General features: G+C 46.3%; 5 protein-coding genes, 1 long non-coding RNA gene and 1 pseudogene across 17 annotated transcripts; 4 read left to right on the forward strand and 3 right to left on the reverse strand.

Annotated features, from left to right (window-relative positions):
- Nucleotides 1–208: 208 nt before the first annotated feature.
- CYP4F22 (cytochrome P450 family 4 subfamily F member 22) lies at nucleotides 209–38,221 on the reverse strand. Of its 4 annotated transcripts, XM_083719222.1 has the most exons (14): nucleotides 38,085–38,193; nucleotides 32,144–32,855; nucleotides 30,246–32,083; nucleotides 29,189–29,852; nucleotides 20,167–20,220; nucleotides 15,996–16,123; nucleotides 13,928–14,049; nucleotides 12,504–12,771; nucleotides 10,983–11,049; nucleotides 9,632–9,761; nucleotides 7,514–7,647; nucleotides 5,514–5,578; nucleotides 4,406–4,488; nucleotides 209–607 (listed from the first exon to the last, which is right to left on the reverse strand). In XM_083719222.1, the coding sequence occupies exons 4-14, from the start codon at nucleotides 29,256–29,258 to the stop codon at nucleotides 430–432; spliced, it is 1,299 nt and encodes a 432-aa protein (XP_083575348.1). In that variant the 5' UTR covers nucleotides 29,259–29,852; nucleotides 30,246–32,083; nucleotides 32,144–32,855; nucleotides 38,085–38,193; the 3' UTR covers nucleotides 209–429. The 4 variants fall into 4 exon arrangements, with proteins under 4 accessions (XP_083575348.1, XP_083575347.1, XP_083575345.1 ...); XM_083719221.1 differs by lacking the exons at nucleotides 29,189–29,852; nucleotides 30,246–32,083 and adding an exon at nucleotides 24,356–24,500 and having other exon boundaries at nucleotides 32,633–32,855; nucleotides 38,085–38,221; XM_083719219.1 differs by lacking the exon at nucleotides 30,246–32,083 and having other exon boundaries at nucleotides 29,189–29,333; nucleotides 32,633–32,855; nucleotides 38,085–38,221.
- Nucleotides 38,222–40,542: 2,321 nt separating this feature from the next.
- Nucleotides 40,543–46,323, reverse strand: LOC310835066 (uncharacterized protein). The gene is made up of 2 exons (XM_083719772.1): nucleotides 46,178–46,323; nucleotides 40,543–41,640 (listed from the first exon to the last, which is right to left on the reverse strand). Exon 2 carries the CDS (start codon nucleotides 41,450–41,452, stop codon nucleotides 40,607–40,609), a length of 846 nt encoding a protein of 281 aa, XP_083575898.1. The 5' UTR covers nucleotides 41,453–41,640; nucleotides 46,178–46,323; the 3' UTR covers nucleotides 40,543–40,606.
- Nucleotides 46,324–56,669: 10,346 nt separating this feature from the next.
- On the forward strand, nucleotides 56,670–69,866 carry PGLYRP2 (peptidoglycan recognition protein 2). Of its 2 annotated transcripts, none has more exons than XM_083719302.1 (5): nucleotides 56,670–56,817; nucleotides 62,411–62,520; nucleotides 63,408–64,304; nucleotides 66,292–66,502; nucleotides 69,347–69,866. In XM_083719302.1, the coding sequence occupies exons 2-5, from the start codon at nucleotides 62,460–62,462 to the stop codon at nucleotides 69,681–69,683; spliced, it is 1,506 nt and encodes a 501-aa protein (XP_083575428.1). In that variant the 5' UTR covers nucleotides 56,670–56,817; nucleotides 62,411–62,459; the 3' UTR covers nucleotides 69,684–69,866. The 2 variants fall into 2 exon arrangements, with proteins under 2 accessions (XP_083575428.1, XP_083575429.1); XM_083719303.1 differs by having other exon boundaries at nucleotides 56,674–56,817; nucleotides 63,408–64,300.
- Nucleotides 69,867–75,350: 5,484 nt separating this feature from the next.
- Nucleotides 75,351–135,318, forward strand: RASAL3 (RAS protein activator like 3). Of its 6 annotated transcripts, none has more exons than XM_083718532.1 (20): nucleotides 75,351–75,483; nucleotides 78,248–78,393; nucleotides 97,891–98,308; nucleotides 107,613–107,737; nucleotides 109,896–109,977; nucleotides 111,069–111,166; nucleotides 112,614–112,702; nucleotides 113,742–113,847; nucleotides 114,389–114,487; nucleotides 116,083–116,628; nucleotides 118,018–118,162; nucleotides 119,815–119,959; nucleotides 122,897–123,133; nucleotides 123,625–123,826; nucleotides 124,774–124,877; nucleotides 127,033–127,333; nucleotides 128,186–128,308; nucleotides 129,298–129,497; nucleotides 130,304–130,379; nucleotides 133,300–135,318. In XM_083718532.1, exons 3-20 carry the CDS (start codon nucleotides 97,891–97,893, stop codon nucleotides 133,453–133,455), a joined length of 3,252 nt encoding a protein of 1,083 aa, XP_083574658.1. In that variant the 5' UTR covers nucleotides 75,351–75,483; nucleotides 78,248–78,393; the 3' UTR covers nucleotides 133,456–135,318. The 6 variants fall into 6 exon arrangements, 5 of the variants coding, with proteins under 5 accessions (XP_083574658.1, XP_083574657.1, XP_083574654.1 ...); XM_083718531.1 differs by lacking the exon at nucleotides 75,351–75,483 and adding an exon at nucleotides 75,865–76,032; XR_014559323.1 differs by lacking the exons at nucleotides 75,351–75,483; nucleotides 78,248–78,393 and adding an exon at nucleotides 85,334–86,122 and having other exon boundaries at nucleotides 133,300–135,076; nucleotides 135,179–135,318.
- Nucleotides 135,319–155,470: 20,152 nt separating this feature from the next.
- LOC310834475 (TATA box-binding protein-like 1 pseudogene) lies at nucleotides 155,471–156,145 on the forward strand (annotated as a pseudogene). The gene has a single exon. The product of its transcript is annotated as a TATA box-binding protein-like 1 pseudogene (transcript).
- A 24,743-nt stretch (nucleotides 156,146–180,888) lies between these two features.
- LDLR (low density lipoprotein receptor) lies at nucleotides 180,889–214,876 on the forward strand. The gene is made up of 18 exons (XM_083718743.1): nucleotides 180,889–181,201; nucleotides 190,924–191,046; nucleotides 193,703–193,825; nucleotides 195,161–195,529; nucleotides 196,243–196,365; nucleotides 197,599–197,721; nucleotides 199,850–199,969; nucleotides 200,783–200,908; nucleotides 201,993–202,164; nucleotides 202,381–202,608; nucleotides 203,628–203,746; nucleotides 204,879–205,018; nucleotides 205,301–205,442; nucleotides 206,550–206,702; nucleotides 207,337–207,549; nucleotides 207,751–207,828; nucleotides 208,757–208,914; nucleotides 210,237–214,876. The coding sequence occupies exons 1-18, from the start codon at nucleotides 181,129–181,131 to the stop codon at nucleotides 210,273–210,275; spliced, it is 2,622 nt and encodes an 873-aa protein (XP_083574869.1). The 5' UTR covers nucleotides 180,889–181,128; the 3' UTR covers nucleotides 210,276–214,876.
- Nucleotides 183,524–190,891, reverse strand: LOC310835404. Of its 2 annotated transcripts, none has more exons than XR_014559642.1 (2): nucleotides 190,507–190,891; nucleotides 183,524–183,990 (listed from the first exon to the last, which is right to left on the reverse strand). It is a non-coding gene; the product is annotated as an uncharacterized lncRNA (long non-coding RNA). The 2 variants fall into 2 exon arrangements; XR_014559643.1 differs by lacking the exon at nucleotides 190,507–190,891 and adding an exon at nucleotides 185,815–186,267.
- Nucleotides 214,877–215,119: the final 243 nt, after the last annotated feature.

Here is a 215,119-nt window from a genome sequence, read left to right on the forward strand (position 1 = left end):
TAAACAAGGGAGCCTCTTCCAACCGAAGCCAAAGTTTGTTTGCAATGCCTGCCTTCAGATGTGCTCCTTTACAACTCAGGAAGTAGATTCTCTTATTGATACCAGACAGGCCCTACGGCCAGAGTTGTGCAGCAAACCGCTAGGGAGATGGCGGATCTTCTGTGCATGCCATTATCTGTCAGGGATCTACAGCAAAATCAAAACTGCATTTTATGGTCAAGACACTTCAGATTTATTGTAGCACAAAACTATTGCTAGCGCCTTCACAAAGGCAAGACGGGAACGAGGGCTCGGAGGCAAAGACAATTGAGTCATGCCTTCCGTGTTGTTTGAGGCAGAGGGCTCTCTGGCCACCATAAATCTCTTTGCACATTACAGTGCAGGCTGAAACGCTGGAACAGAGACTTCAAATCTTCTGCATCTCCCCGATCATTGCCGGGCACGCACTGGCTCCACCTGTAGCCACAGTCCATTTTCTGCCCGTAGAATTAATGCTGGCAAACGACGCACAGCTTGGCTCTCATCCAGCCTCACCACAAACCTCAGCAGGGTCAAGGCCAGGGCCACCTTCAACTCCGACATAGCAAAGTTCTGCCCGATGCAGTTCCTGCAAACGTAAAAGAGGTCAGTGTTGTGGAAGGCACCCCAACATTCCTTCCCCCACCACACTGCCAAGAGGAAATACAGTGGTACCTCGGGTTACAGACGCTTCAGGTTACATATGCTTCAGGTTACAGACTCCACTAACCCAGAAATAGTACCTCGGGTTAAGAACCTTGTATAAAAATGTGTCAAGCATATGTTGGAAATGTAAGCAGATACATGAGTCTGTTATAAGAATTTTAAGGCCTCAAATATAGAATAAATATTCTTAAATCACACATATCTAAGTATATGAACCATGTGTCTGAAATAATATGGGAGAGCAATCTTGAAGCCATTTTGACTCTCACAATGACTTAAAATATTCCTCTGAAGTAAGGGAGGCAAATGGGGAAAGCCTTCCCATTGTCTTTTTGCTTGCAAGTCCTGTCTTAAGGGCGTATTTGTGTATGAATAGGGTGAGCGTATTCAAAAGAATAGCCATACAAAGGAATGGCCAGGCTGCCCAGGTAATGCAATCAGTGACAATTATCAGGTATCCTGGCAGGCAGGATTTCTGCCTTAGGCCGCCTCCTTCTGTGATGTATGTATAATGTTTTGGGGGTGGTCTTGGGCTACAGGGTGGGCAATTTCAAAAGTTTATATAAGGGCTTGCACACTATTGCTCTGGGTTCTCCCTCCTACATGTGGTGAGTGGGGAACAGGCTTACTAGCTGCTTTGCTTCTCAATATACTCTGGTTGGCCTCTGTTATTTTCTCCTACCGATAGGGAACCCATTTAAGGACTCCATACGGGCTCTGGAATACCTCATAAAGCAAAGGGAGCAGATTTTCTTACAATAGGTCATTCTTCCATATATGGTGGACATGGAAAAAAGCTAAAGGCTTTTGGGAAATGATATATAAGGAAATGAAATTTAAATGGGCTATTCCAAAAAGATGAGAAGCTTTCCTTATAGGCATAACAGGGACAGAGGTTCCAAATACGATGACTAAACCATTTATGTACGTGACAATGGCAGCTAGAATATCATATGCACAGAAATGGAAAGGAGAGCAGGTTACAATGAAGGAAGAATAGTTTTTGAAAGTAATGGGCTATGCAGAAATGGCAAAGCTGACAGTGAGATTAAGAAATCGAAAGGACGAACTTTTCATAGAAGAATGGAGGCCTTCTGTGGACTATTTTTTAAAAAATACTATACAGTGGTACCTCTGGTTATGAACTTAATTCGTTCCGGAGGTCCGTTCTTAAGCTGAAACCGTTCTTAACATGAGATGTGCTTTTGCTAATGGGGCCTCCTGCTGTGCGCGCACCAGAGGCGCATGATTTCCATTCACATCCCTGAGCAAAGTTCGCAACCAGGAACACCTACTTCTGGGTTAGCGGAGCTCGTAAACTGAAGCCTTCGTAACCTGAAGCCTTCGTAACCAGAGGTACCACTGTAGTCAATTTATGAAACAATGTAATTCTTTGATATGAATATGATTGTGAAAATGTTTGAAAATGTTACTAAAAGATTATACAGTGAGAATGTAAGAAGAGCCTGCTGAATCAAGCCAATGGCCCATCCTCTTCTCACAACTGTGGAGGCAGAGCATAGTGATCATGTAGGGTTGCCATATTTCAAAAAATAAAAACCAGGACACTCCAAAGTGGTTGACAAAACTTGGTTTACCAAAAACGCCCCCCGAAAAACCATGATTGACTTGCCTAAGATCCAGGACAAAGCGCCGCCTTTTGAAAATCCCCCTCGGATGTCAATTCCGCCTTTGAAATACAGTGGTACCTCAGGTTACAGACGCTTCAGGTTACAGACTCCGCTAACCCAGAAATAGTACCTCAGCTTAAGAACTTTGCTTCAGGATGAGAACAGAAATTGGGCAGCGGCAATGGCAGTGGGAGGCCCCATTAGCTAAAGTGGTACCTCAGGTTAAGAACAGTTTCAGGTTAAGAACGGACCTCCAGAATGAATCAAGTTCTTAACCCGAGGTACCACTGTACCAATAATGTCCAGGGAAGTCTGGACGTATGACAGCCCTATCATCATAGCTAGTAGCCACTGACATCAGTCTCCTTCATGGTTTGATGTTATGTGCCCATAGATAAGCTGTTTACATTTTTACTGATTAGCACTGGAAACTTCTATCCCTTTCACACAGGGACCAAAATAAATTCAGATGTCCCTGACCGCGAGCTCTTTCTGGGGGAATAACTGCGGAAGGAGAGGGCTTTTCATAGAATCAGAGCTGGAAGGCACCATGAGGGTCATGGCATGTGGGAATCTTTACATCCTACATGGGGGCTCAAAACCACAACCCTGAGATGAAGAGTCTCGTGCTCTACCAACTGAGCTATTTCGCCTGCAGCAGTCTCCTCCATGAATTTGTCTAATATTCTTTTAAAGGCCTCCAGGGGGAGGGAGTTCGATAGACTGACTGTGCACAGCATGAAGAAGGACTTTCTTCTTCCAAGAGGAAGTGGCCACTGTCAGTATTATCTAGGCCAGAATATCTCACGATACCCTGCAGTAGCCAACACTCAAGAAAATTACCGTATTTTTTGCTCTATAACACGCACCTGACCATAACACGCACATCGTTTTTAGAGGAGGAAAACAAGGGAAAAAACATTCTGAATGAAACAGTGGATGTATCATTTTTGTGCTTCATGCTGTGGCCACAGACATGTGATCTGATGGTGAATTTGGGGTGACCCAATGCAAAAATCCTGAGAATCCCTGTGGATCCATGCTTTGTAACCACGTTTTTGCACCATTGCAGCCCCAGGCAACAGTGGGTGTATGGTTTTTGGGGGGCAGGCTGTAGCCATGGACATGCTATGTGCTCTAATGGTGAATTTGGGCTGACCCAATGCAAAGATCCTGAGGATCCATGTGGATCCATGCTTTGTAACCACATTTTTGCACCATTGCAGCCCCAGGCAACAGTGGGTGCGTGATTTGGGGGGGGCAGGCTGTAGCCATGGACATGCTATGTGCTCTGATGGTGAATTTGGGCTGACCCAATGCAAAGATCCTGAGGATCCATGTGGATCCATGCTTTGTAACCACGTTTTTGCACCATTGCAGCCCTGTTTTTGCATCAGATCATTGCTATGTGATCTGATGGTGAATTTGTGGTGACCCAATGCAAAGATCCTGAGGATCCATGTGGATCCGTGCTTTGTAACCACGTTTTAAGTGGGGGAGGGAAGGAAAAATATAGAAGGGACAAGGAGCACGAGAGGGGTGTGCGGAGAAGCAGCTGGCTAAGAATGCAGGAGAGGGGTTTAAAGGGGGGGGGGAGGAAGGCAAAAGTCCACCCACCCACCCAAGCCAGCCCTCTCTCCCTCCCTCCCTCCCTCCCTCTCTCTCTCTCTCTCTCTCTCTCTCTCTCTCTCTCTCATCTGCATGTTTTCCGCTGCCTGCCGAGTCCCCAGACGCAGCAGCAGCAGCAGCAGCACCGGAGCAGGGACGCTCTGCTTTCCTCTCTACTTGCCTGGAGGGGAGGGGATTTCACTGCTCTTTGTTCCGTCTGAGAAACAGCAACCGAAACAGAACAGGGTGGGCAGTAAGACCCTGAGGCAGAATGCAGGAAAGCAGCAGCCTCCTCTCCTCTGTGATGGCGCAATATGATTTTTGCCTGATTTTTGCCATGCACTTGGGACAAACGACTCCAGGGACCACACATTCGCTCTATAACACGCACAGACATTTCCCCTTACTTTTTAGGAGAAAAAATCTGCGTGTTATAGAGGGGAAAATACGGTAAGACCTGGCTCCAAGAGGCTCTCTGTTACCTGGGTCCCGCTGAGAAGGGCACGAAGGCCAGCGGCGACTGGTTCTGCAAGGCCTCTGGTTCAAAGCGGTGTGGGTTATAGACCTATAAGAACAAAAACAGACTGAGCTTATGGGTGACAGGAAAGAAGGTAGGTAGCCATGTTGGTCTGATGCAGTCAAAATATATATAAAAATTGTCCACTAGCACCTTAGAGAGGGATGCAGGTGGCGCTGTGGTCTAAACCACAGAGCCTAGGACTTGCCGATCAGAAGGTCGGTGGTTCGAATTCCCATGACAGGGTGAGCTCCCGTTGTTCAGTCCCAGCTCCTGCCCACCTAGCAGTTAGAAAGCACGTCAAAGTGCAAGTAGATGAATAGGTAGCACTCTGGTGGGAAGGTAAACGGTGTTTTTGTGCGCTGCTCTGGTTCACCAGAAGCGGCTTAGTCATGCTGGCCACATGACCCGGAAGCTGTCTGCGGACAAACGCTGGCTCCCTCGGCCTATAGAGTGAGATGAGCGCGCAACCCCAGAGTCGTCTGCGACTGGACTGAACGATCAGGGGTACCTTTACCTTTAGCACCTTAGAGACTAACTTTGTTCTTTGTATAAGCCAGGGGTCTGCAACCTTTAAGACAAAAAGAGCCACTTGAACCCGTTTCCGAAGAAAAAAAACCTGGGAGCCGCAAAACCATTGCGACATTTAAAACAAATATATCCCCGGAGCCGCGATCTGACAGCAGGCGGGAAGGTGACGTCGGGACGGTGCATGACTAACGCACGCACCGCCCCCATGTGACGTCACAGCCAGTACAGCGCCCGCCACAGTGGGGAGTGTCGGGGCACACAATGCGCCTCCTCCCCTCGCTAGTATCCGCCCCGGAGCCTCGGCAAAGGTGTAAAAGAGCCACATGTAGCTCCGGAGCCGCGGGTTGCAGACCCCTGGTATAAGCTTTTGTGTGCATGCACACTTCAGAAGAAGAAAGAAGAAGTGAGATGTTTGGGAGTAAAAGAAATTAGCAACACGACCTACTGAGTCCTCGTAGAGCAGCCCTCATGCCCAGGAAAGGGTCCCAAAGGGTCCCAAGGGAGAGGGGAAGAAAGGGAAAATACACAGCAGAAACTGATACCTCAGGCTCTGGCCAGACGGCAGGGTTGTGATGGGTTCCGAAGATACTGACCAGGCAGATGTTCCCTGGGGAGGGAAGAGTTTCTAATCAATGTGTGGATATGCACACCATAGAGAATGTCACGCACAATGTGTTGGGTTGTTGTTTTTATTCTGATTATATACATTGTGATCTTTTCTGTGAACCGCCCTGAGACCTCCGAGTATAGGGCGGTATATAAACTCAGTAAATAATAATAATAATAATGAGAGAGATTCGGGAAAGCAGAACACTAAAGACTATGGACTCAGCTTAAGAGCTGCCGTTAACGCTTTGCAACGGCACATTCTGAGCAAAAATTGCTCCACATCTCTGTTAGTGTTGCTGGCTCTCAATGAACTCAGGATCTTCTTTTGGCTGGGGCGGGGGTGGGGTGGTATCCATGTACATCATCATCATCATCTATTATTTATACCCTGCCCACCTGACTGGTTTCCCCAGCCAATTTGGGCAGTTCCAACAGACTATTAAAAGCACAATAAAACATCAAACATTAAAAACTTCCCTAAACAGGGCTGCCTTCAGGTGTCTTCTAAAAGTCAGATAGCTGTTTATTTCCTTGACATCTGAAGGGTGGGTGCCACTACCCAGAAGGCCCTCTGACTGTAACCTCACTTCTCACAGGGAGGGAACTGCCAGAAGGCCCTCGGAGCTGGACCTCAGTGTCCAGGCTGAATTATGCCGTGTTCTGTTCATGCAGTGGGGCTTCGCTTTCCTCTCCTGTCTCTGCACACCCTTAACGTCTTTTCCAGAGGGTCAGCCAACCATCTGGAGCAGATGTTAGGGGTGAGCAATGGTAGCAGCCACGTCCGAGGCACCCCACCCACAAGACGAAGCTCAGCAGTGGATCCAGAGGCCTAGCTTGCTGCAGTTACAAAAAGAGCCCTAAGGACATACAAACAGTACAAGCTTCTCAGTACTATGGTATATTCAGTGGTATGTTCCAAGGATTAACATACCATTTACTTGTCACGGGTAATCACCCGTGGAACATACCAACATGAATGCTGCTGTTAAGTGTCCTTGATCGTCCTTTTGGTGGAAAAGCAAGGTAAAAAGTCAAAACAAAAATGTTTTTATAAGTCACCATCACTTAGGTCCAGACTATATATCACCAGGGAGACATGACAGCCTCTCTGAGCCATCTCTCCCTCGTATCTTCATGATATCGTTTGCTTCATGATACGTTTTTTCAGGTTCTGTCCCGCGACAACCTGGAAGTACCGGAAAGGGTTACTTCCAGGTTTCGCCACATGTGCAGATGCGCAAAATGACATCACGCGCATGTGCAGAAGCGGTGAATCGCGAACCGCGCGTGCGCAGATGCACAGACGTGGGTTGTGTTCTTTTCAGGTTGCGAACGGGCCTCCGGAATGGATCCCGTTTGCAACCAGAGGTACTACTGTAAATGTATACGTAAAGACTTCACGGTATAAGACTGAGCAAGCCAAACAAGCAACCCAGTTCCTGCGGGACATTCTGAAATATAGACTTAATTCCCTACCGCCAGTTTGAATACCTTTAGGGCTCACGGCCTCCTGCCAACCTAGCAGTCTGAAAGCATGTCACAGTGCAAGTAGATAAATAGGTACCACTGCGGCAGGAAGGTAAACGGCGTTTCCGTGCGCTGCTCTGGTTCGCCAGAAACAGCATAGTCATGCTGGCCACATGACCTGGAAGCTGTACGCCGGCTCCCTCGGCCAATAAAGTGAGATGAGCGCCACAACCCGAGAGTTGGCCACGACTGGACCTAGTGGTCAGGGGTCCCTTTACCCTTTACCTAGGGCTCACGGCATCTCTCGTTCTGACAGGGCAGTAAAAATACAACAGCACAGCAGCACCTTTAACCCCAGGCTGCCGCTGCTGCAGGATGAAGCAGTGGAGGAGGGGAGGAGTCCACCTGCCAGGTGCTGGCACAGGGCATGATGCAAACTGGCATGGGATGGGCTGAGGCCAGGTACCTTTGGGGATTATCTTTCCATCAGGCAGTTTCACATCCTCGGTGCAGCGGCGGGAAACGGCCGTGACTGGCGGGTGGAGGCGCAAGCTCTCTTTAATGCACATGGTGGTGAAAGGCATCTGGGACAGGTCTTCCCTGAAAAGAGGAAACATCACCGTTACTGTTTATGACGGCCAACTGGCATCATGGCATCACAGAACCATAGAGTAGGTGCATTATAGCATCAGTGCGCAGGACTACAGGTGGCAATCCCTCTTTCTCTTCCTGCCTTAGGGATGTAGCGTGGATGTTGCATTCTGGGGACCTTGGTAAGGAACTGTGGCGTTTGCCTCCTAGGTGGGTCATAAGGAAAGGGTTAAAATGAGTGTGATGTGATTGGCTAGTGAGAATGCAAGGGGGGAGTAAAACTTAGAGTGGGAGGTTTTGAAAGTCAGTGGAGGTATGGGTTGTTGACAGTTGAGGTTTGGGAGTTGAGAGTTGAGGTTTGGGAGCGGAAGAAGGAAGAGGGAGGAATAGGCAGTGGATTGGTAGAGTTGTATTGTGAGAGAGTGAGAGGAATTGTTAGGTTGAGTCAGATAGATAGTTGGAATAATCAATTTGGAGTTGTTAGGAACTAAGATTAAGAAACTGACAAGAGAAAAATAAACTGAAACCATACGCTTGTTCCTGCATTTAAAAATAAACTTGATTATTTGTTAATGTTAACAACGGTCTGGACTCTGTGTGTCCCCGTAAGAAACGGGGTGGTGGCAGCGAAGAAAGCAATCACAGTGGTGACACAGGGTCAATAGACCGTCAAACGTTCGGGGGCTCTTGTGTGATCGCCACAGGAACATGTGGGAAACTGCCACAAGATAGCCTACCTTAAGGCTGTGTTGACTGCATTGTATCATTCTTGTTGAAATGGGTGCCCCTCATCGTGTTCCCCTTTCCCTCACTTCAAAATAGGGAATGAGAACAGGAGCGGTGCCAAAAAGACACACCCTTTGAGAGTTTTCGCTGCGGAAGCACAAATAATGGCGCCTGCAGACTTTCCCTATACTGCATAATAGAAACATAACTGTTCTTTGAGATTTGTACGCAAGGCTTTGTGCTTGTCTGTCAAAATGCTGGCTCTACAGCAGTGGTCCTCAAAGTGTGGGGGTGGGCTGCCTTGGGATGCTCAAAATGTCAGGGGAAAATAAGAGTCTTGAGGCAAAAGGAACCTTCCTTCCGAAGCATAGGCATACTTGGGATGCATGCCCCCATGGCAGAGGATCCACGTTGGATTTGTGAGGGTGGCTGTTCCGCCTAATCAAATTTGGGAAGAGCTCTGCTTATCGTTCCAATATCGTTTCCCTCTGTGTGGTTTTAGGCAGGCCAGAAATACCCAATTGCAGTGGTACCTTGGTTTGCGAACAGAATGCGTTCCGGGAGTCCATTCGACTCCTGGAACCGTTCATAAACCAAAGTGCAGCTTCTGATTGGCTGCAGGAGTGTCCTGCAGCCAATCAGAAGCTACGGAAGCCACGCCAGACGTTTTGCTTCCGAAAACAGTTCGAAAACTGGAACACTCACTTCCAGGTTTTGATCATTTGGGAGCCAATTTGTTCGGGAGCCAAGGTGTTCGGCTGCCAAGGTACAACTGTATACTCCTCTTCTCATGTTGGGTGGGAGAATAACAGACCCAGATATTAAACAGCAGATAGTATCTGCACAATTTTGAACACAGAACCTTTTCCCGCTCACCAGATGATTGGTGCTGAGCTGAGGGATCCAGAAGTGTATTTAGAAAGGAGACGTAAGATCAGATTTGAGGAGTACCACTTGGCACACCAGATTCATAAACGTAATATGCTGCAAGATGCCTTTTAAGAAAAATAAGCACAGGAGATCTGCAGAGGTGTGTCAGTGAAGCTACGCTTTGTCAACGCTCAGCCATTTTCATTCTCATTGGCAAGACTGGATGAAATGAGAGCCTAGCACTCAGTCCTCTGTGGATTACCTTATTTTCTAAGCTGTGCACGTGCAGATGGACATACATGCACAAAAACATTAAACTGCATTGTAGATGAGCAACCCACACCTGGGCTCAGTTCCACCTGCCACCCTCTTGATTGCCCACTTCATATCCCATCACCATTCAATCTCCTCTGTCTCCCGGCCTCGCAGCAGATTCTGAATCTCTTCCCGGCACTGGTCTTGGTAGTTGGGATGTCGAGCCAGGTTGTACAGCACCCAGGACAAGCCGCTTGCTGTCGTGTCGTGGCCTGTGGGGAGGGAGAGTGAGTGTGAACTCACAGAAGAGGCATCCTGGTCCACCCGGAGCTTCAGATCAACCACAGCACTGGCTGACAACAGAAGGTCCAACCAGGGAAGATTTCTCTGGACCTCTAATTGTCTAATTGGCTGTCAATAGTACCAAAAGTTGGAAGATCCCAACTGGAGAGGACTGAGCTGCAACCCCAAAGTAAAGCTGGAGACCTACTACCCATGAGCACAATGAAATAATAATAATAATAATAATAATAATTATTATTATTATTATACCCTGCCCATCTGGCTGGGTTTCCCCAGCCACTCTGGGCGGCTCCCAACAGAACACTAAAAAAGAATAAAACTTCAAACATTAAAAACTTCCCTAAACAGGGCTGCCTTCAGATGTCTTCTAATAGATAGTTGTTTATTTTCTTGACATCTGATGGGAGGGCGTTCCACAGGGTGGGTGCCACTATCGAGAAGGCCCCCTGCCTGGTTCCCCATAACCTCACTTCTCACAGTGAGGGAACCACCAGAAGGCCCTTGGAGCTGGACCTCAATGAACGATGGGGGTGGCGACGCTCCTTCAGGTATACTGGGCCGGGCTGTTTAGGGCTTTAAAGGTCAGCACCAACACTTTGAATGGTGCCCGGAAATGTACTAGGAGCCAGTGTGGATCTTTCAGGACTGGTGTTATATGGTCTTGGCGGCCACTCCCGGTCACCAGTCTAGCTGCTGCATTCTGGATTAATTGTAGTTTCTGGGTCACCTTCAAAGGATCATCCAGCTGACAAAAGCATCTAATCCCAGAGAGCCTCTCTCTCTCTCTCTCTCTCTCTCTCTCTCTCTCTCTCTCTCTCTCTTTCCACCTCACCCCCAGCTGCACATATAACCCCAGAGTCTGGTTTTTACTGAAACGAAAGTATTGTGTCTCAGGAAACCAGCACACAATGACTGACCTGACCCCAATGGCTGTGGATAAAGGCTGCAGTTTGTATGCAGCAGAACTGGGGCAACAGCAGGTCAGAACCACGGACAGCACACAATGATCCTCCCTGGGAAGTATTTCACCTCATGGGGGGTCAGAACCCATAATTCAACCCCTCCTAAACACTCAGTTGCTGAACATGACCTGAAAATCCTTCTTGTCCTTCTGTGACTTGGAGGAGGAATTGTGGCCTGATTGTGTCACCCCAGAAAGATACTGATCAGACCCAATCCAGGCACCTCACCTTCAAACATGAAGGTGTCAGCTTCAGCTGCGATGTCAGCATCAGACAAGTGGCAACCCTCTTCATCCTGCAAGCACAAAGGCAGGCGTTTGCAACGACACAAAGACCCGTTGATAGTCTCACAAGCGTCTCTGCCAGGGGAGGGCACCAGGGTTAGACCCCTGGTTAGTGTAGCTCAGGCTTCCTCAAACTCAGCCCTCCAGATGCTTTGAGACTACAATTCCCATGATCCCTGACCACTGGTCCTGCTAGATAGGGATCATGGGAGTTGTAGGCCAAAAGCATCTGGAGGGCAGAGTTTGAGGAAGCCTGGTGTAGCTCAGCTCCACACTGACTGGAAATGAATCTCTGTAATGGACTACGCAGAATTAGATAAGATGACAGGAAGAATTCGAAATCTTAGGGACCAAAGATTCACAGAAGATTGGAACAATTATGCGAACTATTTGAAGAGCAATTGTAATCAACAAATTACACTAGCAGGACTACGAGAAGCTTTGTAAGGAGGAATATATGAAATATTGCAAAGAAGATAAAGAAGAGAGACATTAGTTATAATTAAAAGCAATAGTGAAAGTAAGAAATGTAAATTAAGTGGAAAAGATTTGAAAATTTTCAGATGTGATTGACGAAAGTCGGGGGAAAAATTGTATAAGATATAAAAGTACCGTATTTTTCGCTCTATAGGACGCACTTTTTCCCCTTCAAAAATGAAGGGGAAATGTGTGTGCGTCCTATGGAGCGAAGACGCCATAGCCCCATGACCCTCTCCCGGCTGGAGAGGTGAAACGCAGCTATGGCAGGAGCCTCTATGGCCGCGCGTCACCTCTCCAGCTGGGAGAGCGCGCACGGGGCTAAAGAAGCCATAGCCCCGCAACCCTCTCCCAGCTGGAGAGGTGACAAGCGACTATGGCAGCAGCCTCTCCGCTGTGCCTTTACGCTGCTCCCTGACCTGCTCTTTAGGGCTGGTGGTGGGCTTCCCCCTGCCAGCCCCAAAGAGCAGGTTGAAAGGAACCTGAAGCCTGGAGAGCAAAAGGGGTCGGTGCGCATCAACCCCTCTCGCTCTCCAGGCTTCCAAGGTAGCCGCCTGAACGCACCTTAAACGGCACCTTGTTTTAGAGCGGGAAAACAAGAGGGGGAAAAGCTCTTTTGGGCTGGGGGGGGAAATAATATTTTTTTTCTTGATTCCCCCCCCCCCCTATAAACGGGGTGTGCCCTATGGTCCGGTGCGCCCTATGGAGCAAAAAATACGGTGTGTATATATAGAAGGAAATGAATCTCTGGGGTTTCAGATAAGGGACCTTTTCCATTTAACACAGATGGTTAACCACTGAGCTAGGCTCTTCCCTTTCCTTGTCTCCAAATAGTCTGGTCTACCTCTTCTATAAGCCACAGGGTTAAGCTTTCCCAAGTTGACGCCAACCTTCCTCTTTAGGCAGGGCCTCAGTTCCCATAAAACTCCCCTCTTCCATAGACAAGGAGCCACACTGTCCCTTTCCTTGCCCTCTTTCTGCCTAGTACCTTTGCCAACAAAAGAACATCAATGAAGTCCACGGTTTTGCCTTGCTTGGATTTGAGCCAGGCATCATCCCCCAAGCGGCTATGTGCCATTCGTCGCTGCTGAATCACATTGGCTGTGAAGCGGTGCACAGTGTCACACGCACGGCGGAAGCGGCGGCCGTTCGTTGATAGATAGTAGAGCCAGTCAAAATGGTGGATCAGGGCATGCTGCCGCAGCACGACAAGATTGCTGAGTTCCAAGATGGCAGCAATGTAGTCACTTGATTTCCTGGAACATATAACAAGTCTACTTGTCAGGAGAAGACAGGGGAGGAAGTCTCAGCAGAAGCTGTCCAAGGGAGTCTAAGAACAGGTTCTTTGGGGAACATTGCTCAAGTCTTGACATGGCCCCAGTATGAGAAGAAGAAGAAGAGGAGTTTGGATTTGATATCCCGCCTTTCACTCCCTTTAAGGAGTCTCAAAGCAGCTAACATTCTCCTTTCCCTTCCTCCCCCACAACAAAGACTCTGTGAGGTGAGTGGGGCTGAGAGACTTCAAAGAAGTGTGACTGGCCCAAGGTCACCCAGCAGCTGCATGTGGAGGAGCGGAGACGCAAACCCCATTCACCAGATTACGAGTCTACCGCTCTTAACCACTACACCACACTGGCTCTCAAGTGTGCAAGCAAGCAGCACAGGCCCAGACAGCTGAAAAACTCCCCAAAAGATTGAACATTTAACAGGTAACAGTACCTGTTTCTCATTAGCACTGAAACTGCAAAAAGCCTAGGCTTTTGCTGTTAGAATGCCCACGGAGAAACATCTAGTGAAGTACTGTCAATGGATACTTGTGATGCCCCAATAACACAGGTGTAGCACCATGCTAGGTGTTTACTCCTTGGTAAATCCCACTGAGTTCAATAGCATCCCAAGGCAGCCCTCTGCTTCATGAACCTGCTGCAGACCAACACAGCCACCCTTCTGAGTCAAATACTTTTGTTTCTTCCTGTGCAAAACATTTAAGGCATTGTCAAAGCTGCTGAACTATTGCGGATCCCTGCGGACACACCTTGTAGAGATTTCCAAGGAACACTTGTTTACATCCCGAGGAAGCCCCCTGCCTACTGGGTTGCTACGAGAGTGACTCATACACGCCATTTGCTATTCTGTCACGTAACATAACTTCGTATCTTTTTCTGTGGGGGAAAAAGAGGATCTAATCTGAGAACAAGCAGGCAGTTCCTCCTTCTCCTGAGTCCTGGTTTACCCTCTCCTCCCCACTTCCATGGGCTTTCCAGATCCTTATGATGTTGGGGCTACGGTACTGAAGCTAGCTTGCTCCAGAATCAATGGGTAAAGGGCCTTGTGGAACAACCTAGAGGCTGGGCGACAAAGGATCTGGAAAGCTATGAGTTCCCCCAGCGTTCCTTCTGCCAGCCTACTCACTCTTGGCAGTTGCTGTCATAGCTGAAGACACATTTCTGCAAGCTGTCCAAAGTCATGAGGCTGATCTGCTCAAACATGTCAATGGAGGCCGGGCCTGCCGAGGTCAACTTGCGCCACTTGGCCTGCCCAAAAATGGAAGGGGAGAACAAGAATCAACATTTCGGAAGGCAGCAAATGGCGAAGGACTGACCAGTGAGGTGACACAGCACGGGCAGAAGGGCAGCAGGGGAAGGCCCAGGCTGGGGACAGAACCACATTACACAGTGGGTGCAATGATGGCAGATGAGTGAAGCTGAGAGACAGAGAAAGACAGACAGACAGAGAAGCTAATGTTCAATATCTATGCAGGAAAGAGCTGAAAACAGAACTTTCAGCAGCTGACTGTGTAGCATCCTTATTACGTGGCCCCTTTGAGGCATGCTTCCATGTCATGCTTAAATTATATTCAAACACGCACAGCCCATGCATACACATTTATCAACATTAAAAATGAAACATGAGTTTATTCAGTGCTAACTGCAGGTGTGGCATTCTAAAGTAGAGGAGCAAAGTAGGATTCAAAAAGTGCAGTTACTTTACAGGCAAATCCCTATAAAGCCCTTCAAAACTGCTCGAGAAGCGGTAATATATTATACTTTTGCAGCACACTGTCAGCAAGAAAATACTGAGTGGGGAGGCAACTGAAAAAGCATACAAACCTTCAATACTAAGATAGGTACAAGCAGTGGAAGTAGCTGGAACATTGCAAGTGTTCAAACACCCCCCCCCCCATTTGTATAACATAAACTTACTGAAAAGCTTGGATGGAGAAGTGAGTTTCCCAATGTCGAAAAACTCAAAATTATTTTTTAAAAAACAACAACACTGAGTAGTTGAATAAAACAAGGAGATAGGATGAAGTTTCTCTCTGACTAAGTGTTCCTTTGCAGGTATTTCCCCCCCCCCTTAAAAATCACAATCTCTACAACAATTATGGAGGAAAGGAATGCCCTGAATGCTGACACACAAGTTTCCCAGGCACAGGGCACAACTCTTTGATCAGAGTACATGACAAGTGGAAACAACAGAATGAATGCAGGCCATCTCTTCCAAACAGAAAGCAAGTGTGCATTGACTCTCACACACAAGGTCGTGCAGACGAACCCCAGTTCATATAAGTTCCAGGGTAGAAAGCAACCCAAAATTGGTTGCATTGCACAGATGGCACTGAGGCAGAGCGATGTGTAAGACCAGGGCTCAGCAAACTTTTTCATCAGGGGGCCAGTCCACTATCCCTCAGAGCTTGGGGGAGGTGGACTATATTTCGAAAAATATAAATACCCTGCAAGCCGCAGCTGCCTCTGGACCTGGAGGAGGAACGCACTCTGCACGCGCTCAGGAGCACGTCTCAGCGCCGCCCGCTCACCGGCGTTGTTGATGAGCAGCAATCGCTCCATGGGCCCATCCCCGTGGAGCTCCCAGGTGGAGTGCACCATGCACTGCGGCCCGTCGTCCAAGGTCGGCGGGCAGGCAGCACACGCAGAACGCTGGTGCAGCTCGCCCTCCAGCTGTTTCAGCAGCAGCAGCAGCAGCACTGAGCCGGGCACCAGGCACGGGGCTAGAAGGCACACCAAGCTCCAGATGAAGCCCCACGATGTGCCCATCACGATGCCCATGGCGAGGCCCAGACCCGACGCCCACCCACCAGCCTCTCCATCCACGGCCACACTGGGTTTACCTCAGCATGCGGGCAGCAAGGCCTTGGATTGGCTGCAGGAACTTCATGCAGCCAATCCAAAGCTGCGCCACTCAGAGGTGTCTGTGGCTTCAGATTGGCTGCAGGAACTTCCTTCAGCCAATCCAAAGCCATTCCAGCATCCTGGAAGTCATCCCCCCCCCCCGTGGCTTCTTTTTAAGGAAATGCCACGCCGGACTGACCGAGTGGGCATCAGGGTCCACGGGCCGGATTTACAAACCTGGTGGGCTGCATCCGGTCCCCAGACCGTAGTTTGCAGACCCTTGTGTAAGAGCATGAGGAGAAGCACATGGAGCGAAAGTGCATTAGCATGAGTATTTTGAAGGCACTCACGTGCATGATGTCTGTGCTCTGGTTGAAGAATTTCATGTAAGGCTTCAGGATGTCAAAATGAAAAGCCGGGGTAAGCATCCGCCGATGTCGTCCCCACTTCTTCCCACCGCTCAGAAGTAATCCATCGCCTGGCACAAGGAAACAGAGGCTCATTGAGGTGCAGTATCCTGGCAGCGGAATGGCCTGCCTGCAGCCAGTCAGACTCCCAGAGAAGATGAACAGCTAGGTCCACAAAACCACACCCCAAAGATCAAAATATCCACCCTGATGGGAAAACATGGGTGGAACTGTCAGCGCTCGATTTTGCCTAGGTATACCACTAGTTCTACTAGTAAAAAAGGAAAAGGTAAAGGACCCCTGGACGATTAAGTTCAGTCAAAGGTGACTATGGGGTGCGGCACTCATCTCGCTTTCAGACCGAGGGAGCTGGCGTTTGTCCACAGACAGCTTTCTGGGTCATGTGGCCAGCATGACTAAACCACTTCTGGCGCAACAGAACACCGGGATGGAAACCAGAGTGCACGGAAATGCCGTTTGCCTTCCCGCTACAGCGGTACCTATTTATCTACTTGCACTGGTGTGCTTTCGAACTGCTAGGTTGGCAGGAGCTGGGACAGAGCAACCGGAGCTCACCCTGTCATGGGGATTCAAACTGCCGACCTTCCGAGCAGCAAGCACAAGGGGATCAGTGGTTTAGACCACAGCGCCACCTGCGTCCCTTACTCTACTAGTAGCTAATGATCATAAAAGATAAAAGCAGAATTGCCATATTCAGGCACAAGATACCTCCATCAGATGGTGCGGACTAAGAATGAAGGATGGGCACTGGATCCTACCCTTGTCTGGCCACCCTGGGATTATCTGGCTTGCTTCTCCTGATAGGCAGGGTGTTGAACTGCATCTGAGCTCAGAGGACATTAATCTGGTGGGGTTGTCTACAGAGACTAAGGGGCGTCACTGTGGATGCAAAATTATCTCTTCACAAGGAAGTTCTAAAGGAACAGATAACAACTTGATCTCCCAATCAGAGGTCGACAGACCTGCAGGTAATTAGTTGCCCTAATTAGGCGGCAGTTGTGAAGTCAGCTCAACAATGATGCAACAGCCCCTTCGGGAGATGAATAGCGGTAGCTTTCTGGCGCCCACAAATTAGAAGCCTTGCAGAGAATGATTTTATTGCTGTAAAGTGTCTCCTACTGTGTAGATCAAGGGGACACCAACAACTTCAATGAGTGCTTGTTCAAGATTAACTGCAGTGTGAGAGGGGAATTTCTGAGCTTGCAACTGGGGAGGGAACTCCCCTCCCCGGTTGCAAATGCCTTAAGGGCTCTCACATGGAAGATGGAGCGAACTTGTTTTCTTCTGCTCTGGAGGGTAGGACTCGAACCCATGGCTTCAAGTTACAAGACAGGAGATTCCAGCTAAGGGTCAGAAAAAACTTTGTGACAGCAAGAGCTGTTTGACAGTGGAACAGTCTCCCTCGGGAGGACTCTCCTTCCTTGGAGGTTTCAAAGCAGAGGTTGAATGGCCAACTGCCATGGATGCTTTAGCTGAGATTCCTGCATTGCACGGGGTTGAGATTCCTGCATTGCACGGGGTTGGACTAGATGACCGTTGGGTCCTCTCGAACTCTACAATTCTATGTTCCTGGCTGCTGTTAAAATTCATCCCTGTCTTTAAACAAAAGGCTGATCCAGGTACAAATTAAACTCCCAAGATTCACGTTTCTTTGTGGCTCGTCTTGTCTTGTGCTGTAACGCTGGTAACTCTCTCTTTTTTAAATATTTTTTTTATTCAAAATTAAAACAAAACATATTATCCAGAAACATATCATCCTTATTCCCCCCATTTTTCCTCCCTCCCACCCCCACAGAACCCACCCACCCCCACCCCCCGACTTCCCTCAGCTCCAGTCTTTGATTTCTCTAAAAATGCTGTTTTCTGCATGTTACACAGTTGTATAGATCCTCAAACTATTTAGCTGATTATTATCAATAAAAAGCTTGTGAATGTTTATTCAAAACCAGCCAAGGAGTCCAGTTCACTTTGTTGCGTCTTCAAATACTTTGTAAAGGGTTCCCATTCATCCTTAAAGTCACAGTTATCCTAACGCTGGTAACTCTTATAAGGTAAAGTAAGCTCTGTTGTTTCATTGGCTGTAAAAACGACTCTCGTACTGCGCTTTCAGTACTATAGCAGGTATGGAAGCGCCTTAACCATGTCAGGGTCCTGTCTGATGTCCCTACCTAAGCCCAATCAAGACCTATTTATCACTCCAAAGTGACTGGAAGCTTATGCATGCCAGGATAAGCACTCCACTGGCAGACAGAATACAGTCCTTTTTGAACTTCTATATTACTGGTCTTCAATTGGTGGGTCGGGATAGGAGCACTAGCACCGTGCAAATATATGGTTAAAGGTTTGAAAATGGGTCCCCAAAGGCATGTTTGGGTGAAAAGCAGGGCAAGGATCTGAACAGGTTGCAGATCCCTGACCGGAAGAATCAGAAATCAGGAAAACCAAAATTTTAATAAAGAATGGGGAAAATATATAATTTATCTTAAAAACCATTGTAAACAGTTAAAATTGTTAGTAGGATTGGAATAGGGACGTGGGTGGCACTGTGGGTTAAACCACTGAGCCTAGGACTTGCCGATCAGAAGGTCAGCGGTTCGAATCCCCATGACGGGGTGAGCGCCCATTGCTTGGTCCCTGCTCGAAAGCACGTCAAAGTGCAAGTTGATAAATAGGTACCGCTCTGGCGGGAAGGTAAACAGCATTTCCGTGTGCTGCTCTGGCTCGCCAGAAGCGGCTTAGTCATGCTGGCCACATGACCCGGAAGCTGTACGCCGGCTCCCTCGGCCAGTAAAGCGAGATGAGTGCCGCAACCCCAAAGTCGGTCACGACTGGACCTAATGGTCAGGGGTCCCTTTACATTTACCTTTAGGATTGGAATAACCCTTGTAGTTTAATAGTGAAATTTGGATATAATGGGGAGGTAAAAGATTTGGATTACAGCAGACCCTCTACTCACAACCACAATCCATTCCGGAGGCCCGTCCGGAAGTCGAAACAGGTCGCTGGGAGAGGCGCCGTTGTGCGCAGGCGCAGGTAGCGTTTGCCTGCTTCTGCGCATGCGCGAACAGCAATCACCGCTCCTGTGCATGCGCGAATGGCGGCAAACCCACCGGTTACTTCTGGGTTTGCCATGGACGCTGGGCAAAATGGATGCGAGTGGAGGTGGACATAAGAAGAGGTTTGATTGTATTATAAAAGATGCAGGAGGAAATGATTAACAATAGGACTCACAAAGAAGAGAAGGGAAGTCCAGGAGATTCTATGGAATCTTGTCTTTATGTTGTATGTTGGATATGTGATTGTAAAACTATCATTTGAAAAACCAAATGAACTGGTTGCAGACATAGCTGTCAACTTACAGATTTGAAAATAAGGGGCCAGCAGCCTCGGAAATCAGGGATCAGCAGCCAAAATAAGGGATTTTCAGAGCACAGGTATGTTCGACTTCTGAGCCCCTCCGAGCCAAAGGCAGAAAGCACAGGCAGCAGCCAAACAAAGCCTCAAGCGGTGGTTCCTACAGCGCAGCAACCCGGCAAAGGGGGTGCAGCAAGGAAAACCACTGTCACCTCTCCACTGGGAAGCGCTGAGCAAAGGCGAGTCCCCAGGCAACGCGGCCGATTTGATCAGCACAAGGCATGCAATCTCCACCCCCCAGTCGTTCTTAGACTCCTTATTGGGTGAGCAACGCAGCCAAACAGCACAATTGGAGCTTCCCTCCTCCCTGGCCGGCAGGGAGGGAGGGAGAGAGAGGAACTGCTTCCTTTGAAACCTGGGAAATTTAAGGGACATCATCAATAAGGGACCGCAGGGGACACGGGGCTGGGATAAGGGACTTTCCCGCCAAATAAGGGATGGTTGACATTTATGGTTGCAGATCCCTGTTCTGCATCAATTGTGGGGAACCCCTGTCCCTCCAGATGTTGCAGAACTACCACCAGCTCCAGCAAGCATGGCCAATGGCCAAGAATGAGGGGAGTTGTAGTTTAGTAACATCTGGAGGGCCAAAGGTTCCCCACACCTGCTCTACGTACTTATCCCTGGCACAAGAGCTCATGGTCTGACAAGTTTCAGGTGTGGGGCAGGGGTACCTTACCAAGCCAAGGCTTCAAGAAGCCGTAGAAGAGTTTGTCTTTGGGAGCAACAGCAGCTGTAGGGCAGAGAAAAACAGAAACACATTCAGTCTAGTCCTCTCAGATCTCCAGACATTTAAGTATTAAAGAAATTAGACATACAATTATTATGATGTTTATTTATATCCTACTCCCCCCCCCCAGACCGCGACTCAAGATGGCTTACACAAATCAAAGCAATAAAAATAATTTAAAGTGTTTTCAGGGGCACCTCCACTGGGGAGTGGAGCAAGGGAATTGGAACGCCTTCTGCCTAGCAGCACAGAGCAAAGGCTCAGGAAGGGATCATCCCACCCCCAGATATTTGCATCTGCATCAGACTAGAAGCACAGAATGGGCGCACTTGCAGAGAAGCTCACTGAGGCCAAGCAGCCACAAAAATGGAATTATCATCAGATTAAAATAAAATTAAAATAAAATAAAAGAAGCATGGCAAAGATAGCACAGGCTTACTTTTGCCATGCTTTTATTTTGTCGGAGAGGTGGTGTAGTTGTTTTTATTTTCTTTACAAAAATCAACTTTTTTCCTACAGAACTCTGCCCTGAGAACATGCAGGGAGCATCCTTGGAGTAATGCAGCCATGCTCAGATCCCATAATCTGCATGGCACCCTTCAACGCACTTTTACAACACCTTCCCTCTCCCATCTCAATTGAAGCAAAATTAACCACGCAGCATTACATTTTGAGTCTACAAATTAATAGATGCAGAGCATGAATATAGACATACACAAGCACACTCCAGGTAAGGCAAAGGCAGGGTGGGACATTCTCATTTCCCTGACAGAGAAGGAAGACACAGATCTGGTTTTCACATGATTTGTTTAGGCTTACTATGATTTACGGGTGTGGGGGGTGTTAAGGGAGGGGTAGTACTTCTGGCAAGGGATACGTCCTGCTCCTTTGGGGGCAGTTTGTCCACCTTTGGTCCCCACACTGCACTTGGCTCTCACCTGCGGCTCCATGAAGCTGTTGGTGTGACAGCGGCCACACCCTGGAATGGCTTCAATTGGCCAGCTAAACCAGGTGAGGATAGCCGAAGGGTCTCAAACCCTTAGTGAGTTAGGGACCTCCTCTGCGTGCAAAGACAGGCTCTGGCAGATTGAGCGGACGAAACCAGTAGTGCGTCCAGTGGTCAATAAGACGGTTTTTGCCCATGCTCTCGAGGCAAGCGAGGGGCAGGTGGAGTTTGTCAACCTGGGAAGGTGGTCCATGTAGGACGGGGTCAGCAAGGCTTACCGGGCATGGGCCGAATCACTCCTGCGGAGATCCTCCGTGGGCCGGACCGACACAGCGCAACACCGTAAACCGCGTCTGCACATGTCCGCGGCGCCGGAAGTCCCTCCAGACAATCGCCGGGGCACAAAAACCCAACACAAGAGCAGTTGGGAAAACAAAGCAAGCTTTGGAGAAACAAGTCGGGGCTCATTTGCTTCTCTGCAGGGAAGCTCACTGAGGCCAAGCAGCCACAAAAATGAAATTATCATCAGATAAAAATAAAATAAAATAAAAGAAGTGTGGCAAAGAGAGCACAGACTTACATTTGCCATGCTTTTATTTTGTTGGAGAGGTGGTGTGGTTGTTTTTATTTTCTTTACAAAAATCAACTTTTTCCTACAGAACTCCGCCCTGAGAACATGCAGGGAGTGATGCAGCCAGGCTCAGATCCCCTAATTTGTATAGCACCCTTCAACGTAGGTGCGATTTCCGGCATCTGGGCATGCGCAGAAGCGATTTCTGGAGAAGTGGAAGATGGTCCCCGCGCCGCACCGGTTTAGGGCAGCGCGTGGGGACTCACCGAGTGGGCGGCTTGGTTCGGGGGCAGCTCACGAGCCGGTTAAGCGACGCTGCTGACCTCTGATGTAGGAGAAGGAAAACTCTGATCCAAATCTGCACTGCTTTGCAGGATATATTAGGGAGAAGAAAAGGCTAAGGAGTAAACCCTACACAAATCCAAAGCAGAGTCCCTAAGATGGTTGGATGGCTCCTTATATGCCTCCTTCCGGACCACATCAGCGAGGCCGAAAGGGGGGTCTTGTTGACTGGGCAGCCCAGGACCCCCATGCACATTGCTTAGGCTTGCACGCTGCAGAGGTCCCTTTGGTGCTGCCAATGCAGCGGTCTGACCAGAGGTGAACTCCATTGTCTCTCAAGAAAGACAGATGCCAACGACAGCAAACCCAGCTCGGCAGACTAATCATAAATTGTTTTCTGCCAACAAATTGTGGTGGAACGCCATAATTTGGTCTTAGCTTATGACCCATGGCACGCTTGGCGTTATGTCTGAACCAGATAGCCCTAATTGGTCCAATCCTGTTTGGCCAGTCCACTCCAGACAATTGCTGGGGCACAAAAACCCAGTGCAAGAGCAGTTGGGAAAACAAAGCAAGCTTTGGAGAAACAAGTTAGAGATTGTTTGCTTCTCTGCGGGACAATTCATGGTTTCCTGAACAAACCATGGTGAAAACAAGCCTTCCTAAAAGCATCTAACAATGTCCCTTTGCAATGATGAGTGGAAGGATTCCTCTGACAAAGCCATGCTGCACATTCAGCTTCCGACAATTGACCATCCATTGTAATTACAGAGAATGCATGATTGGGTCTACAACTGCCAAAGGCTCCAGTGAGAAAATATAATGGAAGCCATCTCCATTGATAATTGATATATCCACAACCAGTTGATTATCATTTTGCATTTATGGCCATGCGTGAACACTATTGCAAAGGCAGCAGTTTCCCGAGGTTTCTTGCTGTGGAATATTCCGAATGTGTGTGTTTGTTGTGCAACTCACTTCATTTCCTGTTATTCGTCACATAAAAGAATTTCTCCCTATATTATCGCCAGCTCTCCATATTAATTTCTCTCCCCTCCCCCAATAAAGTCACGTCTAAGATGGTAGTCTGAAAGTCAAAACCTGAACCAAGCAGGCAGGCATGGGGCAAGTTGTCAATGGCTCATTGAATTCTAGGGACTGAAGCGGATAAGCTGCTTTGAAAATAGGGATGCCCAGTGCTATTTTTCAGAAAAAGAGGTGCCGGAACTCACCACGAACACCTCCCTCGTTCTCTTAGAATGGCAGTGCTGCCAGAACTGAGCTGCTGCTGTTGTTGTTTTTTTAAAAAATATTACGTATACTTTTCAGATATATACATTTCACTGATTTTACAATCACTTTGACATTTTAAAGCTTGACTTCCTTCCCCCTCTTTCTGCGGTTCCTTAAATTTATTTTTAATGCCTTCTGCATATCCAAATTAACTTAACTTACTCATTTATTTATCTCCTTTAAATATATACTCTTACGTAACTGCAGGTTATTACAATGACCCTGCCAGTGTTTTGATCTGTTTACAATTTATCTGCAAATATTCAACAAACCATTTCCATTCTTTGCTAAAAAGGTTGTTGTCTTGATTTCTTATTCTTCTGGTACGTTTTGCCATTTCTGCATATTCCATCAGTTTCTGTATCCATTCTTCCTTGAGTTCTGGTGAGTTCCAGCTGAAAAAAAGCCCTGGGGACATCCTATTCCGTAGCCTCCAACGTTTTCCCAATGAAAATAGGGACGCCCTAAGGCAGGGGTCTGCAACCTTTAAGACAAAAAGAGCCACTTGGACCTGTTTCCGAAGAAAAAAAACCTGGGAGCCGCAAAACCATTGCGACATTTAAAACAAATATATCTCAGGAGCCGCGATCTGACAGCGGGTGGGAAGGTGACGTCGGGACGGTGCATGACTAACGCACGCACCGCCCCCATGCGACGTCACAGCCAGTACAGCGCCCGCCACAGTGGGGAGTGTCGGGGCACACAATGCGCCTCCTCCCCTTGCTAGTATCTGCCCCGGAGCCTCGGCAAAGGTGTAAAAGAGCCACATGCGGCTCCGGAGCCGTGGGTTGCAGACCCCTGCCCTAAGGAAAAGCGGGACATTTCGGGATCAAATCAGAAACCGGGACGGCTTCTGTAAATCCGGGACTGTCCCTAGAAATTAGGGGCGCTTGGAGAGTCTGATCCCACAGGCTCTTCTTATGTTCTTATGCCCGACATGAGCCAGGCAGCCAGATGCCACCCTCAAGTCAGCCCGCTGCATGGCTCCAGCTTTGTGCCCTAAGGAACATCCTCTACACGTGCCCACTTTCTGTGCCACAATCTACCTGATTCCCGGAGCACAGGACCGATGGTCTCTGGATGGAAAAGCCTCAGAATTGGAACCCAGGGCCCAAACCACCAGACACACATCTGCCCGTACTGGGCAGTCAGCTGCGCGGCGTCCTGCAGCCCTTCCTCGTTGCTTCGTGCCTAGGACAAGGATTGGGTTAGCAGAGACGCCAGCTCAGCCTGCTCCCCAAGATCTGTGTGAGTAAATAACCCAAAAAGCTTGCTAGCCTGCAAAGAAACAGTTAGTTAAGAGTCCTGAGGTCGGAGAGCTCCAGCTTGTTGCATTTCGATTGTAGGTACAGTGGGGAGACGGCACACTCCATGCTCTGTCCACCAACCCATGCACTCGCTTGTGTGTAATTCCTCATCACCAGTGGCTTCCAGGCTAATGACTAATTGCAAGGCCCAAGCCTTCCTGGAATGGAAGCGATATTAATTCTCTCCGTGTGCCAGGGGGAAAGATGGCAGCCCGCAAGAAGAACCAAGCAGAAAAAGAAGGAAAGACAAAATGCAATATACTAGACCTCTCCATTCTCAACCTTGGGTCTCCAGATATTAAAAAGGTAAAGGGACCCCTGACCATTAGGTCCAGTCATGACCGACTCTGGGGTTGTGGCGCTCATCTCGTTTTATTGGCCGAGGGAGCCAGCATGGTGGCCAGTCAGGTGGCCAGCATGACTAAGCCGCTTACCTTCCCGCTGGAGTGGTACCTATTTATCTACTTGCACTTTGACGTGCTTTCCAACTGCTAGGTTGGCAGGAGCAGGGACTGAGCAACGGGAGCTCACTCCATGGCGGGGATTCAAACCACCAACCTTCTGACCAGCAAGTCCTAGGATCTGTGGTTTAACCCACAGTGCCACCCGCGTCCCTCTCTCCACCCACGTCCCTCCAGATATTACTGAACTACAACTCCCGTTATATCTGACAGTAGGTCTACTACTCCTGACCGCTGGCCATGCTGGCTAGGAATGGTAGGAGTTGTAGTCCAACAATGCCTGTGGATCAAAGGTTGAGAAAGGTTGCAGTTATAGAGAGAACTGGTACTGTTCCTATGACAAGTGTGATAGGAACACGAGGAAGCTAAAAAGCTGTGGTGTCTTCTTTAGACGCGCACCTTAGCTAGAAATTGACTAGCTGGCCAGGGGGCATAGCCCAATAGTGAAACGCTTGCTTTGTTTACAAAAGGCCTCTGGCATCTCCAGGTAGCAGGTGTGCCAACTCAGGCTTGTGGGTGCCCGCCGCCACAATGTGGACATGCGATGTCACACACACATGCCTGCACATAGTGCATTTGACATCACACGCACCACGTGCAGACGTGTGTGTGTGATGTTGCATGTCCGCGTGGAGGCGGCTCCTCTTTGCAGCCAGCGAGGCACCCTTTTCAACAAGGAGGGGCACACTCAGAGACCGTGCCTCCATGTCTGAGGCCTTCCCCCCGTCCGAAAAGGGTGCTTCATTCGCTGGCTGCAGAGGTCAGAGCTGAACTGCTTCTCTCTCTGAGAAGAGAGCCGTCGGAGAAGAGAGCCACTGCCGCCTACCGGCTTTTCTCATTGACTTTGTGGGTGTCAAGCCACGATTATATTATTGTGGGTGCCTAAGCGCCCACGGCCCCCTAGAGTTGGCTCCTGTGCCAGGTAGGGTTAGGGAAACGCTGGAAAGCTTCTGCAAGTGTTCACAATAATGAGCAACCTTGATCATCTTGGAAGAACGAGATAAGAGGCGAATGTGGCATTGAGAAGGAGGAGGAGGAGTTGTTTGGACTCGAAATCCTACCTTTCACTCCCCTTAAGGAGTCTCAAAGCGGCTAACAATCTCCTTTCCCTTCCTCCCCCACAACAAACACTCTGTGAGGTGAGTGAGGCTGAGAGACTTCACAGAAGTGTGACTGGCCCAAGGTCACCCAGCAGCTGCATGTGGAGGAGCGGAGACGCAAACCCGGTTCTCCAGATTACGAGACTACCACTCTTAACCACTACACCACTGCTGGCTGCAAAAGTGCCTGGACTCCAAACATCTGTTCACTTCTGTGCTTTCCTTCTACATAGGCAGCAAGCAAAGAAGGCCTGCTTCAGGAAAAGCCAGGACCACAAAGGTCATACCCTTGTGGCTCTAGCTGTGTTAGGATCGTGGCCAGAATGGTCATGAGAAGGGGCAGGAAACGCTACCTGTCATGACCTCCATTATTAATGACACCAAAACTAGGGCAACCAGTGTTTCACCAGCGAGGGATTTGGGGAATCCTGCCAATCAGTGTTAGCCGTTCTCCCCCATCGTTCTGCCCGAACACTGAGGTCCAGCTCCGAGGGTCTTCTGGCGGTTCCCTCACTGCAAGAGGCCAAGTTACAGGGAACCAGGCAGAGGGCCTTCTTGGTTGTGGCGCCCGCCCTGTGGAACGCCCTCCCATCAGATGTCAAAGCGATAAACATCTACCTGACAGAAGACATCTGAAGGAAGCCCTGTTCAGGGAAGTTTTTAATATGTGACATTTTAGTGTATCTTTCATCTTTGTTGGAAGCCGCCCAGAGTGGCTGGGGAAACCCAGCCAGATGGGCGGGGTACAAATAATAAATTATTATTATTATTATTATTATCTGATCCATGGCACATCATATTCCCCTTCACTCTCAAGAACGGACGCAGGAACCGCTTAGTTAGAGGCTGCTGCCCTGACTCCTCAATCAAATCAATCGTTTTAGCTTCAGCATCTGAACTGCAACCCACTTCCTAGCTGCCTTCATACAAGATGCTGAATTCATTACCTTCTAGCACCCCTGCTTGCGCTTGAAAGGATCTGTCTTTCACAATCATGGCTCCTTAGGAACTCTCACTGTCATCACCTCGGCTTATCTTATTGCTAGATCCATTTCAGCTGGAGTTTAGGACTGGTTTGGACACAGAAACTACTTTGGTCACCCTGTATGATGACTTATGTCAGGAGAGAGACAGGGAAAATCTGTCCCTGTAAGTTCTCCTCAACTTCTAAGCAGCTTTTGAAACCATCAACCATGGTATCGTTCTGGAACAGCTTCCCAAGTTAGGGGGGCAGTGGCACCACTTTGCAGTGGTCCCAGTCAGGGCATAGAGGGCGTAGCAAGGGAGGTGCGGCAGGTGCAGTTTGCCCCGGGTGTCCCCATTTGGGGGGGGGGGGTTTGACAAAATGGCGAGCGGCACTCACCATGGGGCCTGCAACACTCCCAAGCCACGCGACTTTAAACTATGTCTGTGAGGTGTGTATTTGTTCTTGTCATTGCTTGCTATGCTGTTGTGAATTTCTGTGTTATACAGTGGTACCTCGGGTTACAAAATTCATTCCGGAGCTCCATTCTTAACCTGAAACCGTTCTTAACCTGAGGCACGCTTTCGCTAATGGGGCTTCCCGCTGCCGCTGTGCTGTAGCTGTGCAATTTCCGTTCTCATCCTGGGGCAAAGTTCGTAACCCAAGGTACTACTTCCGGGTTAGTGGAGTTCGTAACCCGAAGCGTTTGTAACCCAAAGTGTTTGTAATCCGAGGTACCACTGTACTGTCAACCACCCTGTGATCCTTGAATGAAGCGTGGCACAGAAATATCATAGATAACAATAATTATTATTCCTCCTGCAGCTAGATAGAATCATTAACACACACCCTATTCATAATAATAAAACCATCCTGAAAATCCACCATCAGAAAATGAAAAAATACTTGCAGTGTTACATTTATTTTTGTTTGCTTCTTCATTTAAAACGTTGCATACTGCCCTTTCACTAGGGTGGTCATGTTACTCAGTTTAAGTCTGGTTTAAGGATAATCAATCCTAAGGAGGAAGGAGTTGTCTATCAATAGTTAGCTACTGGACAGCAGACTGAAAGGGTACACCCAGTTCACCCAGTTAGCCTTTGACAAGACGGCAAGATGCCCTGCATTAAATCAATCATTAACAACTTTGCATCTATATATGCAAATCAGTAAATTTTATATGCAATTTTCCGCCCTTTTTTTTTTTGGCTCAACCCTTCCTCAACAGATTCCTGGGTGGTAATGAAACCCTAAAAACACAATAAAATTGTCGCGTGAAGGATAATACAAGGTGGCCACTAAAAATGTCCACAAATTAAAATGTCAGAGAAAGCAAAACGCCCTAGTCTAGAAACAAAACAAGAATCGAATGCACTTCTTTAAGACATGTGCTAATTCATTATTAAATGAATAAAACAAAGTTCTGCTTTGTTGTAATTCGGAGCACTTCCAACTGGGAAGGGCGCTTGGAGAAGAGCCTCAGCAGATCTTAGCACGTGGGCAAGCTGGTTTCAATCACAATACTATATCATGGTTAAAGTTATTGCATCTCTCATCTCAACACTGTTTCCTTCACTCTCACCCTGCCTTCCCCCCAGTCAGTTCATGCCTGTGTTGAAACTCTGGTATGGGGGTGGGGGGACAACTTCACACCAGCATGAGACCATGTACAGTGGTACCTCAGGTTAAGAACTTAATTCGTTCTGGAGGTCCGTACTTAACCTGAAACTGTTCTTAACCTGAAGCACCACTTTAGCTAACGGGGCCTCCTGCTGCCGCTGCGCTGCTGGAGCCCGATTTCTGTTCTCATCCTGAAGCAAAGTTCTTAACCTGAAGCACTATTTCTGGATTAGCGGAGTCTGTAACCTGAAGCGTATGTAACCTGAAGTGTACGTAACCTGAGGTACCACTGTATTTGGCCAAGGTCCACCTTTCGCTATGGAAACTCCATCATTCATGCCTGGGGAAGATGGCCGCTACTGAATGCTGTGGCCTCTTGGGCCTGCAATCAACTCTTGAGTCTTGCCACAATCTACCACCACAGTACCTGAGGCTGTTGCAACTGGCTTGATATAATCAGGATGAACCAAGGAAATGAGCGGTATGAAGGGCCCCATCCACGTCACAAATCCCTGGGAGTAGGTGGCTACCAGCTCGGAGACTTTGGCCAAACCCTCATCACAGGGCAAAACCTGGAAGCAACAGAGGCAGTGAGTGTGGGCACCAGCAGGGGCCGTGGTGCCATTGGGACAGGATTCTGGCGGCTAAGTCCGAAGCCCACCGGCCAGCAGAATGAGGAAGAGGGCCACCAAAGGAAATAAGTGACATAGAGAGAGGGACCCATGTGGGGCTGTTGAGTCCAAGGTCCAACCACATCTAATGGCATCACTGTCCAAGTGGCAGGACTGCCAAGAACGAGGCAAAGGCAGCGATGGATGCCGGCCAAGGTTTGCAACAAGAACAAGAGGGAAGAGGTGGCGCTTCATAAAAGGAGCTTGCTGTGGGGCTTGGAGCTTGGGTTCTGGGCTGCCTGCCATGAGCAGGCATCTCAAGGTCTGGCAAAGGCCCCGTTCATCTCAGTGGGACAGGCACCGATGTTCCCACTGGCTGTGTGGGTGACTATACATACAGCAGCTGGTAGGCAGCAATGGGTCCCAAAGCCGGCAGCTTTCTCAGAATTCCAGAGTGGTGCTTTATATTCACTAGAGATGCTAAAGAGACAAGAGCATTGCTTAAGGAGGCATATACTGCCACCCAGTGCTTTTCTTCTAGATAAAATGGGGCTGGCACTGCGTACCCTTGTTTATGCTCAGAGAAAAGCACTGTTGCCACCCGTCCCTAAGCCCTGGGTGGGGGGAAGGATGGGGGAATGAGCAGTGGCGGAGCAAGCCAATCGGGTGTCTGGGGCGGCGTGTGTGCCCTGCACCCAGAGGCGGGGCCAGCTGCCCGTGGGGCGGGGCCAGCTGCGGCAAGATGCTCTGTGGGTGTGATGGCCTGGGATTCGGACTCGGAGGCTGAACCTGAGGAGTCCCAGCCTGCACAGGATTCTCCGCCTCCAGAACCAGCTGAGCCGGGGCTGGGGCTTGAGCCTGAAGGGTCCTCACCTGTGCTGGATCCTCAGATGCAGGTACCAGCTGAGTCTGCTCTGGCTCCTGAGGTGATGGAGGACCCATTGCCTGCAGGTGCTCCACTCTCAGCCCCATCAGGGGAAGCTGAGGTTACCTCTGGGTCTGGTAACCCTCCAGCCTCTCCTGAGCTGCAGAGGCTCAGGGCAGAGAGGCGGAGGGAACTAAGTTCCCGTAGGAGGAGTGCTTGCCTCCAGGCCAGGAGAGGTGAGTCACCTGTGGACCGGGGCCGCCCTATGCCTCAGGGCAGATAAAAGCCAGCCAGTCCCAGTCCCAAGTTGTGGGAGCAACATTGTTGGTAGCCAGTTCCTGCCTGCACCCTGTCCTGCCGGAGCTCCTGACCTCACCCAACTCCCTGCCTTGGACCCCGCTTCATCTTTGACGGACTGCCTCCATACTGCACCCCCGACCTCAGACTGGACTCGGACCTCGCCTCACGGTTAACCCACGGGACCAGCACAGTGGGGCCTCTGAGGCGTCTGCCTGCCTCCTCCCATTCAGCTGCCCTACAGCTGAGGGGGAGGCGGCGGGTGGACCGTTTGGGGCAGCGTGGAGCCTGCGGGTGCCCAAGCCACTCCCAGGAGAGATGCGTGGCTTGGGCACACTGCAGGCCCCGTGGTGAGTGCCGCCCGCCATTTTGCCACCCCCCTCAGTGGTGACTTCCGGGGTGGCCCGCCCCCACTGCCCCCCTTCCTCCACCCCTAGGAATGAGGATGATGAGTGCGTAGGGGTTGATTGGGTGGGGCAAAGGGCCCAAGCCTATGAACCTCTGGGGGATAATTTGAGAGAGATACCCATGCCAACAGCCAGGAAGAAAGGCAAGCAAATGAGGGTTTATCCTCATTTATCAGTGACTGAGTGCTCTTTTTTTTCACCCCACAGCTTTCACCACAAAAGGATGACACAAAAGCATGACAAAAGGATATGGAGGTTATCCACAGGTTGCCATCAGCTCTGATTCAGTGGTAAACAGTGTTTTTTTGCAGGGAAACTCCAGAATGAGAGAGAGAGAGAGAGAGAGAGAGAGAGAGAGAGAGAGCGAGAGCGCACTTGGACATGGAGCTTTAAAGTGCAGACTGTGACTGGAAAGTGTGAATAAAACCCGAGATAGCCTTGTCATGTCCCTGCCATGGGCACTGCTCTACCCCAAAGTCGTCTCTGGGTTCATGCCCAGTCCCATCTTGGCAACTATGCTCCAGGGAAGCCCGGCCTGCTCATTAACAGCTCAGCAAAGACCTCAGCAGCTCCTGCCAAGAAACTGGCCTCCTGAGAGACGTGTCACCAGACCCAGGGCTCACAGCGTGCCTTGAAACAGTCCTGCGAGCGAGGGACGGTGAGAGGGAGAAACAAAGAGGGAGAAAACAGAGGAAGCGCTGTGAAGTTTTGGGGAAAGAAAAGCAAGGAGCCCGCTAGGCAGGGAGCTGAGTGCACATTTCTGGAGCCTTTAATTTCTCTCCACCCCCCCAATTAAGGTGACCGGGTCTTGCTGCTATTGCATTCTGAAGGGAGGACGAGCCAAACTGTGGCAGAGCAGAGCTGGGTTCAAATAACCTGCAAGGAGAAAACGCAAGGAAGAGGAAGACAGGACCGTGGTTGGGGATGCGGCAACATTTGAGCAAGCTGGCAGTGCAAGTTGTTTGTGAGAACAAAGGACCCATTCAATCTGTCCCTGTACCCCTTGTGGCAAGCAACATCTATTTTCTGAAACAAATTTTTCTCCCTTCCTCACATTCCAGCTAGAGCGCGTTCCCAATCTGAATACATATGCCATTTGGGCTGGCTCTCTCCTCATTTCTGCCTCCCGTTTACAGTGGTACCTCAGGTTAAGTACTTAATTGCCCATAGCAATAAAACAACAATATGATATACAGTGGCACCTCAGGTTAAGTACTTAATTCATTCCGGAGGTCGGTTCTTAACCTGAAACTGTTCTTAACCTGAAGCCCCACTTAGCTAATGGGGCCTCCTGCTGCTGCCGCGTGCCGGACCCCGATTTCTGTTCTTATCCTGAAGCAAAGTTCTTAATCTGAAGCACTATTTCTGGGTTAGCGGAGTCTGTAACCTGAAGTGTATGTAACCTGAAGCGTATGTAACCTGAGGTACCACTGTATAACACAAATGAATGGATGGCTGGATGGTGTCTCAGACTGAAAGACATTCTTAGAATGTCACAACCAGCCCTCCCTGCAGTTCTGAATTTAGGCAAGCCTTGCAAGCCATCGGCACCCAGATATGGCGGTCTTCATCCCTCGCCCACCACAAGGAGGGATGGCTGCTTCAGTGCCCCCTCCTTTCCCTCCCCTCAGCCAAGCTGGAGACCTCCCTCCTTGACCAAGCCAAGCCGCAGCTCCAGAGGCCACACTTACCAGGTTGAGGTGCCCTAGGAGCCAGTTGCGACGCGGGGGCTCTGGGAAACAACGCAATCTCTGGCAGTTAATGTAAAAGCGGTGGCACATGCCAAAGGCGTCTGTAAGCAAACGGAAGAGCAAAGCCAGCAGCAAAAGCCAGAGGCTGGAGACAGCCATGGTCCGGAACAGGGTCTTCTCGAGAGCCAGTTTCTCCAGGATCCAGTCAGTGAAGGGCAACATTCTGGAAGAGGGAGGCAAGGAGGAGAGGGAGGCAGGAGAGACACAGTGTGCTCAGTGGGAGAGGGAGGCTGAGAGCAAGAATTTAAGCAAGCCTCCGCCACCCCCAGAATCGGTCACATTGGACTCTCTCCCTTCACACTGGCTCCCCCCCAAACCCGCTACACCCTGCCAGACCAGTGCACACTGAAACTGGAGTAGGCGCCCTTTGGTGATGGGCCGAAAAACAATAACATTCCACCTTCAGACAGACTCACTTTCCAATTTCCCTCACGGTGCTGGCAGCCGTGGGCAGAATGAGATTCCAATTAGTCATGTGTATCCACCCTCCACTGTCCCTGGAACACTTTTATTCATTCACTTAAGTTGTCTTGGCGGTTGTGATCAGGGCCAGGAGACCAGCTGAAGGGGGGCTACTTTCCCTTCCACCTTTTTTTTTTTTGCCTCACTCCAATTCACTTCCATGGGAAAGATAACAGTGCTAACATATTTTCTTCCGAGGGGGGGGGGAATGCCTGGGGGCAATTTTGAGTGCAAAAATAGCACAATGGGATATGGTGAAGCTGCTCAGGACCGCAATACTTCAAGGACCACCTCTTTCCATATGAACCTACCCTGACCCTGAGATCACCTTCTGAGGCCCTCCTTTGTGTGCCTCCTCCTTGAAAGGTCCAGAGGGTGGCAACATGAGAACAGGGCCTTTTCTGCAGTGGCTCCCCGTCTGTGGAATGCTCTCCCCAGGGAAGTTTGCCTAGCACCTTCATTAGACTCCTTTAGGCGCCAGGCAAAATGTTCCTTTTTAACCAGGCCTTTGGTTGATCTGATTTACATCCTATGCCCTTTTAAAATGTAGGGTTTTTTTGGCGGGGGGGCTATTGGGTTGTTGTTTCTATTTTTATTAGGTATTTTGTGGTTTCTTATCTTGATTTTATTCTGTGAACCACCCTGAGACCCCCAGGTATAGGGCGGTATATAAACTCAATAAATTAATAATAGTAATAATAATAGTAATAATTTCCTCTGCTGCTTCTCCACTCAAACTCAAGTCTCCTCCAGAGTCTGGTAGAAAGATAATCAATTTGGACCCAAAACAAACATCGACGCAAAGTAGCTTCTTTATATCTGGGAATATGCTTGCTGCCTTGACCAATTGCTCGCCTCTCATTTATCACCATTCAAAAAGCAGAAAACCTGCCGTGAGAATGAAAGGTGACTTTGTGACGTCACAGGAGGCAGCCAGTCAGAGAGCTCTGTTCTGCAGGCTGGCTTCTGTCAGCTTGCAACCAAAGTGGATGTTGGGGTGAATAAGAGGGATCCCACCACCCGCTGCCCCGGGCAAGTCCTGTTTGTAGAGATTGCCTCTGATTCCCCAGACAGAAACTGGGAGCATGGGAGGGGATGCTGCTTGGGGTGACTCAGAAAGAGCCCTAGTGTTGCCATAGCCTAGTTTCTCAAACCTGGGCTGCCTAATCCACTAATTGCTTTCGGTTTGCACAGTAGGGCAAGGTGCAGCAGAAAAGATTGCCTGTTTGCACAAACTTTTGAAAGAGTGGTCTCCCTCATCTGCTCTGCCTTCCTTCCTTCTGAGAACACGAGACCCCAGTGGGTCCTTGTCTCCCACTTCTGCAGCTCAAACAGTGCAGGACTTCACGTAACACTCTGCTCTGCGGTTACGTGAGAGTAGAAATTACAAGTGCGAGAAAGAGGTTATTGTTTTCCCCCTAAACCCTTGGCAGCTGTGTGCTAGAAACACAACACTCATCTTTAGCAAGTAAAGTTTCAGGTGACATAACCAGTTATACTGAATGCATTTGGGGGGGTCGGGATTGTGGTGGCGGGAAAAGTAAAGGACCCCTGGATGGTTAAGTCCAGTCAAAGGCGACTATGGGGTTGCGGCGCTCATCTCGTTTTCAGGCTGAGGGAGCCGGCGTTTGTCCACAGACAGCTTTCCGAGTCATGTGGCCAGCAGGACTAAACCGCTTCTGGCGCAACAGAACACCGTGACAGAAACCAGAGCGCATGAAAATGCCATTTACCTTCCCGCCACCTATTTATCTACTTGTACCGGCGTGCTTTCAAACTGCTAGGTAAGCAGGAGCTGGGACAGAGCAATAGGAGCTCACCCCGTTGTGCGGATTCGAACCTCCAGCCTTCCAATCGGCAAGCCCAAGAGGTTCAGTGGTTTAGACCACAGCGCCACCTGCATCCCCTATGGTGGCAAGCCCCATAGGGCACATTATTTCCATAGGGCTTAAAGGCAACAGTCTGCAATCCTAATACTGGTGTGAAGAAGAGGAACACCAGAATGCTTGCATTCATGACTGCTGCTATGAATGGTCCATATGGGCATCTTGAGTGTTACATAGACCATGATTCCCCCCCCCCCTAATTTGGACCCATTGTTCTCTTTCTTTCCCTCCCTTCTTCACTTTGGTATTCCTTTTTTTTTTTTTTTTTTGAGAAGGTTGCAAATTCCAAGACAGTGTCCTGGGAGACTGAGATATCCTCCAACTTTTATTTTCCTTTTAAAAGAAATGTTGCCATTTCTGATGGCAGATTGGTGCCCATTTGTTCTTTTAATATAGCGAGAACAAACAGAGAGACTGTACTTTTTGCATTTAGTTATCACTTGGTTCCCCCCTCACCCACCCACATCCCAAAGTATGCACGATTAAGTGAAGATGATGCCGTCTCTAGTCTGCCAAAGTTCATACATTCAGCCAGAGTCAGTGTGCTGGTCTTCCTCACTGCACTTCCTAGGTCAGGGTCCATGTTTTTAGAGCGCTAGCCCTTTGACAGGAAGACGTGGCCAAGACTGTGTCCACTAGAAAAGTGTTGGGAAACTAAGACAGCCAACTTTCTTTCTGTGCCACAAGCGCAGCTTGGTGTTTCTAGGTGCCGAAATTCCAACAGATCAGAACAGACTATTTATATATGTGACCACTGCTGCTCGGATGTAACCTAGCCACTGTGATCCATGCGACGGTCACCTCCAGACTGGATTATTGTAACTCGCTCTACGTGGGGCTGCCCTTGAGACTGACCCAGAAACTCCAGCGGGTGCAGAATGCCGCAGCGAGACTCCTTATGGGGTCTTCGCTGCGAGATCACATTCATCCAGTACTATACCAGCTGCACTGGCTCCCGGTGGAGTACAGGATCAGGTTTAAGGTGCTGGTTTTAACCTTTAAAGCCCTATACGGCCTAGGACCCTCGTAGCTACGGGACCGCCTCTCCTGGTATGCCCCACAGAGAAACCTACGGTCTGCAAATAATAACATCCTCAAGGTCCCAGGCCTCAGAGAGGTTAGGCTGGCCTCAACTAGAGCCAGGGCCTTCTCGGCTGCGGCTCCAATCTGGTGGAACGCTCTGTCACAAGAGACTAGGGCCCTGCGGGACCTGACATCTTTCCGCAGGGCCTGCAAGACAGAGTTGTTCCACCAGGCCTTTGGTCAGGGCGCAGCCTGACTCCCTCCTTTGGCAACCAGCACAGAATCTTGCTTAATCGGTTGCCATTAATTTGATTTTAATTAATTTTTATAATGAAATATTTTTGAATGTGTGATTATTTGATTGTTTGATTATTTGATTATTGTTAGCCGCCCTGAGCCCGGCTTCGGCTGGGGAGGGCGGGATATAAATAAAATTTATTATTATTATTATTATTTTATTTGTTTTAATCTTATATTTTGGAAATGTACATCCAGGTATTTTTTTCTTTAATTTTTTTGGGGGCCCCCAAGAGAGTAGGGCCCTAAGCTATAGCTTGTTTAGCTTATACATAAATCCGGCACTGGTTACTAGCCCAGAGATGGAAAGAAGACGGAATCCCTACCAGGGAAGAGTGGCAGATTAAGTTGATGGACTATGCCAAAATGGCAAAAATTACCGGAAGAATCAGAAATCAAGAAGAAAGACCAAAATTTTAATAAGGAATGGGGAAAAGATGTGATTTACCCTTAAAACCATTGTAAACAATTAAAGTTATTAGTAGGATTAGAATAAACACTTGTGATTTAATGTTGAATTACGGATGTAATGGAGATTTAATAGATTTGGATTGATAGACAAGATGCAGGAGGAAAAGGTCAATATAAGGATCCACAAAGGGGAGAAGGGGAATCCAGGAGATTCTTCGGAATTCTCTTTCTATGCTGGTTGATAACTGTTTGTAAATTTCAAAATTTGAAAAAAATAATAATTATAAAATAAAATAAGGGCAGCTTGGTTGGTAGTGGTGCCCGCCCTGTGGAACACCCTCCCATCAGATGTCAAGGAAAGAAACAACTTACCTGACTTTTAGAAGACATCTGGAGGATGTCTTCCCTGTTTAGGGAAGCTTTTAATGTTCAATGTTTTATTGTGTTTTTAATATTCTGTTGGGAGCTGCCCAGAGTGGCTGGGGAAACCCAGCTAGACAGGTGGGGTATGAAATAATAATAATAATAATAATAATAATAATAATAATAATAATAATAATAATAATTGTTGTTGTTAAAAGGTAGGGTACTTTTGGGGGGAAATTATGGGTAAATATACCCCCAAAAGAGGACATTAGGGGAGTTGGGCTTTGGTTGGGGGGCAGGTTTCCGCTGGTGGGGGGGGGGGAGAACCTCAGTTAATTGATTACTTTCAATGCTTTTCCATATTTTTTGTTGATCTAGGGAAGGCAGCCGGCCCCTTGGCTAGACCCATGGGGGCGCGCGTCTGTGCCCATTTTGTAATATTTATTTCCTCTTGATTGCATACTTACATAGTTTATCTCCCCTTTCCTTTCTAACACACAAACCTGCGAGGCACTCCGCGTTACGCACAGGAGGAAACCCAGCAACCGAGCGAGCGAACGCCTCCCGATCCCCCTTCCCCTTCCCCTGCGGGGGTCTCTGCGCTCCGCTCCGCCTTGCTCGGGGCCACTTTCCCGACGTTGCTTTGGCAGGTGCCAGGAATGCAGCCGAGCAGGTGCGGAGGGGTGGGGAGCCAGGGAGGGAGGCGGCGATTCGGCGGGATCTGGGCTGCCCAGGAACCTACAGCATCACCTCCCCACCCCGGAGAGGATGCCCTTTGGACTGCTGGAAGCTGGCGCAGGACCTTGGCTGCCAAAGCCAGAAAACGTGTCTCGTCGGAATGGCTGGAGACCCGCGAGGAACGCGGACGGCAGCTCAGCGGGGGCGAAGCATCTCCTCTCTCCTCTCTCCAAAGAGTCCCCCAGCAGCGCACGGCTTCCCTTCCTTACCTGGCCTCGCGCGTGCGCTCCCCTTCCCCTTTTCTACTCCGTCTCTTTCTGTGCTGTGCCGCAGGTGAGAAGCGAGCCGGGAGTCACCTGAGCATGCTCAGCAGGCGCCCATCTCCGCCTCCCCTCTTCCCGCCCCTCCAGGCGGGGCAAAGATAAGGCGCTTCTGCCCCCGTGCGGCCTTACCCATCTCCAGGCTCATCCACACTCCCCTTTGCCCCACATTTCTTTCTGGTGTTGTAAGAATTCTAAGGTGTCAAATATAGAATGAATGCGCACATATCTAAATATGTAAACCAAGTGTCTGAAATTGTACAGGAGAGCAATTCTGAAGCCATTTTGACTTTCCCAATGACCTCAAATATTCCTAAGAGAGGCAAATGGGGAAAGCTTTCTCTGAGGAAAAGCCCCACGCCCCAGAAGATCACACACACCGTCCTCTAGTGGGGAAATAGGAAAACCAAAGGAAATTCCGGCTCCCATGCAACCAACCCTTCTCTTGACATTGCAAAGAAATCCCGTGTACCCTAACATAACAAAAAAGGATCAAGATAAAATAACACAGACTTGTTGGAAGCTAACGTTAAATAATCACAAACTTGCCTTCACAATACTTCCCACAAATAGAGGTCACCCATCACATGCTCAAAGAAAAGTAAATATTCCCCAAAAAATCGGAATAGTCACCAGGGGCCTCGTGACAGCAGAAAATATCATCAAGGTAAAATTCCTCCCTCATGATATGGCCCAAAATAGGGCTATAGTGACTTTTAAGGACGGGCTCTCAACTAAACAGACCCTTTCAAATACAGACAATTTCCTGAGGGCTGGCTTGCTTGTGCACTGTTTCTTCGAAAACATCAAAGACCCTTTACCACTTCTAGGAGCACATAGGCCAGCCAGACCAAAAACCAAAACCAGCACTGCAGAATTCTTCCCATCGTCTTTTCGCTTACAAATCCTGTCTTAAGGATGTACAGTGGTACCTCGGGTTACATACACTTCATGTTACATACGCTTCAGGTTACAGACGCTTCAGGTTACAGACTCCGCTAACCCAGAAATATTACCTCGGGTTAAGAACTTTGCTTCAGGATGAGAACAGAAATCGTGCTCCGGCGGCGCGGCAGCAGCAGGAGGCCCCATTAGCTAAAGTGGTGCTTCAGGTTAAGAACAGTTTCAGGTTAAGAACAGACCTCTGGAACGAATTAAGTACTTAACCCAAGGTACCACTGTATTTGTGTATGAATAGGGTGAGCCTGTGGCCTGGATTCAGGAACTATTTACCATCGCAAAAGAATGGCCAGGCTGCCCAGGTAATGCAGCCAGCGACCATTATCAGGTATCCTGGCAGACAGGATTTCTGCTGAAGACCTGCCTCCTATGATGTATGTATGATGATTTTGGGGTGGTCTTTGACTAAGGGGGTTGCACAATGTCAAAAGTCTTTAAAGGTTCCTGCACACTTTTGTTCAAGGTCTCTACCTCCTTGGAAGGAGGGAAAGGAACTCTGTTGCAACAGAAAAATAAATATCTCCCTTGCTTTCCGCTGGATCCTGGATCCCTCCTTTCTGCTGGATCCCTCCTCCTCTGAGCGATCATGGACTTTGAGTCCCCTAAGTCCATGATCACTCAGAGGAGGAAGGATCCAGCAGAAAGGAGGGATCCAGGATGTCCCATGGGGAGCTGGGCAGCAAAAGCCCTTTAAATATTTGAAGGTGGATATCAGCTCTCCTCTCAGTTTCCTCTTTTCTAGTCTAAACATACCCAACTCCCTCAACCATTTCTTATAAGGCTTGGTTTCTAGACCCTTTCTCCCCTGGGTCCTCCTCCGCTGCACACATTTCGGCTTGCTAATATCCTTCTTAAATTGTGATGCCCAAAACTGGACACAGCATTCCAGGTATTGTCCAATCAAGTCAGAATCGAGTGGTACTATTACTTCCCTTGATTTGGACACTATACTTCGGTTGATGCAGCCTAGAATAACATTTACAATTTTCCTGCTGCATCACACTATTGACTCATGTTAAACTTGCAGCCTACTAAGAGCCCTGGATCCATTCCACATCTACTGCTGACATTTATCCCTTACAAGCCAGGCAGAACCTTACATTTATCCCTTTAGTACCCCCTTCCTCATTTTCCTCTTGTCCACAGCATGAGGGTATGGTCATACCTCATGTTATGTCTGCTTCATGTTACGTTCTTTCAGGTTATGTTCTGCGGCGACCCAGAAGTATCGGAAAGGGTTACTTCCGGGTTTCGCTCGTGCATGCACAGAAGCGCAAAATGACATCACGTGCATGCGCAGAAGCGGTGCATCGCAACCCGCGCGTGCACAGACGCACCGCAGCAGGTTGCGTTCTTTTCATGTTGCGAACAGGCCTCTGGAACGGATCCTGTTCGCAACCAGAGGTACCACTGTATTGGGAAACAGTGTCACTCAACACAAAACCACTTTGAAACCATTGTTCTGTATATAATGGAAACTGCTCTGCGTCCATACAGGGCTGGGGTTCCTTTTATATTTCCTGGCAGGGGCGATGGGTGAAGGTGGGGTGGAACAGGTGCTTGCCTCCTGCTCTGCTGCCCTCAGCTTTGGCCGCTCCCTTCTCCTGGGTGGCATGGAAGTGTGGGCAGGCGGGCACCTGCGCTTCAAACATTTGCACTAGCCTGGCCAGGCTCTGACCGATGTTGGCAAGCTCTGAGCGAACGCGCCGCACAGCCGGCACCAGCTCCTGCAGCCACAGCGTTTGCTGCTCCTGCACAGCCTTCAGCCTGGCCTCCATGTGGGACAGCTGCTGCTCAAAGTTCTCTTCCTTGTCCCTCGGCTGCCTTTCCTCCACCCCAAGGCAAAGAGGTCTGGGTGCTGGCAAGGAGGAGGGAGACTTCAGCGAGCCAGGTGGCGTGGAGCAGCCGGCCTCTTGCATTGCACAAAGTGGGGTTCTGGGCCGAGGAGGGCAATCCTCTGGGAAACGGGAGAGGATGCAGGAACCTGTACCCCTGCTTGGAGGCAAAGGGAGCTGAGAGGAAGACTTCTGCGACTGGGCCTTGCTTGGGCCTAAGCGTCCTGACTTGAGGCTGCTCGCTGTCTTCAAGCTGATGGCATCATCGCTGAGGGAGCTGGACTTGGAGGAATCGCTCTGCATGGGGAATGTGCTCACACTCTTGGCAGTAGGACTTGTGTGGGGGTTGGAGACCAGAGAAGAAGAAGAGGAGAGGTCCTCCTCGGAGCAGGACATGGGCAGAACTGGAGTGGCATGGGAGACGTCTAATATCTGAGTTTCGGGTCGGAGAGTCCTGTGCTGCTGCTTCTTCCCTGAGGCTGGGGCTCTGGTTGAAAAGAGGCCCGGTGGCGGAGCAACCATTTTGTGCTTCCACAGAGGTGGCACAAGTTGGGTTTGGACAGCATTCCAAGGCTGCCCTGGGATGGGCACCTTCCTTCACTTCCAGGGAAACCCAAGCAGCAGAACACCCAGAGGGGGTCAGGTTTTATGCCAACACCAAGCAGTTGATGTAGCTGCTCCAAAGTCTCGGTGTGCCTCTGCCACTATCCCTGGGAAATGAGAGCAGTTCTGTTAATCCTGCAGCTGCAAGTGAGCGTAGACTAATCACAAGCAGATCAAAAGGATCTGGTGTCAGTGAGGGGATGGCAGTCAACCGTCTGGTTTTTGCTGCAAAACCGTTGCTGCACTTTGGCACTGGCTTGGAATGAATTGGACAACGCTGGGTTTCAAGATGATAGCTATGACCTCGGGTTGGCATAGTGATTGCTCGGTTGGTGGGGTGTAGCAAAATGCAGTGTTTTTGCTGCAAAACAACTGCAACAGTTTGGCACAGAGTTTTGGGTTGTTGTTTTTTTAAAAATTGCATTTTCAGAAACTGGAACAGAGAGCATATTTAACCCACCTCCACTCCCCCCTCCCCCTGTCCCACTTACAACTTCATACCAAATACAGCCTGTATACATATACCATGGACACAGGTAGCACTGTGGGTTAAACCACAGAGCCTAGGACTTGCCGATCAGAAGGTCGGTGGTTTGAATCCCCGTGAAGGGGTGAGCTCCTGTTGCTCGGTCCCTGCTCCTGCCAACCTAGCAGTTCGAAAGCACGTCAAAGTGCAAGTAGATAAATAGGTACCGCTCTGGCAGGAAGGTAAACAGTGCTTCTGTGTGCTGCTCTGGTTTTGTCAGAAGCGGCTTAGTCATGCTGGCCACATGACCCGGAAAAACTGTCTGCGGACGAACGTTCGCTCCCTCAGCCAGTAAAGTGAGATGAACGCCACAACCCCAGAGTCGTTCGCGACTGGACATAACTGTCAGGGGTCTTTTACCTTTACTTTTTACAGCTAAGTTGGCACCAGAAAGATCTATGCAATCTGAGGGAAGTGGGGGAGGCAGAATCTGGAACTGGTTTGATAGTTGGCAGGGCAGAAGAAAAAGGAAGGCCTTCTTTCTGCTTCCCTGCTTTCAGCCACTACCTGAAGACTGGAGAACCCACATACGGATATTGTGGAACTGGAGGACCCACATAAGGATATTGCTAGGCTGGGGCTGGGGCTGGGGCTGGGCCAGGCACCTTAAACCTTGCCTTCGCTATTTGGAGACATCTCCAGTTGACAAACTCTGAATTTGCCTCTCAACTGAACTTGAGATCCTGCCCTTATGTGGACCTGCCCGGAATCAATAATATAAACTGCAAAGGTCGAGGGAGCATTTGGTTGTTCAAAGTGCAATACGAGTCTGTTAGGTAACACCTGATTGGCTGGTTTTATTTGGTTCCTCTCTTCCTTCCTGTCAAATTGTAGATTGTGAGTGCTCAGAGCGAGGGACTTGCCTTTTGTTTTTTTTAACTATGTGTCAAGAGACAGGCACAGTCCTGGTGTCATATAAAGGAGAACAGAGCAATTCTAGCTGGGCCAAGTCATTTGTGATGTTCTTTCCAGCTCTAACACGTTGCGCTTTGTTGGTTCTTGTTAAAAAAAAAAAGGGATGTGGTGAAACCAAGCTTAGGGGTAGCTATTAGAACTGTCATGGTTTAAAAACAAAACAACAAAAAGATGTACATATAAAATACCACAAAACTCAACAAAAAACCCAAACCTGATGTATTATGAATTGAACGCTAAGTTGGAATATTCACAATAGCAGCTCAGCAGTACAAACTGTTGTTGATTTCACAAATGTTGTGAATTGGCCATAACTCGTTTAATTACCCCATGCCTCTGAGTTATTGGGGAACAATAGTACAGGCTGCTGCACTCATGGTCTCTGTGTGTATTTCTCCGGTTGGCACTTGGGGGACAGAGGATGCTGGACTAGATAGGATATTGGACTGTTCCAAGTGGGCTCTTAGGTGCTTACACTTTATTTTGTGGCATATGATCTGTCTCAACCATTAAAGGTGGAGAAATATGGGGTCTGGCCTGATCCGGGAGAATCAGGTTATGCCCATGCTCATGTGGCAGCACTTCTGATGCCACAGATCCTCTAAGCTTGAATTGTTCTGTTTCTTTTCTCTCTTTCAAATGCACCCCCCCTTCCAGTGACACTTTGGCAAGCTGTGGCGAGAGAAGCTAGCCACAGCTTGCAAAATTCAGTGTGAGTTTGCTTGCTTTTTTCCACTACCTATTTCAGGAGCCTTGACTTCAGCACTTAGGTGATTTAAACTAGCTCAGGAATTTTCTTCAGTGGGGGTGAGGAATTCCTTGAAGAGACAAGGAGAGCTGTTTTGGCACAGGGGCAAGACCTAGAATAACGTCACTGTGTACTAGAACGATCCTCTTCTTTCAATGTACAATTATGTAAATCTTTGCAATTACGCATGAAAGTTCAAGGCAGCGTGCACTGCTACAATGTTTACAGATGACTGCCAAAGAATACTGTTATCTTGCATGACGCTAGAAACCATCTGGCACGGACATTGAATAATATACTGTACACTTAGTATTTGGCTTAAAGCTCCAGGTCATATCCAGGCCTGCCATCCTCTGAGCAACCTATATCATTGGGCAAAACATTTTCCAATTCTGGGTGTGAACTCCTGGTTTCTCTCAAGGGAGCGGAGTGCTTCTCCCCAACAGATTGCCCAAGCACCTCTCCGATTAAGCACAGGATATCCTGCATGGTGTAGGACTGGCATCTTAGCAAGACTCAGGCTTTAAAATGGAGTTGCAGTAATCGAGACACACTGGCTTTTCGAAGCTAAGCCAGGCAATGGGTTTTCCACTGACTTGAAATATCACCATTCATGTTCTGAGAATGCTTGTTCCTTGGGTGGTTCTGGCCTTCAATTATACTTGCCAGAAAGCACCTGTGCTGTGAGGACAACATGAATCACACTGCAACCCAATCTGACTGTGTATCCACAAGGAAGTAGGATATCAAATGAGGGCATAGAATCATGTACGAAACTGAATATCCATCTGTATCGCGATTGGTCAAGCATCTTATTTACAATAATTGATGCTTAAAGCTAGAGTTTTGTCATGGTAACCCCTGAGAGCTGGGGAACAGGAAAAAATTGGGAAATCCTTTTATAAATAAGGATCATTTAACTATTCTCACTATAATCTCACAGGTAATCCTTGCTGAGCAGTGGCGATTATTGTGTGGATGAAAACTCCATTCTTGTTTTCATTAGTCTGAATGGGCTGTTTTGTAAAGCTGGGGAGACAGGGTTGTAACAGGCATGTTAAAGTAAAGGTAAAGGTACCCCTGCCCGTACGGGCCAGTCTTGACAGACTCTGGGGTTGTGCGCCCATCTCACTTAAGAGGCCAGGGGCCAACGCTGTCCGGAGACACTTCCGGGTCACGTGGCCAGCGTGACAAAGCTGCATCTGGCGAGCCAGAGCCGCACACGGAAACGCCGTTTACCTTCCCGCTGGTAAGCGGTCCCTATTTATCTACTTGCACCCGGAGGTGCTTTCGAACTGCTAGGTTGGCAGGCGCTGGGACCGAGCAGTGGGAGCGCACCCCGCCGCAGGGATTCGAACCGCCGACCTTTCGATCGGCAAGTCCTAGGCGCTGAGGCTTTAACCCACAGCGCCACCTGCGTCCAACAGGCATGTTACTTGCAACCAATAAGGTTACGAACACTCTTCTTTGGGGAAAGATATGGCCATGTTCCATTTGCAATGTCCTCCTTCAAACAAGATGGTCCCCAAGATACTCAATGCCACAACAGTGTCATGCCTCTCCACCCTTGAATAGCAGCCGGACCTTATTCCTAAACTTAACGGCACCAGTGCCTTTTATGTAGGGTGTATTGTGTATTCCACAGGATCCCATGGGATCTGCTCCATGCTGGTGGTTCTGAGCCTTAAGAGAAGCTCAGTTGCTGGTGCAACCATCGCCTGCGATCTTCATGTGTGCAATGATTGTTTCGATATCCAGACATAACACTCCACATCACTGCAGGCACTTAAAGCCATTCAACTCATCCTCCTGCATTCTATCACATCAGAGAAGCAGGAAGGAAAACAGCAAAGAACAGCTTAAACAGACAATGTCAGGCTAGGCATCTGATCACAGTTCCAAAAACCATGGTGAGGGATCTCAGTTCCGGGTTGTCTAACACCCAACCACAAACCAGTTTCACTGCGTAGGAAGAGTCCTTCATAAACCCCAAATATAGCACATGCTGGGTATGAAAATCTATCAGTCAAGGTCTACCTTCCACACATATAAATATGATTAGAGTGCATGTCTGCTTAACCAGGCTTGTTATTTTGGGGGCACATACCTCTAAATAACTGGAGATTGTCAGCAAACGGGTTTATACCAAACACTCCAAAAGGTATGCTCTCAATCTGGGATAAGCCCACCTCTGAATCTTGGTTGTGCAAGCAAGCCTAGCAATGTAGCTTGGCTAGACCCATCGAGACCCCCAAAGCAGATCATCTTGAAGGACTGGGCAGTGCTAGTTTTTGACTAAAACATAATGGCCAATGAAAGATCATAAAGTTTGAGAAGAGTCTTGCCGAATTCTTGGGCCAACACCCATTTCCAGAGCTGTCCTCTCTGCCCTTCATCCTCACACCTTCCTCTTAAATCTATATGCTGAAGTAACGACCTTCTCATTTTCTCTTACTTGTGGGTAGCCATGACCATCACCCATCAAGACCTCCCAGAAGTAACCAGCTCTACCTGGCTAAATTTCAAGGCAAATGAGTGGTTGGCAGTCTGGCCAATAGGAGTGGGGGAAAGGAAATTGTGAGAAACCATTGGTCAAAGTCATAATCACCAGCCCATCTGAGGCCACACCCCTCACTGTGAGGTACACAATGGCTCCTGGGAGTACAGGTGTCTGCATGTGAGAGGCTGTTCTGTAGCAAGATGAGAGCGCTCACTACTATGTTCAGTCAAAAGGTCACATAAACGCAATAGCTGAAAAAGCAACACTCTTCTCTGATCCCAGGTGTCTTGAGTCAGGTTATCATCACTTACTCAGAAGGGATGTGGGTGGCGCTGTGGTTTAAACCACTGAGCCTTTTGGGCTTGCCAATCAGAAGGTTGGCGGTTCAAATCCCCGTGACGGAGTGATCTCCCATTGCTCTGTCCCTGCTCCTGCCAACCTAGCAGTTCAAAAGCAGGCCAGTGCAAGTAGATAAATAGGTATGGCTCCAACGGGAAGGTAAACAGCATTTCTGTGTGCTCTGGTTTCCGTCATGGTGTTCCGTTGCGCCAGAAGCAGCTTAGTCATGCTGGCCACATGACCCTGAAAGCTGTATGTAGTTTGTGGCTGTTACATTAGAGAAGCTGCTGAACATTTTGAAATAAACGTTGCCACTTGACACGCTCAAAGGCTTTTTCTGCATCTGTTACTTTCACAAAGGGGTAATGCAAATACAAAGGGGTGCAGAGGCACACCTTTAGCTCTAGCCATGTAGACCCTGTGGTCATGTGGCTTCTTGTGGCTTCCCATGTGTTTGGTCTGCAGTGGGGAGCCTATTGTACTTCTGTAGGATTCCCCATGCATCATTGGCCATAAGTATACCTCTGAATACCAGTGGCTGGGAATCACAAGCGGGGAGAGGTCTGTTGCACCCAGGTCCTGCTTTCCAGAGGCACCTGGTTGGCCACTCTGAGAACAGCATGCAATACTAGATGGGCCTCTGACTTGATCCAGCAGGGTTCTTATGTTTTATGCCATCTAGAAGCCCCACAGGCTTGTGTACTCACATTACTCTTTCACACAAGTAACAAATGAATAGGGCTACTATAGGAGTAATCTGCCTGCAATACAGCCCAGTGTCCTATTAGCTTGTTTACTTTGTAAACTTTACTAATTATAAAGATCTTATTGACCTGATTTGACAATTGTACAGCTAGAGGATTTCGTCATTGTGGGGTTTCCCTTTTTCTTATATAGTAATTAAATCATTGCTTCATTCCAAGTATTTGGAACTGGGATGTTGTTGCAGACATGCATTTAATAGATTAATTCCTAGAAATAAGAGAAATACCTATAAGAGTCTTACACTGTTTAGTTAGAAGGTCATCCGATCCAGGTGCTTTGTTTACCTTCAGACTCTTTATAGACTCCATAGACTTTTTCACAAGACAACTAAAATACTGCTATTTCCTTTGGGAAAGAGCGGGTTTTCATGGGGAAATGCACGGCAGAGGATCAGGAAAGTCTGGATCTGTGCCTGGAAATGCAATGCAAAGGTAAGTCTGGATGAGCCTCATGTTTATGTCACAGATTTTTTCTGAGAAGAAAATGGGGAACGAGGAAATCAATCTGGCCCATATACCCAACTCCAGCATTTCTCTAAAACCGATCTCCCAGCTGAGTCATTTGTGACTCTTCTTGAGCAAATTGCAATTCACACGGGATACTTAATGCAGGAGTCATATATTGGTCCAAGCTTTAATCCTGATAAATACTGTAAATATATATTATCAATGTTTGTTCTTGTAGCGAAAAGCTTATTGTTCCAAGAATTGAGCTATGTTTTAAAGTTTAACAGGTATTGGTTCCTTTAACATTCAGCATCTAAACTTTATTTTACTTATGACACAGTCTAAAAAATAAAAATAAAAGAAGAAAAGAATATTTAAATTAGGCCATATAATTGACTGAGATTTGTTCATGTCTGTCCTTATGTAGGCTTCTAAGGCTTCAGTAATCAGAATTATTTTCTGTAATTTTCTATGTTTTTGATTCATTGTTCTGAAACTGTGCTTCTGTCACATCTGATTTGCCTAAGGTTACAGTTCTGTACTTGAAATGGGAGTAACCCCATTGCACTCAGTGGAGCAACATTGTGCCGCAATAAATTCCTCCGCCTCCTCTTTATTCTTGGTGTTCTTGTTCTTCGCACACGTATTTCAAAAGGGAATCCCCACTTTTACTTAATCTTCCCTTTAATCTCACAGTGAGATATTTGAAACCTGTCTTCTCGTAAAGTTATCAGCAACCTAGTTGCCAAAAAGACCCCCAAACACTGGAAATGTTGACCTTTCAATGTCAGGTCTCCCAAACAGCTGATATTATTGCTATGGGACAGCCAAAGAGACAAATATCTGTTTAATGTTTTCCTTCATGCTAGCACTGGATCAGGGGTCAGCAAACATTTTCATCAGGAGGCTGGTCCACTCCCTCAGACCTTGTGGTGGGCCAGACTATATTTTGAAAAATATAAATACAGTGGTACCTCGGGTTACAGATGCTTCAGGTTACAGATGCTTCCAGTTACAGGCTCCGCTAACCCATAAATAATACCTTGGGTTAAGAACTTTGCTTCAGGATGAGAACTGAAATCGCACAGCAGCGGTGCAGCGGCAGCGGGAGGCCCCATTAGCTAAAGTGGTGCTTCAGGTTAAGAACAGACCTTCAGAACGAATTAAGTTCTTAACCTGAGGTACCACTGTACCCTGCAAACCAGTCCCGCAGCTGCTTCCGGACCTGGAGGAGGTACACACTCTGCATGTGCTCAGGAGCACGTCTCGGCGATGCCTGCTCACCGGCATTGATGAACAGCAGCCTCTCCATCGGCCTGCCTCCATGGAGCTCCATGGAGGCGGCGTGCACCATGCGCTGCCACCCGTCGTCTGAGGCCGGGTCAGCGGGCAGGCCGTGCATGCGGAGCGCTGGGCAGGCAGTGTGCAGCTCGCCCTCCAGGTGCTTCAGCATGGCTGCCGAGCTCTCCTCCAGCAGCAGCACCAAGCCAGGTGCCAGGCACGGGTCCAGCAGGCACGCCATGCTCCGACTGAAGCCCTGTGATGCACCCGTCATGATGCCCATGGCGCGGTCCAGGCCTGCTGCCTGTCTGCCAGCCTCTCCATCTATGGCTGCGCCGGGTTTACCTCAGCGCTTCGGATTGGCTGCAGGAGCCAGTGTCACGGAAGCCAGTCCCTGTGTGTTGAGGCATCCGCGGCTTCTTTTCAGGGAAATGCCGCACTGCGCTCGTTTAGCTCAGCGCAGGGACTGACTGATGGGCAGCAGGGTCCACTGGCCGGATTTACAAGCCTGGTGGGCCGCATACAGCCCCCGGACCGTAGTTTGCTGACCCCTGCACTGGATGAATACCTTATGCTGTTCAAAGTCTGATCCCAGCATTCGCAAGAAGAGATATCTGCATGAAATCCTTTGGGAAGAAGGGTAATAATAATATTATTGCAACATCTGCATAGACTGGAAGCAGCACTCCAGGACAGGAGCCTCTCGCAGTTGTACATGGAGATGCAAAGCAGATGAGCTCCAGCTTTCTCCCTTTCTGTCTATGCTTTTCTTCCTCTGCTGATCTTAAGATTCTTTCTTCTGCTCCTATAGAGCACTCCTATAGTGCTGTGTCTGCAGCAATTGGCAGACCTGTCACAGACCCTCCAAGTGTCCCTATTTTCCAGGGACAGTCCTAGATTTACAGAAGCCATTCCTGTGTCTGATTTGGTCCTGGAATGTCCCACTTTTCCTCAGGACACCCCTATTTTCCTCGGAGAAATGTTGGAGGGTATGGGCTTATGCGACCTGCTAAGCCAAGGAAATAAGTAACTCAACAACCTTCAGAAGATATCTGAAGGCAGCCCTGTATAGGGATGTTTTTTAATGTTTAATGTTTTATTATGTTTTTATATATGTTAGAAGCTGCTCAGAGTGGCTGGGGCAACCCAGTTAGGTGGGAGGGGTATAAATAATAAAAGTATTATTATTATTATTATCATGGAATAGGGCACCTCTGCTTTCATTGGAGAATTGCTGGAGGTTATGATATCAGCCTAATTTTGTCCCAACTAAAGGTAAACTTTACTGTGACAGGAAGGTAAATGGATTTTCCATGTGCTCTGGTTTCCATCATGGTGTCCTGTTGTGCCAGAAGCGGCTTAGTCATGCTGGCCACATGACCTGAAAAGCTGCCTGTGGAAAAACGCCGCCTCTCTTGGCCTGAAAGCGAGATGAGTGCCACACCCCATAGTCGCCTTTGACTGGACCTAACTGCCCAGGGGTCCTTTACCTTTAGCTTTTCCCCCAAGTAAGGTGGAATCTACACACACATAAAAAACCATTCTGAAAATGATTTTTAAAATAGCGTTTTTAAAAATACATTGAATTTTCCATAAGGCTCACCATCTCCATCTAGTGTCACAATGGATATTGCACTTAAAACACATTTAAAACGTTTTATTTGCAGCTGTATAGCCGAGTCCTAAGTTGATGGAAAAAGTTATTGAGATGTTCTAGTAGTATGAAGGAAGAGTTTGGCTGAGGAAAATAATTGCTTTGGCTGTCACCAAACTCTTAGAATTCTTTGAGGACACCAGCAAATAGAATGGTCTATCAGACAGCTTACAGCCGGGCTTACAGCCAGGTTTTGGAAAATTGGCACCAAACCCTCTTATGAAAACTTAGCTATCATGGGGCAAGGGGCCGTATCCTCTTTTTTTTGGGGGGGGGGTAATAATTTTTATTAATTTACAATTACAGTTGAATAATAGCCTCATTATAACAATATCAAATTATACCAAATTATATAATTTAGGTGGCCCCCTGCATGCTAGATTTGACGGTTTGATGTTTTTCTTTATTTCTGTATTCCAAAATCTTATTAATTTCAATTACATTCCAGTCAAAATAATAATCCCTTATACAACAGCTGCAGTATTAATAACTTCTATTTGTGTTGACACATGAAATGATTTATAGAGCTACAAGTGAGGCACTCAAACGATATCCTTATTCTTCCTGTGTGTGGCAATTATTCTGTCTGTGGTGTTTCTTCCTGTCCTTGTAAAATGTTGTGTCTATCTTTTCCTGGTTGTTGCTGTTCTCCACCATGCCTTGGGCGGAGTTGATATCCCATTGTTGTTCCAGAAATTTCTCCATCGCTCCATCCTCATAGGGACTAAAAAATGTTTACAAAAATAGGAAGCTGATCAGGAATAAAGAAACAGCTTTCATGATGAAAGAGACATTGAAATGTCCACAGTGGAACAATTTCTGTTTTATCTGTCCACTAATTATATGTTTATTGGCCTCATCCTGCCAGAATGCCCTTGCAAATAGCTAGGAGCCTGCTGGAGTTACCTTGGCCTGCGGCCAATCTCTTGACAGTAAGACTTCTCTCCTTGTAGCAGCTATATAGATGAGGGAAGTTTGGCTTTTCAAACCCCTCCTGCACAACACTTGGAAACTTACTATTTGTGCTGCACCCCTGGCTCCCCTGGCAATGGTCTAACAAGGGTGTTTTTAAGCATTCGTTTAAAGCAATGCCATATCAGTCCTCCCAACATTTCGGTCCTTCAGCTTCACGAATACTCTTGAATGAATGAATCTTTATTTGCCACGGACAGAATAACTGCCACACAGAGGAAGAACAAGGATATAGTTTGAGTGCCTCACTTGCAGCTCTTTATTTGCTATGGCCGATGCCCATAGCAATAAAACAACAATATGATATACAGTGGCACCTCAGGTTAAGTACTTAATTCATTCCGGAGGTCTGTTCTTAACCTGAAACGGTTCTTAACCTGAAGCACCACTTTAGCTAATGGGGCCTCCCACTGCTGCCGCGCCGCCGGAGCACAATTTCTGTTCTCATCCTGAAGCAAAGTTCTTAACCCGAGGTAATATTTCTGGGTTAGCGGAGTCTGTAACCCGAAGCGTATGTAACCTGAAGCGTATGTAACCCGAGGTACCACTGTACAAAGAATAGGAATAAAAAGTCTGTAACATAAAATACATTTTAGGGTTTTGAATCAATAGTCAAATAGTGGATCTTATTCTGATTGCCCCAGCTAGGAACCTTACAACCTTTACTGTCACCTGCTCATCTTGATCTGCCAAGAGAAAGGACACTGTGGCAGTGGTTGGGCCACCCGGAACGGACAATAAAAGAGGAGTGATAATGTCATTCCTCAAGTCTTTATAAAGAGTGCAAGCCCTACTAAACATCTTCCAAGACAACAATGCCCATTTACACCACAAAGAACTCATAACCCACCTACTTTCAGCAGCCAGAAACACCATAACCAGACACTGGAGAGACCTGTCAGGAGTAAGCATGGACCAATGGTACCAAATAGTATGGGAAACAGCCCTACTAGAAAAATTAACTAATAAACTGAAACTGACACGGGGACAAACAGAAGAAGACACCTTCACCCCAGTATGGCTCCCCTTTATCACATACACAGCCCAACAAGACAATGACAATAATCCACCAACAGCATACAAATCAATATGGCTAACCTGATCCAAAACACCCACCCACCCCACTCACACACGAAAACAAAGATCACCACAGCCAACCACAAAAAAACAACCACACCCTAGGCCAACCCCAAACTCTCTCACCACCAAAGGAACACAAGTGAACAACACAAACAATGCTGACACCAAACTCTACATACATTAAGCATAATAGAAACACCACCACCTGACCCCACCCCCATCCATCTTCCCTCCCTCCACCCCCTTTCTTTTTCCTTTTTTTTTTCTTCTCCCCCTAATGCCTCAACAAATGAAACGGATTTGTAAAAATGTTACATGGGGGGAAAAATACGAGGCATTACACTTCTGTAAAACAAGAAAATCCTAAATAAAATATATACAAAGCTAAAAAAAAGAAAAGAAAAGATAAAGAGTGCAAGCCAGAAGGGTATGCACCACCAATTCGGTACTGCCATCTCCACAGGGACATAAGCATTTTTCGTGTGGAATCTGTTGGAATCATCCCTCAAGTACAGCCGAGGGCAATGCATTCAATCACGAATACTTTTTGGCAGCATTCCTCTACCTTTGTTGACTTCCGACCTCCGCCCGTACAGTCAGTGTTTTTCCATTCTTACAACACAGCTTAACCCGCAAAGCCTGATCTGGCCTTATTGCTTCATAGTACCCTACATTAAAGAATGGCTTATACATCTGTAAACCTGGAAACTGGACAAGACCAGAAATGTCACCTAAAAGGAGGGAAACGGTGTGCTACGTGCATGCAACCAACCGCTACCCTTTCTATTACTGGCATTCAGTATTTCATTCGGCGTCAAAATGGCGCTAGCTGCTGTGTGGAACAAAAGAAGCCGTGTGATATCAGCTCGGAGGACTTGCAGTCATCCCTAGATAAGCAGGTAGGTGGAGTTTAGTTAGGTCATTGCAGTGACCCAGGAGCACCTTAACATGATAACAGTCCTTAAAGGAATGATGCTACTCTTTCAGATCTGGACGGACCGGAACAGGCATTACCTGCAATTAATACTCTGACATTTATTTATTTTGTTTCTCAAGCTTTAGATACTGCTCGATTGTAATAACACCCGGAAGCAATTAAGTAATAAAAGGCTAAAATGACAATTTTTCAGGGAACAATCTATCTCATCCGGCAATAAGTCATTGGTCTGTTAGGTATTCTCCACCTTAAGCAAATCTGGATTTAGTTGCATGAAGCTCACTGGAAGATAACCATTCATCCAGCCCCAGGGGGATTGTGGGAATAAAATGGAACGGAGAGAACTATGTTTATGGCCTTGAGCTCCTTGAAGGAAAGGCAAAATATAAATGTAGGCAATAAATATGATGCAACATGGTAATTACCCGCAGATCTTAACTAAATTGCAGCACCTGACCTCCACTATCGCTATGTCATGTTTGGTGTCAATGCTGGCCAGCAAATCAACATTGGACTAAAGTTCTGTTTGTGGCAACTGATTGGTTGTCTTCCTGTTTCCATGTTCCAGCTTGTCAATATCCTTGTTAAACTGAGGTGCCCAGAACCCGTCACAGGACTCCAGGTGTGGTTCACAACTGCACAGATCTGGAGATGCCGAGTGGGGATCAGTGGCTAGCCTGGAGATTCTGGGGGCTAGATCCATAGGGGCACCAGTTGCCTATGGTTGTCCAAGAAGAGACTCTATGGCGCACAGAAACGTTGGCCTCCATTAACAATCACGGGGCTGTGTTGCTGAGGGAAAACATTCTCTCCCTAATCTAGAAGTAAAATATCTGTAAGCTAGTTAGGCCTCTTAGCTGCTGTGGGTTTGTTGGGTTAGGAGTCAATACAGAGATGTTTCTATGCTAATGAATAGAGCAGGTAATTGAGTGAGCAAATGTGTTTTCTTTCTCTTTTTTTAATAATATTTTTGTTAGCTTTCAATTACAATCCAATAATAGCCTCATCATATCAATACTAATTTATTACAGTGGTACCACCATTTACGTCCACCCTGTCTTCTGTCCATTGTGGTGAATGGGTTACTTCTGGGTTTGCTGCTTGCGCATGCACAGAAGCACTAAATCACGCCTCACGCATGTGCACAAGTGCAAAACTGCTCCGTGTGTGCACACAGAATGGTGCTTTGTTAAGCATCACATTCGTCGGACGTCCGGGGCTCTGGAACGGATCCCAGACTCAAAACAAGGTACCACTGTATACAATTATTATTACCAATCGTTCAAATACAGATTTAGATAATTTGGATAAAATGGGGCCCCGCGTGCTAGAATTGGTGGCTTGATTATTTGCTTCACTTCTGCGTTCCAAAATCTTACTCATTTCCATTACATTCCAGTCATAATAATAATCCCTTATACAACAACTGTGAAATTAATAACTTCTATGCCTTGGGCAGAACTGATATCCCATTGTTCCAGAAAATTCTGCATCGCTCCATCCCATACTTCATTATTTTGCAGCTTTAACAACAGCTGCAAAAGTTACTCTGTCCCAAGAAGTAATCTGTTGTCAACATTTTTCTTCTCGGCCTGGGAAGCAGAGTGGTCTTTCAAACTGCAGATGACTCATTAAAGAACCTTATCAGTTCCTTGGCAAGTTCACAGACTCCTTTCATCCTGCCTTCCAACTGAAGATATATGAGCAATTATACTTCCAATTAAATTAAATTCAAAGTTCTCTGCGTTATTCAGTTCGCTCCATAAATAATAAACAATGGGGAAGAGTCAGCTCTACAATCGTACATTGGTTTTCAAACAGCTTAGTTCTCGAACATTTTGACTCCCTTATGCTGCGGGAGGCAGTGGAGGACAGAGGTGCCTGGCGTTCTCTGGTCCATGGGGTCACGAAGAGTCAGACACGACTAAACGACTAAACAACAACAACATGCTGCAAACCTGGAAGTGACTGTTCCGGTTTGCGAACTATTTTTGGAAGCTGAACGTCTAATGGGACCACATAACACCGGTTCTGAGAGATCTGCATTGGCTCCCAGTACGTTTCCGAGCACGATTCAAAGTGTTGGTGCTGACCTTTAAAGCCCTAAACGGCCTCGGTCCTGTATACCTGAAGGAGCGTCTCCACCCCCATCGTTCAGCCCGGACTCTGAGATCCAGCGCCGAGGGCCTTCTGGCGGTTCCCTCATTGCGAGAAGTGAGGCTACAGGGAACCAGACAGAGGGCCTTCTCGGTAGCGGCGCCCGCCCTGTGGAACGCCCTCCCATCAGATGTCAAAGAGATAAAGAATTACCTGACGTTCAGAAGACATCTTAAGGCAGCCCTGTTCAGGGAAGTTTTTAATATGTAATGCTGTACGGTTTTTAACACTGATTGGAAAACTCAGCCAGATGGGCGGGGTATAAATAATAAATTATTATTATTATTATTATTATTATTATTATTATTATTATTATTAATGGGGCTTCCGCAGCTTCTGATAGGCTGCAGGAGCTTCCTGCAGCCAATCAGAAGCCACGCTTTGGTTTCCGAATGTTTTGGAAGTCAAACGGACTTCTGGAACGGATTCCATTTAACTTCCAAGGTACGACTGTAATGTGTTTTCTCCCCATCCTCTGCACATGGTGGACACTTTCATCAGCAAACACAGAACATCATCTTCTTCTCCACTGACTGAATCCACCAGGCATAATTTCTGCCACTTTGGAGATGCCAAGGAAATGAAACCCTTACCCTGCTGCCTCGGTTTCCCCACCCCCATATACCAAAGGATTGCGTGCCTTCATGTGTTGCCCTACTTTGTTTAGGTTCCTTGTGTCAATAATGTGCCTCCCAGCAGAACACTGCCAAATCCCTACTTGGAGCACTTAGGGGATCTCCCTCAGCAGGTCAACAAGGTCAGAGTGCTGGGAATTCCTCCAAGCAGAGGGGTTGGGTAGCTCACCCACGTTGACAGAGCAGGTTTGCTAGCGGTGCAGAAACGGCAGCCTGTCGCATCTGTCACGAATGTGGGGAAATCGCTTGGCCGGCTGTCGGGAATGGTATAAGATCCCTGAGCCCAGGTAGCTGGCAGCATTACCACACTGGTTCCCTGCATGAGGAAGGTAAGCATCCATTTTCCAATTAGAACATTAGCAGTGGCAAAGTTTTTATTGGTGGTTGCAAGAACCAATGATCCCTATACAGTATTCTGAACAAAATGCTTGTTTAACCTGGACGTAGGCTGTATGAATTGTGTATTGCTTTGTAACAATTCGTTGGGTCTCTGGACCGTAATAAAGATTGTTGTTGTTGTTGTCCAGTTAGATAGCATAGGGGAATGGCTCTTGCGGGCTTTGGTGATGTGATTGCACAGAGAGCACTGTGCATAGAGGTGCCCTCTTCATTTTCTCCTCCCCTAAAAGAGGACAGGCTATTCTCCCCACGGCTACTGCACTCACCAGGAGTTCAGTCCTAAATGATTTTGCAAACTCCCTATTTTCTGGTTCTAGGTCTCCTCTGCATCTCACCCTTGTTGTTGTTTAGTCGTTTAGTCGTGTCCGACTCTTCGTGACCCCATGGACCAGAGCACGCCAGGCACTCCTGTCTTCCACTGCCTCCCGCAGTTTAGTCAAACTCATGCTGGTAGCTTCAAGAACACTGCCCAACCATCTCGTCCTCTGTCGTCCCCTTCTCCTTGTGCCCTCAATCTTTCCCAACATCAGGGTCTTTTCCAGGGAGTCTTCTCTTCTCATGAGGTGGCCAAAGTATTGGAGCCTCAGCTTCAGGATCTGCCCCTCCAGTGAGCACTCAAGGCTGATTTCCTTAAGAATGGATGCGTTTGATCTTCTTGCAGTCCATGGGACTCTCAAGAGTCTCCTCCAGCCCCATAATTCAAAAGCATCAATTCTTCGGCGATCAGCCTTCTTTATGGTCCAGCTCTCACTTCCATACATCACTATTGGGAAAACCATAGTTTTAACTATATGGACCTTTGTCAGCAAGGTGATGTCTCTGCTCTTTAAGATGCTGTCTAGGTTTGTCATTGCTGCATCTCACCTTAGCTGTGCCAAAACTGTTGTGATCCCATAAATTCCAGGGATTTTATGCCCTTGAGTGAAATGGCTGTGGAGTGGAGAATCCCTGTAGGAGGACTTTTCCAGGGCAGCACTGAATAGCTTTTCTCTGCTGCGTTTAGCAAGCTGAAATGTAGAATTACAAAATTCTTCCTTTTACAAATAGAAAACCCATAGGGGCTACTGTGGTGGAAAGGAAGCTATGCTGAAATGCAGCTTTTTCACCTCCAGAAACCCTACAAAGACATGAGTGATTCCACTGCTGTAGAAGTCTGTCGGGTGCTGTAATAAGCACAGAAATGCTGCAGTTACTTGCCCAAATGAATGTTATTTCTGGATTCAACTGACAAGAACAGGGAGGGATCAGGAATATACGAGTAAATCTGGATAGGGAGACAGGTTTTACTAAAGAAGCGAGGAAAATGGAATTCTGGTTTCCAAACTTACAGAAGAAAGAAGGCGTTTGTCACCTATGTTCTATCAACATGAGGACTAGAATCCTGAAATAACAACTGGATTCTGCATCAGAGGCCATTTGCTGCAGATTCTGAGATATACACCCTTGCCCGTGCCATGGCTTTCATCAGAAGGGGCACACTTTTTTTGGTGATGTTCTAAGCTTTGATCTAACCACAGTATCCTTGTTGAATTTTGAGGTGGGCGGGTAGGAGGAATAACGACCAAGCCCCTCTTGCAAAGAGAGGAGGAAAATGAAGTTGTTGTGCAGTGAGCAAGTTGTTAATAATTGTTTATATTCTGCTGGGAGAGGCCTAGAGTGGCTGGGAAAACCCAGCCAGATGAGTAGGGAATTAATATTTTTTAAAAAAATTAATAGTGGGTTGTGATGCCTAGGTCCAGATTAAGATGTGTAGGATGAAGGACAGAATATAAATTTAATCAATTAATTAATTGATAGAAGAAACAGCAGCTGGATAGGCAGTCCAGCCTAAATTCTTTCTCTCTTTGTAGGAGAAAGACACAGTGAGTGGAACATGACTTTTTTTATGAATTGAGGCCAACTGGGTGCAATCATCGCCACTAGAAAACTGAATGAAAATTGTGCATGGGGATGTGTCAACTCTGCATACAACCAGCTAGTTTCTTGCAGGTGCCACCAGTGGCTTTGAATTAAGAGCTTTTGATGACACCACCGCAAACGACTTAAAAAACAGTGTGAAGCGAGACAGGTACCTAACGTAATTCTGTTGCTCAAAACCAGCAGCCTGCAGAAAAGGAGCTGGTTTGTGCAGGAGCGAAGTAGTTGCTGCATGCCCAGCAACTGTTAGACTCAGCCCTTGGCATGAGTCATGCTGCCTTCTGCACATTCAGGGAGGCAAACAAGCATACCCACTCGGGTTATGAGGGAGGAAAGTTCACAGAGTTACAAAATTACCCCTCAGATAGATAACAGAGAACTTTGTTTATTCTTGGAAAGGCATGTACCGTATCTGGTGAAATTGAATGATTTAGATAGGACTGAACAGGGTAGGAGACCAGCTGTTTCCTCACCAAGGGAAGTGGATAGTGTGTGTGTGTGTGTGTGTGTGTGTGTGTGTGTGTGTTCAGACTTGCTGCTAAATCATTTTTACAATAATATTTTATTAGGTTTTCTCAAGAAAAAAGACCACAAAGATAACAAAAAATAAACATCAAAAACAAAAAAGAAAAATTACAACAATCAGAAATCAAAAATTCCACACATAAAACAAAAGAATAAGAAAAATAAAAATAAAAATCTCTCCTTTCAAATTCTCAGCATTTATGTAACTACAAACAGAAACAAGAAAACTCGCAGAGGGGGCCTGGAAGTGACTTGAGAGCTTCAGATATTAGAACACCGGATTGACAAGGGTTAAAGACTTAAGGACTGACATTATCCGGAACCAGGAAAAGGGACGTTGGAGAAATTTAAAATGAGAAATGCTTTTGTAATAAATTCTTATTTATGGAATTAGTGTAATTCTAATGAAATATTAAGAGATGCTGGAAAGGAAGCAATTGGCTTTAGTAATGGTTTAAATCTAAGAATTTTAAAGATCTGAGGACAAGATAAAATTAATGAAATTAATGTAAGAAAAAATGAAGTGGTTTGAGTAATAAGGGGAAATAAGAAATTGCAAGAATGGTTTGATTATAAATAAGGGTAAGACAAGTGGTATGAATTTGCTGAATTAATTTTAAAATGGAATACAAGGAGGGAGGTGAGAGGAAGTCAGGAAAATAAGTAAAAGAATGCTAAATCATTTTTAGGCTAGGGGTGATTCCTCCCTGATGGGAAGAATAGGTTGCACCAAGCAGGGAACACACCTCTTTTCTTGGAAGGATATGTATTCTTAATGTTGTACAGTGGTACCTCGGGTTACAGACGCTTCAGGTTACAGACACTTCGGGTTACAGACTCCGCTAACTCAGAAATAGTACCTTGGGTTAAGAACTTTGCTTCAGGATGAGAACAGAAATCGCACAGCAGCGGTGTGGCGGCAGCGGGAGGCCCCATTAGCTAAAGTGGTACCTCAGGTTAAGAACAGTTTCAGGTTAAGAACAGACCTCCAGAACGAATTAAGTACCCAAGTACCACTGTACTAAATGTCCTTCCAGATACCTGCTTCTGCCAGGTAATGTCCCCACTCCCAGTCTGGCTTTTATTTTTAGAAGCTAGAGAAGTGCAAAAAATGACACTTCTGGAATCAGTACGGGTCTGGTATAAGGGCTCCTTCTTCCATGTGTTTCCGTCAAGTTTGTTTCAGGGTTGATCTGCACATTTCCTGCATCTTCAGACTATAGGCAATCCGTCATAGCTGCAATACTGGGTGCCTCAGGGACGCAGGTGACGCTGTGGTCTAAACCACTGAGACTCTTGGGCTTGCCAATCAGGTCGGTGGTTCGAATCCCCATGACTGGGTAAGCTCCTATTGCTCTGTCCCAGCTCCTGCCAACCTAGCAGTTTGAAAGCATGCCAGCGTGAATAGATAAATAGGTACCGCTGCAGCAGGAAGGCGTTTCCGTGCACTCTGGTTTCTGTCATAGTGTTCTGTTGTGCCAGAAGCAGTTTAGTCATGCTGGCCACATGATCTGGAAAGCTGTCTGTGGACAAACACTGGCTCCCTCCCAGGGGTCCTTTACCTTTACCTTTTACTGGGTGCCTGTTTGCTGCTGTTCAGCAAGCCTAGCAAGGTCCAAACTGACAGTTCCCCTGACAAAAATATGCTCCATTGCATGTTCTGAGCAAGCCAAGCTGATGTAATACTTACACCACAATCCTAACCGCATGGATTACAACTAATCCAGAATGCGGCAGCTAGACTGGTGACTGGGAGCGGCCGCTGAGAGACCATATAACACCGGTCTTGAAAGACCTACATTGGCTCCCAGTACGTTTCCGAGCACAATTAAAAGTGTTGGTGCTGACCTTTAAAGCCCTAAACGGCCTCGGTCCAGTATACCTGAAGGAGCGTCTCCTCCCCCATCGTTCTGCCCGGACACTGAGGTCCAGCTCCGAGGGCTTTCTGGCGGTTCTCTCACTGCGAGAGGCCAAGTTACAGGGAACCAGGCAGAGGGCCTTCTCGGTAGTGGCGCCCGCCCTGTGGAACGCCCTCCCATCAGATGTCAAAGCAATAAACATCTACCTGACATTCAGAAGACATCTGAAGTTTTTAATATGTGACATTTTAGTGTATCTTTCATCTTTGTTGGAAGCCACCCAGAGTGGCTGGGGAAACCCAACCAGATGGGCGGGGTACAAATAATAAATTATTATTATTATTATTATTATTATTATTATTATTATTATTATTATCTACTTGGAAGTAAGTCCCCCTGAGGGACGATAGGGCTTACTCTTGGGTAAGTGGGGCTAGTCCCCAGTCCTGTATGCACTTATCTGGGAGTGAGGCCTATTTAACTCAATGGGATTCTTTCTGGGCAGACATGTGTATGATTGTGGTGGTAACTGAAATGCAGTGTTACATCTAGAGAAAGTTTGGCTGTGTATGTCACTGAGGAGTAATAAGAGAAAAAAATATTTCTTGGTCAGCTGCATTCATGGACAGCTGTTGTTGCAAAGCACTTTTCAAGGAGAAGTCAGACATACGGTGCATTGCTCTAATCTAATCCAGAAGTCACCAAGGTTATGTGTGACCTCATAGCAGGATCTTTCATATCCAGGAAAGAACGCTGTCCGTCACAGCTGCCTCCTGAATACCCTGAACAAAAGCCAGGTTCAAAAATAAGCTATGCACTTGACCGTTCTTTCACTAATAAAATACAATGGGAAGTTTTTTAAACAGTTCCAAGAACATTCTGCACACATGTGTATCTCTGGGCAGCTTTCTAGGTATTTCCAGATCAATTGCAGCAGAACAGGGTACAGAAAAATATTAGAACTTGTGGAACATCCGCATTTGCTTTGCAAAACCATTCGAGGGTCCTTAAAAAGCCACTTTCTACAGAGCTTCTCAAGTGAAGAGGTGAAATTTGCATGTTCTGAAGACAGGCTTTGCCATTCAGGATGACGGGGGGGGGGGGGAGTATGAGCTGGGGATGTTGTGAACCACTGCCTTTCCTCATTGGCCTCCAGCTCACATTCTGCAGTCCAGCCCCTTGACATTTATTTGTTTTTCCCCTCCATGCCTCATTGCTTCAGGTGCCAGCTGGCTCCACAATCAAAGGCTGCACTTCACCCAGCAAACGAGATGTTGCTACCATGGCTGAGCCTCGTACCTGTGCTTTTCTGTGTCTCCGCGGACAGTACAGGTAAGACTCGACCAATATGCACCCAGAGCTGTGCTAGCTCTGTTCTCACAAAGCCTCTGGGGTGACAAACAAATGAGTTTGAGAAGGACAGAAGGCAATGGGTAGGGGCCTGAATTCTGTTTGAAATCACAGGTGTCCAGGTCTTAAAGTCTTGGCCAGGGAATCTGCTTCTAGCCCTGCCTCAAAACTTCCACTATTCCTGCATGCTTTTGCCGGATGAATAACCAGAAAGCCTCGTGAGCGCTATTCATTTCTGTTTTAACTCTCTCTCTCTTCACAAAGGGCATGTTCTGATAGACCTAATATGAGTCAGCCAATATGGGTACCAACAGCTGATTTGCATTAGCTGAGCAGTGTGTTAATTTTACAGTCCTGGCATCGGTTGCCAAAGGGCAGCCCAGTTCGTTCAGGTGTAGGCTACAATCCTGTACCTACTTACCTGGTGGTTGCCTGATTTTCCTCTGTGCCAGCCCAGCCCTTGCCACCAACACCTCCAGGCGGGTGGGCACAGAGCCTATGCACCAGCCCATGCCGCCAGAGCCAAGCCGGGCTGCACTGTGCCATTTGCCTGCCTGTGGAGGGAGGAGACCAGCCGTCAACACAGCCCTTGACAAGTGAATACCCCCAGTGCTGGCTGAGCAGCCATTCAGTGCGAGACCCCCTTGCCTGGGGGCACCTGGTTTGCACACCCTGAAAACCATGTGCCCGGGGCTATGCCCCCCCGATCCCATGCTATGCCCCTGGGTCCGCGCTTTTTTGGTCCATGTCTGAGCACTTCTGCCAATGCCACTTTCCCCACAGAAACCTGCTCTTTAAAATCTTCTTTCTCCTGTCCTACTGTCGGCTTGCTCGCTCCAATTGTGATATTTCAATCCTGCCTTTTCCAGATTATTTGACATTGCACATGGACTCTGTGACTGGAGTTTTGGAAGACTTTGAATCCCAGCTGAGAAGGACCCCGGACCAGACTGTGACAGAGCTTTTCCGGGAGCTGGAGTGTTGCGAGGGCGAGCTCTGCCAGCTTCTCCTCGGCCCCGTGACTTCGGCGCCCTCAGACGTGTCTTATTTGAGTGAGCAGCAGAGCATTTTCCTCAAAAACCTGGTGAACCACGAGGTTGACACCTCCTTGGTAGAACATGGGGTGGTCTTGACTCCTGATGGGACTACAGTTTCGCTAAGTCCTCTTCTTGCTGGGATAGCTGCCGGGCTCCAGAGGAGCCATAAGGAGACTCTGCGTGCCACACCTCTGATCGCCAACTCCACCAATAGTTCTGTGGTAGAGCTACCCCTTACTCTGGAGCCCCTCTTTGCCACAACGATTGCCATGGACCTGGGCAAAGCCTTTCTCCTCTTTCACACCAACCAAAGCCAGGTGGCCCTGGGACCAGATGGCTGCTGGGACAGCATCTCTGCACCTCAAAAATTCACCTTGATGGGGGCTCCCTCGACTCTTCCAGATGCTTTTATCAATGGTGCAATGGATGGCCTCATTCTAGGTACTTACTTGGCAGAGAAAGCAGATCCGCCATCAAACATCAGTGTCCTGCTGAAGGACTATTATGGTGGAGAGGGCCTGGGAGGTGAAAGTCCGATGCAAAGCAACTTCCGACGAAAGAACTTTGCAGCTCTGGTGAGCGAGGAAAAGCTGAGGATGCAAGTAGAGGATTCTCTCCTCCTGCTCCGGAGGCTGAATGAAAGCAACCCCTTGTTTGATGGCCTCACAAATGAAGAACTGAGATCCATCAGAAACCAGGCTGTAGAAGAATTCACGGCTTTGTATGTAGGTATGGATCACATGTGGGAAACCATATCTCCAGAACGGATTTATTCCTGTCTCCTGTGTACTTAGGCTGGAGAACTACATTGGCAAAATTAAAACAAGGGCACATTTTGAAGGATGGGTGCGCTTTAGTTCTCGGATTGTTTCGAAAAGTGCAATACATTCTGCTGTAAATGCACACTAAATCAAATCCCTTCCCACATCCCTTGTTAGAGGTCCTTAAATGTAAAGATACTTCTCCCTACTAGTTCTCTGTTTGTCTCCTACCCTATTCCATCCTAAACAAGAGATCCTCTTACTACATAGATGGGATGCTGCCCACATGTACTTCTTTTCAAAGCCCTTTGTTCACTTGGTTCATTTATTTAACATAATCATATCCCACTTTTCTGCTAAGACCTTTGGAGCAAATTACACAGACTCTCATTTTGTGGAGGGAAAGGGGAAGAGTAGAGGACATGCATCACTCCAACCCATGTGCAAAACATTTGGGGCTGCTTGCTTGCCTCCCATGACCCCTCCCCATCTGCCACCCCCTTGCCTCTCCGAATGGCCGGCTAGCCTGCCTCCTCCCAGCTGCCCTTGTTCAGACGTGCTCAGAAATGGTGCCAAAAAGGAGGAAGGCACCAACTTGCACAAAATATTGTGTGTGTGTCCCCCTAAATATTTTATTGGAGGGGCAAGGGGGCCAGGGCCCCATAGAGTTGGTGCCTATGACATTAGCAATGTAGACCAGGGGTCAACAAGGTTTACCTCACCTGGGCCGGTTCACTCCAGCAGAGATCCCTCCATGGGCCGGATTGCGGTTGTGCCCGCGATTTCCGATGTCTGCGCATGTGCAGACACGATTTCCGGCACCGCGGAAGTGAGTTCTTGCGCCACTCTGAGTCGGTTTAGTGCAGCACGCAGGGACTCACCGAGCGGGCAGCTTGATTCGGGGGTGGCTCATGGGCCAGTTAAATGACCCTTGTGGGCCGCTTGTGGCTCATGGACCTTAGGTTGCCTACCCCTGATGTAAACTGTACATGATCACATACCTTTCAAGTATCCCGATTTGAGTGGGAACTCCTGGAATTATGGAAGCCATCCTTGCTTCTGGCTGGATCCTGGGATGTCCCCGTTTGGGGTCCATTGCTCTAGCACGAGTCAGCTGCCTCCCGTAAGAGCTTGGGACCAATTCTGATCACTAGGATGTTGGAGGGTATGTGATTGCAAAATGTAACCGGGTAGGGGGGACCATATGAGCCTGGTTTATCCTGATGCACAAGGATAGCTGAGGGTGTAATCACATAGTAGCTCTAAGCACATGGAGAGCTGGTTGTCTGTGATCCGGTCCTAGGATGCAGGTGGCACTGTGGTCTAAACCAGTGTTTCCCAACCTTGGGCCTCCAGCTGTTTTTGGACTACAATTCCCATCATCCCTTGCCACTGGTCTTGCTAGTCAGGGATGATGGGAGTTGTAGTTCAAAAACAGCTGGAGGCCCAAGGTTGGGAAACACTGGTCTAAACCACTGAGCCTCTTGGGCTTGCTGATCAGAAGGTCGGTGGTTCAAATCCCTGTGACAGGGTGAGCTCCTGTTGCTCTGTCCCAGCTCCTGCCAACCTAGCCGTTCGAAAGCACGCCAGTGCAAGTAGATAAATAGGTACCGCTGTGGCGGGAAGGTAAACGGCATTTCCGTGCGCTCTGGTTTCTGTCACGGTGCCCTGTTGTGCCAGAAGCGGTTTAGTCATGCTGGCCACATGACCTGACAAGCTGTCTTTGGACAAACGCCGGCTCCCTCGGCCTGAAAGCGAGATGAGCGCTGCAACCCCATAGTCGCCTTTGACTGGATGGATCTGTCCAGGAGTCCTTTATCTACCCTTACCTAGGAGCTGTGCCTCAAATAACACCTTTGTCCTATAACTTGCCCCTCCACCAAGCAGACATGCTGGCTGACCTGCTTTTTAAACGCATGACCTACTTTACCAGCCGTGTTCTTCTCCCTTCACAGAGTGTCCTGCAATCATCCCACGGTGCATGTGGGGTGCCCGACCCTACAGAGGAATACCCGCGCAGCTTCAGTTGCCCCTGGGCTTCGTATACATCCACCACACTAGCACCCCTGCAAAGCCATGCCGAAGCTTCCCATCGTGTGCAGCAGACATGCGCTCGATGCAGAGATTCCACCAGGATTTCCGTGGCTGGGATGACATTGGCTACAGGTAAGCACAGTCCTATTGCAATACACAACTGGGAATGGACAGATCTGTCACCTGTTAAGAGTTGTTTTCATAGGTTTTTCATTCCATTTCTGCATTAATGTGCATTAAAAAATTCAAAGCAATGCTTTCTAAACCCTATCTAAATGTGTATTTTCTCTCACCATGCATATCTAAAGGCAGATTCCAATCAACTTAAGCTGCGAAATAACTGTCTTGCAACCTTTGAAGAAGTGCAGAATCTGGTGGATAACTTAGTTCTCATTTGTCTGTTAGGGTGGATCTAAACACAGATCTAAACCACAGAGCGTAGGGCTTGCCGGTCAGAAGGTCGGCGGTTCGAATCCCTGCAACGGGGTGAGCTCCTGTTGCTCGGTCCCTGCTCCTGCCCACTTAGCAGTATGAAAGCACGTCAAAGTGCAAGCAGATAAATAGGTACCGCTCCAGCGGGAAGGTAAATGGCGTTTCCGTGCACTGTTCTGATTTGCCAGAAGCAGCTTAGTCATGCTGGCTACATGACCCGGAAGCTGTCTGCAGACAAACACCGGCTCCCTTGGCCTATAGAGTGAAATGAGTGCGCAACCCCAGAGTCGTCCACGACTGGATCTAACAGTCAGGGGTGCCTTTACCTTTAAACACAGGAAAGCAATGCTATAAATAAGCCAGAAATTACATTGTTTTAACAAAAGAAAAAATCTCTATGGAAAATAGCGTTTTAAAATTTCTTCCTCTCTGGCACCATCTGGTGTTGCATGTTTCTTTGCTAATGTAGCTGAGTCCTTATTCCACCCAGGGCATATCAAGGCCACTTAACTAATAAGTATCAATGAATATCAAATTCTTCAAGCATCCCTATGCACCGTAGGCTCAGAGAAGATTTCCCAGTGCAGAATCCTGCGAAAGGTGAATTGAGATCTGCAAGTTGGGGTGAAATTGCAGTTAGATGTCGTTCCCATCCCAACCCATGCCATTCTTGGCTAAAAATAAACAAATGAGGCATAATTCTCTGTGTTTCAGACTTAACTTCATACTGCTGGTGGTGGCTTATTTAAATAAATAACTAAAAACCCTGCATATGGGAAAGTCAGTCTAGAACCTATTTCCAGACTTCCAGTTTGGGGGTATTTTTGCATGGTTGTTGAGCATTCCATCATGCCAGGTGCCTTCTCACCTATGGCCTGAAGCTATACCTTCCAAAAAAAAGTTTACTAGCACAGCAAGAACTATGAAATTTCTAGATCAAGGAAAGGATCATACTTTAGTCCAGCTTCTGATCTCAAAAGCTTAATTTCACTCCTTTTGACACTGGAGTATAACACTAGACTTCATGGAACACGTGGGCTTTTTTTCATCTGGAACTCACTGGAACTCAGTTCCAGCACTTCTCAGGTGGGAGACATTGTCATTATAAGAGAATGAGGGAGGTGTTCAGGATGAGTTCCTGCACCTCTTTTTCTAGAAAAAATAGCACTGTGGAACCGAATGAATAGCCTACCTTTCAACTGGAAAACGAGATTGCAGACTGGTTTTTGCTCTCAACCACAGAGCCTAGGCCTTGCCGATCAGAAGGTCAGCAGTTCGAATCCCCGCGATGGGGTGAGCTCCCGTTGCTCGGTCCCAGCTCCTGCCAACCTAGCAGTTCGGAAGCATGTCAAAGTGCAAGTAGATAAATAGGTACCGCTCTGACGGGAAGGCAAACGGTGTTTCCGTGCGCTGCTCTGGTTAGCCAGAAGCGGCTTAGTCATGCTGGCCACATGACCCGGAAGCTGTACACCGGCTCCCTCGGCCAATAAAGTGAGATGAGCGCTGCAACCCCAGAGTCGGTCACGACTGGACCTAATGGTCAGGGGTTCCTTTACCTTTACCTTATGCAAAGCTGTGGGCAGTGTTCAAGTAGCACATCCTGTCCCTTGCATGTGCCCCACACCCTCCCCAAATCTTATCCAGAGCATTGTGAAAGCCCCAGAAACATATTTAGGAGACATCCAGGGGTAGGACAGGGGGTGACTGTTCCATTGTGCAAGTGGAAATCCTTGAACCGGTAATGATAATGGTAAATTTTTATATGCCATCCATCTGACTTGGTTGCCCCAGCCACTCTGGGTGGCTTCTAACAAATTAAACACATCAAGCACAGTAAAACATGATGATAGTCATTGTTTGGATGGTGGGCTTTTATCCATTTCCGCAGTCATACAATCAATCCATCAGTAGCTGAACTGGGTTCCACACAGTCACAGAAACAAATGAACCGAAAAAGCCTCAAAAGCAAAAACGCAAAATAAATAGCAAAAACAAAGTGCCAAACTTAATCCGTTCCGGAAGTCTGTTTAGCTTCTGAGATGTTCAAAAACCAAGGCGCAGCTTCTGATTGGTGCAGGCACCCCAGAAACAATAGCTGACAGCCACACCGGCCATTCAGCTTCTGAAAAATGTTCGAAAACCGGAACACTTACTTCCGGATTTTTGGCGTTTGAGAACCAAGGTACCACAGTATAAATATATACAGTCATACCTCGGGTTAAATGTGCTTCAGGTTGAGCTTTTTCAAGTTACGCTCCACAGCAACCCGGAAGTAACGGAGCGTGTTACTTCCGGGTTTCGCCGCTTGCGCATGTGCAGATGCTCAAAATGACATCACGCGCATGCGTGGAAGCGGCAAAACGCGACCCACGCATGCGCAGACATGCAGTCGCATCTTACGTTCTATTAAGGATGCGAACGGGGCTCCGGAACGGATCCCGTTTGCATCCAGAGGTACCACTGTATAGAGAGAGAGAGAGAGAGAGAATGACAGCAAGGCTGAGCTCCTTGGTAAGACAACACTTATCTTCTATCCTTGCACAGCTATGTTGCCGGAGGTGATGGATACATCTACCAGGGGAGAGGCTGGCACTGGGTAGGAGCGCACACACGGAGCTACAACACCAAAGGCTACGGCATCAGCTTCATCGGGGACTACATGGAGGCGCTGCCAGATGCCCACAGCATGGAACTGGTGAAGAACAATTTCATAAAGTGTGCCGTGAGGGGCTCCAAGCTGCAAGCCAACTACACCATCCATGGGCACCGCCAGATGGGGAACACCCTATGCCCGGGAGATAGACTCTTCAAAGAGATTCAAACCTGGAAAGGTTTCGCAGTGAGGTGCTTTACAGACAAGGGTGTTCGTCGCTGCATCTGACATAGAGCTCCCTGATGTTGTTTCCTGATGTGAGAGTCTTCAAGAACCCATCATCCCGTGGAATGGGGAAAGAGTGCTGTTAATGCCCACGTCCAACACCAGGGGGCGGCTGTTCAACACCTGCAAGGAAGCCATGGCCGAATTCAAAATCCTTAAGCAAAATAAATGATAACAGTCATACAATACTTTGATTTGAAAATTTGGGGACTGCAAATATAAGATCCATGGGACTATGGTGGGGGGCAGTGGTGTGGAAGAAAGGGACTGAAAATAATAAAGGAATGCAGCTGGAGGTGAACTAGAGAAATCTGCCCAAGAATTACACAGCCAGCCCACTGTGTGCCTCTGCTCCTGTCTGCAAGGGCAAAGATGCAGAATAGAGATACAGAGCCACTGAAAAAAGGCACTTTCAAGTGCAATTTTTTGTGTTTTCCCTGATGATCCCAAATCAAAGCAGGGCAATGCCATGCTATATCCAAAGGCAGATCTGGGGGGGGGGGGGTGATATCCTGCAACTATGACGTCCAACGAAAGGGAAGAGGTGGGAGAGGATGCCAGATTTGGGCATCGCCCAGGGTGCCACTGAAATTTGAGCTCTGCCACAGCTATATCATCAGCCCCGGACCTGAAAGCCATAGGGGGAGATTGCACCATTTCACATCTAGCTAAATGTAAGATGACCGTTGTTATAAGAATAATACATCTAATTCCCTTATGGGGTAGCTAGAGCCCGTATAGAGTCCCTCAGGAGATTTCTGTTGGTCGGAGAAAATAACAGAGGCCAATTGTTAATTGAAAGCAAAGCAACTAGTAAGCCTGATCTTTATTAAAGGAAATAAACTGTTGCAACAGGGTCCCCACTCACCACACGCAGGAGGGAGAACCCCAAACAAGACCCTATAAAGACTTTTGAAATTGCCCACCCTATAGCCCAAGGCCACCCTCCAAAACATCATACATACATCACAGAAGGAGGCGGTCTCCGGCTGCTTCTCTCCCGTCTGCCAGGATACCTGATAGTGCCTTATCTGATTACCTTTTCTGGGTAGCCTGGCCATTCCTTTGAGATGGTAGATACTTTAGTTTCTGAATCTCTTACACATATTGATAGTAAAGGTAAAGGTAAAGGTACCCCTGCCCGTACGGGCCAGTCTTGCCAGACTCTGGGGTTGTGCGCCCATCTCACTCAAGAGGCCAGGGGCCAGCGCTGTCCGGAGACACTTCCGGGTCACGTGGCCAGTGTGACATCGCTGCTCTGGCGAGCCAGAGCTGCACACGGAAACGCCGTTTACCTTCCCGCCAGTAAGCGGTCCCTATTTATCTACTTGCACCCGAGGGTGCTTTCGAACTGCTAGGTTGGCAGGCGCTGGGACCGAGCAATGGGAGCGCACCCCGCCGCGGGGATTCGAACCGCCGACCTTTCGATCGGCAAGCCCTAGGCGCTGAGGCTTTTACCCACAGCGCCACCCGCATCCTATATTGATAGTAGGCTCAGCTTAACAGATACGGTACTTGCCTGACTATATTTGAAAAGAGAGGTATAAGCCCCTACAGTCCAAAGACAACTGGAAAGCTTTTCCTATTGCCTTCCTCCTTGCAGAGAAATATTTGAGGTCAATTTGGGAGAGCCAAAATGGCTTCAGGATTGCTCTCCTGTACTATTTCAGACACGTGGTTCATATACTTATGTATGTGTTTGCCTTGTACATTTGTGAACATTTATTCTATATTTGAGACCTTTGAATTCTTATAACACTGTGTCTACGTGGTTTCTTCATAGCTACCAAGTTAGCAACAGCAGCTGTAATAATTGTTCTCATATTAGTTTCTCTGGCCCATCTGCACTGGACATTTAAAGCAGTTTTATATCGCATGAAGCAGTCATGGCTCCCCCCTCAAAAAGAAAAAAAATTCTGGGAACTATAGCTTGTTAAGGAAGCTGAGAGCTGTTATGGGACCCCTTTCCCCCTCACAGTTACAGTTCCCAGAGTTCCCTGGGAAGAGTGATTGACTGCTAAGCCACTCCGTGTAGTTAAATCTATAATGTGGTCAGGGTCTCTGTGTGGCTCTGTCTAGGTTACGAAAATCAACATTGCAACTGCTTTCATGTCCAAAACAAAGTAAGACATCCTCATTCTATGTGATAAGCATGCATATTCTCCCACAGTAGACCACAGAAAAGGCATTGTCACCCCACAGAAGAAAATACCCCATAACAATACAGAGTTCTGCAGAAAAATGCCAACCTTTTCACCATTATTGAGGTCATGTGTTTTAGCAGCTGTGTTTTTAAAATAAACAGCATACCACTTTTGTAAAATATGATTGAATTGTCTAAATAGTTCAGTTGTCTAAGCTTTGAGTGAAATGGGTTCTACTTCTTGGAAAAACATAAGCTTTCTGATTGACAAGGTGGGCAAAGATACCAAATTAAAAGCTGTCTTCTTAGGGATGCTGAAAATTCTGTGTAGATCTTGCAAGGGCTGTCATATTTGCAAACTGCTGATGAAGTCAATGAGCCCAGTTAGGTTAATAATCTCTGTGCCAACAGTTGCCAGGGAAGTATCTGCTTTGTGATGTAAGCTTGGGCCAAAATGTTGCTATGGAAACTAAGGATGCTTCAGGAAAGGGAGCAGAAAAAGGCACAACTTCCTCCCTTGACCCTGCCTGGAGATGATGCCATCAAAGTGTCGGTGTCCTTGAGGGAGAAAACCAGGCAGCTCTGGGACTGGTGCTGGAAAAGACACAGAGGCCTAACTTGCCCCCTGTCAGTTTGGGTGATGCCCCTAGAACACTCTGCTGGAGTGTAATGTTGGCAACCCCTCCATCTTCTGTTCAGCCTGAATATACATGTAAAACAAGCCTTGGACCATAGAAAAAGACACCAGCCTCCAGGAAACCTTCAATTCAAGGAAGCCAGATGGAAGGTATGTCCCAAAACACTTGGGCTGCTCAGAGCCTGGGGGGTAGAGAATGAAAGGATATTTAGGAAAATGGGCCACTAGGTCCAGTGAAATAACTTGCCCAGGATGCTGCCAATTAGATGCGAGAGGCTGCCTCCATCCCTATCACTCTTTTCAGGAGTTAATATCTGCATGTGTTAGTTCTACCCACCATCAGACATGGGGGGGGGGGGGATGGAGGGCAGGAGGTGGGGGAGACAGGGCTTTCTGCATGGCAGCCCCTACATAGCGGAACTCCCTCCCCATGGAGGTGCACCTGGCATCCTCCCTGCTGAAGATTTCATCTTTTTTTTAACCCTGACATTTCTGTCACACTCATCTCCTTTTGTTGAAATTTATACTGTTCTCCATCTGGAACAGTTTTACTGGAGAAGCTGCCCAGAATGGCTAGGGAAGTCCAGCCAGATGGGCAGGGTATAAATATTATTATTATTATTATTATTATTATTATTATTATTATTATTATTATTATTATTACCACAGAGGGTGGATTAGATGATCCCTGGGTTCCCTTTCTAGCTCTGGGCTTCTTTAATCTATTTTTATAATGGTATGCTATATAGCTGTCACCCACCCTGGGACCTTCTTGTGAAGGGCAGGTAAGAAATCTTACAAATCAAATAAAAGGGAAGAAGTGTGTGCAAACTTAGGCTTCCGGGCCTCAGGTTCCAGTAAGGTCTCCAGTGCTTCTTGTGGGATGCCAACATCCAACTAAGGAAGGGGGAAGGCGTGCAGCAGGAGGGAGATGCTGGATGTGGTGCAGATGATGGAGACCACATCCCCAAAGTTGGACAAAGAGAGCAAATTGGACCTTGGGGGAGATGAACTCACAGCTGGGAAGACATGAGAGATACCTGCAAAAAAGAGGGAGTGGGCAGGTGGGGAAAGCAGAAATCTGGCCAACCCTGAAGGCCAGCAGCCCCATCCCCTTTGCTGCCACCCCCAATTAGAAGCCCATTTCATGAGGGGAACTGGGAGGCCTGAAAGACGAAGCATGGCCAGGGACAGGACTATTTGCAGGTGTGCACAGTTGCAGAGCAGCTACAGACTTGCATCCTGCAGAAACTCCATGCGCCCCAGTGGCCATGATGTACGGGCCTCGCCAGGATGTTTCCCAGGCAGTGCTGAGCCCAGCTGCAGCCAACCCACCGGGAAACCCATCCTGTCGACGACAATCCAGCCTTGGGCAGCAGGGCCTGTGACATCCCCTATGACGGGCAAAAGTTAAAAGTGTTCTGTCAGAATGACGAAACCTCTGAAACGACTGAGGCTCCTTCAAGTGTGTAGTGTAGTTTGTTGGCAGAGATCAGTAGTTTTCAGAAGTAGGCACGCCTTGAAAGAGGAGGCCTTCACCCCAGTATGGCTTTCCTGTATCACATATGATGGTAGTCCAGTGCAACTGGTACAGATGCAAAGCCTTTTCTATCTGTGGTAAATTTGTCTGTGAAAGAAAAGAGTTCTGCATCTTGCTAGAGAAATTGAGAATCTTAAGTTCCTTTTATGCTTTTATCCTTTTTTTGTTTTAGGTCACTTTTTTCAACGTTTCAGTTTAATGTTAGTTAAATAAGGGGCTATATTTCCTTTTCAGGGGGGATTCAGCATCATAAGTTTGTTTGTGTTGTGTTTATCTGGGTCTGAGGTAACTTCTGTTTCTGCTTGTCTTACTTTTGTATTGTTTAGGGAAGTCTTTAATGTTTGATGTTTTATCATGTTTTTAATATTCTGTTGGGAGCTGCCAAGAGTGGCTGAGAAAACCCAGCTAGATGGGCAGGGTAGAAATAATAAATTATATTTATTATTAGGCCGTATCTGTGCTACACATTTAAAGTTCTGGGATAGCATTTTGAATAATGGGAATGGGGCTCCCTCAGGGTGAACCCCCCACCCTCCAGCTCTCATTCCCCAGCCCCCAACCCAGGGTGTTGGGGGCATCCTTCAAAGCCACCATAGCCTCATACTTCTTCCAGTATTGGAGGCAGCCTAGCTTACCTCAGAGGGTTATTGCAAGGATAATTTGCACAGGGAAAGCACACCTTGACTTCCTTGGAGGAAATGTGGGGTTTTCAAGTGAAAATAAGGCACCAAGGAAGACCTCCTGAGAATACAAATGTCTTTTTTGGAAGCTACCTAGAGTTGGTGAGTTAGCCAGGCGGAGAGAGAAGGTGTAGCCCACACCCTAAAATGAAAAAGCAAGAACTTTCAAACCACTGGAACCAATAATACACAATGACTAAAGGAGGAACAGCCGGCCAGCCAACACCTTAGGCAGGGAGGTGAGTTTTTATGAGGTGTTGGAAACTGGATCACAGTCAGGGCCCACTTTGTTCCCTTTGAATCCCATAGGGATGCAAGGCTGGGGGTGCGAAACTGTCAGGAAAGCCCAGATCCAGCTGTCCTAGCCCTCCTGGTGAGGGCTAAATTAAAGGGCAGGCCAGGTGCTTGGAAGCTGGATGAGGATACCAAGTGTTGACATGGGACTGATATGGGGAGGGGGAGAGAGAGAGAGAGAGAGAGAGAGAGAGAGAGAGAGAGAGCGAGCGCCAGCGCACAGTCCATTGGGTGAGGTCTTGGCCAAGATCTGACTTCACAATGGGCTGCAGAATGTTTTGTTTCCCAGGAAACCAGGTGAGTTGTTTGAAAGGCTCCTGAGATCAGTTAAAAGCTCATTCAACTGTCTCCTTCAGATCAGTTGGCACCAGAGATGTTTTGCTTTAGAGAACTGTCTTTTTTGGATCAGTTGGCATCGGAAACATCTGTCTCCTTCCGACAACTATCTTTGGCTCAGCTGAAAGCCCAGAGAATGGTCTTCTGTCTCTCCTGCTGCCACAGAAATGAAGGTAAGAGGGGAAGGGGGGGGGACATTCTGAAGCCTTGTTCTTCTCCCCCCACCCCATGGGCAATTTTAAAAGATGCTCCTTCGTTATTTGACCTTCATAAATCCTAGGCTTCCAGGGAGTGTTCTGGTTAATTTTCTGATTCCCTCCCCCATTTGTCTCCATTCAAATGGCAGGAGAATTACCACCTCCCTCCCCCCAAAATCAGTAAAATCTTCCCGCTGCCACCAGTTTCACCACCCACAAATAGGAAATTCTGGGAGCTCATTTTTCACGCAGCCCTAAAATACACCCCCCACCTTGCAGGGCTCACACCTGCACCCTTAAGTATTCCCTCCATCGGGTGCATTTCCAGCATCTTGAATTAGTTTCTCAACCCCCAACTCCTATCTGGGGGATGTAAAGGTGCAGTCAAGTGCAACATACCGACAGAGGACTAACGGCCTCCATGTTCTAACTGGTTGCTGTGACAACCAGTTTGTCGGTTGCTGGTAGTTTTGAAAAATAACTGCTCTGCTGCAGTCACCTCAGGACCAACTTCCCTCTGGTATAGTTTATTTGCTTGTCATGTAACCTAAGCCTGCCTTGAGATGCAGTTCTGTAAACCTGAATAAATCTGAGGGTAAAATAGTTTTATATTAACATGAATCAGATTTGTGTGTGTATTCTTTAAAAGGTATTCAAAGGGATTCTTAACCAGGAAGGCATCTTTACTAGTAGAACCCAGACGACTCAGCAACAAGCTGATCGCTGCATAAACTTATAAAGGGGATTGCTTAACTCTGCTAAAGTAAAACCTTCCCACACTATCAGCCCTAGACAGCAGATCCGGGATGTCAGATGTCATGGAGTAGGGGAAGGAGGGCAGTTGGAATCTAGCAGCAACATCTGGAGGGTTTGGACACATAAAACAAGGTGATTTATCATCATAACATTGGGTAACTAGTCAGGAGTTTGTCCTGACCCTGATTGCGAATGGCCAGAACTAGCCACTCACTGTCTAGTGTGGAAAGTGGAGCAAAGGACCTTTTTAGGAGAGAGGACCCTGGGATCAGTTCTGCACTCAAAATGAAAAATTGTGTCACTGTGTGCAAAGAGAAGTAACCAGCTGTCACCTTTGTCTGTTTAAAAAATTGTGGTGACTTGACACATAGGTAAGAAAGGCTTTCCGACTGAGAAGTGCCAAAATCGCCTCAAAATGTGTAGCTGGTGGACACAGTCTGCAAGGAGGAGGAGGAGGAGGCCCTCACCTGCATCTGGAGAGTTTACTCTCATTTGCTTGGCACCTAAAGGTGTATAATGAAGGCACCAGGTGACCCTCACTTGAGAAAATAAAACCCCTTTTATAAAACTTCCTCCTCATTCTTGCTGCCTGCTGGTGGCCCAGAAACATGGCCCCTCTCCCTTCAGCCCTTTTCTTGGAAATGCAGGCAGAGCACTGCAAGAAAGAGGGAGAGAGGGCAATGTCTTCTGCTCCGAATCTCTCTCACTGTGTGTGTGTTGTGGGGCAGGCGGGGGGGCAGAGAGAGTTAAAGGCCAAAGGCCTGGTTATAGAAGATACCTTTTCACCTGGTGCCTAAAAACATATGGTGATCGTGCTAGTTCAACTATACAACTGTGAAGCCTCTTCTATTTTGGTAACAGAAGATAATTTGACTGTGGAAGAAAGAGTTCTGCGTCTTGTCAAGGAGATTGAGAATCTTAAATTCCTCTTATGCTTTTATCCTTTTTTTTTTTTTTTTTGGTTATAGATCACTTTTTCCAGATTCATTTCTTTTTTTTAACATTTCAGTTTAATATTTGTTATAAATGAGGGGGAACATCTCCTTTTCAAGGGGAATTAAGCATAATAAGTTTGTGTTGTAGTTTATCTAGGCCTGGGGTAACTTTTGTTTCTGCTTGTCATACTTTCATATTGTAAAAATTTGGCCGTATCTGCCAAAGGTCTAGGATACGATTTTTGAATAATGGGAATGGGGCTCCCTCAGGGTGAACCCCCCACCCTCCAGCTCTCATTCCCCAGCCCCCAACCCAGGGTGTGGGGGGCATCCTTCAAAGCCACCATAGCCTCATACTCCTTCCAGTATTGGAGGCAGCCTAGCTTACTTCAGAGGGTTATTGCAAAGATAATTTGGACAGGGATAGCACACCATGTATACCACCTCGAGTTCCTTGGAGGAAAGGTGGGGTGTTCAAGTAAGAATAAAGCACCACGAAAGACCCCCTGAGAGTACAAATTTGTTTTTTGGAAGCTTCCCAGAGGTGGTGAGTTAGCCAGGTGGAAAGAGAAGGTGTAGCCCACACCCTAAACTGAAAAGGCAAGAACTTTCAAACCACTGGAACAGATAATACACCATGACTAAAGGTGGAACAGCCAGCCAACACCTTGGGCAGGGAGGTGAGTTTTCATGAGGTGGTGGAAACCGGATCACAGTCAGGGCCCACTTTATTCCCTTTGATTCCCACAGCGATGCAAGGCTGGGGGTGCGAAACTGTAAGGGAAGTCCAGATCCAGCTGCCCTGGCCCTCCTAGTGAGGGGTAAATCAAGGGACAAGGTAGGTGCTTGGAAGTTGGATAAAGATACCAAGTGTTGATATGGGCCTGAGAGGGAGAGAGAGGGAGCCCACAGTCCATTGGGTGAGGCCTTGGTCAAATCTGACTTCACAATGGGCTGTGGAATGTTTTGTTTCCCAGGAAACCCGGTGAGTTGTTTGAAAGGATCTTGAGATCAGTTAAAAGCTCATTCAACTGTCTCCTTTAAATCAGTTGACACCAGAGATGCCTTGCTGCTTTAGAGAACTGTCTTTTTTGGATCAGTTGGCATCGGAAACATCTGTCTACTTCGGACAACTACCTTTGACTCAGTTGAAAGCCCGGAGAATGGTCTTCTGCCTCCCCTGCTGCCACAGAAGGTAAGGTAAGCGGGGAAGAGGGGAGACATTCTGAAGCTTTGTTCTCCCCCACCCCATGGGCAGTTTTTAAAGATGCTCCTTGGTTTTTTGACCTTCATAAATTCCATGTTCCCAGGGAGTGTTCCAGTTATTTTTCTGAGTTTTTTTGGTTTGTCTCCATCCAAATGGCAGGATAATTACCGGTACCACCTCCCTGCTCCGCCCCCCATCAGTAAAATGCTGTCCTGGCTGGCAAAGGGCCATTGCTCAGTAGTGGAGCCTGTGTTTGTGCATGCAAAATCCCTGGTGGCATTTCCAGGCAGCGCTGGGAATGCCCCCTAGAGAGCTGCTTCTGCCACTCAGTGTAAACCATAGGGAGCTAGATGTGCTAATGTGGTTTGAATCACTAGAAGACAGCATCCTGTGTTCTCATTTAAATCAGCCCTTTGGGACTGCGAGGACTAGAATCTTATATTGTATTTAGGCAGGGGAGAAACTAGGCTTTATTTTCCCCGAGTCAAAGACCCAGTTTGGCACCTCACCCCCCCCCCATGCACATAGGGCTGGGAAGGAAGGACTCCTGCCTGAGACCCTGGAGTGCCACCTTCCAGTCAGTGTGGAGGTAGACCAATGATCTTACTGGACAAACAGCTCCTTAAGGCCCCACCAAGGGTGACTCTTTGGGCATCGCTCCCAGTCCAGGAAGAGAGCAGGTTCCATCTCTCCTTGAAAGGCAGAACCCAACTCTTCTTTAAAAACACAACCTACTTTAGCTGTGTTGTTTCCAAACTCTGGTGGGATTTGGTGTCTATCTGATGTCTGTCCCTCCCCTTTCTGCCTTCTTTGTGCACAGCTGTTTATGATGGAGGCCTCTCACCTGCGGTTCCTGCACATCCCAACTGTCCTTCCCCAACCTTGGAGAGTTTCTAAAGATCCCAAATAAGGCTGCTTCTCTTGCTCAACTGGAGACCCTCCAGACTGTTGTGCAGGCCATCGCCTTGTCGTGGGTCCCTCTTCCCAGCTCATAGGCCTCGCTCAGGAGGACAATTGGAGGACAGCAGCAGATGAGCCCTGCAGCAACTGGACCAGGCCCAAGGAACCCTGCTAGAATGGCAGTCTGTTCTCAAAAGGGCCTACAAGCAGCATGGCAAGAGGCCAGTGATAAAAAGGGAGACCATAAAACCACGTTTCCTCATTCAAAGGTGGGAAACTGCACAGGCCAGTCCTGGTGGGTAGACTCTTCCTCCGTCTTGTCTCTCTTCAGGTCCACAAGTGCTCTACCACTTCCTCGGCACTTCAGAAGTGGCACCCCAGGTATATAAACTGGTGGCGTCCAGCCCTTCTGAAAGGAGGCAGGGGCTTAAGCCACAAATGGATCAGATTTGGAGCCAGACTGTTCTGTTTGTGGCTGTTACACATTCATCCTCCACTTCCCTGCTTTTTCAGTCATGGATGTTTCTTGCTAATCGGCTGCTTGCTGTCCAGCTGTGGGCGAAGCTTGACAAGATGCCTCCAGTCTGAGTTTGGGAAGGTTTTGAAGCTCCCACCACAGTCCTCCACCAAGAGAAGAGGACAGCAGCCACTCCATAAGAAGGGAGCAGCACCCCCTCAAGAGACGAGAGCATCTCTATACTCCCAGAGTACCTGTTTCTTTAAAATATATGAGCATTTTCCCCCTTTTATTAATATTATCATTTATTTTCCAAATTACAGTAACAACAATAAAACAAAAAATTGTCCAACAACAAACAACGAAAGCTTGTCCTGGTATTTGTATAGACTCATTTAGTGGTTTCCTTCGGTGATCTAAACCATTGTTTCTCAACCTTGGGACTTCATCATCCCTGACCACTGGTCCTACTAGCTAAGGATGAAGGGTGTTGTAGTTCAAAAACAGCTGGAGGCTGTATTTTAAAATTTTTGAAAATACATTGCTCCAGAAAGTTTTAATGTTATTGAGGTGCCACCACATATGAATATAAGTACCTTTAACAGCGCATTTCCTTCAACAATTGGAGCTAAATTCTTTAGCTATCCGGGATAGCCTTATTGGTATATAATACCACCTATGCAATAACTTTAACGAAGATTCCCAGATTATGACAGAAACTGATTTCAATGTCAGACTACAAGGCAGGCTATTTTTCATTAGGTATGTGAATTTCTAAGGGACGTGGGTGTCGCTGTGGGTTAAACCACAGAGCCTAGGACTAGCCGATCAGAAGGCTGGCGGTTAGAATCCCCGCGACGGGGTGAGCTCCCTGCTCCTGCCAATCTAGCATTTCGAAAGCATGTGAAAGTGCAAGTAGATTAATAGGTACCAGTTTGGCAGGAAGGTAAACGGCATTTCCGTGCGCTGCTCTGGTTCGCCAGAAGCGGCTTAGTCATGCTGGCCACATAACCCGGAAGCTGTATGCCGGCTCCCTCGGCCAATAAAGCGAGATGAGCTCTGCAACCCCAGAGTCAGTCACGACTGGACCTAATGGTCAGAGGTCCCTTTATGTGAATTTCTAGGTCCATTGCTCAGGACATTCTTGTACTTACAAAATTGCCATATTCAGGGGCTATTAAAAGGTAAAGGTACCCCTGCCCGTATGGGCCAGTCTTGCCAGACTCTGGGGTTGGTGCACCCATCTCACTCAAGAGGCCGGGGGCCAGCGCTGTCCGGAGACACTTCCGGGTCACGTGGCCAGCGTGACATCGCTGCTCTGGCCAGAGCCAGAGCCAGAACCGCACACGGAAACGCCGTTTACCTTCCCGCTAGTAAGCGGTCCCTATTTATCTACTTGCACCCAGGGGTGCTTTTGAACTGCTAGGTTGGCAGGCGCTGGGACCGAAAGACGGGAGCGCACCCCGCCGCGGGGATTCGAACCGCCGACCTTTCGATCGGCAAGTCCTAGGCACTGAGGCTTTTACCCACAGCGCCACCTGCGTCCCTCAGGGGCTATTAGCACTCTATAAATTGAAGATGCTATCTCCTTAAACAATTGGAAAGTTAACAAAAATGTGTTCTAACACGGTCAGATTCCTGTATGCCTGGACAGAGAGATCTGGTTTTAAAAGCAATCCTAACAGCTGGTTAAGGTGATACCACAACCATCTGAGATTTTGTAGACTGACAAGGAAAAGTTCCCTCCATGTGGGAATACCATTTACATAAGAATCTTTTTAAAGTAGAGTCTGTTCCCAACTGCTCCAGTCCTGCCATGCCCCCCGCCTCCTGAAAAGACAGGGTGCGAGGGGTGAGAAGAGAGATCAGCGGGACTAGCTTAAAAAACTTTTGATTTCCATATGGTCACTGTAGCATATAGGAAGGGGTTTGTGCCTTAGCAAGCAAAGTAAGTGAGAAAAGACCTGCTCTATAGATTGATTCTGAAAGTTCTGTTTTCACACATGGTTTCCCCTTCAGCTAGTGGATTAGTGCCATCAAGTTTTTCAATTGAAAAGCATTATACTGCTGCATCACACTGCTGACTCACGTTAAGCTTGAGTCCACAGTGTGAAAAACACACACCAAGAAATAAATACTAGAAAGGGGCAGGATTAGACACGTATGCACAAAACATTTTTTTTAAAAAAATCAGGACTCCTTGTACTCTGCTCCCCCTTTCTTGCCCTCTGCATGCGCCTCAGAGCTAGTGCATCACACGGGGCTTGAAGGGCCTTGCAGAGCCAGGCAGAGGCCTGGGCCAGGAAGATAATGTGCCCCCCCTTTTTACCCTGGGGATAACTGAAGTCTTATAAATAAGTAAGCATATAAATAATTTTTGTGAAAGTTATGCTGACAAATAATTTTATTTCAAGGCTTGAACCGTATCTGCATATAAAGACAAAATGGAAAATATAGATATACAGCGGTACCTCTAGATGCAAACGGGATCTATTCCGGAGCCCCGTTCGCATCTGGAAGCAAACGTAACCCGTGTCTGTGCGTTTGTGTGTGCGCGGGTCACGTTTTGGCACTTCTGCGCATGCGCATGACGTCATTTTGAGTGTCTGCGCAAGCAGTGAAACCCAGAAGTAACATGCTCCGTTACTTCTGGGTTGCTGCTGAGCGCAACTCGAACGCGCTCATTCCGAAGCACATTCAACCCAAGGTATGACTGTACAATAGTGCTTTTTAAAAATGCATAGGGAATATATGCTGACCGAGGCCCCCTTTGGAATCAGAGGCCCGGGCCAAGTGGCCCCTATGCCCCCCCCTCTGTCTGGGCCTGGACCTCACCAGGGGCAGCCTCCCCTACTCCTCACCCACTTTTAGGCAGCCGCTATGAGTTGCCCAAGGGAGGAGGTTGGCAACAGGGAGTTCTTTACAACTGCAGCCACTGTGGAGACAACCACAGGCTCATCCTCTTCCCTGAGTGCGATGGCAATGGCAGGGAAAATCGGGACATTCTGGGGCCAGGTCAGAAGCCGGGATGGCTTTCATAATTCCAGGACTGTCCTGGAAAATGGTGACACTTGGAGGGTTTGATAGTAAATGGAACTGAACCTCCTGGTGGGATGATAGAGGCCTGCAGAGAGATCAGTTGAATATATAAGGGGTGAGATGTTTTTTCAGGTATCCTGATCCCATGCTGCACATATCTTTTCACACCTTGAACTTAGCTTGGTAGTTGACTGGCAGCCAGTGCATTTCTTCAGCATAACACGGTGGTGACAGTGTTTTGGTGAGCAGCCGAGCTGCTGCAATCCACACTCGGCACATTTTCCGGGCCAAGTCTACAGGCGAAAGGAAATGCTGGTCTAGAACTTTCTACAGCCAGCCCGGCCCTCAGCGCTGCTGCTGAAGGGCGAAAAAGGAGCGGCTGAAGCTTTGCCCTGGGATCCACACTGAAAATAATGAGCTTTTACTTTTATGTCAGCGCCACAGTGCTGTCAGAGGAAACAGTAGCGCAGCTATTTTGAGAAACCACAACAATTTAGGTAAATCATGCATTCAGTTGTGTGTGTGTGTTGGGGGAAGAGGACTCTACACATATTTTTTGATTCTGAATTGAACACCTTTTCATATCACTCTGGTGTGGAAAACAGCTTGAAGCGCTGAGTTAAGTCTGCTTCCAATTACAGGCCTTTGTCCTCAAATGTAAGTCTGGTTGCGCTGCATGGGGGCGTGGGGGGGCAGTACGATTATGAGTCTGCTGTCTGCATTCGATGGCTGTGGTGAAAACCGACAAACCTGCTCTTTCTAGCTGCTGTCAGTGGCCTCTGAGAAACAGGTCAGCTATCCTATCTGATGTAGCACTCTCCATCACTTGCTGCTTGGCAAGGCTTAATCTGGACGAGGGCTCCTCTGACCTACTGCAGGTGGTCTGTTCAGTAGCAGCGTGCATCTGAACATCTGCAGAGGGCTTTTGCCTTCCCAAAAAGTTATGGAGATTGCCACCCATGCCTTTGTATTAGAAAGAATGTTTCCAGACCAGAGGATGTGGTTTTCAGGCAGGCTTGAGCGCCAGGCTTTGAGAGACGTAATTCTTTTTTTTTCAAATTTTATTTACACTTTTCAAGTTTATACATTTCAGTAGTTTTATACATTTCACTCGTTTTTCTTTCTTCTTCTTTTTGGGCAAATCATTGGTTTCTTTTAAGTTACATTCATAGAATCACATTATAACATCTCAGTTCTCCTATGGTGAAACATGTATTTATAAAAAATAATAAAACAAAAATAAAAATTGATTCATTCGTATTCCTTTTATACTTGACTTCCCTCCCCTTCTTACTTGGGTCCTCAGTTTTATTTATTTGAATGCCTCTCTTAACACATCTATGAGGTTTTTTCCTGTTTTTCCACTGCTGGTTTTGAGTGTTAACTCGGGACAGATTTTCAGGGCACTATGTTATTTCCGAGGGACGCGGGTGGCGCTGTGGGTAAAACCTCAGCGCCTAGGACTTGCCAATCGTCAGCTTGTCACACTGGCCACGTGACCCGGAAGTGTCTGCGGACAGCGCTGGCCACCGGCCTCTTAAGTGAGATGGGCACACAACCCTAGAGTCGGACACGACTGGCCGTACCTTTACCTTATATGTTATTTCCATGTGGGTTGCAACAGTCACATTAGTTCACCTATGTTTTAAACTATGGTTTAAGGGGAGAAAGTGCTTGGCTCCTCCCCTACTGCTGTGCTGCAGGAAGGTAAACCATGGTTTGGCTTGGTGTTATGTCTAAACTTGGACTTATGGTTTGTTTCCCCCAAACAAACCATGAGTGGTTAGCCAAGAATAAACTTTGGTTACAGCTCACTGTGGATTATTATTACTATTATTTATTGCATATTTATTATTGCATATTTGCAGGGACTCAAGGCAGCTGACAGATAAAAACAAGAGCTAAAAACATAGGAAATAAGCAATTGTTTTCTTAAAATTAAGCTTTGACAGAATTTATCTATATTATAAAAAATCTATTAAAACCATACAAATAATAACAGTAAAACCAGGCCTTTAATTAGTTTGTCAGTCAGTTTTATTGCGCATAGCCAAAGACTGCCGCAATGTTCACAGAATCATTCGATAATTAAAGGAAAATATACTGGATTGATACAAAAGACTTAAAACATTCATATTATCAAAACATTACGTACTCTAAACAGAGCTATAAAAGTACCCCAATATACAGATCAAGACATTAAACAATAAAATTCATAAGCTAAAATTATCACATGGCCACGAATATATCAAAAAGCAATGCCAATTAATACAGTGTGCAATTTATACTCGGAGTTTGGTGACAAAGATAGAGCATAGCCTGATGTAGATAGATAGGGTCAAATAAATTCATCTCCTTTACAGTTGATGGCTACCTTGGCTATATAATTTGCTCTAATTTTCCTAGCAGCAGTTGCAAAGAGTGCTACACGCCAGGTCACATACATCTGTGTCTGCGAGGAGATATAAAATCATGTCAGAGGGGTTCAGGCCTTTCATTAAAAGCAGTCTGTTCCCAAGAGTCCTTGTCGGCAGAGGGACAACAAGGAGAGAAACAGTCAAAACAGGGAGGGAGTTCCAAAGTTGCCTGGGAGCAGCCACCAAGAAGACCCTTTCTCAAAATCTCAGAACCAGGACAGGTTCACATGCGGGAGTATGGTATTTCAGAGACGTTGGACCTAAGCCACGCAGGGCTTCATAGGTCATAACCGGCACTTTGAATTGTGCCTGGACACAGACTGGTAGCCGATGGAGCTCTTGCAACAAGGGAGTTGTCTGCTTCCTATAACCATTGCCAGGCAGCAATCTGGCTGCAGCTCTTTGAGCTGGTTGAAGTTTCCGAACACTTTTCAAAAGCATGTTGCAGTCATCCAAACAGGGTGTAACTTAGGCGTGTGCCATTGTGGTAGGGCTGGTCCTGCAGTACTCAGGTGTAGGCCTGGAGAGTGTGGGAAAGGATGAGGAGGAAGCCTGAAGGCCGGGTGCTGCTGTTGTGTTGTCCGAGCAGCTGGAAGGCCAGGATCCTCGCGTCGAAGCCAGACTTGGCAAATCCAGAGGCTTCATACTGCTCACCAATCGGAGACGCCGGTGTTGTCCATACTGGTGCAAGAGAAAAATAGATATAAACAGAGAATTCCTGGGTGCCAAGATCCAAGTTTGGGGCAAGTACTTTTTGGTGGGAGAAATACCAGTGGAGATTTAAAGTCGCAAAATATGCAGCAAACAGTGGAAATATAGGCTGTTAGACCTTTAAAATATGCCCTTCAAAGTGAGTTCCAGAGATTCCCTCTTCTTCCGGCATAGGAAAAAGACCACAAGTTTGGTAAGTTAAATTTTTTGCTTGATTATAAACTCTCTAAAGCTCAGATTCATGTGCTTCAGAAAGTTCACAGGCAATAAAACCTGGCTAAGTATAAAAGGAGAATAAGTTAGGTTAATTTAGAATATGCAGAAAATGATAAAATAAATGCAAGGAACCGCAGAAAGAGGCGGGAGGGAGGTTTGAAATGTTAGAACTATTGTTAAACTATTGAAATGTATATAAATGAAATCTATAAATAAAATTATGTTAAAAATTTAAGCCAGCTTAGTTGCAAAGTGGTGAAAGTTCCTGAAATATTGGTATAGGAACTCAAGAGAGGCTTCTGAAAGCCATGTGGTCTGAGCTGCAGCAACCAACTCAAACCTCTTTACACAATGAGCTTCTCATGTTGACTGAATACAACAATAGATGGGGGGAAGTGACCCAGCTAAGCCTGGCAGGACAGGACAGAGCTTACTCTATGGTTTTAACCCCTTCATACATGAATTAAGCATGGTGGTTATATGAGGCTGGTTGTCCCATCGTCCACCCATATTCCCTTTTGCACTTGATGAAAGCTGTGATGCCAGAGCTTTCACAGTTCTAAGAAGTTTGCTGCAGCCTATGAACATCTGCTCTGAACTTTGCTTTCTTTTAGGTGTCAGGCAAAAAACTTTGTCTTTTCACCTAGACCTTATAAAATTATTTCAGAAATCATGAATATTTTGACATCTCTCGTTGCTAATTGTGCTTTGATGTGCTGTATGTTTTGTTTATATTGTTTGTCATTATTGAACTTGTTTTTAATGTTTATGACCCAGTTGGAAATTATTGACAAAAGGTTGCATATAAATATCAGTCAGTCAACCATAGGTCACACAAAAACATAGAAACTTTTCGAATAAATAAAAGACACACGTAGAATGGGTCAATGGCACAAGGTGAGAGGGTTTAGCTCACATCCCCATGTGTCATGACCCTGATCTAATTTGGGCTCCTTCACTTTGATCTTTTGAAAACAAAGAAGATCCAATCACAACTCTTGCTGTCGCATTTAATTTGGCCCTTGCTCCAGGGTCTTACCTGTTCAATTGTCTAAGAATCCTCTTTGCGCTGTTATGCTGGAGGCAGGCATCATTTGTCCTAGGAAACTTTTGCTGGCACTGCTGCAAAATGGACTTGCAGCATCTGAATGGTTGACTGGGGGCTCATCCACACTCCCCCCCCCCCCGTCCTGTTGCTTTTCTTCAAGGAAAACTGCTCTTTAGCGCTCAATCGGAGCAAACAGCAATTCAGGTTTTCCCCAGAATGCCATTTGTTCTGACCTATCACTAAAGAGCTGGTTTTCCCTTGGAAAGAAGTGGAAAATTGCCGAGACCTGGGCTTTCTAGGCCCAAGACAAGCAGAAGGATGGGCAAGCCCTTTGATGCACAAGCAAGATGCAAAACTGAATGAGTTTGATTCAACTGAATAGCCAGTACAACAGGTCCCACTAGTGCAATAAGGGCTTTTCTCCCCTCCTCTCCCACATCAGCTCTGCAGGATCTGAAGAACCCCCAAAATAGCATAAGGAAGGGAGAGATGGTTTGGCAACTGGCTCAAAGAATGATCACTGTAGCATGGTGTTAAATTCCACTCAATGTGTGCTCGTCACACACAAGTCTGGAGAAGAGCAATCCTGGGATCCTTGGATGAAGGATGGATATGAATTTAATAAATAATAGTAATAATAATAACATCAAGGCTTGGCCCCCTTCAGCAAGTTGCCCGCTCTGAACTGGGTTGCCATGTGGCTCCTTATAGGAAGAAATGCAGATGTGAAATGTGTATAACCTGCTCTCTGGTGGCAGAATGGATCGACTGGGAGAGAGCTTTGGCTGAGCCTGGTCCAAGCAGCCCAAGTCCATTTTGCAAATGTGCACCTTCTGTTTTTTTTTTTTTATAATAATTTTTATTAAGGTTTTCCAAATTAGAACAAATCAAAACAAATTAAATCCAATCTATTGCCAATAACTAGGACTTCCCCTCCCTACCCCCTCTTGTGTTCCAAATCTTCCAAATAAGCAATTAAATTCAACAAATTCTTATCCCCAAATTACACTCTTCATCAATAACCCAATTTATCCAAATTCCCATCCCCTAAGATCGATCTATACCCTTCAACGAGTTTCCCCCTTTCAAACATAGTACAGATGGAAATAAGATAAATATAAATAATAATTTTACAGCCTTTGGATTCCAATTTTCCCTCCCCTCTTTCCCCTTTGCGTTTCACCTATCCCTCCACTTCTAATATCTTCCTGGAGTTCCCACATTACACTATGTCCCTCAGGTTCTTTGCCAGTCTTTAATTACGGATGTCCAATCGTAGAAGGAGTCTATCAAATAAGGGCCCATTTCTTCTATCCAGGTTTTTATATCCAGGAGTAAAAACTCCAATTTTGTATCCATAAGCTTGTCAAACCTGAATATCCCAAATGTTCCCCCAGTTCTGTCCAGTTCTTGTTGTTTCCTTGTTCTTATCAATCATTCTCCTCCTTTTTATTTCTCTGTTCTCCCACAGAAATGTTCTTTTTCCAAAAGTTTCTAGTGTCTCTGCAGAGGTTTGCTATTCTTGAAGCAAAACATTACCTCATGTTCCTTTCATTTTCCAACAAATAGTTCCATTGTTTCCTGTAGTGTGTAGACCTCTGTAGACAAAATAGTGTTCCATTCCTGCAGTTTCCCAGGAGATTGAAAGTTCCATTCAACTGTTCACATTTCCTGTGAAAAACACATGCAATGTCCCTCGGCTCCTCTAGGTGGATTGCAATAACAAAGTTCCCTTCCAGAATCACATCCACCAGACCAAGTAGCTTGTTGACCGATATTTAAAACAGTTTGTATTCAATTTGTAACAAATATAACCGGCAAAGTCCTTATAACAAAGTCTCTATTTTAATCTTCCTTTTTGACAGCTCTTTGACAGCTGTCAAAACCTCCATCACTTTTCTCCAGGCAGTTTCACGAATCGCTCCAGGGATTCCGGGGGGGTTGCTTTTTTTTTTTTAAACAATTCCACTTTTCTCCTCCAGCTCAATCTTATAATTTTCCCTCGCAAAGTTGCTGATTCGGCAAGATAAGGTTACACTCGATCTTATTTTTTTTTTTAATAAATTTTTATTAGGGGTTTTTACAAAATAAAGTACAAAGATAAACAACCTTTCTTTTATCTCAACAGAGTTTCATGACTTCTTTGGACTTCCTCACATCTCCCGCTGCCATTTTCATCATCATAAATTTTTCCCAGCAATTTATCATCTAATTTGCAAATTTTATAACCACTTATTTAAATATAATCCTCTGTAAATTAATTTCTCTTAATCTCACTTTACATCCCATTTCGATCCGATTTTGTGGTGGCCAATTATTTATGATCAAACATCCTACTTAACTTTCCACCAAATCACAATATTTTTGTAAATAAGTCTTAAATTTCCTCCAATCTTCTTCAACCCTCTCTTCTCCCAGGTCTCGAATTCTGCCAGTCATCTCAGCCAGTTGCATATAGTCCATCAGCTGCATCTGCCATTCTTCCAGAGTGGGTAGATCTTGAGTTTTCCACTTCTTGGCGATAAGTATCCTTGCTGCTGCTGTTGCGTACAAAAAGAATGTTCGATCCTTCTTTGGCACCATCTGGCCGACAATGCCCAGGAGGAAGGCCTCTGGTTTCTTAAGGAAGGTATACTTAAATACCTTTTTCAGCTCATTATATATCATTTCCCAGAAGACCTTCACCCTGGGACAAGTCCACCAGAGGTGAAAGAATGTTCCTTCATTTTCCTTACATTTCCAACATTTGTTGTCTGGCACATGGCATATTTTGGCTAGTTTAACTGGGGTCATGTACCACCTATATATCATTTTCATTACATTTTCCTTCAGAGCATTACATGCCGTGAAGTTCATCCCCGTGGTCCACAACCTTTCCCAATCCTCAAACATAATATTATGCCCAATATCCTGTGCCCACTTTATCATGGCCGACTTAACCATTTCATCTTGTGTATTCCATTTCAACAGCAAGTTATACATTCTTGAGAGTACTTTAGTCTTAGGTTCTAACAATTCTGTTTCCAGCTTCGATTTCTCCACCTGGAATCCTAGCTTTTTATCCTTTTTAAAAATTTCTTGAATCTGAGCGTAATGTAACCAGTCTCGCACTTTGTCTTTCATTTTTTCCAAACTCTGCAATTTCCAATTGTTGCCCTCTTTCTCTATTATTTCCCAATATTTCGGCCATTTGGCCTCCATATTGGGTCTTTTTCGGGCCTTAGCCTCCAGAGGTGATAACCATCTTGGAGTTTTATTTTCCAATAGGTCTTTGTATTTTGTCCAGACATTAAACACTGCTTTCCTGACAATATGGTTCTTAAAGGCCTTATTGATCTTAACTTTGTCATACCATAAGTATGCATGCCAGCCAAATGCATTGTTAAAACCTTCTAAATCTAACACATCAGTGTCCTCTAGAAGTAGCCAGTCTTTTAGCCAGCAGAAAGCTGCGGCTTCGTAGTACAACCTTAAGTCTGGCAGGGCAAAGCCCCCTCTTTCTTTCGCGTCAGTTAATATCTTAAACTTAATTCTGGGCTTTTTGCCCTGCCAGACAAATTTAGAAATATCTCTCTGCCACTTCCTGAAGCACTCCGTCTTATCCACAATTTGCAATGTTTGAAACAAAAACAACATCTTAGGCAATACATTCATCTTAATAGCAGCAATTCGGCCTAACAAAGAAAGCTTCAATTTTGACCAACTGTCCAAGTCTCTCTTAATTTCAGACCAACATTTTTCATAATTATCCTTAAATAGACTCAGATTTTTTGCTGTTATGTTTACCCCTAGGTACTTTACTTTTTTAACCACAGTTAGTTCTGTTTCTCTCTGAAACCGTTCTGACTCTGCATCTGTCAAATTTTTTCCCAACACCTTAGTTTTCTGTTTGTTTAGTTTAAAGCCCGCTACCTGACCAAAGTCCTGAATCAATTGTAACACTCTTTTTGTACTAGATTCTGGCTCTTGCAATGTCAAAACAAGGTCATCTGCAAAAGCTTTAAGTTTATATTGTTTCACTCCGATCTGAATCCCTTGCACCAACCGGTCCCCTCTAATCAAGTTCAAGAGCACCTCCAGGACAGAAATAAACAGCAAGGGGGAAATCGGGCAGCCTTGTCGTGTCCCTTTTTCAATCTTAAACTCTTCTGTAACCACATTGTTGACTATCAGTTTTGCCTTTTGTTCTGAATAAATCGCGTCAATCCCATTTTCAAAACCCCGCCCCACTCCCATTTCTTTTAAATTCCCCTTCATAAATTTCCAAGAAATGTTATCGAAGGCCTTCTCCGCGTCTATAAAAATTAGAACTGCTTTAGTGTTAATATTTGTTTGCAAAAGTTCCAAAATGTCAATAATGTTCCTTGTATTAGCAAATAAGTGTCTTCCTGGGAGAAAGCCTGCCTGGTCTTTATGAATTATCTCATTTAAAACTCTTTTGAGTCTACCTGCCAAGACGTCAGCAAATATTTTGTAATCCACATTTAAAAGGGAAATGGGACGGTAGTTCTTAAGTTGTGTCTTTTCAGTTTCTGATTTTGGTATCAATGTGATGAAAGCTTCCTTCCACGATTCAGGCGCCTTCTTTCCCTCCATAATTTCATTGCTGACCTCCATCAGTGGTTGAATCAAATAGTCACTTAATGTCTTATAGTACTTGGAGGTCAAGCCATCTGGCCCTGGAGACTTGCCCAACTTCATATTCTGAATGGCCTGTTCTATCTCTAGTCGTGTTATTTTACTATTCAGGAGTGATCTATTTTCTTGTGATAGTTTTTTAAGTCCATTTTTCTCCAAAAATTTTGCAATCTCTTCCTCCTTTTGTGGCCCTTGAGTGTATAATTTCTTAAAATATTTCTGGAAACATTTTCTAATTTCCACCGGGTTCTGAATATTCCTTCCTTCTATTTCCAAATTTGTTACTATGTTCAGCTTTTGTCTCTTCTTCAACTGCCAAGCCAGCAGTTTCCCACATTTATTAGCCGATTCAAATGTTTTTTGTTTCATTGATTTAATCTTCCATTCTATTTCCTGATTTATCAGTTTGGAATATTGTGCCTGATGAAGTTTAATTTCTCTCAAAATCGGCTGTGACTTCGGGTTTACTCTTAGTTTCTTCTCTAACTCTTTAATTTTCCCCAAAATCTTGTCCTTTTTCTCATTTTGTAGTCTTTTCTTTATGGCGTTCTGTTGTATCAAGAACCCTCTCATCACAGCTTTGCTTGCGTCCCAGATTGTTCTTTTTTCCACAGCAGTGTTCAAATTTATCTCAAAATAGTCCTTTATTGTTTTTTTGGCCTTCTTGATAATCTCCTGATCTCTAAACAAGTTGTCATTCATCTTCCATCTAAAGGAGCCGGTTGGTAATAATGTCATGTCCATTTTCAACGCGTTATGATCGGAGCAGGTCTTTGGGCAGATTTCCACTTTCTTCACCTTAGGAGCCAGACCTCTAGAAATCCATATTTGGTCAATTCTTGTCCAAGTCAGTTGGGCTTCAGAGAAAAATGTTCCTTCTTTCCCTAAGGGGTTCTTTGTCCTCCATATATCAATCCAGTCCATGTTGTCTGTCATTTCAAAAAAGGTCTTTGGTAGTCTGCCTTCTTTAGTAACCTTTTGGCTTTGTGACCTATCCATATTTGTAGAAACGATCCCATTCATATCTCCCATCATAATGATGTTATCATAGTCCAGATAATCCAGCATAATCTCATGCAACTTCTTGTAGAATTCTGATTTCCCTTCATTTGGAGCGTAGATTCCTAATATCAAAATTTTCTCTCCTTGGTGCTGTATTTCAATTGCCAAAATTCTTCCATGTTCATCTTTAAATAAAAATTTTGGTGAGAGGCTCTCCTTTGCATATATCACCACTCCTCTCTTCTTAACTAAGTCCGAAGATATAAATTCTTGGCCTAACCTTTTATTTACCAATATTTTTCTGTGGAGCCTAGTCACATGTGTTTCTTGTAAACAAGTAATGTCTAATTGCTCCTTTTTTAATATGTGAAAGATTTTCTTCCTTTTTTCCGGACTGTTGCAGCCATTTATATTCCAACTTAAAAGTTGCAGAGACATCCTGGATAGATCTGTTTAGTTTCCTTGGGATGGTATTTTGTTCTGTGAGTCTTCAGGGTTCTGAGGTACAGGCACCTGTGGTGGTTCAGGCCCTGAGGGTAGTTCAAGTCCTTTATGAAGGTCCTCTCCGTAGGCAGTCAAAAACTTATCCCTATCTTCCAAAGTTCTAATTTTAATCTTCTTCCCTCTAAAGGTAAAAGATAGTCCTTGGGGAAAGTCCCACCTAAAGATGATTGAGTTGCTTCTCAGCAATTTTACTAAGTCCAAATATTCAGATCTAAGATCCAACAGCTGTTTAGGAATGTCCTTAAAAATCTCAATTCTTTTGTCCGAAATGTTCAAGGAGCTTCCGTAGTGCAGGCCCAAAATCTTGTCCCTTTCCTCCTTTGATCTCAACGTAATCAAACAGTCTCTGGGCCTTTCTCTCTTTGTGAGTCTTCCAAGTCTGAAGGCTGACACAATTTTAAAGTCTTCCTCCTCTAGACCCCAGAACTTGGAGAATTCTTTGGTCAGAAACTCAGCTAGATTACCTTCTTCCACTTCTGGTATCGATCTTATCCTTAAATTAATCTCCCTGTTCCGAAGTTCCAACATGGAGAGATAGGTCTGGTGTTCCCCAACCTGCTTACTGAGCGGCCTTACTTCTTTTTCCAACTCTCCCACTCTTTGGCTGGTCTCTTCGGCCAGTTTCTGATTTTCACCTGCAGCCTCCTTCAGTTGTCCGATTGCTTGTGCATTCTGTGCAACTTGCCCAGATAATTTGTTTAAAGTTTCTGTATTAAGGTCAATTTTCGCAGTTTGTTGATCAACTTTCCTCTCCAAAGACTCCAATTTCTCAAGAATTCTCTCTAATACAGAACCAGATCCTCCTGAGGCCATCTCTTCTAGTTGTAAATCCTCAGTTTCTTCCTCCCCTGCCTGTGACAGGGAGGTAGCTTTTTCCTCCGAGGGCAAAGTGGGCACAGATGATCTGCGTGCTTGTGAGGCTGCAGTTACGGTTGTCAGAGTTGTTTGTCTGGTCCTTAATCCCTTTCTTTTTGCGCCACTCATTCCAAAGTTATCTAGCAGTCAAGGTCAAGCTGAGTTGTTCCCATGGGAAAACTACGGCCCAGGTGGTAGCAATCAAACAGAGGGCCGGGAAATAGAAAGTAAAACAATGTTTTTGTTGTAAATCCTCAATCCTCTAGGGGGAGCATAAAATGTCCTAGGAAGAAGAGTCCATTCCACATACGAAATCTGAACCAATACTTAGGGATCTTCACAAAAGTAGTTTTAGCAGAGTTGGTTTTAGGTTTGCCACAATATTTCAAGTTGTGCTTACTGGAGTTCCAAAATGCAAGAACGTAACCATTCTGAACTCCCTCAGACTGTCTCAAAGTTTAAATAGAATGTATCCAAATTTGCAGTCTGACAGTTCTACTGCTCAGGCAGTTCTGACACCTGGGCTTCTTAAACAGAATTGTAATCCACAAAGAAAGGAGTATATAAGTCCTAATAAAAGTCCAAAAATCAATTGCTTACAGTCTTTAAAGGGAAAAGTAATTTCTGCGGGTGCTCAATCTGAGCTGTCAAAAGTTCTCTCTGTGCCTCCACTCCTCCTGCTCTTTGCTTTAAAAGTCAATGGCTGCGGAGGACGGACTTCCTTTTCCTCGTCTCTCCGCTTTCAGCTTATTTTCAATATTTTTAGTCCCGAAATTTAGTAAAGTCCTCAATTACTCACGGGTTGTTGCGTTTTAGAATCTTGTGTTGAAGGAAGAAAGGTCGGCGCTCACCGGCAACGGCAGCGCGGCTTCGCTCCGCTGAATGCGCATAGACCCACAGCGCCGCTACCCCCTCTGCGATCCGGAGCCCCTTACGGGGTTCCCTCAACGTTTCGGGGGTAGCTCCTGGCGCCCGCCGGGTCCCGAGACCGCAGGCTTCCGCTGCCTGCGGTTTTCCAGAATGGGTCTCCGCTTCGCCGTAGCGGACGACCCTTTTCCAGCGTAGCTTCCCTCTCCCGGTTAGGAAAGGGCAGCCATTACCGTTCGCGCCGCCTCCGGAAGTCCAGGTTACACTCGATCTTAGTTGTCCAGTCCTTTGTTTTGGCTCTTCTACAATTTAGGGGTAGGCTGACTTCCTTTTTTCCACCTCCCCCGTTCGCTCCGAATTTTAAAAATTTATCCCCCTTTTTTTTTTTTTTTTTTTTTTTTTTTTTTTTTTTTTTTAGTCCATATTCCAATTACTCACGGGTTCTTCTTTAGAGCCGAATTTTCAATGGAAGAAGTCAGCGCTCTCCGCCGGATGGCATGCGGCTGCGCTCGGCAGGGATAGCAGAGAACTCAAAGCACCACGCTTCTCCCCGGCACCCGATCCGTAGCCTTTAAAAAGGCTCCTTCACGAGTCGGGAGGGCGCTAACGGTGCCAGCCGAGTCTCCATGTCCACGGCCTCAATCTGGCCGTGGTTTTTAAGGGTCCCCGCATCGCCGGTGCGGTAGGACCCAGCCCCTGCCAAGCCGGCTCCCTCCGGAGCTCGGAGGGAGCCCGCCATTCGGCGATGGCGCCGACCCGGAAGGCAAATGTGCACCTTCTGAGCTAGACAGACAGAGAATGGCTTCAGCCACCCACACTGTAAGAGGCAGCCTTGGTGCTGCTCAGGCAGAGGGAGGTGTGATTGTTATCTTTGATGCAGATCACATGGGGACTTGCAGAGCACAGGATGAGGAGGGGAGGAAATCAGCCAGACAGTGAAGTGGTGAAGGCAGGATGGGGTGAGAAGCTCAGCAGGAAGCCAAGGTAACTGGGCAGATGGCTCTGTGCTGTGGTGGAAGGGGAACTGGTTATTGAGTGGGGGTTGCAGAATGAGGGGTGAGGAAGAGAAGTAACAGAATTGGGACAGGGAGATGTACTCTGCACCCCTTTGTTGCAGCAGATCTTGACGTTGATTGGGCAGATACATATGAAAATAAAACATTTTTTTTAAAATGCAACAAAGGCAGGGCAAAAAACCAGAACATTTGTGGTGCAAAAGCTTGTATAACTAATGATTAAATTTCAGCAGGAAGCTATGGGGCATGCACTGATTGCAAAGGAAGCAGTATGTTCCCCCCGAAACCTTTGCAGGTGGAAACAGTATTGAAAAGGGGATTGTGTACAACTGCCCTGACACCATCAGGAGCACAAAGAAACACTGATGCACAACAAAAAGTATATCCAGAGAGCCCAGGAAAGCACAACTGAGACTGAACGAAATCCTGCACAAATATGCCCTAAAAGATTTTGCTCTGCAGGTGTTACTCAGCCAGGATTTCCCTTCGGTGGTTTTTTGATGAACTTGTGCCAGACGAACCTGCTGCCCCAGTTCCTGTGGGTCCCATATTCTCACCCTCTGGACACCTCTGCAGTATTAAACCGGGGCTGTGGAGCTAGCTGCCTAGAACAAAGCAGTGCCCACAGCAGGGAGGAGGGTAGGAAATGAAAGGTTGGTCCTCTCTATGGGATGCACAGCAATCCCAGCTCAGAGCAATCCCTGCTCCAAGGCTGGCACCATGCAAGGAGTTGGGCAGGATGGCTTCCCAGTGCACAAGGGATGTGGTAGGACAGGTTCTGTGGGTCAGGGCAGAGCCGGTTGCTCAAGAGGCAAGCCCCACAGTGCCCCACCCATGGCTCTTTGGAGCTGGGCCACAGTCTGCGAGGTTTGGCAAAGCACGGTGAACCTTCTCTCGACGGTTTCAGACAAGGCAGATGGGCTTCTGTTGATACTCCACTGTCCGCTCCCAGGTTCTGCAAGCCTCAAGGAGCTTAGCTTGCAAGTTACAATTAGCAACTCGGCGCGGTGCAATCTCTTTCATCACAGGAAGTGTCTGGGTATGAGAATGACAGTGTGGGGTGCAGTTGGGCTTGCCATTTTATTTTCTGTTCCTGATGTTAAAGGCGCAGGAGCCTTGCTATAAACATGTCCGTGACTGAAACACAGCCGGTGCAGGGCAGCATCTCTCAGGACCAGAAACCTCTCAGTTGCGCTCCACGAATGGACAGGGACGGAATCTGACTGCTGTAACCCCGCTGCAACATCCACCTGCCACTAAAAAGGACTGTTCCTTGGTGGGGAAAGACTACCTTCTGGGTTTCAGGAGGAGAAAAGTGCATCTTTCAATTGCCCTGAGAAGCATAGCTGTCAACTTACAGATTTGAAAATAAGGGACCAGCAACCTCGAAAATAAGGGATCAGCAGCCAAAATAAGGGATTTTCCGGGCACAGGTATGTTTAGCTTCTGAGCCCCTCCGAGCCAAAGGCAGAAAGCCCAGCCAGCAGCCAAACGAAGCCTCATCAATAAGGGACAGCAGCGGGACATGGTGCTGGGATAAGGGACTGTCCCGCCAAATAAGAGACGCTTGATAGCTATGCTGAGAAGGCAGGTATCGTTTGTGTTTCCTTGCTGCTCAGGAGAGGGAATCATGTGGCTTTGGTCAAATTGCCAAGACAGGAAGAGTATTAGGCCATTCAGTAAGAACCAGAAGGTGGTAAATCTGGGCTCACTTTTAGCTTGACTGTGATATCCCAAAACCTTGCATGGAATACAAGGGTCTTTTGTTTTTGATGCTTTTCTGGAACCTTTTGCATTTACGCTTTTGCTTTTCAGATGGAGGCTCCCCAGAAACACAGGTCCGGAACAGATACGCCGTCCTTGTTGAGGTCCTACAGGTGGCAGACAGTTCTACAGAATGGGGAGAAGGAACCGGAGTTGAACCATGCGACATGGGGCAGCAGCAGCCGCAGGGACAAGTTACAGAAATGGAGGCGAGTACAAAGCCAGCCAGAGACCGAGCTTTCTGAATCTAGCCATGAGCACCCACAAGCACCAGCGGCCCCCCAAGACAGCAGAGCTGCTGCTAAGAGATCCGTCTTCCAGAGGGCTTTCTCCACTCCGGCCAAAGTGCCCAAGGCCCAGGAGAGAAGCAGTAAGATGAGTTTAAGGAAGTACTTGCGCTCTGTGTCCCACCGAAGGAACCAGGAGGGGACCCTCCGATCAGAAAGGGAGACTAAGGAAGCGAGCAAAGGTAAGACAACTGTCCTCAAGGGCAGTTTTGTGATGGACACCAGCTAGGTTTCTGTGCTGTTTTGAACTAGAAGAGAGCAGACCATACGTGCAGGACAGGCTGGGGGAAGTGGGTAGCTGCATAAAGCTGGTTCAAGGCCTGACATTGCTCAAAAACACCTTCCACATCCTGTCTAGGGTTCTATCGCTTATGACTGAGATATATTTTGAAAGCACGAAGGCAGTGACTGGTGAAATCCCAGGTGACAATGCAAGGAGCCACAAGGAATTGATGCTTCAGTGCTCTGCATGACTCTTTGCCTTGCACCCACCACAGTAGACTATATGCAAAATAAAAAAGTAAAAAATAAAAGTAAAGGACCCCTGGACACGCGGAAACACCATTTACCTTTCCGCTGCAGCGGTAGCTATTTATCCTTTTTTTTTTCTTTTAAAGTTTCAAAAAACAATTTTCCACACACACACACACACACACACACACACACACATATTTATATTAAGCCATAATCCATATCAGTACATTTATGGAGTTCCCTGAACCCCCAGATTTCCCGCCACCCCTCCCTTCGCTTCCATAATTTATCTTCCTTTTTTACTGCATCTAATTCAATTTATCTACAGTAAATTATTACACTTCAACTTTATCCTTTGTTGTTTTAAATTATAAGTGCTAAATCAATCCTGCTAACGTTTTTAAATGTTTACAGTGTTCTTTAATATATTCTATACAGTTATGCCATTCTTTGTTGAATTTATTATCCTCTTGGTGCCTGATCTTCCCAGTCAGCCTTGCCATTTTGGCATAGTCCATCATTTTCATTATCCATTCTTCTTTTGATGGGGTTCTTTTTTCTTTCCATCCTTGGGCAGATAACATTCTTGCCGCTGTCGCCGCATATATAAACACTACTTTCTTATTCTTCAGTAATTCTTCTCCTATTATACCTAATAAGAAAGCCTCTGGTTTTTTAAACAATAGTTATTTTAAACATTTTTTCCCCAGTTCATTTATAAATCATTTCCCAGAAGAGAGGGGTGGTACCTATTTATCTACTTGCACTGGCATGCTTTCAAACTGCTAGGTTAGCAGGAGCTGGGACAGAGCAACGAGAGCTCATGGGGATTCGAACTGCTGACCTTCCGATTAGCAAGCCCAAGAGGTTCAGTGGTTTAGACCACAGCGCCACCCGCGTGCCTATTTAGAGCAAAATAAATTTTCTTAATGTCTGTATTTTATTCATGCACAGAATTTGGGTTGTTTTAGCCAAGCCGACACAACCCATAACTGTTCTAATTGGTATTAGAACGCAAAAAGAACCAAAGTGAAGTCGGTATTCTAGATTAATTTGTCAAGGAAAATAAATGATGTGATACTATGTCTGGGCTGCCAGTGTTATCCTCTGTTTCTCAAAGGGTGAGCCTCTTCACCTCTCCAGGAATTTCTCTCTTCTTGCCAAATTCTGGGAAGAATAATGGTTGGTTTTAAACCACGGTTTAGAAACTATTGTGCAATAAGTAAGCAGCTGTCTGTCTTTCATCAGGCTGCCGTAAAAAAAAGAAAAGAAAGAACTGGTGTGGTGATTGGCTGGGGAGATAATTAAAAGTTTAGGAAAGTGCAAAGTTCCCAGTCTTCTTCAATTTACCCCTATACCACATTTCAGTTTAGGTGCAAAATTGAGTGGGATTTTATTCCCTGTGGGGCAGCAGGGAGGAATGCTGGCTGAACTAAAGACGATGCAAAATAGATCTATTGCTGACCCAGTTAAGCTGAAACGATTGACTGCAAACCACTTCCGTCCTATTGACACCATTCTGAAGTCAGTGAGGCTCTTGATGCCTAAAGTCATCTGAGCACATCTGAATGTGTTCTTTGATTTGATTCCAACTCTCGACCTGCAAAGTAAAATCCCTTGACACTCCCTGCCCTCTCCTGCTCCACTCCTTCTGCCAACTGCTAATAATACGGTTTGGGTGAGCTTAGGTCTTCCTTAGGTGTCTGTTTCATGCCTCAGTTTGGTTTACTTGGCTGCACTATTAAAAAAAGTCTGCATCGAAACATACAAGCTTTTTCGTTCTGCTGGTGTTGAAATGACGGCCGCAGCAGCTACTTCCCTCACTTTGGTGAAAGGCCCTTCCTACACGAGTTGCCGTTCTGCTCCATAAATCTGCACTTGTTTGTTGTGCACGGCCCACACTCCTTACCTCAAAGCAGCGCTTTTGTGGAATGTGATTGTGAAACAGCTGTGTGTGTGTGGCGTATTTTATATCATTTATAATGAGTGACACATCCTCTCCCTTTGCTGCCAGTGCTACCGCTCTGCCTTTTGTTCCAGTTTATATTTTATTATTTAAGTTTGTTTGTTTGTTTGTTTGTTTGTTTTAAAAGCAAATAAACTATTTATTTGGTGGCGTGCTTTTGTGTGAACTCCTGCAATGAGGGGGGAATGTGCAGCCAGTTTTCTTTCCTTTAAAAAAAAATATTTATGCTTTTCAGGTTTATACATTTCACTAATTTTTCAATCATTTTCACATTTCAACACTTGACTTCCTTCCTCCTCTTTCTGCAGTTCCTTAAATTTATTTTTAATATCTTCTGCATGTCCAGTTTAACTCAATTTGCTCATTTATTCATCTTCTTTAAATGTATACTCTTATAAAACTGCAGGTTATTACAATAACCCTGCCAATGTTCTTATCTGTTTACAATTTGTAAATCTTCAACAAACCATTTCTATTCTTTTATTTAAAAGCTTGTTATCTTGATTTCTTAGTTTTCTGGTAAGTTTTGCCATTTCTGCATATTCCATAAGTTTTTGCATCCATTCTTCCTTTGCTGGGACTTCTGCTTCTTTCCATTTTGGGGCGAGTAATATTCTTGCTGCTGTGGTCACATACATGAATAAGTTTCTATACAGTTAAGGCAGTTCTGGCCATATAATTCCCAAAAGAAAAACTTCTGTGGTTTTTTTTTTTACAAACATTTTTTTTAAAAAAATATTTTTATTATTTTCCTCTTTAAACAGTATTTTCAATATTACAATACCAAACACAAAGACTTTCTGCTCTGCTCAGCATACGACTTCCCTCCTTCCCTTCAGTAGGTTTTCCACTTTCAGATCCAATCATGCAGTTTAAATCTTTAACCTATTGTCTGCATTGTAGGATTTATTCCAATCCTGCTAGTGTCTTCAGATTTTTGCAATTATTAAAATATGCAATAAATTTACTCCAGTCCCTTTGGAATTTCTGATCATCCTGCTCTCGAATCCTGCAAGTCAGTCTGGCCAGTTCTGCAAAGTCCATCATCTTCGCCTGCCACTGCAATGGTAGGTACCTCCTGTAACTTCCACTTTTGGGTCATTAAATTTCTTGCTGCAACTGTGGCGTACATAAATAGTCTTTGGTCTATCTTTGCAATTTCCTCTCCCATCAAACCTAGCAAAAATGCTTCCTGTTTTTGGGGGAAGGTATAGCTAAACATCTTTTTTAGTTCATTATAGATCAGTTTCCAAAATATTTTTACTCTGTCACAAGTCCACCGCATGTGATAAAAGTCACTGTCTGATTCTTTACATTTCCAGCATGTTTTATCTCTCATTCTATACATTTTAGCTAAATTTACTGGTGTCAAATACCACCTATACATCATCTTCATTACATTTTCTTTTAATGCCATACATGCTGTAAATTTCAAATTTTCATTCCACAATTTTATCCATGAATCAAACTCAATGTTGTGCCCAAAGTCTAGTGCCCATTTTATCATCACTTCTTTCACTTCCTCATCTTTGTTAAACCATTCTAACAACAAATTGTACATCTTAGATAAAAGTTTACGTCTGCTTTCCAACAGATCGATTTGAAAACTTGATTTTTTGTTTTCAAAACCAACCTTCCTTTTATCAACATTAAATATGTCACTAACTTGATGATATTGCAACCACCCTGAAATAAACCTTCAGTTTGATCATATGGTTTAAGTTTTAAGCCTTGCTTGGTTTCCATCAAAATCTCTTCATATGTGGCCCACCTTCCCTCCATATTTAATTTTTGACCGTCAATATCTCAAACATTATTTTAAACAACCCAGCCAGTTTTCTCTATGTGTATGTGTGTGTGTGTTTTAAAAAGAGGAGATACAATAGCATGGTAGTGTTGGGCTCCATCTTTTTTTTTAAGTCATCATAAACCTCTTAAAAATAAAAATAAAAATTTCAAGAGGTATGTGAGGGGTGGTGAGAGAGAGAGGAAGGAAGTGAACTTGTAACATCTCAAGAGCTAACCAGTTAGTGCTCTGACTTCTGCTATGAACAGGAAGACCTATGATGCATCCACACATCAGTTTAATGTACAGTGGTACCTCGGTTTTCGAACAGCTTAGTTCACGAACAACTTGGAACCCGAATGCTGCAAACCCGGAAGTAGGTGTTCCAGTTTTTGAACTTCTCTTCAGAAGCCGAATGTGCTCCGTTTTGAGTTCCCCTGTGTTTCCTGTTGCGCTGCTAAAATGAACCATGAAAAGAAAAGAAGGGAAGTCATTGATATATTAAGGATGTAAAAATGAGTACTTCAAATTGTAAAACAGAAAATTTAATACAATAGTACCTCGGTTTACAAACTTAATTCGTTCTGGAAGTCCGTTTTTAAACCAAAACTGTTCTTAAACTGAGGTGCGCTTTCCCTAATGAGGCCTCCTGCCGCCGGTGCCCTTCCACCGTTCAGATTCCGTTATTAGACTGAGGTAAAGTTCTCAAACCAAGACACTATTTCCAGTTTTGTGGAGTTTGTAAATCAAATCGTTCTTAAACCAGACTGTTCTTAAACCGAGGTACCACTGTAGAGTGTGTGTGTGTGTGTGTGTGTTTTGTTTCAGCTTGAGGGATCTGCCCTGTATCTTCTGCTGTGAAGACGGAATTAACACAGCTTCTCTGAAAACTCCTTCTCCTGCCTTTGCCTCCCTTGTCATCCAAAGGTCCAGCTGTCTCCCTAGCTTATTTCCTGCTGCTGATGCATTTAAAGAATACTTGACTGTGGCAGGGATTGTGTGGAGATGGAAGGGACCCTTACCTCCTTCTACCTGACCATATTTTGCCTGGTGAGGTGTTCTTTGGGGAGCTGCTGGTGATGAGGGGAAGGAACAGGCAGCGACACTCTGTTGACGTTTTTGAGCTACATGGGTTGCCATATGTCCAGATTTTCCCAGATTTTTTAAAAAAAGTTTTTATTTATACTTTTCGAGTTTACACATTTCATTAGTTTTACAATCAATTTAACATTTCAAAGTTTGACTTCCTTCCCCCTCTTTCTGCGGTTCCTTAAATTTATTTTCTAATATCTGGTTGCACTCGTATGCTTCTGAACTGCTAGGTTGGCAGGACCTGGGACAGAGCAATGGGAGCTCACTCCATCGCAGGGATTCGAACTGCTGACCTTCTGTTCGGCAAGCCCAAGAGGCTCAGTGGTTTCGACCACAGTACCACCCGCGTCAACCTAGCACCTGTCAACTTAGCAGTTCAAAAGCATGCAAGTGCAAGTAGATAAATAGGTACTGCTGCGACGGGAAGGTAAATGGCATTTCCATGCACTCTGGTTTCCATCACAGTGTCCCGTTGCACCAGAAGCGGTTTAGTCATGCTGGCCACATGACCCAGAAAGCTGTCTGTGGACAAATGCCGGCTCCCTCGGGCTGAAAGCGAGATGAGCACCGCAACCCCAAGGTCGCCTTTGACTGGACTTAACCTTCCAGGGATCCTTTACTTCTTTTTTTTACCTTTACCTTGTCTTATTCTTCAGCTAGAACAGGTCCAGCAAATGCCTGCCCAGGCCAGTCACACCAAAGAAGATTCTGCAGAGTTTGGCGATGGCATCTTTCACTGATGAGCTTCTTTAGACCAAACGAAAAGTTCAAAACTGCTTGGTTTCCTTTAGTTTAAAACCTGTTCTCCTCCTCCTGTTCCTGTTCTTCCTTTGCAGGCCATTAAATATCTAGACCCAGGCGTCTAATGGCCTAAGCATAGCTCATTTTCTTCTGCCTCTTCTACTCTGAAGATTTTCCTTTTGGATTCTTTGCCATCTTCCTCTGAATGCTCTTCCATTCGGCAAAATGCTTCTTGAAGTGTGATGTGTAGAATAGTGGGGTTTCAGCAGCTATCTGCTCAGCTGTTTCAGATGCAGGAATCTACCCTAGATGATCAGCGCTGAATTGAGAAACACATTTACTTCCTCAGCCCTAGAAATGGTGCTTCTCAAGTGCTGTGGGTCCATCAGCAGAATCCCATGCAAGCGCAGAGAAAGCTCAATAATAATAATAATAATAATAATAATAATAATAATAATAATTTATTATTTGTACCCCGCCCATCTGGCTGGGTTTCCCCAGCCCCTCTGGGCGGCTTCCAACAAAGATGAAAAATACACTAAAATGTCACATATTAAAAACTTCCCTGAACAGGGCTGCCTTCAGATGTCTTCTGAATGTCAGGTAGTTGTTTATCGCTTTGACATCTGATGGGAGGGCATTCCACAGGGTGGGCGCCACTACCGAGAAGGCCCTCTGCCTGGTTCCCTGTAACTTGGCCTCTCGCAGTGAGAGAACCGCCAGAAGGCCCTCGGAGCTGGACCTCAGTGTCCGGGCAGAACAATGGGGGTGGAGACGCTCCTTCAGACTGAGGCCGTTTAGGGCTTTAAAGGTCAGCACCAACACTTTGAATTGTGCTTGGAAACGTACTGGGAGCCAATGTAGGTCTTTCAAGACCAGTGTTATATGGTCTCGGCGGCCGCTCCCAGTCACCAGTCTAGCTGCCGCATTCTGGATTAGTTGTAGTTTCTGGGTCATCTTCAAAGGTAGCCCCACATAGAGCGTATTGCAGTAGTCCAAGCGGGAGATAACCAGAGCATGCACCACTTCCACCAGATGTCAAAGAGAAAAATAACTACCAAACTTTTAGAAGACATCTGAAAGCAGCCCTGTTTAGGGAACCTTTTAATGTTTAATAGGTTATTGTATTTTAGTGTTCTGTTGGAAGCCACCCAGAGTGGCTGGGGAAACCCAGCTAGTTGGGCGGGGTATAAATAAATTATTATTATTATTATTATTATTATTATTATTATTATTATTATTAACAGGGCATACTGACTGTGCAAAGCCAACCCATCCACATTATGTTGCATTTTTGTGTGTAGCTAGGTATACAAGTCTCTTTCCACTGGGTTTTGGTTTCCTTTTCCCGCCCTTCCTAATTGCACCCTAACCCTCTATGCAAATTTTGTTTGGGGTTGTTAAACTGACAAATAATTGCTAGCTGCCGCTCAAAGGAGAGGGCGGGGTGGGCAGGGCTGCTCTTGTGGGTGGGGATGTCTTTCAAAGATTATCCTGTGGTGATTGGCATGTCAGAAAGAAGGTGGAACGGTATGGCACAAGCCTTGCTGTTTTGCAGGAACTAACTGCCCAGTGATGCAGCTCTTGGTAGTAGTGGAAACTGCAGCTCAATGCTTTTCTGCTGCGATTGACTATGCCAACCCATCCAGCTTTCCGATCTCTATCTGCACGTAGCCACACAAGTGTGGGCAGGATCCACCTCAGGGACAGGAGGAGCCGGCAGCCACCCCCTCGTTTCCCTCTGACCTCTCCCTGTGCTTGAGTGGGATAGAAAAATCTCAGCCACCAGGAGGACAGCTGTGACTCATAGGGAGGGCATGAGATGCTTGACTTTCCGGTGCCCACAGCCTGGCAGCGTAATATTTGAAAAGACCCTAAATGGTGTGCCTGTCAACCCCAAAACACCAGTACAGTGGTACCTCGGGTTACAGACGCTTCAGGTTACAGACTCCGCTAACCCAGAAATAGTACCTCGAGTTAAGAACTTTGCTTCAGGATGAGAACAGAAATTGTGTGGTGGCGGTGTGGTGGCAGCGGGAGGCCCCATTAGCTAAAGTGGTACTTCAGGTTAAGAACAGTTTCAGGTTAAGAACGGACCTCCAGAACGAATTAAGTTCTTAACCAGAAGTACCACTGCATTGCCATTATTTCGTGTGTGTGACTCAGTGAAGCCAAGTTACAAGCTGTGCTATTTTCCATTGTTCAAGACAAATCTAGCAAGGTGACCCTGGTGATAATGGTTGAACTCAGCTTCCAAATAGATTTTGTTTGGTCTGTGTTTTTAAGGGATCCCATTAAGTGGGTGGTTTGCACTTCCTGGATTAATATGCAGATCCAATGTCCTGCCTTGGTTCCTTAGAGCAGGGGTAGGCAACCTAAGGCCCAGGGGCTGGATGCGGCCCAATCGCCTTCTCAATCCAGCGTGTTTTTACATGAGTAGAATGCATGCTTTTATTTTAAATGCATCTCTGGGTTATTTGTGGGGCATAGGAATTCATTCATTCTCTCCCCCCCCCCAAAAAAAATGTAGTCCGGCCCACCACATGGTCTGAGGGACGGTGGACCGGCCCACGGCTGAAAAAGGTTGCTGAGCGCTGCCCTAGAGGAACTCACAGAGCAAGGTCAAAGCAGCAAAGCAGGCCAGGTATTGCAGCACTACGGAGAGCTCCAAGTGTGCTCCAACAAAGGTCTAGGGGCGAACTGAGGACTTTTGAGCCTTTGTCCAGCTTTTCACTGCTGGGCTCTGAGCTCATGACAGAACATCAGTTAACCTTCAGTTTTCACACATCTCTGAATCTTAAGATACACTTCTCTGGCCTAAACAAAAACAAACACTGTTCATAAATGCATATTGTATGTTAGAATGCATATAAAATGCCCCCTATGTATATAATTAAATTTTCTTTTTTACAATTTAAAGTACTCATAATTACATCCTTAAGATATCAATGACTTCCCTTCTTCGCTTTCCATGGTTCATTTTACATATCATAAATCCCTGCATATTCCACAGAAACTATACCATTCAGTATGTCATTATTGCATCCATCAAAACATATTTACACTGTTGAATTCATCTTAATGCTGCCAGCATTTTCAGCTGTACACACACACACACACACACACACACACACACATATGCTAAATCTAAAGTTGCCTGATTTATTCAATGGTGGTTATCTAGTCTTTTATATATTGTATGTTTGAATTATCAATGTATTTGGATGACTTTGTATGATATTACTGTTGTAACTAGCCTTTACTGGCATAAGTTAAAAGTTACAAGTCCCAAGGGCATAGCATATAATGGAAAGACATGTTGATGGTAGTTACTTACTTGGGAGGAAAATGTATTTTGCTCTCACGTCTTTATTAGCAAGTATGAGCCCGGGTAAACCCAAATGCCTCCTTGTTCTTCTTCTTGCAGGTGATGATTATACTGTCCAGTTGACCCAACTGACTTCGGCTGTGCCAACGGATGCAACCATCTGGGATGTGGCCAATGTGTCGCTGGTGGATCGACAGCTAATGGTCTTGGGCAGAGATGAGGAGGTGGGGCCATCTCTGACATTCAAAACTGTAAGAGGGAGAAGGAGGGTGTATGTGTCTCTCTGAGCACACCCAGCACACGGTCGCATGTCAAGGAAGTATATGCTTCTCAGGCCGTGAACTGCTGGCCGAGTGTTGACTGAAGCCACTGCTGCTCAGAGACCTGAGCCCAACTTTGCTGGTTATGGATGGCATCAGTACAGTGGTACCTCAGGTTAAGTACTTAATTTGTTCCGGAGGTCTGTTCTTAACCTGAAACTGGTTATGGATGGCATCAGTACAGTGGTACCTCAGGTTAAGTACTTAATTTGTTCTGGAGGTCTGTTCTTAACCTGAAACTGTTCTTAACCTGAAGTACCACTTTAGCTAATGGGGCCTCCCGCTGCCGTCGGAGCACGCTTTCTTTTCTCATCCTGAAGCAAAGTTCTTAACCCGAGGTACTATTTCTGGGTTAGTGGAGTCTGTAATGTATGTAACCCGAGGTACCACTGTACCTTAAAGGTTCCCGCCAAATTTTCTACACTGCCAGTAAGGATTCATAGAATAATGGTCCTCCATGGGTCACAGATACAGGTCTCTCAACTCCAGGAAAGTAGAAAGGAAAATGGGCCTTCTATCCAGCCCCAATGCAGCACTCACTCTGGGGGTGGAAGAGTAAAAGCTAGGATGTCAGCGCCCGGGAAGCAGAGCAGAAATGGGAACTCTATGTTAAGCTTGTTCTACAGGATCCCATGAGAGAAATCATCATGGGCCCATTTTCCTTTCTACTTTCCTGGAGTTGAGAAATTTTCTACACTGGCTAAAAAGCCTTCTTCTTAACACACTGCTTTGGACCACGAGGGAAGTTGCCTCGTTTGTTTATTTATTTATCTATTATTATATTTCATCATATTATTTATATACTGCCCTTCATCAAAAGATCTCAGGGCGGCTCACAAGATAAAAATACAAGGGGAAAGCACAAATAAATAGTTAAAACAAGAACAATAACACATACACCCCTCCCTCAAACACTAAAAATATATAATGAAGGCGCCAGGCGAGCCTCCCTGGGGAGAGCATCCCACAAATGGGGGGCCATTGCGGAAAAGGCCTGTTCTGCGTTGCCACCCTCTGGACCTCTTGTGGAGTAGGCACACAAAGAAGGGCTTCAGTGGTTGAATACAGAGTCTGGGATGGTTTCTATGGGGAGAGGCAATCCTTGAGGTCTTGTGGTCCTTGTTGTTGTTTAGTCGTTTAGTCGTGTCCAACTCTTCGTGACCCCAAGGAACTGTCGAATTCCCTCAACTTCCCATTACATCTCCACCCCCGCTGTAGAAAAGTTATCAAATGGGGATAAATATGAGATAATTAAAATATATAATATTATCACTCAAAACCTATCTGTTGGTTCTGCTGCATAAGCATAGGCGTGCCTTTAAAAACATTTTGTTGTTGTTTGTTGTTGTTTAGTCATGTCTGACTTTTTGTGACCCCATGGACCAGAGCACGCCAGGCACTCCTGTCTTCCACTGCCTCCCGCAGTTTGGTCAAACTCATGCTGGTAGCATCCAACCATCTCGTCCTCTGTCGTCCCCTTCTCCTTGTGCCCTCCATCTTTCCCAACATCAGGGTCTTTTCCAGGGAGTCTTCTCTTCTCATGAGGTGGCCAAAGTACTGGAGCCTCAGCTTCAGGATCTGTCCTTCCAGTGAGCACTCAGGGCTGATTTCCTTTAGAATGGATCGGTTTGTTCTTCTTGCAGTCCATGGGACTCTCAAGAGTCTCCTCCAGCACCATAATTCAAAAGCATCAATTCTTCGATGATCAGCCTTCTTTATGGTCCAGCTCTCACTTCCATACATCAGTTGTGGTCCTAAGCCCCACCTTTTTCCCTGACAGGGACTCAAGGAGGCTTACAGCTAAAATAGAAACCAGCTTAAAAGGTTGAGGGTAGGGGGAAGCAATCATTTAAAACAATCAAACTTTTTTTCCTGTTAAAACATACAGATCATTCCAATAAAAGCATCAGAGCACCAGCCCTTTCCTTAAAAAACATTTAGTTCTTGTTGTTGGAACAATAAAGTCTTCACCTGCTGTAGTGTAAAAGAATGGGGAAGAGGGAAATCATTATCATTATCACCATCATCTATTTTGTCCGTGGTGTTTGGTTTGCTATTTTAGGGTCTGCTCCAGAATGGGAAACGAGCCAGTTCTGCTTCAGAGTCAAGTTTACTATACCCGCCAGGTACCCAGAGGGACAATGGTGAGTACTGAGAGACTGCCATATGCACACAGAGAGAGAGAGTCTGTTGAAAAGGAGAGAAGGGTGTTGGAAGGATCCAGTCCTTGCCAGCCTCCGAGATCATGCTCAGGGTGTTTGTATTTTTGACATCAAAGCACAACAACCCAAATCATGTGAGCCATGGAGTCAGAGCCCTACCAACCACTGGGAAGCAAGTTTTCAGTAGCTACCAACCTGCTCCGTAAATTGGGCCAGTGAGATCCTTTAAATGAGGTAACAGAGGTGGTGGAGCCTGAACAATTTCCCCTGGCACAAGATCAGGAGAGCCATTGTATCATGTGTCAAAATGTTTCCGTGAGCACTCCAGTGTAGAAAGTACCGTATTTTTCGCTCTATAGGACGCACCGGACCGTAGGACGCACCAGACCATAGGAGGGGGAGAACAGGGAAAAAATAATTCTCCCCCTCTCTGCTCAGCGCCCCGGAGGCTTCGCGTTGCTTTCGCTGAAGCCGCCGGAAGCTCCCGGAGCGCAGCGGGAGTTCCCTGCGCTCTGGGGGCTTCAGGCAGCTTCAGCAAAAGCAACACAAAGCCTCTGGAGCGCAGGGGGAGCTCTCCCCCTGCGCTTTGGAGGCTTCGCGTTGCTATCGCTCAAGCCAAGGAGCCTGCATTCGCTCCATAGGATGCTCACACATTTCCCCTTCATTTTTGGAAGGGAAAAAGTGCGTCCTATAGAGCTAAAAATACGGTATTTGGTATGTGACCATTCATTTTGCAGGCCCACCTCACCCATGAGGCAGGTCCACAGGAGCAGCAGGTCCTGATGTCAATCTTTATTCCCCCCCGTATTCCTGATATAGATCTTCCCTCACCCCTCTCCCCTGGTGGGGAGGGGGGACACCATTTTGGGATCCGCCTCCGGTGCCAAAGTGCATTGGGTGGGTCAGAATTGGGCTGGCAAAGAGCCTCAGTCCAGGATACAGAGGGAGCAGCGAATGGTGAGCTGGGTGCTGGGTACTGGGTACCGCTAGCTCCCATCTTCCTGGAACTGCCTCTTCTGGCCAACATGACAGCCAACCAGCCCACTTTGCTTGGTCCATTTTGCTCCCGACAGAAATGCTCATCGAAGGAAGAAGCTTCTTAGACTCACAGACTCCCGAAAAAAGACCCTGCCAAGAGACTTCCTCCGGCTCGCAGCTCAGCAATGTGAAGGTACAGAAGATGTTCAGTATATTGCAGGTTCAGGGAGCCCAGACTGGCTTACTGGGAGTGGAGGAGAGAGGGGGGCCTTAGGAGGGAGGCACGACTCCTCAAGGGAGACGATGAAGAGCTATTTCATTTATACAGTGGTGCCCCGCAAGACGAATGCCTCGCAAGAGGGAAAACCCGCTAGACGAAAGGGTTTTCCGTTTTGGAGGTGCTTCGCAAAACGAATTTCCTATGGGCTTGCTTTGTAAGACGAAAATGTCTTGCGAGTTCCAGCGGGGTTTTTTCCCTCCCCCCCTTTTTCTAAGCTGCTAAGCCACTTATCAGCTGATCCGCTAAGCCGCTAATAGCGCTAATCCACTAATCTGCTAATAGGGTTGCTTCGCAAGACGAAAAAACCGCAAGACGAAGAGACTCGCAGAACAGATTCTTTTTGTCTTGCGAGGCACCACCGTATATTATTAGTTTTTTTAGCATATCATTTTCAACAATTATTAAAGATACTTTTATATCTTATACAATTTTTTTGACTTCCATCAATCACATCTGAAAATCTTCAAATCTTTTCCACTTAATTTACATTTCTTACTTTCACTATTACATTTAAATATCATAACTAATGTCTCTCTTCTTTCTCTTCTTTGCAATATTTCATATATTCCTCCTTACAAAACTTCTTGTAGTCCTACTAGCGTAATTTGTTGATTACAGTTGCTCTTCAAATAGTTCCAATCTTCTGTAAATCTCTGGTTTAAAGGTAAAGGGTAAAGGGACCCCTGACCATTAGGTCCAGTTGTGACCGACTCTGGGGTTGCAGTGCTCATCTCATTTTATTGGCCGAGGGAGCCGGTGTACAGCTTCTGGGTCATGTAGCCAGCATGACTAAGCTGCTTCTGACAAACCAGAGCAGCGCACGGAAACGCCGTTTACATTCCCGCTGGAGCGGTACCTATTTATTCACTTACACTTTGACGTGCTTTCAAACTGCTAGGTTGGCAGGAGCAGGGACCGAGCAATGGGAGCTCACCCCATTGCGGGGATTCGAACCACTGACCTTCTGATCGGCAAGTCCTGGGCTCTGTGGTTTAACCCACAGTGCCACCCGCATCCCTAAATCTCTGGTTTACGAAGAACTGTTTCAAAACAGCACTGGGCTGAGTGAGCTCACGATGGTCTGGCTTGGCATAAGGAAGCACCATTATCTGACCTGGGGCACTTGTCACATGAGACCTGTGTTCGTCCAGATGTTGTTGGGCTCCAACTCTCTTCAGCCCCAACCTCCTTGGCCAATAAGTGGAAGTAGTGGACGTTGCAGTCCAGTCGCATCTAGAGCAAACCAAGCTCTACGCTCCTGTCATGGGGCAAATCATGCAGATAAACTCTCTTCTGCACTCAGAATTCCTTTGTTTCTTCATTTATTTATTGCATTTATTACATCTCACACCATCTCTAGGGGTTGCTATGGAAACGCATCAAGGACCGGAAAGGACGGCTCCAGGCCAAGACTGACTCCTCTACTGGACTTGTTGCTAATGGTAACAGGTAGGTCCTGAATCCACTTTGGAACAGAAGCGTCCATTGTTTTCTGTCTTTTATGCCTCTTTATGGATGCAATGGGACGCGGGTGGCGCTGTGGGTTAAACCACAGAGCCTAGGACTTGCTGATCAGAAGGTCGGAGGTTCGAATCCCCACGACAGGGTGACCTCCTGTTGCTCGGTCCCTGCTCCTGCCCACCTAGCAGTTCAAAAGCACGTCAAAGTGCAAGTAGATAAATAGCTACTGCTCTGGCGGGAAGGTAAACGGTGTTTCCATGCGCTGCTCTTGTTCGCCAGAAGCGGCTTAGTCATGCTGGCCATATGACCTGGAAGCTGTACGCCGGCTCCCTTGGCCAATAAAGTGTAATGAGCGCCGCAACCCCAGAGTTGTCTGTGACTGGACCTAATGGTCAGGGGTTCCCTTTACCCTTATCTTTTATGGATGCAATGGGCCCCATTTCTTTCTGCCTGTGTATTTCCTGAGAACTAGAACGGAACCAAAATTAGATCAGGGGATTTATCTAATAACGTGGATTGGCTGCATTAAATGCTGGCACCGTGTCTTCTTCAGAGGGGTTAGGATGCTATGGACATTTTGTCAAGCTCACCATGCCTGAAAGGATGCTCTGTTTACTTTGTTGTGGGTACCAGATTGCTTCACAACTGCTCTGTTTGGCTGGGGGCCCACACAGCCTCTTTCCCGGGTTGTGATCCTAGGAAGGGGTGACTCCCCTTGAACCCTGTATGTGCTGCGCCCCGTGACAGGGTCTTGCTCTTCTTCCAATGTCTCCTCCAGTTCCAGGTTGGTTCTGCTAGGAAAATGGCAGGAAAGAAGACAAAACTAGATGTTAAGGGAGCGACAAGCCTCTGATAACTTTTTCTGCCAGATGCTGCAAAGTTAGTATAATATGAGCAGAAATAAAGGTCTTAATAAAATATGCAAGGAAGGGATAATAATGCTTCTGTTGGTGATGGAGTCAGATGTTCAGGGTTGTCCATCCACACTGTCTTCTCCTATCCTGGCCCCTCTTGTCACTTCCTCCAGGGAGGCCCTTCCTGGCCCGGCTGTTCTCATGGACTTGGGCAACGAAAAGGATGCCTTGATCCGCCCACTTCACAACAGCCTTCTGGGAGAGCGGTACTGCTTTGAGGTATGAGCCTATTGTCATCCCTTGACCTGAGAAGCTGCATTTCTCCAGTTATGAAGGGGGACGTTCAGGGCCAGGCCTTGGGAGCTTGACCCAGTGATGAAAGAAATGCCTTCTGTACGCACTCGAGGACTCTGTCTCCTCCAGCTGGTCCAAGACATGGAGAACTCGGCTTCCCAACCTCAACAACCTCGACAAGCTGAAGCTCAGTCATCTGCTGTGTTGTTTTATCTATAAAGCTGTCGTGGCTACAAGAAGCTCCTTTATTGGGACTGGACCTGTTAGATGAAGCAGAGGAGCATATTTTGGGGAAGGAGTAGGGCAAAGCCAGAGGCTGGACATTCTTAGCAGGAGATAGCAATGCAAGCACTTTTTTTAAAGCTTACGGTGAGGTCCTAGAAATGGCACTGGGACGCAGTGCTGATGCCTGGCTTGGATTAAACCCTGCCTGTTCCTTGTCACTCCCAAGTCCCCCAGGGTTTGGTTGCCCATGGGACAAACCCAGGGGGTGCTCTTAAGCACAACCCTCCCTTCCTCTTCTCAGGTGCTGAGCACTGCAGGGCGCCGCTGCTTCAGCTGTGGCTCTGCTGCCGAGAGGACCCGCTGGATGGATGACTTGCGCCGGCTTGTCCAGCCCAGTATGGTAAAGAAGCATCTTCTTTTTATTTATTTATTTAATCATTTTTTCAATACAAACAACAACCACAAAAAACACATACAACAAAAACCACAATAACACTAATAACACAATTTAACAATTTAACAATTCAGATTTGAGTACTGATATACCTATAACTACACCTTTCTAACAATATTTCCCCCTACTCCCCACCACTGTCCACCTTATCGCTTAAGTATTCCTTCCAGATTTCTTCATATTTATCCGTTCTTAATTTGCGTTGACATGCAATTCGTTCATATGTAGCTAGTCTGTCCATATTGTCAATCCATGTGCTCGATGGAATCTTTTTGCGGTTCTTCCAATTCATCAAAACAAGCATCTTCTGTACTTTGTGCTCCTTGCAAGGGACACATGCTGCCTTTGTAACCAGTTTTCCTACTTGTCCTGTGGTGTATTTGCCCACTCACCCATCCTTCCTTCTTGTCTTCTCCTATCCCTATTCCCTGTATAAATCCCCGCAAAGAAGCAGATAAAAAAGAAGACTTCTTACCAATTACTTTATTCAATAAACACAGCAAGAGACAAAGGAATGCAGTCTCTCTCTAGAAATGGCGTTCCTCTAAGTAAAGTCCCACCCCTCCTTCGTCTCCCCTAATCTATGTCAGTCCTGCATCTGAGCTTTCTGCCTCTGAGCTCTCTGTTCTAATACCCTCAATGCCCTCCTGGTCCGCGGGGGGCAGCTGGTCAGGAATGCTCTCCAAGGACACTGGACTCTGTCAGCTGTCTCCTCACTAGTGCTTCTTCTTCCTGGTGTTCCTCTTCCAATATTTCCCGGCTTCTCCCCTCTGCAGCCTCTGAACTATGCCCTTCTGCAAACCGCTGATCTAAATCTATACTGTCCTCCTGTTCTCTGGAAGGTTCAGAAGAAAGGGGGGTGGTCCCCACCATTCCTCCTCAGTCCAGCCCCTGACATCTGTCCTGTTCTCTGCACTTGTCCACACCTCTCCTCTGGGGCAGAAGTTGTGACCTGACCATTCCATGTTCTCATAGAAGAGTTAGCACTGCTGTACTTACAAGCAAACACAGGCCCTGAATTCCTCCCGTCTTTTGGCCTTGTCTTTGCTGGATTCTGCCACCATTGTTTTTTGTCCCCCCCCCCCAGCTTTTTTTATTAAAAAGATGAATTAAGACACCACTCTTTTAGTTCATTTATCAATGCGGGTTCATCTCTGAGCTATATACATTGCATAGCACATAGTTAAAATCCACAGTGGACAAGTGCATTCAAAGTCATTGCACAAGGCATTATTTTCATTGGGTTCAAATTCAGGTTCCTTCCTCCCAACCCCCAATAACAAAATCAAGCAAATTAAATTTAAATTTGAAACATATATTCTGCCTCCATTGTTGAACTAGATGACCCTGAGGGTCCCTTCCAAGTCTACAATTCCATTATTCCACCTTGACCCACCTTCCGCCTTCAACCTCATCCCACTTGCCTCTTGCTTTCCCTTCATCCTGCGTCTGCCTCTCGAGTGACGGATTTCCGGCTGCATCTGCTTGCCTTGCTACCTGTCTCGGTGTTTCTTAACCAAACCGCTGGCTCATTTCCCCAGGACAACTGCGAGCGGATCGAACGCATGCTGAGCCTCTGGGTGTACGAAGCCCGCGACCTTGTTCCCAGGAAGCGCTACCTCGGCGAGGTGCGACTGGATGGGGTCCTCTACGCTCGCACCACAACCAAGGCAGCCAGCCCTGCTGGAACCATCTTCTGGGGGGAGCACTTTGACCTGAAGACTCTTCCGCCAGCAGTGGAGCTGCAGGTCTGCCTGGTGCAGGAGGAGGATGGGCAGCAGCGGGCAAAGGGCAGCCCGGTTGCCAGCATGGCCGTTCCCCTGAAGGAACTGGCTGCAGTCCGCCAACCCTTGGAAAGGTGGTACCCCTTGGGCAGAGACAGGCCCAACACGCCCGGCCTACGGCTACGTGGACGCTACTGCAACATCCGAGTGCTGCCCATCGTGCAATACAAAGAGTTTGCTGAGTATCTCACCTTTCACTATCGGGAGCTGTGTGCCGGACTGGAGCACAGCCTTAACGCCCGGGACAAGGAGGAGCTGACAGGGGTGCTGGTTCGCGTCCTGCAAAGCACAGGGAAAGCCAAGGTATCTCTTTGGTTGCAAAGGTAGACAGGGTCGGCCCAACCATGAGGCTAGGCAAGGCGACCGCCTTGGGTGACAGGATCCACAGGGCCAGCAGATACCTAGGACTAGATGATCCTCAGGGTTCCTTGCAGCTCTGTGATCCTATCATTCTACATCTGGAAGGGACCCAGAGGACCATTCAGTGCAACCACCTGCAATGCAGGAACATGCAGCTGTTCCATACAGGGATTGAACCTGCACTTGTCAGGATGCTGTCAACGGCTCCTGGCTGGCTGCCCAGGAAAGTATAAAGACGAGGAAAAGTTTCTTACTGTCCTTTTTTATTTCAATCTTTACAGAGAGAGGCTATAGAGCCCAGCCTCTTGGATAGTGGCCTTGTCCCAAGTGAATCTCCACCCCTCATATTTCCCACTTCCTCATTCATCACTTCTACAGGTGCTGCTACGTGCCCTTTGTCTCAGAGCTCTTTGCTCTCCTACTTTCAAGGCTCGCTGTGTTCTGGGAGATGGATGGTCTGGAATGCTTTCTAATGACAATGTGTCAGCCAGCTGTTGCTCCGATTCTGCCTCCTCCTTCTCATTATTTCCCAACTTTCCCCCTCATCTGCCTCTGAGCTGTGACCTCCCGCAGACCACTGTTGTAAATCTAAATTGCCTTCCTCTTCCTCCTCCCTGGGAGGGTCAGGATGGGGAGGTGGTCTCCACTATTCCTCCTCCACTGCCTAGACCCACACATCACCCTTGGCATTATCAGCACCATGCTCTAACCAACGGAACTATTGAGGCTGACTTATCCCCACGACCACCTTCAGTGCTAGAGGTGCCGGAACTCACCATGAACACCTCCCTCATTCTCTTAGAATGGCAATGGCGTCCACCTGAGAGGTTCTGGAATTGCGTTCCAGTGAGTTCCAGCTGGGGAAAAAAAGCTCTGATGTTCCTGATATAGATCTTCACCCACCCCTTCTTCCCTGGCAAGGAGTGGGATGCCATTTTGGGATCTGCCTCAGGTGCCAAAATGTCTTGGGGCTGGCCCACAACGTAGAAGATGGGAAGGCCTTGGATACAACAGCCGCACAGCCAGTTCAAAGCTGATTCCCATCGCCTGTCATTGTGTTCTGCTGCTTCTAGCCTTACAGTCTGCTTCCCTTCTAGGGTTTTCTAGTATTGCAGGGTTACTAAAGTGGCTCTCGGAAGCCAAGTTTGCTGCAAGAATAACCCTGGACTGCTTTGCACTTTCCCAGAGTCACAGCATGGACACAGGGCCCTGGATATCACTAGGTTGGGAGCCTGGTTCAGAATTAGGATTCCAGGGTGAGTCAGTTGGTATGGGAGATCTCTGAGGAAGGGTAGGGTTTGCCCGACTAACCCTTCCTGTCCTGTGTTGCAGGACTTTCTCATTGACTTGGGTGTGTCAGAGTTGGACCGTTTTGACGAGCGTGAAGCACTGATTTTCCGTGAAAATACCCTCGCCACCAAAGCCATTGATGAATACATGAAGCTGGTGGGAGGCCCTTACCTGCTGTCCACACTGAGTAAGTTGGCAACCGGCAGATACGGGCGTGCAGCATTTTCTGAAGGAGCTAGTTAGGTTTCTCTGTTTGATTGCTGCCAGAGGAAACCCCAGAATTTGGGCCTCTAGCAACAAAGAGTATTAAAGACTTAACACATTTTATTTTGTGAGCTAGAACCCACTTCAACATCTGTATGAGTGCTATCCTCAGCTGCAGGATTGGCACAGAATGCCATTCTTCTCTGGTTAAACTTAAACTGGCAGATTAAGTTGATGGATTATGCAGAAATGACAAAAATGACCGGAAGAATCAGAAATCAGAAAAACCAGAATTTTAATAAGGAATGGGGGGAAATTATAATTTATCTTAAAAGTAATTGTAAACAGTTATTGTTAGTAGGCTTGGAATAACACTTGTAGTTTAATGGTGAATTTTGGATTTAACGGAGATGTAAAAGATTTGGATTATTATAAAAGATGAAGGAGGAAATGAGTAACAATAGGACCTACAAAGGGGAGGAGGGAAGTCCAGAAGAGTCTTGATTTTAAGATGTATGTTGGATATATGAGTGTAAAATGTTAATTTGAAAAACTAAATAAATAAATTTCAAAAAAGAAAAGAAGTGGCAACAGAATGCAAAAAGTACAGCTTGCAACGAATCTATGGCCTGTAAAAGTGTGGGCGAGAGGATAGTTATTATGATGATTATTTTTTTAGTAGGCTGTCGGTCAGTATGTTATTATTGATGTTTTGTAATGTGTTTCTAATGTCGTGCACCGCCTTGAGATCTTTTGATAAAGGGTGGTATATAAAATTGAAATAATAAGAAGTCATTTTGACCTCAGGTCTATGCAAAATGACCCTTCATGGCAGTATTAGCTGGGCATGCTCAAGTAGTCTGGTCAGTGCCGGATTTGCATATAAGCTAAACAAACTATAGCTTAGGGCCCCACTCTCTTGGGGGGGGGGGGGAAATTAAAGGAAAAAACTGGATGTACATTTCCAAAATACAAGATAAAAAACAAATAAAACAAAACCTACATACAGCAACAGTGTTTTGTGTTGTGTAGGCTCCTATGATGTAAGTCATGGGCCCCGCCTGCTAGCCTGCTCCCTAAAATATCACTGGTTCGCTCATTTCTATATATAGGGTGCCTACATTCTGCATGGCAACATGTGCAAATGGCTTCAGATACCTATTAGGTCTATAAATTATCATATAGCATATGTTCAACACAAAAAAACAGAGGTAATTTGTTGTTGACAAAGGACAGCTGGACATATAAAGGGCCCCATTACACCAACCTAGCAGTTCGAAAGCACATCAAAGTGCAAGTAGATAAATAGGTACCGCTCTGGTGGGAAGGTAAACGGCGTTTCCGTGCGCTGCTCTGGTTCACCAGAAGCGGCTTAGTCATGCTGGCCACATGACCCGGAAGCTGTACGCCAGCTCCCTCGGCCAATAAAGCGAGATGAGCGCCGCAACCCCAGAGTCGGTCACGACTGGACCTAACCTTTACCTTTACCTTCAGTAGCTTAGGGCCTCATCAAACCTCAATCCGGCCCTGAGTCTGGTCTTCATTGTGGGTCATGTTGTAGTCCAAGGTATCCCTGTTGTAACTCTAGCCAACACTGTAGCCTGGCTGAAATTAAAGCATGAGGCTGTGTTGCAGGTGATATAGTCGCCCAGCCATACACTTTAGAGGACAGCTGTGAAGTGGATCCCAGCAAATGTGCGCCGTGTGACCTGGCTGACAACCGCAGCAACCTGCAGCACATCTGTGAAGAGATCTTCCGGAGGATTGCTGTTTCTAGCCAGTGAGTGCTTGAGTGGGTCATTGGCGGGTGGAGGGGGGCGGACGCTCTCCCCACTGGGCCTGCAGAAATAAAGCCGGGGGCACCATTTGTGGTTTTCTGTGCCCGCCACTATGCCTCTCATTCACAGAGTATCAAGCCAGAAAGTTGCAGTTCGGGATCCCTCTTACGGCCCCCTCAGCCAGGCAGCACTCTGGCCCAAATGAATGGGAAACAGCAGTGTGGGAATGTTCAGGGATGCAGGAGAGGATATATTGTTTGATTATAACCTTTCCAACTTGTGTAAACAAGTTCACAATTTAGCAGAGTAACCTTCCCCTTTTTAAACTCACAGCGGATGTGTTTGCTCAGGCTCGCTAAAGCCTCTATAATAACTGTTCTGATATCCCCCCCCCCCTCTTTATTGCCTCATAAAAGATAAGACATGCCACAGTCTTCTATAAAAGTATAAAAAGAGTTTACTCACTCACATTCTGTTCAGAATCGGATCCCAGAAGGCAGCCTTAGCTTAGAAAAGCAACATACACCTGGAAACTATCTCATAAGGAGACGGTCCCTTTGTCCTCTCTTGGCTGGAGAACAAGAAAGCATCTTTGGCTAAGCAGATGTTGCTTCTTCAACGAAAGTAGTCATAGAGATGGAGAGACGGCGGCCAGTCCTATGCTTTTGTTACCTGCACAGGTGAGGCCATGCCCACCTCTAGTCACATGCAGAGGAAGTCTGTCCCAGCCCAGAAGGAAACAGGAAGTTTACCTGCTGGCTGGACAAACATTCCTCCCCATGTGTAAACATGTTCACTCTAGCAATGTTGTACTTGACTGCTCTTGTGTTTCACATTCCACAGGCAGGGCATTCAGTTTGAGGAGGTGCTCCCCGAGAAGTCGGGGCTCCACAAGCACTACCAGAGTGTCACTGTTTTGGGGTGGGATTCAGTCAAGTCCCAGGAAGTTCAGGCTGCACAGTTCATGCTGATTTGGAGCTCTTGTGAAACAAACCCACTTCCCCCAAAGATTGGATTTTTTATTTATTTTTTTGTGATAAGGAAAGCGTGAAATGGCAGCTGCTTGATGCAGATTTGTCTTATCAAGATGATTGCTCACTAGATAGCCAAGGTTGTCTAATCTCTGTAAACAAATTGGGCTGAATGCTCATTAAACAGGCTGCTTGGAAGCGACCTTAGTCATAATGAAAAGAGTGCCTTTGATCCTATGCTGGATAAGACAAGCAACTCTCATATCTGAGGACAAGAGAAAGGATTTCTAGCAGAGTGGATTGCACTATTTAGGTTAGTGCAATTGAAGTGGCGTGCTCCATTACCCCTGGGCAACGAATCCATTAAAAACCCACAAAACAAACCTGTAGCCTTTTTGCAGTTAGGAAAGTGACATAGAAAAGCCCTGAGAAGTGTGGAACAAGATTAACAGGAATATTTTTACGTATGCAACAGCTGTGGCCCATGTTTCATTAGCCCAAAAATGGAAAACGAGCCAGGTCCCAACCAAAGAAGAGTGGCAACTTAAGCTGACAGAATATGCACAACTTGCAGACTTAACACATAGAATAAGAGAACAAGAAGAACATACATTTAAAGAAGATTGGAAAACATTTAGTGAATATATGGGAAATAATTGTGTACAGCTGAAAATGCTGGCAGCATTAAGATAAATTCAACAGTGTCAATAAGTTCCGTGGGATGCAATAATGGAAAACTGATTGGTATAGTTTTTGCAAAATTTGCAGGGATTTTAGATATGTAAAATGAAATGTGGAAAGAGAAGAAGGGAAGTCATTGAGATCTTAAGGATGTAAAATGAGTATTTGAAATGGTAAAACAGAAAATTTAAGAAAAATTATATTTAAAGAAGATTAACAGGAAGACTGCAAGCAAATCAGGATGAATGCTCATTGTCATATACTGTAAGCAAATCAGAAGAAATATTCAATCAAGTATGGACTGTGGGCCTCTCGAGGCAGGTGTATCCTGCAATATGTGATCGTCAGTGATATATTTATAATAAATAAATTTATATTTATAATAAATAAATTTATTAGTTCTCTAATTCCTCTCCAATGTTTCCACATTATGCATGTCTAGGTGGGCTCTCTTGCACTATATAACACAGGAAAAGTGGGACGACAAAAATCGCCATAACATTTGTGGGATTTCAACAAGAAGGTATAGGTCATTCACTGCTTGGGACTGAAGCAGTACATCTGTCCTGAAACCTCTGTGGGCACAAACAGCATTGGAAGTGGGATTGCATATACTGTAACTGCCCTGACATTTTAATGAATGCCCAGAAACAAGGATGTCTGGAGAGGCCCATAATCTAACTGCTGTGTAAGCGAATCAGGATGATTGCAGAATAAGCAGATTGACAGGAGGAGTCCTCAGAGTTTCTGAGGCCAGTCACTGAGCCAGCCATTGGCAAATCATTACTTTGGCTCAGGTAACAATGTGAACTAGTCAAGAGACCTTCCTTGGGTCTGTTATTGTTCACCTTCAGGATGTGCTTCTGTCCAACTCAGCTCTGTGTCACTCCGCTAGAACGGCAGCCATTGTGGGGAGAGCGGGGAGTTTCAGCTGAGGGATATTCCTGGATCTTTCCCCAAATGTCCAACTTCCACTTTAAGCGGCTGTAAAGTATGAGGGGAAAACGACGGAGCAGTATCATACTGCATTGTCCAATAAGCAGCAAAAATGCCTGACTTTGGCACTGTGTGCAAAAAACGCTGGCATCGCTGTCAAGCAGAAACTGATAATTTTATGAAACGGGGTGTTATTTTATGAATATCATAGCTTCAGATGTCTTAGTCGGTTTTGGCTTGTTCTGTAGTGATTCCCTATCCTATCCAGGTGTTCTGTGCGCCCCCTTCATCACAAAATGTCTGCCCTCAGGCCTTCTCACAGCCAGCCAACTCCTTCTTTTCTCTCTGCAGTTCCTTCCCAGCTGAACTCAGTGAGGTCTTCACTGCCTGGCAGGAGGCATGCCAGCTGAGGGGCAAAGCGAGCATCGGGCAGCGCCTCATCTCTGCCTCCTTGTTCTTGCGCTTCCTCTGCCCGGCCATCATGTCGCCCAGCCTCTTCGGCCTCACTCAAGAGTACCCGGATGACGCCACCTCCCGCACCCTGACTCTGGTGGCTAAGGTTATCCAGAACCTGGCAAACTTTACCACGTAGGTAACTGTGTCTCTGGCTGTGTCCAGGAAGGGTGATTCAGTATGTGGCTTGGAGCCAGTGTGGTGTAGTGGTTAAGAGCGGTAGACTTGTAATCCGGTGAACCAGATTTGGTTGGCAGTTTTTAAAAGCAATCTGAAATGAGCCCAAACAAGTAGATTGTTTAATCGTTCAATATAATAAGAAATTAATTATTCAGAAATATTACAGTGTACTCATGTCTTGTTTGGGCAGGGTTAACTCCTCGAAATACAATTGTCTTCTGCGTTTCCAGTACAAATGCCCTCCCAGCAGATGTCAAGGCAATAAACAACTATTTTACTTTTAAAAGACAACTTCCCTGTTTAGGGAAGTTTTTAATGTCTGATGCTGTATTGTTTTTAATATTCGGTTGGAAGCCGCCCAGAATGGCTGGGGAAACCCAGCCAGATGGCTGGGGTATAAATTATTATTATTATTATTATTATTATTATTATTCCATTTTCTGCAGATTTGGAGAAAAGGAGGCATACATGAGCTTCATGAATGAGTTTCTGGAGCGCAACTGGGGCACCATGAAGTCATTCCTTTGCAGCGTCTCCAGCCCTGGCAGTGCCATCCACTTGCCTGCTTATGACGACTCCATTGACCTGGCCCTGGAATTGTCCATCCTACATTCCCTGCTCTGCAACATCTTTTCTACCCTGGAAGAGGTACCAGCTGCCTGTCTTGTGTGGCACCTCCACTTGGATGGGCTTGGCCTGCCCCCTGGCGGCAAGATGCATTGACTGGGCCTGCTCATGGGTAGCGGAGCCTAGGAGGAGCCAACAATTGGAGCAGAAGCCAATCCATCAGGGACTTTGCATCTGTCAACGCCTGTCATCCATGTTCCTCAGTCCCGCTGTGTATCCCCCTCCCTCCTGCAGCTCATTGGTGGCTTATACCAGCTATTTTACATAAAGGTGCCATCAATTTGGCTAATATTGCTATGGGCTGCTTACAGGCGGGTGTTTATTATAGGATGGGTGCTCCTGGTGTATAGAAGCTTTTTTATTTTTTGCAGTAACTCCATGACATTCTTGGCACCAAAAGGTCAGCCCACATTTTCTCACCGTCTAATCCAAAAATTTCCTTTTCTGTGAAAAATCCGATAAATAATAACCACAAATCCCTGCTAGCCAGCTATCTGTTTGCAATATCTCAGTAACCCATTCACAAATTAAGTGTTAAATCTGGAAGAGAGGAACTCGGTGGCATTGCAGTCAAGAAAAGGAATTGATTTGGGGACGCAGGGAGACACGAGACAGGGAGCAGTTTTTGTGATGGGATGTGTGAAGGTGGATTTGTTTCTGAATTTTGAAATTCACCATTTATTCTTCAGATATATTTGCTCGTTCAGGCAGGATTGGAAGGGTTCGGTGGGTGGAGGAAGGTTCACCCAAAGCAGGAGATACCATTAAAATAAAGTGTGTGTGTGTATATTTTAACAAATGCATAAATGTGACTTGTAGGGTCTAATCCAGGCGTGAATGTGATCCTCTGCTCCCCTTTGTCAAATCCTTCGGTCAGTCGTGCCACGCCAGTAGCAGTGGTTTCTCATTTTTGCAAGCCCTCTGACTGCGTTCTTCTTACCTGTACGTTTTGCTCTGTTGCATATAAGCGGACAAAAGACAGACTGGAGCCTCTGCCCACAATCCTCCGCGCTATACAAGAGGGGACACCGGTTCCTGTCATCGTTCGACTTGGGCCCAGTGCAGAGGACAGGTAACAAACGACTCACTTCTGGCTCTTGGGGTGGCTGGCAGGGAGGGAATACACTGATATCGCAGTGATGGTTGCTGGCTCTTGAGGCTCAAGAAGAAAACCAGCTTTCAGGGAAATCCAGGAGATAGATCTTGATCATGCTCGGGGTTCAAATGGCCACTACATTTAATAATAATAATAATAATAATAATAATAATAATAATAATAATAATAATAATTTATTTATACCCCGCCCTCCCCAGCCAAGACTGGGCTCAGGGTTGGCTAACACCAAATATAAAAACAATTGATTGAAATGCAGCTTAAAAAACAAGATTAAAATACAACATTAAAACATTAAAATGCAGCTTCATTTCAGTGGAAACTCAATCAAAAACTTTTTTGGGGATAAAAACGTCAAGTCTTCACAAGGGCTAACTATCCAGACTGGTTCTACATGGGCCAGAGAAAAGCCAGGGAAGTCCCCAAATCGGAGTTCCAACACAGAAGGAGAAAGGAAAAAAGAAAGAGGGGGAGGGGATCAAATTCATTTGGTGCTGGAAAAGCATTTCCCCCAGATGGGATTGGCTTGTGTCCTGCCATGGAGTTTCTTTCTTTGCCACTTGGGTGTGAGGGGTTGATAAGATGATGGTCGGTTCCCGGATGATGGGCAGTAGTGAACAGAAAGCAGTAAGCGCCACCGCTGTACCAAGTGCAAAATGATGCTCATCCACCTTAACCTCTCATTTAGCCCCTACAACAATTCAAAGTGTTGGTGCTGACCTTGAAAGCCCTAAACGGCCTTGGCCCAGTATACCTGAAGGAGCATCTCCACCCCCATCGTTCAGCTCCAAGGGCCTTCTGGCAGTTCCCTCACTATGAGAAGTGAGGTTACAGGGAACCAGGCAGAGGGCCTTCTCGGTGGTGGCACCCACCCTGTGGAACGCCCTCCCACCAGATGTCAAGGAAATAAACAACTATCTGACTTTTAGAAGAGATCTGAAGGCAACACTGTTTAGGGAAGTTTTTAATGTTTGGTGTTTTATCATGTTTTTAATATTATGTTGGGAGCCACTCAGAGTGGCTGGGGAAACCCAGGAAGATGGACAGGGTATAAATAATAAATTATTATTATTATGGTCCTACATCTTGGATAGAGATTAGGTGATTTCCTGGAATTTCCACAAGCCCTCACAGGCCCTCGTTAACCCCAGCCCCAATTCCTGGCACCCACATACCTCCTTGCCTGAGATGATTCTCCATGTTTTGCATGTTAAAATATCAGATCAAAATCAAAGAAACATGAGTGCTTTATGCCATTTTTTAAATATGCATATATTTCAGCTTTGCTGTTTTTACACGAAATAAGATCATCCCTGCTATGTGCCCCCCAGCTCTACTCACACACAGTAAAAAAAAAAGGTAAAAGGTAAAGAACCCCTGGATGGTTAGGTCCAGTCAAAGGCGACTATGGGGTTGTGGTGCTCATCTCGCTTTCAGGCCGAGGGAGCCGGTCTTTGTCCACAGACAGCTTTCCAGGTCATGTGGCCAGCAGGACTAAACCGCTTCTGGCACAACGGGACACCGTGACAGAAGCCAGAGCGCACGGAAACGCCGTTTACCTTCCCACCACATCAGTACCTATTTAGCTACTTGCACTGGTGTGCTTTCAAACTGCTAGGTTGGCAGGAGCTGGGGAGCTCACTCCATCACGGGGATTCAAATCACCGACTTTCCGATCAGCAAGCCCAGGAGGCTCAGTGGTTTAGACCACATGTTCAGTAAAGAATTAACAGCCAGGGGTCATCTCTCTCTCTCTCTCTCTCTCTCTCTCTCTCTCTCTCTCTCTCTCTCTGGGTTTGACAGGTTCAAGTGCTGCCTGTTGCATTATACTCACGCTGCACTCCCACCCTTCCAGCCAGTGTGGAGTAGTGGTTAAGAGCGGTGGACTCGTAATCTGGTGAACCGGGTTTGCGTCTCCGCTCCTCCACATACAGCTGCTGGGTGACCTTGGGCCAGTCACACTTCTCTGAAGTCTCTCAGCCTCACTCACCTCACAGAGTGTTTGTTGTGGGGGAGGAAGGGAAAAGGAGATTGTTAGCCGCTTTGAGACTCCTTTGGGTAGTGATAAAGCAGGATATCCAATCCAAACTCTTCTTCTCTTCTTGTGTTCCAGACAGGCGGAAAACCAGAAGCCGGGTTTTGTGCCCCCACGGGAGCTGGGCAAGCACAGTCCTCTGATCAAGAGCCAGTCCATGACCAGCATTCAGAAAGGCCGAGGAAAGGAAGAGCCGCTGGCCCCTTTGCACCCAGTCAGAACCAGGACCAAAGTGCAGCGCACCCAGAGCGTCCCGACTCAGAACAAGGCAGCCCGACGTCTCCAGAAGCAGAGGAGCACCGAGCACGTGGCCGAGAGCAGGGAGAGCAGCCCTCGACTTTGTACCTCCTACCCGCATGGCAGCAGCAAAGCATCCCAGGTAATTGGGGCTCTAGACTGGCCCTCCTGACTACTGGTGGCCCCCAACTGCCTGCAGCTCAACACAAGTTCCCTGGAAAGGCGTAAAGAACTGGAATCTGTAAGACCCACAGGGAGTGCAGAATAGGCACCATCATGGGGGTCATCCACTGTCACAGAATCATAGGATCTTAGAGTCGGATGAGACCCCAGGGTCATCTAGTCCAACCCCCTGCAATGCAGGAATCTCAGCTAAAGCATCCATGATAGATGGATGTCATCTTTAGAGGAGTCATGTTTGGAGAGTGAATAGGGTCTGGGTGATCAGGGGTGACCTTTGTTCTTGACACAGGACAGCACCCTTGTCTTCCATGTCACTTTCCTAATTTGTTTACCCAGGAATCCCACTGCAATAGTTCAAATACCCACAACGGGGTGAGCTCCAATTGCTCTGTCTTAGCTCCTGCCAACCTAGCAGTTCAAAAGCACACCAGTGCAAGTAGATAAATAGGTACCGCTGCAGCGGGAAGGTAAACGGTGTTTTCGTGGGCTCTGGTTTCCGTCCCGGTGTTCTGTTGCGCCAGTGGCCACTTAGTCATGCTGGCCCCATGACCCGGAAAGCTGTCTGTGGACCAACGCTGGCTCCCTCGGTCTGAAGCAAGATGAGCCCCATAACCCCATAGTCACCTTTGACTGGACCTAACCGCCCAGGGGTCCTTTACCTAGTAAAATATGCAGGTAAAATGAACCACGGAAAGAGAAGAAGGGAAGTCACTGGGTATCTTAAAGTTTGTAAAATGTTTATTTGAAATTGTAAAACAGAAAATTTAATAAAAATTATTGCATAGTAATAATAATGTTGATTGTGTTCTAGGGGTATCCGAAGCTCCACCCATCTGCATCACTGCCCCGGAAGCCCACTGTGCCTTGGCTGAGGCACTCTGAAGAAGCAGCTGCCCAGCAAAGCAGCCTCTATGCCATGCAGCCCCTGGAACAGGTGGGAGAATCACTTCCACTCGGAATATCAGACCCAGACACCCCAACTCCTGAGTGTACGCGCTAGTAGCACTTTGCATTCTGGGACCAGAACGGCAGTCCACTATTGACTTGAGTCAGTTGTGATTTCTCAAAAAAATGTTGTTCTGGGCAATGATGTTTGGGTAGTTTAGAGGGGGCTTCCACCCTATAGACTGGTGCCCTGCCATGTCTAGAAAGGGATGAATTATGTCACCTGGAGGCAGTCTTTTGTTTCAGTACACTTAGCTACTTAAGGTAGAGTCCCCCTCCACCATAACCCTGTTTCATGCTTGGCATCCCATCATTTTGCAGACTTGAGGAAGAGAATGGGATAGCGGGAAGATTCAGGACCTTCAGATGCTTCTGTAATGCTTAGACTTAGGAAGCAGGCCTGTTAATGTCATTCCTAGGCTATAAGAGGTGATGGTGGAGGACTGGGAATGCCTCCTAACAGGCTAATGGCCCAGGCAGGATTTGAACCCAGAACTCATCTCTCAGGGCTTATCCACACTTACCTTTCCCCAGCTCTTTCCAGGCACGGTCCGTGTTTAAAAGGTCTTTGTCAGGGTGTGTGTGTTTTTGCCGTAGAGCTTTCTCCATGAAAACCCACTCTTTAAAGCTCAATCGGAGCAAACAGCCATCTGCAGAAAATCCACATTGACTTTTGCTACGATTGAGTGCTAAAGGGTAGGTTTTCACAGGCAAAACTCTGGGCAGAAAACAAAACAAAAACACCATTCTAGGACACAGAGCTTTTAAGTGCAGACCTCTGCCTGGAAAGAGTGGGGCAAAAGTTAGGTGTGAATAAGCCCAATGCTTTAGCGGCGGGATTCCTGCCTCTGGGCCCCTTGCCACGGCTATGACCTTGCTTCTGCCCCATTGACCTTGTGCAAGGCCACCCGGGAGAGAGAGGTTTCACTTCTTCAAGCCCCTGGCTGCTCTAACTACTAGCCTTGTTTACCCCCACAGTATGGGAAGCAGATGGAAGAGCTACAGATGGAGCTGACCACAGCGAGGGAGAAACAACAACTCTTCGAAGAGCAGCTGGAAAGACTGACGACCCAGAACCAAATGCTGCTAGAGGAGCAGGCCAAGTTCCAGGAGCGGGAAGAGGCTCTCTGCAAGAGGCTGGAGGAGACCGAGAGCTGCCTTGTGCAGCTAAGCACCAGGTGAGGGATCCCACAAGATCCTCTAAAGACCTGCATGGTCACCTTAGCTCTGGTGCCTTGGCTCCTGGAAGCTTTTAAGTCTGTCCCTGATTTGAGTGCCTAGTCACGAGGCACTATCTTATTTAAAAACATTTTTATTGATTTTTACAAATAATTTCCAAAAATCACATAACATGCTTTCTTATCTTATACAATGTTTTGTACTTCCATATCTGAAGAAGTGTGCATGCACACGAAAGCTCATACCAAGAACTGACTTAGTTGGTCTTTAAGGTGCTACTGGAAGGTTTTTTTTTTTTTTTTTGTTTTGACTATGGCAGACCAACACGGCTACCTATCTGTCACTTGTGCCAAGTGACTTGGTTGAAAGAAGGTCAGCTGATGAGTTAAATCCTGCTCAGGTCGGCAGGATTCCATGCAAACCACATTAGATCCACTGCTAAAATGAAGGATTTTTCATCTGCTTTTGAACAAGGTTTAAAGAATGGGTTTTGGATTAGAACCCCCTGCCAGAATGAAGAGGTGGTGGAAATCTTCAATTTAGCAGCTCCTTATAAGGTTCTTTGAAGTTCCAGGTCCGATGAGGAAGTGGAGTAAACAATGTTCCCCAGTGGTTTAGTGTATCTAGTGTGAGAAGAGTTTTGCATCTCTTTCTTATATCCTTTGTAAGCCTTGTGAGGCCTTGGGCTGAGAGACAGTGACTTGTCCAAAGGCAGCCAGCGTACCTATGGTAGGGACTGAGGAGGTTGAAACCAGGTCTTGCAGCTTGAGTTCGCTAGATTATACTGGATCCTCTTCTGTTGCAGGGTGACTAGTGTAGAGACCAGCTGGAAGAAGGATCACGAGAAGCTTCGAGCTAGTGAGGAGAAGACCAAGAATCTGGTAAGGGCTCTCTGTAGCCATTTAACCTGGTGGTCAAGGGGTAGGGGCAGGAGAAAATGGGGAGCCACTCAGAGGAATTGCTCAACAAAGGCTCAGGAACTAAACATCTTCCAAGATAATAATGCCCACTCACATCATAAAGAGCTCATAACCCACCTACTCTCAGCAGCCAGAAACCTCTTAGCCAGACACTGGAGAGAACCGTCAGGAATGAACATGTATCAATGGTATCAAATAGTGTGGGAAAACAGCCTTATTAGAAAAACTAAGCAAAATATCCAATTCAGGTAAACTCCCACTCTCCTTTTTTGATTTAATTGAAAATTTAAATCTTTACGATGCTTGGAGAACAAAAAACGCCAGGGTAAAGGAAATAATAATAATAATAATAATAATAATAATAATAATAATAATAATAATAATAATAATAATAATTTATACCCCGCCCTCCCCAGCCAAGGCCGGGCTCAGAGCGGCTTACAAGCAATAATAAAAACAAGTTGAATTATTACAACTTAAAAACAAAATTAAAATACAACATTAAAATATTGAAACATTAAAATATTAAAATGTAGCCTCATCGCAGGAGGAGAAGGAAGGGAAAAAAGAAAGAGAGGGAGGGAATCAAATTGGTTCCAAGCCAAAGGCCAGGCGGAATAATAACACATTACTCTGAAGCACATATATCAGGTGGACGAATTGATGCAATTTGGGTATCTAAAAAATTGATGTTGAATCTCAATAAAGTGGAAAAATTAACTAGATCTATATCAGATCACAATCCTGTAGCAATCTACATGAACAAAGAGTAAGTAAAGTGAAAGAAATCTTGAAAGAATTTTTTGAATTAAATGAGAACCAAGATACAGATAGGAAAATAATTTGGGATGTGAGTAAAGTGTTTATGAGAGGGTACAGAATACAGCAAATGGGGAGAATTAAGAAAAATAAGGGAAATAATATTATGGAAATAAATAAACAAATAAAAGAAAAAGAATTGGTAAAAAAATCCAAAAAATGAAGAAATGCTTCAGAGTATAAAAAAATTTACAATTGCATTTATCAAATTTACTGAAACTGAAACGGGGACAAATAGAAGAAGATGCCTTCACCCTGGTAGGGTTCCCTTTTATTACATACACAGCCCAGCAAGACAATAACAAGAATCTGTCGACAGCATATGAATCAATCTGGCTAACCTGATCCAAATACACACACACACACACACACACCCCACTCTCACACAAAAACAAGTCTCACTTCAGCCAACCAAAGACAACCAACCACACTCTGGGCCACACCCAACTTCTCTCACCACCAAGGAAATACAGTGGTGCCTCGCAAGATGAAAAGAATCCGTTCTGTGAGGCTCTTCGTATAGCGGTTTTTTCGTCTTGCGAAGCAAGCCCATTGACGGCTTAGCGGATTAGCGCTATTAGCGGTTTAGCAGCTTTTAGCGGCTTATTGGCTTATCGGATAAGCGGCTTAGCGGCTTAGAAAAAAGGGGGGGAAAGGGGGGAAAACCCGCAGGAACTCGCAAGACATTTTTGTCTTGCGAAGCAAGCCCATAGGGAAATTCGTTTTGCGAAGCGCCTCCAAAACGGAAAACTCTTTCGTCTAGGGGTTTTTCGTCTTGCGAGGCATTCGTCTTGCGGGGCACCACTGTACAACAAGCGAATAGTAAGAGAACCCACACAAGTGACGCTGACACAAAACCCCACAGAAGAAGAGAAGCATTGCCACCCCACCCCACCCCACCCCACTCACCATTCCCCCCTCTTTTCTTCCTAACCTAACACTGTATGCAACACTAATGTCTCACAACAAATGAAACTGATCTGTAGAAAACACAACTTGAGAAAAGAGACAGTGCATGTATTTTTGTAAACTAAGAAATCTTTAATTATTTTTTTTAAATGCTCAGAAAGAGTAAAGCATCCGTATCTCATTTAGGAGGCACACTCCAAAGAGATATTTCAGCCCACAGGCCCATTTCATTGCAGTAAGGTGTGAGTCGCTGGACCAGCTGCAAAACGCCCACCTGATTGTTTTACTGCACATAGATATGCTGAAGTTAGACAATGAATTCACTGGGGGGTTCGGTGGCCCCCGCTTGCCCACTGCTTGATTTGTACAGTGAGAGGTGCTGGGGTTTAATAATAATAAATAATAATAAATTTTTATTTATATCTCGCCCTCCCGGGCCAGAGCCAGGCTCAGGGCAGCTAACACTAGTAAAATTACAATTAAATAAATATATAAACCAATTTAAAATACAGGTTAAAATATAATTTAAAATGCAGCCTCATTTTAACAGTTGCCCATAGATCAAAATCATAAGTGGGAGGAAACGTAAGGGTCAGACTGAGTCCAAACCAAAGGCCAGGTGGAACAGCTCTATCTTGCAAGCCCTGCAGAAAGATATCAAGTCCCGCAGGGCCCTAATCTCTTGTGACAGAGCGTTCCACCACGTCGGGGCCAGTACTGAAAAGGCCCTGGTCCTAGTTGAGACCAGTCTAACCTTGCGGCTCGGGACCTCCAAAGTGTTGTTATTTGTTGACCTTAAGGTCCTCTGCAGGGCATACCAAGAGAGGCAGTCCCGTAGGTATGTGAGTCCTAGGCCACATAGGGCTTTAAAGGTCAAAACCAGCACCTTAAGCCTGACCATGTACTCCACCGGGAGCCAGTGCAGCTGGTAAAGCAGGGGATGAATGTGATCCCACGGCAAGGACCCCGTAAGGAGCCTCGCTGGGGCATTCTGCACCTGCTGGAGTTTCTGGGTCAGCTTCAAGGGCAGCTCCGCGTAGAGCGAGTTTCAATAACAATCAAGCCTGGAGGTGACCGTTGCATGGATCACCGTGGCCAGATCACGGCGAGAAAGATACACAAGCCAACTGTTTCTCCAATGTTCCCTTTGCAGGAGCGCCGCCTGTCTGGGATGGAGAGGGACCACGACCAGCTCCTCCGTGCTGTTGGCCAGATGCTGGGATATGCAGGGAAACCGTCCAATGCACAGCAGAAGCCCCACTCGGGGCCAGTGTGGGTGGACAGGGCTGAGAATGGGGACGAAACCTAGCCCGCTTCCCTTCGCATCCGAAAATGCAAAGCTGGCGCATCTCCGGAGTGGAAACTCTCCTCTCCCAGGACAGCCCTGGAAGTCTCTCCAAGGGGGACCTTCCTGCACATCGCTCTGGTGGATCCTTCAGCTGGAGCCCACAGGGAGCTTTGCTACAACCTCTTGTGCCTTCCTCTCGGCTTAGTTTCCAATGCTACACAGCCATCGCCACCCTTTCAGCCCTGCCTGAGACGGCATCCATTCCACAAGCCCTGGCTTTGTTTCTGGCTGCAGCTTTCATCCGCAACGGCTGCTTTCCCTTCTCTTCTGAGATGAACCATTTCTCCTCCCATCCGATTTGCCCCCCAGTATTTTCATATCACAAGGGACGCGGGTGGTGCTGTGGGTTAAACCACAGAGCCTAGAACTTGCCGATCAGAAGGTCGGCGGTTCAAATCCCCGCAACGGGGTGAGCTCCCATTGCTCGGTCCCTGCTCCTGTCAACCTAGCAGTTCGAAAGCACACCAGTGCAAGTAGATAAATAGGTACCGCTCCAGCAGGAAGGTAAATGGTGTTTCCGTGCGCTGCTCTGGTTTGCCAGAAGCGGCTCAGTCATGCTTGCCACATGACCCGGAAGCTGTACGCTGGCTCCCTCGGCCAATAAAGCGAGATGAGCGCCGCAACCTCAGAGTCGGCCATGACTGGACCTAATGGTCAGGGGTCCCTTTACCTTTACCTTATTTTCATATCACAATAGCAGAGATGTGGGTGTTTAAATCTGGAGTTTTCCCAGCTATATAGAAAGGATGTCGTCTTGTCCACTTCTCCCATGTCTAGAAAGCACAGGTCCGAGAGGTTTTCCACTTGCCCTGTTTGTAAAAACCCAATGACTGTTTGTTCCAGTTGAGCGCTTAACCACCCCGGTTTTCTCCGGGGGAAAGTGGCCAGGAAAATGTGAATGATCCCAAATTGCTAGGGTTGCCATACGTCTGGAATTTCCCAGACATAGCCAGAATACTGCAGTTAGAAGCCAAACTTTTGTGTCTGGATTTTCACTTTTTGAAATATGGCAACCCTACGAATTGCGAACCTTCTTCTTTTTGTGAATACAGTGGACCCTCTGGATACAAATAAAATTCATCCCAGAGGTCCGTACGTACCCCGAAAAATCTGCAAGTAGAGGCGCCGCTTCTGCGCATGTGCACGGCATGATAGAGCACTTCTGCGCATTCACACGCAACAAAACCCGGAAGAATACACTTCTGGGTTTGCCGCATTCGCAACCCGAAAGTTACTTTACCCAAAGGTCATGTAACCCGAGGGTCCATCAAGCAATAAAGGCATAAAAGTGAAAGCACTTGTGGGTGGACAAAGATACACAATTTTACACACAGAAACAGCAGCCCATTGTACACATGAATGCCCTAGTGTGGACACAGCGTAAAAGAGTGAAGGGGGAAGAAACTGCACCTCTCTGAGCACACCACTTGCCTCCCTGCATTGTTTTCTCTTAGCCAGGCTCACGTCCAGTGTCAGAATCTGGCCAGCTGGCAGGCTCATTCTCCTGGAAGACAAAGACTGGTGAGAGAAGTAAGCCATGAACAGAGAGCGGCTCCATACCTTTCACCCCTGCATCTCCTTTGCTATTTGACTTGGACCCTCCTCTGCCTCCCCCTTTCCTGCATGATCAGTACAGATCCAGGTTCAAATGCAGGGATCTGATGACACCTTGTTCAATTTGAAGCTGAGAATCAATAGTTTGTGTCTTTCTGCCAGGCTTGTTTCGGCATGCCTGTATAATCCAGCATCTGCCATTGAGCTATGCAATGTCTCAACTTTTCTTTTACCATGCAAATATAATTCTGGTTTGTCAGTTTTGAGATATATATGTTAAGAGCTTGCAGTTTTTCAGCAGGTACGAGGCTGTGGGGTGGGGATGTGGGGTACAAATGGATAAACTGTGTGCAGAAGGCCATCAGGACTCCTGCCCCCTTTCCATCAGAAGGTCTTAAATTATTTCTTTATAGGCATAAAGAGCTGGATTTTCTTGGGAGGGGGTGTTGTTCACATTAACCCGTCAATACACTGAATCTCCAACCGGCCTTGGGGAATCTGCATAAATTGACTGAATTTTGTTCATTCTTCAGCCAAGCTTTGCAGATGCTTCAAGGGCTTCTGGGATGCACAATGCTGGCCTGAGTCCTGGACATTGGCCAGGATCAACTGGAATCTTACTTTCTTGGAGTCCTTTCCCATTTTGGTGGTTCTTTTCAGATGGAGTTCAAAAACATCAGAGTCCACTTTTGATGTGGCAACCAGGTTGTTGTACGACTCTGAGTGGGTCTTGTGCCTGGTGAGAGCATTTGTGCCGGTGTGCTTGGGACCAAACGTCTTTTCAGCCTGCCATGAAAACAATGATGCTGATGCACCGGCTCAATTTCAAGTGACGAGGTCCTGAGCTCAAGCACTGGGAACTCCCCTCAACTCAGAACCATTCCTGGAGGGCCTGAGGGAACGTGGAATTTTGTTGCTGTACCGTGTGAGGCTTTGGGGACTCGGCTTCCTACACCCCCCCCGGCTGTAGATAAGCAGAACAAAGCAAAAAGAGTCTCTCACCATTTAAAGAGTTTTTAATGATCACAGCAAAAGAACAAAGCATCCATTCTCGGAACGAAGGTGCTCCCAATTAAGGTTTCCACCCACTTCCCCGCTAGTCACTTCTGTGCCTTGAAACCTGATCTCACAACCACTGTGCTTTTTATGTAGCCACCTTATCTGCTCTGTGTGACCTTGGACTGATAGGCTGGACACTTTCCAGCGAGAGAGAGAGTCTGTTAGCTCTCTCTCTTCCAGTTCTTCTTCACTTTGCTGTTCACCCCCCCCCCCCAGTTCTTCCCAACTTTTGCCTTCAGAACTATGCCCCTCTGCAAACCACTGTTCCAGATCTATACTGCTCCACTGCTCCTGGGCAGCTTCAGGATCCTGGTCAGGGGGAGGGGGAGGCTCCCACCATTCCTCATCAGAGCCATACTCCTCAGCCTGGTCTCTGACATACTGGAAACATACGTCCCTTGATTTCCAGGCACAGGTCTGAGCAGTTTTGCTTTTGTCATTCCACTTTCCCTGGGAAAACCCACTCTTTGCTGTTGAATCAGTACAAACGTACGTTGGGTTTCCCCAGAGATTGACATTTGTTCTGCTTTAGCAGCAAACGGCGGGTTTTCCTGGGGAAAGTGGTGGGACAAAAGGAAAACCTCCTGTGCCTAAGAAATTGTGGGGCAAATGGAAGTGGGGATGAGCTCTTGCAACAGGGCTGGAGAAACCTTCCAAGGATTTTCCAGGAGTTGGCTTCAGCTGAGGCCCCACATCATTTTAGAGCAAGGCGAAGGATTGGTTTCATTTGCTTTCAACCGCCTTGTCACATAGCCAAATCGGATTGGCTACATAGTGCCACGATATCACCACATTCCCTACATATAATCCCCAGGGATCACCTGGGGAAAAAGAGATCCAGGGCAGTGGGAAGTGGGTGATGGCGATGAAACAGGAGCAGAAGGGGAAACTAGAGCTCAAAAACTCAGTGAAAACTGAAAAAGTAAACGTACTGTTTAGAGGGGGGGGGGGTCATTTTGTGCCTCCAAAATCTGCTTTTCCTCCAAAAACATCCGTAGGGATAAAATCAGTGCCTCTAGGGCAGTTTACATCCACTGAAGTCCCACCACTGGTTTGGGAAATGGTTTACACACAACAATGTTAGTTGCAATCCGTATCAGTCCTATATCCAGGGTTTTCTTAGGAGACGCTGAATGCTGATGCATTTTCCAGAAATCCAGCTTTAATCTGAACAAAGGAGGTGGGGAAGAAACAACCTAGCTGCATTTTAAGCCAGTCAAGCGTCCAAAGCCAAGCAGCCAAAACTATATGTTGCAAAAAGCACTTCTGGACACTAGGAGGTGCCCTGTTTCCAAAAATAAAAGTTTTCCTTTTGACATACTTGTTCAAAGAAAAGGGACGCCTGCAACTTTCACCTCCAGGGCAAGGCAAATATTGTGCCCCCCTAACCGGTGGTTCCTGTCAAGTCTGGGTGGTGATGGGGGTGAGAAACGGTTTTCCCGGCAGGGAGAGGGAAGCTGGGGATGGAACAGCGGCAACCGTTAATTTTATTATTATTTATTTCACTGATTTTTTACACCGCCTGTAACCCCTCAAACTGGATTGTTTTTCTTTTGAAATTTTGTGGGGCTCCTCTCTAATTTTGCACCCAGGGCAATAGCCCCTCTGCACACACACATACACACACTGCTGTGCCATTGGGCTCACCTACTGAATATGCCATCACACGTGTCAAAAACTCGCCTCTAGGAAGAGGCACCAGTGGAACCTCCATACCTGTGAGTGTTTTGCTTCTGTTCTCTTCTTCCTTCAGAAAAGAAAAAAGGGGAAAAGAGAGGTGGACTTCGGTATTTCAAATTTCAGCGGCGCCCTGTGCGAGGCCAAAATTTGGCACACACCCCCCCACCTTCTGTTCTGCTCATTTCACTACATCATAGATCTGATGCCCTGCACCGCCCACTAGGCTCGGTGCCCAGTGCGGTCGCGTTGCCCTAAATGTGCCTCTGAAGTCATGACATCAAAATGCCAGTTCCCAAGGTTTTGTCACACTCTGCTGATGTGACAAAAAAAACAACCTGGGAGGGTGTGAATGATCTGCAGTCTGCTGAGAAAGGACTAAACTTTGGAAAGAAGCAGAAGTCCCAGCAAAGGAAGAATGGATACAGAAACTTATGGAATATGCAGAAATGGCAAAACTTAAGGAAGAATAAGAAATCAAGATAGCATTTTTTTTTAAATAAAAGAATGGAAATGGTTTATTGACTATTTACAGAAAAATCATAAACAGATAAAAACATTGGCAGGATTACTGTAGCAACCTGCAGTTTCATAAGAGTATATATTTAAAGAAGGTGAATAAAGGAGCAAATTAAGCTAATGTGGATATGCAGAAGGTGTCAAAAATAAATTTAAGGAACCGCAGAAGAATTTTGAAATGTCAAAATGAATGTAAAATTGGTGAAATGTATAAAACTAGTGAAATGTATAAACGTGAAAAGAAAGAAAGAAAGAAAGAAAGAAAGAAAGAAAGAAAGAGAAAGAAAGAGAAAGAAAATAAGAGAGAAAACAATAAAGAGAGAGAGAGAGGACTAAACTTGCGTCACATCCCAGACAAAGGCAGTATGTCTTTTTATTTTCTCCAGTACACATGAATGTTTGGTGGTTTCTCTTAAAGAGAAGGAAAGTACTGACACAATGTTGTGGTTGGGGCAAACCGGCTTGCTGCCCCTGACCCGGAGACGCACCATGCTCACCACCAGGGCTCTGACAGAAACGCATGCTCACTCAGTGCTTCGAGTGCCACTGTGGAGTCATGGTGAAGAGTGTCATGCTAGGATCTGGGAGAGACCAAGTTCAAATCCGTCCTGGACCATGAAGCTCCCTAGGTGATCTTAGACCAGCGCCTGTCTTTCAGCCCAACCTACCTTACAGGGTTGTTGTCAGGGTTAAATGAGTGGGGGGGGGACATGAGACCACCTAGAACCCCTTGGAGGAAAAGGTGGGATACAATTGCAATAAAGTAAACAAACAAACCCTACTGGATGTCTTTGAGGCACATTTATGGAATTTTATTTGCTTGGTTTAAACAAGTGTGGGCTGTGTTTTTCTTCTAGAAAGAAGGTGACAGTACTCACTTTGAAGTTGCTAGAGTAAGTGCCACACTTTTGATTTCTTTTTTTAAGAAAGAAAATGTCCTGTACTGCGTACCCGTGAGTACTCTCAGAAAAAAAACACCACACTGAGTGTGGGAAAAGGAAGTAGGCCCCACTGGTCGTCTTTGTCTTCGTCTTCTTCTTCTTCATCATCATCTTCATCATCATATCTGATCTGACCAAGGCTGAAACTGAAAACCGCTGGAATTCCCACAGTAGTTGCAGAAAGAGACTGAGAGAAATTTCTCAGAAGAACAGCTCTGGAGTGGCAGCAAGTATACACAACCATATAGCAAATAGTGTGGTTCCTTAAGAATGCAAATTGTCTATCTATAGGGTGGGAATCTTTCCCCACCTCCCCAGCTCAAGCGACACATTCATCATCTCACAGACAATCTCCCGGGTTAGGGGTGGGACATGCTGTTCTTGTTCTTGAGGCAAAATGGAAAGTTCCGCTCCTCTCTGCAGCACTGATCACCCCATCCCTGCCACCCCACCATTCACCTCGGCTGGCACTGCCACCCGCCGCTGTCCCCTCTGCTAACTTAAGGCGAGCTCTCACGAGACCTTGCTGAAGCCTCACGAGATCTCTCACTCTCCATGAGATCTTGGCGAGATCTCTAGCCGGAAATTGGCACCAATGCTTCTCCACCTGCAGTGGAAGTCAGCAAAGCATGAAGCACTTGCAACTGAAGCTGCAACATGCTAAGGAATGTGTTCAGAAAGGACTAGTAACAGTGTCCTACATGCCGGGTAATGAAATTCCTGCTGATTTATTGCCCAAGGTTGTTCCGAAGGATCAACACTGTACCTATGTACAGAAACTGGGTTTGTACTGAGATTGTACTAACACCCTGCCCAGTGGTGTTCACAGAAAGGGGGAGGATGTTAGTTTCTGTTCTTATCACTGTGCAGCTGCTTGGAGTCACAGGACTCTGTTTTACATTCCAGAGACATTCCAGACTGTTGGAAGTCTCACGGAAGACGGATGTGATGTTACTGTTTCCTGTTCCTTTGTTTTTGCAGTTGCTCTCTGCTTTCACAGAGAGAGGATGTATTTATTTTCTGTCTGCGTAGCTTAGTAATAAAACTCTTAGCATGTAGCTCATAAATCTCGTCACTTCTGCTGCTTTGAAACTCTAATGGGAACGTGCTTGGAGCCTTATCAAAGGCTCAAGTCGTTAATCACGTCGGAGGAGTCGCTCGGTCGAATGCAGGTCCCGACAGCCATGTGGGTGCTGCCTCGGGGGGCTTCAGCCTTATTTACGGAAGGCTTTTTAGGGGGTGCCCCTCTAGAAGGGACATCTCCAGGCTCGGGGAGGTGTGTGTGTGTGTGTGTGTGTGTGTGTGTGTGTGTGTGTGGTGCTTGTGCATTACATTGTAATGAAGGGGGGGTCTCCTGCTACAAGGGGAAGGAGGTTTAACAAACTAAGGGACATTGTCCTCTTTCTTTGCTCCTCCTGATGGAAACATGCTGATGGGGATAGATATGCTCCTGCTTTAAGTTGTTTACATACTGTCTTCTCTTGCACATTATTTACTATAAAGCTTGATGACTAAGCTCCTTAGTGACAAAATGTCGGATTACCGGAACGACACCCGAGCACTTAACCACTGGTATATCACAAGTAGTGCTGTGGGTGGCACTGTGGTCTAAACCTCTGAGCCTCTTGGGCTTGCCAATCAGAAGGTTGGTGGTTCGAATCCCCATGAAGGGGTGAGCTCCTGTTGCTCTGTCCCAGCTGCTGCCAACCTAGCAGTTCGAAAGCATACCAACGCAAGTAGTAGTACAATAAGTACTGCTGTGACAAGATGGTAAACAGCGTGTTTGTGCGCTCTGGCTTCTGTCATGGTGTCCCGTTGCACCAGAAGCAGTTTAGTCATGCTGGCCACATGACCCGGAAAACTGTCGGTGGACAAATGCCAGCTCCTTTGGCCTGAAAACAAGATGAGTGCCACACCCCATAGTCGCCTTTGACTGTCCAGGGGTCCTTTACCTTTACCTTTTTATATCACAAGTGGACTCTTTATTACTGTGTCTGCAATTGTTCAAGATAAAATCCATTTTGGAAAGAGAAGAAATTGAGCACCAAACCAGTTACAGTGGTACCTCGGGTTAAGTACTTAATTTGTTCCAGAGGTCCGTTCTTAACCTGAAACTGTTCTTAACCTGAAGCACCACTTTAGCTAATGGGGCCTCCTGCTGCTGCTGCGCCGCCGGAGCACGATTTCTGTTCTCAACCTGAAGCAAAGTTCTTAACCTGAGGTACTATTTCTGAGTTAGTGAAGTCTGTAACCTGAAGCATATGTAACCTGAGGTCCCACTGTATTATATTACAAGCGAACTCTTTATTTACTGCGGTTGCTATTGTTTAAGATAAAAACTATTTGGGAGAGAAACTACTTTTGCCATTTGCATGGATGTCTATTGTTTGTTTACAGATAGTTGCCTTGGGGATATTATCTTGTGTCGATTGCAGGGGAAAGAGGCAGCAGTTTCCTCTCAATAGTGCTATTGCAGTGTTCATCAGATGGGTAGGGACAAGGTTGCAGCGGCAAGTTCAGGGGAACTTGTACCCTCCAACATTTCTCCATCCTATTCCATACTACTACTACTACTACTACTACTACTACTACTACTACTACTAATTTATTAGTTATACCCTGCCCATCTGACTGGGTTGCCCCAGTCACTCTGTGTGTCTTCTAACATATAAATAATAATCAAACACTAAATGTTTTTTTAAAAAAACACCTTCTCTATACAGGGCTGCCTTCAGATGTCTTCTAAAGGTTGAAAAACTGCTTATCTCGTTGGCTCGGGGGTTGCATAACTCCATACACTCCAACATTTCTCCAAGGAAAACAGGGACGTCCTAAAGAAAAGTGGGACATTCCGGGATCAAAACAGAACCAAAACAGCTTCTGTATATCTGGGTCTGCCCCTGGAAAACAGAGACACTTGGATCGTCTGGGAGCTTGCCCAACCTCACTGCTGCCCCCTTACCCCACCCTGCCCTCTTGCAAGCCACCGCTGTGGTCTAGAGAGGTGGCATAGCCTGTCCCATGGGCAGGACAGCGAGGCCCAGAGGTCTCCATTTGGTCCCCATGCCTGTTGCATTCCCACTGCTGGTCTCTGGTTTGCCAGGAAGAAGCACCAGATTAGGAAATGTTCCTACCTGCCACTCCCAGATTTGCTCTTGCAGGCTCTGGTTCTTAAGAGTCTTTTCCCCACAACATGAAACAGGATGAAGCCATCCTTTCCCCACTTCTCAGGTTTGTTGACAAACCTGTCCAAGAATTTAAGGCTTGGTACCTATGAGTAATTCAGATGTGCCAATGCTGCCAGGTCTTCTTGACATGGCTTCTTTGCCTCAGATAATGTTCGTCCCAGGGAAGAAAAGGTTCAAGACCTGTGAAGTTTTGTCTTCCAAGTGGGGGCAGATTCCATTAGAAGGGGCTGCCTCTTAAGGCACACAGAAATGTTCACCGGACAGATGAGTTCTGTGTAAATCAAAAGTCTGTGTGGAACTCTTCTGCTGTCCTGTCTGGTTGGTGGGCCTTGAGGTAACAGCTGTCAGAACCCCCATAATCATCATGGAAATGTGAAGCTAGAGAAGACCCCACTCTGGGGGCCTGGGCACAAAAAATGGAGGCAAATTATTTCCTCAGTCTCATCTGAGTCAGAGATCCCTCATTGCAAGTGACAACTGCCACAACTGCCACAAAAAGCAAGCAGGCGGCCACCAAAAGCAAGCAGGCGGCCACCAAATCAGAAATAAACAGCACTGGGTGTCATGGCCCCTGAGAAGACGGGTGTGCATACAGTATATGGGTCATGCTGCCATCTATAAGTGGGCCCCTCTGCCCCAATGCCTCTAAGGTCCAACAAGGCTTGGAGGAATTGGGCCTGTTTGCTTTTGCTGGGTGTCTGCTGGGGTCTCTCCCCACCAAAGCTTCCCCTGCCCCCAAATGCTTTATTTGATACCCTCAGGGCTAGCTGATGAAGGTTTTGACATTTCAGGGTACAGAGAGTTGTGGACAAAATAGTACCACATAGGGGGCTAGTTCTAGGGTGAGTGCAGGATGGCCTATTGACCCCAAGACTCCAAACCATTCTGGTTTAAAGCCAAATGAGATATAATGGGGTGGCTACTGCGAGTAGATTTTATTTATGCACCATTCACACATAATCTGAACAAACCCAAACCCCTGTGTTGCAAAATGTAACAATCTACAAAAATGCAAACACAACACGCTGGCTAATAACTGTTAGTGAATTGGTTATTATGTCATTCAAAATATACGAATAAGCCACTTCAAAATGATGTATATATCATACAACACATCTCACAAAATATACAAGTAACTACAAGTTGTGATATGTATCAGAGTCAAACAAAGAATCAAACAAATCAATGAATGGCGAGGAATGCCAAGCCGTCTCTCAAAGGAAGACGTCTCACAAAAGTCTCAAAACCACAGTATATCCGGAAAAGTTCAACTGTTTCGGAATAAAATCTTCATCAGCAAAGAATTATCAATTAAATATTCATATTAGTGGGGATCCACTAGCATGATCCCCACTAGTATGAATATTTCATTGATAATTATTCCAAAACAGTTGAACTATTCTGGATATTTTGAATGACATCATAACCGATTATATATTCACTAACAGTTATTAGCCAGCGTGTTGCGTTTGCATTTTTGTAGACCATTCACACATAAGGCAGCATCTGAGATGTCTTTTTAAAAAAAAAATTGAAAGGAGTAAACTTAAATTTACCTCTCACACCATATAACTGTGGCAGTTACTTTCAGTCCATAGGGATATCACACTGATTTAAGACAAAGGACTCATGTATCTCCAAATCCCATGGGTGATGGTGCGTTTTTGACAACATGGGTGTGTATGTGTATGAAATCATGAGGGATGCAAAGTGCCTGCATGACCCACAGAAATCGGATCCTTATGATCCTTTGGCCTAAAGGGAAAAAACCTGAATGATTACGGGAGCTGAACATAATGCATGTAGTGCCAGAGCTGTCTTTCCCATTGGGCTTACTGGCGCGTTGCGCCAGGGCGCCAGCCTCGCGGGGTGCCCCAGCAAGTGGGGGAGCTGCACGGCTTTGCCAGCGGCCTCCCCTTTCCCTCCTGCATGCCCGCCAGCTATGCCCTGTCAACCATATGGCTGGTGGGCGTGCAGTTTGCCTCCCAAGTCTCCTTGGGAGGAGAGCGATCCCCACAGAGGCTTAGGATGGAAGCTGCGTCCCACTAACTATATGGCTGGCGGACGTGCAGCTTCCTTCCCAAGCCCCCATGGTAGGAGACCGATTCCTGCAGAGGCTTGGGAAAAGGTTGACAACTCTGGGAAACAGGGGGTGGGGCGCCAGAGGGATCTTTGCACCATGGCGCCGGATATGCTTAAGATGGCCCTGTGTAGTGCTCACTCTGTCAGTTCCACAGCAAATAGACATGTGCAACCCATGCTCCACTAGACACATAGGGTTTCCAGATGGGTGAGCATGTGAATCATGCCAAAGATTCACCCAGGGGCAGCCCATTTAGCCACCTGAGGCGAGGCAAGAATGTGCCACCCCTTAACACGCTCCTCTCCCAAAACATGGCATGAAAGAGGTGTTCCACAAAGCCTTGCTATTTGTCTTTTCCACCCGGGGGGGGGGAAATATCAGCAACACTGCGCCCTCCCCCCAAAATGTGGCGACAGTGGGGCATCCTGGCAGTGGCAGAATCTGCAGGGCAGGTGGGGTGCTGCCTCTAGTGCTTCTGCTGCCTGAGGCAGCCGCTCTGTATGCGCCTTGAAAACTGACAACTTCCCACACTGGCTGAGCTTTCCTAGGCAAGAACCTGCTTCATCGTGACCTAAACAGACGTCCAGAATGGCTGAAGGACCCCAGCGCATAGTACAAATTCTAGAGGGAGGGAGAGGCAAATTGAAAATAACTGAAACACAAAAGGCGCGGCTTAAGGGCTCATCTGCTGCCTAGCAAAGCTCCTGCAAACATTGCATGCAAACACTCTCGGTTTCTGCCACTCCAACCAACCAGCTCTTCCGCCCAAGGGTGACCTAGGAGGGCTGTAGTCTGGAAAGCTGCTTCAGAGGCAGGAAGCCCAGCCCAGGATCTGAGGAGAAGGCTGCCCTCTGCAGCTGTTTTGGGCTTGGGGATTCCGCACATTCTCTGCATATCTCTACCCCACTCCATGCAGTCTTGAAGCCAACCCACGGCAGCGAGGGGAGGAGTTGCAAAGTGGTCTGTTGCAGGTCATTGCGAATCAGCAGCATGTAGGAGGGCCTCTCCGGGGAAGCCAGAGATTCTTGAGATGTGGGCTGGGTGCCGCCTTCCTGGCAGATGTGCATAGCTGCACATAGAGTAACGTCCCACATGAGGGTGCTGTGTTGAAATCCTAGAATGAAATACATCTTTCTGCAGTGAGAGAGGGAGGAGGAGAGATTGTGGCCCTCAGCGTGGAGGCAAACAGTATCTCTTATTTATGCCTTCAAAAAACATCAACAACCCTGCCCCATTGCTACATCTTTAGACTTCCTTCCTGTAATATTATGGGAGGAGTTCAATGTCGTGCTAAGGCAATCGTCCCACCAGGGCAAACTTAAAAAAAACCACTTTATATTTTTCAACGTTGTTGTTGTTTAGTCGTTTAGTCGTGTCCGACTCTTCGTGACCCCATGGACCAGAGCATGCCAGGCACTCCTGTCTTCCACTACCTCCCGCAGTTTGGTCACATTCACATTAAAATAAACCTGTCCCCATTCACATCTTTCTTTAAAATAAACCAGTCATTTACTACTTCCCTTCTTCCCCTTCCCTGGTTCCTTTAATTTCCCCACCTATCCCACATATTCTTGGCTATCCATCTAACTCCCTCATTCCTTTATGATTCCTTTATGATTCCTTTGTTATGTGTTATAACTGTTGAATTTACCTTCACCCTACAAACGTTTTCACGTGCTTACAGTTGTTTTCCAGATACTCCACAAAAATATTTTTCCATTCCTCTTTATATACTTGATCTTCTTGTTCTCTTATTTCACTTCTTAGACCTGCTAACTCTGCATATTCTGTCATTTTTAATTGCCAATCCTCCTTATTCACTCATTTGCCAATTCCTGGGCTAACAAAATCCTAACTGCTGTAAGGAGGCAAACATTTTGGCTTGCCAGATAGCACACTTCTCTAGAGATGTCTTGACCCACCTACCCCCTCCCCCAGGCCAATTTTCTTTCTTCATTTATTTATTTATACTTTTCAAGTTTGTACATTTCACTAATTTTATACATTTTGCTAATTTTGCAATCATTTTGACATTTCAAAACTTGACTTCCTTCCCCCATCTTTCTACAGTTCGTTAAAGTTGTTTTTAATATCTTCTGCATATCCAGATTAACTTAATTTGCTCCTTTATTCATCATCTTTAAATATATATACTCTTATGTAACTGCAGGTTATTACAGTAAACCTGCCAGTATTTTTATCTGTTAATGATTTATCTGTAAATATTCAAAAAACCGTTTCTATTCTTTTATTTTTTTAAAAATGTTATCTTGATTTCTTATTCTTCCAGTAAGTTTCGCCATTTCTGCATATTCCATATTTTTTTCAGAGTCAATTTTGGGGCTGTGCGGGGAGTAGCTTTGCAAGTGGAAGCAGCTGGTCAGGGCTTCCCTAAGCTGAGTCCCACCCCTGTGCCGAATTGACGTAGGCTATAAACTAAACAAGCTATAGCTTAGGGCCCAACTCTCTTGGGGGGGGCAAAAAATTTAAAGGGAAAAAACCTGGATGTACATTTCCAAAATATAAGATAAAAATCAAATAAAACCTACATACAGCAACAGTGTTGTGTGTTGTGTAGGCTCCCATGATGGAAGTCATGGGCCCCGCCTGCTAGCCTACTCCCTAAAATATCACTGGTTTGCTCATTTCTATATACAGATACAGAGTGCCTACATTCTGCGTGGACTGGTTGCATGGGAAGAAGAAGAAGAAGAAGAAGAAGAAGAAGAAGAAGAAGAAGAAGAAGAAGAAGAGTAGTTTGGACTTGATACCCCGCCTTTCATTCCCCTTAAGGAGTCTCAAAGCAGCTAACAATCTCCTTTCCCTTCCTCCCCCACAGCAAACACCCTGTGAGGTGAGTGGGGCTGAGAGACTTCAGAGAAGTGTGACTGGCCCAAGGTCACCCAGCAGCTGCATGTGGAGGAGCAGGGAATCAAACCCAGTTCACCAGATTACGAGTCCACTGCTCTTAACCACTACACCACACTGGCTTTCATGTGCAACATGTGCAAATGGTTTTAGATATCAATTAGGTCCATAAATTATCATATAGCATATATTGAACACAAAAAGCAGCAACAATTTGTTGTTGACAAAGGACAGCTGGACATTTAAAGGGCCCCATTACCTTCAGTAGCTTAGGGCCTCATCACTGGTCCTGTCCCACCCACTGAGTCATTCTGTCGGCTTGCCCTGTGAGGTCTTTGCAGGTTTCCCCCTCAATCCCTGCCATTCCCCAACCCTACCCATTACTGCCCTAGATTTGGAACGGACTTTGGAGACCAACAAGTCCAAATCTCTGCCAGCTAGGATGCAATGAAGGCATCCCTGACAGACGGCCATCTAGCTTCTGCTAGAATACCTCTAGGGAAGGAGAGCCTGTCCACTCTACTGTCAGAAGGTGGGGCACGGGTGTCGCTGTGGTCCAGACCACTGAGCCTCTTGGGCTTGCCAATCGGAAGGTCGGCGGTTCAAATCCCCACGATGAGGTGATCTCCCGTTGCTCTGTCCCAGCTCCTGCCATTCTAGCAGTTCAAAAGCACACCAGTGCAAGTAGATAAATAGGTACTGCTGCGGCGGGAAGGTAAACGGCATTTCCGTGCACTCTGGTTTCCGTCGCGGTGTTCTGTTGCGCCGGAAGTGGTTTAGTCCTGCTGACCACATGACCCAGAAAGCTGTCTGTGGACAAAAGCTGGCTCTCTTGGCCTGAAAGCGAGATGAGCGCCGCAACGCCATAGTGACCTTTGAGTGGACTTAACCATCCAGGGGTCCTTTACCTTTACTGTCAGAAGACTCTTGTGGTTGGGCAGTTTCTCATAATGTTTGGCCAGATTCTGCCTCCTGACAATTCCAGCCCTCTGGCTCAAGACCCACTCTCTGCAGCAATGGAGAACAAGTCCACTCCATCTTTCTGTACACTTTGGTTTCTGTCACGGTGTCCTGTTGCACCAGAAGCATTTTAGTCCTGCTGGCCGCATGACCTGGAAAGCTGTCTGCGGATAAACGCCTCCTCCCTCAGCCTGAAAATGAGATGAGTGCCACACCCCACAATACCCTTGAGCAACCGTATGTTGGAAGCATTGTGCAAAATTAAAATGACCATCCAGACCTAGCTGCTTGGTATGAGGAGTCCGGGGCAAACATCAGGTCAGCAGTGGAGAAGCATCCTGGTAGTGCCCAAAAGTGTCCTGCGGTAACATCAGACCTTTTGTGTATGTGTGTGTGGTTGTGGGACAGGGGGAGGAATATCCTCTTAGCAATGGAGGAATCTTCCTCATCCCAAAATACCCACTACAGTGGTACCTCGGGTTACAGACGCTTCAGGTTACAGACTCTGCTAACCCAGAAATAGTACCTCGGGTTAAGAACTTTGCTTCAGGATAAGAACAGAAATCACACGGTGGCGGCGCAACGGCAGCGGGAGGCCCCATTAGCTAAAGTGGTACCTCAGGCTAAGAACAGTTTCAGGTTAAGAACGGACCTTAAGAACGAATTAAGTTCTTAACCTGATGTACCACCTGTAGTCCCCTGACTCCTTTCCTTCAATTCACCCTCACAGAAAAAGTCACTTTAAAAAGTAACACACAGAGAGAGGGAGAGGGAGAGGGAGGGGGAGAGGGAGAGAGAGAGAGAGAGAGAGAGAGAGAGAGAGAGAGAGAGAGAGAGAGAGAGAGAGACCTGAGGAACGTAGCAACGATTGGGGAACAGGGCATTTTATCTCCTTTTTAATGGCATTGAAATGAGTCAGACAGACATCCTTGTGTACCCCAGGGGAGATGATACCAAGAGGGGGGGGGGTTCCTCTGGCATTTGGGGAATGTGAACAAGCCCCTGGGTTGCAGCTGCTCTAGGAGTCTTTGTAGCAGCAGAATCCTGGAACCATAAAACCGTGTCCTCAAACCAAGGCAGGCATATGTTTGGTTTTGTGTTGATAAACACAAGCTGAACTCTGAACGCAAACAGAGGGCAGGTTGAGAATGGCCTGTGGAAGGAAGATCCCTTTCTCCTCAGACAAATGACCCGGGTGGGAAACAAATAGATTCGATGCCGGTGGTAGAATACTAATCCCCCAGACATCGGCCGAGCTCTGCAACGTTCCCCTGGTGCAAAAGCAAGCTTGGCAGCAACACCTAGAATGGCTTGCAGCAGCAGCTATACATGTAGAATGATCGCAAACTCAGAAGATGTGCAGATCTTTGCAGAGCCAAAAAAGCACAACCCGTTCCACATGCAAGTAGGAAATATCACCTGGCATGATGGGGGAAACCCAAGATTTGCAGGTGTTCAAAAATATTTTTCGGGGCAAAAGCTACATAGCACTTGCCCCTCAGCTCCCATTGGCTCCCCCAGCCAGCCAGCCACAATCGGTTTAAAAGCTGCTCTGCCATCTTTTTTTAACTTAAGTGGCAGCAGTTTAGGTCCATCCTTCTGTACATGCCTGGTTTGTCTCAAAATGTTTCCCAGCGGCTAACCTCGTCCACATATTGACCCTGCTCAGCTGTGGAACTGGCAGCATTTCAGAAAAAAGCTACCTTGGACATTTCTGGCTTTCAGCCTCCTAAATAGCGACCTAAATCTTGCTTCAAGGACTTCACACAACTCTATTTCCCGACATCAGGGGTGTCAACAAGAAACACAGACACTCACTTATAACTACATCACAACCCAGCAAACACCTGCACTCTCTTGAAAAGGGAGCCGTTGCTGTACACCAAAAGGCTCATTTAATTTTCCACTGCATTGTACCAAATGGGAATTGAGGAAAAGGTGAATCTGAAGAGAAACCAGAGTATTGAACGGGAATCAAGTAACTAACCGAGTCTAATGTGCCATTGAATCTAATGAGCACCTGAATTTTCAGAATCTTGAAACCAAAAAAATATTATTTGCTGGTGAATGCAAATGTGCCATCAAATCTAATGTGCACCTTAATTTTCACAACGTAATTTGGCCAAAAACGGTGAGCATTAGATTCGAGTAAATAAAGTCAGTTAGATTTCAGTTGGGTCAGCTTCTGAATATGATGACCTAGACCCAACCCAATAATTTGAAGCGGCAGTTTAATATCATCAAGCAGTAGCAATAGTAGGTGTTTGCTGCAGCATAAGAAGGGCCCCTAACTGCACCTGGAGAAATTAATATTTGGTTCGCTGCTGAGGACCATTGCCTAATGTGATTAGCTCAGTGTGGTTGCCAGGATTTAAATGTTATTTCACCACTCTTGCACCTTTGCCATTAAGAGCAACATGAAAGGGAAAACGTAGCAGGTGAAACTTTCTCCATCAAATCATCTCCCTGCCAACAACAACATACTTGTTGGATGAGGAGAAGATTGTGCACTCTTCCCCAACCTGGTGCCCCCAAGGTGCTCTGAACTTCCACCACACCATTGGCTGTGCTGACTTGGGCTGAAACATCAAGAGAAGATTAGCTTGGGAGAGGCTAACCTAGTTGTGTGGAATGCAAATACATGCCAATTTCACTCTCCTTTTACAATGGCATGGTGTAACTTATGCTGTTATCACTGGTACATGGGCAGAGTTTTGACGTGTCAGGGCACATCTGAAATCCTACGATTACTCAGAAATTGCTCCTGTCTCTGAAATTGGCATAATGGTATTCCTGCAATTAATCAGTTAATTTTATAGCACATGCCTCATTAATACTCCCACAGCCACAGACAGAACCAACAGTCCTCCAATCAATCCAGGAGGGAGAGGGGGATTGACAGTTAATGAAACACCGTGGGACCACCCTCCCCGCTTGGGGTGTGGTTGGTTGGGTTTTATCTTCTAGCGATACTTACCCTATCAAACCTTCACCTCTTCCCCATATTATTTTGGCCCAGGAGTCCTGGCCCAGGGATGACTTGTTAATGAGGGGATGTTACCCCTCTATTGGAGAGGCTAGTATGGGGTCTGGGATTCCCACTATTGAGGGGCTAGGGAGGAATGGCGGCGGGGCTAGATATCACTATCGGTGAAGGGTTTTGAGATGCAGTGATGCTCGAACCCCTTCCAATCTACGCCCCATCCCAAGGGACGAGAGTAGGGCAAGCAGGGATTACCCACCTCCGTCATTGGTGCTGTGCAATGCCAGGTCCATAGGCAACAAAACCACCAGCATTACACTTTCCATTGTTAAGTTTGGAATAGAATAGTTGCTTTGGAAGACGATAATCAGGCATCTGCACAACATAACCAGTCCAACAAAGTTGATGTTGAAGAATCACTGCCAGCTGTCGGGAATCTCTTACTCCTAGCAGGGTCACCCAAGGCGTTAAGATCAAAGAGAAGGAGCTAGACAAAGAATGATCCAAGAAGTCCTCAACTGCAGAACAGGCGGATGAAAACAATGTTGCAATTATAGCAAAAGCAGCATCGGCAGGATTTTGCCTTCTTTGCAACTCTTACAGGTGCAAGAGACTCCAGCTCTTGTGATGAATTTTCTATTGAGCAGTAGAGGCCATACTGTGTGGGACTAGTTCTGTAAGACATGCCAAATAAGGATCAGCATATGAGTTCATAACTTTCTTTAGGAATCTCTTCACTAGGCCATTCTCAACAAGTTCATTGGATTTTGTAGATCCCTTGGTCTGGATGTTTTGTGGATAGAACCATCTAGCTCTGCAAATCCTTGGAACTTGCAGCCATCAAACCGATGTGTATTATCTGATTGTACTACGGCAGGCGTGCCATGTTGAGCAAATACTGATGCAATGAGGGTGATTACTTAAACGGCTGTCATGTTGTCCAGTTGAGCTGTAAAACCTATTTTGAAGCTACGGAGCACAGCTATGGAATAGCTCTGTTCTCCTCCTCCACATGTTCTGTTGATGTAAAGATTAGCTCCCTGCCGCCACATTCTATATGAATGGGGCAAGCATGTATTTCATGTATTGCCCTGCCTATTCAGTTTGGCCCAAGGTCAAAAGGAAGAGAATGCCATTAAAAAGAAGAGCTAATGCTCAGAGGTGGACAGCTGCACTCCTGCAACGGACAGTTGGCTCTCCCATCCTATTATTGCAATTATAGAGAAAGCAGCACCTGGCAGGATTATCCCTTCTATGCAACTCTTAAAGGTGCAAGAGACTCCAGCTCTGTGAACCTAGCAGGTCTATGCCCTCTTGCTATTTTGGTCACAAAATTAACTCAGTTCCTTTTTCCTGGGCAGTGCATTTCATTCTGTCCCTGTGTGAGAGGTTTTGTCCCAGCCATAGTTCTGTCTTGGACCTTTCTTTTCTTTTCTTTTCTTTCCTATAGAATTTTTATTTAATTTTCTGTTTTACCATTTAAAATACTCATTTTTACATCCTTTAAATATCAATGACCCCCTTCTTCTCTTTCCATGGTTCATTTTGCATATCATAAATCTCTGCATATTTTACCAAAACTAAACCATTCAGTATTCCATTATTGCATCCATCGAAACTTATTTACACTGTTGAATTGATCTCAATGCTGCCAACGTTTCCAGGCGTACACAGTCCCCCCCCATATATTCAATAAACGTCTTCCAATCTTCTATAAACGTATGTTCTTCTTGTTCTCTTATTCTATATGTTAATTCTACAAGCTGTGCATATTCTGTCAGCTTAAGTTGCCATTCTTCTATAGTTGGGACCTCGCTCATTTTCCATTTTGGGGCTAACAAAACACGGGCTGCAGTAGCGGCATACATAAATAACCTTTTTTGACACCTGGGAATTTCCGTCTGAATTATCCCCAACAGAAAGGCCTCTGGTTTTTGGTTTTGTCTTTTTGGTTCTGCCTTGAACCTTGCTTTCTTAATGCCTCCACTGCCCTAGCACAGCTCTACGTGTGACATATTCCAGCATGGGAAATTGCTGGACCATGGGCACTTTTCATTTTTAATAGCATGCACCACTTTGGAAAAAGTAAACATGGAATTTGATGTCACGCTATGCTGGCGCAAGCACATCAACTTGGTCCTCCCCTTCCCTCACCCTGCGCTCTGTTCTGGGGCTCCTCCAGACCTCTCCAGGGCCAGTGGCAGGCGTGGTACATGAGGGGAAGAGGTGGGGAAGCCCCATAGTGCCTTGAGAGCCAGTGTGGTGTAGTGGTTAAGAGCAGTGGACTCGTAATCTGGTGAACTGGGTTTGATTCCCTGCTCCTCCACATGCAGCTGCTGGGTGACCTTGGGCCAGTCACACTTCTCTGAAGTCTCTCAGCCCCACTCACCTCACAGAGTGTTTGTTGTGGGGGAGGAAGGGAAAGGAGATTGTTAGCCGCTTTGAGACTCCTGAAGGGGAGTGAAAGGCGGGATATCAAATCCAAACTCTTCTTCTTCTTCTTCTTCTTCTTGGGAAGCCCTTCCGCAGGACCTCCAAAGACAAGGTTTGTTAGATGCCTCCTTCCCCATTCTCATGCAAAGTTAATGCATAGGCAGGGTTGTGGGTGTCAGATTTCAGCCTAGAGATCATCTCTGCCCCTTTCACTTGACTATTAAAGCAGGAAGGGATGGTTTCTCTTTCTCCAGCCCATTTTTTCTCTGCCGGTCGTTTGTTCTACTACTAAACATCCTCCAAGACAGCAATGCCCATTTACACCACAAAGAACTCATAACCCACCTACTTTCAGCAGCCAGAAGCATCATAACCAGACACTGGAGAGACCTGTCAGGAGTAAGCATGGACCAATGGTACCAAATAGTATGGGAAACAGCCCTACTAGAAAAATTAACTAATAAACTGAAACTGACATGGGGACAAATAGAAGACGATGCCTTCACCCTGATATGGCTCCCCTTTATCACATACACAGCCCAACAAGACAATGACAAAAATCCACCACAAGCATACAAATCAATATGGCTAACCTGATCCAAAACACCCACCCACCCCACTCACACATGAAAACAAAGACCACCACAGCCAATCGCAAACAAACAACCACACCCTAGGCCAACCCCAAACTCTCTCACCACCAAAGGAACACAAGTGAATAGCAGAGAACCTGCACAAGTGACGCTGACACAAAACCCCATATATATTAAGTAAAATAGAAATATTGCCACCCCCACCCCCCTTTCCCCCTTTCCTTCCTAATGTCTCAACAAATGAAACTGATCTGTAAAAAATGTTACGGGGGGGGGGGGGAGAGATTGCACATACCTTTGTAAACCAAGAAAATCTTTAATAAAAATAACAAAGAACAAACAGTAAAAAAAAACCCAAAACAAAACCAAAATACAAAGCCCACACACCACGGAGCAGATTGGGGAGGCAAGCAAATGAAAAGGTCACACAGGAGAAGCTGCGATTTCTCCATCTCCTACCTCTGCAGTCATTTTGAAAGGACAAATAAAAATATCCAGAATGTAATCTGGTGGCTAAAAGCAGACTGTTCCATTTAAACAATGCATTCAATGGAATAAACCTGGCGATAATATGGAAGGAACTCAATGTTACTCTGTCATTCTGCGGGCGCAAGCATTTTGGCTTGCCGTATGGCACAATTCTCTGCACCCCACAAGAGCCAACTTCAGGGGGTGGGGTGAGGTGGAGTGGGGAAGAGAGTGGAGGAAAGCCCCGTTGCATAAGCAGAAATCCTTGAGCAGAGCTTCCATTGACAAAACTCATTGTGGCACCTGAGGTCAACCTCGAAATGATGCCTGACCGTCGTGCCAAGGTAGAAAGGGGGAGTGAATACAGTGGTACCTCAGGCTAAGAACTTAATTCTTTCTGGAGGCCCATTCTTAACCTGAAACTGTTCTTAACCTGAGGCACCACTTTAGCTAATGGGGCTTCCTGCTGCCGCCGCGCTGTGGCCGCACAATTTCTGTTCTCATCCTGAAGCAAAGTTCTTAACCCGAGGTACTATTTCTGGGTTAGCGGAGTCTGTAACCTGAAGCGTATGTAACCCGAGGTACCACTGTACCTACATTGGGAACAAGAGTAGGAGGAGGTGAGCTAGAGAAGGAGGCGGCGGCGGTGTGTTGAAACGGCAATGGTGACGAGTTGCGCAGCAACTGGGCTGCACGGGAACATATAGGATTTCAGATGTGATCTTCATGGTGTCGTGCTAGAATCTTGAGGTTTTAATCTGAGTCACCCCAATGGATGCGGAGAGTGATGTTTCCTTGGACATTTTAATCACAAATGTAGTCAGAGTCTTCCAAACAAGATGTTATTTAAGATTGCGTTAGAGGGAGCAAATGAAATATACAAGCGTGGTGTTGGGAAAGTATTAATGAAGCTTCGGAAACCAAGGATTACAGCAACAATTTGGTCCTCAGGAAAAGTAATTTGCACAGGAGCTAAAGTGAAGAAGAAGCTAAATTTGGTGCCAGACGATTAGCTTGTAGTCTGCAGAAACTAGGTTTCCAGGTGATTTTTACAGATTTTAAAGTTGTCAATGTTTTAGCAGTATGCAATATGCCCTTTGAAATCAGATTGCCGGAAATCACAAAAAGCAGCAGACCCCATGCTAAAATCTCTCAGAGCTACTTTACAGTTTTTTTTCAACAGGAAGTATCACAGTTACAGGGCCAAACGTAAAGGCTGTTGCCACTGCAGTGGAACAAATTTATCCATTTGTGTTTGAAAGCAGGAAAGAAATTTTATAAGTTGCCACTTCATGATTAGGCAACCTAACCAAGCACCTTTTATAAGACTGGACTAATAGCAAAAAAAGAAGAAGGTGGGGACAACTGGACCAACACAGCTGAGGGGGTGCAAACTCTTGGCCACGGTGACAATCTCCAGTCCCCTTTGGATTTTATTTGGAACAGTGCTATATTGTAAAAACAGTTACAGATAGGTAGCCGTGTTGGTCTGTCATAGTCAAAACAAAAAAATAAAAAAATTCCTTCCAGTAGCACCTTAAAGACCAACTAAGTCAGTTCTTGGTATGAGCTTTCGTTTGCATGCACACTGAAGAAGTATCTGAAGAAGTGTGCATGCACACGAAAGCTCATACCAAGAACTGACTTAGTTGGTCTTTAAGGTGCTACTGGAAGGAATTTTTTTATTGTAAAAACAAACGTTTACAAGATACGAAATTGCTGGTTTTTACAAGACATTCTTTTTTTTTCCCCTACAAGACATTCTTGTCTTGTCTCTTTTACATTTTGAATTATGGTCTGGAGGAGACTCTTGAGAGTCCCATGGACTGCAAGAAGATCAAACCTATCCATTCTGAAGGAAATCAGCCCTGAGTGCTCACTGGAAGGACAGATCCTGAAGCTGAGGCTCCAATACTTTGGCCACCTCATGAGAAGAGAAGACTCCCTGGAAAAGACCCTGATGTTGGGAAAGATGAAGGGCACAAGGAGAAGGGGATGACAGAGGATGAGATGGTTGGGCAGTGTTCTCGAAGCTACCATCATGAGTTTGACTAAACTGTGGGAGGCAGTGGAAGACAGGAGTGCCTGGTGTGCTCTGGTCCATGGGGTCACGAGGAGTCGGACACAGCTAAATGACCAAACAACAACAACAACACAAGACATTCTATTTATTTCTGCAGTAATTTCTGTGTGTACATAAGCAGATTTGTCATGATATGCACTAAATCTGAAAACACTTCTATAGGTTGAGCTTGTGTTTTTATTTGTGAATATTCTTTACATTTTTGTACGCTGAATGTTGGGCACCAAAGAAGCTGTAGACATTACCCTTTTTCATCTGATAAAACGTGCACACATAAAAGTCTGCAAAACTTTTCTTTAAAAAAAAAAAGAGTGGAAGGCCAGCATTACCTCCTACTTGCCAAGGAACCGGTGTGCTGCTGAGGGGCATATCCGGCTTCCAAGAATTGCACTGTAGCCATTGCTGCAACAATTCATTCCTCGGAGGCGGTGTGATCCTGTCTCCTGAGGTGAGCTGCCTTACTTTGCCTCAAGAGTGAACTGGCCCTGCGTGAATTTCACCCAAGGAATTGCAAATGCTATATAATTGAGAAGACACCCAATCACAGGGGGATTTTCAAACCGCCCCCCCAGTCTCACAATGAAATTGACAGGCCAGAGTTTGTAATGCTGAAAAATAATCAGTGATAACCTCCTCCAAAACAGCTGAAAAGACCAAAATGTTTAAGGCATGGAGGGCATCCTTGTGGTTTCTCAATGCTGTTAGACTCCTCTTGACCACAACCAGCTATTATTTCATCTGTCCAGAAGTTCTTATCTCACTCAACGCACTTTCCTTGAATTCCCGGGCCTTGGACTCTGCTTTCTCTGCAAACATCGCAAATGTTTCAAGGGCAGATAAACAATTAAGCTCACCAAGGCTTTCTGTGATGCTGTGGCAGGTCAGGGATCGCGAGGCCCTTCAGATGGGTGTTGCGTACGTCGCTCCGGAAGGATCGCTAGCCTAGTGATCAAAGGCAAGCTATAATTCCCCTCTGCCCTTGGCCCTTCTTTTTTTTGGGGGGGGGGGGGAATGCCGCTGCAATTCCTGAGGCTTTACGTAGAAAGAAGCAGCAATCCCCTCGATTTTAGTGGTGCTCTCTCAGAATCTGCAGCCTGCTTTGCTGCTCCACTTACATCTCCGCCGTGTCCCCATGACAAGTAACTTCAGCATCCTGTCTGTGCTGGATTGCGTTGCCAAGTCCTTTGGTCACCAGATTTCCCCCCTTATAAAATCCTTTCTCCTCTGGCAAGGATGGATAAGCTGCTGAGGCCCTGCCCTATATCCCACCTGGTTGTCAGGGAACATCTGTTGTCAGGGCTCTGCGACCTGTTGTCAGGGCTCTGCACCTGGTTGTCAGGGAACATCTGTTGTCAGGGCTCTGCGACAACGTTAGCTGCTCACCTGGTGGGTGCCCTAAGCCATGGGGGCAGGATGCAGCCCAATCGCCTTCTAAATCTGGCCCGCGGACGGTCCAGGAATCAGCGTGTTTTTACATGAGTAGAATGTGTCCTTTTATTTAGAATGCATCTCTGGGTTATTTGTGGGGCATAGGAATTCATTCATTTGTTCCCCTTCAAAATATAGTCCGCCTCCTCCTCCCACAAGGTCTGAGGGACAGTGGACCGGCCCCCTGCTGAAAAAGTTTGCTGACCCCTGCGCAATAGGAGAGCAATATCTCCTGGTAATGCTGGGAGGACAGCTTGAACGAGGTTTGTGTGAGGAGGGGGCGACACTGGATAGGAAACCTTAGAATGTCATAAGCAAACAGAAGACATCAAAGCGATACCAGCTCTCTCTCTCTCTCTCTCTCTCTCTCTCTCATTAAATTTTCTGTTTTACAATTTAAAATACTCATTTTACATCCTTAAGATATCAATGACTTCCCTTCTTCTCTTTCCATGGTTCATTTTACATATCATAAATCCCTGCATATTCTACAGAAACTATACCATTCAGTTTTCCATTACAGTATTACATCCATCATAACTTATTTACACTGCTGAATTTATCTTAATGCTGCCAGCGTTTTCAGCTGTACGGTTCTTTCCCATATATTCAATAAACGTCTTCCAGTCTTCTCTAAACGTATGTTCTTCTTGTTCTCTCATTCTATATGTTAAGTCTTGCAAGCTGCACATATTCCGTCAACTTAGGGTAAGTTGCCATTCTTCTGTGGTTGGGACCTCGCTAACAAAACACAGGCCACAATAGTGGCATGCATAAATAACCTTTTGTGACACCTGGGAATTTCAGTCTGAATTATCCCCAACAGAAAGGACTCTGGATTTTTTTGGGGGGAAGTACTTTTAAACATTTTTTTTAAAGTGATTATGGATCATTTCCCAATACGCTTTTACCCTTTTACAAGTCCTCCACACATGAAAGAACATTCCCTCCACCTCTTTGCATCTCCAGCACTCATCTGATTCAATCTTATACATCTTAGCACGCCTACTCAGAGTTAAATACCATTTGTGAATCATTTTCAAGTACGGTAGTTCTCCTTCAAAGAATAACATTCTGTGAACTTCAAATCACATTCCCAGAAGTTTCCCCAGAGGTTAAAATCTATATTGTGAAAGGCGGAGCCAACTCTCACCTCCTTCACCCCTTATGGCACCAATGAAATCAGCACCTATTTTGGTCCGGGGTGGAGACCTAAACCTTCCTGACAGATGTCAGAACTCTTCAATCTAATGTTGTTTCATTTATTGAACAATTGGAGGAGACAGTTAATATTACTTTCATCGTGGACCTATGCTACCTCCCACCTGCATTCTGCCTCTTGCTGAGGCAAACCCAAATATATAAGCTCCCAGAGGGTTTCCCTCCCAAACATGACATACCTCTTAAAGGGATATCACCACGTCTCCCTCTTTTGATATTAATAGTACCAACTGGAAGCAAACAAGAACACAATAAGGTAATATCCAGTGTTTTTTTCGGGGGGGGGGGGAACGCAAGGGTACGCGTACCCCCGAACATTTTGTGAATATAAGTTTGGCCTCATTGAGGGGCAGTAGTTCAATAGACGTAGGAAAATGAGAGTACCCCTAAACATTTTTTTTTTTTAAGAAAGAAAGCACTGAGTAATATCAAAACAAATGCTGACGAGTCTGTGTGTCTTTCTTATGGCTGTTGGACCTCTGTAAAAGGGTTCCAGTTTCTAGTGCCTGTTTGCTCATACCATTTTCTTTTGCTGGCCTCCTCCTCTTTCATGGATTTCTTTTCTTTTCTTTTTTATTTTATTCATTTTAATACACAAAAAGGACAATTATCTGTATACATCAACACAAAACAGAAAGAAAAATAATATACCATGGAATAATCACAAAACAATAAAATAAAATAAAATAAAATAAAATAATAAAATAAAATAAAATAAAATAAAATAAAATAAAATAAAATAAAATAATAAAATAAAATAAAATAAAATAAAATAAAATAAAGATGGGCTTTTTATTGTAGATCAGACTTTCCGTCCGCTCCTTACTTCATTTACTTGTCATTAACTTGCTGCCAATACATATCAAGTTATTATCAGAATTTAAATAAGTTTAATCTGTCTTAGATTTCACATCATATTTGAAACTACTACTGAAATTATTTGAATGCTGCAACAGATTTTAAGCTACAATAATTATTTTTCAAATATAGTTTGAAGACTTCCCATTTTGAGATAAATACCTTTTTTGGTTTATTCTTTATTTTTTCAGACAAGCTATCTAATAAAAAATATTTTTTTATAAAAAGGTGGAACCTTGTGGCATGATCATTTAATATGATAGCGGATCCCCTTGGCGGGACATTATGGCTTTCTGTTTCCATGTTGTGCCATCTGAAAGCAACACATTGTCATTTTCCTGAAGTGGTGGCAAGTTTTTAGCACCCTTATCGTAATGCCATTTTCTCTTGACCTTGCACAGATTTTTGCACGTGCAAATTTCACGTTGTCAACTGATCTCACTGTGTCATACTTGTGGCAGTCTTGTGATGAATTTTCTGTTGAGCAGTAGCTTTCTTGGGAAGAGGCCATGCTGCGTGGTAACTAGTTCTGTAAGTAAGACATGCCAAATAAGGATCAGCCTTTGAGTTCATTCCTTTATTTGGGAATCTCTTTGCTAGGCCATTCTCAACAAGTTCACTGGATTTTGTAGATATCTTGAGCTGGATGTTTTGTGGATAAACCCATCTAGCTTTGCAAATCCTTGGAACTTGTGGCCATCAAACTGATGTGTGTTATCTGTTTGTACTACAGTAGGCATGCCGTGTTGAGCAAATACTGATGCAATGAGGGTGATTACTTAAATGGCTGTCATGTTGCCCAGATGAACTATCTCAGGGTAGTTGGAAAAACAGTCCATTATTAGCAGGACAGTTCTTTCCTGCTAGCTCAAGTCAGGGCCCACCTTTGACTGTGGATGCAGAAGCTCTCCCCAAAACATCACAGGTTCTTCTATCAGAGCTGATATAAATTCCTGACATGCCAGGCTTTCCCTCTTCTTTCTCTGTCTACATTTATGTTTGGCCAGTAGCCTCTAGAAAAGTCTATCTATAATTACATTTTTCTATATCCAAGTGGCCTTCACGTACTCTTTGCGTCATATCTTCCTTTGAAGCCTTGCATGCAGTCTTGTACATTGGAACAAGATGTCACCTAGTACTGACAGTTCTTCCTTGAACTATATGACGATTCCAATTCTTTTGCAGGATATCATCTCGATCTATGAACTGGGCAAATGCGAACCTAGGGTTGCCATAGTTCAAAAAGTGAAAATCCAGATACAAAAGTTGTTGAGCTTCTTTGTATTTTTGGAGGAGGGAGGCAAAGTTGATGAGCTGGAGGCAAAGTTGATGAAAGCTGTCCGGGTCATGTGGTCAGCATGACAAAACACTGGCTCCCTCAGCCTGGCTCCCTTAGCCTGAAAACAAGATGAGCGCCGCAACCCTCTAGTCTCCTTTGACTTAACCATCCAGGGGTCCTTTACCTTTTTTACTTTTTAATGGTAATACCATGCTTTTTGATCTCTTTCAGGCAGCTAAAGTACCGTATTTTCTGCTCTATAAGATGCACCAGACCACAAGATGCACCTAGTTTTTGGAGGAGGAAAACAAGAAATAAAATATTCCGAATCTCAGAAGCCAGAACAGCAAGAGGGATCCGCTGTGCAATGAAAGCAGCAATCCCTCTTGCTGTTTTGGCTTCTGGGATAGCTGTGCAGCCTGCATTCACTCCATAAGACGCACACACATTTCCCCTTACTTTTTAGGAGGGAAAAGGTGCGTCTTATAGAGCGAAAAATATGGTGTTTATTGCCTTTGAATTTCTAATTCTAAAGCTTTCTACTCTTTCTATGGTAAGAGCAGTTAACCAGTTGGGAGGACTACCTTGGGATGAGAGGTGGTGGACTCTCCTTCGCTGGAGGATTTTGAACAGAAATTGCATGGCCATCTATCAGAGATTCTTTAGGTATGATTCTTGCATTGGAGGGGGTTGCACTAATTGAGTCTTGGCGTCCTTTGCAACTCTGCAATTCTATGATTCTTCAGTTTTGTGGCTTTAAGAAGGTGATGGTCTTCATATTCTCTTTCTATTTGTATTCCCAAGTAGCGTGTTATGTTTCCTATATCCTTCTGTTGTAAGAAAATCGGCTCCTCTTTCCTTATGGGGTATCCAGGAGCCCATACAGAGTCCTTCTAAGGTTTCCTGTTGGTAGGAGAAAGTAACAGAGGCCAACCAGAGTATATTGAGAAGCAAAGCGGCTAGTAAGCCTGATCTTTATTCAAGGAACGGTTGCAACAGGGTCCTCACTCATCACACACAGGAGGGAGAACCCCGAACAATGGTGCGCAAGCCCTTATATAGACTATTGAAATTGCCCACCCTGTAGCCCAAGATTCTCCCCAAAACATCATTCATAGATCACCTAAGGCAGAAATCCTGTCTGCCAGGATACCTAATAATGATCACTGATTGCATTACCTTGGCAGCCCAGCCATTCTTTTGTGATGGTTAACACTTTAGTTTTAGTTCCTGAGTCCAGGTCACAGGCTCACTCTATTCATACACAAATACACCCTTAAGGCAGGATTTGCAAGCAAAAAGACAATAGGAAGGCTTTCCCCATTTGTCTCCCTTACTGCAGAGGAATATTTGAGGTCATTGGGAGAGTCAAAATGGCTTCAGGATTGCCTTCCTATACTATTTCAGACACATGGTTCATATATTTAGATATATGTGCATTTATGAATATTTATTCTATATTTGAGACCATAAAATTCTTATAACACTTCTTTCCGAGTTTTGGTTTAATACTTTAATTAGTTCATGATCATCCCCATCTTGTTCAAAGCAGATCATCGGATTATCTACGTGCAATGGTACACGAATCCATCTCTGATCTGTTCTCTTTGAATACAGGCAGAGATCTGCTTTACTTTGGGTGAATTTCCCCTTTGTCAGTACTTCATTTATTTTTGCATTCCATGCTCTGGCAACTTGGTTAACCTTTGGGGGTCTTTAACCTGGAGGGGGAGGGCAGCATACAGATTCTACCAATGTTCCAGGGTGGTGTCTTACCTTGGCTGGGAGTTCATTAGTTTTTCTTTCTTTCAGCTGCTGCTTTAAGTGGCAACTTGACTGTGTTCCCGGCACGGAAATCCCTTGGGAACACTTTGTCATGGTTCAGCGTCATTCCCAAGGGCAGGTTCGGCAAAGATGCCTTTTTGTTGTCCTTGGGAAGAAAGAAGGAACCCCTCAGCTCCATCATAAAGATAAGATCACAACCTTTGAAGATTCATAAAATCCACCCATTTTCTAAAATTGTTGGGTATTTCCCCCCGCTTTTGTTGGATGGCAGTATTTGTCCCAGGTTTCGCCCGTGCATTTCCACTCCTGCTCCTCTATAACCATCTCTCCAGCCAGGGCCATCTTACCCACAGACCCTAGTGGTGTGGGACGCCAGGGTGCCAAGTTATAGAGGGCGCCGGGCAAGAGTCTGGGGAACACCGAATGAGCATGCTGAGTGAGCGAGGGTGCGTGCGCTGCTCCCATTGAGCGTCAGCTCAGTTTTTTCCCTTTTAGCCTGCAGGTGCCGAATTCTGTGGGGCGCCAGAAGGCTAAAAGGGAAAAAACCGAGCCGGCGCTCAGAGAGAGCAGCACCCCCCCCCCATCACTCGCTCAGCACAGGCCCGCTCACTCGGTGTGCTCACTCACCCAGTGTATGCCCAGTGGCTCCCATTTTACAAACCCCTTTAAGAGGGGACCCTGGACCAGGGAGAAGAGTCGGCGGAAGAAGACTGGAAGAAGTTTAAAGACTATTTGCAGAAATATTGTAAAATTAATGAATGTTAGAATGATGTTGGACAGAAATTAAGTGGTTTCTAGCTGTAATGCTTAAGAGATATGAAAAATAAGGTTTAGAAATAAGTAAAAATTAACGGTGAGGATTTGCTGAGCTAACAATTTGAATTGGAATATAAGAAAGGTAGGTATGAGGAGGTCTGGAAAATAAGTTAAAAGAAAATAAGTAAATAGAAATTTTATGTGTTTTTAGTTGTTTTTATTTTTTTATTTTTTATTTTTGTTGTTTTTATTTTTCTGTTTTATATTGTATCACGTTTGAAAACTTTAATAAATAGGCAATTAAAAAAAATTAAAATAAGAGGGGACCCTGGAATCGCCGCTGTGGGGGTTGGGGTGAGTTACCACTTCATGCCCCCCCCCTCCCAGTTTAGGGAAGATAGACTAAAGGATTCTGCCCAAGGCCAAAACTGCCACCTGAGACAGCGATTGCATGTTTGCTGCTGACTCCGCCTCCTATTTATGTGTCTGGCCCCGCCTCCCAAGAGTGCTGATAGGTTAACTGGGGTTTGGCAGGAACCCCCAATGACTAGCGCAGGGAGGCGGGCCAGCCCAACCAGCTGGTGAGTCCCACGTGGCCAGAAGTGCTGTGCGCAGTCCCGCAAAGGGGGGGGCACAAAGGGAGGTGTGAGCGCTCATTGTTGAACATGTTCAAGTTCCAGAGATCTTTAATAAGTTTGCTACTGAGGAAACGGGCATACAGCTTCCCAATTATTGAGAGCAGGCTAATAGGTCTATAATTGGAAGGTACATTTGGGTGGCTTCTCTTAAAGATTGGAACTACTATAGCATGTTTCCAGCTATATGGTACCTTACCCGAGTTATTTGCTACCGTAAAGAGTGCTGCCAGAAGCGGAGCCCACCAGTGCTGGTTTGATGTAATCAACTCTGCTGGGATAAAGTCTTTCCCCAGAGCCTTTCCATTCTTCAGATTCCCAATTAATGTATGGACTTCCTCCACAGTAACCGGCCTCCAATTAGGGAGCAGTGACAATTCTGCCCTGTTATCATCCTGTAAGCTGGAAGGGAGGTTTGGATTTTCCATAAATATATTTCTGAAGTGATTCTCCCAAACCTGAGCTGGAATGACACAGCTGAGGGCTGAGGAACTATTTTTCATTGAGTCGGAGACCAGTTGCCAAAAGAGTTTAGTTTCATTGTTTAGTGAGGCATTCAATAGCGGGGACCAGGAATTTTGTTCGGAGTGCCTTTTTTTTGAGGCCAAAAGGGCTTTATACTCTTTTTTGATTTTGAAATAAGATGGAGGTAAGTAGTTTAATCCAGCGTTTCTACAGGCCAAATAAGCGTTTCTTAAGGCTTCCTTCTTTGTGCGGCCCTCTTGGTCAAACCAACGGTGCCCTTTTGCAGTGCGTGGCTTGCCGGCTAAGTTTATATTAACCGAAACCATATCCTGCAAGGACTCAATTAGATTTTTGTAAGCCGTCAGGGAGGAATCTATTGATAAATTGTTTATTATAATTGATCTTAACTTAATTGCAGTTTGTGAATTCAATCTATTCTCAACTGCAATTGCTATCTCAGGTGTCCATTTTTTCCTACGCAATGCTGGATAATTTGCTTTATCTATGACCTCATGTTCTATGTGAGAGCGCTGAATTGAATTTTGGCCAGTAGTGGAGATGATTAGAGGTAGGTGGTCGCTTTCAGTCCAGATTCAGTCCAGAGGTCCAGATTCAGCTCAGCAGGAGCACTAGAGGGAGCCAGCACAAATCCTGCTCGTACCGTGGTTCTTTTCCTCCTCTTTCCCCTTCATGTCACCCCCAAATTGCCACAGGAGTGTGGGAGAACACCCAGAACAGTGCCTGGGGTAGTGGAGATAAATACTTGCACTGGTGGAATGATCAGCTAAGCTGAACACTGAATTCTTCCCTCTGCTAAAAGTTGTTTTTGTTTTTTAAAGGAAACTGCTATGGGCAGTTTAGCTGTTTATCTGATTCAGCAGCTAGTGTAATAAATATCTGTTGCAGAGTATATTAAGACGCCATGCAGTGGTTGGAGAAGAGTCTGTAGCAATATGCAATAAGGGATTTGTGTGTGGGTGTGAGAGAGAGAGAGAGAGGGAGGAGAGACAGTTGAAGTGTGTTTCTAGTTTCAACCACGAAATGATGAAACATGTGCCCTCTTTGCACCCCAAAGTAGCAGTGTCTTCATCTGGTGTGTGAAAGCTCTTAAAATAATCCCCCACTGCCTAGAAAAAGGAAGATGGATGGCAAAACTAGTGCAAGTTGAATTGCTCAGAGGGAAGGATGCAACGTTGAGAGGGACCTGCTGTGTTACACACAACTGACGTCATTGTTGTGTCCTAGATGTGACCTGCAAAGGATTTGCAATACCGTATTATGTATGTATGTAGACAAAGGAAATCCTCTTTGCTATTCTACCGTTACGTGTTCGGGGGTGCAGGATCGAGTAAGTGTTAGAAATTAATCAAGGCTTGCAGCATTAAAATGGATGCCAGACCATTTTCATCCCCAGCAAGTGTTAAAAGCTCAATAAGCAAGGCTAGCTTCCTGCAGTCAGGTGATTGCCTCTGCGATGAGCCATTAAGAGAGCAAAGGAAAGGGAGCTCTGTGTCGGGTGGCAAAGGGGTGGGACCCCTCCTTCAAACAGAACTTGAAAACAGTTTTATTCAGAGAGTTTTTTAAGGGGGCCATCTGCACTTCCACTTGTCCTGTCCCAGGAAAACCTGCTCCTTTCCGTTGAATTGGAGCAAATATCAATAAGGTTTTCCACTGAATTATATTTGTTCCTATAGAGTGGGGCAAACGGGAAACAACTCAGCCCCGTGCCTAAAAATCACGGAACAAGCAGAAAACTTCTCAGACCTATGCTTTCTAGGCACAGGGCAAGGTGAAATGTGGAAATGGGTATAGCCAGGATTTATTTTGGGAGGGAGTAGGACACTCACCTGTCGCCATCCTCTGTCTGGCTCTGTCTAGCAGGTACAGAATGAAACATCTCAACAGCAGTTGTTTAAAATTACTTTCTTTTGACTCCAAGTGCTCAGAAAAAGAAATCTGTCAAAATCTTCAGGCGTTTGAAAACTAGGAAGTTAAATAAAAAAATAACAACAGGGAGTACTTTTTGTGCAGTTTAGGAGTATATTTTGCAAAATTGCAAAGAGCATGCCTCTATTCATCTTTTTTAAAACTGAAACAAGTTTCCTTGGATTTGCTGAAAACCTTTTCAGCACTTCCTTCTCAAATTCCTCCTTTTTACCGATGCACGTTTTCTGTGCACACTCAGCAAGCCTAGCCCACTGACATGTTCCCCTGTCATCGTTGACCTTAGCCAGGTCTTTACTCTCCAAAGGTATTGAATGACTGCTCTATGCTGCATGGCTGAGCAAGAAAGATGAGCGGAGCCTTTTTTTGTGGTAGAGCCTTTCAATTTCAAATATCCTGATTATTTCTACTTGTAGTTAAGTATTTTTTTATTTATTTACTTGATGGGGGGGGGAAGCTGGCTCCCCCACCCCACCCCGGCTACACCCATGACTGTGGATGAGCCCTTAGTTTAGGTTCTACTGCTGTTTTGAATGGCTGCTGTTTTTAATCATTCCAGTATTAGGGTGGTTCAAAATAATACATTAAATACACCCCACCCACCCACTCTGAGAGCCACAGATAGAAGCCAAAATCTGGGTGCCCCAAAATGGAAAGAAGCAGAAGTCCCAGCAAAGAAAGAATCAATACAAAAACTTATGGTATATGCAGAAATGGCGAAACTTACCGGAAGAATAAGAAATCAAGATAACAATTTTTTAAAAAATAAAAGAATGGAAATGGTTTATTGAATATTTACAGATAGATTGTAAACAGATAAGAACATTGGCAGGGTTGTTGTAACAACCTGCAGTTTCATAAAAGCATATATTTAAAGTAGATGAATAAAAGAGCAAATTAAGTTAATTTGGATATGCAGAAGATATTAAAAATAAATTTAAGGAACCACTGAAAGAGGGGGAAGGAAGTCAAGGTTTGAAACCGGAAAAGTATAAATAATTTAAAAAAGAAACTGATAAAGTCCTAGTTAAAGAGGTAAACTTTTGCCTGCCGCCTAAAGGTATATTATGATGGCTGTGCAATTAAAGATGATCTAGAGCTCTTGCACAACAAACCCCTAGCCCAAAAAGATCAGAGTTTCTGCTAAGAACAAAGGGACAGGGAAGTGCCCTGGAGAAGGTGTGGTCATGCTTGCTTTGATGCAATCTCATCTAACCTCCCTACAAATAAATCAAAATGAATGCTCATTGAATAGCCACCGTTGTCTAATAATAATACAAACAGATAAGGAGGGCTGCTCAGTAAGCAAGCCCTCTGGAAGATCCCTTAGTTTGCAAGTCTTTAATATTGTATATGACATCTCCACCTTTTTTACAAGCTGTTCTGAGTATTAATTTGAATGGAAGTGTAGGGCAGCAGTAAAGGTAAAGGTAAAGGTACCCCTGCCCGTACGGGCCAGTCGTGTCCGACTCTGGGGTTATGTGCTCATCTCGCTTAAGAGGCTGGGAGCCAGCGCTGCCCGGAGACACGTCCGGGTCATGTGGCCAGCGTGACGAAGCTGCAGCTGGCGAGCCAGCACCAGCGCAGCACACGGAAACACCGTTTACCTTCCTGCTATAAAGCGGTACCTATTTATCTACTTGCACTTAAGAGTGCTTACGAACTGCTAGGTGGGCAGGAGCTGGGACCGAACGACAGGAGCTCATCCTGCTGCGGGGATTCGAACCGCCAACCATATGATCGGCAAGTCCTAGGAACTGAAGTTTTACCCACAGCACCACCCGCATCCCAGGGCAGCAGTACTGAATGCTAATAAGAAATCAATCTATCTGCTTTTCCCTAATCCAGCTCAAGAGACTTCCCTCCCTTGCTTGGGGTGTATATTTATGCTTGCCTACATCTGAAACCCTGTGGGAAAAGCCACTCAAAGGGATTGATTTGCCGTTGGGGAATCAGTGGGCAGAGAAAGGTGTTTGGAGCTGTGCCATTCCCAGGGCTAGGCTGCCCATGAGGCAGAATGAAGCATCGAGGTCACATGGCAGCGGCTTCCAGCTAGATCTCGTGGCATTCTCGTGCAATCTCACCACGCAACCCCGGAAAGCAAGGCTTCAGCAGCAGGGGAGCAGCTGTGAAAGAGGACATGCCACCAATGCCACTCGCCCAACTCTCTTCACTATCAGATGTGAACAAGGCAGGGCTGGGCTGGAAATTGCAGTTTGCATTGACCCGCGAGGGGTTTAGCGCTTTCAAAAAAATATTAAGTGGTTTATAAATGCTTTAAAATAAATACAGTTACAGATAGGTAGCCGTGTTGGTCTACCATAGTCAAAACAAAAAAAAATTCCTTCCAGTAGCACCTTAAAGACCAACTAAGTCAGTTCTGTGCATCTGAAGAAGTGTGCATGCACACGAAAGCTCATACCAAGAACTGACTTAGTTGGTCTTTAAGGTGCTACTGGAAGGATTTTTTTTTTTTGTTTAAAATAAATAAACATTCAAAAGCACTCCACTATGCAAGGTCTTGGGGACACGGGCGACGCTGTGGTCTAAAGCACTGAGCCTCTTGGGCATGGGTAGGCAAACTAAGGCCCGGGGGCCGGATTCGGCCCAATCGCCTTCTAAATCTGGCCCGTGGATGGTCCAGGAATCAGTGTGCTTTTGCATGACTAGAATGTGTCCTTTTATTTAAAATGCATCTCTGGGTTATTTGTGGGGCACAGGAATTTGTCCATTCCCCCCCCCCAAAAAAATATATATAGTCTGGCCCTCCACAAGGTCTGAGGGACAGTGGACTGGCCGCCTGTTGAAAAAGTTTGCTGACCCCTTCTTTTGGGCTTGCCGATCAGAAGATTGGTGGTTTGAATCCCTGCGACGGGGTGAGCTCCCGTTGTTCGGTCCCAGCTCCTGCCAACCTAGCAATCTGAAAGCACACCAGTGCAAGTAGATAATAGGATATCACTGTGGTGGGAAGGTAAATGGCGTTTCCGTGTGCTTTGGTTTCTGTCACAGTGTTCTGTTGCGCCAGAAGCGGTTTAGTCCTGCTGGCCACATGACTTGGAAAGCTGTCTGCGAACAAATGCCAGCTCCCTCGACCTGAAAGGGACATGAGCTCCACAACCCCATAGTCACCTTTGACTGGACTTAACAGGGTTAACTGGACTGGACAGGGTTTATCTGGCACCCTTTCAAATTGTTGGTTGGCAGTAGCTGGGACAGAGCAAAGGGAGCTCACCCCTTCACAGGGATTTGAACCACCAACCTTCTGATCGGCAAGCCCAAGAGGCTCAGTGGTTTAGACCACAGTGCCACCCACGTCCCATGCTCTGCCTAAACGTTGTTGCTAGCCATGCATTTCAGGCAGCAGTTCCACAGGTGGTTTGCTCTGAGTATATTGTGGCCTTAATGGCTCGCCACCCACACCTACTCAGAAGTAAGCCCTACTGAGTGCAAAGGAACTTTCTTCTTGGTAATTGTGTTCTTCCCTGCCTGTTCTCTTCTTGCAAAAAAGTGCTTGGGCTGGTGGGGAACATGTAGGGAGTAAGTCCCTTTGCAGTGAATAGAGTTCACTTCTGAGCAGAAGACAGGTGTCATGCCTAATCATGGTCCCAACACTCACCCCAGAAATTGAGTGTGCATTTGGAGACAGCTGAGAGGATGCATGGGGGAAACCGGAGGGCCATCTTTTATACGTAGCTATCTTACTAGTGGGACGCGGGTGGCGCTGTGGGTTAAACTACAAAGCCTAGGACTTGCCGATCAGAAGGTCGGCGGTTCGAATCCCCACGATGGGGTGAGCTCCCGTTGCTCTGTCCCAGCTCCTGCCAACCTAGCAGTTCGAAAGCACGTCAAAGTGCAAGTAGATAAATAGGTACCACTCCAGCGGGAAGGCAAACGGTGTTTCTGTGCGCTGCTCTGGTTCACCACATGACCTGGAAACTGTATGCCGGCTCCCTTGGCCAATAAAGCGAGATGAGCGCCGCAACCCCAGAGTCGGCCACGACTGGACCTAATGGTCAGGGGTCCCTTTACCTTTATTTTACTAGTGGGGAGTGCCCAGCAGTGCCTTGGAATTCTTAGAAACCAGAAATATATTGGATTTTTAAATGGAGAGTGTAATTTGTCAGTTTGGAGCCGTCACTCCAAAAATCGAATGAAGTCGTGCCAATGCCAAACTTTGATGTGCTCTCAGGATTCAAAATGGGGTTTGGCAGCCAATTGATGCCCTTGGCATCCTCCTGCTGAGTTTGGCAACAGTATCTCGAGAAGACGCTGAACTTATGTCCCACTACAGTCACCTTTCAGCCCACAAACTAGATTCAAAATGGCACCCAACACCCAACATGGACGTAGACCCCTTGGCCCCCACCTCGGGAACCTTCATGCGTAATTTGGTGGCAATATCTCAAGAGGCATCCAAACACATAGAGAAGAAACAAACAGGCGGACAAATCGTTTCCCAAAATATATTGTAGATCCGTTCATTTACACACTCAGATGGAAGCAGTTACTCTGGTGAAAACAGGCACCAGGTGGTTCAGCCTGTTAAGTCAGGAGCACCCAAATACGGTAAATGTTCTTTTACCCGGAGGCTTTTGCGGGAACACCTTTGTTCTAATAAAGACACTATGTGGATCTTGAATGATTGCAGGACATGGTTAAAGGTAAAGGTAAAGGTACCCCTGCCCGTACGGGCCAGTCTTGCCAGACTCTGGGGTTGTGCGCCCATCTCACTCAAGAGGCCAGGGGCCAGCACTGTCCGAAGACACTTCCGGGTCACGTGGCGAGCCAGAGCTGCACACGGAAACGCCGTTTACCTTCCCGCTAGAAAGCGGTCCCTATTTATCTACTTGCACCCGAGGGTGCTTTCGAACTGCTAGGTTGGCAGGCGCTGGGACCGAGCAACGGGAGCGCACCCCGCCGCGGGGATTCGAACCGCTGACCTTTCGATCAGCAAGCCCTAGGCGCTGAGGCTTTTACCCACAGCGCCACCCGCGTCCCGCAGGACATGGTTAGCATCATTAATTAAATCTGGCATTGACCGAAACTGTTTTCTCAGATGCAGGAATTCACGATGGCTTCACTATGGCCTGCCAGAGTGAAAGTTCCTGCTGTAGCTTTTACAGTGGTACCTCGGGCTAAGAACGTACCAGTAATTCGTTCCGGAGGTCTGTTCTTAACCTGACACTGTTCTTAACCTGAGGTACCACTTTAGCTAATGGGGCCTCCTGCTGCCACCACACGAATTTTGTTCTCATCCTGAAGCAAAGTTCTTAACCCAAGGTACTATTTCTGGGTTAGCAGAGTCTGTAACCTGAAGCGTCTGTAACCTGAGGTACCACTGTATTCGATTAAAGAAACTGGAGTTGAGATTACTGTTTTTTTGGGGGGGGCACTCCTCTGCATCTTTATTCAGAATCAAGTCCTTCTGTGTTCAGTGACACTTACTTCCCTGTAAGCCTACAAACTTAGATTGCAACCTCATGCATGCTTACCTGGGAGGAAGCCCTGACTACAGTGTGAATTAAGGTAAAGGTAAAGGGACCCCTGAGAGGGATGCGGGTGGCGCTGTGGGTAAAACCTCAGCGCCTAGGACTTGCCGATCGTCAGGTCAGCGGTTCGAATCCCCGCGGCGGGGTGCGTTCCCGCTGCTCGGTCCCAGCGCCTGCCAACCTAGCAGTTCGAAAGCACCCCTGGGTGCAAGTAGATAAATAGGGACCGCTTACTAGCGGGAAGGTAAACGGCGTTTCTGTGTGCTGCGCTGGCTCGCCAGATGCAGCTTGTCACACTGGCCACGTGACCCAGAAGCGCTGGCTCCCGGCCTATAGAGTGAGATGAGCGCACAACCCTAGAGTCTGGCAAGACTGGCCCATACGGGCAGGGGTACCTTTACCTTTAAAGGGACCCCTGACCATTAGGTCCAGTTGTGACCGACTCTGGGGTTGCGGCGCTCATCTCGCTTTATTGGCCAAGGGAGCCGGCATACAGCTTCCGGGTCATGTGGCCAACATGACTAAGCTGCTTCTGGCGAATCAGAGCAGCACACAGAAACACCGTTTACCTTCCCGCTGGAGTGGTACCTATTTATGTACTTGTACTTTGACGTGCTTTCGAACTGCTACGTGGGCAGGAGCTGGGACTGAGCAACGGGAGCTCATCCTGTCGCGGGGGATTCGAACCGCCAACCTTCTGATTGGCAAGTCCTAGGCTCTGTGGTTCACAGTAAACTGCCTAAGATTGCGCTAAGTTGGATAACTAAATTTGCACACAGTTTCTTGTGGAAAGGCTGCTTTCCTCCTTTTCCTCCTGATGGCAATGCAATGTTGGAGGCAATATCTTTGGGGAAAAGGATCACTACTCAAAAGCAAGGCATATTGAGTGCAAATAATTGCATGGCAGAAGAGGAGACTGAGAGAGCACTGGAAGAAGAGTTTGGATTTGATATCCCGCTTTATCACTACCCTTCAGGAGTCTCAAAGCGGCTAACATTCTCCTTTCCCTTCCTCCCCCACAACAAACACTCTGTGAGGTGAGTGGGGCTGAGAGACTTCAGAGATGTGTGACTAGCCTAAGGTCACCCAGCAGCTGCATGTGGAGGAGCGGGGAAGCGAACCCGGTTCACCAGATTACGAGACTACTGCTCTTAACCACTACACCACACTGGCTCCCAAACTAAGAGCAGATAGAAAACTGAGGAAAACACGGCGTGGGGAGGTGGAGAGCAGAAGCAGGGAAAATCCAGGACAAAGGCAAGAATTGTGATACAATGAACATATATTAATGGGGAACCGTCATGTTAAGGTATTAAAAATCATTTTTGCACTACTCGCTGTTAAGGGAAAAGTGTTTTTTTGTTCCAGGACATCTGAAATGTGAGCAGAACAGTGGGAATGACATGTGGTCCCTTGTCCTCCCCCAAAAAACCAGGCTAAAAACTGTTTTTGGAGGATGTGTGGCTGAGCCTTGAGTGGACCATGTGTACCTTAGTTACATCCAGAGATCAACCAGCTGTGCCGGCATTGGCTTGTGTGTCTGTCTAGTTGTGTATGACAATGGAACAAATCTCTTTCCTCTTTAATTTGGAGGCTGGCTACATGATGTTCAAAAATAGACACTGAAAGGCTTTTTTTTTTTTTTTTTGGTCCTTGTTCAAGGACCTTAGTGTACACTGTGATTTACGCTTTCAAATAGAGTCATGCTGTTTCCTAAACTCTGATGATGCTCTGTGAGTAATCTATCAATAGGCACTACATGGAGAGGAACATATAGTTTATGTGCAGCTTCTATTAACCACAGTGGCAAAAGTATTATGCATTTTTGCTAAAGCCTTGCAGTACAATCCTGCACATGTCTACTTAGAAGCTCACTTCATGGGAGTAAGCCTCACTGATATCAGCTGGGTTGCCATCTGAGTAAATCTCCTTGGCCCCGAGCTATTTAGCAAGCTTCTCCTCTGTGGCTTACGTTTACCGAAATCTCGAAATGAATGTTCCACAGTACAAAACAAACAGGAACCTCATCATGTCCCAATCATCTTTTCGAATGATGTTTCCTCTTTTGTGATGATAAGTAGAGTCCATGTTTCTTAAACAGTGTGTTTCTTAAACAGACACTGTGTGCCTTCTCTTTGCTTGACTCACGAGCCATACCATAGGATTTGGGTGGTGAGTAAAGGGAAGTTTTAGGTAGGGAACGTCTACTTACTCTCTGAGGGGAAAAGGCAAAGGAACTGTTGAAGGAAATTTGAAAATGAGATAAAATATTTATTTATTTATTTATTTATGAATTCAAAAACCACCCTATACCCAGAGGTCTCAGGGCGGTTCACAGAACATAATCGAAATATAAAACCACAATATATATAATCAAAATAAAAACAACAACTCAATAACAACACCCCCCCCCAAAAAAATAACATTTTAAAAGGGCATAGGATGTCAATCAAGTCAATCAAAGGCCTGGCTAAAAAGGAATGCCTTTGCCTGGCGCCTAAAGGTGTCTAATGAAGGCGCCAGGTGAACTTCCCTGGGGAGAGCATTCCACAGACGGGGAGCCACTGCAGAGAAGGCCCTGTTCTCGTGTAGCCACCCTCCGGACCAATCAAAGGAGGAGGCACATGAAAGAGGGCCTCAGAAGATGGTATCAAATAATAATTGTTATTATTATTAATTATTAAGTTCATAAAATAGGAATAGAAAGGAAAGGAATAAGAGAGGAAGGTTGTTACAGGAGGCAGAAATGAATGTAAAGGGACCAGGAAGGAGGGATGGAAGAAACTGGTGCGGCAGAGTGATGGAAAGAATAATAATAATAATAATTATTATTATTATTATTATTATTATTATTATTATTAATTATTTATACCCCGCCCATCTGGCTGGGCCTCCCCAGCCACTCTGGGCGGCTTCCATAAGAACCAAAAATACAGTAAAATATCACACGTTAAAAACTTCCTGAACAGGGCTGCCTTAAGATGTCTTCTGAATGTCAGGTAGTTGTTTATCACTTTGACATCTGCTGGAAGGGCGTTCCACAGGGTGGGCGCCACTACCGAGAAGGCCCTCTGCCTGGTTCCCTGTAGCTTTGCTTCTCGCAATGAGGGAACTGCCAGAAGGGCCTCGGCGCTGGACCTCAGCGTCCAGGCAGAATGATGGGGGTAGAGACGCTCCTTCAGGTATACTGGACCGAGGCCGTTTAGGGCTTTAAAGGTCAGCACCAATACTTTGAATTGTGCTCGGAAACATACTGGGAGCCAATGTAGGTCTTTCAAGACCGGTGTTATATGGTCTCGGCGGCCGCTCCCAGTCACCAGTCTAGCTGCCGCATTCTGGATTAGTTGTAGTTTCCGAGTCACCTTCAAAGGTAGCCCCACGTAGAGTGCATTGCAGTAGTCCAAGCGGGAGATAACCAGAGCATGCACCACTCTGGCAAGACAGTCCGCAGGCAGATAGGGTCTCAGCCTACGTACCAGATGGAGCTGGTACACAGCTGCCCTGGACACAGATTTGACCTGTGCCTCCATGGACAGCTGTGAGTCCAAAATGACTCCCAGGCTGCGCACCTGGTCCTTCAGGGGCACAGTTACCCCGTTCAGGACCAGGGAATCCTCCACACCTGCCCGCCTCCTGTCCCCCAGAAACAGTACTTCTGTCTTGTCAGGATTCAACCTCAATCTGTTAGCCGCCATCCATCCTCTAACCGCCTCCAGACACTCACACAGGACCTTCACTGCCCTCACTGGTTCTGATTTAAAAGAGAGGTAGAGCTGGGTATCATCCGCATACTGATGAACACCCAGCCCAAATCTCCTGATGATCTCTCCCAGCGGCTGCATGTAAATGTTGAAAAGCATGGGGGAGAGGACAGAACCCTGAGGCACCCCACAAGTGAGAGCCCAGGGGTCTGAACACTCATCCCCCACCACCACTTTCTGAATACGGCCCAGGAGGAAGGAGCAGAACCACTGTAGGACAGTGCCCCCATCTCCCAGCCCCTCAAGACGGTCCAGAAGGATGTTGTAGTCGATGGTATCAAACGCCGCTGAGAGATCCAGCAGAACTAGGAAACAGCTCTCACCTTTGTCCCTAGCCCACCGGAGATCATCAACCAGTGCGACCAAGGCAGTTTTAGTCCCATGATGAGGCCTGAATCCCGACTGGAAGGGATCCAAATGCTCCGCTTCTTCCAGGCGTGCCTGGAGTTGTTCGGCAACCACTCGCTCAATCACCTTGCCCAAGAATGGAAGATTTGAGACTGGGTGATAGTTGGCCATTGTGGCCGCATCTAAAGATGGTTTTTTAAGAAGCGGTTTAATAACCACCTCTTTCAGCGGGTCTGGGAAGGCTCCCTCACAGAGGGAAGCATTCACCACCCCACGAAGCCCATCGCCCAGTCCTTCCCGGCTAGCTTTTATAAGCCAGGATGGGCAAGGATCCAGGAGACAGGTGGTTGGTTTCACTCGTCCAAGCAGCCTGTCCACATCCTCGGAGGTAACAGATTGGAATTGATCCCACACAACTTGACTAGACAGAACTCTAGCACTCTCCCGCCCCGGCCCTGCTCCCACGGTGGAGTCTACTTCTTCCCGAATCTGAGCGATTTTATCTGCAAAAAACTTTGCAAAATCATTGCAGGAGAACATGTGGCCCACACATACGAATTGAGTGTGAAAGGAGAATGGGAGAAGAAATTACAGGAGATGGGTAAAAATACTTTGAGAAGCATGTGAGTGTTCTCCAGTTAGAGCCTCTGGACCAGCAAATGCTGCCTAAATAGAGAAGCTAAATACATGGGTAGTGAACATAGTGCCCTCAACTCCAGATATTGTTGGACTACAAGTCCCATTATCTCTGAAAATTGGTCATACTGGCTCAGACTGATAGGAGTTGTAGAACCCTGTGTTGGCTACCCATGCAATACCCCCAGAACCAATGTCTGTACTTGGCTTGAGGAAAAACTGAGCTTTGGGACTCCTTGCCACAAGGACAACACTATGGCAAAGAATTTTAGCCATTTCCGTAGATGTATTAGAACTGGATATGGAACAACTGATTGGTTCAAAATTGGGAAAGGAGTACAATAAGGCTGTATATTGTCTCCCTGATTATTTAACTTATATGCAGAATTCATCATGCAAAAGGCTGGGCTTGATGAATCCCAAAGCGGAATTAAGATTGCCGGAAGAAATATCAACAACCTCAGATATGCAGATGACACAACCTTGATGGCAGAAAGTGAGGAGGAATTAAAGAACCCTTTAATGAGAGTGAAAGAGGAGAGCGCAAAATATGGTCTGAAGCTCAACATCAAAAAAACAAAGATCATGGCTACTGCTCCCATCACCTCCTGGCAAATAGAAGGGGAAGAAATGGAGGCAGTGAGAGATTTTACTTTCTTCGGCTCCATGATCACTGCAGATGGTGACAGCAGCCACGAAATTAAAAGACGCCTGCTTCTTGGGAGAAAATAAATGACAAACCTAGACAGCATCTTAAAAAGCAGGCACATCACCTTGCCAACAAAGGTCCGTATAGTAAAAGTATACTGGTTTCCCCAGTAGTGATTTATGGAAGTGAGAGCTGGACCATAAAGAAGGCTGATCGCCGAAGAATTGATGCTTTTGAATTACGATGCTGGAGGAGACTCTTGAGAGTCCCTTGGACTGCAAGAAGATCAAACCTATCCATTCTTAAGGAAATCAGCCCTGAGTGCTCACTGGACAGATCGTGAAGCTGAGGCTCCAAGACTTTGGCCACCTCATGAGAAGAGAAGACTCCCTGGAAAAGACCCTGATGTTGGGAAAGATGGAGGGCACAAGGAGAGGGGGATGACAGAGGACGAGATGGTGGGACAGTGTTCTCGAAGCTACCAGCATGAGTTTGAGCAAACTGCGGGAGGCAGTGGAAGACAGGAGTGCCTGGCGTGCTCTGGTCCATGGGGTCACGAAAAGTCGGACACGACTAAACAACAACAAATTAGATATCAAGAGAAAGTGGTGTCAGTAATTGCCTGCTGATAATGGCAGACTCTGCCTCCCTCTGCCACTATTTTGTGATGGGTTCTGCCCCTACAGCACCATTTTGTGGCTGGTGGGGCTCAGTTATTTCCAGGCATCTGAAGTTGACCATGGGGAGTAGAAGGTTTGAGAACCCATGAATTAGGTAACACTTGGGGTACTGTTGGGTTCACTACAATTAGGAATCAAAAAATTCCTGCGCTGCTGCTATATTGAACAATATTGATTTTGGAATACAGCAATTCCCTCCTCTCCTTTTCCTTTGTGTGTGTCCCTACATCACGGTGCCCTTCAAATATTGTTGGAATACAGCTCCCATAATCCCTGACCACCGGCCATGCTAAATGCAGCTATTAGGAGTCGTAGTACAATAAATATCTAAGGGTCACCACGTTGACTATCTGCACTATCTGAAGCTCTTATAGTCAACTGGCGATAAGTCATGCTGTGGGTTAAACCACAGAGCCTAGGACTTGCCGATCAGAAGGTCGGTAGTTCGAATCCCCGCGATGGGGTGAGCTCCTGTTCCTCGGTCCCTGCTCCTGCCAACCTAGCAGTTTGAAAGCATGTCAAAGTGCAAGTAGATAGGTACCGCTCCGGCGGGAAGGTAAACGGCGTTTCCGTGCGCTGCTCTGGTTCACCAGAAGTGGCTTAGTCCTGCTGGTCACATGACCCGGAAGCTGTATGCCGGCTCCCTCGGCCAATAAAGCGAGATGAGCGCCGCAACCCCAGAGTCGGTGGAGACTGGACCTAATGGTCAGGGGTCCCTTTACCTTTACCTTTACAAGACATCATGAAGCCAGTCAGATTTTGGCAGGAGTGATGGCACTGAAGGCCAACTCATGGCTTGTCGCATTTGGACATTGTCTGCATGAGCTCAGTCTGTAAAGCATTGAGACTCTTAATCTCAGGGTTCTGGGTTCGAGTCCACATTGGGCAAAAGATACCTGCATTGCAGGGGGTTGGACTAAATGACCCGGGTGGATCCCTTCCAACTGTGATTCTGATTCAACCGTAGCAGTCCACACCCAAACGTATTCGGATTGGTAGTTGAGCAGCAGCTTCAGTCTCTGTTTCCTGTTCACGCCAGGAGGCGTTGCCTTTTTGTGTTTGCCTTCTAATTTATTGATTCTTTTATGCCACTTAAGTACTGACAGGGCATGCGTACTTGTTCTTCTTTTTAATTGCCCTGCCCAAGAAGTGTGCAAAAAGCACAAAGTCATGCAATCGTGATTGAGAAAAAAAGCACAAAGTCATGCAATCGTGAGTGAGGAAAAAAGCACAAAAGTCATGCAATCGTGAGTGACGGCCAGTGTTAAAAGTTTCGTTGTATTACTGCAATGTGAGACTGAAGCAGGATCTCTCCATTCATACCGGAGCAAATTACGAGACCCCCTGAGCCGCTCCTTCCTCTGTGTTTAAAAAGAAGCCGCTCCTCTCTCACAGCAGAGCCAGAGCCCCACCTTTCTCCGTCCCAAAACGCGGTGGGATAGAATCCCAGAACTGTCGAGTTGGAAGGGGGGTCTTCCCAGGGTCATCTAGTCCAACCGCCCGCCTGCAATGCACGGAGGTGTCAAATGCGTTTTGGCGTGTTATAGGAGTTCTTAGGTCTCAAATATAGAATAAATGTTGATAATTGCACAAGGTAACCACACATACATAAGAACTTAAATTACATGTCTAAAATAGTACGGGAGAGCAATCCATGCAAATGCCATCTTGGCTCCTGTAAAGTCTCTCAATATTTCCTCTGCCTACTTAATTCCCCTTGCCTGAGAACAAGTAGGCAGATCGCAATCGGGACATTTCTGAATTAATTCCTCTTATTATGAACCTCCCTTGTATTAATTGTCATCGTTTGTCCAGATAATTATAACAATCCCCTACTTTTCTAGACCAGGCGCATAGGGTGAAACCAGGAAGAGAAACGCTCACGCCCACCCTGGGCGCAAAGCAAGGCGGATATCCCCACCCCACCCAAAGGGGGCGGGGAGGGGAGAAGGACCGGGGAAAGAAGGGTTAACTCGCTGACGTCACATGGTGCGTTCGCAACTCCTCCCCCACGCGCTTGAATTGGGGAGGTTTGAAAATCACCCCATTGGAAGCTCCTCCCCCGCGCCGCTTGAATGGGGGAGCCGCGCGGAGATGATGCTACAAATCTGGTTCAGCAGGGCAAGTGCGCGCACGTGCGGAGTAGCGGCGCTTAGGGACCCATCGCCGGGCAGCCTCCCCGTTTGCGCGCCGCGGGTCTCCCTGCTTTACTCTCCCGGTGGGATCGAGAACAAGGGACGAGCAAATTAAGCAGCAGCAGCAGCAGCAAGCAGCAGCCCGAGGGAGCCACGATGAGTCCCGGTGGATTGCAAACGCCTTTGCTAGCCTTGGCGGTCGTGCTCTGCGCCCAAGTTTCTGGAAACGGTAAGCGCTCTAATCCCGATCTCAATATATGTATATATATATATATATATATATATATATATATGGGACCTTCCCTTTGCGGAACGAGAGGGCTGGACGTTGCTCTTTATAAGAAGATAGCAAAAGACTTCCCTTCCCAGTTAAGGGTGGGTGGGTTGCCTGGCGGGGACGGGGGCCAGGGAAATGTATATATGTATTTATCTACTTTATTGCATTCGCATCCCCACTTTTCCTCCCAAGAAGCTTACGGTGGCGCGCATCCTGCCGCTCCCCATTTTATCCTCGCAACAACCTTGCGAGGTAGGCCGGCCCTCCGGTGGCTCAGCTTGCTTCTTCCAAGGTCTGGGTGGGGGGGGGGTGTTCCCTTTTGTGGCTCCGGTTCCCGCAGCCCTCCCTTGAGTCCGCTTCTTTTGAATGGGGGTGGTTTAAACAAGGGCATCTCCAAGTAACAACCCTCCCCAGATATCGGGCCCCTAAATAGTGCCGACCGGAAGCTGAATTCTTGGGCTACAAATAGTTTTCTTTGCCCCCCCCCCCCCCGTTCTGCCCACCCCACAGCATCCTCTGCTTTTGATTCCGCAGATATGAACTTTGGTGAGCTTAGGAGGGGCTGCTGGTGCCCGACCCCTTCCTCCCCCCCCACCTGAGCCGTGATCTCTCTTCCATACCTGTTTCAGGGCTGGGCCCACTGGAAGGACTGGGTCTGCTGCTGGTTGCCCCGCCCTGAGCTTATAAGGGCGGCTTTTCCCCTGCCATCACACTGCCATCCATCCTTCAGGAGCAAGACCTCCCAAGCCTAAGCATCCCTTTAATGGCTTCAGGGTGGGGGCCTTAGCCTGGGATGTGTGTGCCACTATATTTTGCATTCTGCTACTGTAAATTTAATAAATAACAAAGATAATATTGGGTGAAAGAGATTCCCTCCCCAGGGATGATTTATTACCTGGCAGCCTTTACTGTTCTGTTAATGAGCAACCTTCCCTGGGGTAGGATGAGATTCTTAAATGATTTCTCGATAGGATCCCACAGGATTATTTTGCTCCTCCTTTCTTATTTCCTTTTCTTTTGCTCATTTAAAGACACTGATCTTCCCTGTGAGGAAGCGCATCTTTTTTTTTTTCTCTTTCCCCCCCCCAAAGGAGGGGTCAGGCATGCACATGGAAAGAAGTAGTTAAAACTTGATTTTGAGAAGAAGCAAAGACACTCTCTGCATTAGGGTTGCTAGCCTAGGCTCCAAATGGGACTCTCTTACCAGGAGAGGATTGTGTGTAAAATAATATTGGGGGGAGAGGAGTGGCGAGGTGGGGAAAGCAAGAATGTTTGGAAATCTGCGGAGTGTCTTGTGTCTTTTTGAAAATGGGCAGGAGGTCTGGGAAACCGATGGTGGTTTGATGGCAGGGAGGAATGGCACCTCCTGGCATGTTTGCATCTTTTAATAAGACCACGGCAAAGGAATGACTGCAAGCCCTTTTGTTTTTAAAGGGGTATGGATCTCAGGACATGCAATGGTGTCATTTGCCTCTTTGGAAGTAGCAACTACTTGGGTGTAAGAAGGGAGGGGAGCGAGTGTCAGTGTTGGGTGGGGTTTATTGGAAGGTGCATGTTAGAAAGGGAGGCACCTCTGTCTTCAGCGGCACAAAGTCCAGCCAACCCGCTCCCCGGTCCTCGCCCATTCGTTCCCCTTCCCCACACGCTCTGCTTCTCCATTGGTTTGTGGGTCAAACGGGCCATTTGTCGGCTTCTTTGCAATCCGCCAATGGGTGTCGGAGAAAGAAACACCCTCTGGCTCGGCTTGGAAAGCCACCTCTGGCAAACGTGGGCTAAACTTCCTTCAATGTGAAGGATTCTCTGACTTTTGTTTGTTTGGACCCTTCAGCCTATCTGCCTCCGCTAATTTCACCTCTGTCAGCCTGAACTAACCCTGTATGCTGGTGTCTCGATGTGACAGCGAAGGAAATGTTTGTTTTCTTTTGTGTCAAAGGGAGTGCAAGATGTGTAGCCTCCTGGGCTCATAAGGCGTGTTCACACATTACATTCAACAAGTGTACAATCCGTCTTCCTATGTACTGTACACAGTTAGCTGAGTGGTACGCTTGTAGCTGTACAAACCAACAAATGCAGACATTTGCATGTGTAGAGACAGCTTCTCCATCTGTTCGGTGTAAGAAGCCTATGATGTATTGCCAGTTCTTGATTGCAACTTAAATTTAAGTTTAACTGGTTATACAAGACGCCGAGCCGATGTAGAAATGAATGGCATCACTCCCATTAGGAGTGACCTAGATCCTTGCTGTTATTCCAAAAGCTTAACACCATGCGAAGTTTTGATAGTTGCATATCCGTCTTTTAATGTGAAAGGCAGCATATCTCCTGCCATGCAGCTGTTAATTATTGAGGGACGGCGTTTCTGCCCCCTTGGGAGCAAAGTTCTGAAGGACGGTAGCACCAGGTTTGGCTGCGTCCTGGGTATTTGCTTTAAAACCTTTGCTGTGAACTTCAGTCATGTTTACAAAAGGAGGTTGTTGGACATTGTAGAGAAACTCCACTTTGAAACCCCTTTTCGCCATTCTGGTAATATTAAGGTGCGACTCCCAGAGCATGGCTTCCTCTTTACGAACAATAGAAGTTCTGATGAAATCGTTCTCTTTAAGTCCTCTCCAGTCTGCTGCCTCCCAGGTGTTTTTGCACTAACAGGTTCCCTTAACCCACCTTCATCATGAGCAGCAATCAATGTTTGCCAGTTGCTCCTGGTCAACCTTCTCTCAACCCTCCGAGGAATGTTGCTAGCCCTAGAATCAAAGGAGGAAATGGGTAATTGTGAAGAAGAAGCAGGAATGCTGATCCATCTGCCCTGCCCAAACCACGTTGTGATGCAGAGACCATCTTAAACGGTGTGGCCTTCCTGTTTTGCAACATCCTACCCCACTGCTTGCATGTTATGTGTGCTAGGTAGAGAGGTTGGCTTGACCTCTTATGATGCATACTCCAGCCATTTGTTGTCAAGAGCGATACTTCATAGTTAGCAGCTTGTACATTCTTACCTTGGTTGTCGAACGCCTTGGTACTCATACGTTTTGGCTCTCAAACGTTGCAAACCCGGAAGTGAGTGTTCCGGTTTGCAAACGTTCCTTGGAACCCAAACGTCCGATGCTGCTTCCGTGGCTTCCGATTGGGTGCAGGAAGCTCCTGCAGCCAATCGGAAGCCGTGCCTTGGTTTACAAACATTTTCAGAAGTCAAACAGACCAAAGTGACACAGTGGTACCTTGGTTGTCGAACTTAATCCGTTCCAGAAGTCTGGTGGTTTTGCTACTTCTCGGAGGCTAGAATCCTAACTGTTACTTCCCTGGATTCAAATCTCTTCCAATGCCCGTGGTTAGAATCGGGGGCCGTTTGTGCCTATGCTGTACATTCTTGACTAATTCTTACAACAGCTTTGAGGCTAGATCAGGTGATATTTGAGCTCATCCATGCCCAGTAACACCACTAACCACTGAAAACTTCCAGACTTGGATTGGGGACTTGCTGTGGTCGGACAACAGCCTGGGGTCACCTTCCAGTAGAAAGAAACCTCTTTTTGCTTTCATTTACTGTCGCCTTGTGATCAATGCAACTAGAAGCTCATGACTTTGGTATGCTTTTTTAAAAAGAAAAGGGGCGGAGAATGAACATAAAAAGCCAACTACGTATGGGCCACATGAATTTCATGAGTTTAAGTCTGTAGGTTTTTAAGAGTAACTGAGGACCCTCGCATCCATTTGTGTAACGAAAAGTTCCTGGTCTGTATGCAAGGAGAAGACTTTGAAAATGTAAGGGGACCAAGAAGTGACAGAATTGGAAATAAATTTCTGCCAAATAAAAAAAGGGCCAGGTGGATTTGGGTTTTCCACAGTAATGTTTCAAGAGTAGGCCTAGATGTTTTAGGTTTGATGTTAACAAGACTGTGCTTCACCCTGTTCATGAATATGTGCAAATTAAGTTGTTCTTACAACTCCCTCGGGTTTACCAATCCATTTCCCTGGTGGACCTGAGAGCCAATCTAACAGGATTTCTCTACTTCCCCTGAGATTAAGAAGCAACTGGATTTAGCAGTGCATTTTGGTACTATAGCTTCCAACTCCGCTTGTTCAAAATTATTGAATAATTATCCTTGGTACTTCAGTCTTTGCCAGAGATCAGGGGTCTCAAAACCTATTACCCTCAAGCCCCACGTGAGAGGACAGAAAATTCCAGAGGCCCACCAATCGCAAAATGGTGGCGCAGAGGCAGAGCCATTCATGAAATGGTGGCAAGTGGTGACTGGCACAAGGAGCCTGATGTTACTGATGTCATTCTTCTGTTCATATCTAATCCCTCTTTAGAATTTGCTAAATTCTTTCCCACAACAATTTTCTCTTGGCGATGAACTCAACTTTCACATATGTGCACAGACCTTGGTTTTTTGGTGTATTTTAACTCTGTCTCTCCATTTTAGTTTTCCTTCACCCTTCCTCCCTGCTCCCTACACCATTTTTCTCTTAGAACAGCTTCTTTCTCCTGCACCCTCCATTTACTATTTCTAGTTGCATTTTTATTTTAAAAATATGGGCCTTATTTTTTAAAAAAACAAAAAAACCTGGCCCTTTATCATCTCTCTCGGATTTCCTCCAGCACCTTCTCTGTCGCATCTCCCCTCCCTCTATCTTTCTTGTCTCCTGCCATCTTTGCTCAACCTGTGAGACAATGCTGGTGTTGACTGGTCCAGCCAAAAGGTTATAGAAAAGATGTGTTAATGGGGCAAGTGAGCAAGGAGGTACTGGGTGGGCTTTGCCACTGATGGCGCATGGCTCCCAAGTGGTATTGGGGGCATGGGAGAGGCATGTGATCTCAGTTTCTAGCTATTCTTGACATCTTTTCTTGGATGAGGCTGCATATTTTTATAGGAATTCAAAGGTCTTAAATATAGAATAAATGTTGATAATTGCACAAGGTAAACACACATACAGTGGTACCTTGGGTTACAAACACCTTGGGTTACAAACACTTCGGGTTACAGACTCCGCTAACCTGGAAATAGTACCTCGGGTTAAGAACTTTACCTCAGGATGAGAAGAGAAATTGCCCCGCAGCAGGAGGCCTCATTAGCTAAAGTGGTTAAGAACGGTTTCGGGTTAAGAACGGACCTTCGGAACGAATTAAGTTCGTAACCAGAGGTACCACTGTACATAAGTATATAAACCACATGTCTAAAATACTACAGGAGAGCAATCCAAAAGCCATCTTGGCTCTCCTAATGACTCTCAATATTTCCTTTCCTCTCCTTAATCTCCCTTGCTTGAGAACACAGAGGCAGATAGCAATCAGGGGAAGTTCCTAAAGGGATTCCTCTCCTATATCTATGAACCTCCTTTGTATTATTTGTCATTTTTTGCCCAGATGCTCTGCATTGAGGGATGCCCGACCTGGGCATCCCAATTGTCTTATCAAATGCTAATTTTTTGTGCAAACTGTCTGGAACTCTGTGAAACTTGCTAAATTGCCCCTTGGCCTGTGTGAGCCACAGTGACCTCACCTTAGGTAATTTCTGTTTGTAGAGGGGATGTCCTTTTTCTCCCGGAAACCCTTAAAAGAGAAGTTTCTTCTTGGTTCTGGGTCTCTCTTGCCTCCTCGCCAGGAGAGGGAACTCTGTTGCAACAGAAAAATGAAGATCTGCCTTGCTTTTGTGGCCTCCTGCCTCCATCTATTCATCTGTGACCCATCGTGGACTTATGGGACTCAGAGTCCCATGGGGAGTTGGGCAGCAAAAGCCAACCACCCCTAAAAAAAATTCTAGATCAGTGTGGGTGTTTAACTACGCTTGCCCTGACCTATTTGCCTTATTAATGAAGTTTCTGACAAACAGTTGCAGCAAATTCCTTCAGGCTTTCTCTTGTTGACCTTTTCTCTTTTCCTACATCTCCTCAATAAAGGACAAACATTTGCAGATAATGATTTAGATAACATTCAGCGTCAGGGACGCGGGTGGTGCTGTGGGTAAAACCTCCGTGCCTAGGACTTGCCGATCGTATGGTCGGCGGTTCGAATCCCCGCGGCGGGGTGAGCTCCCGTCGTTCGGTCCCAGCTCCTGCCCACCTAGCACTTCGAAAGCACCCCTAAGTGCAAGTAGATAAATAGGCACCGCTTTACAGTGGGAAAGTAAACGGTGTTTCCGTGTGCTGCGCTGGTGCTGGCTCGCCAGAGCAGCTTTGTCACGCTGGCCACGTGACCCGGAAGTGTCTCTAGACAGCGCTGGCCCCCGGCCTCTTAAGTGAAATGGGCGCACAACCCTAGAGTCTGACACGACTGGCCCATACGGGCAGGGATACCTTTACCTTTAACATTCAGCACATGCCGTTCAAATGTAAGGCAAGCCAGATGATGTTGTTTTTTATGTTGCGCAGAATTGGTCTGTATCTGAGCACCAGGGATAAGTAAGAGCAGGAAGGATCAAGCATGCAGATGCTTTGAATAACCCACCCAAAAAACCCTAAACCACTCTTGTATTTCAGCTGAGGTTTAAATGCAGATGTGTGAAATGGTTCTCTCTCTTTCAGAATCCTTTGTCTCCGGCAAAAGTGCAAAATGGGAGAGGCCCGATTCTGGGTGTGTCCCTATATGGTTGCGTGTGCTGCTAGTGGAGAGGATATCCTTATTTGTTCTTTTTAACTCTGCTAGTGGAGAGAGCTGTTTGCTAAGCAAGAGTCCTGTGCAAATATCTGGTGAAAGCTGTAAAAGTGCTGGGACCTCCCATCGGCCTGTCAATTCTCTGTCTTATGCTAATAGCGGAGGGTGGAGAGAGGAGGAGGGCCAATATCTGGACTGAATCTCCTACTCCCTACTTGCGTTGCTGACACTGGCAGAAAACCTTGCGCAAAGCGAATGGATTTAAATCGCCTAAAAAGAGAGCGACCAGTTTAATTAGTTTTCCTCGTTTTGAAATAAGCATGTTTCCTGAGCCGTGCATCCTGTTTTAAGGATTATAGCTTGCTGGTTTTCAACGAAACAGAGTGTTAAAGGCACATTTCTGCACCTTTCTCCATGAAGCCCACCGAGAACTACATCTGTTCATAGGCAAAGTATACATACATGCAAGAATGTGCGAAGGAAGATCACTTATGCAACAGCTTTGGTTATGTGCATCTTCAGTTGGAAATATGCCCCAGTGGATGAGCGGAATTTATTTCTGAGTAAACATAGGAATTGCCTTGCCTTGAGTCAGATCATTGGTCCATCTAGCTGGCAATGGCTCTTCAGGGGTTCATAATTCCCATCCCCACCTTTAGTTAATATCTAAATACAAGGTCAGGACACAGGTGGCGCTGTGGTCTAAACCACTCAAAAGGTCGGTGTTTTGAATCCCCACGATGGGTGAGCTCCCGTTGCTCAGTCCCTGCTCCTGCCAACTTAGCAGTTCGAAAGCATGCCAGTGCAAGTAGATAAATAGGTACCGCTCCGGCGGGAAGGTACACAGCGTTTCCGTGCGCTGCTCTGGTTTTGCCAGAAGCGGCTTAGTCATGCTGGCCACATGACCCAGAAAAACTGCGGACAAATGCCGGCTCCCTCGGCCAGTAAATGAGATGAGCCCCAGAGTCATTCGTGACTGGACTTAACTGTCAGGGATCCCTTTACCTTTTACCCTAAATACAAGGTCATTTTTGTGGGCTCTAGGGATGTCCATGGGTGAGATACAGCAATATTATCACTTTGATTCTAGCCCCTTTGATGATTCCCTGCAAAAACCCTGTGAAATAGGATAATCAGAGGGGCCCAGGGCCAGGTTAATTTTTTATGGGTCAGGATGGCCCCAAATTGAAGTGTCTGGTTAAATTTTACAATTTCCACGCGAAAAAGCCTGCAGCTCCTGGTAGTTATGTTTGAAAACTTTTATACGTGGCAGGGCAAATGTACACAGCTTCTCCATGCCAGCTGTTTATTTTGCTGCCGTGTCTACCTGCAGCTGTAAGTAGGCATTTAAAAAAACACCTCTGAAACACAGAAGCATGTTTTGCTGGATATGCTGCTCTGAAGCTCCCATCACAATCAGCAAAATCTTCTTAGGGTGTTAGCTGCACGAGAGAGCTTACCGTATTTTCCCTGGTTCCTTTCTGGAAACTGTCAAGTTTCTAAAGAGGCTCATCTTGCAGAATGAGTTTACATTCTTTATTTGAGTGTTTAAGGCATTTCCCCTTTATCTGAAGTGACCGGAGCTGGATTTTCTTTTCTTTAAACACTCATGTCTAAAGTTGGAGGTGGCGATTGCTGTCTGTAGCTACATATTAGTAGTGTACCTCTTGTTGCCAAGAAGTCCCAAGTCTGAGTTCCTATAGTATAGAGTTGGGTTATCCCACAATACAATGAAGACATTGTTTGTTGTATTGTTGTCGTTATTTTTGCTGCTGTTACTATTTATTAAATTTGTATGCAGTCGTACCTTGGAAGTTGAACAGAATCTGTTCCGAAAGTCGGTTCGACTTATAAAACGTTTGGAAACCAAAGTGCAGCTTCTGATTGGCTGCAGGAAGTTCCTGTAGCCAATCGGAAGCTACACTAGATGTTTGGCTTCCGAAAATCGTTCAAAAACCGGAACGCTCACTTCCCATTTTTGAAAAGTATGAGTTCCAAGGTGTTCGGCAACCAAGGTACAACTGTACTGCCCTTCAGCCAAAAATCACAAACACATTTAAAAGGGTATAAGATGTTAATCAGCCAAAAGCCTGGTTGAAGAGGAATGTTTTCACCTGGCACCTAAAGGTGTATGATGAAGGCTGCAGGTGTGCCTCTCTGGGGAGAGCATTCCACAAATGGGGAGCCACTGCAGAAAAGGCCCGCTTGTGTTGCCCCCCTTTGGACTTCTTGTGGTGGAGGCACATGAAGAAGGGCCTCAGTTGATGATTGCAGGGTTCGTATGGGGAGAGGTGGTCCTTGAGGTGTTGCTGTCCTGAGCCATATTAGGTCAAAACCAGCACTTTGAATTGGGCCTAGAAACAAATTGGCAGCCAGTGCAGTCGAGCCAGGATCTGTGCAATATGCTCAAACTGTCTTGCCCCCCAGTGAGCAACGTCGCTGCCGAATTCTGCACCAGCTGAAGCTTCTGAACTGTCTCCAAAGGTAGCCCTACATATAATGTTTTGCAGTAATCTAGCCCAGAGGTTACCAGAGCATAGATGGCAGAAGTTAGGCTATCCCTGTCCAAATAGGGGTACAGCTGGTGGAAGGCATTCTGCCCCACTGAGGCCACCTGACACTCAAGCAGCACAAAAGGATCCAGAACTAGCCCCAAGCTACATACCTACTCCTTTAGATAGAGAGTAACTCCACCAGGAGAAGACAACCTCCTAGCCATGTGGCAAAGGCAGATCTCAGGGAGCATGACCGGTTTGGTCGCACCAGGTGCCGAACCTCTGGGACACCTCGACCGGCGCCGCTGTTGTGTCGCACAACGGCAGGTGAGAGGCAGGGTGTGTGTCAGAGTTTGGCGTCGCAGAGGGCGCCACTGAAATTTGAGACGTTGCTGCGTCTGTTCCAGGGAGCCAGCCACAAACTGTGCCTCAAGCTTATCAAGAGTTGTGCTTCAGTTTGTTGGCTCTTATCAAGCTATTATGTTGGCGCAATTCACACTCTGATTGCAGCAGTGGGAGATCCTATGAGATCATTGTTTCACTGGCCTTTCTGGCGGCTAAGGATGTTGCTTGCTTCTCTCTTGCAGGTGTGGAGAAGTGTAGGAGGAGGGAGTTCCAGTGCGGGAATGGCGAATGCATCCCTTACAAATGGATATGTGATGGCAAGGCTGAATGCCAGGACGGCTCTGATGAATCCTTGGATGCCTGCAGTAAGCTGACTATTATTGACTCCCCACCCCCTCTCCCAAATCATCCTGCGTAGGAGGGAGCTGAAGGAAAACCTCTGTCTGTGTGTAAGAAAACACTCTGGGTTTTCCTTGACCCTGCCAATACTGGAACACTTAAGGGCTTCTAGTCTTGTAGATCATGCTCCAACCTCTGTAAACCCTTTGAGCAGTCTCTTCTGCACCCCCGTGGGATGTAGATGAAGAAAGCAAGACTTGGATTGAGGGTGGGTGACTAAGTTAACTGCCAGGTGAAGTAGGAATTTTTGAAAGCCAAGTGTGGGGAGAGACATCTTAGCTTTACCTTACTGGGAACGCGGGTGGTGCTGTGGTCTAAACCTCTGAGCCTCTTTGGGCTTGCCAGTCGGAAGGTTGGCGGTTCGAATCCCCGCAATAGGGTGAGCTCCCATTACTCTGTCCCAGCTCCTGCCAACCTAGCAGTTCAAAAGCACGCCAGTGCAAGTAGATAAATAGGTACCACTGCGGCAGGAAGGTAATGTGCTCTGGCTTCCGTCACGGTGTCCCGTTGCGCCAGAAGCGGTTTAGTCCTGCTGGCCACATGACCCGGAAAGCTGTCTGTGAACAAATGTCAGCTCCCTTGGCCTGAAAGTGAGATGAGCGCTGCACCCCATAGTTCCCTTTGACTGGATTTAACCATCCAAGGGTCTTTTACCTTTTTAAAAAATTTCCTTCTACCTTAAATCACACTGGGGCAGGTATGCCTTGCCTTGGAACGGACTTACTTCAACATATGAGGCTGCAGCCTTGTGGCTAGGGAGTCCACTTTGACCTCCATCACCACACTGTGAAAATTCAAAACCATGGGACATTATGGCTTAAATGCTAGGCAGATGGATTTCCATTGGGCATTCAAGGGATTCTTGAGAGACGTGAGCTATGTGCTATTTGACTCAAAGCAACAGTGGATTTATTAGATCAGCTTCCATGCCCATCCGTTGCAGCAAAACAGCAAAGTGTCTTGGGGCACCTTGAAAGTCATGAGAGATTGGTTCAGGTGCCTCAAGCCTTCTTTTTGTGTCAAATGGATCGGTGTCGAAAGGTCTTTCCAATGACCTCTGCATCTCTTGGTCAGCAACCTGCTTCTGTTCAGACATAAGGAAGGAATAACAAGAAAGGCAGCCATTTCTTTTCTCTCCCTCCCCTTGCAGTCCAGAGCGAGCCAAGCAAGCATTGATGCTTTCCTTATAAATGCAACAGTGCTGCTGCTATGTGTCATAGCAGTTCTGATATTTTCCTGCTATTCCCCCTCAAAGTCAAGAGTTAACCTTTCCAGATGCATTGGAGGGTATTACCTATTTTATGGGTTTCAGGTTTGCCTGTCCTGGCTGCCCCCAAGGAACTTGAGAATTGACAACTTTGGGTCAGAGCCAGGAGTTGTTTGCAGTAGGGGTTCCTTAAAGGTAAAGGGACCCCTGACCATTAGGTCCAGTCGTGGCCGACTCTGGGGTTGAGGCACTCATCTTGCTTTATTGGCCGAGGGAGCCGCCGTACAGCTTCCAGGTCATGTGGCCAGCATGACTTAAGCCGCTTCTGGCAAACCAGAGCAGTGCACAGAAACGCCGTTTACCTTCCTGCCTGAGCAGTACCTATTTATCTACTTGCACTTTGACGTGCTTTCGAACTGCTAGGTTGGCAGGAGCTGGGACAGAGCAATGGGAGCTCACCCCGTCACGGGGATTCGAACCACCAACCTTCAGATCGGCAAGTCCTAGGCTCTGTGGTTTAACCCACAGCGCCACCCGCATCCCTATGGGTTCCTTAGGAAACAGCTATTCACAAGGTCCAGGGGTTGCCAAGGGAGCAGAAATGAATACATTGCTTTGTCTGTTGTGTGGCACACACCCTAAGGCAAAGCAGAATCAATCTGAACAACAGCAAAGTTTGTTTTTATCCCAGATGGTTTAGTATTAGAGGGTTGAGTGGAGATGCATGGGCGTCCTGTGGGGGGTTTTAAAGTCCCCAAAGGAAGGGTGCAAAAATCCTGCCAGAAATAGGGGGAATGTATCCACTTGCTGTGTTTGCATGCAACAGGAAGAAAATTGCACCTCTCTTCTGCCCCTGGCCCAGTCACAATACAGTGGTACCTCGGTTACAAACACCTTGGGTTACAAACACTTCGGGTTACAGACTCCGCAAACCTGGAAGTAGTACCTCGGGTTAAGAACTTTGCCCCAGGATGAGAAGAGAAATCGTGCGCCAGCGGCAACGGGAAGCCCCATTAGCTAAAGTGGTACCCCAGGTTAAGAGCGGTTTCAGGTTAAGAACGGACCTCCGGAACGAATTAAGTTCGTAACCAGAGGTACCACTGTATGTACAATACATGGGGGTGGAAGTGGAATTTGGCAATTGTGTGCTGATGTGGCAGGAGGACTCTGTTTCATGTTATATGAGCCTTGGACTTTTGGCACAGGTGAGCTTGACAGCCTTCCTGTAGCTTTCACTTGCCCGTTGACACTATTGGTTTTCTGTCTTCCTAGCAGAGGCTGACCTGTAATGGACATTGTAGTGCCCCATAACCGCTTGGTGGCTCTGTGTCATCCATGCAAGAGCAGGCACAGAGCCCCAGTCCCACGCTGGCGATACTGAGGTGGCATTTTAACATCTGACTTGTCTTTTCCAGAGTCCGTGACCTGTGAGCCAGGGCAGTTCAGCTGTGGCGGCCGCATCAATCGGTGCATTGATATGTCCTGGCGGTGTGACTCGCAGATTGATTGTGAGAATGGCTCCGATGAAGAAAACTGCCGTAAGTCGGACTCTGTAGGCTTTGCTATGATAGTAATGGAGCTTTACCAAAGTGTCGGGCAGGGTCGAGGGGATGAAAATGGTGGGAAAACTCCTGGATTCTGCTTCTCTCTCTGGATTCAGGCTGGGTTTGGAGACTAGCATTGTAAAAACCCATGCTTCAGTAACACTGTGAAATTTGAAGCAATTGACCAGTTCTTCTACATCAAGGCCTATTGCCTGTAACTGAATTGGCAGCCTAGAGCCTCTGTGTGACCAGTAATCTTTATTGGCAAATAGAAGAGCTGCTCTCTTTGCCTGTCTGTAGCCGCTCAATTCAAGCTTTCACATTGCTTTTCAAGAGTTGCTTCCATAGCACAGAACTTCATCTATTCTGTCCTGTTGTAGTCTAGGAAAACAGATATAGCAGCCAGACCTCCAAATCCTTTTTGGGTACTTCTTTTTTTTTTTAACTAAGAAAAAACTACCAAAGGCAAGCAATTGAGATTAATCTGCTGTCTTCTAGTGCAAGCTTCCTCAGCCTTGGCCCTCCTGATGTTTTGAGACTACAATTCCCATTATCCCTGACCACTGGTCCTGCTAGCTAGGGATCATGGGAGTTGTAGGCCAAAAATAGCTGGAGGGCCAAGGTTGAGGAAGCCTGTTCTAGTGCCTATAGCTGCAGTAGCTTGTATACACCCCTCACTGTCCTTCCCTTTAAATCACCTTGGAAATTTTAACTGAAAGGCAGTTGGGAAAGATCTAAATGAATCAGTTTAGACTGTAATGCCCCTAAGTCAGGACTGCAATACCTCAAGAACCGTCTCTTTCCATATGAACCTACCTGGTCCCTGAGACCATCTTCTGAGGCCCTCCTTCGTGTGCCGCCTCCTTGAAAGGTGTGGAGGGTGGCAACACGAGAACAGGGCCTTCTCTGCAGTGGCTCCCCATCTGTGGAATGCTCTCCCCAGGGAAGTTCGCCTGGCGCCTTCATTATACACCTTTAGGCACCAGGCAAAAATGTTCCTTTTTAACCAGGCCTTTGGTTGATCTGATTTACATCCTTTGCCCTTTTAAAATGTGGTTTTTTTTGGGGGGGGAGACTATTGGGTTGTTGTTTTTATTTTTATTATGTATTTTGTGGTTTTATATCTTGATTTTATTCTGTGAACCACCCTGAGACCCCTGGGTATAGGGCGGTATATAAATTCAATAAATAATAATAAGTCATTTGTTACTTGGTAAAAGCCATTTGAGTATTGATCATGCTGTTTTTAAAATGGCAACATGCTGCAACCATTGACCCAGCCTGCAAGCACAGAACATGACTTGACCTTTTTGTCTTTTGCCCTTGCAGCCCCTAAGCATTGTGCCGACAGCGAGTTCCAGTGCAAAGATGGGAACTGCATTGCTTTGAGTTTTGTCTGCGACGAAGACCGCGACTGTGAGGACGGCAGCGACGAAGAAGGCTGCTCTGGCCCGACCTGCAGCCCCGAAATGTTTCACTGCAACAGCTCAGAGTGCATTCCCAAGCTCTGGGCCTGCGACAAAGATGCGGACTGCAAGGATGGGTCGGATGAGTCGCCCGAGCATTGTGGGAAACTGGAGAAGGACAATCCTTGCTCTCCGCTGGAGTTCCACTGTGGAAGTGGCGAATGCATCCATCAGAAATGGCAGTGCGACGGGGGTTTTGATTGCGCAGACAACTCAGACGAGGCAGACTGTGGTAAGTTCTGGGTACCGTAGTGTGCCTATATTTGCTTTCCGGAGGGATTTTTTATTATTATTAATATTATTATTTATACCCCGCACATCTGGCTGGGTTTCCCCAGCCACTCTGGGCAGCTCCCAACAAAATATTAAAAACGTGATAAGACATCAAACATTACAAACTTCCCTAAACAGGGCTGCCTCCAGGTGTCTTCTAAAAGTCAGATAGTTGTTTATTTCCTTGAGATCTGGTGGGAGGGTGTTCCACAGGGCGGGTGCCACTACTGAGAAGGCCCTCTGCCTGGTTCCCTGTAACCTCACTTCTCACAGTGAGGGAACCGCCAGAAGGCCTTCGGAGCTGGACCTCAGTGTCCGGGCTAAACGATGGGGGTGGAGACGCTCCTTCAGGTATACTGGGCCAAGGCCGTTTAGGGCTTTAAAGGTCAGCACCAACGCTTTGAATTGTTGTAGGGGCTAAATGAGAGGTTAAGGTGGATGTGCATCATTTTGCACTTGGTACAGTGATGGCGCTTACTGCTTTCTGTTCACTGCTGCCCACAGTTAGGGCCAGCAGTTCGCACGCTGTTGGGATGCCTTTCACAACATGGGCAGCTATTGTGACGTGGAATCATATTAAACTCTACACTGTGAAGAGTTAGGCTGTTAGGTGATTAAAATCTCAGCATAGTGGTGCTCTTTCTAAGTCTCTGCTTCTCCCCCCCCCCAAAGCTAAAGTCACATGCCGCCCAGATGAATTTCAGTGCAATGATGGTACTTGCATCCATGGGAGCCTGCAGTGTAACAAGGAGATTGACTGCAAAGACAGGAGTGACGAGGTTGGCTGTGTCAACGGTATGTAACCCAAGCAGGTTTTTGGGCCTAGGGCAGATCTGAAGCCTGGCTTGAGCCAGCACTGCTGTGACAACTACTACATCGACCCGATTATAGGCCACACCCTTAAAATGAGATCTAAACTCCCCCCCCTTTAAATTAAGATGTTTTACACAGTTTATTAACCCTGGCTCTTAGTTTAAAAATTCTTCCTGTTGAAGTAAAGATCCTTTAATCTGCTCATATTCTCTTGTCTGCCCAGTGACTGTCGAGAAATCTCCTTAAGATTTCTGTCTGCTTAAATGGGATGGTGCCATTCACATTATGGTGGCATTAGTGGGACAAAAATAACCCCCAGAAAGCCATTTAATAGCAAGCAGCAGCAGGTTTCTACTATGAGAATCTGAGAGATGATTGATTTTTATATGTAACATTTCACACAGCAGTGCAGCTCTTGAGCTGTTAATGTTGAGCAGAGTTTGCAAGCAGAAGAAGAATTTGCTTTTCTCCTCGCACTGCTTCCCTCTTTGGCTTGGTGCTTTTTTTCACCTTAGAAGCTATTTTAACTGTTGGACTTAGGAACCAGTTAGGGCTTGGTTGGACTGTTGTCTTCTCACCTGTAAGTCTCAGCAGTGATCCTAAGGCAACAGGCCCTGTGCTTATATAGAAAGTCAGCTGCATTCTAGCCATTTAAGCTTGCTTCCCAATATACAAGCTTAGGATCGAGTTGCAGAACATGGAAATAAACAGGACAGACTATTTGCAGCCCCAGCCTTTGCATGCTTATGTGGAAGCAAGCCATAGTGTGTTTTAACGGAGCTTACTTCCAGAATTGCTGCAATCCTAAACCTGTTTGCTTGGGAGTAAGGCCGCTTGAGTTATACTGGACTTATTTATGAGTAGAAAACGCTAGGATTGCACTCTGAAACAACTAGATATAAAAGTAGGATTTCAGAACAGTCGCCCTTCTTTTTCTTCCCTGTGAAGAAGGGAAGACTTTGCTGTGGTCTGAAAGCCAACACTAGCTCAGCAACCCAGAGGGAAGGCAAGGTGTGTTTTGAGGGATTCACTGCCCAAGACCCTGTATATCCTTCTTGGCTCACTCAGTTCCATGGGGCTTATTCCCAAGCAAGTGTTGTAAGCTTTCCTAGACCCTACCTCAAGGTACAGTAGCTTTCCCAGGGCTACTGAAAAGGAAATTGGTCTGAATTGCAACAACGGAATTAAAAAGGTGCTTTTTAAATTTTGTAACAGTGACAACCTGTGAAGGACCAAACATATTCAAGTGCCATTCTGGAGAATGTATCACTATGGACAAGGTCTGCAATGCGAAGAAAGACTGCAGGGATTGGTCGGATGAGCCCCTCAAGGAGTGCCGTAAGAATTTTTAATACTTGTCTCTGTTGGTGTGCTGTAAGAAGGCTGCCTTGCATCTCCTCTGGCTTGGACTTTCAGGTCCCTTCCAACACTGCAGTTCTATGAAAGTGATGTATTGCTGTACATCTGGGACTTGGCTATACAACTGCAAATTATGTGGGACGTGGTTGGCACTGTGGTATAAACCACTGAGCCTCTTGGGCTTGCCGATCAGAAGGTAGGCAGTTCAAATCCCCACGACAGAGTGAGCTCTTGTTGCTCTGTCCCAGCTCCTGCCAACCTAGCAGTTCAAAAGCATACCAACGCAAGTAGATAAATAGGTACCACTGTGGCAGGAAGGTAAAGGTGTTTCTGTATGCTCTGGTTTCCATCACGGTGTTCGGTTGCACCAGAAGCAGTTTAGTCTTGCTGGCCACATGACCCGGAAAGCTGTCTGTGGACAAATGCCAGCTCCCTCAGCCTGAATTAAGATGAGCGCCGCAACCCCATAGTCGCCTTTAACTGGACTTAACCGTCCAGGGGATCCTTTACTTTTTTAAGTGCATTATACAAATGTGACACTAGATAGCGATGGTGAGCTAAGGGCAAATTCTCTCTATTTTTAAAAAAAGACATCTTTGCAGCATTTTTTAAAAGTAAATGTCTAGATTCAGCTGTGGTCTATAACTGGTTCCCTGCTGCAGTACTGAATAGCAGGAGCTGATATGAGCCCGTACGTAGCTCATTATCTTGTGGAAACAGACTAAACCCAAGTTTATTACAAAGCACAAGAGGTGGAAGGAAAGTGGTTTTGTGAGTCAAAAACCCAGAGGCTTTTTTCTTCCATGCCACAATAAAGGATAGACCTGCGCCAGCACTGAGACTGAGCTGCATTCTTTGGTGTTGCCAGTTCGGATTTGCCTATCCTTGGAGATCTTCTGTATCTTGATGCTGTAAAGAAGCTTTCACCACTGCAATAGTTCTGGTGATGAATTGCTAAGTTGCCTCTGATAGGGTAATCTTCACCCTTCCCAGCAGTTTTTAAATCTGCAGGAGGATCCCAAGGGGAAGCCCCAAGTTGAAAGACCAGTGTAGCACATCTTAAGTAACTTGAAGTTCTAGAGCTCCTATTTCTGCAAGGGACAGCGTGGAATTGCCAGGCTGAGCACGGAGGTGCAGCTCCCTGAAAATGGGGACACGATTGCAAAATGTACGTGCTTCACGCCAGAAATCCTCACCGCAAGCCTGTTACAATCCCCATATTTTAGATGTGATGGCTTTCCCCATCCACCGCCGGCAAACTCATGGCAGAAGCAAAATTTGCAATACAATCTTCTTCATTGGTCTTTGACACTTATCATCGTGTGTTTATTTGCACGCCACTTTTCCTCAAAATTGTGCCCAAAGTGATTCACAACATCTCATGTGATCAACTGAGTACAACTGTTAAATAAAATGCAAATTAGAAACAATAATATCAATCAATTTTTTAAAAAATAATCCATGCACATTTTATTTGAATTTGTAATAACTTGAAGTTCTTGCAGTATACAAGGTCCACCCTACCTAACCCAGCGTAAATGCTCACTGATGGGAGGCCTTTGTGTAAATGACATTATTTGATCACTCTCTTCTTTTTGCGGGGGGGGGGGGACAGGACTCAATATTCTTTGTTTTATACAAGTCTCGTTAGGACCGTAAGCAATTTCTCTAAGAATATTAGAGGGACGATTCCAACAGATTCCACATGAAAAACACTTATGTCCCTGTGGAGATGGCAGTCCCAAGTCCCTTCTGGTTTGCACTCTTTATAAAGACTTGAGGAATGAGATTATCACCCCTCTTTTAGTGTCCATTCTGGGTCGCCCAGCCACTGCCACAGTGTCCTTTCTCTTGGCAGATCAAGATGAGCAGATGACAGCAAAGCTTGCAAGGTTTTTAGCTGGGGCAATCAGAATAAGATCCAGTATTTGACTATTGATTCAAAACCCCAAAATGTATTTTATATCATTGACTTTTTATTTCTATTCTTTGTATATTGTATTGTTGTTTTCTTGCTATGGCAGATGGCTGATGCAAATAAAGATTCATTCATTCATTCATTCTCTAAGAATAGCATCATTATAAGCTCTTTGTTATCCCCTTCCAGGAACAAATGAATGTTTGGATAATAAGGGTGGTTGCTCCCACATATGCAACGATCTCAAAATTGGGTACGAGTGTTTATGCCCTGAAGGATTCCAGCTGATTAACCAAAGAAAATGTGAAGGTAAATGGGAAAGTTTTCTTCCTCTTTCCACAACACAAAACTTAATGCACCTCTAATTACTGTATTTTTCCGTGTATAAGACTAGGGGGTTTTTTTAAACAAAAAATAAGGTTTAAAATTGGGGCTCGTCTTATACACGGGTAGTGCTGAGGAGTGTTTTCTTAATTTGGAGTCCCCCCAAATAGGGCGTGTCTTATATTTGGGGGCATCTTATACACTGAAAAATACGGTAATTCATATCTGGTTGAAAGTTAATGGGAGTCAGGGAGGTTACTATGTTTCTCGTCATATGTTTTCTTTGGGAAAAGCAAGGCTTGGTGATCTGGCCAAGTCCATCCAACTGAGGCCACAGTCCCAGGTTGAAAAAATTGGCCTTTCCGAAAGGATGTCTGCGATTGTGGCTTCTGAAGTTGTAGATGAGCCTTGCGTTGTCCCATCTCTGTAAGAAAAAGGCAGGCAAGATACAATCAAATGTGCCTTTCTCCCCTTACACATAGGCAACAAACTCGGTCACTTGATTCCCCGAGCTGTTTTATAAAATGTTTATTCGCGCCTCTGTCAAGTTGAATCCCATAGACCTGGTCATGGAACTGTAGGCTGATGCTTCTTGTGGTGGCCACTGTGGGAAAAAATCTGAGTAGTTCAAAGTCCAAGACCATTATGGAATACTTCCTGCTCCTTTTTGTTTGGGAGGTTCCAGGCAAGTTGCAGGTTGGCCGCAGTAGAGAAAACTTACTTGAGCCTCGGAGACCAAATGTATTGTCGTACGTTACTGACTTCAGGCGATGAGTATCATCCTCTTGATTTTCCTAGATATCGATGAGTGTCTCAACCCTGATACCTGTAGCCAAATCTGTGTGAACTTGAAAGGAAGCTATAAGTGTGAATGTAACGAAGGCTATCAGATTGACCCTACCACGAAGGCCTGCAAAGCCATTGGTAAGTCTTGGGCGTGTTCTACACTAGAGTATTACTGTAACCATTGCAGGGTGGTGGCAAAAAAGTTAGGGTACCTGCAGGAGCCGTCCTTCCCCTGGGAATACGTCCAGCCCCAGAATCTTATTTTTGCAGTTCCTTCCTTTTTAATGTAATATTGGGGACCTGAATTTACTTCTTTTCCTCCCCACTTCCTTTTTATTAGGTCCATTATAGTGTAAGATGCTTTTTTAACTTGTGACAAGGTGGGTTTGATTTAAATCGAATCGATTTAAATCACTAGTCAGTAAGACTTGACTTAAATCATTTTTTTACAGAAAGACATTCCTGCTGGTATAATCTTAATATTCACAACCAGATGAAGGTTTCATTTTTGGAATAATAAATTTTCAGAGTAGTTTTTACAGTTATAGCAAACATTACTGACTTGGTTATACTGTTAGAAATACATAGACAGATAATTATGAAATTATTGTGAGGTTTAGTAAGTTAACTGTTTATATTTGGACAACTTTTTGCTGTACTTTATTGGCAGGAGAAAAACAATCATTTCCTTAATAACAATTTATACAATTTATTTAACTAAAACAATAACATTATAGCATATGTATCAATGTTTGTTAAGTGATGTAGTTAAACAGTTTTTTTTAAAAAAACCACACCTTAGACTAGTTTTAGCACACATGAAAACCTTAAAACAAATCCTTATTTCCTGATGAATAGCCTTTGAACTATAATGTAACTTAAATAGAAAACTATCTTTAGAAAGATTTTTCCTCCAAAAGCATTTTATTTTAAAAATCCGATTTAAATTTTAAAAAATCTGATTTAAATTTAATAAAATCCAATAAAAAACCCATATTTATCCACCCTGACTTGTGAAATGACTTGAGTGCATGGACAATTGGAATGTGTAGTAAACAACTATTTATTTAGTGAACTTTGGACACTGGGAAAATCCACTTATTGAATTGTAATAATTCATCCCGGAGACCTTTTGATCTGCTTAGTTGCTTTCTGGAAGCTGAGAGAGCAGGTTTAAAAGCCACAGAGTTCCCAATATCCCTTTTCTTGCTCCTTTCCCCAGGCACCATTGCATATCTCTTCTTCACCAATCGCCACGAGGTCAGGAAGATGACTCTCGACCGCAGCGAGTACAGCAGCCTCATCCCCCGTCTCAAAAACGCGGTGGCTTTAGATATGGAAATAGCTAACAACAAACTCTACTGGTCTGACAGCTCTCAGAAAAAAATATACAGGTAAAAATAGATGAAATGTGTGCACTGCGGGCTGGAACTGGCAGGGCTCAGTAGTATTTGCGTTTTAAATCGCATCTGGGCACAGATGTGATCCAAAACACAACTACTTGGAGAAAACCAGTCCTGTATGGCATCCTGCAGCCCATAATGTATGACCCCATCTCTCTCCTTCCTTCATTTCAATGGGGATTCTTCTTTTCTTTGTGATGCCTCCAGCACTCCAATAGACAAAGCAGACAACCACTCTCACCATGCCACCGTGATTGACAGCGGGATCAAATACCCAGATGGCCTCGCTGTGGACTGGGTGCACAGCAACATCTACTGGGCTGACTCCGCCCTGGGAACGATCTCCGTGGCCAGCAGTGAAGGCTTGAGGAGGAGGACCCTGATCAAGGAAGTTGACGCCAAGCCGTGTGCCATCGTGGTGGATCCAGTCCACGGGTATGTGCCACCCTAAATGGAGACGCTGCGAGGATTTGCCAGTCTGTTGAGGAACCGGGCTCTTGTTTCTAGGGACATGCCCTAGCGAGAGGCAAAAGATATGTGTGAATGAGGTTGACCTTTGAGATGGAACCTCAGCAGTGGATTAGTAAGGGGGAATGGTCAATGTACGTTCTTTGCGTGCAAAAAATCCCAGATCCAATCCTTGGCATCTCCAGATTAGGCGGAGAAAAGATTCGTGTTTTCACTGCCCACGGTTTTAGAGAAAGGATGGAAAACCTTTGGCTCTGCAGATGTTACAAGTCTACAATTCCCATACTATTTGGTTCTTACCCATGCTGCCTAGGGCTGATGAGATTTGGGGAATCCAGTAACATCTGGAGGACTCCCCAGGTCCCCATGCCTAACACAGACAACGCCGAACTGGATGGGCCAGTGGTCTGACTATACAAAGATAGCTCAGTGGATCTGACAATGTTTTAGGGCAATGTTGACTTTAAAAGAATAGTGCCCAGAGATGGAAAGAAGATAAAGTCCCTATCAGAGAAGAATGGCAGATGAAGTTGATAGACTATGCTGAAATGGCTTAAATGACTGGAAGAGTTAGAAATCAGGAACACCAAAATTTTAATAAGGAATGGGGAAAATTTATAACTTATCTTAAAGACCATTGTAAACAGTTAAAATCGTTTGTAGGATTGGAATAACACTTGTAGTTTATAAGGGTGAATTATGGACATAATGGAAGAGGTAAAGGATTTGGAGTATTATAAAAGATGCGGGAGGAAATGATTAATAACAGAACCCACAAAGGGGAAGATGGAAGTTTGATATGTTTGATATATCTCTGTATAATGTTAATTTGAAAAACCAAATAAATTTGTATAAGGGGGGGGGGGACTTTGCCAGGCGTGCTGTCCATTGAGGAGAAAGGGCTTAGGGTCAACTTCCCCAAGGACAATGTTGCTCTGCGTGACTTGGCTTAAATTGTGTTTGTTTATCCCTTCTCCTCATGTTAGGTTTATGTACTGGGCTGACTGGGGCACGTCTGCGAAAATTGCCAAAAGTGGTCTAAATGGGGTGGACAGCTTTCCCCTGGTGAAAGAAGGCATTCTTTGGCCTAACGGAATAACTCTAGGTAAGCTCTGCATAGCTCAGGGAAGACAATAACAAGAGCAGGCTGGAGGAAGACGAGGCTCTGTTGACTCTGTTGATCCAAAGGGACTTGCTTTGTCGTTCAAATGTGGGGCTTGTTTGAGACTGATCTCTCTTTCCCTGCTTCTGTGCTGCTACAAAATTCGCTCTCTTAGGCAGCCCATTTGCAGCTGGATTAACATCCCAGTGCTAGGCAGTGCTGTCATCCTCCCTGACTCAGTTGTAGTGATGCAGTCAGGGAGTTCATTCATAAACACCGGGGCCAGGCAAGGCTTAGCATATTTACGCGGACCGGGGGGGGGGGGTGTTGGACAGAGCAACCTCCGATCCTAAGAATATCTGAAGCTCCTGAGTTGGATTCACAAACTTTTTTGGGGGTCGTGCACAAGGAGAAGAGGTGCAGTGAGAATTTCCTTTTAAGTACAGTTGTACCTCGGCTTACAGAAGCTTCAGGTTACAGAAGCTTCAGGTTACAGACTCTGCTAACCCAGAAATAGTACCTTGGTTAAGAACCTTGCTTCAGGATGAGAACAGAAATCGTGTGGCGGCAGCGGGAGGCCCCATTACCTAAAGTGGTACCTCAGGTTAGGAACAGTTCCAGGTTAAGAACGGACCTCCAGAATGAATTAAGTTCTTAACCCGAGGTGCCACTGTATATAGTTGTTAAAAGTAAAGGTCATAAAGGTGATCAGTTAGGTTTTTGAGTGCAGATAATCACCCGTTTTCCCCTTGTAGGCCTGGCTTTTGAGGGGCAGAGTTCTGAACAATGGCAAGTAACCAAAAGCGCTCTTGAAAAATTGTTAGGATAAAATGTTTCTGAAATCCAGCGGACCAAAAGCCAAGAACACCTTCTTGGGAATGGGCTGGGCCTTGGGTCTAAATAAAGCAGAGCAGTCTGATTTGGAGGGAACCCTTCTCATCTGAAAGCTGTATCCCGTAGTTTGTTGCAAGTATCAAAGACATCTGGGGATGCAGCGCTAACTTACAACGCCTCTTGGCCAGTGTGTCTTGTTCTCTGTTCTGAACTACCTTTATGCTTGGCTTGATCCCTTTCATATGAATGGAAGGGTGTGTTCCTCTGGTCATGTGACACTTCTGACACCTTCTGCCTTTAGATCTGGCCAACCAGCGCCTCTACTGGGTAGACTCAAAGCTCCACTCCATCTCCAGCATAGATGTGAATGGGAGAAACAGAAAGACCATCCTTGTGAATGAGGACAAGCTGGCTCATCCTTTTGCCATCACAGTCTTTGAGGTGAGGCAGATTCATTTTAGACATGTGGTCTTTGTTTATTGATCACATCAATAAGGCAGCACAGTTACTGCAACTCCCTATAGCACATGCATCTCTATGGAGAGGACTAATTAATCTGTAAACCTATTGTGCATGTATCTCAGTGTTACTTTTTGAGTTGGCAAGCCAATAATATGTTACCCATGTGTTGCTTTGTGGGGGTTGGGGGGTTATGTTCACAGTGTTACTGTTGAAGACCAAAAAAAAATCCATTTAAAAACAAATCACTGAATCTTCACCCAGGATAAAGTGTTCTGGACAGATGTCATGAACGAAGCCATTTTCAGCGCCAACCGCCTGACCGGCTCCGATATCGTCAAGGTGGCAGGGGACCTGTATTCCCCCCAGGATCTGACGTTGTTTCATTCTGTACGGCAGCCCAAAGGTATTTGATCATGACCGTCTTCCTGCTGTTGCACCCCTAAATGCGTTTTTTCTCTCTCTTCCCCGACCTTTTTTCTTTTGCCTTGTGCTTTTTGGACTGTCAGGTGAGGGTAGCGCTTGTGCCGACGATAAGCAATTTAGCAGGCTGCACTCTGCCGCCAGGGAAACCCCCTATTTTCCTGCAGCGGAGGAGAACAGCCATGTACGGGCTTTTTCTTCCACTTCCTGCAGAAGGCAGGGCTATTTAAGTGGTCTTTCTCAATTCCTTCCTGGGTGGCAGCATCTACCTCCAGCCCCTGGCCAGCTTCACTCCATCTCTGCTCATCTGCCAAAAAGGAGAGCCCTTTAGACCGGCCTTTCTCAACCCGTGGGTCCCCAGATGTTGTTGGACTACAACTCCCATCACCCCTAGCTAGCAAGGCCAGAGTTCAGGGATGATGGGAGTTGTAGTCCAACAACATCTGGGGACCCACAGGTTGGGAACTGCTGCTTTAGACAGCTTCCGCCCCATCGCTATTAGCAGTGGTGGTTTTTGCTCTGTCTTGGAGGAGTCCCACTGGGTGGGAAGGTGCAGTGTTTGTGTCACGGACTGGGCAGAGGAGGAGCGGTGGAGGCCGTTTCCCCAGCCTGACCCTTCCAGAGAAGGGGACAGTTCAGAATTACAACGGGTTTGAGGGAGGTCTCAGCTCAGAGGCAGATGAGGGGGAAGCTGGGAGATAATGGGAGAGGAGGAGGAAGAAGAGGAAGAAGAAGCACTAGGGGAGTGACAGCTGAATATCTGCCCCATCTGCGTTTCACTAGTTGTTGAGGGCACCCTGACATTATATATATCTGAAAGTTCTAGGGCATTTTTAAATCAAGGTTTTGAACAAGGTTATATTGAATTAAAGCATATGGTAAGGACTTTTCCTTGTCTTGTCCATTCCTGGCCACCTGCCGTGGGGGGTTGGTTCCTCTGCTGCCTGACAATCTGAGATGCCATTCAGTGAGGATAACCTCTGGCTCCCCTTGAATTCCTCCTGTGTTCGTGAAGGTGAAGACTTGCGCAGGCGCTTGTGCCATCCTGAGTCTCCTTTGTACAACTTCTCCCCCCCCCCCCTTTTAACAGGTGTCAACTGGTGTGAGAAGAACGGAACACCCAATGGAGGCTGCCAATACCTCTGTCTCCCTGCCCCGCAAATCACTGCTCACTCCGCCAAGTACACCTGTGCCTGTCCTGATGGCATGCACCTGGCCGCAGACATGAGAAGTTGCAGCACAGGTAAGCAGGCAAAATGGGTGAAGCGAGCCTTTGTGCAGTGAGCAGCTGGCAGCTGGGGTACAAACTCAATCTGTGTGTGTGTGTGTGTGTGTGAGAGAGAGAGAGAGAGAGAGAGAGAGAGAGAGAGATGGATGTGAACAGCATCCGTTCTGGAGCCCCGTTCACATCCTGAAGCAAACGCAACCTGCGCCATCGCAATTCTCTGCTTTTGCGCATGCACGTGACGCCATTTTGAGCGTCTGCGCAAGCGGCGAAACCTGGAAGTAACGCATTCCGTTACTTCCGGGTTGCTGCGGAGCGTAACCTGAAAACACTCGACCTGAAGCATATTTAAGGTACGACTGTACCCCCTTTTCCACAAAACGAGTATAGTCGTACCTTGGAAGTCAAACAGAATCCTTTCTGGAAGTCCATTAAACTTCCAAAATGTTCGAAAACTAAATCGCAGCTTCTGATTGGCTGCCGGGAGCTCCGGGTTCCAAAAGAACATTCACAAACCGGAACAATCTCTTCCGGGTTTGCGGCATTCAAGAGCCAAAACGTCCCGAGTTCCAGGGCGTTTGGGATCCAAGGTACGACTGCAAAAGTGTTTATTTGGAGAGATAATTGATATGTTGTTGTCTCCGCCACCCAGACACTGTTCCCGAGGCTCCTGCTTCCGTTGCTGCCACAACAACTCGGCAGCCTCCCTCGAGAACCACACCTTTGGGCCGGCTGCTCGCCACAACCGGTGCCCCCAGGCATGAAACTGAACGCCTGCCTGCCGCTGCCCCCACCGTTCTGAGCAAACTCATCCCAGGCATCTCTGAGCGTACCACGCCTCCGATGGTCACCCTGTCGCAGCAAGGTAAGAGCTTACACCGAGTGTGTGACACTCTTGTTACGGCTCCTTTGCACCTAAGTGCAAAGTGCTGTGCACATAGGAAAACTTAAGTTGGGTGCAAGTTCTTCTCCTCCTCCTCTCCTGTTGCCCCTTCTTTCCCCTCTGCATCTTTAGCAATATTCCAGACTGGACAGGGCTTAATTTTAAGTTTCCTCTATTCCCCAGCGCGAAACGGAATCGCTGCTGAAACGGACGGGGCAAGGCAAGGGGGTCCCCCAGCACTCTCAATTGTCCTACCACTGGGTAAGTTCCTTGCCAGGCAAAAGCGTTCCTTTTTAACCAGGCCTTGCGTTGATCTGATTTACATCCTATACCCTTTTAAAATGTCAAAATATATTAAAAAATTAAAACAATTATCCAGTAGCACCTTAGAGACCAACTAAGTTTGTTCTTGGTATAAGCTTTCATGTGCATGCATACTTCTTCAGATTTAAAATGTTTTTTTGTGTGTGTGTGTGTGTGTGTGTCGGGGGAAGGTATTGGGTTGCTGTTTTTATTTTTATTATTAATTTTCTGGTTTTATATCTTGTTTTTATTCTGTGCACCCTGCCATAGGGTGGTATATAAATTCAATCAATCAGTGTAATAGTAATCGTAATAGTAACAAGAATAGTAATAAGTAATAATAGTTGCGGGCAAGGCAGAAGCCCAAATCAGTAGTCCATGCTCTTGAACTAAATATAATACATTGGACACTCAGGTTGCGAACCTGATCCATTCGGGATGCACGTTCGCAACCCACGTCTGCGCATGCACGGGTTGCAATTTGGTACTTCTGCACATGTGCAAAGCGTGATTTAGGGCTTCTGCGCATGCGTGACCACCGAAACCCAGAAATAACCTGGTCCGGCACTTCCGGGTTTCGGCAGTCTGCAACCCGGAAAAAATTCTACCTGAAGCAGCTGTAACCTGAGGTGTGACTGTATTGGTGTAGCAAATAAGTCACGGTGCATATATTATTCATTAATTTCCTTAATTTCTCAGGTGTGTGAATACGGTATAGCGTACTTAGATTGTAAGCCTCTTGGGATACAGGCCTGTCATACGTTCTTTGTAAAGCCCCACGCACATAGACGGTGCTATATTCACCATCGTCCCCAGTGGTCTCCCGAGCAGTTAGGAGAGGTTGGTTTAAAATAATGTCCTGCCTTCTGGGATTTCTTTTTTTCAGTGCTGATTTGTTTAATCTCCTTTGGGGGTTTCCTTGTTTGGAAGAACTGGCGCCTGAGGAACATCAACAGCATCAATTTTGACAACCCTGTCTATCAGAAAACGACGGAGGACGAGGTTCACATCTGTCGGAGCCAGGAGGGGTACACATACCCATCGGTAAGCTGACATTCAGAATGGTGGGAACCTTGCAGTTTTCTGTACTGCTGGTGGGTGCTTTGTGTTCTTTGATATTAGTGGGGGTCCCAAGTCATTCTCATCCTGCCCCTCTCCTGAAGCCCTCCTGCCCCCATTCCTTCCCACCATGGTTGACCGTGGTAATAGTGAAGAACATGGAAGAAAAGTGCCCTTCAGGAAAGGTCTTGTGCAAAAGTAGCACGAGTGCTCATTGTTTGTATAAATCCATAATGTGAATTTTCTGGGTCTGGCAAGATGACTCCTTTCCCCCCTGCTGTTTTAAAAAACTTTTTAATTTATACTTTTCAAGTTTATACATTTCATTAGTTTTACAATCAACTTAACATTTCAAAGTTTAACTTCCTTCCCCTTCTTTCTGCGGTTCCTTAAATTTATTTTTTAAAATACCTTCTGCATTTCCAAATTCATTTAACTTGCTTGTTTAATTATCTACTGTAAATATACACTCTTAAGAAACTGCAGGTTATTACAATAATCCTTCTAATGCTTTTATCTGTTTACAATTTATCTGTAAATATTCAATAAGCCATTTCCATTCTTTTATAAAAAGATTTTTTTATCTTGATTTCTTAGTCTTCTGGTAAGTTTCGCCATTTCTGCATATTCCATAAGTTTTTGTATCCATTCTTCCTTTACTGGGACTTACTGCTTTTTTCCACTTTCAAGCAAGTAGCATTCTTGCTGCTGTAGTAGCATACAGAAATACATTTCTATACAATTTAGGTACTTCTGTCCCTATAACTCCCAACAGTTGTTTCTGGTTGTTGTTTTTTTTAATAAAAGTTATTTTGAACATTCTTTTAAATTCATTGTACAGTCATACCTTAGAAATCAAACGGCTTAGTTGCTGAACGTTTTGGCTCCCGATCGGAAACTGGAAGGGATTGTTCTGGTTTTCGAATTTTATTTGGAACTCAAAAGTCCAGCACGACTTCCGCTGGTTCCGATTGGCTGCAGGAGCTTCCTGCAGCCAATCAGAAGCCACGCCTTGGTTCCCAAACATTCTGGAAGTCAAACAGATGTCCGGAACGGATTCCGATTGACTTCCAATGTACGTCTGTATATCATTTCCCAGTAAGCTTTAACCTTACTATAAGATGACTCTTTTGAGAGACCGCAAAACACTGAACGCTGTCTTCTTGAGTAGGTTGGTTTCTGTTTCTCTCCTCAATCGGCTGGCAGGCTCACTTTTTATCCCTAATTGGGACATTTTGGCTTCTGCGGTTGTTCCACCTAGCTAAACCCATTGAGTAACTTCCTTTCCAATCTCTCTTCCCCAACAGAGGCAAATGGTCAGCCTGGAAGACGACACCACAGCGTGAGCCCACCTCAACGCCTCCAAGTGCCTCTCTCCAGACGTTTGCTGCTGCTTTTTCTGGGAGATCACACACGCCCTGGCTTCCGTTGTCTCTCAGCCGTCTGACGCCACTTCCCCAGTGACTCGATGGACCTTTCCCTTCCTCAGCCCCTCACCTTTCCCCTTTTTAAAAGGAAGAAACTGTACGTCGGTCAGCAACTGTCTTTACAGGACAGAGCAGACAAACCAGGGCCACTTTGTTGAGTTTTTATGTTTCGATATATTTATTGTTGTATCCAGTGCTGCCACGGCACTGATACGTCTGCTGTCCTCTGAGTCTCATTTTTAATCTGGGCAGGGTCACTTATTACTATTTTTTCACGCACGTGAAGGACGGTAACTTGACAAAGGCAGTGGCTGTTCTCTGGATGCACACCTGGGTGTCTCGGGGTCCTTTTCACAAGCTGACCGTTGTGCCTGGCCCTTTTCTCTCCAAAGGCCCGACAGGCTGGCATGAAGCAAGCTTGGAAGGGAATCGGGAACATGAGCCTTTGCTGAGAACTCGCCTTGCCTTCGTGAGCCTCTGGGCCCCTTTCTCCCAAGCTAGACTGGGGAAATTTTTAAAGAGTGGATTTTGCCATCCGTGCCACAAAGAAGAAACAGTGACTTTTGCCCTCTTAACGTCCAAAGAAAGGAAGGACAACATGGAGGTGTCCTGGATCCCTCTGTGGGCCCTGAGCTGCTAGATCTCTCTCAGCCTTCCCCCGCCACTTTCGTTTGATTTCTTCTCGTTTCTCTTTGCGACCCGTGTAGCTTTGTAACTTTGCATTTTCTGTATTTGCACTTGACTCCTTTCTTTGGGCTCTCTTGTCACGTGTTGCCAGGAGAGTGAGAGAGGGGGGAAGAACTGAACCAATGAGACAAGCAGGCTGACTTTGGGGAGGGGAAAAAGGGGGTTGTTGCGTTTTGCTCGGTGCTGGTCCGTTTTGTGCCTTTCGGCAGGTGGACAAAGGGCAATAGATTGTGCTGGCCAAGAAAGCAGGAATTGAAGCCATTCTCCTGTGTCTTCTACCTTCGTCACAGGTCTACAGTTGCCTTATCACTGCATCTCTCTATGCCAGGTATATTTTTTACAAATTTCCTGCCCTTAGCTTTGCCTTATTTTGTATACTGTTATCCCTTCTCTTACTAACGGAGGGCTTCTTAACTAAGGCAAATGCCAAATGGGACTCCCAGCCCGCTTCTAGAGTTGCACTAAACTCTGATTCTGCACCTTAGTTGAAATATATATATATATATATATATATTGCATGTGATGCTTTTTAAGCTTTTGTGAATGGAAGCGCCAGGTTGCCACATGTTCTAAGGTGGGCTGAATTTGAGCTCATGCTGTGCTCTTTAGCTACCGTTCACCCAGTGAAGGATCTTTACATTTTCAAGGAAGTAGAATCAGTGTAAATTCCAAATGTCTGCCGCAGCTCCAGTCCGTCCTAAATTCAGTAACGAACGAGCAGAAAATACCCGCTTACCCTGCTATCCTAGGATAACAAATGGCAACTTTATTTTCTTGGCCTGACACATCTAGTTCCCTTCCTTTGACGGAGGGGACAGCACACTACATACCAAGGAAAAGCACTCAAAACCCCTTTGACCTGAAGCTGTGAAAGATTCCAACCACTTCCTCTGATTGTGGAGCATGTAAATGATGTATAATGTTTGAGATATATATTTCCTTTGCACAAAACGTTGCATTCTGTATGTACATAATGTTCATAAAATACATGCCTTATTTATTTATAAGTTTATTTTCTTATGGTTGTTGATGATTAGGCTTTATTCCCTCATCCCCCGATTCTCTGCAGTTATGGGTGCATATGATGGTGGAGAGCTAACCGTGATCAGCTAAAGTTCGGTCCCAATCTGAAGTAAGCGGGACTGAACACGGGGGGCTGCGTTTTGCATGTCATAGTGAACCAAACCTTTGCGGTTTGCCATGAAAATGGGTGTCTGAACCAGGGACTGTGGTTTTGTTTCACTCCAAGCAAACCACTGCTCCATGAAGCTTTTCGTATCTCCACAACTGCATAGATACTTTGAGTGAATTGTACTTGATTGCTGCTCTTACTGGTGCTTTCAGCAGCAGTGCCCAAATGTTTTTTTTCTTGGGGGGGGGGACTGCAGCCAAAAAGGGGATTAACTTTTGCAATATTTATTCGCTTATTTAATGCGGTGGGGGCATATTTCCCATCACTGTCCGCAAATCTTGCCAGTTAGGTACAGTCTGATTTTTATCATTCCCCACCCCTTTCTGGCATGCAGCATGTTTTTTGCTGATTCGGCATGGGTCGATTGCAGTTGGAGATGATTTTGTCATTTGCTGCATCCCCTTCTCCTTTGCTGTTGCATTGTGAATGATGCTCATGTCTATATCATGTCAGCCACCTTGCATGGAGCAGTCGAATTTTTAAAAGCACAAGCCGGTTGATAGAATTGTGTGTGTTCATTTGTAAAGAAAAGTGTCAATGAAATGCTCAGCTGCCTGCCCCAATGGTTTATTGTGTTAATGTCATTGGCTGTAGTAATTTGGGGGCCTTAAAATGAGCACTGAATAGATTTTTGTAGAAGTAAGAGGTAGTATAGGGGAACACCCCCCAAAAAAAAACCCTTAAGGGTATGTTTTACTTTGAGAAGGGAAAATAACAAAGCACTGTCAGTGTCACATAAGAGTGCCTTTCATTTGTCATGCTGATGAAGAGTCCTCAACTTCCTTTGGGTTGTTAATGGCTGCTTTAATGTCTTTCTCATACTTTTGTCTTTAAATCAAAGAGCAACAGATCACAGAAATGGGAATAGCTCTGAAACCTCTTGCTTAGTGCCTGAATCTTGTCAAAGCAGGGGCCCAGACCTGAGCATCATTCAGTAGGTCCTTTTCTGCTTCTGGTTGCCTTGAAAATTCCAAAGTAGGAAGCAACTTTCCTAGACGATGGGCAGTAATGGTGCTACTTTGAACAAAAGCAGTTGGGGATTTTGAGAAAGAAATGACAAGCTGTGCCTCTGGTCCTTTGGTCTAGTGCTCCCCTGCTATAGCATACAAAGCTGTTAGGCTCTGCAGGGTTGAGGGGGCAAGCAGGTTCCTTGTTGGGGCCGTTTGCATAGGAGAAACCACTGTAGGAGAACCCACAGCTGTATATCAATTGAGCTACATTTGATGAAGTCAAAAATATTCCCTGAGCTTCAGGATGTTTGTGTTAGCTCAGTACACCTTCCATTGTGTAATGCGGATGGCGCTGTGGTCTGAACCACTGAGCCTCTTGGGCTTGCCAATCGGAAGCTTGGCGCTTTGAATCCCTCTGTGAGCTCCTGTTGCTCTGTCCCAGCTCCTACCAACCTAGCAGTTCGAAAGCACACCAGTGCAAGTAGATAAATAGGTACTGCTGCGGCGGGAAGGTAAATAGCATTTCTGTGAGCCCTGGCTTCCGTCAGTGTCCCAGAAGCGGTTTAGTCATGCTGGCTACATGACCTGGAAAGCTGTGGACAAATGCTGGCTGCTCGGCCTGAAAGCGAGATGAGCGCTGCACCGCATAGTCTCCTTTGACTGGACCTATCCATCCAGGGGTCCTTTACCTTTTTAATTCTGTAAGGACAGAAGTGGGGGGAGAGAATAGTGCAACCTGGAGCTCGGGGAACAGCAGGATCCTCTCCCCCTTGGTGCAGAACCCCTGTTTCATGCTTGCATAAGTCGCTGCTTAGTCCTTGCTGGGCTAGGCTAACAATCAATCCAGGCAAAGTCCCTTTAATAGCTCACCTGAGATTCTGCTTCTGCATAGTGAAGAACAGCAATCCATGTTTCTGTTTTCTAGATGTCAACATGAGATGCTGCAAGTCCCTGGACAGCAGGGGGAAGCTGTCTTAAGGCTGCATTCACATAGCAGTTTATTCCATTTCCCTGGCTGTTATGTATTATAGCTGAGCTTTCACACAATGTAAAGGACACTTCTGGAAGTCTAGCAGCGTGTAGGGGAAGTTTAGTGCTTTTTTCTGTGTTAATCACTTCTTGAGGGGGCATCCATCCGCAACCCCAACAACTTAGAAAATCAGAGGTGTTAAAGTGAGGAGATTTGGGGTAGTTAAGCCAGCATACAATTCTTTCCAACCATTTTCATGGGTGAATTGAGGAAAAGAAGCATTCATGTGTAGGAGTGACATTGTCCGTTGACATTCAGTGTGTCATACCCAGTGGTGTGAATGAAATTTGGCATATTGGTCAAAAGGCCGCAGTTCTTGAACGCAACAGGTACAGCATTGTGAAAGGAGCGTTAGCAAAAGGGACAGAAGTGCTAGCATTACAATCAGGAAAACGTAATGCAATAAACCAAAATGCATATATAGCCCCTAGTTCACGAATGCCACCGGAAACCATCTGGGAGAACCTGGTTTTCTTACACAAGTTTTGGGAAGCTCTTCAGGTGAACACCTGACCATTGAGAGGTTGTGTCCTTGCAGCTGCACTAAGTTATATTTTATCAAGCGTTTTCTTCACTGTTCCTTGATGAAAATCCTTTGGGGGGGGGGGTGTTCTTTCCCCAGATCGTGAATGAGTTTAATAAATATTTAAATACACTGAAAGTATTTCGTTTGTTCTTTCTTGGCCAGTGTGAAAGCTGTTGTTGTAGTGTTACTGATGGTGGGGTTGCTCGTTTGTTGCCACCCCAATTTGTGATCCAGTGCACTTTCAGAATGCTTTTCAATAAAGTATCTCCCCAAAGGTTTGGGCCCTGGGAGGAAGGGGCGGATGTTTATGATCATTTAAAAATGGGAGGTGTGTCCCCACCCACTTTTGCCTCTAACTGCCCATCATCTGGATTTGAA

The sequence above is a fragment of the Podarcis gaigeae genome, assembly GCF_964106915.1.
Source record: "Podarcis gaigeae genome assembly, chromosome: 17".
NCBI classification, from domain to species: Eukaryota; Metazoa; Chordata; class Lepidosauria; order Squamata; family Lacertidae; genus Podarcis; species Podarcis gaigeae.

Excerpts from the sequence above, each read along its gene's own strand:
- CYP4F22 (XM_083719221.1), bottom strand. The coding sequence starts at position 32,854 with ATGTTGCCCTTCACTGACTGGATCCTGGAGAAACTGGCTCTCGAGAAG. Across the intron at positions 20,221-24,355 it reads TCCTGTGCTCCGGGAATCAG|CTGCTGTTGCTCCCAAAGAC; the intron begins GTAGATTGTGGC and ends TCTGCCCTACAG. Across the intron at positions 608-4,405 it reads CCCTTCTCAGCGGGACCCAG|GAACTGCATCGGGCAGAACT; the intron begins GTAACAGAGAGC and ends TTACGTTTGCAG.
- LOC310835066 (XM_083719772.1), bottom strand. The coding sequence starts at position 41,452 with ATGGTTGCTCCGCCACCGGGCCTCTTTTCAACCAGAGCCCCAGCCTCA.
- PGLYRP2 (XM_083719302.1), top strand. The coding sequence starts at position 62,460 with ATGTTGCTACCATGGCTGAGCCTCGTACCTGTGCTTTTCTGTGTCTCC. Across the intron at positions 62,521-63,407 it reads TGTCTCCGCGGACAGTACAG|ATTATTTGACATTGCACATG; the intron begins GTAAGACTCGAC and ends TGCCTTTTCCAG. Across the intron at positions 66,503-69,346 it reads TGGGATGACATTGGCTACAG|CTATGTTGCCGGAGGTGATG; the intron begins GTAAGCACAGTC and ends ATCCTTGCACAG.
- RASAL3 (XM_083718528.1), top strand. The coding sequence starts at position 86,057 with ATGCCCTTCAAAGTGAGTTCCAGAGATTCCCTCTTCTTCCGGCATAGG. Across the intron at positions 109,978-111,068 it reads AGGTACCCAGAGGGACAATG|AAATGCTCATCGAAGGAAGA; the intron begins GTGAGTACTGAG and ends TGCTCCCGACAG. Across the intron at positions 123,134-123,624 it reads AACCTGGCAAACTTTACCAC|ATTTGGAGAAAAGGAGGCAT; the intron begins GTAGGTAACTGT and ends CATTTTCTGCAG.
- LDLR (XM_083718743.1), top strand. The coding sequence starts at position 181,129 with ATGAGTCCCGGTGGATTGCAAACGCCTTTGCTAGCCTTGGCGGTCGTG. Across the intron at positions 195,530-196,242 it reads CTCAGACGAGGCAGACTGTG|CTAAAGTCACATGCCGCCCA; the intron begins GTAAGTTCTGGG and ends CCCCCCCCAAAG. Across the intron at positions 196,366-197,598 it reads CGAGGTTGGCTGTGTCAACG|TGACAACCTGTGAAGGACCA; the intron begins GTATGTAACCCA and ends ATTTTGTAACAG.